Consider the following 244,986-nt stretch of genomic DNA (forward strand, 5'->3'; position numbering starts at 1 on the left):
TGGAAAGTTCTAGTCTCGATACATGTTAGGCTCAATTAATCTCTGACTGCACACCTACAGTTTTGCAAATTTAAAGTGGCTTTCAAATTGGCAAATCCTGAGGCATTGGAGTATGTTCAAACACCAACCATTTCCTATTATATTTACTGTCCTGTGCTTTCTAAAGACTAAAAAGAGAACTGATGTAGGCTAGAAATATTTTCAATAGAGTGGAAAGAAACAGTTTTCTGAGTAAGTTTCAATTTGTCAAAAAATTCAATTAACAGGAAACTTCCTGTCTTCTGAAAATCATGATAAATTTGTTATGATTAGAGAGTGAAATTGTTCTTATTAAATTACGTGAAGAATCATTGCTTAATTTTCTTTAGTCTCTGGACAAGTCGATGTATACTTGAACTCTGAACACTTTTTCTAAAACAGTACTTATCTAGGTAACCCCCATTCCAAGAACAATTCAGTTTCTGGAATTACTTGGAAAAATTCAAAAAGCAGAAGTTGCCCAAATTCAGCAAATTCCTTGGACAAGTCAGATAGTGCTGGCTACCACTTTTGATATGGTTATATTCCTAGTTAAACCAGAAATTTAAGTTCAGCTCCTCATTCTTACAATTTGCCACAGTTATTATAATGACAGTTGATGGTTATAGTCATAAAAAATATTGTACTTAGAAAAATTCTTCATTAATAAAATGAACACAACTATTACTTGATTATTAAACAAACTGGCCTTGCTTTTAGTCCCTTGAATTTTGCACAGCTTCCTTTAAAACACTACATATTCTCATTCCTAAAGTGCTTTCAACATTCTAGTTTTGGACTTCTGCGTATTAGCTGACAAATAAATACTTTGAGCCAAAGCTTGGGGGAGCTGTCTGCCAACAAACAGTTCCATTTTTGCAGTTTCTCCATCTTTGTTGTGTAATTATTTAAATATTTGCTTGCATATGGTTCTTATTTCGTAAGCATATGAGTAAGTAAAAAAATGAAAATGCAGATTCTAGAGACAAATTGAGATTCACAAACAATACAACTGAGAAAATGCAGAAATAAGATAAGCTGTTGGTCACAGCTTTATAAATGTTCTACAGATCTCTTTCAAAAGCAAAAATTTAGTTTCAAAAACAAGAGTAATGAAGTTTGCTTTCTTACAGCTACCCACTTTAAGACAAATTGCATGTATGGCTGGTGCATTAGTTTCCCAGAGCTGTTGTAACAAAATACTACAAGTGTGGTAGCTTAAAAGAACAGGAATTGCCGTGGCTGGTGTAGCTCAGTGGACTGAGTGCAGGCCTGTGAACCACATGATGGTGGTCTGATTCCCAGTCAGGGCACATGCCTGGGTTGCAGGCCAGTTCCCAGCAGGGGACTCATGAGAAGCATCCATACATTGATATTTCTCTCCTTCTCTCCTTCCCTTCCCCTCTAAGGATAAATAAATAAAATCTTTAAAAAAAGAACAGAAATTCAATAAACTCAATCTTATCAATTTTAAACTCAATCAATAAACTTCAATTTTATCAATCAAGATTGATAAAAGACTTAAATATAAGCTGTGACACCATAAAAGTCCTAGAGGAAAACAGAGGCAGTAAAAGTTCAGATATCCCATGCAGCAATATTTTTGTCGATACATCTCTTAGGCCAAGGGAAATAAAGGAAAGAATAAACAAATAGGACTATATCAAACTAAAAAGCTTCTGCATGGCTAAAGAAAGACATCAGCAAAATGAAAAGGGAACCAGCCATATGGGAAAACATATTTGCCAATGATACCTTGAACAAGGGTTTGATCTCCAAAATATAAAACAAATTCATATGACTTAACACCAGGAAGACAAACAATCCAATTAAAAAATGGACAAAGGATCTGCACAGACAATTCTCCAAGGACACACAGAGGGCCCAGAGATATATGAAAGGATGCTCAACCTCACTAGTCATCAGAGAGATGCAAATTAAAACCACAGAGATACTACCTCACACCACTCCAAATGGCCATCATAAGCAAATCAACAAACAAGCGCTGATCAGGACATGGAAAAAAGGGAACACTAGTGCACTCTTGGTGGGAATGCAGACTGGTGCAGCCACTGTGGAAAAAAGTATGAAATTTCCTTCAAAAACTAAGAATGATACTGCATTTTGACCCAGTAATTCCACTACGGGGAATATATCTTAAGAATACTCAAACACCACTTCAAAAGAACCCATGCATCCCTATGATCACAGCAGCATTATTTACAATAGCTAAGTACTAAAAACAGCCAAAGTTTCCATCAGCAAATAAATGGATCAAAAAACTGTGGTTCATGTACACAATGGAATACTATGCAGCAGAAAGAAATAAGAAGCTCCTACCCTTTGAGACCACATGGATGGAACTGGAGAGCATTATGCTAAGTGAAATAAGCCAGGCGGTAAAAGACAAAAACAATATGATCTCACTTATAAAAGGAACCTGATGAACAAAATAAACAAATGAGCAAAACAGAACCAGAGACATGGAAACAAATAACAGACTGACAGTGACCAGAAGAGAAGGAGAAGGGGGATAAGAGGGGAAGGAAGGGGAAGGGTCTAGTTAAAGAACATCTATAAATGACCCATGGACACAGACATGGACAACAGGGTGGGGATTGACTGTAGGTAGGGCAGGGAGGAGGGATAGGGGCAGGGCAGCAGAGAACAAAGGGGAAATATTGGGACAATTAAAAAAACAGTAGTTTTTTAAAAAGAGAACAGAAATTCATTCTCTTACTGTTTTGGAGGCCAAAAATCCAAACCAAGGTGTCAGCAGGGCCCTACTGCTTCTGAAGGCTAAAGGGAAGACCACTTCCTTGCTTCCTGCTGCTTGTTGGTAATCCTTGGTATTCCTTGGCTTGCAGCTCCATCATTCCAATCTCTGACTGCATTTTCACCTGGCCTTCTTCCCTACATGTTCCTGTAAGGACATCAGTCACTGATTTAGGGCCTACCTTTTTCCAGTATGACTTCATTTAAATGTATGACATCTGCAAACACCCTACTCCCAAATAAGGTCACATCACAAGGCTCCAGGTGGACACAAATTTGGGAGGCACTATTCATCTCAGTAAAGCTGGGTTCATAGATCGTGGTTAAGATTTCATTCAGTCCAATTGCTGATTCTAAATCAGGTCTTTTGGCGGTTAAACATCAGAAATTTACTCAGATTAGCTCTAGTAAAAGGGCTTTTTACTGAAAGAAAATAATTCTTATGTAGAGTCCAAGAAACCTGAACAATAAAAACAAAACTTAGGGCAGCTCAGGTTTCCTTAGCATATACATGTGTAGAGAGCTAAAGGCCTTTACCGTATTGCATTGGTATAATTCAGTTAAAAGTTCCATCTGTTGCTGAGTCTTAGTTCAAAGACAGCCTCTCTCATGCTATTTTGTTTGGCTCGCCTGAGCCTATGAATGGCACTTTCTTGGTTCAAGTGCCATGGCAGACAGTCAGCTGTGGGAGTGTATGTGTATGGGGGGTGGGGGAGTGTAATAGAAAGAAATGAGAGCGAGAAAACACAGGACTAGGATAGGAACACTTCTCTTAAGAGTTTGCAGGAGGGGAGATAATGATTATCCTCTGTAATACATTTTGATAAGTGAATCTCTTCTGCCTTTGCTGTAGTGCAGAAGTATTTGTCATAAATTTACTTTCTTAATTATTTTAATCATATAAAACAATAGGAGGCTTACATTCCAAGATTCATAAAAATATACTGTAATGTATACATTATATTATATTAATGTATACACTAATATATATTAATGTATATTAGCATATCATTAATGTATATTAATATGTTATTAATATTTGTGACCCTGGCTAATGTGGCTCAGTGGATTGAGCACTGGCCTTCAAACCAAAGGGTCACTGGTTTGATTCCCAGTCAGGGCACATGCCTGGGTTGCAGGCCAGGTCCACAGTCAGGGGGTGCACAAGAGGCAACCACACATTGATGTTTTTCTCCCTCTTTCTTTTTTTTTAAAATTTTATTTATTTATTTATCTTTAGAGGGGAAGGAGAGAGGGAGAGAAACATCAATGTATGGTTGCCTTTTGTGCATCCCCTGCTGGTAGTTAGCCTGCAAGGAACCGGCCTGCAACCCAGGCATGTGCCCTGACTGGGAATCGAACCACGATCGTCTGGTTCGCAGGCCCGCGCTCAATTTTTCTCCCTCTCTTACTCTCTCCCTTCCCCTTTCTAAAAATAAGTAAATAAAATCTTTTTAAAAATACTGTAATGTGATTGTTCAAAGTTTAATTACTCTGAAAATTCTTTCAGTCTTATAATCATTTATTGTCCTAGTATTAGCAACTTGAGAAAGGGCTGCAAAGTGGCATCTGTATAAAATATAGCTCCAGTCCTGGCTGGGGTTGCTCAGTGGATTGAGCGCGGGCCTGTGAAGCAAAGGGTCGCCAGTTCGATTTCCAGTCAGGACACATGCCTAGGTTGCAGGCCAGGTCCCCAGTAGGGGACACATGAGAGGCAACCACACATTGATATTTCTCTCCCACTCTTTCTCCTTCCCTTCCCCTATCTCATAAATAAATAAATAAATAAAATATAAAAAAATAAATAAAATAAAATACAGCTCCAAATAATTTCTTACTGTACTACTACTATTAGAAAAAATATCAGGAGATTTTGGAGAATATTATGTCAAAAATATTAAATTATAATTTTTTACAATTTCTTGAGTTCATCTTATTTTTCTTTATTTTTATTGTTGACACTATTACAGATGTCCCCTACCCCCACCCCCACTTTGCCCACCTCCACCCATCCCCTACCCCCCTTCCTCCACCCATCACCACACTGTTTTTGTGTCTATGGGTTATGCATGTATGTCCTTTGGTTAATTCCTTCACCTTCTGTCATCCAGTCCCCCTCTCTCCTTTCCTCTCTGACAGCTGTCAGTCTGTTCATGTTTCCATGCCCAGTTTCTATTTTGTTCATCAATTTATTTTGTTCACTAGATTCCATGTAGAAGTGAGATCATATTCTATCTGTCTTTCTCTGACTGGCTTATTTGATTTAGCATAATAATCTCTAGGTCCATCCATGCTGTAGCAAAAGGTAAGAGTTTCTTTTTTCATAGCCATGTAGTATTCCATTGCTTTTTTATCCACTCATCTACTGATGAGCACTTGGGCTATTTTCAAATCTGTGATTGTAAATAATGCTGCTATGAACATAGGGGTGCATATTTTCTTTCAAATTGGTGTTTCGAGATTCTTAGGATATATTCAAGAAGTGGACTCAGTGAGTCAAAAGGCAGTTCCATTTTTAATTTTTTGAGGAAGCTCCATACTGCTTTCCACAGTGGCTGCACCAGTCTGCATTCTCACCGACAGTGCTCCTTTTTTTGTTTGTTGATTTACTGATGATGGCCATTCTGGCAGGTGTGAGGTGACACCTTACTGTGGTTTTAATTGCATCTCTCTGATGATTAGTGACACTGAGCATCTTTTCATATGTCTATTGGTCATATGTATGTCCTCTGTGAAGAAGTGTCCATTCAGGTCCTTTGCCTATTTTTTTAATGATTTTGTCTTCCTTGTGTTGAGTTGTACAATTTCTTTATAGACTTTGGAAATTAATCCCTTATCAGATATATTATTGCTGAATATATTCTCATATAGTGGGCTCCCTTTTCATTTTGTTGATGATTTCTTTTTCTGTGCAGAAGCATTTTAGTTTGATGTAGTTCCATTCATTTATTTTCTCTTTTATTTCCCTTGCCTTAAGGAGACATCGACAAAAATATTGCTATCAGAGATGTCTGAGATTTTACTGCCTATGTTTTCTTCTAGGATTTTTATGGTTTTGCAACTTACATTTAAGTCTTGTATTCATTTTGAGTGTATTTTTGTGTATGGTATAAATTGGTGGTCTAGTTTCATCTGTCCAACTTTCTGAACACCATTTATTAAAAAGACTATCTTTAGTCCATTAAATTAATTGACCATATAGGTGTGGATTGATTTCTGGGCTCTCTGTTCTGTTCCATTGATCTATATGCCTGTTCTTATGTCAGTACCAGACTGTTTTGATTACAATGGCCTTGTAGTATAGTTTGATATCCAGCACTGTGATCCTCCACCTTTGTTCTTCTTTCTCAAGATTGCTAAGGCTATTCAGAGTCTTTTTTGGTTCCATACAAGTTTTTGGAATATTTGTTTTAGGTCTGCGAAGTATGCCCTTAGTATTGTAATAGGAATTGTGATGAATCCATAGATTGCTTTGGGTAATATGGACATTTTAATTGTATTAGTTTTTCCAATCCATGAACACAGTATGTGCTTCTACTTATTTGTGTCTCCCTCAATTTTTTACTTCAATGTCGTACATTTTTCCAAGTACAGGTCTTTTACCTCCTTGGTAAAATTTATTCCTAGGTACCTTATTTTATTGTTGTTGTTGCAATAGTAAATGGGATTGCTTTCTTTATTTTGTTTTCTGATAGTTCTTTATTGGTGTATAGAAATGCCATTGATTTCTGAATATTAATTTTGTACCTTGCTACTTGGCCAAATCCATTTGTTAGCTTTAGTAGCTTTTTGGTGGAGACTTTAAGGCTTTCTATGTACAATATCATGTCCTCTGCAAATACTGACTTTTACTTACTCCTCTGTTCTATTGTTTTTTTCTCTTCTGAACCTCAGGTGCCCTTAACTGGATAAATTGTAATCCTTGGGTTATGAATACATCCCTCATTGGTATATAGATTGCCCTCATTCATTTATACATTTATTCATTCACATAATGAACACATGAGAAGCCACCACTCTGCTCAAATAAAGCTTTAATAAGAATATATCAGGCCCTGGCTGGTGTGGCTCAGTGGATTGAGCGCAGGCCTAAGAACCACAGTATCGCATTTCGATTCCCAGTTGGGGCACATGCCTCGGTTGCAGGCCAGTTCCCGGTGGGGGTCACACGAGAGGCAACCATACATTGATGTTTCTCTCCCTCTCTCCTTCCCTTCCTATCTAAAGTTAAATAAATAAAATCTTAAAAAAAAAGAATATATCAGCCTGGCTATTATGGCTCAGTTGGTTGGAGCATCGTCCCATAAACCATTCCAGTTCAATCCCTGGTAAAGGCACTTACCTACATTGCAGGTTTGACACCCGGTTAGGGAACATACAGGAGGCAGCCAATCAATGTTTGTCTGTCACATTGATGTTGCTCTCTCTCCTCCTTTCCTCTCTCTCTAAAAGCATCAAAAAACCTCGGATGAGGATTTTAAAAAAGACTGTATCTACTCATGTATTCATTCTCTCATCTTGTGCTCATGTTCCCTGCCTCCCCTGCACTTGGGGGGAACCATAATCCTGACCCTGGCTTTAGGGTTTTATAAACAGGTTTTCATACTATGTCACTAAGATTTACCTGTGTTGCTTGTACCTGTAATTTCATATTTGAAAACGTTTAGTTTAGGTTTTGCTATCTTTGTTTGTTAAATAATACTTATTTTTGATTAAACACCTCTAAGAAAGCTAACATAATTAATAATGCATTTCAAACTTCACACTTTACATTGAAGAGAAATGTGAATGGAGACTAAGATATTAGACAATTCAAATAAGTCCTTAAATTACTATGACACACCAGTTAATCATTAAAATCTTGATCATACTAGACCAAAATGATTCAGACTTCATATTTTTATCTTTATCAATCATAAGTCATTTCATTCACTACAGATAGATATGTTATTACTGTATGCCTAAATATATTTAAGTTTTAATGAATCTAAGCCAAGATGTCACTAAAGACACTAAAATTAAAAGTACCATTTTTTGGCCCTGGCTGGCGTAGCTCAGTGGATTCAGCACTGGCCTGTGAACCAGAAGATCGCGGTTCGATTCCCAGTCAGGGCACATGCCTGGGTTGCAGGCCAGTTCCCTGCAGGCCAACTCCCAGCAGGGAACACACGAAAGGCAACCATATATTGATGTTTCTCTCCCTCTCTCCTTCCCCTCTAAAGATAAATAAATTAATAAAATCTTTTTAAAAAGTACCATTTTTTAGGTTCATAGTGAGTATGACATATTGTTCAAATTTCTCTGTGACCAGTGGTAAACGGATGCTTTATATTTATAATTTATAAAATTACTCAGGAAAATTTACTAAGTTACATTTGTGTCTGTGTGATTTTTTATTGTATTTTTTCATTACCATTTAGTCCCTTTATCCCTCCCTCCCCCCCGCAATCACCACACTGTTGTCCATGTCCATGAGGCCTTTTCCTTTTTGCTCAAATCCTCTACCCTTACCCTCCCCGCCCCCTTAGGTGTCATCCTACTCTCTATCTCAGTCAGTCCCCATTTTGCTTGCTATTTCAGTTTGTTCATTAGATGCCACAAATGAGTGAAATCACATGATATTTGTTGTGTTTTTCTTTGATTGGCTTATTTCACTTAGCATAATATTCTCCAAGTCCATCTACACTGTCACAAAGAGAAAATTTTCTTCTTTTTTACAGTCAAGTAGCATTCCACTGTATAAATGTCCCATAGTTGTTTTACCCACTCATCTGCTGATGGACACTTGGGCTGCTTCCATAACTTGATGTTTATAAATAATGTTGCAATGAACATTGGGATGCTTACGTTCTTTTAAATTAGTGTTTTAGGTTCCTTCATATGTATTCCCAGAAGTGGGATTGCTGATCAAAAGGCAGATCCATTTTTAGCTTTGAGGTATCTCCACATTGCTTTCCACAGTGGCTGCACCAATCTGCATTCTCACCAACAATGCAAAAGGGTTCTCCTATCTCCACAGCCTCACCAGCACTTGTTTATTGATTTATTGGTGATAACCATTCTCACTGGTGTGAAATGTCACATTATGGCTTTAATTTGCATTTCTCTGATAACTAGTGACATCAAGCATCTCTTCACATGTCTAATGGCCATATGTATGTCCTCTTTGAAGAAGTGTCATTCAGGCCCTTTGCCCATTTTTTAATTAAGTTGTTTGTTTTTTTGGTGTCGAGTTTTGTAAGTTCCTTATAAATTTTTTATGTTAGCCCCTTATCAGTTATATTGGAAAGTATGTGGTTGTCTTTTTATTTTGTTGATGTTTTCCTTCCCTGCGCAAAAATTTTTTAGATTGATGTAGTCCCATTTGTTTACTTTCTTCTTTTGTTTCCCTTGCCTGGGGAGATATGTGTGATAAAATATTGCTATGAGCAATGTCCCAGATTTTGCTGCTTGTGTTTTCTTCTATGATTTTTATGGTTTCAGGTCTAACATTTGAGTCTTTAATCCATTTTGAATTTACTCTTGAGTGTGGTATAAGAAGATGGTCTAGATTCATATTTCTGCGTGTATCTGTCCAATTTTCTAACACCATTTATTAAATAAACTATCCTTAGCCCATTGTATGTGCTTATTTCCTTTGTCAAATATTAATTCACTGTAAACATATGGGTTTATTTCTGGGCTTTTTCATCTGTTGCATTGACCTATGTGTCTGTTTTTATACCAGTACCATGCTATTTGATTACTATGGCCTTATAGTATAGTTTCATCTTAGGTAGTGTGATTCCTTCAACTTTGTTCTTTCTCAGAATTGCTATTGCTATGTAGGGCCTTTTGTGATTCCCTATAAATTTTTGAAATATTTGCTCTAGTTCTGTGAAATACATCATTGGAATCTTGATGGAAATTGCATTGAATCTATACTGCTTCATGTAGTATGGACATTTTAATGATGATAATTCTTCCTATCCATGAACACAGTATATGTTTCCACTTATTTGTATCTTCTCCAGTTTCTTTCTTCAGTGTCTTATAATTTTATGAATACAGGTCTTTTACATCCTTGGTTAGGTTTATTCCCAGGTATTTTATTCTTTTTGAAGCAACTGTGAATGAAATTTTTTAACTTCCCTTTCTGTTAGCTCATTACTGGCATATAAAAATGCAGCTGATTTCTGGATACTAATGTTGTATCCTGCTACTTTGCTGAATTCATTATCAGTCCCAGTAGTTTCTTGGTGGAATCTTTGGGGTTCTCTATGTACAGTATTATGTCACCTACTAATAATGACAGTTTTATTTCCTCCTTTCCAATTTGGATGCCTTTTACTTTTCTTCTTGTCTTATTGCTGTGGCTAGGACTTCCAGTACTACAAGAGAGGTGAAAGCAGACAACCCTGCCTTTTTCCTGATGTTAAGGGAAATGCCTTTAGTTTTTGCCCATTGAGTATGATGCTGTCAGTGTGTTCATCAATAATGGCCTTTATTACATTTAGATGTGTTCCCTCTACTCCCACTTTGCTGGGAGTTTTTATCATAAGTGGGTGGTAAATTTTATCAAATGCTTTTTTTTGCATCTATTGATATGATTGTGTAGTTTTTAGCCTTCGTTTTGTTTATGTGGCGAATCACATTTATTGATTTGCCAATGTTGTACCAACCTTGCATTCCTAGAATAAATCCCAGTTGATAATGGTGCATGATCTTTTTGATGCATTGCTGTATTTCATTTACTAATATTTGTTGAGGATTTTAGCATCTATGTTGATCAGGAATATTGGCCTTTAGTTTTCTTTTTCTGCAGTATCTTTATCTGATTTTTGGAATTAGGATAATGCTGGCCGTGTAAAATGAGCTTGGGAGCTTTCCCTCTTCTTGAATTTTTTAAATAGTTTGAGAAGGAGAGGTATTATTCTTCTCAGAATGTTTAGTAAAGTTCCCCATGAAGACATCTGGTCCAGGCTATTTGTTGGGAGTCTTTTTATTACTGCTTCAATTTCACTAGGTGTAATCTGTCTATTCAGATTCTCTAATTCTTCCTGACTTAGTTTTGAAAGATTATAAGTTTCTAGTAATTTATCCATTTCATCCAGGTTGTCCAGTTTGTTGGCACACAGTCGTTCATAATATTTTCTTACAATCCTTTGTATTTCTTTGGTGTCAGCTGCTATTTCTCCTCTTTCATCTCTGATTTGATTTGTGTCCTCTCTCTTCTTTTATTTATGAGTCTGGTTTGTCAATTTTGTTTACCTCTTCAGAGAACCAGCTCTTGAATTCATTGATCTTTTGTATGGCCTTTTTAAAACAGCATTTCATTGATTTCTTCTCTGATCTTTATTATTTCCTTCCTTCTACTCATTTTGGGCTTTGTTTGTTGCTCTTTTTCAAGTTCCTCTAAGTGTAAAGTTAGATTGTTATTTGAGCTTTTTCTTGTTTTTTGAGACAGCCCTATAATTCTATAAACTTACCTCTTATAATTGCTTTCCCTGTGCCCCACAGATTTTGGATTATTGTATTCTTATTTTCATTTGTTTCAAGGTGTCTTTTGATTTCTTCTTTGATCTTGTTGACCCATTCATTGTTTAATAACATGTTATTTAGCTTCCATGTCTTTGTGTGTTTTCAGCATTCTTCTTGTGATTGATTTCTAGTTTCATAGGATTGTGGTCAGAGAAGATGCTTGATATGATTTCAATCTTCTTAAATTTATTAACACATGTTTTGTGTCCTAACATGTGGTCTACCCTAGAAAACATTCTATGTTCAGTTGAAAAGTCTATATATTTTGTCATTTTGGAACAAAATGCTTTGAAAATATCAGTTAACTCTATTTGATCTAATGTGTTGTTTAAGGTCGCTGTCTCCTTGTTAATTTTCTGTCTGAAAGATCTATCCACAAATGGAATATTGTGCATTGGCCTTTTGGAGGCTCTCTGCATTTCCAGCCATCTCTCCCTGGAGGACAGAAACCCCACTGCTTTTCATAGCTTTATGTTATTTGGGTTCCTTTTCCAGTTCTGGTGCTGTAACCTGGGGAGCCCACACTTCTGTTGCTTGGCTGGGATCCCACACTTTTGAGAGGGAACCCCCTAGCCGATGAAGTACTCCTCCAGCTCTTCAACTGCCACCTGTGGGAGCCCAGACAGCCCTCTNGGCCTTTTGGAGGCTCTCTGCATTTCCAGCCATCTCTCCCTGGAGGACAGAAACCCCACTGCTTTTCATAGCTTTATGTTATTTGGGTTCCTTTTCCAGTTCTGGTGCTGTAACCTGGGGAGCCCACACTTCTGTTGCTTGGCTGGGATCCCACACTTTTGAGAGGGAACCCCCTAGCCGATGAAGTACTCCTCCAGCTCTTCATCTGCCACCTGTGGGAGCCCAGCCAGCCCTCTTGCATCTCCTCCACACTCCTTACCAGTCTCATTGTGGTAATGTTGCTGCTACTGTCTGTCTGTGGTTATAAGGCTTCTGTCCAGCTAGTCTCTGCTATCTCCTCTGCCATCTTGGGTCTCTGCAAGTTACATTTCAAACTGAAAACCAAGTAAGTAATTTCAGATAAATAGAATAAACATATTTTTTAAAACTACTTTAAATATCTTAAATATTTTTGCAATTTTATCTGTTTAGTTATATTTTTACCTTAGCTCACTTTCACTATAAATGACTTCAGTCTCCTAGTACCCCAGGTCATCCTTTTAACCTATCACTGTGCTCAATATCTACAGCATTCACTATGAGAACAATTTGTCTTCTACCTTCATCTTCTGTCGTTGCTCCTACTCACTCTATACCCTAGAACTGTCCAATGCAGTGGCCACTAGTCACATACAGCTGTTTAGAATTTAAAATTTAAATTAAAATAAATTAAATTAAAATTTTAGTTCCCTGGTGGCAGTAGCCACATTTCAAGTGTTGTAGAGTTACATGTGGCTAGTGACTACCCTACTGAACAATGCAGGTATGGAACATTTCCATTATTTCAGAAATTTCTATTAGACAAAGTTGTCCTAGAATTTGGATCTAGAATTTCTATATAGGAAGAATCTATGGTTAGCAGTATGGTTGAAATAGAGATTCAGGGATTTATTTTGAAGCTGAATTAGATATCATTCTGTACACAAACTGTATGCTTGGACATCTGTATGTGGGAGGGGGGCTGATTGTAATCATGGGGGAGTAGAGTAAGGCTCACAAATCCACTCCTCTACTCAACCACTGCTCTACCCACACCAAACTCCACTCTCCCCTCGAAACTGAACTTAGTTGCCTAAGTTCACTTTAAGGCCTTTGCTCACCTGTGGTTATCTCCATTAGCCACTGCCCTACCTACAACAACTACTCACCACAATAACACACCACTCAGGGTCCAGCCTCAACGCCCCTTCCTTTGGGAAGCTATCATAGCACTTCTTTTCTAAGCTCACAGACAGTGTAGTTCAAATCCCTGTTATAGAATATTTCACAGCCTTGCCTAGAATTATGGTTCATGGTATGTCTGATTCCTCCAATGGATCCTGATCCTACAAGGACAGGGACTTCTTCTTTGTTTTTTAAATATTTCCCCAGTGCCTAGTACAATACTTACCCAGTCCTGGAGCTCAGTAACTGTTCATTAAATTAACTTTTAAACATCTTGGATATCTAAAAGACACCCTGCCCCTAAATCTGCTCCAAGCATAGTCCTCCCCTTCTCAGTCAGTGGTTACATTATCCTATTACTCAGGTCTAAAACTTTGGTGTCATCCTTAATTTCTTTTTTTTTAATTTTTAATTTAAAGATTTTATTTATCTTTAGAGGGGAAGGGAAGGAGAGGAGAGAAATGTCAATGTATGGTTGCTTCTAGTGAGTCCCCTCCTGGGAACTGGCCTGCAACCCAGGCATGTGCCCTGACTGGGAATCTAACCGCGATAGTGTGGTTCGCAGGCCTGCGCTCAATCCACTGAGCTACACCAGCCAGGGCCATCCTTAATTTCTTGATTCCCCTCTTTTTCTTATGCCATTTTTCATCACCTCCACTGTTATTACCTGTCCTTATTACCATTTCTCCTTGGAACTTTTGAGGTTGTCTTATACTTTGGTACCCTATTTCCATACATTATTTTCAAACCAGAGGCTAGACTGATTTTTTAGTTCATATAAAATTATGGCCCTGGCTGGTGTAGCTAAGGAGGTTGGAATGTCAACCCCATACACCAAAAGGTTGGGGGTTCAATTCCTAGTCTGGCACATACCTAGGTTGCAGGTTCAACTGATGGTCAGAGTGCATATGGGAGGCATCCAATTGATGTTTCTCTCTCAAATCAATGTTCTCTCTCTCTCCTTTTCCTCTCTCTCCAAAATCAATTAAAAAAAAAACAGGAAAAAAACTTTTGTAGGGCTTAGTATGTGCCAGTTACTATTCTAGGCACATTACAAACGTTAACTTATTTATTCCTTATAATGACCTTCTGAAATAAAAACTGGTGTCCCTGTTTAAAGATGAAGAAAATGAGGCTAGAAAAATGATGTAATTTGGACTTCCAGCCAAGGTGCAGGTGTAATGGATACACTTCACCTCCTCACACAACCAAAAGAAGGGCAACAACAAATTTAAAAACAAAAATAACCAGAACTGCCAGAAAATGGAACTGTATGGAAAATTGAACTGTATTGAACTTTAACTCCTACAGCCAAGGAGTTAAAGAAGAAGCATTCATTCAGACTGGTAGGAGGGGTGAAGACCAGCAGCCTGGGCAGACAAGGCATGTGCCAACATGGTGGCTGGTGACTGAGGTGGGCAAGGCCACAGCTGGCAGACTGGGTGGCCCCACATTTGTGTGCGGATAAACTGGAAGGAACAACTGGGAAGCGAGACAGAGCACGCAACCCAGGGTTCCAACACGGGGACATAACACCTCAAAAACTCTGGCTATAAAAACCTGTGGGGGTAGCAGTGGTGGGAGAAACTCCCAGCCTCATAAAAGTGTTCATTGGAGAGAGCCACAGGGTCCTGGAACACACACAAATTCACTCATCTGGGACTCAGCACCAGAAGGGCTTAATTTGCTAGTGGGTAGCAGGGAAAGTTACTGAAGCTGGAGAAGAGCTGAGCAAGTGGTACTGTTCCCTCTTGGACCCCTACCCCATATACGGCACCACAACACAGGGATGTGTTTGCCCCGCCCTGGCGAATACCTAAGGCTCTACCTCTTACAACTCAACAGGTGCACCAAAACAAAGAAATATGGCCCCAAATGAAAGAACAGATCAGTGCCCCCATCAGCTAACCAGCCACCCAGCAAAAGTATCACTCTTTAGTTATTTAAATGACATTTGAAAAACAGTGTGAGAGACAGCCTAAAAACAGTAGATTCGGGGCATTTTAACAAAAGTTATGTCTTTACATAAAGACAATCTTGAATGGATCCTGCCAACTATTCTAAATGCCCAAGAGTAAAGCTTAGGCCTTTAGGCAGAGTTCTAACAAATCAGCAACTGTGGCACTGTTAGATTCCAAGATAACTGGGATCTGTCTTGTGTGACACCCAAAAAATCAATTCAGTGACAGCGAGTACCTTTCATATTTTTAAGATCAAGTAAATGATGTGGAAAAAAACAATGGGCACCTATCAATTTAACTGAATAATTGCATTATCATTTTAAACTATTGCCTTTGTCAGTTTCAAGAGGCTGAATGCTATTTCACATTACTTCCTTTTTTTCCAAGTCCATTTTTAAAAAATTATGTATGTGCTTCTGAGGTTCATTTGCTCAACTTTTTACATTAAATTGCTCAAACCCACTGCACTGGGCTTTCCCCTAGATGAAGGAAAAAGTTATTCTTTGGTATATTTATAACATTATTAAAAAATGAGTCCTTCCATCCCCTGGTCGGTGTGGCTCAGTTGGTTGGAGTGTCCTCCTGTAAACCAAAGGTGGCGGGTGGGATCCTGTCAGGGTACATGCCAGGGGTTAGCCTAGTTGGGGGTGACTGCGAGAGGCAAGAGATGGATGTTTCTCACCCTCTCTAAAATCAAGAAGCATGCCCTCCGCTGAGGATTTAAAAAAAAAGCGTTCTTCCATATTTACAAGAACCGTCTAGCTAATTTTTAAACGTACTTATTTTAGGGTTCCATGGTTTGGGAGTGGAGCCCGGGAACTTACGTTTCGGACCCTTCTTTGCGAACCACTCAACTGTTATTTTTATATTTTACATCTTTCAAAATATTAACTTTAGATATCTAAAGAGGCGTTAACTGTCATATGATACAAGAATTACCCATTCTTGTGCCCACGTTGTGCCACGTTACACAACTTTTCCTTAGTTTGCAGGTCTTCTGTTCCTAGGGAGGAAATCAGTTCATTTTCATCGAGTAATTAACCATCTTTCAACAAGTCCACGTCCGTCAGGATGCCCTCCAAAAGCCACGGAACTGATTTCTGCGACATAAGTTAAAGCTCTGTTCCTCCTGCCTGCCCTCGCAGCGCCGCAGGGACGGGGTTCGCTTCCCGCCACCCGGGCTCCTCCTCTGCTCGCCTTTCGGGTCCCGGCTTCCCTAGGGCGCTCCGCGCGGCAGGTCTTGGCGCCAACCGGGTGGCGGCGCTGTCCGTCCCACGCGCGGCAGGCACCGGCCCGAGGGAGGCGGAGGCACAACCGGTGGAGGAAGAGGTGGGAGCGAGGCGCGCGCCCTGCTCTCGCGTGCTCTCGCGCCGCTCGCGTGACGGGTCGGTGTGTGTGCAAGGCGTCGGCTGGAGGGGACACGGGTCGCCGGGCGCGCGCTGCTGAGAGGGGCGTCCGGGTCCGGGTCAGCGGACCCGGCCGGCGCGAGGGGCGGACGGGCGGGCTGCGGGGGTCCCTGGCGGACACGGGCGCACACGGTCCCGGTGGAGCCTTCTCCGAGGCTGCTCTTCCTCGGCCGGACGGAGAGCGGCAGTGTCTCCCCTCCCAGCGCACACTCGCCCCGCGTCTCCCCCCGCGGCGGCCGCTCCTCTTCGGCTCCGCCAGCCCAAGCGCCGCTCCGGGGCGGGCGGCGGCGGCGACGGCGGGACCCACGAAGCTGCTTTGTGTGCAGCCCGGCGAGGGGCGGCGGCGCAACCACCTGACAGAGGCCCGGGCGCTCGATGCACCTTCCGCCCGCATGAGGAGGAGGAGGTAAAGGCGGCGGCAGCTCGGCTCCCGCCCTCGGCTGGTGAAGGGAGGGGACGGAAGGGGCGATCGGGGTGGGGGGGGGGCGCGGGACCGAGGCCCGGCGGGGCTGCCGGGAGGTGCTGGTAAGGCCTTGGCGGCGCGGGACGGCGCCTGGTGGCCGGGGGCAACAGAGCCGCTGGGGTCCCTTAGCCGAAGTTGAAGGAACAAAATGTGAAGTGCAGAGCCGCGTCAGCCGCTTCCTTGCGTGGGGCTTGGGGTGGAGGGCGGCTTGTTTTCCGCTCCCGCGGGGGTGGGGAAGCGGGACGGGGGAGAGGCGGGAACGTGGCGGGGACGCCGGAGGTCCCGAAGCCTGGCCTGGCAAGGGCGTTCGTGCCCGGGAGCCGCTGCTGCGTGTGGGTCTGGTCTGGCCCCTAGTTTTGCGGCCTAAGCCGAACCCTATAGGCCTCGCGTCTCCTTTCCCGAAGGGGACCAGCCGTGCGGGGACTCGGCGCTTCTCTCCGATGGAGCCGGGGCCTTGGGGGCCACGCCGGACTCCCGAGGCCGACAAACTTCGGACCTCGGTGCTTGGGGATGGATTTCATTGTGAAAAGCAGAATGGGAAACTCCTGGCGCTGCTCCCCGCTTCCCGCGGCCGCAGCGGCGTTGCCGGAGAGCCGCCCCGTGGGCCTGGGGCTGGCGGGGCCCGCATGGGTGGGGGCGGCGGGGCGGCCGCCGGGGTCCGAGCCCGGGGAGGGAGCGGGTGGCGATGCTGCCGCCCTGTCCCCGGCCTCCCAGGAGATAGGGCCCTTAGCAGATTAGAGATTTTTGAAATGAAAAAAGAGGTTACAAAGTCGCCCCTTTCCCGCTGAACTTTTGTTTTCTGACCGATAGAGGCCGGTAGAGGACTGTGAAAGAAAAGTTATCCCCCAGGATGGACTTCACCGCGCAGCCCAAGTCTGCCACTGCCCTCTGTGGCGTCGGGAGTGCAGACGGGAAGATTGCTTACCCTCCGGGGGTGAAGGAGATCACCGACAAGATCACCACCGACGAAATGATCAAGCGACTGAAGGTAAGCGCGTGGACAAAATGCCCCCCCCCCCCCTTAGAGGTGCGTGGTAGGAAGTGCTCTCTCCTGTGTGTTACTGCTCTCCTAGGCCTGGCTGTAGAGCTGCTCCTACCAGGCTTTTTAAAGATCGCTTATCACCTTATCGCCTTCTCCTTTCGTCCCTCTGAAAGGTATTGTTCTATTTTGACTGTGTCTTTGAATAATAAGTTCTGGGGAGAGATGTAACCATTATGGAAAAACACCATCATGGAAAAACACGCTTGTGTGTGTGTGTTTAATTTTGTTTTTTATGCATAAGAATTCAACGTTTAAAGTTTTTTCTAGAAATATTTATGAGAATACTGTTCAAAGTAGCTTACAGTCTTAAATGTAGGTAATAATTAGTCTAGGAAGTCCTATTTTCATCAGCTTCTGAAGAGACTCGATTTAAGTACAGAAGTGTCATAATTTTACAATATCCACAAATTTAAATGTGGATATTGCATGGTTATATAGCATGGTTAAACTTTGACAGAAGGTACTGACTTTTCAAAATTCAGGCTTGAAGTAAGGCACTATTTTAGTTTCACATGTTCAAGGGGTTGTAAGAAAGAGTATTATGGCTCCTTTTATAGAGAATCAGCTTATGAGTAGGTATTTAGTTTAAGCATGGTGGTCCTAAGGTCAAGATTGGAAGTTTCAGCTATACGTTGGTCAATTTTTTGCTGTGTTGCCTGGGCGTAGATTGTGGCCACAGCCTTGCAAAATAAAGTGTATTCTTGTTAAGGGATCAACTTGATGCAGTGGTTCTCAACCAGGGTGTCTTTGACCACTCAGAGGACATTTGCCAATGCTAAAGCTATTTTGGTTGTCAAAACTGGCTCCATTGGAGTAGGGAATCCAGCTAGGAAACTGTTACAAATAGTAGTCTAGATGAAAGGTGTTAAAATCTTGAAGTAGGGCTATGATAGTGAGAATAAGGAGGTAGGGAATGATCCAAGAGATTCAAAGTTTAGAATCACACTTGGTGGGAGGCTAGGGAAGATACAATGTTGACAATGTTTCTACCTTGGTGAAATGTATTTTTAGGGAATGATCTTGCCCCTTTGTTCTTAGAGCTTTGTATAGTGCTTAGTAAATGTTTACAATGTTGTGAGTGCTTACTGAATAAAGGATTCTTTAAAATAATTTTTTATTGGTTTGAGAGAGAGAGAGAAACATCTATTTGTTGTTCCACTTATTTATGTATTTATTGTCTGATTCTTATATGTGCCCTGACTGGGGATCAAACCTGCCATCTTGGCTATTGGGAGGATACACTAACCAAGTACCAGGCCAGGGTCTATTTAAAGTATTCCTGTAGTTTAATGTTTAATATCTAAAACATTTGTTGTCTCTTGAAGGTACACAATACCTCTCATTAAAATAAATCTTGATACTAAAGATTATACAAGAATGAGGTGCTTAATTGATGTTTCTTAAGGTTATACTGAGTGTTTTGGGATGATGAAAAATTATAAAATATAATACTGTTAAGTAAAAATTTTATGAATCATTTTATTGCATTCATATGAAGAATATTAAACTTGAATTCTAGTGATGGATAATCTGGTTTAAAAAGTTATGACTGTATATACATTTCCACTTGAAAATAGATTAAATGTCAGAAATACTGTGAACTAAGTCTAGAATGAGCATTGGATTGGAATATTTATTATGAGTCTTTTGGAAGTTAAAATTGACCTGCATATTAATCACCTTGAATGTCGTATGCTAAAATTTTGCTTTTCTGATGGGTTTTTAATATTTTGTCTTCCTTCTGTCTTTCTAAGTCTATTTTGGCAGTAGCAGTTTGACTTTTTAGGAATCTTTGTTTAGTTAAAGTATTACTCTCTCATTTGAAGTGTAGCTTTTTAGATAATATTTAACTATATTTTTGGTAATTTGTGTTTTAGATCCTTAGGCAGATTTTATTCAGTGATTTATTATTATTATTATAACATAGCAACAATGTTCAAATGCTTTATAAATACAAAGAGGGGTTAAAGGCAAGTAAAATCTTGGTCAGTGGAATTCAGAGATATTTGTCTAATTCTATGCAGTTTAAAGAATAGAGCAAGCATTTATTTCTACAGTGAAAACATGATTTTAGAGTTAAAAGGCTCTTAAGAGAAATTCTGAAATTCCCCTTATTTACAGATGACAAAAGTTAGTACCAAAGTGGCCATAACATTTAACAAGATCAGTCATAGGGTTAGTAGCAGAGCCAGAACAGTAGCATCTTATTTATTTTTACTCTTATAGCTGCCTTCATCTAAGAAGTAGAGCTGAAAGGTTGTGGTTTTTACTATGCAGTTGAAAACAGTAAATGAAAAGGAAATGGAATCAATGAGAGTTATTTGGTCTTTTGCAGGGAGATATAGGACAGAAGTTTTTTTTAAAGGGTGAGAGAGAGAAAGAAACATTGATTTGTTGTTCCATTTATTTATGCATTCATTGGTTGGTGCTTGCATGTTTACTGAACTGGTGATTGAACCCGCAACATTGGTGTACCGAGATGACACTCTAGCCAATTGAGCTACCCAGCAAAGCCTAAAACACCATTTTTTGTTTTAACATTAGAGAAAAACATTGTGATGCTTTGAAGCTTCATTGAAAATAATTCTTAGAGTATGTCTCTGGAGAACTTTTCATATATTAGAAGTTTTGATTTCTAAGAAAGTAAATTTTTTTTGTCTAATCACTCTGGTCTTCTGTCAGTTCCTTGAACATGCCATGTTTATTTCTGCGTAGAAAGATTCTACATTATGTAGGCCATACATACCATTCTTGCCAATTCATTTGTTCTTAAGGGAAGTTTCTTATATATGGACTCTTATAACTTCATTATAAGAGTATATATATAATATATTCTCCATTATATATTCTTTTAACTCTTCCATATCACTTATTATAGTCGTGATATTACACTCATGCATATGTTTATTTGGTTTGTCTCCCCAACTTCCCTGTAAGTTTTGTGAATACAGGTACCATATGTATTTATTTTTCCATCCTCCCAGGGTCAAGTTTAATGCCTGGCACATATTTGGGTGTTCAACAAATACTAGTTGAATGAAGAAATAAATACTTGGAATTAATTTTGGATTAGAGAAATATTTTTATTTTTGAAAGTGAAAGATAATTTGAAAATATTTTGAATTATTGGGTTGGCCAAAAAGTTTGTTTTTCTTTTCCATAAGATGCCTTTATTAGCGCTTAGTTATCTTAACTTCATGTGAAACAATTTTGTTAGATTGCATTTTGATAGCTGTCATATCAGCATCATTTAATAAACTTGTCAAAATTGGTGAATATGTAGCCATTTTAATATTGAAAATGGAAGAAAACATGCAACATTTTCAGCATATTATGCTTTGTTATTTCAAGAAAGGTTAAAAATGCAACTGAAATGCAAAAAAAAAAAAAAAGATTTGTGCACTGATAGAGTGTGCCAAAAGTGGTGTGTGAAGTTTGTGTTGGTGATTTCTCACTAGACAATGCTCCATGGTCGGGTAGACCAGTCAAAGTTGATAGTGATCAAATCGAAACATTGGTTGAGAACAATCAGTATTACACCATGCAGGAGATAGCCAATATATTCAAAATATCCAAATCAATAAAATTACTGGTGAAAATGAAAAATGCATTTTTTATTGTATGGAAAAAATTTAACTTTTTGGCCAACCCAATGCAACTCAATACCTTATCTATATACCAGAGATGGTACGATACATATTTTGAACTTTAGAACTCAAAGGCAGCTTAGAGTTTGTTTGATTTTGTTCTAATTTTCCAGATGAAGAAACTGAGTCTAAGAGGTTGTAACCAACCCTAGTCACATAAAGCTGAAAGTTGTTACCAACAGTTTTATTACATCGATAAGTTATAATTATTAATTAATTGACAAATATTAAAAGCCTTAAAAAGTTAGTTGGCTGTTTTGGAAGGACAGCAGACAGTTTGCTACCAATATTAACAGTAAGCATGAAGGTCTGTAGTTCACAAATAGCCTTCCTTCGATATAGTTAAAGGTTATGAAACTAATGGAGAGGTCATGTCTGATACGTTTTATAACACGTTCAAAATACACCTTTGAACAGTGTTCTACAAAGTTCCATTATGTGATTCTGCCCAATTGATTATACACAGTCTATCTCTGATCATGTATCACTACAGAACTGTGTGCCAAACACATTTTTTTGTTCCTTCCTTTCTTGCTGTTCTGGAACTGGTAGATCCTTGATAAGCCTTCGTTTTTAGAGAGAGGGAGGAATGGACAGGGTAAAATCTGTTTCTGATATCTGTTTCTTATTACCTGGTCTCAGAGCTCAGTGATCTAGACAGTTCTCTGGCCACAATTCCACACCCAAATCAGCTATATTTATTATGTCACAGAATCAAATCAAAATAATTACTACCTTGGTGCTAAGAATTAGGAAAGATGAAGTAACAGAGTTTTGTTCCTGAAATGTTCTGGAACATTGTTCTGAAAATGTCCCCCATTTTTCTTCTATCAGGTGTTACTTCTGTTGTTTTGTTTTGTTTTTTCATTTGTCTTTAACCTTTCTCTTTGTGTCAACCATTCTCCCTCTTCTCCACAGTCTCACTTCTGCTTTCTGTAGTCTGGCCTGGCCTGTTTGATAGTTTAGTTGGAATTAGGATATGGTGGGCTTAGTTTAATGTAGGGCATCCCCCTTTTCCCATCAAACGTAGGTTGGAAGAGGGAGGAATAGGTGAGGGGCAGGAAGGTCATAAATTCTTTCCCCTTTCTTTCCTCCAGGTGAACCCCAGAAATACTTTTTTGTCATTTTTTTCACTTCCACAAGTGATTTTTATTTATCCCTAATTGCCACATAGTATGTTAATTTTACAGTATGTAGTTTCAACTGTAAATTCTGCTCATATATTTTAATACTTGTATTAATATAGAAGATTCTGGTAAGAATTAAAAAATTAAGTGGAGAGGCAAATTTTTTTAAAATCAAGCCCTAACATAAAACCAGTATGTACTGGTGAAGTAATACTTGGTGCAGCACAGTTTTTATTTTAGACTCAACTTTATAGAACTATTCTGTTCTTCAGTTAGTTGCTCTGTGACAAACTACCCCAAATCAGGTGGTGTAAAACAGCAACTTTTTTGTGATATATACACACACACACATATATACACACGCATACACATAGTATATGCGTATGTGTGTGTGTATATATATATCTCATAAAATGTACCATTGTAATTATTTTTAAGTGTGCAGTCTGTGGATTCACAATGTTGTGCAAGCATCACCACTATCCACCCCAGAACTTTTTCGTGTTCCCAACTGAAACTCTGGACCCATTAAACAATAATTCTCTGTTCTACCCTTCCCCCAGCTCAGGCAACCACCATTCTACTTTTAGTCTTTATAAATTTTACTGCTCTGTAAGTGGAATCATACAATATTTGTCTGCTTGTGGCTGGCTTATTTCACTTAGAAGTGTCTTCAAGGGTCCTTTTTATTGTAGTACACGGCAGAATTTACTTTTTAAGGCTAAATAATATTCCACTGTATATATATATAACATCTTTGGTTTATTCATTCATCTGTCAGTGGACACATGGGTTGTTCTTCCCTTTTGGCTACTGTGAGCAACTTTTCTTATTATCTCACAATTTTGTGGATTAGAAATTCAGGCAGGGCTGGGCTTCCTTATTCCTCTGCCCCACATTGCTTACTGGGCTCATTCAGTGGTATTCAGTTGGTGACTGGACTGGTCTATAAGATCCACATTGGCTTCTCTCAAATACTTCGTGCCTTGGAAGGGACAGCTAATAGGCTGGACTTGGCTGAGTCCTTTTTCCTGTATGTGTCGTAGTCTTAGGGCTTCTTCACCTAGTCTTTCCAGCAGGGTTGTTAGACTCAGGGCCCCAAGACAATATGGAGGAAGTTGCCAGTACTTTTAAAGGCTTGATTCAGAATTGGCAGTGTCACTTCTAACTTACTCTAGTAGTTAAAATAGTTAGAGCCCAGCCCTGGCTGGTGTAGCTCAGTGGATTGAGCTTGGGCCTGTGAAGCACAGGGTCGCTGGTTTGATTCCCACTCAGGACACATGCCTGGGTTGCAGGCCAGGTCCCCAGTAGGGGACACATGAGAGGCAACTACACATTGACGTTTCTCTTCCATGCTTTCTCCTTCCCTTCCCCTCTCTCTAAAAATAAATAAAGAAAAAAAAATAGTTAGAGCCCAGCTCATATTCATGGAGAGAAAATTTATCCCTACTTCTCAGTGGAAGAGGTAAGAAAGAATTTGCAGCCATCCCTAATCTACCACAGGAGCTCTGATGCCAAGTCAAAGTTAATCAACTGTACAATTTATAGTATATTTATCAATTTGAAAAACACGTAATCTCAAAAAACAACAGGACAAGCCCTGGCTGGTGTAGCTCAGTGGATTGAGTGAGGGCCTGCGAACCATACGATCTTGGTTCAATTCCCAGTCAGGGCCAATGCCTGGGTTGCAGGCCAGTTCCCGGCAGGGGACTCACGAGAAGCAACCATACATTGATATTTCTCTCCTTCCTTTCCTCTCTAAAGATAAATAAATAAAATCTTGAAAAAAAAAACAGGATGTATTTGCAGCCAACTAGCTAGATATGTAAAACTTATTTTAAAAACTAATAAAAACTTCTACAAATTTTTAAAAAATATTTTATTTATCTTTAGAGGGGAAGGGAAGGAGAGAGGGAGAGAAATATCAATGTATGGTTGCCTCTGCCGAGGACACACAATGTATCGTGTGTCCCCTGCCAGGAACTGGCCTGCAGCCCAGGCATGTGCCCTGACTGGGAATCGAACCGCGATCCTCTGATTCGCAGGCCCGTGCAAATTTCTACAAATTTTTAATGTGCTAATTAGAAAACATTGTAGGGGAGGCTTGTGATTTGATCTTAGAAATTTTTCTTATATTTGAATTTTTACTGGATATTATTATTGGCCAATTATAATGACAATTTTTCTGTCCTCTCCTTTTACATATTTATTTTTTAGGTGTCTCAGGTTTTTATTTTTTGAGACATTTTATGCCGCTAGAAAAATTGGAAAAATTTGTGCCTTCGACACTCATGTTTTTTTCCTCAGACAACATTTGTGACCTTGGCTTGCTTTTGTGTTTCTACACACACAGACACACACAACATACTTTTTTGTTTAAGAGTCACTTGAAGACATGACATTCCACCACAGAGGGCTTCAGCATTCTTTTTAGAACAAGGACCTTCACCCACTTTATCACAATTGTTATTCACACTTAAGAAATTGAACATCGATACAGTGATATCTATTATCCTGTCCATAATAAAATTCTCCCAGTTGCCTTTAAAAAAGTTGGGTCACAGCATAGTATCACATGTCTTTATCATGTCTCTTTAGTCTTTTTAATCTAGAAAGTTCTCTTATGGTTTTTAGGGATATAGAGAGTTTGTTCTTTTGAAGCATTTGTCTTTATAGAGTTCCATGATCCGTTTTTGTTTCATTTCCTCATGCTTAGATTCAAGTTGAATTTTTTTTTTGCAAACACACTATGTAAGTGGTCTTGTACAATTAGTTCCCTTTGCATTACATCAGGAGGATGTAATATATTTTGTCTTACTGGTTATGCTAAGTTTGATTGCTTGGTTAGAGATGGTCAGTACTCTCCACTGTAAAGGTACATTTCCCTCCTTCGTAATTAGTAATATTAAGGTGATGATTTGTAAAAATAATTTATTTTTCAACAATTCTTACTTAACCATTTTAGCATCCACCTTGATGACTATAAAATCTTGGCTTTGTGTATTCTGTCATTCCTTCTACGTGTATTAGCTGGCATTCCATGAAGAAGAGCCTGCCCTCTGCCCTCATTTAAAAAAAATTACTCATGGATTCTTTATTCAATGCGTTATAAACCCACTACTGTCTGTTTCTTTGAGAGTCAATTGGGTGTCTTTTGAAACTTCTTGTGTGTTTTTTGATATGTCTGACAGAGTCTTTGAGCATTTCTCTGTTTTCTGGTACAGGATGTTCACCTTGTGCTTCCCTGCCCCAGATTTGGATAGGTCATGTTCTCCAAAGAGCCCTATTTCCATTTCAGTAGGGAATGGTATTTATAAACCAGATCTGGGCTTAGGCATTATGTTCACATTGATACTAGGATATGACTTCTTTAGGCCCTTTCTTTTTTTCTTTTCTTAAATCCTTCTTTATTTAAATCACTTTATTTATAGATGTTTGGGCTCCAAAACAATAAAAATATTATTTAAAAGTAACTCCTTCGGTAAGTTTTGAATAAAAGTAGCACAATGTGATTTGACTGAAACAATGTTGCAATTATATAATATTTTTAAAGATTATTTTATTGATTATGCTATTACAGTTGTCCAGTTTTTTTCTCCCCTTTATTCCCCTCTGCCTTGCACACCCACTCCCACCAGCATTCCTCCCCTCTTACTCCATGTCCATGAGTCATAAATATAAGTTTGCTGTGGATCCCAGCTCCTGGGGTCCGTGGCATTATGGATGAGATAAGACAAATTCACACGGATTACCGAGTCCTGTGGAGGAAAAGGGGCGGCGTAGCTTCTCTCTCAAGAGAAGAAAAAGCCTCGGAGGGTTTCGGCCACTCTCTCAAGAGGAGAGGGCCTGGACCCTTGCCTTGACCAGCTTTTATTGGATTCAATTCCCAGAGGAATACACCGCATATACTTAAAGCTCATCAGTCATTCTCAGGCAGAAATGATTAAATAATAGATAACATTCAAAGAATTCTGAGGGCTTATTCTGAGTAAGAATAAGGGTCTCAGGGTCGGATGTTAAATGGCTATAAAACTTTAGGGAACAAACTCACTTCCTGTTTGGACCCTTATCATTTAAATTGAGGGTATTAGCAAAGTTGGTTTCTAGGATTTATGCATTCTTTCTTAGGCCTGATCGCCCTAGGGAACCTGCCCTTTCCAGCATAGGACCAACCCTCTGCACCCTCCTCCAGCATTGTGTCAGGCTTAAGTCAGGCGAGGGAAGGAAGGCAGCCAAGAGATTAGGAGACTTCTTGCAGACAGAATGAGGACTCAGGCTATGTAAAAGCCAAGGTGCGAGGGTCCATCACCCCCATTTTCTGTAGCCCCGGTGGCCCCCCAAGTCCTTCTCTAAGGGCCCCTTCAGAACCATGTCTCTCTTAGGCCGTCCCTCTTTTGAGGAATCTTAACCCATCATTGGCTAACCAGTCATCCACCTGGGACCAAGCAGGGCAAAGAGAAAGGGGGCAGAGGGGTGCCCCTACAAGGAAGATAAGCTTTGTCTTCTAAGTGGCTTATGGTCCCAAGGTCCTTTACTCAGCCTTAGCCTTGGGAGGTTACAGCTTCTGAAACCAAGCAGGGCAGTTCCCAACACAAGTTATTTGGCTTTTCCATTTCCTATACTATTCCTAACCTCCCCCTGTCTATTTTGTACCTACCAATTATGCTTCTTATTCCCTGTGCCTTTTCCCTAGTTCTCCCTCCCCTCTCCCCTCCCCCTCCCCTCCCCTCCCCTCCCCACTGATAACCCTCCATGTGATCTCTATTTCTGTGATTCTGTTCCTGTTCTAGTTGTTCGATTAGTTTGCTTTTGTTTTGGGGGTTTTTTTAGGTTAAGTTATTGATAGTTGTGGGTTTGTTATGTTGTCATTTTACTGTTCATATTTTTGATCATCTTTTTTAACATTAAGGGCTTGGTGATAAGGGCTTGGTGATGATGAACTCCTTTAACTGAACTCCTTTAACTTGATCTTATCTGGGAATTACTTTATGCCCTTCCATTCTAAATAGCTTTGCTGAATAGAGTAAGCTGGATAGAGTAAGCTTGGATATAGGACCTTGCCCCTTGCCTTTTTTTTTTTTTTTAGATTTTATTTATTTATCTTTAGAGGGGGGAAGGGTCTTTAGAGGGGAAAGGAAGGAGAGAAATATTAATGTATGGTTGCCTCTTGTGTGTCCCCTGCTGGGAACTGGCCTGTGCCTGCAACCCAGGCATGTGCCCTGACTGGGAATCGAACTGGTTGTGTGGTTCCCAGGCCTGCGCTCAATCCACTAAGCTATACCAACCAGGGCTTAGGCCTTGCCTTTTGTAACTTTGAATACTTTGTTACAGCCCCTTCTTGCTTGCAAGGTTTCTTTGGAGAGATCAGCTAAAATTATTATGGCAACTCCTTTGTAGGTAACTGTCTCCTTTTCTCTTGCTGTTTTTAAGATTCTCTCCTTGTTTGTTAATGTTGGCTAACGTAATTATGATGTGCCTTGGTGTGTGCTTCCTCGGGTCCAACTTCTTTGGGACTCTCTGATCTTCTTGGACTTCCTGGAAGTCTATTTCTTTTGCCAGATTGGGGAAGTTCTTCCTTATTTTTTCAAATAAGTTTTTGATTTCTTGCTCTTCCTTTTCTCCTTCTGGCACCCCTATGATTCAGATATTGGAATTTTAAAAGTTGTCCCAGAGGTCCCTAAGCCTCTTCTCATTTTTTTGAATTCTTGATTGAATGTTTATTTCTTCCTTCTGGTCCAGATCATTGATATGAGTCCCGGTTTCCTTCTCTTTGCTGTTGGTTCCCTGTATGTTTTCCTTTACTTTGCATAGCCTCACTTTTTACTCTGTTTTGCGACCATACTTGACCATTTGCGTGAGCATCCTGATTACCAGTGTTTTGAACTCTGCCTCTGATAGGTTGGCTCTCTCTTCATTGCTTAGTTCTATTTTTTGGAGCACTGATCTGTTTTTCCATTTGGGCCAATTTCTTTATCTCAGTGCACCTCTTATGTTGTAAGGGTCAGAGCCTTAGATATTGGTCAGGGGCAGCAACCCATGTCCCTGCATTTTGATGCTGTATGTGGGGTAGGTGTCCAAAGGAGAACAATGCCAATTGCTTGGCTCTCCTGGCTTTCAGTCAATTCCCCCTCTACTCACAAGCAAATTGGGCCCTCCTGGTGCTGATTCCCAGGTGGGTGGGTTTTTGCATGTTCTAGAACGCTGTGGGTCTCTTCAACGGACTCTCCTATAAGGCTGGGAGTTTCTCCACCACTGCAACCCCCACCTGTTTTTATAGCCAGAGGTTTTGAGGCTTTCTTTTCTTACTCTGGAACCCTGGGTTGTGTGGTCTTTCCTGCTCCCAAGTTGTTCCTCTTGGTTTATCTGCACACAAATGTGGGACCACCAGCCGCCGCCTCGCCCTGCCCAGTCCTCTAACTACAGCCTTGCTGTGCATCCTTCTGCCCCAGCTGCCCATCTCTACCCCTCTTACCATTCTGGGTGAATGTCTCTTCTTTAACTCTTTGGTTGTCAGACTTCCATACAAATTTGATTTTATGACAGTTTGGGTTATTTTCTTGTTTTTGAATTTATTGTTGTCCTTTGGTTGTGCGAGGAGGCAAACTGTATCTACCTATGCCTCCATCTTGGCTGGAAATTATGTTCTTTATGCCCTTTCCTAATATAGAACTAGAAAATATATATAAATTGTGAGTTTTCACTTTAAATCATGAGTTCAGTTTGCCTTCCTTCAATTGAAATCTAGCACCACAAAGTTATCCTAAACTTCCTCCATTCCATATGTTTATCATCCTTTTCTTACAGTATAAACCTGTTTTTCTTTAGTTTGTTGAATTTATTTGTACTACTCTAAGTACAAAAAAAATTCATACCTACTATACCAGTATCCCTTGCCAGATTTCTTTACAGTTCTTTCTGTCCCATAAAGTTATATAGAGTACCATGTTTGTTAATTACTTGAAATTGAATTCTTTTGTCTGAGTGGTCATGTTGTCTGTTTTATATACAATTTATTTCTTCCTGTTTGTAGTCAATCAATCTATCAACTGTTTCCACTAACATATAATCATTGGTTGATGTTTTTATTGTAAAAACACAACATAAAATTTATTACCTCAGCCATTTTAAGTAGTGTCAACTATGTGCACATTTTAATGACAATAGATATGTAGAACCTTGTAAAACTGAAAGTTGGTACGTCTAACGAACAATTCCCTCTTTCCTTTCCCGGCCCCGGGGAACCACCAGTCTACCTTCTAAGAGTTTGCCTGTGTTGGATCCCCTCCTGTAAGTGGAATCAGATGGTATTTGTCTTTTCTGACTGGCTTATTTTACTTAACTCCGAGGACATTTACTTAACAACCAAGGACATTATATAGCACAGTGTCCTTAAGACATCTCCATGTTGTAAGCATATGACAGGATTTTTTAAAAGATTTTATTTATTTATCTTTAGAGGGGAAGGGAAAGAGAAAGGGAGAGAAATATCAATGTATGGTTGCCTCTCGTGTGTCCCCTGCTGGGAACTGGCCTGCAACCCAGGCATGTGCCCTGACTGGGAATCGAACCACGATACTCTGGTTCTCAGGCCCACACTCAATCCACTGAGCTATACCAGCCAGGCCTTCTTCCTTTTTTTTTTAAGGCTGTATAATATTACATTGTGTGTGTGCGCGCCACGTTTTCTTTATTAGTCAATCCTTTGATGGACTTTCAGGTAGCTTTCACCTCTTAACTATTGTGATTAATACTTCAGTGAATATGGGTATGCATTCATTTTTTTGAGATCCTATTTTCAGTTCTGTTGTGTGTGTGTGTGTATATATATGTATACACACATACCCATATACATATCCAGCCTATGTATTTCTGGGATTGCTGGATCATATGATAATTCTGTTTGTAATTTTCTAAAGAGCCACCTTAATTGGGTTTCTAGACCCAATTCTGCAGTGGGATGGGGCTCTTACCCCACACCAACAAACAGTTCTCAGATACCAGCAGGTTGTCCCAGAATGCAACTTAGTTCTGACACTGTCTACACAGAGGAAGCATCATATTCCACAGGTTAAGGTTTCAGTCCTACAAGACTGTCTCCCCACCTCCCTGAACACACTTTAAATGCCAGGCTACCTGTGCTTCTGACCATCTGGCCACAGATTGGAGATTCTAGCCATCTCCTCCAACTCAAAATGTCAGTCACAAGTCCAGGTTGTCATCAGTACCTCTGACCAACTGGCTATAAAGCAGTGGTTCCTACAACCTTCTCCTTGGATTTAAGTTGCTAGAATGGCCCACAGAACTCAGAGAAACACGTTACTTACTACATCACTGCTTTATTGTAGAAGGATGTAACTTGGGAACAGCTAGATGAGAGAGATGCATAGGGCAAGGTATGTGGGAAGGAGTATGGAACTTTTTTCTTTCTCCAGGGGTACCACTCTCCCCTGCATCTCCATGTATTCACCAACCCAGAAGCTCTGTGAACCCCTCCCCCTGTTTTTTTTATGGAGGCTCTGCTACATAGCCCGGATTGATAAAATCATCCACCATTCATGATTGATTCAACCTCCAGCCTCTCTCCCCTATATGAAGATGGGGATGGATGAGACTGAAAATTATAACTTCTAACTACATGGTTGGTTTTATTAGCAACTAGCCCTCATCTTTGGGTGCTCTCAAAAAATCACCTCATTAACATAATGAGAGATAACCTTTTTTTACTTTTAACACATAGAAAATTATAAGAGGTCCTGGAACTGTGAGCCAGGAATTGTGGGCCAAGACCAAATATATATATTTTTTTCTTTTCTCTCTCTCTTTTTTAGTTTCCTGCCCAAGTTCTGTTTTTATGTTTGTTTTATTGATTAGGCTATTACAGTTGTCCCAATTTTTATTGATAGGCTATTACAGTTGCCCCCTTCCACCCAGCACCCCCAACTCCCTTCAGTGATCCCACTTCCTTTGTTCATGTCCCTGGGTCATGCATATAAGTTCTTTGGCAACTCCATTTCCTATACCGTTCTTAACATGCCCCTGCCTATTCTACAACTATCAATTTGTATTTCTTAATCCTTTCACATTTTCCCCCATTCCCTGAGACTGCCTCCCCACTGGCCACTATCCCAGTGCTCTCAATATCTGTGGTTCTGTTTCTGTTCTGCTTGTTTGCTTAGTTTGTTTTTTAGATTCAGTTGTTGATAGTTATGTATTTATTGCTATTTTTATTGTTCATAGTTTTGATCTTTTTTTTCTTGAATAAGCTCCTTTAACATTTCATATAATAATGGTTTGGTGATGATGAACTCCTTTAGCTTTACCTTGTCTAGGAAGCACTTTCAATTCTAAATGATAATTTTGCTAGATTGAGTAATCTAGGTTGTGGGTCGTTGCTTTTCATCATTTGAATACTTCTTGCCAGTCCCTTCTAGCCTGCAAAGTTTCTTTTGTGAAATCAGCTGACGGTCTTATGGGAATTCCTTTGTAGGTAGTTAACTGCTTTTCTCCTGCTGCTTTTAAGATTGTCTCTTTATCTTAACCTTTGGCATTTTAATTATGATGGGTCTTGGAGTGATCCTCTTTCCATCCATCTTGTTTGGCACTGTCTGTGCCTCCTGGACTTGTATGTCTATTTCCTTCACCATCTTAGGAAGTTTTCTTTCATTATTTTTTCAAATAAACTTCCAATTTCTTGCTTTTTCTCTTCTCCTTCTGGCACCCCTATGATGTAAATATTGAAACCTTGAAGTTATCCCAGAGGCCCCTTACACTACCTTTGATTTTTGGATTCTTTTTTTTTCTTGCTGTACCGATTGGATGTCTTTTTCTTCCTTAAATTCCAAATCATTGATTTGATTCTCAGCTTCATCCATTTTGCTGTTGATTCCTTATAAATTGTTCTTTATTTCACTTAGTGCCTTCTTCATTCCTGGTTGGATCATTTTTATGCTATTGAAATACCCACTGAGTTCCTTGAGTATCTTTACAAACCAGTGTCATGGCAGGGCTTACAGTATGAGCCTGGTTGGTAGATCCTCAGATACGATGCCACCACACTGTGGCTTTGTGATAAGGAAGGCTCAGAAAAGGTATAGTGGTTGCTGTCTGCAGTTCTGTCTGGGAGGAAGCTGTCCCCCGGCTCTCGTTCCTATCCCAGATACTTTGGTTCCTTCCCGTATGCCACTGGTGTCCTTCAAGGTGCTGCTCTGAAGCTGGAGCCCAGAGGGAGTGAGTCTGAGTAAGTCCATGTATGGAGGGTCCTGCTGGAGAATCTCAGTTTCTTCTGCTGACCCAATCTTCACTGGTTTTTACTGCCGGAAATTATGGGGACTTATTTTTCTGCCCCAGGAACCCTGGACTGGGTGGTCTGGCATGGAGCTGGGATCCCTCACTCCCTAGATACCCCTCCACTTTATATCCGCCAGTCGTGGGTTTGGGACCAGCCTGTTTCAGTGTCTCCATGTCTCTGCCCCTCCTACCCAGCTGGATGAATGTGATTTCTTTAATTCCTTAGTTGTTGGACTTCCATTCAACTGAATTTTCTGATGGTTCCGAGTTCTGTTTGTTCTCTAGTTTAGCTGTAATTTTGCTGTGGTTGTGCGAGGAGGTGAGCCATGTTTACCTACACCTCCATCTTGACTGGAAGTCTAGGTCACTATTCCAAATATATATTTCTTTACAGATCATTGTATTGCACCACCACTACATAACTGTTTTCAATAGCAGTTGCATCCTTTCACATTCCCTGCAGTGCACAAGGATTCCAGTTTCTCCACATCCTCACCAATGCTTGTTATTTTCTGTGTTTTTGATAATAGGTGTTCTAACAGGTATGAGGTGGTATCACACTGTGATTTGGATTTGCATTTTTCTAATGATGAGCAATGTTGAGCATCTTTTTATGTTTATTGGCTGTTTATCTTTAGAAAAATGTCTGTTCAAGTCCTTTGTTCATTTTTAAATTAGGTTATTTTGTTATTGAGTTATAAGAATACTTGTATTTAGTGTTAGGGGTTACTTTTCCATTATTTTTAATTTTATATGGTTCAAGAGTCAGAACTATACAGACTTATAGTTTTCACCTGTCTTACTCCATTATCCCTTATCCCTTCTACTCCATTTCCACATACCCAGCCACTATAGATAACCATTTTCTTTAGTTTCTGGTTTATCCTTTCTGTGTTATCTTCCTTCTTACTCAGAAGATAGACTACTACATATATATCTTAGAAGTCATATCTGGAAATCTTTTTTATTCTTTTTCATGGCTTTATAGTATTCCATGTATAGATGTGCCAAGTAGTTTATTCAGCTAGTCTCTCATTGTTGCATCTGAGATTGTTTCCAGTGTTTTGCTATTACAAATAATGCTAAGGTGAATAACCTTTTTCACATGTTGTTTTGTATTTGTGTAGGTGTATCTTTCGGGTAAATTCCTAAGAGTGGGATTGTTGGGTGAAAGGGTAAATCTGAGAGTGATTTTGTTAGAGATGGCCAAATTTCCCCTCTGTGAGGATTGTACCATTTTGTGTGTCCACCAGCATGTATAAGAATGCCCTGCTTCTCAATAATGTATTTTTAAAGGTTTTATTTGTTTATTTTTAGAGAGAGAGGAAGGGAGGGAGAAAGGGGAAAACATTGATGTGTGATTGCCTCCCACATGCCCCCTGCTGGGGACCTGGCCTGCAACTCAAGCATGTGCCCTGACTGGGAATAGAACCATCAACCCTTTGGTTCACAGGCCAACACTCAATCTACTGAGCCACACCAAGCAAAGCTTCAATAATGTGTTATTAAGTAATACGTTTAAATTAGCAGTCAATCTGGCAAACTTATATGTTGGAAATGAAGCTATTTTATTGCCTCCCAGCAATAAGAGAAATTCTTTATGGGAATGAGTAAATAAACATGTGCTACATTTAAGTTCCAAGGAGTAAGAACTCTGTTTAGATTTAAAACTCAAAAGAAATCAAGTGACTTTTTTTTAGTTCATTTAAAGAAATGAGGGGGTGGAGATGGAGACAAACTTTAGTAACAGATGATGTTGAAATAATTGAGCCTTACCTAGGTCTTAATTTAAGACCTTGAGTTAAATAGAAATTAAATGAGGGCTTATTAAAAATAATGTATGAAATAGCCCTGGCTGCTGTGGCTCAGCGGACTGGGCGCCAGACTCTGAACTGAAAGGTCACAGGTTCTATTCCCAGTCAGGGCACATGCCTGGGTTGCTGGCCAGGTCCCCAGATGGGAGCATGCAAGAGGCAAACCAATTGACATCTCTCACACTGATGTTTCTCTCCCTTTCTTTCTTTCTCCCTCTCTTCCCCTCAAATAAATAAATAAACTTTAAAAATGTATAAAATGACACTGGCATGTAGAATGCCAATAATATGATTTATTTTTTCTCTATATCAGAAGTCTGTAGATATCCAAGGAAAACTGACTGGTGCTTACACTGGGGGAACATACTTAAGGGTATTAACGAATTTTGTTTCTATGAGTTTTTATTTTCAGAGTCAAGTGTTTGAGTTAAAAACTACTTTGGCTGAGGTAGTTGGCACATGAAAGTATGTCTATTTTAATTCCCTGGTCAGAAAGATAAAATGTGTGGAGTTTATACATTAAATAAATGCTTAACAAGTTTTTATTTGCTGATGACAACAAATCAAGAAGTTTCTAGATAACAATTTCAGTAGAAAGCCAAATACACATATAACAAAGGAATTTACTAAATTAAAAAAAATTTGTTAGCCTCACCAGAGGACAATTTTTTTTTCACTGCTTTCCAAGAGACAAAGGTGTGGGGGAGAAAGGAGGGAGAGAGAAACAAACATCAATGTGAGAGAGAAACATCAGTTTGTTGCCTTCTTATACACACACTGACTGGGGCTCTAACCTGCAAACCTGTATATGAGTCTTGGGTGAGAATCAAACACAAGACCCTTTGGTCTATGGAATGACACTCAAACTGAGCCAACACTGCCCAAGTCTGGTATTTGGTCTTTTACATTAAAGCAGAGCTTCCCAACTGGTGTGCTTCTACGTAGTTATCAATGTGCCTAAATACAGAGAGCCTCAGCCTTTGGAGGTTATAAATATATCATTTCTTAAATATGTGACAGTGTAAAAGTTGGGGACTGCCATAATGTGTTGTTGTTCATGTCATAAAATTATCATTAAGATTAAACATTTAAAACTACCAAAGTAGAGAGCACTATGATTGGTGCTGATAAAGCCAATCCTTAAATAGCATTAGTCCATCAGGGGAAACTGGATTTATAGTTGACTAGCACTGGAATGGATTTCCATTTATATGAAGAATATTTGAGTTTATCATATAATTTATAAGTTAAATGCCAATTATGCACTAAGATTGTATCTGTTTCTTTGGGTAAAGAAATAGTAAGAATTTTGATGGTCAAGAAAAGTTTCATGGAGGTGACAGTTGGGCTGGGATTCGAAAACTCAGATTTTGGTAGGCAAATTGGTGGTAAAACATGCCAGACAGATGAACAGCAGGACAAAGACTGAGAGGCGGTAACGGGCTTGGTGTGTTTGAAGAAAAATGAGTAAAATGTTTTTGCTCAAGCAACTTAAAAGAGAAAAGTTTAAGAGGAAAAAGAGGACAGTACCTATGAAATTGGTAAAGCTCTTAAATGCCAAAGAAAGGAATTTGAATTAAAAGAAAATCTCTTAGGTATTCAAGCTGAAGAGTGATATATCTGAGTGTGGCGACCAAGCAATTTCTTAAGCACGTGCATAGCACCACCCTTTCTTTGTGATCAGTTTGTGGTGTCTTTTTTTTTTAAGATTTTATTTATTTACCTTTTAGAGTGGAAAGGAAGGAGGGAGGGGGGGAAATATCCATGTATGGTTGCCTCTAACGCATTCCCTGCTGGGAACCGGCCTGGAACCCAGGCATGTGCCCTGACTGGGAATCAAACTGTGATTCTTTGGTTCTCAGGCCCCTTCCACTGAGCTATACCAGCCATGGCAGTTTTGTATGATACTGTCTGAATAAAGCAGTTAGTTACTGAGAGTTTCGTTATATGACACTAGGTAAGAAGACTACAGATGAGTAAAACTAAAAAGCATGGTTACTAGAATTTTATGTACTAGATTATTATAATATGAATTGGATTTTTATCACATATATTCAGTGTGTTTTTCTTTATATAATGTTTTTTTATTGTTGTTCAAGTACAGTTGTCTCCATTTTCCCCCTGCCCCAACCGTCTCCGCCTCCCACCCTCAAACCTACCCTCTTTGTCTGTGTATCTTTTATATATGGCTCTTCCCCTATTTCCCCCCATTATCCCTCTCCCCCACCCCTCTGGTTACTGTCAGTTTGTTCTTTATTTCAGTGCCTCAAAATATAATGGCTATATTTTGCTTGCTTGTTTGTTTGTTTTGTTGATTAGGTTCCACTTATAGGTGAGATAATTTACAATAGCCAAGTGCTGGAAGCAGCCTAAGTGCCCATCAGTAGATGAGTGGATAACAAAACGATGGTACATTTACACAATGGAATTCTATGCAGCAGAAAGAAACAAGGAACTCCTACCCTTCCCAACAGCATGGATGGAACTGGAGAGCATTATGTTGAGTGAAATAATCCAGGTGGTGAAAGACAAATCCCATATAATTTCACCCATAAGTGGAACCTAATCAGTGTGTGTTTTTCCAAAATTTACTAGAATTTCTGTGGAGGGAATTCTAAGTACACTGATGCCAAAGTATTTTGTTAAGTTTAATACTTGAAAATTAAATTCAGTGGCCATGTAATTTCAAACATTTGTTGAGTTAAATATCCTTCACGTAGCTACTATAAAATAAGTAGAGATGAGTTCTTCATCTGCAAAAAGAAAATCGATTTAAAGTGTTTAACTTGAGATTCATAAGGATTGATTCGGTGTATATAAGGAGACTACTTGGTTTCTGGGAGAAGTTTAGAAAATTATTTTCTTCTCAAACCATCTACCTAAATAGCTTTGAAGAAAGTAGTAATAAAGTAAAATTGGTTTTAGATCTCTTGGGAGTGATATTATATAATTTGGTCTCCTATATTCAATTCCATCCTTTAATCATTATTTTATCATCTTTTTTATTATAATTAAGTCCTTAAATGAAAAAGAAAGAAATTTGAATTTAAAAAAATTGCTCAGGCATTTGAACTGAAGAGTGATATGCCTAAACATGGCTTAAACTCCTTCCAGAAGCAAAGTGGTGTCCTTATATAACTGCTGCTATCTCAATTGTTCTTTGTGTCCTTCTGTACTTTCTTATTTATTATTCCATTGTTAATGCTTTTTTTTACTAGGTGCTAATTTTTTAGAGCAGTTCACATCACAGCAAAATTAAGTGGGAAGTACAGAGTTCCCAGCAACTCCCTGCCTCCCCCCTTGCCTTGCCTCTTATGTCAGCACTTCACATCCATTACCAGAGCAATGGATGTATTTCAGTCCATGGACCAACATGAACGTGTCATCATCACCCAAAGAGTATATTCCCAATTTTTAATAACATTTAAAATTTTATTTTTCTGCCAAGATGGAGGCGTAGGTAGAAACACTGTGCCTTCTCCCACAACCAAGTTTGAATACAACAAAGGTTTAGTTAACAAAGACGTAGCCAAAGAACAGAAAACTGAACTATATGGAAGACCGACAACAATGAACCATTCAACTGGGACCAGTAAGAGGGGTGGAGCCAGCAGCAGAGAAGGGTCAGGCAGGAAGGATCCCCCGACCCAGGCGATCCAGGTGCCCAGGCAGCCGGGGTAGCATCGTGGACCCAGTGAGGGTGTGGGGCAGGCTGAGTGCGGTTGCACATTCGAGCGTGCATATAAACCCAGCAAAGGAGTGAGCAGTGAGACGGACCAAGCGGCCCCAGCAGCGGGAGGAGGCAGAGGGGACCACCATTGCTTTCCTTTGACCCCGCCCCCACAGACAGCATCACAACCCAGCAACTGAGTTGCCCCACCCTGGTGAACACCTAGGGCTTCACTCCTCATAAGTAACAGGCACAAACAGTCCAAAATATGGCTCAAGAAGAACTCAAAGCCCCAGAGCCAATATCTCTAAGCGACCAGGAAATAGGGAACCTCTCAGATGCACAATTCAAGACACTGGTGATCAGGATGCTCTCAGAACTGGTTGATTATAGTCACAAATTAGAGGAACACATGAAGGCTAAACTAATTGAAATGAAGGGAGATGCACAGGAAACCAATAGTGATGGAAAGGAAACTGGGACTCAAATTAATGGAATGGACCAGAAGGAAGAACAAAACATCCCACCAGAAAGGAATGAAGAAATGAGAATTCAAAACAATGAGGAGAGGCTTAGGAACCTCCAGGACATCTTTAAACGTTCCAGCATCTGAATTATAGGGGTACCAGAAGGGGAAAAGAAACAGCCACGAGTGGAAAACATATTTGAACAAATAATAAAGGATAACTTCCCCAGTCTGGCATAGGAAATAGACTTCCAGGAAATCCAGGAAGCTCAGGAAGGTCCGAAGAAGTTGGACCCAAGAAGAAACACACCAAGGCACATCATAATTACAGTAGCCAAGATTAAAATGAAGGAGAGAATCCTAGAAGCAGCAAGAGATAAGGGGACAGTCACCTACAAAGGATTGCCCATCAGACTGTCAGCTGATTTCTCAAAAGAGACCTTACAGGCAAGAAGGGGCTGGAAAGAAGTATTCCGAGTCATGAAATCCAAAGACCTACATCCAAATTGCTCTATCCAGCAAAGTTTTCATTTAGAATGGAAGGGCACATAAAGTGCTTCTCAGATAAGATCAAATTCAAGGAGTTCATCATCACCAAGCCCTTACTATATGAAATGTTAAAGGGATTTATCTAAGAAAAAGAAGATAAAAAATATGAACAGTGAAAGGACAGGAAACTCAGTTATCAATAACCACAACTAAAACAAAAGCAAACTAAGAGGACAGCTAGATCAGGAGTGGAACCATAGAAATGAAGAACACATGGAGGGTTAGCAACAGGGGAGTGGGAGGAGGAGAAGGGGGGAGAATGTACAGAGAATAAGTAGCATAGACGGTAGGTAGAAAATAGATAGGGGGGAGGTCAAGAATAGTATAGGAAATATAGAATCTAATGAACTTGAGACACGTGGTCATAAACTGAAGGGGGGGAATGGTGGAGGGGGTGTGCAGGGTGGGGGGGAATGAAGAGGGGGAATAGAACAACAACTGTAATGGTATAATCAATAAAATATATTTTAAAAAATTTTTATTTACATTGTAAATGTATTGATTTTCATGAAACAGCATAGTGTGAGTATATCCATGTCATTAAGTAATCCTTTAAAACTTTTGTTTTAAAATGTTATTTTTAAAACAGTTTTAGTTTCATAACAAATTTGAGGGGAAAGTATTGGCATTTCAAAGGTATATACTCCTTTTCCCCATACATGTGTGGCTTCCCCATTATTACTGTCATTCTCCAGAATGGTATCTTTGTTGCCAATGATGAACCTACATTGACACATGATAATCATCCAAAGTCCGTAGTTTACATTAGGTTTAACTCTTGGTATGCACTCCATGGGTTTGGACAAATAATTACTACACACAGAGTACTTTCACCCTAAAAATCATCTGGGTTCTGCTTATTTGTCCCTCCCCCCATCCTATACTATGTTTTTTAAGCATGCAAGATCCCAAATGCTTATTATTTACATATTGCTTATGTTTTCTAGCAAAGTTAGATTTATTGTCCTCTTAGTGTTCCTTATTTTTACTTTTCTTATTTGCATTCACCTAAAATACAAAATCTTGAAGATACTCAGCATGCTCTCATCTAGATGAGTGGTTCTAAGATTTTGAGAGTTATTAAATATCAACTGGTACTTTTGTTAAGAATCAGATACCTGTTAATCTCCCCCTCCCCCAAACAAATGTAGTAATTTGGCTGTGGGCTCAATTTCTGCATTATCCCCTGAATTTTATTTTATTTTTTTGTTTGTTTTTTTTAATATATTTTATTGATTATACCATTACAGTTGTTCTATTCCCCCCCTTCAATCTCCTCCACCCACACCCTCCCTCCCCCACCATTCTCCCCCCCTTAGTTTATAACCACGTGTCTCAAGTTCTTTGGATTCTATATTTCCCCCACTATTCTCGCCCTCCCCCCTATCTATTTTCTGCCTACCATCTATGCTATTTTCTGTGCCTTCTCCCCCCTTCTCCCCCTCGCACCCCCCTGTTTCTAACCCTCCATGTGTTCTTCATTTCTATGGTTCCACTCCTGATCTAGCTGTCTTCTTGGTTTGCTTTTGTTTTAGGTGTGGTTGTTAATAACTGTGTGTTTCCTGTCCTTTCACTGTTAATATTGTTCATCATCACTTTCTTATATAAGTCCCTTTAGCATTTCATATAATAAGGGCTTGGTGATGATGAACTCCTTGAACTTGACCTTATCTGAGAAGCACTTTATCTGTCCTTCCATTCTAAATGAAAGTTTTGCTGGATAAAGCAATCTTGGCTGTAGGTCTTTGGATTTCATGACTTGGAATACTTCTTTCCAGCCCCTTCTTGCCTGTAAGGTCTCTTTTGAGAAATCCGCTGACAGTCTGATGGGTACTCCTTTGTAGGTGACTGTCCCCTTATCCCTTGCTGCTTCTAGGATTCTCTCCTTCATTTTGGTCTTGGCTAATGTAATTATGATGTGCCTTGGTGTGTTCCTTCTTGGGTCCAACTTCTTTGGGACTCTCTGAGCTTCCTGGATTTCCTGGAAGTCTATTTCCTTTGCCAGACTGGGGAAGTTCTCCTTTATTATTTGTTCAAATACGTTTTCCACTCGTGGCTGTTTCTTTCCCCCTTCTGGTACCCCTATAATTCAGATGTTGGAATGTTTAAAGATGTCCTGGAGGTTCCTAAGCCTCTCCTCATTTTTTTGAATTCTCATTTCTTCATTCCTTTCTGGTGGGATGTTTTGTTCTTCCTTCTGGTCCATTCCATTAATTTGAGTCCCAGTTTCCTTTCCATCACTATTGGTTTCCTGTGCATCTCCCTTCATTTCAATTAGTTTAGCCTTCATGTGTTCCTCTAATTTGTGACTATAATCAACCAGTTCTGAGAGCATCCTGATCACCAGTGTCTTGAATTGTGCATCTGAGAGGTTCCCTATTTCCTGGTCGCTTAGAGTTATTGGCTCTGGGGCTTTGAGTTCTTCTTGCACCATCTTTTGGGCTGTTCGTGCCTGTTCTGTAGCAGGATCAGAGCCCTAAAGTGTTCACTAGAGCAGGGCAACTAAGTCACTGGGTTGTGACGTTGTATGTGGGGGCCTGGTCAAAGAGGGACAATTGCTTCCCGTCTGCCACCGCAGCCCCGGTGCCGCAGCCACCACTGTCACCAGGCCCTCGCATTTCGTTCCACTGCACACGAGTGTGCCACTGCCGTCAGCCCTGCACCACTGGGTTCGCCCTCTGGGGCCTGTTTGGTCCGTCTCACTGTGGGCGAATGTGCGACCGTGGTCAGTCTGCCCCACACCCCGACTGGTTCCGGGCTGCCTGCGCGCCTAGGTCGGGGGATCTGTCCTGCCAGACCCAGCTCCGCTGCTGGCTCCACCTCTCTTACCGTCCCAGTTGAATGGTTCGTAGTTGTCGGACTTCCATATAATTCCGTTTTCTGGTCTTTGGGTATGTCCTAGTTCTCCAAACCTTTGTTGTGTTCAAACTTGGTTGTGGGAGAAGGCACAGTGTTTACACCTATGCCTCCATCTTGGTGGAAGTCTCTTCCCCTGAATTTTAAATAAGTGCTTTAGGTGATCTTGATACAAACAATATGCACTGAGAATCCCAGAAATATATTTTACTTTCCTTATTGCTAAATTTCATATTAACTATTTTCAAAAATTTTATCTGAAAAGGGTTTCTAAAATTAGTTATAGGATGTTTATTTTAAGTTAAAATTCTTCCCAGAAACAAATATCATTTCCTTATTATTTTAAATTTAGCTTTAATCTGAAAACATTTGAGTTTATTTGGAAATCATGGGACTATGTATACCATGACCTTTTACCTAATCTGGTGGCAATCTATTATTTACAACTCTGTTAATCTGCAATTCTGTTAGACAGTTTGACTATAGTTATAAAAATGTAATTTAACAAAAATAGTCTCTAAAGGTAGTAGGTTACAAGTTCCTTTAATGGGTTTATTTACTACTGAAATCTAACATTCTGGGTTTCCAATGAAATCTGATAATATTCTAGTCTTCCTAATTTGTGTTGACTGCTAGAAATACAGCATGTTGGGGTTTAAAAAAATTTTGGAGTTGAGTCCTGAAGGTGTGGTTCAGTGGATTAAGGGCCTGCCTGGAAACCAAAGGGCCACTGGTTCTATTTCCAGTCAAGGCACATACCTGGGTTTCGAGCCAGGTCCCCAGTTGGGGCATGTGAGCAGCAACCACACACTGATGTTTCTCCCCTTCTCTTTCACCCTCCCTTCCTCTCTCTCTAAAAATAAATAAATAAATTCTTAAAATAAATAAGTTGAATTAATAGTTGATATATATATATTTTACTAATCAGCATTTTACTTTTTCCAGAAAAGGAGGGTGGATAACATTGATCTGTTTTGCATTTTAAATGTGGCTCTCTAAAACTAATCATTCTTATTAACACATGATGTCATTCCTGTGGGATTTCTGAATCATCCTGTGGCTTTATTACTTAACATTTTACTTTAATTATTTGCAAATGGGCAGTGCTTGAAATATATGATGGTAATTAAATAGAACATTTCAAGAAGTAAATTGCTGTATCCCTTAGTGAGAGAGATTACTTACTTTTCTGGGTACCTGCTATATTATCCCCCTTTTTGACCCTGATGTGTCTTTTGTGTATTTCTTGTATTTTTATTGTTTGGGTTTCTCTGAGTTTATCTTTCATTATTATTGAAAAACACTCAACCAGTATCTCTTCAAATATTTCTTACCATTTTTTCTCTCTTTTCCTGGAGTGTTTCCGGTCTGTTTGATAGTGTTCAACAATTTAATGTATGTAGTTCCATTTCTGTGCTGAAATTCCCCATTGTTAATGCCTGTTGTCTACCTTTCCCCTATATATTTTTTTATTTTAAAATTTTATTTATTTATTTATTTTTAGAGAGAGGGGAAGGGAGGGAGAAAGGGAGAAAGAGAGGGAGAGAGACGTGAATGTGTGGTTGCCTCACACATGGCCCCCACTGGGAACCTGGTTTGCAGCCTGTGCCCAATCCACTGAGCTACACCAGCCAGGGTATTCCCTATATATTTTAATGTATTAATTATAGTTGTTTATGGTCCCTGACTCACGATGGTTCAACTTAAGATTTTTTAACTTTACAGTGGTGAAAAAAGCAATGTACAATCAGGAGACAGTGTAAAATTGCATTTTGATCTTTTTCCAGGCTAGTAATATGCCATAGGATACGCTCTTGTGATACTGGGTGGCAGCAGCAAGCCACAGGTCCCAGCCATGCAATCACACAGAGGAAACAACTGATAATGTACAGTGTACTGTTTTGCCATTGTTTTTTGGATATTGTACTATTGTGTTCAAATCCCATCATGTCTCTAAAACTCCCACTTATATCTTTTTGCTTCTGGGGAGAAGAAAGAGAAGGGCAATTACTTGAGACGAAACTGAAGAAAATTGCCCAGCATGAAGGTGGCAAGGCAGTAAGGCCATCACAGATTAGTCAGGACTTTCACAGTGGATAATCTCAATCATTTTAAAGGATAAGTGAATCAGTGATGCAGTGAAATTGCCAGTATCAATGAAACTCATTTTAATATATGATATTTTCTATTTATAATGGGTTTATTGTGATGTAATCCCATCATAAGTCAAGGAGCATCTGTTTGTGTCTGATAGCTTTGGCATTTGAGCCATCTTTGGGTTTGTTTCTGTTGATTTATTTTTCTGGAAAATGGACACCCACCCCCCCAGTCCTACCCACTTTTAACTTGATGTTGGATATTATGGGTTTTTTTAAACAATTACATTTTTAAATTTTATTTATTTATTTATCTTTAGAGGGGAAGGGAAGGAGAGAAAGGGAGAGAAATATCAATGTATGGTTGCCTCTCCTGTGTCCCCCGCTGGGAACTGGCCTGCAACCAAGGCATGATTGGGAATCAAACCGTGATCCTCTGGTTCCCAGGCCTGCACTCAATCCACTGAGCTACATCAGCCAGGGCAGATGTTATGTATTTAAAAAAAAAAATACAGGAAATAGACTTCCAGGAAGTCCAGGAAGCTCAGAGAGTCCCAAAGAAGTTGGACCCAAGAAGGAACACACCAAGACACATCATAATTACACTAGCCAAGGTTAAAATGAAGGAGAGAATCCTAGAAGCAGCAAGAGATCAGGGGACAGTCACCTACAAAGGACTGCCCATCAGCTGATTTCTCAGTGAGAAATTTCTCACTGTCAGCTGATTTCTCAAAAGAGACCTTACAGGCAAGAAGGGGCTGGAAAGAAGTATTCCAAGTCATGAAATCCAAAGACCTACATCCAAGATTGCTCTATCCAGCAAAGCTATCATTTAGAATGGAAGGGCACATAAAGTGCTTCTCAGATAAGGTCAAGTTCAAGGAGTTCATCATCACCAAGCCCTTATTATATGAAATGTTAAAGGGACTTATCTAAGAAAAAGAAGATAAAAAATATGAACAGTGAAAGGACAGGAAACTCACAGTTATTAACAGCCACACCTAAAACAAAAGCAAACTAAGAGGACAGCTAGATCAGGAGCGGAACCATAGAAAGGAGATCACATGGAGGATCAGCAACGGGGGATTGGGAGGAGAAGAAGCAGGGAGAAGGTACAGAGAATAAGTAGCATAGACGGTAGGTAGAAAATAGACAGGGGGGAGGGCAAGAATAGTATGGGAAATATAGAATCTAAAGAACTTGTGACACATGGACATGAACTAAAGAGGGGAATGGTTGGGGAGGGATGTGCAGGGTGGAGGGGAATGAAGGGGGGAAATGGGACAACTATAATGGCACAATCAATAAAATATATTTATTTTTTTAAGATTTTATTTATTTATCTTTAGAGGGGAAGAGAAGGAGAGAAATATCAATGTATGGTTGCCTCTCATGAGTCCCCTGCTGGGAACTGGCCCGCAACCCAGGCTTGTGCCCTGACTGGGAATCGAACTGCAATCTTGTGGTTCACAGGCCTGTGCTCAATCCACTGAGCTACACCAGCCAGGGCTAGTAAAATATATTTTAAAAATAAAATATAAAACAGACTGAGACAAATAATACTACATACAAAAGTAAACATATCTCTTCCCTTGTCAGGTTGCTAGTGTGAGGGATTAAATCAGTTCTTATCTGGCTGAACTGGTTTTGCTGTGTATGGGAGAATGAAATTTACTGAGTGATGAAATGCACATATTAATTGTACTATTTGATGAGTTTTTTGTTTTATTTGATGAGTTAAAATATTTATTTATATTTAGAGAGGGGGAAAAAAGGGAGAAAGGGAGAGAAACATCTGTGTGCAAGAGAAACATCAATTGGTTGCCTCTTGCACACCCCTAACTGGAGACCCAGCCTGCATCCCAGGCGTGTACTCTGACTGGGGATCAAATCTGCAAGTTTTTGATCTGCAGGCCAGTGCTCAGTCCATTGAGTCACACCAGCCAGGGCTATTTAATGCATTTTAACGGGTGCTTAAACATTACTATCATTTGTCTGAATATGCTTATCTAACCTTTATTTTTAAAGGATGTTACATTTTGAATATAAAATTCTGAGTTGACAGTTTTAGTGCTTTAAAGATGTAATTCCACTGTTTTGTCTTCTCCAGTGTTTCTGATGAAAAGTCAGTGATATAGTAGGTCCTTGAATAACATCCTTTTCTTCAATGTTGCTTTGTTATAATGTGAATAAAATGTCATAAGAATTTAATTATTGTTTGGGTTTTTTTTTTTACCAATTAGCCTATGGTAAAATTAGTTTTGTTTTATGTCATTTTGTTTAAAGTCATAGAGCCTGTCAACATTAAGTAGAACTTAAAACAGTATGTATTTTTGTTCTCTTATATGTAATGTGTCATTTTCTTTCTAGCTGCTTTTCCTTTTTCTTTCATTTTTTCAGCAGTTTTATTATGTATTATTATGGGAGAAATAGGGTGTATATTTCTCCCATATTTGTCCTCCTTTGGAACCACTGAGCTTCTTGGATTTATAAATTTGTCTGTCACCAAATTTGGGAGATTTTTGGTCATCATATCTCAAAGGGATTTTTTTCTGCCTATTTTCTCTTTCTAGGATACAATTACAAATACGTTAGATTTTTTTATATTGTTTTCAGGTCTCTGGAGCTCTGTAACTTATTTCAACCATTTGCCTGTGTGTTTTTCAAATCAAATAATTCCTATTAGTTTATTTTCAAGCTTACTAACCTTTTCTTCTGATATTTTCAACCACAGGTACAGCCCGAAAAATGTAGTCACAGAGAGTGGGAGATCCTATGTGGCTTTAGCTGTGTGTGTTCTACATCTTCTTAAAATACGTATTTAATTTATATGAAATGAATACGCCTTAATTGTGACATTCTATTAATTTTTATATATGTATGCACACATAATCATTATCCAGGTCATGATGTATAACATTTCTGGCATTCCGGTAGGCTGCCTTATGTTCCCTTTCCAGAGGGAGACAGTATTCTGATCTCCATCAACATACCTTAGTTCAGCCATCAAACTTAATATAAATGGACATTTTAATTTCATTTGCTTATATGAGTAGAATTGTTGGGTCATATGGTAACTGTTTAGTCTTTTGAGGAACTGACATACTTTTCCAAAGTGTGTGTGCACACCAATTTATGTTCTCAGTTGTAGTGTATGAGGTTTCCAATTTCTCCACATCCTTGACAACACTTGTAATTTTCAGGCTTTGATTCTAGCCACCCTACTGGGTGTGAAGTAGTATTACATTGTAGTTTTGATATGTGTTTTCCCAATGACAAACGATGTCAGAATTTTTTTCATGAGCTTATGGCCATTTGTATATCGTCTTTGGAGCTATATTTATTCAGATGCCTTGCCCATTTTTATATTTGGTTGTATTTTTAGTATTGAATTTTAAAAGTTTCATATATTCTAGATACAAGTTCCTTATCAGGTATATGATATGTTTTTTGTTTGTTTAATATTTTATTTATTTTTTAGAGAGAGGGGAATGTAGGGAGAAAGAGAGAGAGAAACATCAATGTGTGGTTGCCTCTTCCCTGCCCTGCAGTGGGAATCAAACCAGCGACCCTATGGGTACTGGCTGGTACTCAATCCACTGAGCCACACCAGCCAGGGCTCAGGTATATGATTTGTAGAAATTTTCTCATATTGTTTGGGTTGTCTTTTTATTTTCTTGATGGTGTCATTTGAGGTACAAATGTTTTTTATCTTGGTGAAGTTCAATATTTTTTTTTCTTTTGTCATTTACACTTTGGGTGTCACATCTAAGAAACCATTGCCTAAATTATAGTCACAGATTTGTGCCTCTTTGAACAGTTTTAAGTTTTAACTCTGACATTTAGGTCTGATCTGTTTTGATCAAATTGTTTAAAAATTGAAATTGATAAAAAATTGTTAACTTTTATAAATGGTATGAGGTAAGGGTCCAAGTTTCTTTTACTGCATGTGGATGTACAGTTATCTCAGCACCATTTATTATTGCAATGGCTGTTCTTTCCTTAGCACCATTTATAGAAAAGAAAATTCTTTCCCTTTTGGATGGCTTTGTCACCCTTGTAGAAAATGAGCTGACTGTTGGTATATGGATTTATTTCTGTACTCTTAATTCTATTCCATTGATTTTAATGTCTATCCTTGGGCCAGAGCCACATTGTTTTTTTCCACTAGCTTTATTTAGATATAATTGACATATAACAGTATATAAGTTTGAGATGTACCACAAAATGACTTCACACATTGTGAAATGATTACCTCAGTAAGTTTAATTAACATCCATTATCTTGCATAGATTTTTTTAAATGTTTTTTTTCTTGTGATAAGACCTTTCCGCTGTCTTGGTTACTGTTGCTTTGTAGTTTTGAAATCAGGAAATGTGAATCTTCCTACTTTGTTCTTATTCAGGATTGTTATAGCTCTTCCATTTGAATTTTATTTTATCTTTTTTCTTTTTAATATATTTTATTGATTATGCCATTACAGTTGTCCCATTTCCCCCCTTCATTCCCCTCCACCCTGCACACCACCTCCCCCATCATTCCCCCCCTTTAGTTTATGTCCATGTGTCACAAGTTCTTTAGATTCTATATTTCCCATACTATTCTTGCCCTCCCCCTCTGTCTATTTTCTACCTACCGTCTATGCTACTTATTCTCTGTACCTTCTCCCTGCTTCTTCTCCTCCCAATCCCCCGTTGCTGATCCTCCATGTGATCTCCTTTCTATGGTTCCGCTCCTGATCTAGCTGTCCTCTTAGTTTGCTTTTGTTTTAGGTGTGGCTGTTAATAACTGTGAGTTTCCTGTCCTTTCACTGTTCATATTTTTTATCTTCTTTTTCTTAGATAAGTCCCTTTAACATTTCATATAATAAGGGCTTGGTGATGATGAACTCCTTGAACTTGACCTTATCTGAGAAGCACTTTATGTGCCCTTCCATTCTAAATGATAGCTTTGCTGGATAGAGCAATCTTGGATGTAGGTCTTTGGATTTCATGACTTGGAATACTTCTTTCCAGCCCCTTCTTGCCTGTAAGGTCTCTCTTGAGAAATCAGCTGACAGTGAGAAATTTCTCACTGAGAAATCAGCTGATGGGCAGTCCTTTGTAGGTGACTGTCCCCTGATCTCTTGCTGCTTCTAGGATTCTCTCCTTCATTTTAACCTTGGCTAGTGTAATTATGATGTGTCTTGGTGTGTTCCTTCTTGGGTCCAACTTCTTTGGGACTCTCTGAGCTTCCTGGACTTCCTGGAAGTCTATTTCCTATGCCAGATTGGGGAAGTTATCCTTTATTATTTGTTCAAATAAGTTTTTCACTTATCTTTGTCACTCTTCCTCTTCTGGTACCCCTATAATTTGGATGTTGGAGCATTTAAAGATGTCCTGGAGGTTCCTAAGCCTCTCCTCATTTTTTTTGAATTGTTTCTTCATTCTTTTCTCTTTGGTCATTTTTTTCTTCCTTTTGGTCCACTCCCTTGAGTTGAGTCCCAGTTTCCTTTCCATCACTATTGGTTTCCTGTGCATTTCCCTTCATTTCAATTAGTTTAGCCTTCATTTGTTCTTTTAATTTGTGACTAAAATCAACCCAGTTCTGTGAGCATCCTGATCACCAGTGTTCTGAACTGTGTATGTGATAGGTTGGCTATCTCTTGGTTGCTTAGAAGTATTGGCTCTGGGGCTTTGAGCTGTTTTTCTTGAGCCATAATATTTTGGTCTCTTTGTGCCTGTTATGCATGAGGGGTGGAGCCTTAGGTGTTCACCAGGGCGGGGCAACTCAGTTGCTGGGTTGTGAAGCTGTATGTGGGGGTGGGGTCAGACAGGGGCAATGATGTTTGTTCTGCTCTTTCTCAGATTTCAGTCCCCTCTGCTGTTTCTCGCAAGCAAACCGGGCCCCCCTGGTGCTGGCTCCTGAGTGTGTGGGCCTGTGCACCCTCCAGGACCCTGTGGGCGTCTCCAACAAACTCTCTGTGAGCCTGGGAGCTTCTCCCGAAACATCGACCTTCAGAGTTTTTCAAATTGGTGTTTTTAGGCTCCCCACCCCCCCCTGCCCCGTGGTTGGGGCCCTAGCTTGTGTGGTCTGACTCACTGCTTGTTCCTTTGCCTGGTTTATCTGAGTGTGAATTTGTGACCACAGTCAGCCAGCTGCCTTGTGCCCCCACTGGGTCTGCCTGTTGCCACCCCACACCTGGGATCTGCCAACCACCACCTGTGCTCCTGGGTTCCTCTGGCCGATCTTTCCTGCCCAACCCTGCTCCGCCAGCCACTGACTCTGCCCCTCTTACCGGTCTGGCTGAATGGTTCATTGTTGTCAGACTTCCGTACAGTTCAATTTTCTGTGTTTTGGTTGCGTTTTTGTTACTAGAACTTTGTTGTCTTTAAACTTGGTTGTGCGAGAGGCACAATGTTTCCACCTACACCTCCATCTTGGCTAGGAGTCCCCATTTGAATTTTAGAATTAGTGTGTCAGTTTCTACAAAGAAGTCAGCTTGGATTCTGGTGAGGATTGAGCTGAATATCCATTTGGCAGCTATTGCCATCTTAAAATGCTAAGTCTTTTGCTCCATGAAATGGGATATCTCTCCATTTATGTAGATCTTTTATTTCTTTCAACACTGTTTTATAGTTTTGGGACTTTAAGTTTCATATGTATGTATTTTGTTAAATTTCTCCTAATTTATTCTTTGATGCTATTATAAATGAAGTTGTTTTATTAATTTCATTTTTACACTGTTCATTCCAAACATTTAGAAATTTTATTGAGTTTTGTGTATTGATCTTGTATTCTGGAACTTTGCTAAACTTATTTAGTAATCCTAATTGGCTTCAGTGGATTCCTTAGGAGATCATGTAATCTGTGAATAGAGAGAGAACGTCTCTTTTTTTTTAAATAACTTTTTAATTTAATTCTTGTTCAAGTACAGCTTTCTGTCTTATGAGAGAGAGCGTCTTTTCTCATCTGTCTGCCTTTATTTGCCCAGTTGCCCTGGCTAGAACCTTCAGTTTTTTTGTTAAATAGAAGTGGTGAAAACAAACACCCTAGTCTTGTTCCTCCTCTTAGTGGAAAAGATCCAATCTTCCACATTACGTATTATGTTGGCTGTGGATTTTTTACAAATGCCCTCTATTGTGTTGAGAAATTTCCCTTCTGTTCCAAGTTTCTTGAGTATTTTTATCATCAAAGGGTGTTGGATTTTGTGAAATTCTTTTTCTACATCTATTAAGATCATGTGATTTTTTATTAATATGTATTACATTAATTGATTTTTCTAGTGTTATAAACCAACCTGGCATTCTTAACGTAAGTCCCACTTGGTCATAGTGTATAATTCTGTTTATTTGTTACTGGATTTGCTTTGCTAGTATTTTATTGAAGATTTTTGCATCTATATATATATAAGAGATACTAATCTATAATTTTCTTGTGATATCTTAGTCTGGTTTTGGAAATAGGTGAATATTGGCCTCAGAATGAATTGGACAAGTTTCATTATCTTTTATTTTTTGGAAAAGTTGGGGGGGAAATTGGTATTCTTAAAATGTACAGTAGAATTAGCAGTAAATCTGAATTAAATATGGGCCTGGGCTTTTCTTTGTGTCTGTAGTTTTCCTTCATAATCCTTTTCAGGTCAGTAGTAACATCCCTTCTTTCATTTCTGAATCTGGTAATTTGAATTTTCTTTTTTATCTTGGTGAATTTAGCTAAAGACTTATTAATTGATGTTTTCAAAGAGCCAACTTTTGGTTTTCCCTTTCTTTAGCAGTCATTAAGTTTTTTGGGGCAGAAGTATTTTCTGGCAGCTGATTTAGGGAGCCTTTGCCCAGTTTCACTTCCCTGTCACTGTCTACTGTTTCCCATCATCCCCTTTTCATCTTGCCCCTGGGGAATTTCCCTCAACCTACTCTTGCTTATCCTGTGGCTCCCACAGCTTGTACCATAACTAATTCCATCTGGCTTCCCTCCACAAAATACATAAACTTGTTTGCTTGAGCCCCATTTTTTCTTTCTTTTTTCCAAATTGAAATTCATTTAGCCTTAAGAAAAGCCAACTGCTTTTCATTGCATTTTTGAGTAAAGACCTTAAATAATGATGATTGGTCTTTTTAAGAGTAGAACAAATGTTCTGCTTTTATCAGGGAAAAGGAAAGCTAGAACACTTGGTTAAAATAATATATTAAAGGCACCTATTGAGGTGCCATGTGCTCCCATTTGAATTCTCTATCATTGTTTTCACCAACTATAATACATTGTGAGAAAGGTGGGGGTTTTTATTTGTCCTGGAAATGTGATCACTGAATAGTAACAGTACTCAAAATTTGTTGCTCTATATAATAAATAGCTCTATTTTTTAGAGTTTTTCTCTAGTTATTTTGCATTACCACTTGCCCTACTGTGCTGCACTATATATAATATAGATTAAGAGTGGTAAGAAGTAGGTAAGAGTAGTTATCACATTGCCTGCATTTGAATTTTTATGACCATGAATAAACTACTAATCCTTAGTTTCCTCATCTTTTAAATGGGGATGTTAATCTTCCTACAAGGAATCATTGTATTAGATGAGTTAATAGTATATACATTTAAATTACTTGAAATATTACTTGGCACATAGAAAGAACTGATTAAGTTAGAGCTATAAGTACTATTATAAATACTTCAATTATAAAAATATTGTTTCTGAATTGAAAATCTTCTATATTATATGAGGATCAAACTGTAGAGTAATTCATTGGTTTGTGTTGTGTTGCCTTCACTCATTTTGTCCTTCTATGTCACTAGTACCCAAGTTAGAGAACGTCTAAGGTTATGTTAAAACCAGAAGTCAAAGTCTCTGAACCCTCAGTGCAGGTGTTAGACTATAAACCTTTAAGACTACTCATAATATTTTAGGATCTTGGGAATTTCCCTTGAAACTAAAAACAGGTTCTGTGATTGTCTATGTTGCAGTCAGTATTCAGGTTATTTTTAGAACCCTACCACTACTGGTTATCTTTAAGGTAGAAATGGAGTAAAACGTTTCCTGTAACTTAGAAACTTTCAGGAGTTATTAAAGTGTAGTTTTATAGCATATGCTTATTAAATGGTTTGGGGCTGATAGAATGAGCCTTTAGAATATAATTGGGTTTGGAGTTCAGGAAGAGGATGGTGGGTGTGTAGTATCTAACTTTTCCATACCACACAATTTAGATATTAAACAATAACCTTGCTTCATTAAAGAGTACTAACCTTGACTGACCATGTTAGGAGCAAGACAAATTATATTTTCAAGTAGTTTCTAGTGGTTTATTAGAAAAACATGATACTGAATTTTTCCCCAAAAAATAACTTAATTTGTTGAAATTGAGTGAAATAGTATGTTGATTTTTTATTGTTGTTGCTGGGTTTTTTTTCCTGCTCAGGTGCAGGATTTCTTTGTTTCTTTTTTGAAATTATAAATTGTTCAATTTATTTAAATGAAAGAAGAAACTAGGAATAGTTCACTCATTTCTTCTACCTCTCACTCTCCACCTCCATTGACCACCAGTCTGTTCTCTATACCTAGGAGCTTAGAGTTTTATTTTTAAGATTCCATGTATAAAAAGATCATACAGTACTTGTTTTTTTCTGTCTCACTTACTTCACTTATCATAATGCCCTCAAGGTCTATCCATGTTACTGCAAGTAGCAAGATTTCATTATTTTTGTACCTGAAGAATAATAATTCATTGTGTGTATGTATATACACACATACATATGCAGCATTATTTATAATTGCCAAGACATGAAAACAACTTAAGTGTCCATCAACACTGAAATGGATAAAGAAATTGTGGTGGGAATCCAGTAAAACCAGTCTTACTACAAACTTTTTATAAAATAGAAAAAAAAGAATCACTTACCAATTTGTTTCAAGCCATTATAACCTCAGTCCTAAAATTAACATGGTTGTCTTAAGAAAAGAAGCTAGTTTTAAATTTATTTTATGAATATAAAAGCAAAAACTGAAACAATACTGGGGCAAAAGTAGGTTTATAGTTCTGTGTGAAACAGTTTCTTCATGTATTGTTATTTACTGTTACATTATTTCCCATGTAAACAACTATAAACCTACTTTTGCCCCACCTTGTATAATGAATAGCAAATCACATCTAACAATATACAAATATTATGACAGGTATTAAAAAATCAGTGGGAAAATGATCACTTTAATAGGCACAGAAAATATTTGATGAATTTCAACACATGATAAAAAGTCTTGGCAGCATAGAAATAGATGGATAAATTCAGTGTTTTATAATGGTGACTGGTTAGGTAAAGTCTGCTTTATTTAAAGAAATTTGAAGGCTTGAGGGAATAATCATGATTCAATAAATGAATAAAGAATAGTGTATAATTATTTGCATCTTACCAGAGAAAATAAACCAGCAAAATAAAATACTCATTGAGCAATTACGGATTTTTAAAATTAGACTTTTTGCACTTTAGAGCCATTCTAAAATGTACATTTGTTAATTTTGTAACAATAAACAAAGAGAGGTTATTTTATAATTAAAGCTTTTAAAAAGAAGTACAGCTACATAAATATATTTAAACAGGGCTTTCTGTTGTGAATTGCAAACCTCTTAAAGTATAAAATAAAATAGCAGTTTTAAGGAGCCTAAATCATGGCATCTTTGATAATAAAGTATAAAAGAGGATTCTGGCCAATATGGAGGAGGAGGTAGCTACACTGTGCCTCCTCCAAGGACCAAAAGAAGAACAACAAATTTAAAAACAAACAAAAAAAAACCAGAACTGCCAAAAAATTGAACTGTATGGAAGTTCCACAACCAAGAAGTTAAAGAAGAAACATTCATCCAGGCAGGTAGGAAAGGTGGAGATAAGCAACTGGGACAGAAAGAATGCATAGCAAGGTGGAGGCTATTGGACAGAATGAGGTGGCCTGCGGTAGCTGGTGGAGCAGTTTTCCCCACATTTGCATGCTGATAAACTGAGAGGAAAATTGGGGAGTGAGGCAGATCGTGCAACCCAAGGTTCCAGCCTGGAAAAATAAAACCTCAAAGCCTCTAACTGAAAAAACCTGTGGGGTTGCAATGGTGGGAGAAACTGCCAGACTCACAGAAGAGTTCCTTGGAGGGACCCACAGGGTCCTAGGACAAACACAAACCTACCCACCCAGGAATCAGCACCAGAAGGGCCCATTTTGATTGTGGGTAGCAAAGGAAGTTACTCAAAGCCAGCTGAGAGCTGAGCAAGAGACATTGTCCCCTCTCAGACCACTCCCCCAGATACAGAGCCACAACACAGTGACGTGTATTGCCCTGCCCCAGTGAATGCCTAAGACTCTGCCCCTTATAATGTAACAGGTGTACCAAGACAAAGAAATATAGCCCAAATGAAAAAACAGTGCAGAGCTCCAGGAAAAATACAACAAAGTGGTGAAGAGATAGCCAACCTATCAGAGGCAGAGTTCAAAACACTGTAATCGAGATGCTCACAGAAATGGTTGAGTATGTTCGCAAAATAGAGGAAAAGGTGAAGGCTATGCAAAATGAGGTAAAGGGAAATGTACAGGTAACCAACAGTGATGGGAAGGAAATCAGGACTCAAATCAACAGTGTGGACCAGAGGGAAGAAAGAAACATTCAACCAGAACAGAATGAAGAAACAGGAATTCAAAAAAATGAGGAGAGGCTTAGGGACCTATGGGACAACTTTTAATGTTCCAACATCTGAATCACAGGGGTGCCAGAAGGAGAAGAGGAAAAGCAAGAAATTAAAAATGTATTTGAACAAATAATGAAGAAGAACTTCCCCAATCTGGCAAAGGAAATAGACTTCCAGGAAGTCCAGGAAGCTCAGAGTCCCAAGGAAGCACACACCAAGACACATCATAATTACATTAATGAAGGTGGAAGACAAGGAGAGAATCTTAAAAGCACCAAGAGAAAAGGAGACAGTCACCTACAAAGGAGTTCCCATAAGACTTTCAGCTGATTTCCCAAAAGAAACCTTACAGGCAAGAAGGGGCTGGAAAGAAGTATTCGAAGTCATGAAAGGCAAGCGCCTATATCCAAGATCACTCTATCCAACAAACCTATCATTTAGAATGGGAGGGCAGATAAAGTCAACACTGATAAGGTCAAGTTAAAGGAGTTCATCATCACCAAGCCCTTATTATATGAAACGTTAAAGGGACTCGTCTAAGAAAAAGATCAAAAAATGAATAGTAAAATGGCAAAAAACTTACAACTGTCAACAACCAAATCTAAAAAAACAAAAACAAAAAGGAAACAAGTAGAACAGAAACAGAATCACAGAAATGGAGATCACATGGAGGTTATCAACAGGGAGGAGGAATGGGGGAGGGCGGAATGGGGGGAAAGGTACAGGGAATAAGTAGCATAAATGGTAGGTACAAAATAGACAGGGGGAGGCTAAGAATAGCATGGGAAATGTAGAAGCCAAAGAACTTATATGTATGATCCATGGAAGTGAACTGGGGGTTGTGGGGTACAGGGCTCAGAGAAATAAAGGGAAAAATGGGACAACTGTAATAGCATAAATCAGTAAAATATTTAAAACAAATAAAACATAAAAGAAACATAATTGATGATATTGTAAAATATCAAATGAATTTGGTTGTACACATGATGCCAAAAACTCTTTACCTGGGATGATTTAAAATGAGTAATAAGCCCTAGCTGGTATGGCTCAGTGGATTGAGCACAGGCTGTGGGCCGGGGTGTCGTGGGTTCAATTCCCAGTCAGGGTACATGCCTGAGTTGCAGGCCAGGTCCCCATTAAGGGCCAGGTGAGAGACAACCACACATTGATGTTTCTCTTCCTCGCTTTCTCTCTCCCTTCCCCTCTCTCCAAAATAAATAAAATTTTTAAAGAAATAAGTAAGTAAAATGAGTAATAAGAGTCTTATGTTCTTCATAAATCTGCTGCAAATGTGGGTAATGTGTCTGTGAGTGACCCCAAAATGGATATTTCTTCATGCTTATGTCTTTACCCAAATTCTTAATGATCATTTACAAAAAATGTGAATCCTCTGATACTAATCAATTACTCATTTGTGTTAAAATTATATATATATATATATATATATATATATATATATATGTATGTATATTCTCTACTGACTTCTAAATATCAGGAGTTGATTATATTTTTCTAACATATATTTTACAGATGGTAGTAAAAACTTTTATGGATATGGATCAGGACTCAGAAGATGAAAAACAGCAGTATCTCCCACTAGCGTTGCATCTTGCATCTGAATTTTTCCTCAGGAATCCCAATAAAGATGTGCGTCTCCTTGTAGCATGTTGTTTGGCTGACATCTTCCGAATCTATGCCCCAGAAGCTCCATATACATCCCATGATAAGCTTAAGGTAAATAGCAATATTTACTAAATTGGTTTGCTTTCATAGTTTATATTGCCCTTAGGAACATAACTTTTGTGTTTTTCATGTCATCTTAAGATTATATCATAAGTTGCAAAACAGACTATTCACTTAGACTTTCATTGACTATCTACAAAAATGATTGGTAGTTTTATGAGATGTTGAAAAGTACGGATCAAAGCTAGTTCCTCTCTGCTCATATCTAACCTTCAGGATAACCCACCACAAAGCCCTGATGGCTGAATTGAAGGGATAAATAGTGTATTAATGACACCTTTTAAAGCAATAGTGTATCAGAACTTATACATTCAAGTGTCTGTTTTTCCCCATAAGTTATTCTACATGCAAAACTATGCTCATCTTGGTGGTCCTGCTTTTGTTTGAAATGTTCAAGTTCCTTTGAATTGATCTTGAGCTGATTTCATATTTTGAAAAATTTTATTCTTGTCAAATTTTAATCCTTTTGACTCTTTCTTTTAAGTAGTCTTAAAATGAGTTTATTTAGTATGATTTTGGGTTAAAACTTCTTAAGAAATGAAGAAGAAATGAAGTGCTTTTATTAAGAAGTGAAGCACTATCATCATGAAAATTACAACCTTGGAATCAACCTATTATTGCTTTTGCTCCACACAACTTTGAAGTCACACATCAAATTCAAAAATAGGTACTAAAAATTATTATTCACGTGTAGGAAATAGTAATAGAAAGACTTGTGTCCAGGTATCCTCAAAACGAAAATAATTGTTTTCCATGATGCACAATGAAGATAGTAAAGTGTAAGTTCTGTTATAGAAGGGTAGGTAACACGGTATAGAACCTGTGGTTCTGTCAGATGAGAAAGCCTAAAGATTTATAGCAATAATAATCTCTATTTTCACTTCTACTGAGAATGATATTTTATTTAGTCATTTTTGTTTACAACTGAAACTGGGAATTCAAAATTAACATCCTTGCCTGTAAGCTTCTTACAGACACCAGAAAAAGTTTCAACCTTGTGCTTCCACATTGTGCTGCTGGGCTTTATCCAAATGAATCTTGATGAACCAGCTGCCATCTGGTTTCTTGTGGACTCTCTTGCTCACAACTTGACTTCGGGAAAACAAGTCCTGTAGGATTGCTTTATGCAAGGCAGAGTGTGGCTCCTGGGTTGCTTTTGTTTATTTTTTGTCCAGCTTTTTCGAGTTGGCTTAGAATTCTTCTCTAAAAGACAACGTGCTTCCCACTGAACTTTTTCTGTAACTTGTTTACCAGCCATATGTGGATTTCCTGGAAAGACCAGTCGGGGAACTGGAACAAAGGTTATAATAGCTTTCTGACTACCACCAACTCAGTATCTTTGGCCACTGTAATGTTCAGCTCCGTAGCTGGGCCTTGAGGTCCAAGTTTATCTCCAGCTACAGCAGAGCCTGGGAAATGCTGGACTGAAACTGGTCTGACTTCACCATTGCACTTAGTAATCTTGATGCTGAGACTGAACATGGCCTTCTCTTTGGTGAGCTCTGGCCAGAGAAGAGATGTAGGTCTAGCAAGGGCTCCTCAGATCCTGCTCTTTATTTTTGCTTCCAAAGGATGTAATTTTATATGATTTACTCTTTTCCAGTTATTTTGAATAGGCCAGTTCCAAGTCATTTGGCCAAAGGAGAATTTTCTTTTATTGTAGTTTGTAAGAGAGAAAAAATATGTATGTATATATTAGTATACTGTGAAAGAATAAGTATGTGTGTCTAAATTAATATATTTTATCATTTTTTTAACAGGACATATTTTTGTTTATTACCAGACAATTAAAAGGTTTGGAAGATACAAAGAGTCCACAGTTTAATAGATACTTTTATTTATTAGAGGTAAATTTTTTTTTATTTAAAAAAATATCACTCTAGAAAAAACATTTAAGATTTTATTTATTTGCTTTTAGAGAGAGGGAAAGGGAGGGAGAAAGAGAGGCAGAGAAACATTGATGTGTGAGATTAACATCGAGGTAACTGGGACCTGGCCCGCAACCCAGGCATGTGTCCTCATTGGGAATCAAACCCATGAACCTTTGGTTTGTAGGCCAGCACCCAGTCTACTGAGACACACCAGCCAGGGATCGAAAATTCTTAATACTAACTTTATAATGTAAAATGAACCTTTTTGTTTTATACAAAACCTTTTATGCAAAGGTTTTAATGCAAAGTCTTTATACTTTGCATTTTATACAAAATGCCCTTTATTTACTTCTTGCTCCTCATATCTTGAAAAGATAAAGTGTATTCCACTGGGAAAACTATTATGTTATTTGAAATTTTATTTTCACTCTTCTGTTTTTATTCTTTTCTAAGTCAAAATAATTAAGTTGAATTAATTTTCACTGCTTTTTATATTTTGTGTGTTATGTATGTCCAACAATTTAGAATTTTTCTGTTAGAGAAGGTTAATGCCAACAGATATATGCCTTTTTAAAGATCAGAGTACATGATTATTTTAACAATTATAATTTTATATTTTGGACTTTTATAAGCTTTAAGATTTTTAATTCTAAAAGTTAAGTTATATTAATGAATTTGATTTTGGGTAACTATTCTATGTGTGTAAATAATTTTTATTTTTTTATTTTAAGAATTTAGCTTGGGTTAAATCATATAACATCTGCTTTGATTTGGAAGATTGCAATGAAATTTTTATTCAGCTTTTTAGGACTCTCTTCTCAGTGATCAAGTAAGTTATTTTTAAAGCATTTCTGGTTTTTTCTTTTCTTGCTGTATATATACACTAAGATCTTTCAAAGTTACAAGGAAATGTTTTTCTTAGAAGACAATATGAATGAAAATATTTTGGGAGGCATGCAAATGTAGTGTCTTTCTAAAAGTTACAGAAAACTGTATCTAACAACCTGACAATTTTTCCACCACTTTTAAAATTCTATATCTTTGCATTTTACCATACCACTAAGTGCCCAGCAGTTCTATTATTATACATTATTTCACATTAATTTTTTTTAAAAATTGTAGGTGAGACAGATAAATTATATTAAAATTTACTTTGGTCTTGATTTAAACTTTCCTATATCTATAGCAGTATAACTAAATTATAACATTTCTCTTGACTTGTCTTTGTACATATGTTCTGACAAGTGTGAATATGGACAGGTCAAATCTTTAGTTAAGATGCCATTATAAGGAGAGAAGCCTAGATGTTCTACTAGTTATAACAGATTTTCTTAGGTAAGTTTGTATCAGCAGTAAACATAATTATTGAGGAGTACAGTTGACTCTCACTGGCTAAGGAAGCAGGACCAACACTGATTCTTGGCTTTATATTTAGTTGATTTTTATTTGTTTGTTTCAAATTCTTTGAGAGATACAGGATGGCATTTTTAGCACCTTCTAGTTATAAGGTCTGGTAAGCATTTTGTATCAGAATTTTGATTTTCAGTATTGGTGAAGTAAAGCTGCTAGTGGCAAATGTATGTAGCATAAATTACATGTAATTTATGGCTTAGGTTTTTTCCTGTGTTTATAGTTTATTTTGGGCAATGTATTAGTATCTGAAAAGGTAAAAAAGATGAAAAACTGTCTGCCTTCATTATCTTGTCATTCTTTTTGTTGTTGTTTTCATGCTTAAATTTTATCATGTTTTAAAATCTGGGGCCATGAACACAAAGATGGTCTTTCTTTCAGGTTGACATTTCTGTTTTTGAATTTAAGTTACTGCTCAAATTCTGATTGTGTAAGGTCTTAATTTATTTTAAAAGTCTTGGCATTTATAAAATACTTTACAGCAATACCTTACAGCTATTATAATAGTCAACAGAAGGAGAAAGTAAATAGAGCAGCCAAAATTTCTCTGCTGCCATTGGCATGGTTCCCTCAGCTGAAAATTCTTATACATCTAACATAGTTGTTTTAAACGGAGAAGTTTAATATTCTTTTTGTATGCCTGGATTTTTTTTTGCCTTTTCTTCTGTTTCTTTTTTCAGTAATAGCCACAATAAGAAAGTACAAATGCACATGCTAGACTTGATGAGTTCTATCATCATGGAAGGTGATGGAGTTACTCAAGAATTATTGGACTCCATTCTTATTAACCTCATTCCTGCACATAAGGTCTGTATATATGAAAATATTAAAGGTTAATGTTTAAAGGTAGCACTACACATTTGAAAAATATATTTTTTACCACTTACAATCCCATGTAATTATTCCTATCATACTTCAGCCTGAATAAAATGGAGTAACACACAATAGTCTTGTAGCTGATACTGTTTTTTGGAAGATACTTGATTAACATGTTACATTGTGGAACATTTTCATTCAGTTAAGGGTCACCTATTTTCTGGAAAATTTTAAATGTTTCAAATTCATCACTCATATCAATTTTAAGGGGTTCGAGTACTGTCTTAATTTGTTGTTTTTGTTTGTTTATTTTTTAAGAAAAGATGTATTTTTTCCTTTATAACATAGATGTTGGACATAGGAATTTGTATTTATCAGAACCCACACCCTACATTTTTTTTTCTTAAGCAATTTCAGGAAAAGATTTGGGCAGAAGTAAAAACTATGTTTAATGTTAACCACAGTTACTACCATTAGTTAATTACTTTTAGGTATTAACATTACCTGTGGTTCATCTTAAAGAGAAAGGGTGATTTAGAGCTGTACATTCCTTTCCATTTTCTATTTTTTTCTCTCTTGTAGATCCTAAGAAATTGAAGGATTTAGCTCCCCACAAGGCCCACCACAGGGCTATACATATACCTAACCTACTATTGATACTTACTTTTCTCCCTTTTCCTAATGGTTCAGTGACCCACTATCAGATGTTAGATGTGATTAATTATAAAGTCTTCTCTTGACTCTTTGAGTCTCCAAATATTATTTTCATTTTATTGATTCAAATGAATCTAATTAGTCAAAATTGTGGGAATATGGCAAAGGATTATAGTATATGTCAGGCAAAATAAGAGAAGGAAAACTTTGAGAGGAATGGATAGTGTATTTGGTGTTTATATTCTACTTAGTATTCTTATGAATGGGAAATTAAATACTGTTTTAAGAAATAGAAAGGTTGCCTTAATATTGAGCTAATCTTATTCCTTTGCCAGTGGAATAAAGCCTGAAGCTAGGGTCAGAAATCTGGCTCACTGCCTATTTATGCAAATGAAGTTTTATTTGAGCCCAGTTATGCTCATTTCTTTTTACTTTGTCTATGGTTGCTTTATGCAGCAGAGTTGTGTAGTTGCAGCATTGACCATGTGGCTCACAGAGCCTATGTTTACCATCTGGCTCTTGGCTTGTAAAGTTTGCTGACTACTGACCTAGAGTACAGGACTTCCTAGTCTCTTTTTGAGAGAGGTGAAAAATAATGGTGAATGAATTTCAGTTTGGTCCAAAACTTCAAAGTATAGAGAAGTTAACAGGTACTCTTCAAAACAAGAATTCCTTTTCATTAACTTTGTAAAAATTAAATATGTATATTTTTCTAGTCTTTTTTAGACCTTTAATATGTTACAGTGCATTGAAAATCTTGAAGAGCAAACACAGTATTCAGCATTGCAAAATATAATTTAATTGACAGTTTTACTTGGAAAATTTTCCAGGTCTACCCCTCTCAGAGCTCATGCTGATCAGACAATGAAATACTGAGATTGTGGTTTAGAGGGCTTGTGTGTGTGTATGTGTATGTGTGTGTGTGTGTTTAGGATACATGGGTATCACTGCCAGTTTAAGTTGGTTAACAAAACCAAAAGGCTTGGGTCGATTCTGAGTTTAATAAAATTAAATTTGACATAGGGTTAGGTTTTTGGCTAACATATTATTTTAGTTTTTGATTCATAGTTGTGTTATTTCCAAATTCTGCATTTAAGTCAATTTGACTAGAGAATATTGGATAAATCTTTAATGTGATTCCACTGTATTTTTTGCTTGTTGATTTGAAGACTGTAGTGTTCTAATGGTGTTATCACCAAATCATTTGTAACTTTGCATATTTTTATTGTTTCAGAACTTAAATAAACAGTCATTTGACCTTGCAAAAGTCCTGTTGAAAAGGACAGTCCAGACTATTGAGGCATGCATTGCCAACGTATGTATTTCTGTCTATATTTATTCCAGAGTTGTGTAATTCTTAATCCATTTCAATATATTAGAGCCTTTCAATATAGGTTTATTTAGCCTATAAACAGTTTCATCTATTTACAACAAAAGTATGTTACTCTTCAAAAGAAATGTCATTTGATGATATTATCAGAAAAATATATGCTTCTGTCAGTTGCATACAATGCCTCTTTAGCATTTTTAAATTTAATACTTTTTTCTAAGTATATATGTATGTTGGCAGGGAGTAGAGGTGTCACTTAATTTGTCTTCTTGATATTATATTCTGTTTTTCTTCTAACATCCTTTTAAATTATCAGTTAGCTTTTAGAGCATCAGCTTTTCTTCTTTGTCCTCCAAGTCAAAATGTATTTGACTTCCTCTGAGTATTTTTGTTTAAAAACTCATCCCCACCTTTAAATAGTCTTTATTACTAAAGTCATGGGAAAATTAGTTACACTCAAATAAAAATAAAATAAATTAAGGCTTAAACAATTTTCTCTGCTGTTAGAAAATTTCCTAGCATGTTCTCTGATGAATTACATAAACTGTCTAAATTGTTTTGTTTTAATGAAAGTTAAAATTCCTAGAAATAGGAATATCTTAATTTGAAGCAAAGCTAACAACTCAATTCTATTTACCTTTTCCCCCAGTAACATTCATACTTTGATGGTTAGAAATTCATTTCATCTCTTTGGTAGCTATCATATATATTAATTGAAACATCTGTTTCATCCCCTTCAGTTGTATATGTAATGCTTAACTATAATTTTTCTTAACACGTTTGTTTAAAAACTTATCCAAGTTTTCAAATTAAGTGGATTTTTTTTTTTGTTTTAATGTCTCCTATAGTTTTTTAATCAAGTCCTGGTGCTGGGAAGATCATCAGTAAGTGATTTGTCAGAACATGTGTTTGACCTGATTCAGGAACTTTTTGCTATAGATCCTCATTTATTATTATCTGTCATGCCACAGCTTGAATTCAAACTGAAGGTAGGACTGACTGCGATTTTTAAGGTCTTTAAGCTTTAAGAGAAAAATACATATGACATAGTTTTTCTTTAGTTGTGAAAAAATAAAATATGAGTTCAGTTTATCTTTTTATATTTAGTTAAGGTATACGTGTTTTAATCATTTGAATAAAACAGTATCTCTCATATGGACCATAGAATTTACATTGCAAAACTACAACATGCCTAGTTAAGTATCGGATAAACACAATGATACAGAAATAGATAGGACTTACAGCATCCCAGAAACTTATTGTATATGTTGTTTTTAAATGGTACTTATTTTTAGATATGTTTTAGAACATAAAAAGATTTCAAACAGTGCTTGGCTACACCTATATGACCCTTTCGTAGTACAGAGCGATGACAAAAATTTTATTGAATGACTTAGGAGTATATTTTTTTGTAACTAAACAAAAAATTTACAACCCTTCAAAAAAATATGAAAAACTTGACACTTGATCCCCTATCCTGGCTTACAGAAGGGAACACCTTATGTTTGCTTTCTATCCTGAACTTTTTAAAAGGCTTTTTACTTCAGTATTTTATTTGATCCTTAATTCAAACCGTGTTATAATTAGGATCAACATTATATTTGTTGTTGTTGTTTAGATAAAATAAGATGAGATATTTTGCCTAGTTACACAGTTAAAACAGATTTAGGATTAGAACTTTGTATTTTAGATTCTAAAAATATGTATGGGTAATTAAGAATTGTTCAAACTGTCTTTATTAAAAGCATTTGTTTTATAGTATAAAGGACATTGGTACCAAGCTTCTGAGGAACTCTGATGTATAGGAAATGTGTAGAGAACATGGTCTTACTTGTTTAATAAGAGTTTATTTTAAAGACAGCCTTAAGATGTTTCCATGCGAAATTATTTCTAGGTATGATGCAGTGAAATATTTTCTTCCAATCTACTCATAAAGTGTGAATATGAAAAGCCAAGCCTCTTTAATCCTCAAACGAGACTGCCACGATAGATGGTGGGAGGGTTTAGAAACCAAACTTTTGGGTTTCTTTTTTTTAAATTTTTTAAATTTATTTATCTTTAGAGGGGAAGGGAAGGGAAGGAGAGAGGGAGAGAAATATCAATGTATGGTTGCCTCTCATCTGTCCCCTGCTGGGAACTGGCCTGCAACCCAGGCATGTGCCCTGACTAGGAATCGAACCGCGATACTCTGGTTCGCAGGCCCGTGCTCAATCCACTGAGCTACACCAGCCGGGGCCAAACTTTTGGATTTCTGTACATGGACTTAATGTAAACTAAGCTAAGCTCGGGTGGTTGTTCATACCCCGTTCTTTAGTAGTGTTGTTTAATCTAAAGCAGATCTTGTTAACAATACCTAACAACCTAAAAATAGGTTTTATCTGATAGATTTTATTTTTAAATCCCATACAAAGACTCCTCTCTCTTTAGTTACTGCCATTGAATGGGTGAATAAGTTTAAAAGTCAAATTTTGTTTAAAGTTCAGATGTATGCATTTTCTTTTTTAAAAAATCTGACAATTTGGCAAAAATTGGATGTTTCTACATGACAACAAAAGGGCTAAAACTGAGCAGTACAGTAGCACCTTCTTAAATGAAGTATGAGCTTTTCAGTTTACCACAGTTCCCAATTGCCCCTTTATTTTATACCCTCTTCTCACTGCTACAATTTGACTTCATAGGTATACTTTAAAGGTACATGAACAAGAATTTTTAATAAATATCATATTTCCTTTTTAAAAAATATTAACACTGTAATGAGTTAATGTTATTTCTTTCTAGTCTGTTTTAGTAGTATATACAAAGCCATTTTTGTTTCTCTATGTTCCTAGATATTTCACATCTTTTTAAACTTTATACTGAATTAATATTTTGTCTAAATAATAGTAATAATGGAATATTTGTTTATTGTTTTACAACAGGTGCCATCACCTGTGTTCTTATTTGCTCCTGACTGCAACACTAGACTGTACCAGTATTACTTTTCTCATAGTGAATGAAGAAACTGAGATTCAGAGTAGTTTAGGTATCATGTGTATATAATTAGGGTACCCCATTTTGAGTTACCACTATGTCCTAAGCAGATAGTCTAGGAAGTTTTTATGACCATGGTGATTACTCTGTAGTTATATCTCTGAACTATGTAGCTACAGCTTTTAATAGATAAGAGTCATAGGTCACAATTTGTTTGATTTTCATCCATACTAGGCCACTGCATGCAACTGTGTACACTGTCCACTGCACAGGTCCACAAAGTGCTATTCCCAGATGTTTCAGGGCTGCCCTGGAGTTGTGCTGCATAACAGCCTTGGCTGGAGTCATCGTGAAATTTACCACATTTACATTCAAGACTTTTTTCATGACATGCAGAGAGAGAGACATACATTCACATGTATCCCCCAGATTTAAAAACATTGTAATAGTTACAATTACCTTATCTTGGTTGGAGTAAAAATTTTCAGAGAATTATTCTGAATCAGTTACCTTGCAATTCGAAATAATTAATAGGAAAAAAGGAAATAATTAATAGAGTTAGTTACCTTTTCTAGCCAGGATGAAAAAAAAATAAAATCTAAGAATAGCCTTTTGAGGTTTATTAAAAAATATTTTATTTATATATATTTTAGATAGAGGGGGAGGGAGGGAGAAAGAGAGAGAGAAACATTGATGTGTGGTTTCCTCTCACGTGCCCCCACTGGGGACCTGGCCTGGAACCCAGGCACGTGCCCCAACTGGGAACCGAACCGGGTACCCTCCGGTTCGAAGCTCATGCTCAATCCACTGAGCCACACCAGTCAGGTCAGAGTTTTGTTTTGTTTTGTTTTAGAAAGTCACTGGTAAATTATTGATGTAGAATCTTCAATGTTTACCCACTGTTTTAATTACTAAGATATATATGTGTTTGTATTTGAACAATGCATTGTGTAATATCTTAATGAGATAGTTTTATCCTTTGGGATAGAGGAATACTATGGCTGTACATTATTTTTTGCACCCAAAATTTTTACACCAAAAATTTTATCATTTCTATAATCATATCTGGCCTCACTCAAGGGCTTTATTTAAAATTTTAAACAGTGGTGGTAGTGAAGATTGCCTGAATAAGTGAGGGGATGCTGGTGAAGAGGGCCAAAGGGGGAAAAATTGGGACAGCTGTAATAGCATAAACAATAAAATATTTAAAATTAAACATTAGGGGTGAGTTATCACTTATTTTATTTCAGTAGTTAAATATTTAGATGTGAAATGTCATATCATTTGAAATAATCAGTAAGCTACTAAAATAGTCACATGCAAGTAGAATAAAATTTCCTACATCCTAGTTTTGACATTTAATGTATAGAGTGATTTCTTTAAAAAAAAAATAGACCTGGCTGGTGTAGTTCAGTGGATTGAGTGCTGGCCTGCTAACTAAAGGGTCCTCAGTTCCATTCCCAGTCAGGGCACATGCCTGGGTTGCTGATCCAGGTCCCCAGTGGGGGCAATGCAAAAGGCAACCACACATTAATGTTTCTCTCCCTCTCTTCTTCCCTTCCCCTCTCTCTCAAAAATAAATAAAAATCTTTAAAAAATTAAATAAGTCATGTTGGCTGGCTAATTGTACTTACTCAAAGGCAGCACTAATCTAGATTGTTGTATCACTTGAGAAAAAGTGCTGAAGAAAAGTCATTTTACGATTATAAGTGTTACAGCTTGATAAAGTTTTTATTTTTACATGTTTGATGCATGTGCCCATTTTACTCATAAAAATCCCTATTCCTGAAGTTAAATATTCATTAGGAAAAGACATTTTATAGCATGGTCTTTTATTTTAATAGTTCATTTTCTATTGTATGTTTTTCATTACCATTTATCACACCTATATCCTCTTCCCTTTGCACCCTCTGTGCTCTACCCTGTAAAATCCGCACATTGTTGTGCGTGTCCATGAGTTCTTTTTTTTTTTTTAACTTACTGTCTTTTCCCATGAGTATTTGTTTATTGGGTTTCTGGTATCACTTTAGACACTGTATTTGAACACTTAAAATCAGCAATTGCTTTTAGGTACTGCTTTTATTTTCCTAGTGAATATGTGGGGTTTTTTTTTAAAGTTTCACATACCATATGGTTTCATAACAATTTAAGATATGACATCACTAGTGAAACTGGAACCGAAATTTCTTACCATATATTGATTCAGGATAATAAAATAGGAGGCCCTCATCAGAAACAATGTTAACTTTTTGCTTTTTGTAGTATTCAGTTCACTTTCAGATCCTAACATTCACGTTCTTCTAATAAAATTAGTTTTCCTGAATTAAAACATTCTTTTGTGTCGTGTTCCACAGTCAGTAGGGGATCCTTGTTTAAAGGGGCAAAGAAAGCCAAACATCTGTAATAGTGTCAACAATAAAAAAATTAGTAAAATTTACATTTTGAAGCCTTAACTGATGTGGAGCTCAAATTGTGGGAAAGTTTCTTTGTAAACAAGGCTTATTGAGATGGGAATTACTTGAAGTTTTGCCTTTTACAGAATTTTTTCTAGGAGTCTTAGGGAGTGTTATAATTGAATGATTACCTTGATATTACTCCAATATCTGTGTTGACTGCAAACAGCAGTGAAGTCGGCATAAATTAGCATTTGTGAGGGTTTGAGTAAGAACAAAGAGCAAGATGACCTCACATAGAATCAAATCGATTTCTACATAGTAAAGGACAGCATATATTAAACTTGTCATTATGAGCAGAATATGAAATTATAGCTTCCCAGGAATGTTTCATTTTATTTCCTCTGATCTGATGAATAACTGCAAGATTCATTTCTTTTCTCTTTTCTCTTAGAGCAATGATGGAGAAGAACGATTAGCTGTTGTTCGACTTTTAGCTAAATTGTTTGGTTCTAAAGATTCTGATTTGGCAACACAAAATCGTCCTCTCTGGCAGTGTTTTCTTGGACGGTAAGAGAACATAACAATTGTATGAATTTTTTTATATTTTCGAGGCCAGTCAATGTGGTCCACTTTATTAAAACCATGCGTGTCGTCCTGACTGAGGTGGCTCAGTGGATTGAGTGCCGGACTGTGAACCAAAGGGTAGCCGGTTTGATTCCTAGTCGGGGAACATGCCTGGGTTGTGGACCAGGTCCCCACTAGGGGACACGCAAGAGGCAACCACACATTGTTGTTTACCTCCTTTTCTTTCTCCCTTCTCCTCTGCCTAAAAAAATAGAATTTTTACAAAATAAATAAATAAAATAAAACCATGCATACCAGGTTGAGACTTCCAACCAAGATGGAGGAATAGGTAGATACACTTTGCCTCCTCACACAACAAAAAGAACAACAACAAATTTAAAAATAAAAAACACCCCAGAACTGCCAGAAAATTGACCTATATGGAAGTCCGATAACCAAGGAGTTAAAGAAGAAACATTCATCCAGATCGGCAGAGATGGGCAGCTGTGGCTGAGAGGACCCATAGCAAGGCAGTCGCTGGAGGACTGGGGGCAGTGAGGGCAAGCAGCGGCTAGTGGTCCTACATTTGTGTGTAGATAAACTGGGAGGAACAACTGGGGAACAAGACAGACTATGCAACCAAGGGTTCCAGTATGGGGGGAAAAAGCCTTAGCAGCTCTGACTGGAAAAATCTGTGCAGGTAGCAGTGGCAGGAGAAACTCCCTGCCTCACAGGAGAGTTTGTTGGAGAGACCCACACAGTCCTAAACCATGTACAAATCCACTCACCCAGGGAATCAGCACAAGAAAGGCCCAATTTACTAGTGGGTAGCAAGGGAATTGACTGGAGAGCCAAACAAGTGGCGTTGCTTCCCCTCGGACCCCTCCCCTACATTGCCACAACACAGTGATGTGTGTTGCTGTGTCCCGATGAATACCTAAGGCTCTGCCCCTTACAACGTAACAGGTGCACCAAGACAAAGAAATATGGCCCAGATGAAAGAACAGAGCAAAGCTCCAGAAAAAATACACCTAAGCAATAAAGAGAGAGCCAACCTATCAAACGCACAGTTCAAAACACTGGTAATCAGGATGCTCACAGAAATGGTTGAGTATGTTCACAAAATAGAGGAAAAGGTGAAGGCTATGCAAAGTGAGGTACATGAAAATGTATGGGGAACCAACAATGATGGGAAGGAAACTAGGACTCAGATCAATGGTGTGGACCAGAAGGAAGAAAGAAACATTCAACGAGAACAGAATGAAAAAACAAGAATTCAAAAAATGAGGAGAGGCTCGGGAACCTCTGGGACAACTTTAAATGTTCCAACATCAGAATCATAGGGGTGCCAGAAGGAGAAGAGGAAGAGCAAGAAATTAAAAACTTACTTGAACAAATAATGAAGAACTTCCCCAATCTGGCAAAAGAAATAGACTTCCAGGAAGTCCAGGAAGCTCAGAGAGTCCCAAAGAATTTGGACGCAAGGAGGAACACACCAAGGCACATCATAATTACGTTACTGAGGATGAAAGACAAGGAAAGAATCTTAAAAGCACCGAGAGAAAAGGAGACAGTTACCTAAAGGAGTTCCCATAAGACTATCAGCTGATTTCTCGAAAGAAACCTTGCAGGCAGGAAGGAGCTGGAAAGAAGTATTCCAAGTCATGAAAGGCAAGGACCTACATGCAAGATTATTCTATGCTGCAAAGCTATCATTTAAAATGGAAGGGCAGATAAAGGACTTCCAGTTAAGGTCAAGTTAAAGGAGTTCATCATCACCAAGCCCTTATTGTATGAAATGCTAAAGTAACTTATCTAAGAAAAAGAAGATAAGAAATACAAACAGTGAAATGACAACAAACTCACAAATATCAACAACTGAACCTATAAGACAAAAAGGAAATATCTAGAACAGAAACAGAGTCACAGAAATGGAAATCTCGGGTGGGGAGTTGGGGGAGAAAGGGGTAAAAGGTACAGGGAATAAGAAACATAAATGGAAAGAGAAAAGAATTTTAAAAATAAATAATAAAACCATGCATACCAAACTTTAATTGATGTTTGTTTCTTCAGTATCTTGCATTGCTGTCTTTCATGGAAAATAAATTATACAACTAATTGATTTTATGAAGATATTATTTACCCACATTAATACTTCTAATCTTTTTTGTTCTAAATAATGTCATTAGAATAAACATCTAAGAATGTTCAAATTCTTAAGATTTTTATTTATTGATTTTAGAGATGAAGAAACATCAATTCTGTCAATTCATTGTTTTAATTATTTATGCATTCATTGGTGCTTCTTGTGTGTGTCATGACTAGAGATCAAACCCACAACTTTGGCATTTTGGGAAGACTCTAACCATCTGAGATACCCAGCCAGGGCCAAAATCTTAATAATTTTTAAAATAAATCATGAATTTGAAGATATGCCCATGCCATATTTTTAGTCTAATAATCTTAGATGTATAGCATATGTAATTGCATGATGTGTGTTTTGAACTAATCAGTATTATATGATTTTCACATCGAACATATCATCCCTTTCTACTCAAATATATTTTATTTACTTCACAAGAACTTAGAATTATTACATTCTATCAACTTAATGGTTAGGTTCAAAATAATCTATGAAATGAATTGAATTCCTTCTTTCGTTCCCTGTAAGTATTGATTTTCTCCACTTCAAACACTGATTGAAAAGTTGATTTTCACTATTAGTATTCTGGATAACATTTGAGGTTCATTATTGTTCAATTCAACTAATTCAGAAAATGAGCTCAGAAATGTTTTAAAGTAAATTCGATATAGTAGTCCTTATAATAGTTTTAGGTTAAATATTAAAATGTAACAACAGTCATTACTGGTGTGGCTCAGTTGGTTGGGTGTCCTTCCACAAGGCAAAAGGCCACCGGTTTGATTCCTGGTCAGGACACATGCCTAGGTTGTGGCCTGGTACCTCACTGGGGCTTGTGTAAGAGGCAACCAATTGATGTTTCTCTCACTCTCTTTCTTCCTCCCTCCCCCTTACTAAAATTAAGTAAGTAAAATCTCTTTAAAAATTAAAAAATTATATTTAACAAAAAGCTCTGCCTGGGTAGCTCAGTTGGTTAGAGCATCGACCCAATATGCTAAGGTTGGTTGTAGGTTTGATCCCCAGTCAGGGCACATATGAGAATCAACCAAAATAGCGGCATAAGCAGACATGGTTTGTTTTCTCCCACAACCACGTCAAATTACAACTAAAATATAGAACAACCATCACTGAGAACCATCTTAAAGCAAGCTGAATAGAGGTCTGACAACTATGGAATTAAAGAAACCACATCCATCCAGCCTGGTAGGAGGGGCAAAGATTTGGAACTAGCTGGTACCACACCCAGGTCTGGTGGATAAAAGTTATGGAAGGATAGAATTTGGGAGCAGGGAGTCCAGCCTCACACCATTCCCCCCAGCCCAGGGTTCCAGTGCCAGGAAGATAAGTCCTCATAATTTCTGGCTGCAAAAAGCAGTGGGGACTGAGTCAGTGGAAGAAAATTCTGGAGCCCCAAGCAGTTCCTCTTAACCCACACATGGACTCACCTACTTACACTTACTCCTGATCTCCAACACGGGTGTAGCAGCTTAAAAGGCACCTGAAGTGGCTAGCAGGAGATGAGCAGAGGCCATTGTCCCTTTTCTGAATCCTCACCCCATAGAGCCAGCAAGCTGGTGCCATATCTGAAACTACATTAACTTGGGTAACACTGTTTGCCCTGCCCTGGAGAACCCCTGAGACTCTGCCTCAACTGACTTAGGGGCCCAGCCAAGCTACTTTTTCCATATGGATGGCTGGTCTTGGCTCATGCTCCACAACTTCCTAAATCCTCTCAAACTGGCAACAGCTGGCCTCAGTGAGCCCTAGGCCCAGCACTAGCAGCAGCCAAACTAGATTCACAGCCTGGCTTCACCTGGGAATCTCCAAGCCCAGCACAAGTAGCAGCCATCTCAGATTGCTTTATAGCTCAGACAGGGTGGCCCAGGGCAAAACACAGGTGAGGGCTGACCTTGCTCTGCATCACGGGGGAACCCCAGGGCCAACACATCAGCATATAGGTACAGACCACATTGGAGAACCACCACCCTGCCCCTGCACAGCATATCCTCTGGAGGGAAGTGGGTGGTGGTCATCCGTGACAACCAGTCTTTGCAACTGACTGGTCTGGCTAAATCCCTCCCATTGATATGCCAAGAGTAACCAAGGCTCAACTACAAGAGGAGAGTGTACTGAGCCCAAACAAAGGGTGCACCTCAAGTACCCAGCTTGTGTGATATGGGGGGGAGGCTGCGCTGTTGGACCCTAATGGGACATATCCTAACAGTAGGCCACACTACCAAGAATGGAGTCAAGCCATCTCTACCTAATACATAGAAACAAACAAGGGGAGACTGCCAAAACTAGGAGACAAAGAAACATGGCCCAAATGAAAACAGATCAAAACTGCAGAAAAATAAGTAAATGAAATGAAGATAAGCAATCAATCAGAAGCAGAGCTCAAAACACTGGTATGAGGATGCTCAAGAAACTGAGTGAGGATGTCAGCAGCATAAAAAAGATCCAGTCAGAAATGAAGGATACACTAATTGAAATAAAGAACAGTTTACAGGAAAACAACAGTGCTGCGGATGAAGCTGCGAATCAAATCAATCATTTGGAACATAAGGAAGCAAAAACAACCAATGAGAACAAAAAGAAGAAAAAATGGGAATAGTATAAGCAGCCTCTGGGATAACTTCAAGCATTGTAACATTCACATCATAAGCATACCAGAAGGGGAGAGAAAGAGCAAGAAATTGGAAATCTATTTGAAAGAATAATGAAAGAAAACATCCCTAATTTGGTGAAGGAAATAGACATGCAAGTCCAAGAAGTACAGAGAGTCCCAATCAAGATGGATGCAAAGAGGCCCACTCCAACATGCATCATAATTAAAATGCCAAAGGTTAAAGATAAAGAATCTTAAAAGCAGCAAAAGAAAAGTTAATTACCTTAAGTTTTCCTTAGGGAAGTACCCATAAGACTGTCAGCTGATTTAAAAAAAAATATTTTACAGACTATGCTATTACAGTTGTCCCATCGCCCCCCATACACCCCCTCCCACCCACATTTCCCCCCTTTAGTTCACGTCCATGGGTCATACATATAAGTTCTTTGGCTTCTACATTTCCTATACTATTCTTCACCTCCCCCTGTCTATTTTCTACCTACCATTTATGCTACTTATTCTCTACCTGTTCCCCCGTCTCCCTCTCCCACTTCCCTGTTGACAACCCTCCATGTGATCTCCATTTCTGTGGTTCTGTTCCTGTTCTAGTTGTTTGCTTAGTCTGCTTTTGATTTTGTTTTAGGTGTGGTTGTTAATAACTGTGAGTTTGCTGTCATTTTACTGTTCATATTTTTATCTTTTTCTTAGATAAGTCACTTTAACATTTCATACAACAAGGGCTTGGTGATGATGAGACTTGACTTTATCTGAGAAGCACTTTATCTGCCCTTCCATTCTAAATGAAAACTTTGTTCGATAGAGTAATCTTGCCTGTAGGTCCTTGCCTTTCATGACTTGGAATACTTCTTTCAGCCCCTTCTTGCCTGTAAAGTCTCTTTTGAGAAATCAGCTGAAAGTCTTATGGGAACTCCTTTGTAGGTAACTGTTTTCTTTTCTCTTGCTGCTTCTAAGATTTTCTCCTTATTTTTAATCTGGCTAATGTAATTATGATGTGCCTTGGTTTGTTCCTCCTTTCGTCCAAATTCTTTGGGACTCTCTGAGCTTCCTGGACTTCCTGGAAGTTTATTTCCTTTGCCAGATTGGGGAAGTTCTCCTTCATTATTTGTTCAAATACGTTTTCAATTTCTTGCTCTCCTCTCCTCCTTCTGGCACCCCTATGATTCTGATGTTGGAACATCAGATGGAACATTGATGATGTTCCAACATTGGAACATCAACCCGATATGCTAAGGTTGGTTGTAGGTTTGATCCCCAGTCAGGGCACATATGAGAATCAACCAAAATAGCGGCATAAGCAGACATGGTTTGTTTTCTCCCACAACCACATCAAATTACAGCTAAAATATAGAACAACCATCACTGAGAACCATCTTAAAGCAAGCTGAATAGAAGTCTGACAACTATGGAATTAAAGAAACCACATCCATCCAGCCTGGTAGGATGTTGGAACATTTAAAGTTGTCCCAGAGGTCCCGGAGCCTCTCCTCATTTTTTGAATTCTTGTTTCTTCATTCTCTTCTGGTTGAACGTTTCTTCCTTCTTTTCCACACTGTTGATCTGAGTCCTGGTTTCCTTCCCATCACTGTTGGTTCCCTGTAAGCTTTCCTTTATTTCACTTAGCATTGCCTTCATTTCTTCGTCTAATTTGCAACATATTCAACCAGTTCTCTGAGCATCCTGATTACCAGTGTTTTGAACTGTGCATTTGATAGGTTGGCTATTTCTTTATTGTTTAGTTGTATTTTTTCTGGAGCTTTACCCTGTTCTTTCATTTGGGCCTCCTTTTTTTTTTTGGTCTTGGTGCACCTGCTTGTATAAGGGGCAGAGCCTTACGGTGGGGCAAACCAGGTGACTGTGTTGTGACACTGTATGTGGGGAAGGGGTCTGAGAGGGAATGGTGGTGTTTGCTCTGCTCTCTGACAAATTTTAGTCGCTTCCCCTATGACCCGCAAGCAAATTGGGCCCTTCTGGTGCTGATTCCTGGGTGGGCGGCTTGTGTACATTCTAGGACCCTGTGAATCTGGAGAGACAAACTCTCCTGTGAGGCTGGGAGTTTCTCCTGCTGCAGCCTCAACCCCCACAGGTGTTTTCAGTCAGAGGTTTGAGGTTTTATTTCTTTGCACTGGCTCCCCGGGTTGTGAGGTTGGTCTTGCTCCACAGCTGTTCCTCAGAGTTTATTTGCACGTGAATGTGGGACTGCCCACCCCACCAACCATAGCCTCACTTGGTCCGCCAGCTACCACCTTGCTCACCCTGGTCCTCTAACGCCGCTTTACCTTGAATCCTCTCTACCCAGCTGCCCACCCCCACCCCTCCTATCAGTCTGAATGGATGTTTCTTTAACTTCTTGGTTGTCCGACTTCCATACAGTTCGATTTTCTGTCAGTTCTGGTTGCTTTTTGTTTTTACATTGTTGTTGTCCTTCTTTTGGTTGGTTGAGGAGTCACAGTGTATCTACCTATGCCTCCATCTTGGCCGGAAGTTTTCAGCTGATTTCTGAAAAGAAACCTTGTAGGCTAGAAGGGATTGGCAAGACATATCCAAAGTTAGGATGAGCAGGCACCTACAGCCAAGATTCCTTTAGCCAGCAAAGCTATCATTTAGAATCAAAGGGCAGATAAAGAGCTTCCCAGTCAAGAAAAGACTAAGGGAGTTCATCATGACTATACCATTACTATATGAAATATTGAAGTGACTTATTAAAGAAAAAAATATCAAAACTACGAATAAAAAATGGCAATAAATACATAACTATCAACAATTGAATCTAAAAATCAAACTAAGCAAATGAGAACAGAGACAAATCATGGATACATTACCTGATGGGAGGCATGAGGGGGAGAATGGGTACAGGGGTGAGGCCATTAAGAAGTACAAATAACTAGTCACAGAAGAGCCATGGGGATGTAAAGTAGAGTATAGGAAATGGAGCGGCCAAAAAGCTTATACGCATAACCCATGACATGAACAGTGGTTGGAGATATTGCCTGAGGGAGTGGGGAGTGTCAGGTAGAGAGTCAAAGGGGGGTAAATCAGGATAACTAATAGCATGATCAATAAAGTATATTTTTTAAAAAAATGAATGCATAAATAAAACAGATCAATGTTTCTCTCTCCCTCCCCCTCTATGTTTCTCTCCCTTTCTCTCTAAGATCAATAAATATAAATTTTAAATATGGGTGCATCAGATCTGAGAAATTTTGGACACTTAGATAATGATATCAAGTTATTTGCTCAGAACAAGCCATTTTGAAGGTCTTAACAGAAATAGCCTTATTTGAATGGTTAAACTTTAATCATAAGCATTTAGAATAGAAAGAATGAAGCAAATGTACTTCTCAATATACAGAGGAGTGATTCTGCCCTGTGATTGACAATATTTTTTATAACAAAACATTTAAACAAAAGTTCAAGAAACCATTTTTTTTAACCTGGGTTCCTTGTGAAAACTAAACAATAAGAACCTTCTTCACAGTTTTTGTTTACTGCTATCTTCAACACTGGGTCTCCGATTCACAGAAATAGAAGTAGTAACAATCTGTCTGTTTTACGCTATTGTTTTTTAACTATTCAGCAATAAATATTTTAATACTTTGTAATTTACTTCATTATAAGTGGCAGTATTTATAGTTTTCTCTGGCAGAATATTATAAACCCTAAATGCAAGATTTTATTAAAATATGATTATTTCTGGATAAGAAAGTAGAAGGTCATGGACATTAAAACATTTGTTAAATAACTCTAACTGGTTATTTTTCAGACCACTTCAAAAGAAAAAATATTTCTTGCTGTTTAAAATTACATTATTTATGCCCTGACTGGTGTGGCGAAGGTGGGTGGGCATCATCCTGCAAAGTAAAAGTTTGCTGGTTTGAATCCCCTGTCAAGGCGTATACCTCGGCTGTGGGTTTGGTCCCTGGTCAGGTCACTTAAGAGAATCAACTGATTGATGTTTCCCTCTCACATTGATGTTTCTGTCCCTCTCTTGCTCCATCCCTTCACATCTCTCTAAAAATAAACAAATATTAAAAAAATAAAATCACATTATTTGTCATTAATAATTTTTTCAAACTACCCAGTAACAAATTTTATATTTGAGTTACTGAGCTCATCCTTATTATATATGCAGTTTTAAATTCACATGTGGTCTTTTATATTTATTGAAGTTTTGCAATATCTCATACCTTTAAAAAAGCATTTTAATGTTGGTCCTGGCCATGTGAAACTTTGTTGTAAGGCAGTATGACACATGCATTTATGTACTTATCTGTGAGCTTCTGGTTCTCCTCATATATGATATACTTTCTACCTTTATCTCCGTAGTATTTTCCTAGTATAAAATGTTTTCAAGTAGGTTTTGTGTGCTTTGAATATTTTTTGTTTGCTTTGTAGCATAATTTTGAGCTCTTAAATTTTTGGGTCTACAAAGTTGGTAGTTTGGGTTGAGAGATGTGTTTAGACTATTTTTTGTTTTTTTTTCACATGGTAAACATTCTTTTTTCAAAATGTTTTGTGAAATTTTGTCATTTTACTTTATATTTTTTCTTCATAATGTAACTGTCATAAATAATCACATTTTATAATCAGTAACTGTTGTTTATAGGCATTTACATACTGTTAGATATATGCACCTTATTTGAAAATAATTGTTTTACCTTATAACTAATATTTGGCCATCTTTTTATATGTAGATTTAATGACATTCATGTTCCTGTGAGATTAGAAAGTGTGAAATTTGCCAGTCACTGTTTAATGAATCACCCAGATTTAGCAAAGGATCTTACAGGTAAGGTAGACGGTTTATATTATGAATATAAAAGTAATCACACACCCTGGCTGGCATAGCTCAGTGGATTGAGCGCGGGCCTGGGAACCAAAGGATCGTGGTTCGATTCCCAGTCAGGGCACATGCCTGGGTTGCAGGCCAGTTCCCAGCAGGGGACTCACAAGAGGCAACCATACATTGGTATTTCTCTCCTTCTCTCCTTCCCTTCCCCTCTAAATATAAATAAATAAAATATTTTTTTTTAAAAAAGAGTAATCACACAAATATATTTTAGGTGTGACCTTTAACCTTAACTTCAGTTTCTTAATTAGGTTTTAATTCTGACACTATTTTAGGTGTATGTCATCTATGGAATAGTAAACAATTTCATGTTTATACAGTAAAATTACATTTGAAATTTTCATATTGTGGTCCTTTGTAATTTCTTGGAAATCGTAGTTTTGAAGAAGCAGGCTCTTATGATATACTCTGAAATCATTATGCATGCATGATAGTTAAACATAGTAACATATCAAATAATCAGTAGGTAAGTGATTATCTTCTGGACTAGACTAGAATTTCTCATTCTTCACGTAGAGCATTTGAACCTGCTTATTTGACAGTAGCAAATAAATGGCTCCTATCAAAATGCTGTTCACTAAAAAAGAGGAAGTACTACTTTTGGGGTTGATTTTGTTTATATTGTAAATATTTGGGAATATTTTATAGGTCATAGAATGTTAATTCTGTATTTTATATTGTGTTATGTGGAGATATACACCTACCAGCAAACTTGCTATAAGCATTTTTACTGTTTTTCTTTTAAGTCTTTCAATTTGCATTGTAGCTTAAATCATAATCTGCTTAATCAGATTATTGCATAGTGATTTGGCTTTTCCAGAACAGTTGACGTAAAAAGACGTGATTATTCAGATATGACTATGCAGTAGTGAATTCTATGGTGTAGTTTATTTTTTGATTATATAGGGCATTGCTGCCTCAAAAATAAAATGATTTTGATTCATGCTACATTGTACAAATGTGATTTCAGTATGGACAGAAGCTTAAAGTATTAGTCTGCTCTGTCATTCAGAACATGACAGATATCATAGCTAACAGCTTAGCCTTTTTTTTTCTCTTACTACAGAGTATTTGAAAGTTAGATCACATGATCCTGAAGAAGCTATTCGTCATGATGTCATTGTTACCATAATAACAGCTGCCAAAAGAGACCTTGCCTTAGTAAATGATCAGCTACTTGGCTTTGTAAGGGAAAGAACACTGGATAAACGGGTAAACTCTGAAGAATCTTATTCTCTTGTAATTACTTTGTTTAAATTGTTTGCTAAGTGCAATAGAAATTATTTTCTGTTTAAAGCTTTTTTGTGTAAAAATCAAATTAATACAGTGCCAAATAAAGAGCTAATAATTTGTATTTCTGTGTTTTTAAATTATTTTTATAAATGAATACATCGGTCTGTAGCTTTTCATATCCTAGGCAAGCATTTATCTTCTAGCTTACCTTTTTAAAAAGAATAGCTAAATTAAAGTTTGGTTTACCTTTTCACTTATTTGATGAATTTCAAAAGAGTAGGGATTGATCATCTATATTTATTACCTATAGTTAACATTTTCAAAAATGACTTATTTTAGAACTAAGGTGGCTCTGTCATTCATTAAACTAAAAGATTATCATACTTTCTCTTACGATAGTGATGTTTTCATATTGCTATGCCCATCTAAGGGCAGAAATGACTGTTGTATGTTTGTTTATTCTTTTTGTGTGGTATTTATTCCTTTCTCCATATGGAAACAGTTAAACATGTGGGTTGATAGGGAAAAGTAGGATTAAGAACAGCAGTAGCAATTGCTAAGGCAGAGTGTCATTTATAAGCAAAAGACAGACATGCAGGGCAAACTGATTAAACATGGTATTATTAACGTCTTTAACAAAGTTTGCCTTTGCACTGTGCCGTTTTATTTAGGGCATAGTTGAAAACCTGTTTTCTCCCAAATCCAATGTGCAATCGTTTAGCTATAAACTATCTAAGTAGTTTATAAACTAAGCTAATTTTCCGGGTAGAAAAGTGATATTTCTTAGTTATGAAATGAAGCAAGAGTTATTGTGTACGTTCTTTTAAAATAGTCAAAAGAGGCAGTTATGTAACATGGACACTGATGACTTGTTCAGCTATAGCAGTAATTCTCACTTTGAAGGTTTTACCCCCTTAATTTTAATTTAAATAAATGATGCTGTCCCTAGTGGTTAGTTGGTAATTGGCTCACCCCACAGCCCACACATAGGTAATTTAAATTGCCATTTCTGTTAGTTCTGCCTTTTAGAAACATTTCACTCCTATTTCTGTCAATGTTTAAAGTTTCAGAAAGAGCAAATGAATGAATCTTCATGAGACTGTGTGATATGATAGGGTCATAATAGCACTGACTGGACATTTTAGGTGGAATAAGTTAGATGACCTAGAGTATAGCCTTTCTGAAACTTGTTTTCTCTGTAAAATGTAGGGAAGGACTTAACCTTAGGTTTTACTGCTCAAATTACTTGGTTTCGTTTAAGAAATGTCGAAAGCCGTCTGTTACCTGTTGTGTGGCAACAGTTTCACTCCATCCACTAAATGAGGAAATGTAGAAAAATTTTATGAGGGAGTATTATTTAAATAAACCAAAGATAGTGTCTTCTGATTTGTTATTAAGACAGATATCTCTTTTGGTTATTGCTTTTATTATACCTTCCTATCATGGTTCTAACTCCACGTTTTTGTCGTCTCCTTGCCTGCAACCTCCTCCCACCAGCTTACTTTCCAACTGGTAAACCATCCCAAACACTAGCAGTCCCAATCTTTCACTAACTAGGACGTGCTTAGATAAAGCATTCACCCTTCTAATTTATAAAATAAGGAAGTTCACTTCAAGTAATCACTAAGGTGCTTTCCAACTTAATCATTCCAGGATGTTGGTACTAAATTTTGCTCATGTTCTGAGCTAACATAAAAGGGATATAGCTAGGATAAACCATTCCTTTTTTATTTACAGAGTGAATTACAGGTAAAAGGTAAAATAGCGTTTTACCTTTTAATTGCTTCTAAAACCTGGCCAAATATTTTTTAGACAGAATCGAGTGAGCTCTTTTGTAAGATTTACTGTTGCTTGAATTTGAGAGAAGTAAAAATTGGCAGATGATTAAGCCATATTTGCATAAGATAATTTCCAAAGTAGCCTGGTTTCTAAGGTAAAATATATTCAAAAGTGTTGGTAAAGCAGTTTGTCTGCCTCTTATGAAAAATAAATATTGTGCCAGTTATTGTACACATATGTTGAATTGTACAACTTAATAAAGAATCGGCACTTTTTGCAGACTAATATACTAAAGTTTGGTACCTAGCTCATCCAATAAACTTTATACTTTCTAGTGGCGAGTAAGAAAAGAAGCAATGATGGGTTTGGCTCAGCTGTATAAGAAATACTGTCTTCATGGTGAAGCAGGAAAGGAAGCTGCAGAGAAAGTCAGCTGGATAAAAGACAAACTTTTGCATATTTATTATCAAAATAGCATTGATGACAAGTAAGTAATATGTTGATAGAATGGTTGAATATAAAAATGATTTTCATTTTTAAAATATAGTTTACTTCTATTTTTAATAACTTCTAAATCTATAAACTATTTTCTGTATATTTGTACATACTATGTTTAAGTAAGACTCTGGCCAAGATTAAGGTAGCATAGTAATAGTGAAATAGGCACAGGCTTTGGCGTCAGACTAGAGACCAAATAGTTGTTCTGCCATTTATTAGGTGTGTGCTGTTGCACAGCTGACAACCTCTGTGCCACCTCAGTCTTATCTAAAATGGAATAATAATAAAGCCTCCTGTAAAGAGCTTTCATGTGGATTAAATAAAATAATGAATGTAAAGCCCCCTTGCCCTATACCTGGCAATACAGCACTATTCAATAATTCCTAATTATTATTTTTCCTTCTTGCAACACTGAAGTACCAATAGAGGTATTACTGTGTTGTTGTTTGTTTTTTGAGGTATAATTAACAATTATATTAGTTTCAGGTAGACAACACAGTGAATCTGTATTTGTATATATTCTGAAATGATCCCCACAATAAGTCTGGTTAACATTCATTCCCATACTTAGTTACAATTATTTTTTTCAAGTGATGAGGCCTTATATTGATTTCATTGTGTGAATGTTACTTGTTATTCTATATTGGATTGTAATAATGATTGTGGTTTTTGCAAAATACTTGGTAATGTGTCACTGAATTAGACTGACTGTTTTTGCATCACTGGATATGCATTTTATTGGTTAATGGGGAGCCCTGTATTGTCTCATTCCAGTGATACTAAATACTAAATATAAGCTTAGCAAGACTGTAGAAAAGGAGAGAGATCAAATGTACACAGGAAAAGCTACATTTTCAGGAAGATGAATGAAGGAGGATCCCCCTGATTATTTTAAATGACATGAGAAAGGAGCTAAACTGCAATCAAAGGAAATTAACGGTGTTTTTTTTTCCCAATAGAATGGGCTATTCTTGAGATCATAGCTTTATATATGTAATGTCAAGTAACTTGTTATAGCTCCAGAACAATGGCACAATAGGTACCCTAGCACCCCAGCACCCCAGCACCCATGTTTAGGAATAACATATAACCCTTTTAGAACACATGTCATACTGACAAATTAAAAAGTAAAGCCACAAATAGCCTCTTTAGCTATAAATGTGAAAGTAATGACCTCCAAGGAAAAGAACTGATCACATACTGATCTTTTGCGTTGTATTTGCACACATACACATTACCATTGGCATGTTATCTTTACAGAATGTGGTTAAAATACAAAATGGCTATTGTTTCTAACAACAGAATAGTGTCATTTGGGGTTTTTCTGTTTTTTTCATAAACTGTAGAGAAAAATCTCTAAAAATAAAAAAATTGTTTCATTTGGGGATGTTTTGTTTTGTAGGCTATTGGTAGAGAAAATCTTTGCTCAGTATCTTGTCCCCCACAACCTGGAAACAGAAGAGAGAATGAAATGCTTGTATTATTTATATGCTAGTTTGGATCCAAATGCTGTCAAGTAAGTTAATTTTTAATGATTGATTGGAGTATTTCTTGGAAATTTTATAAAATTTATCTTATCTAACTAATTATTGTTGGTGGAGTTGTTGCTTCTGTTCGAATCAAGAACCTCAGATGAATATAGAGAGAGAAAAATTGTATAAATTCAGGTTAAGTCAAAGGCAGGAACGTTCTTTTATGCATAGGCGTATGGAGGGACCAAACCCCCCCAAAAATTTATTTATAAAATATTGTGTATTTATTCTTACATATTTAAACTTCAGTCACTTTCAAAGTACTTTCCATTTAAAGCAATGCACCTATCAAGATGTTTTTTTCCACTACTCAAAACAGTTTTTGAACTCACCGATTTTGATGCCTCTTAGTGCTTTGAACAGTTTTTGTTTTCACCTCTTCCACATCAGCAAAACATTTCCCTTTGAGGACTTTTTTCATCTGAGGAAACAAAAAAAAGTCACTTGGCAAGATGGGGTGAATTGGGATGGTGGGGCATGGGGCTCATGCTGTTTTGTTCAAAAACTGCTGAACACTCAGAGCAGTATTGGCAGGTGCACTTGTAAATCACCCATCATGAAATGGGCAAACACTTTGACTCTTCAAAAAAAATTCACTGAAGCCAAGCTCAGCCTCTCACAACAACGCCAGCTAGTACACTGACATAGATGCATCTCTAGAACACTCACTTAGCAGGGGAAGCCTGCACTACAAGGGATCCGTCCTCCAGAAGATAATTCTGGTGTTTTGGGCTCTCCCTCTCGTATTTGGCAGCTGAGTCAGTAATACGGTTTCAGGGATTCAGATGAGTCCCCATGTCAAAATTATCTTTCGTCCACTTGTTTACTGGGGTCTCAGTTACACAGCTGGAGCTTTACTATGCCAAATCTCAGACCAGTTCTTTTTCAGGCGAGTATATCCAAGTGGCATCTATGCAGAATGACCATATACATATTTTCTTCTGAACTATTTGAGAGTAATTTGAAGACACTGGACCCTTTATCCCTAAATACTTAAGTATATATCCCCTAAGAACAAGGATATTCTCTTACATAACCAGAGTACCCTTATCAAAATCAAGAAGTTTAACATTGATGCAGTGTTATTTTCTAAACCAGTGTGTATTCAGATTTTCTCCATTATCCACATAATGTTCTTTATGGGGTTTTTTCTCTTTGTAGGTTTATACAGTGCATATTTGGTTGTCATATCTCTAGTCTCTTAATTTTGAACCATTTCTTGGTCTTTCTTTATTATGACTTCAATGGTTTTTAGAAGAATGTTACTCAGGCCAATTATTTGGTACAGTGTTCCTTCAGTTTGGGTTCCCCCAGCCTTTGTTAGATTGAGATTATGCTTTTTCATCAGAAAGTCTACAGAGGTAATATTGTATCTTTACTGTATCATGTTAAGAGACATTAATCATCCTTTTTAAAAAGATTTGCAAGTGGTTCCTAATACTCACTGTAGGTAGTAAATGCCTGGCCTAAGGTTTTGATCTCTGTTTGTATTTTAGAATATTTAGCAAAGAATTCTCAGAGATAGACTAATTTCTCAGATGTCCTCAGGGCATATGGAATTATGGAATGGGATTGTGAGAGAAGAAAATCTGCTTTCCTGGAGAGAAAAGAGTCTAGAATAAACACACTCCATTTAAGTGTGGCATCTCAAATCTACATCACTTAGCCTGGCATGAAAAGGGTTTTGTCATCCGATCTTGTTCTGTAGTATGTGCCATGCACCTTGATAACATGTTATCTTTCTTTGTACCAAACATCCTCACCACCTCTGTTTAGAATGTCTTTCAATTCCTTAATTTACCTGGCAAGGTACTATTTATCCTTCTAAAATTCACAAATATTTTCTCTCATATGAAACTTTATACATACCTTTATACACTGAACTATCTTAATCCTAATAAATAAATTTTCTTCTGCTTAAAATTTTAGGTATAAGAGCCCTGGCTGGTGTGGCTCAGTGGATTGAGTGCCAGCCTGTGAACTGAAAGGTCACTGGTTCGATTCCCAGTCGGGGCACATGCCTGGGTTGTGGGCCAGGTCCCCAGGAGGGGTGTGTGAGTGTCAAACACACATTGATGTTTCTCTCACTCTCTTCCTCCCTTCCCCTCTCTCTAAAAGAAAATAAGTAAAATATATTTTTTATTTTTTTAATTTTAGGTAGATGAATGGTGCATCTACACCATGCAACAAGTAATAAAGTTGAATAATTACCAGTATAGTTATATTATGTACTTTTTTCATATTTACAACTATATTTACAGAGCTCTCAATGAAATGTGGAAGTGTCAGAACATGCTTAGAAGTCATGTACGAGAACTATTGGACTTGCACAAGCAGCCTACAGTAAGTTTAAGATTTGTTAAATGCCTCGTTATAGTCATCACTCAGTTTTTCTGTAGTTATCCAAGCTCAATTTCCATTTCAAACCAATGTATCAAAATCTTATTTTCCACCGTGAGAAAGAAATGGTGTTTTCTATTTTATAAAGTATTTACACACTAAAATTTTATGCATAGTTTATCAACTTTCAAATAATTAGAATTAAACCTCAAGATAAAATTATATTAGAAGTGATCATTGTTTCACTCCATAAGTTTTTGCCCTTCAGTGGAAAGTCAGTATCAAATCAGGTGTAAAGCCTATAAATATGCCAAGGTCAAATTAACAAAGAAATTCTACCCAACATTTTCTGGAAGGTGGGGGAAAGGAATTTAATGATGTCTTAATAAACTTGTAAATGTGTTTGCTAGAATGCATATTCTTAACTAGGGAATCTTAGACTGAAATCTTTTCATGGACCCTAAAGCAAGAGTTGGACTTTTTTTGTAAATGTTCAGCTCTGTTAGCCATACACTCTCTGGTGAACCACGTACCTCTGTCTTTATAGTGCAAAAACAGTCATAGACAATATGTAAATAGTTATAATTGTGTTCCAGCAAAACTATAACAAAAACAGATGGTCCATGGAACTATATATTTTACCAATTTCTGATTCAAATTACTCAAGTTTCATACAAATCTAAGTCAGACTTCATTATAATAAAGAAAAGGGGTCTAGTTTTTGGAGGGGAGGAGATTTCCTGAGATTATTGAAGTAATTGGCCACAAAATAGCTAATCGAACTCTACTGAAGAAAAAATCTTTTCTACTCTTCACATTTTTAGTTAATTTTCTTTAGTATGGTTTCATAGTCATTTTGAGATAATTGTTTTATATCAAAATAATCTTGTTCAATCTCTGACAAGATAGTTTTCCTATGAATGTTATGTACTTCATAAATGCTTAAATACCTTTTCCTGCTGACATCTCCTTTCCTTCTAATTACCCTAACTTAATAGTCGTTACTACTACACAGTTTTTTGTTATCAATTTAGGATGTAGATACAATAATCCTAGATATGGTAATTCATTTTCTGCTGGGTAAATTGTGATGATATTTTTAACTATAAAAATATGTATAATGCTTAGCATAGATTTTCTTAGAGAAATTTGTTAGCATGTATGACTTTTGCTTTTGTTTTAAATTTCAGTCAGAGGCTAACTGTTCTGCCATGTTTGGGAAACTGATGACCATAGCAAGTGAGTATGTTTATTCACTCTGTAGGTATATATATAATAAATATCAAAACAGCCAAATAATATAGCCAGTGGGACTATCATTTTAGTCTAAGTAATAGAAAAAGATCCTTTTCATGGTGATTTTATTTTTTAGTACCAGTTAGGCTGATTTTCTCTTGTTGGCTCAGCATTATTTTTAAGAAAACTTCCTTTTAGTTTAGTAGAATAGTTTTTCTTATGTAATATTGATTCTCTTTTAATTTTATAGAGAATTTGCCTGACCCTGGGAAAGCACAAGATTTTGTAAAGAAATTTAACCAGGTTCTTGGTGATGATGAGAAACTGCGGTCTCAGTTGGAGTTATTGATCAGTCCAACCTGTTCATGCAAACAGGCAGATGTTTGTGTGGTTAGTAAATTACACTTTTACATTTGTTCTTCCAACTTTGCTTATAGAAATTTGTATTTCTTTAAAATTTGGTTTACATAGATTATTTGTGTGAGTTTACCAATATTATGAGCTCTGAATTACTTAGGTGTATATCTGTGGCCAACTTAGTTCTCTTTACTTACCTCTCTTCAGTCAAATTCCAGGAAATACACTAGAGAACTAAGCCCAGTGAGATTGGTCCTCAGAATTGAACAAGATAAAATGCTGTGTTCATTAAGTAAATAAGAACTTTCTAAATGCTTGTGTGTGCGTGCATTTTCTTCTATATGTTAGCATGGAAATGACCCTTGTCAATAAATCAGCAATAATTACATTGCTGTATGTATATTTATAGATATGGTAGTTCCTATTTAGGCTTTCATCTTCATTCTATTCTTGGACTCTATTTTTATAGAAAACCAGTATCATTGAAAATATCAGGAAGGAAACCTTTATTCATTCATTTATTTAGCATTTTATGGGAAAGTTCTATGTTTGAAATTTTTTATTATATTATTGTTCAATATGTTTGAATTTTTTTATTCCATTTACTAACAGTGTTTTTGAACCTTGTTTGTCTCATCTCTAAATACTAACATCTTCATAGGGTTGTTAGAAGAATATATATGTATGTATATGTGTCTGTGTGTGTGTGTGTGTGTGTGTGTGTGTCCTGATACATGGCCCCACACTGCCCTTCAGGATTTAAATCAATTGTATTTCTATGGTATTACACATACATGACAATGGGACCAGGCTTTAAGAGAAAGATTTCAGATATGTGTGTCTAACTTTGTTCTAGAAAGAATAAGGATGGGATAATTATTTTAAAGTATTTGGTAAGGTATAAGAACTATAGCAGATGTGTATACAAAGTTGTTGGAGAGCGTTTTTATTCTGAGTGGTATCTAAGTGTATCTAAAAAGACCAATAATTAGGAAGAGATGGGGGTAAGCTAGGGAAGAGAGCCACGGACTCCTCCTTTGCCACAAGGGATGTGTATGTGTCAAGTCCCCAGACTACCTCAACCTTTACATTTCTGGGCTAAGTGGCTTGCTGAGAACTTCTAAATGTTTCACTTCTTTGGCATTTGGAATTGGAGGTCCAGAGTGCTGTATTCTGCAGGATATTTATTCATATAATTGGATCATACGATAAAATTGCTTGAAAATACCTTAGAGACACTTGGTTTGTGTGAATTTACCAATATTGTGAATTGTGAATTGCCTAGGAGTAATTCATTTTATAGATAAGAACAATGAATTTTAAGGAGGTGAAGTTTTTCCTCTAGTGTTTCACAGCTAGTTACTATGGTTGAGCTACAAGTAGAGTCTAAATCTTACAGATCCTTAATAGTGTTCTTTCTATACAGTCCATCATTCTTTGCAAGAACCACCAGTACAAACTGAGTACTGCTCAAGAAACACGGACCTTGAAAAAGAGCAATCGACTGGGTTTTGTTCTGAGAGAGAACAGGAATTGAGCTTGGGAAAAAAATAGCAGAAACATGAATCTCTACTATTTGTCAGACCAGAAGTCTCTGAGTTGCCAAATTTAAAAAATATATGCGAAACATGTGTGTAACCAAAATATCTCAGAAAAAAATACTACAGCTAATCAGTGCTACTGATTTTAGGAACCAAAAAAGCAGAGATGAGATCTGTACTTGGAATGGAAAGAACATGGAAGTAATACGTTTTGGGAGGGAGGTTACCCTGAGGATTTGTAAGTAATAGGCCATAAAATAGCTAACAGAACTCTACTCCAGAAGAAAAAAATCTCTACTCTTTACAATTTTTAGTTTATTTTACTTGGTGAATGGTTTCACTGTAACTTCTTTATCTCTTGCATTAGCATTGTATATTGTGAGCACTTACGTTTCCATGAAAAGTAGGAATTAGAATTCACTTTAGACACTGTTTAAAGGAAAACAACCACTATTAGAATAGTTTTTGCCATTTTCCAGAATATCTGTAGTCTCTCCAAACGCTACTAATACTGGTATCCACATTCCTTTTTACCTGAAAGTTTCTTTCTGAAGAAGAAAAATACAAACGGTAAATTTAGCTCCAGTCATCCTGTGCGTTTATTCTACCCCCGAGGGCCCCTTCTCTGCCCCCCACTGTTTACTTACCACTACCTCCTTACTTTCTAAATGGGAGTCACCTGTTGCTTCTCAAGAGGCGAACTTTACTCAGAAACAGAATTAGTAGAAATGGATGGAGATCTAATAATTTTCTCCCCTTTTGTCTCAGTTCCATTCATGGAGAATTTTAGCAAAAATACTTTGAGCAAGAAATAACAGTAAACACATACTATAGATTAATACCTGCACCCGTGATGATATAGTGAGAGAAGGTGAGCAGTGGTCTCGAGATATGTGCTTGATGATTTGCTTTCCCTTTGGTCTTCAGGTTTTGAGTTTCCAGACATTGGTTCTAGGGAGGGATCATGTGCCACAGCTTCTGGTCTGCTTTCTCTTTTATGCTCCAGTGCCTTCCTATGACCATGATTCCCAAGTTTTAATATTTTGCAGGGAGTTTGTTAATTCAACATTGAGACGATCCTAAGTTTGAATTTTGGCTTTAGCCTTTACTCTCAGTGCTACTTATATTTTGAAAGCACTTTAGTGTGCATTATCTTCTCAGCTAAAATTTACATTTATTCATCAGAGATATTCAATTAAAAACCTTGTTATTAAAGTAAATTTCTTTCCCCAGTGCCCTGTACATTGTAATTTCAATCATTACATCCTATATTCTTTAGACAGTTCGGCAATGCCTTTTCTTTGTAAAATCTATTTGATGTAATGCTACTGTCTTCTAACTCAGCTATGTTCTTCCAGAAATAAAAATCTTTGTAAATATTTATGCATATTTGAATCTGTCTCTCTTCAAAAAACATTATTGAAATAAAATACAATATTTTGTCAAATTATGAAGTACCATATTTTGCCTTGTATAGTGTGTACTTTTTTGCCCAAATATTTAAGGGAAAAATAAGGATGTGCATTATACATGGGTCATACTAGAAATACCTTGTATCTGTTCTTGTATTTTATAATTGTTTGTTATATAAATGTTCTTATACCATAATGTGCTCAAAATAAATGCTAAAATTATTTTGTAATATAAAAAAGTATCTAAATATAAATAAGTAATTGAATTTTAAATTTTAAATGAAAGATTTTTGTCCTGAAAATTTTGGCCAAAAGCATGGCTGTGCATTATACATGACATAAATATACCCATGGAAGTATGTATTGTTTTGTTTTATTTTGTCAAAACATAGCATTAAAATGTTGTTTACAAAACAATAATTTCATGAGACAAAGGCAATAAATCCTACCACATTATCCCCTTTTCATTCTCCACAGTCCAAATTTTGCAATGATTGACTAATGAGTATATAATTTTAGTCAGAGTCTAAAGCAGAAGGTTTTGTTTTACCTCTGCTGGTTTTGAATCTTTAAATGCTTTTGATGCCTACAATCATGTTTATTTTGAAAAACATTAAAGTAAATACTTACAGTAAAACTATTTCTTTTTTTAGAGAGAAATAGCTCGGAAACTTGCAAATCCTAAGCAGCCAACAAATCCTTTTTTAGAGATGGTCAAATTTTTGTTGGAAAGAATTGCACCTGTGCATATTGATTCAGAAGCCATAAGGTAAGCTGGGAAATATATTCACTCAAAAATAAAATATAATCTGAAACTACAGTGTTGTAAAGTTTAAATTATCGGTTCCCAAAAGGTACCTAAAAAGGTTCCCTGTGTACCTTTTTAATCAAATAAGCATACATTATTCACATTGAAAGGAGGGCCTTTTCATTTTCCCAATACTAGGTATTTACCTGCAAGAAAATATATATTCCCATAAAGACTTAACTCTTTCTAGCAGTATTATTTGTATGTTTAAACTAGAAATACCATCTATACAATTGAATACTTCTCACCAATACTAAGGAGGAAACTACTGGTTCTACCAACACCAGTGTAGAAATTTTAAAAACTTATCACATAAAAGATGTCTGACACAAAACACATGAAATTCTGGAAAAGGTATAACTATAACAACAGAAAGCAGATCAGTGATTGCCAGCTTGAGAAAAGGGGATTGACCACAGAAGGGGCATAAGGCGATTTTTTTTGGCTATAATCAAAGAGAGAGGAATGGGTGAGAGTGGGAAAATTAGAACCCTTGTATATTGCTGGTGGGAATGTAAAATTGTGGGGCTGGTTTGGAAAACAGTTTGGCAGTTCCTCAAAAGTTAAAAAGAGTGACCATATGACCCAGCAATTTCACTCAAATTTTATACACCCAAGAGAATTGAAAAAATATGTCTATATAAAGCATGTATATGAGTGATTATAGCAACATTATCATGATAGCCAAAAAGCAGTCCAATCAACTGACCCAAATGACCCAAATGTCCATCTACTGATGAATGGATAATTGTCTTTTATGTATCTACTGGAACATTATTCAGAATTAAAATGAAGTATTGCCCTGACTGGTGTGACTCCGTGGATTGAGTGCTGGTCTGCAAACCAAAGGGTTGCCAGTTCCATTCCCAGTCAGGGCACACGCCTGGGTTGCAGGCCAGTCCCTAGTACGGGGTATGTGAGAGGCAACCACACACTGATGTTTCTCTCCCTATCTTTCTCCTTCTCTTCCCCTCTCTCTAAAAATAAATAAAATCTTTTTTAAAATGAAGTATTGATACGTGCTACAACATGGGTGAATTTTGAGAACCAGGTAAAGTCTAAAATTAGATTGAAGTAATTAATGGTTGTATAATCCTGTGAATATACTAAAAAACATTGAATTATACATTTTAAATAACTGAACAGTATGGTATATAATTATATTTCAAGCTAACTTTTATATAAACATCCAATTTGTTTTTCAAAACATGTTTCTATTCATTGAATATTTTGTATTAATTGAAGTTTTTTAATTTTGTGATGTTAAAGGGGAAATGAAAGTACTAAAAGTGGTTTAAATTTTAACATCTGTGCATTATATATATTTGCACTTAAATTTTTTAAATAATTTAATAAAAAATATACTAATATAACATCAAAGGAAAAAATTTTAACCTAAAACTTTTCTGATTAGCTTCCATTTGTTGAATATTGACTATGTATGTATGTATTACTAGGCTATTTATTGTAATGATTTAATGTTCTCAAAGGAAGATAATACTTTTTTCAGTTTACTGATGAGGAAACAGTCTCAAAATCAAAAATCACATCTGCTTTTACTTAAAACAGTACCATGTTTGCTAGTATAATTTTTATTGACCAGGTAGTCCATTTTGTGGTGGTTAGGTACCTTTGAAAAACTAATTCCATAATATTGAACAATTATATGGTTTCTCACTGGTGAATCTGCTTATGAATATAACATGATGTGCCTGATGAATTGCTTCTTTGCAGAAATTTCTAGAATAACATTACTAATTCAGCATATTAATTACCGTGATTAATGCTTTTGCCCATGTATTTGGTTTTTGCTTTGAGTGAATTATCTTTTGTCCATTTAGCAACTACCATCTTGTTTTCTTAAAATTGTAAATGATCTGTTAACATGTGGAAATGAATATTAAATTGCTTATACTTTTATAAATATATTTCTAACATGTGCTTTTAACTTTTGTTGTTTTCCACTACAGTTATTATTATACATTGAGTTAAGGGTTGGGGGAGATAAACTAAAAGTAACCTGAACTGTTAAGTAGAAAGCCAAATTTAAAAAGTCACAAAATAACTTTTTCCCCCAGGAATATATTTGAATCAAATGTTTAGATTCTGTGTATGTCTTGCCACAATACAGTTAGGGTACAGTTACTAATCTAGTGGTGTTACTAATTTAGATTCTCTTTTATTAATAGTGCACTGGTAAAACTGATGAATAAATCAATAGAGGGGACAGCAGATGATGAAGAGGAGGGTGTAAGTCCAGATACAGCTATTCGTTCAGGACTTGAACTTCTTAAGGTATCTTTTAAATTGAACTTACTGGGGTGAGATAGGTTAATAAAATTATACAGGTTTCAGGGGTGCAATTCTATAATACATCATCTGTATATTGTGTGTTTACCACCCCAATCTTAAGGTATTTTTGAAACAATTTTGTCTAAAGGCATTTCAGTAATCATAATTTGAATTTTGTTAAGAATATTTGAGGGTCAGGCTTTATTTCATTGGAAATTATTCAAAGGATTTAACATTTTGGTAGAAAACATTCTATAAAAAATGTTTTTTACATTAAATAATGTAACTGTTTTACATTATAAAATAATATTTTGGGGTTTCTGCTGTTTCATTCATAATTTGCATGTCTGTTGTGCCTATAACAGTATGTGCTAAATCATCTAGTTCCTTTTACAGGACCTGCATCTGGGCAGTGGGACTGCTCGCAGGAATTATTGTGTGACAGCATCTGTCTGATCAGGGAATTTCTAAACAACTGGTAATAGTATTAGGTGCCAAAGAATTCAGAATTGAGCAACTAGTAAGAGTTAAGTCAGGCAAGACTTGGTAGACAAGGTATGACTTAATCTAAGGGAAGCACAGCATCATCAAAGAAAATAATTCTTGGCATATTTAAGGGATCATTAGGAATCTAGCCTGACTGGACAAAAAGATTGCTTTGGGAGTAATGGAGACAAGGTTGATTCCAGATTGTGGAATGCCATAGAGCCAGAAAGGTACTATCTGGGCTTTTTAACCTTTCTTTTAATGTGATAACAGAACTTGGTAGAGTTTTTGTTGGATGGAGTAAAGAGAAGAAATAGAAGGCAAAGGGACATTTAGACCACTACAACATATAAACTGAGAGAGAAAAGACAATCCAGTACAAATGACATTAAGTAGAAAAGAGGGTTGTATTAGAATGCTTCCATTCTTATCATTTCCTGATTAGAAGCATCCATAAATAATCATTTCATGGAAAGAATTGGTATGATGCTTCATAAGAAAGATCTTAATTATGTTTTAATAATAGGGTTGTTTTTAAATAGTTTTAAGACCTAAGTCACATTTAAGATAATAGTTTAATAGGTTGTTTGGTTTTTCAAGTATGATTCTCCATTTTTCTATAAGTAATTAAAACCTCACAACTAAATATTATCTCTGTAAACCTTACCAAGTGAGATAATCTTTCCATTTTATTACCCATTAAATACATTATTATTGCATTAGTTAATGGAGACTATATACTTTATTTTCCCCCCTCTCCCTGCATCTCAGCTTTAACCCTTATTTCCAGTATTATGCTAACCAAATTGTTTCTGCATCATGGAAGGTAAACTTTGTAGACATGTTTTGTCTAACTTGCTGTGCATTTCTTAAGGTTAGGCTTGGACTTAGGTCATAGTAAATATGACCTAATTATATGTTTGTATTCATGATTAAAAGTTCACAATAATGGCTTCTTTATTTATTATAGTGATGATGATTGATTTTTTTGTGATAGATTTCACTTTTAAAGTCCTTCCTTATAGAGTATCTTTTGTCATGAAATAAAACTGTTAGCATTTTGTTCACATCACAACATCACACACCATAAAAGAGGAGCCACGTTTTCAGCATTCCCAATATCAGAATAGACCAAGAAGCTAAGAAGAAAATAGGGCAAGGCCGCCCTGACTGGTGTAGCTCAGTTGATCGAGCATCGTCCCACAAACTGAGAGGTCACAGGTTTCATTCCCGGGGGCACATACCTAGGTTGTTGCCCGGTCCCTCGTTGAGGGAGGTTCGGGGCATGCAAGATGCTACTCATTGATGTTTCTCTCGTGCATCGATGCTTCTCTCCCACATTGATGCTTCTCTCCCTTCCCCTCTCTCTAAGAATAAATAAATAAAATCTTTTAAAAAAATAAGGCAAGGCTGTATATATCAACTGTCTTAAAGAAACTAGTTCACAGTATTTCTGTCAGTGTCTTACTAGCCACATCTAACTACAGTATATAAATCTTTATTCTTTTTAGCTAGTTTATGCAGCCCATCATTGTAAATCTTAGTTATACTTATTTTCTTTTAATGGAATAAAAGCATTGTCTCGACATCTAAAGCTGTATCTATTCCCCCAGGTTCTGTCTTTCACACACCCTACCTCGTTCCACTCTGCAGAGACGTATGAGTCCCTGTTACAGTGCCTCCGAATGGAAGATGACAAGGTAGCAGAAGCTGCTATACAAATTTTTAGAAATACAGGTCACAAAATAGAAACAGACCTACCCCAGATACGATCGTGAGTATGTTTTTTCTCATAATAAACACAAACATTTTCTAAGAGTGGAAGCCATAGGATCATTGTTTCCCTTTCACAAAGGAAGACAGGAGAGAAGACAGACAACTTTTCTTTAGAACCTACTTTTCTGTATTCTTTCATCTTTTCTCTGCCTCTAGTGGTAGGGGAGGTCATATCATTAAAATATAGATGGAGGAACAAACTAAAACCTTGTTTATAAAAATACAATTTTAAAATACTAATATTAATAATTAGAGTTATCGCAGAATTTAAAATTTGTGATTAATATATTTTCCTAATTTGTGTGTGTTTACCTTTTTCTCTCCAACTGGTTTTCAATTCAATAGCTACTACCTTCACATCCCACCACAGAATGGGGTAATCAAGTAGTGGGCTTAATAAAATATTTCTTAGTTATGTGGTTGTGGCAGTGGTTTTATTGTTTTTGATCTCTCCCTCACCTCATAAAAATGAAGTGCATCTTGATATCTTTGGCATCTTGAAGAGATTGTCTTAGGATCAAACTTGTGCTGAGACTATATTTGGACATAAGATGTGGGAGATATCTTTTGGAGGAAGAATACAATGCTGATAGCTGTTGAATCAGATGTTCAGACTATATGCAAAGAGTCTGGGTTATATCCAAATCAAACCAGCTTCTTCTTACAGGTTTATCATAGAATCAGAAGCCTCATGACTCCTCAAGTTTTTATTAAATTTGTAAACTAACAGTTAAATTTGAGAAATAATTCAAAATTTATTGTAAATTCTCTTCATTGTCAGTTTATACTGGCTAATATGAAAGAATTTCCACAGTCAGTCCCTGCTCTCAAGGAGTTTATAGTCTAGAGATGATACTTTTTATATTTGTACATTATAGAAAAAATCATTGACACAGGGTAAAGTTTCTGGTGAATTTTTCAAAGTTGGAAAATCAATACATGTATTTGAGGTAAAGGATTTACTCATAAAGGAATTCTTTCCCAAAGAAAGCAGTAGAAAATGAGTACAGATGGAAGAGTTAACTTGAATACAAGGAATAAAATCTCTTTTTCTAAACAACTAATGGGGAAGGAAGGAGAAAATCCCTGAAAAACAGAAGCACAGCCGTGTAGACCTCAAAAACTACACCAATGGCATTGTGGAGTCATAGCACACTGTAAAGCAAGGGGAAGTGTTGAAGTTGGTTTGTGTGTCATTTCACTAGGCTGAGAAGAATCTGTAGTGCACTTAATAATCTGAATAACATGGTATCTTTTCTTGTTACCTGTATGATTTACAAGAAGTGTTACTCTGATAGATGAGTTTGTGGCAGAAAGACTGAAGCAATACTCCTAGGGGTCTACTTGGGCATGGCAACCTCCACCTCGCAATTCTGAACCTTCACGGAGAGAAACGTGGCGTATTCAGATCAAACCAAATTTGCACTGACTAGCACAGGTTCCAGGGTTTTGTTGTTGTTGAAGTGCAGGACGTGGAGTCTGAGGCGCTGCTCCCTGACGCATGGCTTCCCGTTGTTGTAAGAGAACCTTGTCAGCACTGTGTGCGATTCCCCTGACCTGTTATAAATAGGGTCATTGCATTAAATGTACAAGGATCTTTCCTTAAATTTTCATTTTGCCTTATAGATTTTCTTCTGATTTCTATACTTACAGGTTCATTGTAAAAACACTAACACTTTTAAAAATGTTAAGAAAAAAGTTAACATTTTCTATATGTTTTTATGAATGTTTTATCTACTTGATGTATTTGTTTATTTTTTATATCAATGGGTTGATACAAATATGCTGCTTTTTTTCATTTCACTTGTTTTTCCATATTATTTTTTAATGTTTTAAGACTGTTATACGTTATTTCCACATTGTTCTACAGAAAGATTGTTTTACTTTGATTGTCATTGTCAGTATGGAGTTAAGTGCATGGGTTTTGGATCAGGAATGCGTATCTTCAAATCCCAACTCTCCCATTCCCTAGCTTTGTCACCCTAAGAAGCTTAAATAATATTTTTGTGCTTTTTTTCATGTTTATTGACTATAATAATAATTTTCTTTGAATAATTTGAGGACTAATCCATGTAAAAATATTTAGAATCGTGATTGGCATAAGTACTTAATTATTGTTAGCCATTTTTATTACTCTTCTACCAATATATGTACATCTATAGCTTTGCGTGCTTTCCTTCATTGGTATGATCATTTCAGCTTTTTAATAAAACTGCTCTTTTGCTAATTTTACCCAATGGCTGCTTTAAAATAATTGAAGGGGATTGTAAAAAATTAGTAATATCTACTTAGAAAGTAAATGTAAAAATATGGCATGAGGCAAGTTTTAGAATATAAATTAAGAGAGGCTTGTTTATTTCTGTTTTCATGAGATGACTTTAAAACAAATTGTCCCCTGGAGTAACCTTTTCTGGAGGCAAGAATGATATTTGGGGGCAGAGAAGGGGCTTTATATATTTCATTAGGTCTGGTACTTTTTAAGAGAGACTTTTCTACCAGCCTTCATCCAAATAGTTATGGAAGAGGACACAGGAGACAAACAAAAGAACTACTTGTGGTTTATGGACATTTTGTTTTTTTTAACTGTGAAATTATTAACTGTTTTACAGGACTTTAATTCCCATTTTACACCAGAAAGCAAAAAGAGGTACTCCACACCAAGCAAAACAAGCTGTTCACTGTATACATGCCATATTCACAAATAAAGAAGTCCAGCTTGCACAGATTTTTGAGGTATATATAATATGTAGGGTGTGTTTACATTGAATTTTATTTTTATGCTATGAAGGTAGGATTTGTTTTAGTTTTTTATCCCACCCTAGAATATAAATTTCATGGGAGCAGGGACGCTCTCTGTTTTATTCAGCACTGTATTCCCAGTCTTCAGATCATATTATATGTTCAAATATTACGTGTGTGTTTGCATTTAGAACATTTTACTTGATTTTAGCTAAATTAGCTCAGTGATCCATTTATTGTCAAAAAGTACTAGTAGATGACTTTGAGCGACCAAGTTTAAAATAGCTGACACCCCCACCTGAAAATTAGTCCTGTTTGCCTTTCCTTAGGTATGATTCTGGGCCTGATGCTACGAGTAAGAAGGTAGTCCTATTATTATAAATTGGATACGATATGAACAGATTTCAGTGAACTGATTTTTTATGGTTCATAGCCTTTTTAAAATGTCCCCACAGGATTAAAAAAAATCCACAAACATAACAAACCTACTGTTGCTATGTTTGAAAACAATGCTGATTTAATGATGCAGAAATATTCTTGTTTTTACTTGGGTTTTATGTTTTTCTGTTACCTTTTTTCTGCGTACTTCAGTCTTACTAAATTTTAGTAGGTGAAATAAGAATCAGCTATCTAATATGGCTGAAGTTACTTTTGATCATATCATTAGAACAGATTTGTTTGAGCATGGTGAATTCAGGAGGACTCTGGAATGTTTACTCTTTCCATAGAATGTCTAGCTATTTACAGAACAACTGGTAATTTTGACTGTTTTGTTTTTATAGCCACTCAGCAGGAGTCTGAATGCTGATGTACCAGAACAACTTATAACTCCATTAGTTTCATTGGGCCACATTTCTATGTTAGCACCAGATCAATTTGCTTCCCCAATGAAATCTGTAGTAGCAAATTTTATTGTGAAAGATCTGCTAATGAATGACAGGGTAAGTTTCTCATTTAATTAAATTCAGAATCATGAGATTAAGACTACTGTCTACATCTTCTTTATCACAGACACAAAATTTCTGCTTCTCTTTATATATAATTCTTTTATCCTTTTAAGTTATTGTATGTTTCCCTCCTTATTTATTTACTTGATTTCCAAATGACATTGACTTCCATTTAGCTATTACTACATATTAATATTTAAGAAGGAAAAAATGAGGACCTGAGATGGATGAATTATGGAATAAAAAGTATGAGTCAAATGGTGTTATCCTAACATTTGAAGGACATTGTATACTTGAGTGCTAGAATTTTGTTTTATCAAATATTGTTTACAATGTAAGTGGAATTGTATTTGACTAGCATTTAGAAATACAGGGTCCAGCAGAAGGAACACCCGCCTGAGTGTGGTTGGTAGGGTGATAATGTGGGTGTAATAATTTGTAGTTTTAATTTGAACATTTTACCTAAAATGTCATATGGTGTGCTTGAGTATGATATTGTTATTTTACAGAAATTATGTACTTAGGATTTTGTAATTAAAAAAGGATGTTATTTGTATAATAAACAGGTTGAACCCTTTATAATTACATTGCATTTTGACACTAGATTTATGTATTCTATTTTAGTTATTGAATTGTGTGTGCATGTGTGCACACACTGATTTATTAGCTCTGGGTTGGAGCCCAAACACACCTGATTAAGAATCTATGCTTTACCAAATGGACCTAATTAAAGACTTATTTAATAAAAACAAGCCAGTCTTAGCTGCTGGATCATTGTGGATGACTTACAGTGCAGTGCTGACTTACCCAGTTTACCTAATCCTTCCACATGGTCTGATGGTCTTCAAGCCTCAGCATCTGAGCTTAGTTGGCAGTGCACTCCCCTTCCCTCATTTGGGTGTAATAGACAGGAGTGGAAGAGCATGACCGTCTCTTTACTATTCCACATGTTTGTGCTGTTCTTTGCACTATTGATAGATGTGAATGGCAACAAGTGTGAAATTTAAGGCACCTCTTAGATAATGACTTAATTATTAATGGATCCTATGTTAAGATGGCTCAAAAGGGCCATTTTTAAGTGTACAGATATCCTATGCTATATTCACCCACATTCTTGTTTGTTGGGTGTTTTCATTTTGATTTGTTTTTAAAAACAAACATATGGCCCTGGCTGGTGTAGCTCAGTGGATTGAGCACTGGCCTGCGAACCACACGATTGCGGTTCGATTCCCAGTCAGGGCACATGCCTGGGTTGCAGGCCAGTTCCCAGCAGGGGACCCACGAGAGGCAACGGTACATTGATATTTCTCTCCCTCTCTCCTTCCCTTACCCTCTAAAGATAAATAAATAAAATTTTGAAAAAAACAAACAAACATATGTTTAATAACATGAATACCTCCTGTATACATGGGAGATACCCAGGAAAGCCAAGTGACTCCTCCAAAATGGCCCAAGCTACCACCTAAAATATTCACCCACATTGTTGTGTAACCATTACTGCTGTCTGCTTCCAGAACTTTTTTTTTCTTACACCTTCGTACTTTATTTTATTTTATTTTTTTAAATATATTTTATTGATTATACCATTACAGTTGTTCTATTCCCCCCCTTCATTCCCCTCCACCCGCACATTCCCTCCCCCACCATTCTCCCCCCCTTAGTTTATAACCACGTGTCTCAAGTTCTTTAGATTCTATATTTCCCCCACTATTCTCGCCCTCCCCCCCATCTATTTTCTACCTACTCTCTATGCTATTTTCTGTGCCTTCTCCCCCCTTCTCCTCCTCCCACCCCCCTGTTTCTAACCCTCCATGTGTTCTTCATTTCTATGGTTCCACTCCTGATCTAGCTGTCCTCTTGGTTTGCTTTTGTTTTAGGTGTGGTTGTTAATAACTGTGTGTTTGCTGCCCTTTCACTGTTCATATTTTTCATCTTCTTTTTCTTATATAAGTCCCTTTAGCATTTCATATAATAAGGGCTTGGTGATGATGAACTCCTTGAACTTGACCTTATCTGGAAGCACTTTATCTGTCCTTCCATTCTAAATGAAAGCTTTGCTGGATAAAGCAATCTTGGCTGTAGGTCTTTGGATTTTATGACTTGGAATACTTCTTTCCAGCCCCTTCTTGCCTGTAAGAAATTTCTTTTGAGAAATCCGCTGACAGTCTGATGGGTACTCCTTTGTAGGTGACTATCCCCTTATCCCTTGCTGCTTCTAGGATTCTCTCCTTCATTTTGGTCTTGGCTAATGTAATGATGATGCGCCTTGGTGTGTTCCTTCTTGGGTCCAACTTCATTGGCACTCTCTGAGCTTCCTGAATTTCCTGGAAGTCTATTTCCTTTGCCAGACTGGGAAAGTTCTCCTTTATTATTTGTTCAAATAAGTTTTCCACTTGTGGCTGTTTCTTCCCCCCTTCTGGTACCCCTATAATCCGGATGTTGGAACATTTAAAGATGTCCTGGAGGTTCCTAAGCCTCTCCTCATTGTTTTGAATTCTCATTTCTTCATTCCTTTCTGGTGGGATGTTTTGTTCTTCCTTCTGGTCCATTCCATTGATTTGAGTCCCAGTTTCCTTTCCATCGCTATTGGTTTCCTGGACCTCTCCCTTCATTTCAATTAGTTTAGCCTTCATATGTTCCTCTAATTTGTGACTATAATCAACCAGTTCTGTGAGCATCCTGATAAATAGTGTCTTGAACTGTGCTTCTGAGAGGCTGGCAATTTCTCGGTCGCTTAGAGTTATTGGCTCTGGGACTTTGAGTTCTTCTTGCACCATCTTTTGGGCTGTTCATGCCTGTTCCGTAGCAGGATCGGAGCCCTAAAGTGTTCACTAGAGCAGGGCAACTAGGATGCTGGGTTGTGACGTTGTATGTGGGGGCGGGGTCAAAGAGGGACAGTGGCTTCCTGTCTGCCGCCTGCCACCTCGGCCCCAACCGGCACTGCAGCCACCACCGTCACCAGGCCCACGTGTTTCGTTCCACTGCACGCAAGTGTACCACTGCTGTCAGCCCTTCACTACTGGGTTCACCCGCTAGGGCCTGTGCGGTCCGTCTCAGTGTGCGCAAATGTGCGACTGCGGTTAGTCTGCCCCACACCCCGACTGGTTCTGGGCTGCCTGCACGCCTAGGTCGGGGGATCTGTCCTGCCCGACCCAGCTCTGCTGCTGGCTCCACCTCTCTTACCGTCCCAGTTGAATGGTTCGTAGTTGTCGGATTTCCATATAATTCAGTTTTCTGGTCTTTGGGTGTGTCCTTGTTCTCCAAACCCTTGTTGTATTCAAACTTGGTTGTGGGAGAAGGCACAGTGTTTCCACCTATGCCTCCATCTTGGCGGAAGTCCTGCTTCCAGAACGTCATCATCTCAGACAGAAACTCTGTATTCATTAACCAATAACTTCCCATAACTTCCCATTGCCTCCTCCCCTCAGCCTCTGATAAACTCTGTTATACTTCCTGGCTCTGTGAATTAACCTGCTCCACATACCTCCTATCATACAATATTTGTCCTTTTGTGTTGGCTTATTTCACTGAGTGTAATGGTTTCAAGGTTGTGTTATAGTATGAATCATATTTCATTTTATGCCAGAATAATGATCCATTGTGTGTGTGGCCTACATTTTGTTTACTGATGTGTTGATGGGCACTTGAATTTTTTTCTGCCTTTGACTATTAGGAATAATGCTGATGTGAACATTTGAGTTTCTGTTTTCAAATCTTTGGAAGATACATAACCTAGGAGTGGAACTGTCGAGTCACATGCTCGTTCTGTGTTAAACTTTTTGAGGAATCACCAAACTGTGTCCCACAGCTGCTTTGCATTCCTACCAGCAATGCACGAGGCTTCCGGTTCTAATACATCTGTTTTTTAAAAATGTATAAGGGTTACATTGGTTAGTAAAATTTCATCGTTCTAAGGTGTACAACTCTATAATACATCATCTGTATCCAATACATCTTTTTAAAAAAGATTTTATTTATTTTTAGAGGCTAAAGAGGGGAAGGGATGGAGAAGGAGAGGTAGAGGAATATCAAATGGTTGCCTCTCACATGCTCCCAACTGGGGACCTGGCCTGCAACCCACGCCTGTGCCCTGACTTGGAACCAAACCTGTGACCTTTTGCTTCCCAAACTAGCATTTAGTCCACTGAGCCACACCTGCCAGGACTGTATCCAATACACCTTTGCCACCCTCTTCTTTTCCAGTGGGTGTGTGTTTTTTTATAATAGCCATCCTAGTAGGTGGGAAGTATTATCTTGTGGTTTTATGTTTCTGTAATTACTAATGATACTGAGGATTCTTTTATGTGCTTATTGGCCATTTTTCTATTTTCATTGGATATTCAAAGTCCTGTGCCTACTCTTAATTGGATTGTTTGTTGAATTGTAAGAATTGTTTATATATTCTGAATATTAAACCCTTATCAGGTATTTCCCAAATCAAAGATCATGAAGCTTTCTCCCTATATCTTTTTCTGAGAGTCTCATAGTGTTTTTTTAGCTCTTAAATTAGATCTTTGATCTACTTTGAGTTAATCTTTATGTATGATTTAAGGTAACAAATGGGACAGCTTTATTATTTTACTTGTGGATATCTAGATTTTCGAAAAACCATTTGTTGAAGAGACTCTTCTTAATAATTGATCTTAAGACTCTTTTTAAAATCAATCATATATGTGAGGGTTTTCTGGGTTCTTTATTTCATTTCACTGGTCTGTGCCTATACTTATGTCAGTACCAACCACACTGTCTTGATTACTACCATAAGTCTCTGGTGAGCTTCAAAATGAGGAAGTGTGAGTTCTTCAATTTTATTCTTTTCTAAGCTGTGCTTCATGACTTTCGTATAGCACTGCATTATTTAGCATGAAAAATTTAATGAGCAAAACTTTAAAATTCTTTCTGGAAATTAAATTTATTCAATTGACTATAGTCAACAGGTGAGAAGAATGGAAAATTATGGTCTCCAGATGAAGAGGTTTCCCCTGAAGTACTAGCAAAGGTAAATTTTTGTAGGTCTTGATAACATTTGTGTTGAAATAATGAACATTCATAGCGATCCTTTTTTGAACTCAATAGTTAATCATCATTTTTAAATGAAGTGCTTTATTTTTAAGTCAGAAGTTGTCTTTCTCAAAGAAACTGTAGTTGTCATCGTGTTACTGATATGGAGAGAGATGTCTGCATCTTGCGTAGGCCTTCCCGCCTGCTAAAACGATTTCAGTGAGGCCGTCCTACTCGGAGGTTGTTTGCAGAATGTTGGTGCTCACAGACGTCTCAGGTGTAGCCCCCCCCACAGTCTATCTACCTACAAGCATATGAATATTAACTTGGCAAAAACAGATAGCTGTGGTCGAATTGGTAACTTTTAATAGATGTAAATTGTACCTTGTAAAGCTAATTTTTAAAGTGGTAGTGTTGGGATTTAAAACTAGACTTCCCCATTATTTTCTTCTTTGATAATCTGTTTCACCTTGTGTAACTTCATAGTCATCATTATTTTATCAATTCCTTTTTCCAGGTTGTCAGTAAATACTATAAATAATACCTGTCTCCTTTGGATAGTGCTTTCACATACATTGTAACAGTCTTTTGAGTACAAGTGATTATAAACACAAGTAATTTGGAGCCTTCTAATTTTTTCCATCAGAATGCTAAGTGAGACTACAGACTTGATGGTTTCATCAAAATAATTTTTCAGTACTACAAAAAATACTACAGTCTATCTAAATAGTCATAGTTATTTTTAATCATTGTAATTGGTATAGTTTAAGTAGTTATTTTAAACAATGTATTTTCAAGTAATTTGAAGATGTTGGGCAAGTATTCAAGTTATGAAAGGCATGAATTCAGGAACCAGACCTTGGCCGATTTATCTGTCATAATAATGTCTCAGTCGCCTTATTGTGCAAATCATACTTCCTTCTTAGATTTGCTTGGAAATTAAATCAGTTAATACATATACAGCCCTAGGAAAAGTGCCTAGTGCAGATTAAACAGAATAAAGATTAGTCCTCATTGTTACTATTATTATTCTACAGACTTGTTTAATAAAGCATGTCTGCTGGCAATTGTCATCTAACTCACCTAATTAACATAAATTAATTTCCCTTTAATTGGAATTTTAAGTTGCTTTCTCTTTTTAGCATGTTAATATTTTATAGGTACAGGCAATTAAACTTCTGGTAAGGTGGCTGTTGGGTATGAAAAACAACCAGTCTAAATCTGCCAATTCAACTCTTCGGTTATTATCAGCGATGTTGGTTAGTGAGGGTGACCTGACAGAGCAGAAGAGGATTAGGTGAGATTTTTTTCTTCCTTTTCAACTTTTTTTACCTCAAAATGTTGATAGAACTTACATAGGAATTATTTACCTAGTTAATGTTGAATGTTGTAATTGCACTGTATATTTTGGAATTAAATTGTATGTACTCACTTGGGGCTTTATATTTCAATAGTGATGGTATATTTTTCTTCACTCCTAAAGGCTTAACTTTTTCCAATAAATTTTTAGTCATAATTACTATAGGAATGAGTTAGTGTCAGCATTTGGTTCAATTAATCTATTATTTGTTGAATTGCTACTCTTTGCAAAATAGTATGAAAAGCATTGCAGTAAAAACAGGTAAGATTCAGTTCCTGCCTTCAGGAAACTTACCTACCCTGTAGTATAGTGATTTAAAAAGTGGAGTGACTAGGTACCATGAAAGGAATACAAATTTTAGTAGAGGTTCAAAGAAAGAAGAGTCGCAGCCTCTTGGTGGTTTGCAGAAGGCTATGTACAGGGTTCTACAAATACAAAACAAATGTTTTTATTTCAATGCATTTTCACTCTTCAAATCTGCAAAATTACCATCTCTTTGTTCTTTTTTTAAAGATTTTATTTATTTATTTTTAGAGAGGGAAACATCAATGTGTGGTTTCCTTCCGTGCACCCCCTCTCTGCTCCCTGGGGCCCTGGCCTGCAACCCAGGCATATGCCCTGACTCAGAATCGAACCAGTGGCCCATTGGTTCGCAGGATGGCACTCAATCCACTGAGCCACACCAGCCACAGCTTCCTTCTCTTCTTTTTAAGATGAAAATAAAAGCCAAAGTTTTTATGGTACTAGCTTGTTTTAAATTCTTGATATATTAGGTTTCAAAAGTATCAACAGAATAACTAAAGAACCCTACTTGTGATTCATTCCTAATTTAAAATTCATGGTAGTGGGCAGAATTCAATATTCATTTATGCATACAGTATTTACTGAGCATTATTTTATCAGGTACCGCTATGTTTTTTAAACATACAAAGATCTCTCCCTCCAAGGAATATGCGTTCTGGTGGAAGAGATAGAAAATGAGCAATTACAGTAAAGATGATGAATGTTTCAATAAACTCAAGGAAACCATGATAAATTAGTTTTATCATAGAATAAGCCAGGGGAAGCTTTGTATGAACAGATTGAGGATTAGAGCTGAGTTAGGAACAATGAGTTTTAAATTTGAGGAAGTTACGTATGGTGCATGGCAAAGGCTTAATAAAATGAGTTCTTACAAATCAGTGATAAATAGGCAGGATCGAGATGAAGACTATATATTCATTATCAGTTTACTTTTTAAAAACATTTAGCATCTCTAAATACAATTTAGACTTAAGTGATACATCTGGCCTATCAAATAAGAAAATTTTATTTTTATTTATTAAATTTTATTTTTTATTTTAGAGCTGAAGGGAGGGAGAAAGAGGGGAAGAGAAACATCGATATGAGAGAAATATTCATCAGTTGCCTCTGTATGCACCCTTACGTGGGACTAAATCTGTAGCCTTTTAGTTTGTGGGACAATGCCCAGCCGACTGAACCACACCTGCGGGGGTAAAAATATATATGTATTTTTATATACAGGATCATGGAAATGGGCTCCCTCATTACTCCAGCGAACATGATTAGCACAGTCTTGGCAGGACAGTTGGCATTTTGTGTCTAGACCCTTAAAAATGTTACCCTTTGATTCTATTTTATCCTTTGATTCTGTAAAAATAGAATCAAACAAAAATAGAAGAATTATACAAAAAGATACACACAAACATGTTTTTTCCAGCATTTTTGATCACAAAAAATAGGGGAATAGAGAACACATATCATGAAATATTGGACAGATCATAATTAGACATTACATATTCCATGGTTTAACTTGGGCCATAGAATCAGAAACATACAATTCTATAGTCTATTTACTAGCTGTGTGAACTTGTATCAGTTTTCTAAGCCTCAATTTTTTCATTTTATAGAGTGAAAATTAAATGAGATAAAGGCCATTTCTCACATTGCCTGGCACAGAGTTAAGCACCCAAATAGTAGCTATTATGTTTCAACCCCATATTTTGCCATATATAATGCACACCCACATTTTTGTGCATATTATATGTGGGATTATTGTACCCATGGTATGTAATCATTATACCCACATACAACACGCATCCTTATTTTTCCCTCCAAAATTTGAGCCAGGCCCTGGCTGGTGTGGCTCAGTAGATGGAGTGCTGGCCTGCAAAGCAAGGAGTTGCTGATTCAATTCCCAATCAGAGCACATGCCTGGGTTGCAAGCCAGTTCTCCGGTAGGGGCCACACGAGAGGCAACCGCACATTCATGTTTTTCTCCTTTAAAAATAAATCAATAAAATCTTTTTAAAATTTTGGGGCCAAAAGTGTGCAGTATACACAGCAACATGTGGTGATTCCTGAACCCTTTGCCTTAGAAGTAGTTTAAGGGGCCCCCATTGTTACTAGTGCTCACTTTGACAATTCTGTTACCCAAGAGTGCCTGGGAGAGTCTCCTCTTCTATGTTAAATAGTCCCTTGTGCATTCTGAACAGATTTCCACATTTCCTGCAGTCTTCAAAATATTAAAGCCATGCTATCTTCCTCATAGAAGTTGAAGTAAGAAGATTGTCCTTTAATTCCATTCAGTGTCGCATTTTACTATTTAGTAGTAAAAGGCCACTGAGCAGGGATGGGAGTACATGAACCTTCTAGGTTCCCTTTAAAAGCTTGTTTGTGCAAAAGAAAGTCTTTCCCAGAGGGTGGTACCTGAGATAGACACTGGCTGTCATCTCCATATCCTTTCCTTTTAGATATTTGTCTGCTATCTCTCCTCTTCTGGTACAAATCAGTTCCTATTTTCTAGCCCCGTCATTTTGTCAGACCTATGTAGGCTTGAGGTAAATTTTTATTACATGTATGTATATATGCATATGCATTTTAAATGGTGGGAAATAGATTTTAAATAATAGGTGACTTTTGTTTTGTTTTTTAATCAAATTTTCTACAATGAATGTATATTCCTTTTAAAATGAGAAATATAGTTACTAATGTGAATGATTCTTCGTAGCACTGTAGTTAGTATGTTTGTGATCATAAGCAGTTTCTTGGCTGTGGCAGAGGGTCTAAGCTAGAGCATAACTAAAAATGAAGGCAGATACATTTATTGTCAGTAGTCACAGTGATTTGAGCCTTCTGCTCTGCATTGAGTTCCAGAACTCAAAGTAGCTTTCCCATATTTGTAGACTATGTCATTTGAAGCATAAATTATGCTGAAGATCTTAATACTCAATAAGGGATCAAAGCATTTTTATGAATGATAATGGTTATAGGAAATGTTTATTTCTTTTTTGTTTATAGTAAATCTGATATGTCTCGCTTGCGATTAGCTGCTGGTAGTGCCATAATGAAGCTTGCTCAGGAACCTTGTTACCATGAAATTATAACCCCAGAACAGTTTCAGCTCTGTGCACTTGTCATTAATGTAAGTAACAATCTTACTTGTTGTCAATTACATGACCTTCCAAGTTAAATATGTTTACTCTCTGTGGCTGCAGACCCATTTATTGTATGGATTTATACACAGACGGGATTGTATTTAAGTAATGTTGGTTTTGTGCTGCTGTAGGATGAGTGCTACCAAGTAAGGCAGATATTTGCTCAGAAACTGCACAAGGCCCTTGTGAAGTTACTGCTTCCACTGGAGTACATGGCAATTTTTGCCTTGTGTGCCAAAGATCCCGTGAAGGAGAGAAGAGCACACGCGCGACAGTGTTTGCTCAAAAACATCAGTATACGCAGGGAGTACATTAAACAGAACCCCATGGCCACTGGTAAGTGACTGTGGAAGTTCCTGGTGTGCGGGTGCATCTTGTCGATGTATCACTTGAGGGGGGGATGTTTTATATGACACTGGGATTTTTATAGAATGCTGTCGGTGTAAATTTTTTTATAGATTTTATTTATTTATCTTTAGAGGGGAAGGGAAGGAGAGAGGGAGAGAAATATCAATGTATGGTTGCCTCTCTTGCGTCCCCTGCCAGGAACTGGGAACTGGCCTGCAACCCAGGCATGGGCCCTGACTGGGAATCAAACCGCGATCGTGTGGTTCGCAGGCCTGTGCTCAATCCACTGAGCTACACCAGCCAGGGCTGTCAGTGTAATCTTGATGTACCTAAAATCTAAAGTTCTGGTTTCTGAGTCCTCTTTATAATTCATAATGCTGTTCAAGGAAACGGCATTTTTTTAATGGGATCCAGCAGAATGACTTGATTAGAACACTTTGCTCAAATGTTGGCAAGTAAAGAATTTTTCTAGATTTGCCAGGGACCCTCTGTATCATTTTATGTATTCTTTTGGCTTTAGTAGCCTTTCAAATTATTTTAGTATTAGGTTTTATGTTGCCTGTGATTTGGAATGACTGAGGGGAAAAAATGGAAACTAAAGTGGTTAAAATGCAAAACTAGAGAAGGATTTTATAAAGATGTTATTACTCTTGTTAATGATAATGTTTCCACTTCAGAGAAGTTATTATCGCTGTTGCCTGAATACGCCGTCCCGCCCATGATTCACCTGCTAGCCCATGACCCGGATTTCACAAGGTCACAGGATGTCGATCAGCTTCGTGACATCAAAGAGTAAGTCGTGCTGATTTTCAAGAATTCTTAAAAATTACTACTTTTTCAAAAACACTAAATTTTTTCTTACTATTCCCATTAGAATATAAACCTTTTTATAGTTTTTTATTTTATTTTATTTCTTACTATTTGTGTTAAAATGGACTTCAGTTACTCCTGCGCGACAATTTAGAAAGCCATGTAGTAAAAATTCTGCTTTTAAACTAAACTTCACTTTCAACTTCAAAAAACAATGCCTAAAAATACGTGTGGACACACAAAATATTCTGTGGCAAGACTATGGTAATATGATATTAAGATTTTTTACACCAGTCACAGATTTGTCTCTAGAGGAAAGACAGGCAAGTAAACAATCACAGAACACTGGTTCAAGAAGTGTCTTTGTGTAAAGGAGAACTGCGTGTCTGACGTAGCAGGTAGAAGGGTGGGAGGTGGCCTAAGGCTGTCCACGAGCGCCCTCCAAAAAACTTTAATGCAATATTGACTTTCTTTCCCATTGCTGGCTTTTGCTTTGTACTCTTAAATTGAAACCTGCAGTTTGTGTTGGAAATATTATCATTTTTCAATGTGGGACACTAAGTTGTATTTCAAGTTGTAATGAACATTTATTTCTGTTTCCTGTAGCTTTGGTCACAGAATTGTGACAAAATCTTAACAACTGGGAGACATGTTGTATCTTACCCAACATTACTGTGAAGTGTCAGACTATGAGATACTTGCATTTTGAAGACTTGTCACTCTAGTTGTGTTCCGACACATGAGTCCAGTGGCGTTGTCTTTATTCAGTAGTGCCTTCCTTATCCAGTTTCACTTTGCATCATTTTTAGTTACCTATGGTTGCCCATGGTCTGAAAACAGTAAATGGAAAATTCCAGAAATAAACAATTTATAATAAATTCATAAATACCAGCTGCACATCATTATTAGAGGTGTGATGAAATCTGACACCTCTCACTCCATCTCTCCCTATACCATCAGGACATGGATCATTCTTTTGTATAACTGTTCCATTTTATTAGTTATTGTTGTTCATCTTTGACTGTGCCTAATTTATTAATTAAACTGTGTCATAGGTATGAATGTATAGGAAAAAACAGTACCCAGGGTTCAGTACTATCCATGATTTCAGGCATCCACTTGGGGGTGTTAGAACATATGCCCCACAGATGGAGGGGACTGCTGCATTTCAAATGCTCGAAAATAAGTCTACATTGATACCTGTTTTGAGAAGCTACAGAAATAGGTTTCAGGAGACATGGGTTCTAATCACAGCTGTGTGACTGAAAAGGATTCTTGGATTCAATTCCTGTGCATGTGTGACTGTGTATGTGTTGGGGAGCTTCCCCACACCAAGAAATTTTTGGACACCAGCAAGGTGTCTTAAGAATTCAATTCAGTGCTGACACCATCTACCAGGAGATAGCATCAGATTTCATAGGTGCAGGGCCCAGTCCCTAAGACTACCCTCTACCTAAGATGTCACTCGGGTATTAAACTCCCATACTATTGTGGTACCGCTGTCTCTTTCTCCCTTTAAGTCTGTTTATATTTGTTTAATATATTTAGGTGCTCCTATGTTGGGTACATAAATATTTACAATTGTCAACACCTTCTTATTGGATGGACTTTATCATTATGTAATGCCCTTCTTTTTGTCCGATGCATGTATGGCTAGCTTGATTGACGTGTAGTATCTTACTGTCCCTTTACTTTGAATCTGTGTGTGTCCTTACACCTAAAATGTGTCTCTTGTAGGCAGCATATAGATGATTTTGGGTTTTTTATTCATTCAGCTACTCTGTCTTTCAGTTGGAGAATGTAGTCCATATAAAGTAATTGTTGATACATGCTTATTGCCATTTTGTTGTTTTCTAGCAGTTTTTCTAGTTCCTCTCTGTTCCCTTCTCTTGCTTTCTTCCTTTGTGGTTTGAGGCGTTCTTTGGTGGCTTACTTAAATTATTTTCTCTTTATCTTTAATGTATTTATTGTAATAGTTTAAGTTGATAACAACTTAAGTTTGATCCCATTCTGAAGCTCAACATTTTTTTCCCTCACCCCCATTTTATGCTTTTAATTCCACATTTTTCACCTTATTATCTTGTTTATTTCATAACTAATTCTTATAATTTTCGTATTTTTCTTTTGTCTTTTAATCTTCATTTTAGCTTTATAACTACTTAATCTACTTCCTTTATTATGAATTTACTTTTCCAGTGAGATTTATTCTTTTATATGTGTTCTTGTTATTAATTAGAACACTTTCTATAACATTTCTTGTTAAGGCAGTTTAGTGGTGATGAATTCCTTCTGCTTTTACTTCTCTAGAAAACTATCTCTCCTTCCACTTTGAATGATAATGAAGTTTTTTCTTTCAGGGCTTTGAATATATCATGCCATTCCTTTTGGCCTCTAAAATATGATGAAAATCTGTCCATAGCCTTATGGGGGTTCCTTTGTACATAATAAGTTCCCCACTTACTGCTTTGAATATTCTCTCCTTGTCTTTAACGTTGATGTTTTAATTGTAATGTGTCTTAGTGAGGGTCTCTTTGAGTTCATATTATTTGGAACTCTTCCTGGATCTCATGTTCTTTTTCTTTCTCTACCTTAGGAAAGTTTTCAGCCATTATCTCTTCAAATATTTCTACCTTCTCTCCTCCTTTTGGGAAGCCTATGATGTGAATGTTAGTCTGTTTGATCTTGTCCTGTATGTCCCAGACACTGTTGTCACTTTCTCTCTTCCTTTTTGTGCTCTGATTGGGTGAGTTCCACCGCCTGTCTTCAGATGGACCGACCCTTCTGCTTCACCTGGTCTACTGTTAAACCCCTCTGGGGTATTTCTCAGTTCGGTTGTTGTATTCTTCTGCACTGTGACTTACATTTGGGACCTTCTAAGATTTTCTTTGTTGAAGTTCTTGCTGTATTCATCAAAACATTTTATGACTTTTGCTTTGAACTCTTTTATCGGGTAAACTACTTATCACTATTTTGTTAAGGGTTTTTTTAGTGAGGTTTTATGTTATTCTTTCATTTGGAATATGTCCCACTGTTTCTTCATTTTGCTTGACTCTCCATGTTGGTTTCTATGCATTAGGTCACACACAGGTGGCAAACCCAAGGCCTGTGAGCCAAATCCAGCCCTCTACCTTATTTTATCTGTTTTTACCTTGTTTCTACCCAGTGGCAGCACTGAGCTCCTTGCCTCTAGTTAAGGAGTAATTACATTTATACAGTCCTAAAATTACATTCAGCTACTTGAAGGCAACCATGGAGCTGATGCAGCCCCCGGTGCAAATGAGTTTGATACCCCTGCATTAGGTGAAACAATGACCAGCAGCTTCTTCTGGGGGTTGAACCTTTTTGTTGAGCTCTGCTCCAGCTCTTAGTTGTTTCTCCAACCCTTTAGCTCGTCCAAGCAGCCTGTTATATTTTTCATAGCTTTAAGTAGTTGAGGATGTGCCAAGACCTGTCAAGATTTGAAGAGATTGGGAATCTCAGCACCAAGATTCAGGCTGGCTGGAAGCCAGACCCTCAGGCAGCAGCTTTTAAAAGTATGCAGTTATATAAAGTCCTCAGAGGTTGCAAGCATAAGTCCCACTGTCACCCAGAGCCAAGCAACTTGGAGGTGTCCCCTGGGATGCAGTTGCAAAAATCAGGGCTCCAGACAAGTGCACAAGCTCCTTTCTGAGAGATATCAGCATGCTGGAGCAAGGCAGAGGGCAAGTGCCAAGCGGCTTCCACAGCCTAAGGTCCTTGAGACAGCTCTCTGGACCCCACTACATGTGTGTCCAACCTGAAGCCTGCCTCCAGGACAAGGAAAGAGGCCTCCTTCACAGAAAGTCGGGGAGATGGGCCTCAGTCCACTGTCTGTAGTGTCCTGGGGATGGTAGTCTGCTATGAATTGTCCTTCCTATTGCCATAGTCCCACAGGACCAAGGAACACGAACATCTCTGGCCACCAGAACCAAGGGATCGAGGGGAGTCCCCTGTGTGTCACCCACAAAAACTAGCCACCAGGTGCATGTAATGCTTTCCTCTAAGAGACACTGGTGCACTGGAGTGTGGCAGAGGGTAAACATGAAGATAGTGCCTACCTTCTGGGTAAAGATTATAGTTAACTTGCAAATGTGCATAAGTAGAGGCCTGTCCCTCAGGCCACAGTCATGATGATTAGCTAACAGGCTTCCTTCACAGAAACGCTGAGCCCCTTGTTGATCCTTGCTGTGCCCTGGGGGTGGTGGCTGTTTAAGAACCCTTGGCTACAGTCTTGTGGAACCCATAAGCCAACCCATAAGCGTAAGCCCCACTGGCCACCAGAGCCAGGCAGTGTAGATGTATATCCTAGAACAGTCACAAAAGTCAGAGCACCAGACACATATGTGCCCCTTTTTGGGTGACCCCAATTATTGCAGTCCCATGTGACCAAGAATATAAGCCCCTGGGCTCCAGAGCCAGCCAGGGAAGAGGCATCCCCTGGGCAGCAGCCACAAAAAATGAGGCGTCAGACACATGTAAAGGGTCCCTTCTGGTGCTACTGGTTCTCTGGAGCATGGCAAAGGGAGAGTTCCAAGATGGCACCTGCCAGTGTCCATTTCCAGAGGGTATTCTAGCAGATCCCTAAATGTGTGTGTTAAATTACCTACCTGCCCCTTGGGAAGAGGTTTTACTATAAGCAGGTGAATCTCCTTCACTCTAGGTCTGGGCATGATCAGCTGCCTGAGCTGGGCCGTGGGGCAAATGAGTTCAAGTGCATGAGCCCATTTCACACTGCTACCATCTCATGGGTCTCAGGACGCAAGCCTTGTTGGTTTTCAAAATTAGATGTTTTGGGGGCTCATCTCTGAAGTGTCTTAAAAGTTGGGGCGCCCAATGTGGGGTTTGAATCCTTTGTTCCTCCAGGGTAAAGTTCCAGGTTTTTAATTCCCTCTGCATTATGGGTCACAGCATTGGGGTTACGTGTAAGGTCGTGTTTACCCACTTAGATACGGTTTTCTTCCTGTTTCCCAATGTGTGGTCGTCAGTCAGCCACCCTGTGTGGTTTTTGATGAGGAAATTGTTCTATATGTGGCAGTAGACTCTTGTGTCCATGGGAAGAGGTGAATTCAAAACCTTCTGATGTCGCTCTCTTGAACCAGAGCAAGTTTTCTGTTTTTGTTTTTAATTGATCTCTCTGGTTTTTCTCTCCATTATTAGAAATAGGCTATTGAGCTGATTATTATGTTAGCACTACCTGTTTATCTCTTTAATGCTGTCAATTTTTGCTTCAAAGATTGTGGAGCTCTGTTGTTAGGTTCATATTTATTTGTAATAGTTGCAGCTTCTTGCTGGATTGAACCTTTTTTGATATAGTCCTTCTGGGCCTCTTGTAATCTTTTTTTTTACTCTAAATTCATTTTCTCTAATAATAAAATAGACGCTAGTTTCTTTTTGTTACTATTGTCATGAAATATACTTTTCTATCCTTTTACATCCTTATATTGTAAAGTGAGTTTCTTGTAGAAAACCTGTAGCATGGTTTTTTTTTTCTTTTTCTTAATTCATTCTGATCTCTGCTTTTTAATTGAGAGATTTAATTTATTTTCATTTAAAAGTATTTACTGATAGAGGGCCCAGAGGCATATGAAAAGATGTTCAGCATCACTAGCCATCAGAGAGATGCAAATTAAAACCACAATGAGATACCACTTCACACCAGTCAGAATGGGCAACATAAACAAATCAACAAATAAGTGTTGGAGAGGATGTGGAGAAAAGGGAATCCTAGTGCACTACTGATGGGAATGCAGACTGGTGCAGCCACTGTGGAAAACAGTATGGAATTTCCTCAGAAAACTAAAAATGGATCTGCATTTTAACCCAGCAATTCCACTGCTGGGATTATATTCTAAGAGCCCTGAAACACCTATCCAAAAGAACCTATGCACCCCAATGTTCATAGCAGCACAATTTACAATAGCCAAGTGCTGGAAGCAATTTAGGTGCCCATCAGTAAATTAATGGATAAAAAAACTATGGTCCATTTACACAATGGAATTCTATGCAGTAGAGAGAAAGAAGGGACTTCTGCCCTTTGCAACATGGATGGAACTGGAGAGCATTATGCTAAGTGAAATAAGCCAGGCAGTGAGGGACAAATACCATATGATCTCACCTTTAACTGGAATCTAATCAACAAAAGAAAAAAACAAGCAAAATATAACCAGAATCATTGAAATTAAGAACAATCTGACACTAACCAGAGGGGAGGTGGGAGGGGATAATGGGGGGAGGAGGATTTTCAGGAACAACTATACATGGACAGAAACCAAGGCGGGGGTGGTGTTTGGCTGGTGTAGGGGGGTTAGGGGGTAAATGCAGACAACTGTAATTGAACAATAATAAAATAATTAATAAATATAAGTATTTCCTGATAAAGGAAGGATTTACTTCTGCCAAGTAACTTTGTTTTCTCTGTATCTTATGTATCTTTTGTTATTTAGTGATTCCAATTAACATCTTAAACTTGTAACAACCAAGTTTTGACTAATAGCAACTTAGTTTCAATAGTATACAAACAGTGTGCTCCTGTGTGTCTCTTTCCCATGCCCTTTATATTATTATTGTTATAAATTAAATCTTTACATTGTTTCCATTTATAGAGATAATTCTTTTATACATTTGCCTTTGAAATCATATATTTAAAAAAGCTACAAGTCAAAAGTATAATAATGCTGCCTTTTACATTTACCTACATTGTCACCTTCCCCTGTGTTCTTTATTTCTTCCTATGACTTCAAGTTACGTCTAGTGTCCCTTCACTGCATCCTGACGGACTCAGATTTAGTGTTTCTTGTAAGACAGGTCTGCTAAAAACAAACTCCATTAACCTAATGCTAAATTTCTCCCTTGCAGTAGTTTCTTAAACCTTACATAGAATCTAGACAAAGAAGTACACGTAGACTATCATCAAGTGATTTGTTCCCTGTTGATGCAGTAAAGCAGTGGTGCCATGGCTGCCTGGGAATAATCTGGGGAACTTACTAAAAACGGGCCTTGCCCTGGGTTTGTCAGCTTAGTCCCCCAAGTGACTCTGGTGTTCATCCTGATTCAGCACTCACTTTTACTTTGAAATCCAGGTGTCTCCTTCAGATTCTTGATGAAATGAGTGTACGGTAACAAGTGGAAAATAGCAAAAATGGTTTGAGATGTGACCACTTAGCTGAGTGACTCGTTACTATGCACATCGGCCTCATAGCATATAGAGTTCAGTTATGACACAGAAGAATTGCATACTTATCCTGGTTTGCTCATCATTGCCAGGCACTAATACATGTGAAGTTGCCTAAGTGTTTGTTGAATATCTATAGAATGAGTTTTTGTGCCTCATGAGATTATCAGATTTTTTCATATTAAGCTATGTTTTCATTGTGTTTAATATTTTGTGATTTAACTTTCCATTGAACTGCATATTATTAACAGGCTATTTCTACTAATGATTAGGATTTTCTTTATATTTTACTCTCATTATATGCAAGCAGCAGAACTTCCCAATAAGATATTAATCCATTTAAGCACAAATACCTACATTTAGTTTCTTTAATAGGTGAATAATATGTTTACCATTTAGGTGCCTATGGTTCATGCTTGAAGTTTTAATGACAAAGAATGAAAACAATAGCCATGCCTTTATGAAGAAGATGGCAGAAAACATCAAGTTAACAAAAGACGCCCAGTCTCCAGATGAATCCAAGACAAACGAAGTAAGATATATCAGGCCATGTTATAGGAAAAAATATTATGGTCCTTGTCCCAATTGTTTTTTCTAGTGTATGCTATATTAGATTATAGAATGTTTATACAAATATATATTTATAGTCAGTTTTTTAAAAAGATTTTTTAAATTTATTTATCTTTAGAGGGGAAGGGAAGGAGAGAGGGAGAGAAATGACAATGTATGGTTGCCTCTCGTGGGTCCCCTCCTGGGAACCGGCCTGCAACCCAGGCATGTGCCCTGACTGGGAATCGAACCATGACCGTCTGGTTCACCGGCCCGCACTCAATCCACTATAGTCAGTTTTTATTGGATTTCATTACAGTTGAATTCTGTTATTTGAGAACTGTTTATTACTCTGAAAAAGATATTATAAAACTTCTATAGAGCAGCCCTGGCTGGTCGGCTCAGTGGATTGAGCACTGGCCTGCGAACCAAAGGGTCGCTGGTTCAATTCCCAGTCAGGGCACATGCCTGGGTTGCAGGCCAGGTCTCCAGTAGGGGGCATTCGAGAGGCAACCACACATTGATGTTTCTCTGCCTCACTTTCTCCCTTCCTTCCCCCTCTAAAAATAAATAATTGAAAGTACAAAATTCTACAGAGCAAAGGGATAAGAATTAATAAAATTACAACAGTGCTATCTTACAAACTTTCAGTAAGAGTTACAGACAAGAAAGTATTCTTTTAGTATGTTTTCTTTGGTTTAGTTTGGTTTGTGTGCTATATTTTCTAATGTTATTTATTTATTTTTTTAGAGGGGAAAGAGAGAGGGAGAGAAACATCAATGTGCAAGAGATACATTGATCAGTTGCCTCTTGCACACCCCCAGCCAGAGACCTGGCTTGCAACCCAGGCATGTCCCCTGACTGGGAATCGAACCAATGACTTTTTGGTTCAGAGGCTGGCGCTCAATCCACTGAGCCACACCAACCAGGGCAAAGACTTTTATTTATTTATTTTTAGAGAGGGGAAGGGAGGGAGAAAGAGAGGAGAGGAACATTGAAGTGCATGCAGCCAGGGATCTGGCCTGCAACCCAGGCATGTGCCCTAAAGGGAATCAAACCTGCAACCTTTTAGCTCACAGTCCAGACCTCAATCCACTGAGCCACTGTTTGCTGTTTTTAATGCATCCTTGGCATTCATGTTAAATTAAAGGGTTTGTTTGTTTGTTCATTTGTTTGTTTGCCAGGAGGCTACATAAGAATAAATGTCAAATACAAATGTGAAATATTCAAGGAATAAATAACCACACATTCCTCTTTTGATTCTATTTTATGCTTTGGGTAAAATTGGTTCTTAGAATTATTTTGCACTACTAAAAGCTATATATGATCTTTTTTTCCTCCCTAGAAACTTTACACAGTATGTGATGTGGCCCTGTGTGTTATAAACAGTAAAAGTGCTTTGTGCAATGCTGATTCACCAAAGGAGCCAGTCCTTCCGATGAAATTTTTTACACAACCTGAAAAGGTAATTTTGTTTTTCCTCATTTTTCTACCACACAAAGTGATTTAATTTTCAATTACTATCACCCCTAGTGGCAAATATTGGATTGTCTTAACAATAAAGTAAAAAATACCTCTGTGAGTTTACAAAGAAATGGGAGGGTGTCTTCCAAAGCCCTGAACAACATTCTTCTCATTTTACAGAGTAGGAGAGTACAAACCAAGCGTGGTGATGGTGTTAAGTTAGCTGTTCCCTCTGGATAGATGTAGTATGTAGTGTGTGACACACTGTGAATGTATATAGATACACACGTACACACACACTATATGTATGTGTGTGTGTGTATGTGTGTATATATACACACACACACATATATATGAAATGAACATTTAGAATTAATGGAATTGGTATTGATAATGGATAGACCTGGGTTCTAATCAACCAGGTCTAACTTGAGAGACTTCAGACATTAACTTTTCTAAGCTTCAGTTTCTTCACCTATGAAATGCAGATCATACTAATACCTGTGAGTGACTACTAGTATGATGGTGATAACTAGCTAGGTTTATAAGTTTGTCACATAGTAAGCATTCAATAAATTATATTAGTAATTAATACATAGTACATTTATTCTGCTATCAGCAAAATTTAGTTTTTCAGCCAATTGAAGCTCATTTAAGTTTCTCCATCTATTTTTTTAATTAGTCATATCAAGGAGAAAAAGAATATTGAGTAGTTAATATTTTTCTTTTGACTATTTCCTTTAATAATAATGATTTACTGTTACCAACTTTTTAAACTTTTTTTTTTTTTAAAGATTTTATTTATTTATTTATCTTTAGAGGGGAAGGAGAGAGGGAGAGAAACATCAATGTATGGTTGCCTTTTGTGCGTCCCCTGCTGGTAGTTAGCCTGCAAGGAACCTGCCTGCAACCCAGGCATGTGCCCTGGGGACTGGGAATCGAACCACGATCGTCTGGTTCGCAGGCCCGCGCTCAATCCACTGAGCTACGCCAGCCAGGGCAACTTTTTAAACTTTTAAAAAATCCTTTATTTCCTGCTTTAAGGTGATATATTTTAAAGTTTAACTTGACTGTGCTTTGTTTAAAAGTCAGAATTCTCAGTATTTTCTACATTTTTAAACCTGAAGATGTACCTCAGAGGACACCCCCCCACACAGTATTTTACAGAGGAATGAAGCGCCAAAAAACAGAGCTTCCTGCGTCGAATGCCCTCCTTTGTCAGTTTTAGTCAGATTCAGTATTTAATTATTTAGATCTTTAAGTATTTTGTATTTGTCATTCACTATGCCAGGTTTTTGTAGGAATTATACAGATCACAAAGTTATTTGCCCTAAATTGGATTTACTTATCTTTACAAATATTCTTAAGTGAGCTCCTGAGTGTGACTCCTGTTACTGGTAACCCAGCACTCCCATGGCTGGGGCAGCATGTACCCAGTAGTGCTGGGTATAGTAGTCGTCCCACTCTCAAGATGAAAACTATTTTATCACTACACATAATTGTAATAGTTTTTTTATTGGATGTTTGAAAGTTAGACATTCTTAGCCTTCTTAAGAATAACTTAGGATTTTTCTGCTTTCATTGAGCAACTTTCCTCATTTCCTTTTCTATTCTCATCTAGTATAAATTGAAACACTAGAAAACTAGGCATATTAAGCTAGTGAGCCTAGCAAGACTAGAGTGTATCTTCGTGAATAAAATAAAAGAACTCTGGCCCTGGCTGGTGTAGCTCAGTGGATTGAGCACGGGCCTGCGAACCAGAGGATCGTGGTTCGATTCCCAGTCAGGGCACATGCCTGGGTTGCAGGCCAGTTCCCGGCAGGGGACACATGATACATTGTGTGTCCTTGGCAGAGGCAACCATACATTGATATTTCTCTCCCTCTCTCCTTCCCTTCCCCTCTAAAGATAAATAAATAAAATATTTAAAAAAGAAATAAAAGAACTCTGGTGCCCAGGCTTTGTAACATTTATTTTAGCTACATAAAAGCCTTTGTGCAAAAGAAAAGAAAAAAAGATACATCTTTGCCTAGAACACATGCCAAAAGTGTTATTTCTTTATGGGCACATTTGAATCTCCTGTTCTTTTCCTGTAACACTAGTGTGAAGGTAAACATAGTAAAAGAAAGTTACTTTCTTGATTGTAGTAAATCATTTTGTTTCCAAGACAAAATTGTGGTATATTTGTATGCTGTTCCGAGGATATTTAACAGAAGCATCAAAGGATCCAATCAACTTTTTAAATTAATTTTTTCTGTTTGTTGATTTTTAGAAAGAGAGAAACATCAGTTTGTCACTCCACTTATTTATGCATTCATTAATTGATTCTTGTATGTGCCCTTACCCGGGACTGAACCCACAACCTTGGTGTGTCAGAATGACACTCTCACCAACTGAGCTACCTGGCCAGGGCTGAACGCTTAAGTTTTCTATAAATGTAACTTTTAAGAAAGTATCTTCAGTGTCTACATTTGGTTTAATTCATTCAGCAACTGGTCAATACCACAGCTACCAAAGAACATTATAATTCACTTAATTATATTTTGGCTGTGTATTTCTTTTATGATTTGGACAAAATCAAAATATGAAAAAAATGTTTTATTTTAGAAATCCAATGTGCTATCCATTGCGCTACGGAGCCACCTAAAATGTGCTTTATTTTAAATGTGATTTAAGTAATTTATCTGACATGTGCCTAAGTCTGATGTACCATTGATTTAACTATAAAGCTAGACTTAGGATATGGTTCATTAAATATGCTTTGATTACCTGATTAATATGTAAGCACAAATGTAATAAAAATACATATGTTCCCTTTGTTTTTTATTTGTTTTGACAGGACTTCTGTAATGATAAGAGTTACATTTCAGAAGAGACCAGAGTACTTCTGTTAACAGGAAAGGTACTGTGTACTAGATAATGTGAGGGTCTTGGTTTCCTGTGTGTATTACTGGTGATTTTCTTAGAAATAACCATTAACTGTCCCTAGACTTTCTAGTTCCTGGTTCTTAGGGATCATGTTGTGGATTGTATATCATCTAAAGCATATGTTCTCTCGGGCTTTTCTGTTTGTTTGTTTTTAAAGTATTAATCAATTCGACAAGCTATACTCTAGAAAAGTACTAATATGACACCTGAAAAAGGAAATTTAATTTTTGATTAACACTATCTGAACTATTCCTATGTATGTATATGCAATAGTTTATTTGTAATAAGTTTTGTCTTATTATATTCACTGTGTTTGAGGGACACTTATTTTGATTGAGCAATAAGAAATAATTAAATATTGCCTAGTATTAAGTAGAGGTAATGCTTATGTATTCAGATAAACACAGTTTTACTGAATTATCATTTTTAACAAATTTAGGGTTAACTTTTGAAAGTAGCAATAATTTCTTGGCTTAAGGAAAACAATATTTCTTGCATGTGCCTAAATGTATATGTGTTCTTTTCAGTAAGGTATAGAATAACATGCATATGTGTAATTTTTAGCCAAAACCTGCTGGAGTACTGGGTGCGGTAAACAAGCCTTTATCGGCCACAGGAAGGAAACCATATGTTAGGAGCACTGGAGCTGAGACTGGAAGCAATATTAATGTAAATTCAGAACTGAACCCTGCGACCGGAAATCGATCACGGTAATTCTTCTCTCCAGTTGTTTTTGTTACTGTCACTCACTACTCAGTATCACAAAAATAGACATTAGGAAATGTTTTGATACAGAATAGCCATGCTGGATTTTGGTGTAAGTAATTTACATCATAAGTTATGATGTAAATTGAAAGTGTACTATAGCACTCTAAGTGTTTAGAAAAGTTAAATTTTTATAAGACTAGTTTTGTTAGTGTAATGAGGATTTATAACTGATTTTATTGTTACCCATGAAATTTAATGTTATTTTTTTTTTAAGATTTTATTTATTTATTTTTAGAGAAAGGGGAAGGGAAGGAGAGAGGGAAAGAAACATCGATGTGTGGTTGCCTCTCACACACCCCCTACTGGGAACTGGCCCACAACCCAGGCATGTGCCCTGACTGGGAACTGAACCTACAACCCTTTGGTTTGCAGGCCTGCACTCAATCCACTGAGCTACATCAGCCAGGGACCATGAAATTTTAAGAATAAACTCAACTGGTCATGTTTTAAACACATTCTAAACAGGAGAACGAACCCCAAAATACAGAATATTAATGTGAAATCTGTGGTTTATAGAGATGGTGGGGCTCAGTCACCTCCCCTGTCGATTCTTGTAGTCCCTGCCTTTGCAGAGTGTTAAGAACAGACTGGAGACAACTATACTATAATCTATCGTTGCATTTTTGTTTTGTTTTAGAGTTTTTCACCTCCAAGGGGTAGGCTTAGAATAGTTGTGTTATTTTGTTTCTTGACAACTAATCTTTCTCTCAGATGGTTTTAGCTAGCTATTTTTATTTTATATTAGTAAGGTCACATGGAAATCAATAACACAATATAGCCCTACCTAGCTGGTGTGGCTCAGCAGATTGAGTGCCAGCCTGTGAACCAAAAAGTCATCAGTTTGATTCCCAGTCCCGGCACATGCCTGGGTTGTGGCCAGGTCTCAGTGTGGGGCCTGTGAGAGGCAACTGATCAGTGTTTCACTCGCACATCAATGTTTCTCTCTCTTATTCTCCTTCCCTTCCCCTTTCTAATAAATAAAATCTTTTAAAGCAAATAACAGAATATAATAGACCAGTGGCCTGTAACCACTGATCTGAATCTTGCCAACATTACTCCTTCTAAACCAGCCTGAGGCTCTTATTTCTTTACTGGTAACAGTGAGAGAACAAACATTCTGTTCATGTAGTGACATGAAGAAGTGGCTTATTTTTCTTCAACAGGGAACAGAGTTCAGAGGCAGCAGAAACTGGAGTTAGTGAAAATGAAGAGAACCCTGTGAGAATTATTTCTGTCACACCTGTAAAGAATATTGACCCAGTAAAGAATAAGGTAAATTTTTAAAGTTTAACGAATGGATTTCTCCTGTGAAGGTTCTTATTACAAATTTCGTAGTAGTGGTGGGAACCCCACAGTAAAGGTTAATGTCGACTACACACGGCGGGGGGGTGGGGGGGTGGGCGGGTGTGTGTGTGTGTGTGTGTGTGTGTGTGTGTGTGTGTGCCGCCCCTTGCTATATTGAGTGTGCTTTCACTGTCCAGAATGACTCTGCCCACATCGACTCACCTCGTTATACGCGAGTTTATGCCGTCACTCATCCGGTAGCCCTCTCCCATGCTACTTCTCCTAACTCCTTGAAAGAGCAGGATTTGAGTTTTTGAGATCTTACTTTCAAAAACTTACTCCTGCCAGAGTCAGCACTGTTTTGTTTGTGTGGTATTTATAAAAGTTTGTGAATTAACCTTTTTAAATGTGTTTGAGCTTTTGCTTATAGCTCCATTCTTTGTTGTTGACCTTTTAACTATGACATCCAATTTTGTTAACAATTTTTTGGTAGGATCGAAAGGAGTAGAACATTGGTAGGAGCATCAGACAAGCCTGAGTCTGAATCCTGGCTCTGCTGCTTGCTGGCTGTGTGTACTTGGGCAGATTGCTTGGCTTCTAAGCTTCTATTCACCTGTAGGATGAAACTGATAGTGTTCCTCAGTAGGAATGGCATGAAGATACCATCGTCTCTTCACACAGAATTTTTATATTCTTGACATACTTACCTTCGTATTGCCCAGCGTATATTTATCGTATTCATCAACTGTTTCGGATTACCTTTTGGGACATGAAATATAGGACTATACATTTATCCCACAGTAGCTGAACTTTTTCTCTCCACATTCATTATCTGAACTCAAACTGAATAGATAAGAATCCTTTTTTATTTTAATTTTTCCATTTAGCATTGATATTTAAAAATATTTTATATTAGTTTCAGGTGTACAGCATAGTGGTTGGACATTTTTATAATTTACAAAGTGACCCCCCCGCCAAGGATACATTTTAGATGAGTCTCATTATCCAAAATCTTGCTGTTTGCTGTACAACATTCACTGTGTCAGCAGATTTAGCTGACAAGAAACCTTTCCCTGTCTGTACTCTTGGGACTCAGAAACCTATAGATTTGGGTATCGTTGGATCCTTGTACAGAATTAAACAGTCTTGATGTAAACAAGTTTAGATGTAAAAATGAATGTTGCTAGTCATTCAGTGAAACATTACTTATAATACATTTTTAGAGATGATACAGTGATGTATTTATCTTGTCAAACAGCTATCCACAAGCAGTGCTGCCAGTGCCGTCCTTTAGGTGCCTTCTTTTTCTTGGCGCCGGTAACTGGCCACCGGGCTTCCTCCTCGTGTGGCTTGTCCGCTTGTTCTTCACCGTGTGCACATGTACGCGATGCTCATAGAATGTCTGAATATGACCATGTGACTTTTAATGCAGCCCTTGTTCTCTTAAACAGCCTAATCTGCTTGTTCATTTTTTTCCACAGTCTTATTTTCACTTATTTAATGTGTGTATACACATATTTCCTTTCCCCCTTTTTGCCACTATAATGTGACATTAACTATATGCTTGTGGTTTTATTTTTGTGGTCTAGGTTCCTAGTGGTGGGGTTACAGGGCCAAAAGGTAAATGTTAGGGTTTAGATATTTTCATATTGCTTTCATGAAAAATTGGAGCACTTAACATTTCTACCAGCAGAGTATGTGAGTACTTTTCTCTCTGCACGTCCACCAAGAACAGGTTTTATAGTTACTCTGATTTTTATTTTTTTAGTCTCAAGTATCAAAACTAGTACCCTACTGTTTTAATTTTTATTTCCCTCACTACTCGGATTTTTACTGACCACTTAGATGTGCTCTTGTGTGACTTGCCTGTTCATATTTGTTCATTTTTAAATTATCTTTTTCTTGACTAAACCTCTGATGCTGTAGTAGTTTTACCATGTTGTTAACATTCTGCTCCCTTCTAACCCGGTCACCGTGTAGCAGCCAATTTGATCGTTTTAAAATGTAATTTGTAATTTGGACTATGTTTGTCTTCGATTTAAAGCCTTCAATTTTGTAAAGTGCTAACGTTCATTGGCACTTTAAAAATTTTGGTTTCTTCATGTGTTCTGTGAGGCGTTCATGATCCAACCCGTGTCTGCCTCTCTGACCCCCCTGCCACTTCCCTCCGTGACTCCTGGTGGAGCAAGACCTTACATTTTCCAGCTCTTTCCCTCTCCGGGTCCTTTTGTGCTGCCTCTTGCCTCTGTCTGGAATACTTCACTTTGTATGTGATGAGTCCTACCGTGANTCTGTGAGGCGTTCATGATCCAGCCCGTGTCTGCCTCTCTGACCCCCCTGCCACTTCCCTCCGTGACTCCTGGTGGAGCAAGACCTTACATTTTCCAGCTCTTTCCCTCTCCGGGTCCTTTTGTGCTGCCTCTTGCCTCTGTCTGGAATACTTCACTTTTTTGTGATGAGTCCTACCGTGATGTTACTTAAATGACTCCCCAAAAGAAATTGGTATTTCTTCTGATTTCTTTCAGAATGCACTGTTCTTTAATCTCTTCACAGTTGTGATTTATACTTAAATACTTGTTTGCTTTCTTAAGAACCCTAGTCATCTACCATGCTCTAGCTACATGAGAATAAGAACATTATCAATTTTGATCCCCAATCTAAATCCAGCAGCCACTGCACCTGTAACAGGCATTCAGTTCAAGGAATGGTTCCTCTTTGGATTTAATACTTGGTAGTTTCACCGATCCATCTTGTTCTGCCCAAAATCAGTGTTTTTCCCCAGGGTGAGTTTGCATATCTGTTCTCTGATCCATTGTATATTGTTTCCCAGTTTAATTAATGTGGACCACCATCTTGTTTCTCATGTTACGCATTCTATTAAAATGTGGATTAACATTGGAGCAAACCCTAAAGTGAAACACTGATGTGGGCTTTTCTTATTTAAATTACTTCTCTTATGAATTTTCATTTACCTAAATTTTCTTGAAACATAATTTATAATATTTTTAAATCATATTAGTTTCAGGTGTACACCCCAGTGAGTATACATTATATAATTTACTAAGTGATCATCTCAATAGATGTTGTACCCATTTGACACCATACAGTTATTAGAATATTATTGACTGTATTTCTTATGCTGTACTTTACATTCTATGACTATTTTGTAACTACCAATTGTATTTCTTAATCTCTTCACCTTTTTCACACTACCCTCCACCCTACTCCCATCTAGGAACTATGAAAATATTCTCTAAGTCTGTTTCTGCTTGTTTACTTTGTTTTTTTATATTCAATTGTTTTTTTAATATATTTTATTGATTATACCATTACAGTTGTTCTATTCCCCCCCCTTCAATCCCTTCCACCCGCACACTCCCTCCCCCACCATTCTGCCCCCCTTAGTTTATAACCACGTGTCTCAACTTCTTTGGATTCTATATTTCCCCCACTATTCTCACCCTCCCCCCTATCTATTTTCTACCTACCATCTATGCTATTTTCTGTGCCTTCTCCCCCCTTCTCCTCCTCCCATCCCCCTGTTTCTAACCCTCCATGTGTTCTTCATTTCTATGGTTCCACTCCTGATCTAGCTGTCCTCTTGGTTTGCTTTTGTTTTAGGTGTGGTTGTTAATAACTGTGTGTTTGCTGTCCTTTCACTGTTCATATTTTTCATCTTCTTTTTCTTATATAAGTCCCTTTAGCATTTCATATAATAAGGGCTTGGTGATGATGAACTCCTTGAACTTGACCTTATCTGAGAAGCACTTTATCTGTCCTTCCATTCTAAATGAAAGTTTTGCTGGATAAAGCAATCTTGGCTGTAGGTCTTTGGATTTCATGACTTGGAATACTTCTTTCCAGCCCCTTCTTGCCTGTAAGGTCTCTTTTGAGAAATCCGCTGACAGTCTGATGGGTACTCCTTTGTAGGTGACTGTCCCCTTATCCCTTGATGCTTCTAGGATTCTCTCCTTCATTTTGGTCTTGGCTAATGTAATTATGATGTGCCTTGGTGTGTTCCTTCTTGGGTCCAACTTCTTTGGCACTCTCTGAGCTTCCTGGATTTCCTGGAAGTCTATTTCCTTTGCCAGACTGGGGAAGTTCTCCTTTATTATTTGTTCAAATATGTTTTCCACTCGTGGCTGTTTCTTTCCCCCTTCTGGTACCCCTATAATTCGGATGTTGGAACGTTTAAAGATGTCCTGGAGGTTCCTAAGCCTCTCCTCATTTTTTTGAATTCTCATTTCTTCATTCCTTTCTGGTGGGATGTTTTGTTCTTCCTTCTGGTCCATTCCATTGATTTGAGTCCCCGTTTCCTTTCCATCACTATTGGTTTCCTGTGCATCTCCCTTCATTTCAATTAGTTTAGCCTTCATATATTCCTCTAATTTGTGACTTTGTTCCTCTAATTTGTGACTATAATCTACCAGTTCTGTGAGCATCCTGATAAATAGTGTCCTGAATTGTGCTTCTGAGAGGCTGGCAGTTTCTTGGTCGCTGAGAGTTATTGGCTCTTGGACTTTGAGTTCTTCTTGTGCTATCTTTTGGGCTCTTCATGCCTGTCCCATAGCAGGATCAGAGCCCTAAAATGTTCACTAGAACAGGGCAACTAAGTCACTGGGTTGTGACGTTGTATGTGGGGGCGGGGTCAAAGAGGGACTATGGCATCCCGTCCGCCGCCTGCCGCCACGGCCCTCACCGGTGCCGCAGTTGTTGCCGTCAGTCACCGGGCCCACACGTTTCTTCCCACTGCTCGCGAGTGTGCCACCGCCGTCAGCCCTCGCCCCCTGGGGCCTGTGTGGTCTGTCTCACTGTGCACGAATATGCGCCCGCGGTCTGCCCCGCACCCCAACTGGTTCTCGTCTGCCTGCGCGCCTGGGTCGGGGGGGGCCTGTCCTGCCCGACCCTGCTCGCTGCTGGCTCCGCCCCTCTTACCGTCCCCATTGAAGGTTAGATGTAGTCGGACTTCTGTATAATTCAATTTTCTGTCCTTTGGTTGTGTCTTTGTTTCTCCAAACCTTTGTTGTATTCAAACTTGGTTGTGGGAGAAGGCACAGTGTTTCCACCTATGCCTCCATCTTGGCGGAAGTCCCCTATATTCAATTGTTGATAGGTATGTATTTATTACCATTTAATTGTTCATAATTTTTTATCTTTTTCCCCCTTCTTAAAGAAGACTCTTGCGCTGGCTGACATAGCTCAGTGGATTGAGCACAGGCCTATGAAGCAAAAGGTCGCTGGTTTGATTCCCAGTCAGGGCACATGCCTGGGTTACAAGGCCAGGTCCCAAGTAGGGGACACATGAGAGGCAACCACACCTTCATGTTTCTCTCCCACTCTTTCTCCTTCCCTTCCCTCTCTCTAAAAATAAATAAATAATTTTTTAAAAGACTCTTTAACATTTGCAGTAACACTAGTATGGTGGTGATGAACTCCTTTAGCTTTTTCTAATCTGGGAAGCTTTTCATGTTCTTCTATTTTAAATAGCCCTGATCTGTGTGGCTTTAGTATATTGCGCATTGTTCTGCAAACTGAAAGGTCACCAGTTTGATTTCCAGTCAGGACACATGCTTAGGTTGCTGGCCAGGTCCCCAGTTGGTGGTGGGTGTGCAAGAGGCAACCAGTCAATGTATCTCTCACACATCGATGTTTCTTTCCCCCTCCCTACCCCACTTTCTAAAAAAATTAATAAAATCTAAATTATAGCTTTGCTGGGTAGAGTAATCTTGGTTGTAGGTCCTTGCTTTTCATCACTTTGAGTGTTTCTTGACACTCCCTTTTGGCCTTCCAAGTTTCTGTTGAGATACCAGCTGACAGTTTTATGGGAGCTCCTTTGTTGCTTTTAAGATTCTCTCTGTCACTCTGGCTGGTGTGACTCAGTGGAATACGCACCAGCCTGTGTGACTCAGTGGAATATGCACCAAAAGGTCGCCAGTTCAATTCCCAGTCAAGGCACATGCGTGGGTTGCAAGCCACATCCCTGGGTAGGGGTATAGAGGCAACCAATCAATGTTTCTTTCCCTCTCTTTCTCCTTCCCTTCCCCTTCCCCTTGTCTAAAAATAAATTTAAAAAAATATATTCTCTATTTGTCTTTAACCTTTTGCATTTTAATTATAATGTGTCTTTGTGGGCCTCTTTGGATTCATCTTGTTTGAGTTTTTCTGTGCTTTCTGGACTTGTATGTCTATTTCTTTCACCAGGTTAGGGAAGTTTTCCATCATTATTTTTCAAATAGTTTTTCAACTTCTTGCTTTCCCTCTTCTTCCAACACCCCCATGATTTGAGTGTTGGTGTGCTTGAAGGTGTCCCAGAGGGCTCCTTCCACTATCCTTACATTTTTTTATTCTTTTTTCTTTTTGTTAATCTGATTGGGTGTGTTTTGCTTTCTTATATTACAAATCACTGTTTGATTCTCAGTTTAATGTACTCTACTGCTGATTCCCTGTAAATTATTCATTTCAGTTATTCTCCATTTCTGACTGGTCCTTTTTTATGGTTTCCATGTCCTTTGTTATGATGTTGAAGTTCTTCCTAAGTTCATCTACTCTTCTCCTAAGTTCAATGAGCAGCCTTATAACCAGTGTTTTGAACTATGCATCTGATAGATTGGTTGTCTCCATTTTGTTTAGTTCTTTTTCTGGAGTTTTGTTCTGTTCTTTAATTTGTGACATGTTTCTTTGTCCCCTAATTTTAGCAGTCTCCCCCCGTTTGTTTCTATGTATTAGGTAGAGATGCTACATCTCCCAGTTTTGGTAGAGTGACATAATACAGTACATGTTCTGTGGAATCTGGTGGCACAGCCTCCCTATTCATGTGAGCTGGGCACTCTAGATGTCCCAAATCCCCATTTGGACTGTGGGCTGTGGGCTGTGTGCTCCTTCCTGTGGTGTTGAGCCTTGATTGCTGTTGACACTTCAATTGGAGTTATTTAACCCCAGGCCAATCAACTATAAGGACTTGCTGTGACCGCCATGGAAGATCAGCTGTGTAGGCAACCACCCCAAGGAGCAGGACTTCCTTCAGCAGGGCTCTGGTGCCCACTGCGTCTGCCCCTTGAGTGTAGTGCTTTGACATGAACTGAAGCTGTCCAGTTAGTGCACTGGCTCTGGGCCCTCCCACGAGATGCAGACCAATGTCAGCCACCACCTGTGTTCTGGCCAGGGGCCACATAGCAAGAGGGTACAGAGCATACCAAGGCCAGATGCTGCTTGAGAGAGTTTAGGAAAATTTGAAGCAAGAGCTAAAATAAGTCATTATATGGAAAAGCCACTGGAACAAGCTTGGGTAGACCTGACAGTTGGGTAGGGCGGGGCAAACAGTGTTAGCCTGCTTGGTGAAGATTCAGAGCCTGTGGGCTCTGTGGGTGAAGAACTTAGAAAAGGAACAGTGGTTTTTGTCAGCACTTCTGTCTGGGAGGAAGCTGCTCCGCCAGTTCTCACCCTGATGCCAGACACTTTATTTTCTTCCTGTATGTCCCTGGTTCCTTTTGAGCTGCTTCCCCAGCGCTGGAGCTGAGGGAGTGGGTCCAAAAGAGTTTGGGTATTGCAGGCCCTCTAAGAGAAATGCCTAAGACTCAAGAAGCCCACTCCTTCCCTCAGCCAAAATCCCTGGTGGTTTTTACAGCCAGAAGTTATGACTTCTCTTCCTGGCATTGGAACCCTGTGGGGGGATCCCCTTCTTCCTTGGGTTGGGGGTTCTCCACAGCTGAGAGATACCTCCTGACTTTTAACCACTACATGTGGGTGTGGGACCAGCCCATACTTCATTTTTGCCCCTCCTACCAGGCTTGATGTGGCTTCTTCTCTGTAACTTTAGCTGTCGGCCTTCCTATTCAGCTAGATTTCAGGCAGCTCTAGATGGTGGTTGGCCAAAAAGTTCGTTTAGTTTTTTCTTACAGTGGCTCTCGTAAGTTTTTAGTTGTGTTTAGCTTTAATTTTGTTAGACTGTATTGTGACAGCTGCATATCAGAGTGCAGTTTTAAAAAATTATCAAAATTGGTGAATTTTTGTGCAGCCATTTTAATATTGAAGATGGAAGAAAAGAGGTAACATTTTCAGCATGTTATGCTTTATTTCAAAAGAAGTAAAAACACAACTGAAATGCAAAAGAAAGATTTGTGCAGTGTGTGGAGAAAGGTGTCAAAAGTGGTTGGTGAAGGTTCTTGGTACTATTGACATTTTAGCCAAATAATTCTTTGCCCTGGGGCTGCCTTATGCACTGGGAGACGTTTAGCAGCACCTTGGCCTCTACCCACTAGAAGCAAAAAGCAGGAGACAGCTGACATGCTCAAAATATCCAAAGCAGTAAAGTTATTGGTGAGATGAAAAACGTGTCTTTTCATTTATGGTAAAAACTACACAGACTTTTTGGCCAGCCCAGCATTTCTGATGTGGTTGTGAAGGGATGTGAGCCCCACATTTACCTACACTGCCACCTCGACAAGGACCCTCTACAGTATCTCTTCCCTAGTCACTCTAAAAAGATTTTCCAAGGGAAGTGAAGATTAATTTATTAATTAGAAAGATGTATTCTAATTTTTGGATGATGATAGTACTCTTGTTTTCCTTGAATCAATTAATATTTTAGCAATTAAAATTATAATTGGTTCCTAAATATCATTCATATAAAGGACATTTTCATTCTGATAACTATTGTTCCTCCTAAAATCCATTATGTCATATTAAAATGGGATTTATTATTTTGAACATTTAATTATGTATAGTATATATGCTAAACTAGGAGGAGAAAAAATATGCAGAAAAAAAGTAGAATGTTATGCCCTGGCTGGCATAGCGTAGTGGACTGAGCGTGGGCTGCAAACCAGAGGGTCGCCAGTTCAATTCCCAGTCAGGGCACATGCCTGGGTTGTGGACCAGGCCTCCAGTGGGGGCCACATACGTGGAAGGCAACCACACACTGATGTTTCTCTCTCTCTCTCTCTTCTTCCCTTCCCCTTTCTAAAAATAAATAAATGAAGTACTTTTTTAAAAAGTAGAAGGTTAGCCCTAGCTGAGTAGATCAATTGCTTGAAGTGTTGTTCTGTACACCAAAAGGTTGTGGGTTCAATCTCTGGTCAGGGCACATACCTAGGTCGTAGTTTTAATCCGTAGTCAGGGCATGTATGGATTTCAGAGAGAGAGGAAGGGAGAGTCAGAAACATTGATGTGACAGAAAAACATTGATTGGTTGCCTTTCGTACACACCCCAATGGCAATTGAACCCGCAACCTAGGTTTGTGCCTTGATCAGGAATCAAGCCTGGAACCTTTTAGTGTACAGAACAGTGCTCTAACCAAATGGGCCACCCAGCCAGGGTGACTTCCTCGATTGTGTGTGTTCTGCCCATGCATTTTTATTTTTATTTATTTATTTTTAAATGGTGTATTCTGTTTGTGTTGCTGTATGAAGTATGTTAATGATGTAAACTCTTAAGGCATAGATTTTAAATCATAGATTTTAATCACCAATTACAATTTTTTTTAAAGATTTTATTTGTTTATTTATCTTTAGAGAGGAAGGAGAGAGGGAGAGAAACATCAATGTATGGTTGCCTTTTGTGCATCCCCTGCTGGTAGTTAGCCTGCAAGGAACCGGCCTGCAACCCAGGAATGTGCCCTGACTGGTGCCCATGCATTTTTAATAAGCACTTAGTGAGTGCATTATATCTGTCCAGCACTGAGTAAGAGACCATACTCCAGTCCCTGCCCTCAAGGAGCTTACGCTCCTCATGGGCTGCAAGTAGTTAATGAGACACCCTGAATCCCAACTCCTTAAAAATCCATTCAAGATATTTCTAGTACAGAATGTTGATATTTAAGAATTTGTGTTTATAGAATTGTTCTGTGTTCTTTTAGGAGATTAATTCTGATCAGGCTACCCAGGGCAACATCAGCAGTGACCGAGGAAAGAAGAGAACAGTAACAGCAGCTGGTGCAGAGAATATCCAACAAAAAACAGATGAGGAAGTAGATGAATCAGGACCACCCGCCCCTTCAAAGCCCAGGAGAGGACGCCGACCCAAGTCTGAATCTCAGGGCAATGCAACCAAAAATGATGATCTGAGCAAACCTCTTAGCAAGGGAAGAAAGAGAGCCGCCGTCAGTCAGGAAAGCTCTGGGGGTTTGGAAGCAGGTAATGCCAAAGCACCCAAACTGCAAGATGTAGCCAAAAAGGCAGCACCAGCAGAGAGACAAATTGACTTACAAAGGTAATGTACATTGTGCTTTCTGAACCTTTAATTTAGACATTTTGTTTCATGCTTAGTATGTGTCATCACCCCCAACACTCAGGCATTTAGGGGTGAAAACTGCCCTCAGTTTTCCTGAGTAGCTTACAATGGCTTTGGCTTTGGTTCTGTAACTTTCCTTCGGCTACATTTTAATTAGGATATGGTATTTTGACATATATGTTTATTAGCAAGGATACTATAATATTTTGTTTGGTGTCCTTCACATACTTGCATGAGGTTTACTTAAATAAACGGCTACCTTCTGGGTATAAAAATCCCAGAATGAAGGAGGTAGTAGTCTTGACATAAGAACAAGGCGTATTTCTAGTCTTCACTTTCTCTTGTTAGAGTCAGTTTTAATCTAAGTCAGTAGCTTACCTCTGCCCAGCCCTCCCCAGTGAAACAACCTCACGAGCTGTTCATCTTTGATCGTTCCTGGGCTGTAGTTTCAGACTTTCCACAGTGCAGCAGCGGTGCCCCAGTCACAGATCTAGAAGTTGGCTTTTTCCATACGGGCCTGTAATGTGAATTTAGCCCTACCCACCCCTGCCCTTTTTCCTTGTATACCTGCACCTACTCATCCCCCCTGAATTAGATTGTGAGCACCTGGGTTTCTTTTAGGAAAGAGACAGCTTTTATCATCTCAGAACACCCCCACCACCCTGTGTCAGTCTTTTTAGTAGTATAGTGTTGCTGAGGCATGTGTGTTTGTAAGCACATTTTAAAAATAGTCATTTATGGCCCTGGCTAGTGTGGCTCAGTGGACTGAGTGCCAACCTGCTAACCAAAGGGTTGCGGGTTCGATTCCCAGTCAGGGCACATGCCTGGGTTGCAGGCCAGGTCCCTGGTTGGGGGCATGAGAGAGGCAACCACCCACTGATGTTTCTCTCCCTCTCTTTCTCTCTCTAAAAATAAGTAAATAAAATCTTTTAAAAAAAGTCATCTATGAAATTCTGAAGTTTGGATCTATTAAAGTTTCTTATATTTTAAGTATCTCTGACCACGTTTTACAGCATCTCAGTGACAGCACATCCAGGCCCAACCCTGATCTAGTGTTTCTCTTACTTCTAGATTTATAGGCTAAGTGTAGTAATGAACACCAGTAGTAGGTGCAAACTCATTACTTTTCTCCTTAAACCTGGAGCTTTTTAACCTCAGCCTCCTTTTCTTTATCAGTAACACAGTATGATAACACCTCAAAGGATGTCATCCAATTTAAATGGATCAATAAATAAAGTGCCTTGCACAGAAAAAATGGTCAGGAAATTATCATGACCATTGTTCTGAGTTTTAGTTGCTTTACACCTTAATACACTTTTCAGTTACACAAAAGTTGAACATTTTCCTTAGTGATTGCCAGAATTCTCTAGAGATTCTAGAATTCTAGTCATTCCTCACTGACACAAAATAGTACCAGTCATCACACAGAGGCCACCTGAGGCACCTGACCTTACCTCACCTTAGCTGTCCTTCTGCCATTTAAGCAAAATACCCAGGTAACCAGACCCAGTCTCTGAATTAGGATATTATAAAACCCATCCTACTTTTAGCTATACCATATGCCCCCCACATCACTGAACAGACATTAGTCCTGGTGTGGCTCAGTGGACTGAGTGCCAGCCTAAGAACCAAAGGGTTGCTGGTTTGATCGCAGTCAGGGCACAGGCCTGGGTTGCAGGCCAGGTCTCTGATTGGGGGTGGGGGAGCGCATGAGAGTCAACCATGCATTTACGTTTCTCTTTCTTTCTCCCTTTCCCTCTCTAAAAATAAATAAATAAAATCTTTAAAAATATTCTTAAAAAAATAATAATGCCAGAGACTGATTTTAATTAAAAATAGCATTGGGCCTTTTTAAAAACCTTAAAATGTCTTTTTTTAGACTGAAAAGGCACCTTATTAGAAGTCTTAGTGTACCATTTAGTAGATCAATGGGCAGTGTGTTATTTAAAGTACAGAATTCTCCCCCAGTGCTCCCCACCTCCCTCCCATTTCTACCCCCCTTAGTTTTTTTCCATATGTCCTTTATACTAGTTCCTGGGGAGGGTGGGCTGGGATGGGAGTAAAAAACAGAAAACTGTACTTGAACGACAATTAATAAATAAATTTTAGAAATAAAAATTTAAAAAATCTGGAACTTGGAATAAATAGATAAAGTGCGGGATTCTGTGATGGGTTTATTCTGTGTTAAATGGTTAAATAAGTTAAATGGTTAAATAAGATGTTCATGATAACATTAAATTATGTTAATTCAGTAGAATAGTTCCAACATTTGACACATGCAGTTCAGAAACTTCTGATTATATTGTTGACCACTGCTCTGGCTGGTGGCCCAGTTGGTTGGCGCATCGGCCCATACACCAAAAAGACATGGGTTGGATTGCCCATCAGGGCACATAGAGGAGACAATCGGTCAGTGTTTTCCTCTCACATCAGTTTCTCTCTCCCTCCATCCTTCCTCCCCCTCCCTTCCTTTCTTCTTTCCTTCCTTCTTCTCTCTCAAATCAATAAGCATATCCTTGGGTAAGGACTTAAAACAAAATTTTTTTAAGCTGTTGACTACTAATTCATAATTAACACAGCATAAAAGTACTTTCCGGAAATTTCTCCTAAGCCCTCTTTTGTCTTTTCCATTCTCTCCTGAACCTAACATACAACTATGCCCCTGAATTCCAGCACAATTTAGACTTGGAATCCTGATGAACTATTCAGCAAAACCAGAAACTCTGTATTGCTCATAATATCCTCTTGGATAGGACTGAGTGGCTTATAGGCACGTAGTATTGCTCCTGTGCTTCTCATTCACTCTTTTAACCAACCCTTCACTGAGTGCCAGGCACTGTGCTAGGTGTTGGCAATACAAAATTATTCAAAATGGATATGTTCTTGCTGGATATCTTGTTGGCAATACAAAGTTATTAAAAAATGGATATGTTCTTACATTCTTGCTCAAAGAATGTACTTTCCCAGCTTGTCAACTCAAAAAGAGAAGACTGACTTTAGGTGTGTTGAGCAACACAGTTAAGGTATAGAATTATTTTTGTAATTACTACATAAAACAGTGAAATCCTGACACATGCGCTACAACATGTATACGTTGTTAGGATATTATGCAAAGTGAAATTAGTCAGACCAAAAAGGACAAATACTGTATGACTCCATTTACATGAGGTCCCTAGAGAAGTCACACTTACAGACACAGACATTAACATGGGGGTTGCCCGGGAGGAGGGAGAAGGTGGGTGTCCGTGTTTGTGGCTGCAGAGTTGCAGTTTGGGAAGCTTGATTCTAAGCTTTTTGTTAACCTATAAGATCCTTATAACGTCTCTCTGCAGTAAGTCCTATCACTATCCCAGCATGCCAAGAGGAGGAAACCCGGGCAGAGAGGGTCCGTGCAGCTTTTAGTCTGTTTGCTTGAATAGTGGAGCCAGGTTCAAACTCAGACAATGTCGCTCTGGCATTTGTAGTCACCATACTATACAGGGGTGGGCAAAGTTCTTTGTGAGGAAAAAGAGATGCAGGTTGTTATTATTATTACAACAGCTTATTAACTCGAAAGAATGTCACAATGCAACTGTAAACTTACGTTTGCCTGCCCCTGTATATTGTACTTTTCAGGTAAAATTAAGTCTTGATTCTGCAGGTAGTGCACATGTGCACAAAATTGGTGTAACGGAGGATGCTTTGAAAATACTGAACCAGCATATTTTAAATAGCTAACAACTTCATAGATGTAATAGTTCCCATAGAGTGGAATATGTTTGCATACAGTTCATTTTTATAACTATTAAGTAAAAAGCTAGTTTATTTTAAATGATCACAGATTAAACCAAACATACCAACCAGTCATCTTTTTAACCTCTTTCAGAGTGTATACGTAGGCCCCTGCATTGTTTCGCCCAAGAGGAGAAAACAGAGAGGTTCTTGAGAGCTGCAAACGTAAAGTAAATGAAGCACCAGATGCTAAGAACATTGTCAGACTATGGTGGAAAATTAGGTAGAATACATGGAAAATATTTGGCATGGTGCTTGGCACATTTTAGTAGAAATAATAGTGATAACAGGGAAAGGTTGTTGAATGTGTATTGGCCTTGCCAACAATCATTATTAAGCAAGAACAGCTGGAGCTGAGGAGATCAGACTTGAACAAAGTACTGTCTGAGGTCCCCTGGCCAGCGCTGCCCAGGGCCGGACGCTGAGCCCAGGCCCATCCCTTGCCCAGGGCCTCGGTGCGCTGCCAACAGCGGTGGCCACAGTTAGGTTTCTCGAATATATGCAGTATTTTGAAGCATTTGTAAACTATGAACATCCAGAACTCTGTTATTTGTTTTCCTTCTCAATGTGTAAAAGATGTTTTCATGTGTAGTTACCATCAAAGTGTGGAATAGACAGACACACCAAAACGGAAGTTCCTTGTTTGTGATTCAGCTGATGTTTTATTTGTCCCTCAACCTGAGGAATGTTGAACAGTCAAAATCCTGAAGGTGCCAGCTTTGTTTCTGTTTCACGTGGAACGGTGGCTTCTACTTTCCTACAAATTCTAAACACACTTGCAGTATTACCTGTGATTGATTTGACATCCCGTCTGTGTTTTCCTGAGGGCTGGTGGAGGACCAGATACAGATTAAAGCCACATGATTGAACAGTCCTGAGGACAGAATTAGTGTCACACTTTGGATCATCCTCTTAAGGTTATCATTACAATTTCAACCAGCTAACTAGTAAAGGAAGACAGAGTCGCCAGACCTGAGAGCCATCAAACACTACATCCCCGAGCTGAGGGTGAGCCCAGGGTGGTCGAGTCAGCTCGCCTGTGGCCCTGGCAATGCAAAGCACAGCCTCGGGGCCTTGCATGGTGTGGATAGAGCTGAAGTGCTACACTTAAGGGGTTGGCCCTGGATTTTAAGCTTGAATGCCAGACTTTGTTAAGTAAGGCCCAGATCCTTGCGTCATCAGTGGCCCTGCTTCCTGACTCCAAATGCCATTCCTTCTCTTCCATTGCCTTGCATTTTTCACACCTTTCACTTTTTCAGTTTTTCACCTCCCAGGTGGTCAGCTCCTGCCCTAGTCACGCCTGTCTCTACAGGAGCATCTGCAGAGGCCTCTCCTGCTCTTCTCTACTCCTTGGGCTCCTTTGTGGGTCCAGTTACAGGGTCCCCTCAGGGTAGCTGGTCTGCACCTTATGCTGACACCAACCTCTGGAAAACTCACCCAACTTTATTACTTAATATTTATATTATTATTATATCATATGATTTTTAAATTTTATTAAATCAATGAAAAACATTGCTTTATTATTTCACTTAATTCTTCAGCCCTGTCACGTAGAACTCTTGATAAATGGCAGCCTCTAGAGCCATTTTTGTACCACAGCCGTCACTTAGGGACAATGTAGCAAGTGCCAGCCCCTCTAGGGTTCCTCCTCCTAACAACATAATAAGAGTTTTAGTGTGATTCCCACTTACATAATTTACTTACAGACTCGAGGGTGGTTATTCCACCAGAAAATGGGTAGTGTATACAAAAATTTTATTTCTTAATCTGGGACTTGATGCTGAGCATTTTAACTTGTCAACTTGACTGTAGAACTTTTAGATCCCTTTGGATTTTTGCAATAAATGTATTCCCTTAGCTATTTACTGGGGAGACAGGTGTTTCAATAAATGTTCCTGTTTGTATTTTGGGCTGCTTTTAGTATTGTTACTTTTTATGAGAAAGTTCCTTGAATTCACTCTATACCTTTATAAAAATCAGCCGTTTGTGTAGTTTGGTCAGGAAACAACACCTGGACACCTGGACAGTAAGTGTTGGCTAAGTTTTGGGTGAAAGATTGATCATCATTTAAGTTGTTTAGTTCTCTTGTTTTTTCCTTTATGTTTTTGAGCTGTTATCCAAATGGTAAATGCAAACACTTTGCATTAAAAATGTGTCTTCATAGGTCTGCTGATTCATGTTTTACTTGTGCTTAAGGCTAAATTTTTCCACACCAGTGAAGAAACAGTCCCTAAACTTGGGACTTCTGGGGAAATTGTGAATTTAAAGAAATTACATATATGATAACTGACTACAGTTTTCCTGTCTTTGTATTAGTATGTTTGTCTTAGCAGGCTTAGTGTGGGAGTGTTTAAGAATCTTGGAATTTCTGTTCTTTTAAGCAAAGAATTTCCTGTCCTGGCCGGTGTGGCTCAGTTGGAGCGTTATCCGTAACCAAAGTGTTGCAGGTTCAGTTCCCGGACAGGACACATATAGGAGGCAACCAGTCAATGTTTCTCACATCAGTGTTTCTCTCCTTTCCTGTCTCTCTAAATATAGGGATATATTATATATATCCTATAGTATGTATGTATGTATATATATATATATATATATATATATATATATCTCCTTAGGTGAGAATTTTAAAAAAATTTTTTGAGTGTTTCCTGATCTCCTGTGCTTATTTGTATACTGAGAAAGTTTTCTCACATCACATGGGCTCATATCTTAAAATTAAAGTAACTCCTAAGTGTGCATCCTCATGCATTAAACAAATGTATATTAGTTTGATATGAATATCCTTATATTAACAAGTGACTTTTTTTCAAAATAATATGAAATTTTTCAGAAGCCAAGTGCTCAGAAGTAATGGTGATTCACTTTGGGACATAGAATCAAGTCCAGGAAAGTCTTCCAGTGAGCTGGATCGCTTAAAAGTCTGAGTGCAGCCAGGAAGATGCTGAGGACTCAGAGCTAGTAAAGGGGAGCTTCCTGAAGGCGCAGCAGGCCGCTTGTAGAGGATTCTTTGATTTTGTATTATTAAACTTGTCTTGTATATACAAATTAACTTAATAATCTCTTGTAAGAATCTTAATCACCTAGCCCCCTTTTCCAAAGCATTGTTATTTTTATGATATGAATATGTAGTGTTGGGAATATAAGCAAACAACTCCCTATTTTTCCCTCCCAAGTTCGGAATTCTTGGGGAGACACAATCTTCATGCCCATGTGGCTGACTGGAAATGTGGGATAACATAGGCCGGGTGGTGGCTGATGCCTTGTCCTCAGACTGAACCACAGGCGGACCAGAACCTAGAGGCGGCCAAGCCCCGCTGTTCATTCCCTCCCCTCACTCCCTCGCCTACCCAGATGGGCTCTTCCTGCTTCAGCGATTGTAATTCCCCTCTACTCATGGAGGGTTCCTCTTACTTCTGAACAGAATTAAGCTAAATTTTCCTCCTTGTTCTTTTAGTATATGAAAATGTATTTGTTTACCTGGTTCAAGAGTCAGAACTTATTTTGCTGCTTCTAAATTCATTTTGCCATAGTACTTAGTAATTTTTCTTCTATAGTACTTTGAAAGGTACTTCTATAGTACTTCTATAGTACTTTTTAATTAAAAAGGACAGTTATTTCAGCCCTGGCTGGTGTAGCTCAGTGGACTGAGCAAGGGCCTGCGAACCACACGATCGCGGTTCGATTCCCAGTCAGGGCACATGCCTGGGTTGCAGGCCAGTTCCTGGTTCCCGGCAGGGGACGAATGAGAGGCAACCATACACTGATGTTTCTCTCTCTCTCTCTCTCTCCTTCCCTTCCTCTCTGAGATAAATAAATAAAATATTTTTTTTAAAAAAAGGATAGTTATTTCAAATAGCTCCTTATTGTTTTGAGCATATCAGGCATTGAGTAGCAGCACTTAATGTTTGAAAATAAGTCTCTTCATTGGCATTTTGTTGTTACATAGTTTGGGGAAAGATTCCTTAAACCACGTAAAGCCTCAGGTGAAAATTGGGAAAAAAATATTTTCAGATTTTAGCTAATATTATAGAAATGAAGTAATTCTGGTTTGTTTTCCTGTTTATATCTTTTCTAACTTTGCTTTCTTCTTCTACTCCTATCTCCAAGGTAAAAAGAAAACTCATTTGTAAAGGGGGAAAATGAAAGCCAAACAGAAGCAGCTCCGGCTTCTGCAAAAACTTGGATTCAAAATATCCCTGAACAGAAAATGAAGTTGACTTCAGAACACACACTGTCTGCCTTGGAAACTGAAAGAAACCATTACTTCCCTGCCCGTGACCACAGTCCTCTGGTGGAAACGTACAGCGGAGACTCTTGAGAGAGGCTAAAAGCAACTCTATCCTACCCTCCCCTGGACTTTTCTTATGAAAAGTCAATAATTAAGCAAATTGCTTAACACTTGGTTCCAGTTCCTGCATATCTGGAGTTGAAAGGCATAAATCCACCATTAATTTCCATGCTGCAGTTTTTATTTTAAAGAAAGTAACAGGATGTCCCTACACTGACACTGAAAATCTATCAAGTTTAGAGCCAGGAGTTCCCGTGTTACACAAGAAAAAAGTAGAAGTCTACTGAATTAATTTTTTAGAAGAAAAAAGATCAGATGAAATATTTCTTTGTTTTCCTTTTGGAAACTTTTATGTATAATTCTTTCTGCCTGCCTACTTTTCTGCAAAAATGAGATGTACAGATTTTAGTTCCCTGCTATGAAAAGTGATGTGGCAATTTTATAAATGTTGCTTTCTGATTTTTATCAGAGTGAGAAAATAATTAAAATTATTATTGATTTCATATCACTTCATATTTTGATTTCCCCACCATTTTAGTTTAATATAATTTGCAATAAATGTACATAGTATTGTTTCATAAAGCATATCATTTAAAATGGTTTTTACTCCTGTGATTATGTTGGAATATTTGGAATTTTAAAGGAGTAAAGACTGTCCAGTATTTGGTTTTATAATGTTCGTCACCAGATTTTTATTGATGTAAAGAAAATCCATTTTTTAAAATAGCTGGATGTTGGCAGCTGTGTGAGGAAGTCGGCGGTGTGCGAGGCTGCTGCCCAGGCTCAGCACTGCGCAGTTGGGAAGTGACCCTGGCTTCTGTCCGGCCGTCTGGGCTCCGCCTGTGTGTTTATTTTAGAAGACAACTTTGGCATTCGTGTATTGTTTCTCGGCCTTGTTCCGCATAGGTAATGTGTGCACTTTTGTGTACGCATAATCATATTTAAGTTTTTTCCATAAAATAAATGCTTCTAGATGTCATATGGTAGTCTTTTTTAATCTTTTTATCATGTTTTCTTGTGAAATTTTTTACGTGAAAGGGCTAAAGTCACTAAAAAAAAAAGATTACAGTCAACTCTCCATTATCTATATAAAATAGTGACTATGCCTCAGGTTTTGAATATTGCAGTAATCATAAACTTAAAATAATGAAGGCATATTATTAAGAGGTAATTCAGGAGAAACTCAAATGTGTCCTTTCTCAGGCTGACCTATAGCCTGCCCCTAGCTCTGTCCCAAAGCCCCAGCTGAATGTGTTCACTCAGTTCTATACACAGACCTGGCGAGGGTCAGAGGACGTAAACAGTGTCTACGTGGTAACTCGGTCTCGACAGGCTGTAGTCTGTGTGGGGTGTGAAGTGAACAGTGTCCAGAAAGGACCATTAGGTGAAATGTGAAATTTACTGATAGTATCACTGACGTCCTCATAGATAATCAAGAGTTGACTGTATATTGACTGAGTGAAAGATGGGTAATGCTTTTAAATATGCATATATACACTTTTAGGTATCAGATGATGGTTAGGGAACAGTGGATGCCAGTGATAGAAAAATATCTTAAAGGGGCAGAACAAGCTCTGCTCTTCCTTATTGCCTCTTTTTATAACCCTTTAGAAGTAAAGTATAAAATATTGCCTCCAACATGCTGAAAAAATATCTATGCATAAGCATCAGAGAAGTCCCTCCAGCAATCAGTGGGCGTGTTCTACTTAGAAAGAATCTAAAGTTCTCTTAGCATCAGACAACTTGATTCTTAACACCATGAATTTGTCACCAATGAGAAGCACACTGGTAGGGACCTTTTTTCTCTCAACTCCTTTTGTTTGATTACGCAGTGCCACAGCTGACTAAATTACCTAGCGTTGTCGTATGTCATGTAGCAGAACTATGTGCATCAGCTGTGGCTGCTCAGATTTTTGCAGATGGAGTCGGCTAAAGGGTCTGGTCCACATGCAGACGTGAGGGGCCCACCCCTGGCTTTGCAGCACCGTGCGAGTGTCTGACCCTGAGGGAAGGGAGAGCAGGATGCTGGGAAGATTGAGCTGATGGGGAGGGACTTGTGCAAGGGAAATTTGTCAGTTTTCCTTTGAAAAAGGAAAAGGTAAAATCCCTTAGGAATTTGGTATTTACATCTCAGCGAAATACAACACAAAGTGCAGACTTATATTTGAGAATTAATGTTAACCCTTTGTGTCTAGTTTGAAGCTTCTTGTATTTGTCTAAAACTACAAGCCAGAATTTTGTATCTCCTTTGATAAAAAGTGTGTATAATGTAAAGTAGTTTTGCATATTATTGTGCTGCATATGGGCTGAATTTTTAAAACTTTTTTTAAAGACTTGAAGCAGAACCTTGTAATTTGTGTAAATGACACATGTAAAATCCTACCATAAAATGCTAAAAATATGCATTGTTTCAAATAAAATCAAGAAATGCAGCATTATATAATAGTGTGGAGCCCTGAATATTCGTGTATGCCCTGGTATGTCACCAGCTGATGAGATGTCTTCGTTTTGTTTATTTTCTGTTTACATTCTGGAGTCTACATATCTTCGTAAGAAATCAAATGCCACCTTCAGACTTCCTGGCCAGCTGCCCTGATCGGGCTTACAGTGACTGAGGGAGAACATAGTAGATGATCAATTTTGATGACCATTTGGGAAACTTTAGAAGTTGCTTTTTAACCTAAGATTTTTAAAGCAGCCTCTCATGTGTACTATGATACATCTCTTTACCCTAAATTGTAAACATGCTTATTTATAATGGTTTAAAAGCTACTGCCTGGAGAGCAAGTAGGGTACATAAGTGTGTCTGGAATCACAGGTGAACAGAATGAGAAGCTGCTGTGCCTGGTATTTCACCCTCAGTGGGATTATTCCTCACCTTCCTGCTTCTGTGGTCTCAAGACATTCCTGTCTTCACTATTCATGTGGATAAACTCTCCATAGAAACCACTGGAAACTAAGTCTCCAGCAGTCTGACAAGGAGCTTGGCAGCAGCCTAGATAGGAATGATGGCGTTTCCTACAAGAAGTTAAAAGTTTGCCACAAGCCAAACAATGGAAATGGACACCCATGACCACACACCTCCTCCGACCACACACCTGAGCCAGTAAACCAGAGCTCCAATCCCTCACTCCTGTGAGAGACGTGAACTTCATTTAGCATCTTAGTTTGAAGCACACCAGGAACGTGTAGAAGGTCCCATTTCTAAGGGCCAGTACCAGACAGGTGGTCAAGAGTTCACTTTTGGCTATTTCTCAAATAACATTTTTAAAGATATTATTTATTTTTGGAGAGGGAGAGAAACATCGATGTGTGGTTGCCTCTCACATGCCCCACCCTGGGAACCTGGCCTGCAACCCAGGCATGTGCCCTGACTGGGAATCCAACCTTTAGTTCACAGGTTGGCACTCAATCCATTGAGCCACGTCAGCCAAGGCTCAAGTAACATTTCTTTTTTTTAAGATTTTATTTATTTATTTAGCTTTAGAGGGGAAGGAGAGAGGGAGAGAAACATCAATGTATGGTTGCCTTTTGTGCGTCCCCTGCTGGGAGTGGGCCTGCAGGGAACCGGCCTGCAACCCAGGCATGTGCCCTGACTGGGAATCAAACCGAGATCCTCTGGTTCGCAAGCCCTTGCTCAATCCACTGAGCTACACCAGCCAGGGCTCAAGTAAGTAACATTTCTTTATCATTACTGATTGCTGACTTCAGGCACATTCCTCACCCTCATTCTCTAGTTCCTCCCTAGCCAGGAGCACAGCACTGTACCCATTCTTCCAGAAGCTTGAAAAGCAATCAGCCGGAAATCAATATACACCTGAGAAGTGCGCTAATGCAAAGATCTGTGGGAGCCAATAAGGAAATGTAGGGTTGGGGGGAGGAACAGCGATTTTCATCATCACAGGTATTTATTTAATCTGCACAGACTAGGCACAATGCCAGGAGCTGACACAATATAAAACAATAGGACAACACAGGTAGAAGTGCCCATTCCAGGTGACACAGTAAATCTGGACTCCAGGGCCCTGATAGATGCTGCTGGAAGCAGAAGATCCGTACCTTTTCGGTGTAGAGAAGTACAATTTTAAGAATCATGAGAGGCAGGTCCATCCCTAAAGAAATGATTGGGCTGAGCAGGCACCCCATCAGGGATGAGCTGAGGCAGGAGGCGACTCCCCAGATTGAGGGCCTCCCGGGAAGAAGTGACCATCGGTGGGGGGGGGCGGTGCAAACTCCAGCTGGGGAAGGGCCAGAAGACTGCTACTTCAGCAATACACACACCGTCTGAGCACTCCCACGTGTGAAGGCTCTGGAATGCCTGCTCCCAGCCTCCTGACTCTGCTCACCCACTACCCTAAGGGCCCCCCACCCCAAGCACAAAAGTGGGTGTGTTGATAATACGCATGGCTTCCTTAGAGAAACTGTGTAACTCCAGGGACTTAGTGGGCTTCTCCAGGAAACAAATTTTGGTGGGGAACCAAGCACCCATTTTAGTTGTGCTCTGAACGTTTTTGGGCGGATGCTCATTCTGGTGGCCACACACACCCCACCTCCTGAGACCCTTTCCCTCCAGAAGGTTTGCAGAGTTTTTCCCCCCAGTTTCCCCTTATGAAGCACTTTACTTACAGACTGGCATATTTAATTCTCACAACGATCCCCATAAAGCAGCTAGTATGTTCATCTCCACTTTACACAAAGCCATTGAAGCTCAGAGATGTTCAATACTAAGCCTGTGTCCTCAGCAAAAATGAGGCAGTTTAAGCCAAAGAGTTTAAACCTAAGTGGTATGACTACAAAACTCAGTGTTCCCTACTTAAGTTTTTCCACCAAGTTACTGAGAGGCCCACAATGTCTCTGAAGTTGATAGCGAATGGAATGTGGGAGAAGGAAATGGGTAATGATACAAGGCAGTGAGTAGAAGTTGAGATGAGACCATCTCTGAATTCTGCTGCCTCTGAGCACACATTCAGCAAACAGTATCTTAAAGAAATTAAGATAAAATTCAACTTCCAGCCAAGATGGAGGCTTAGGTAGGCACACTGTGCCTCCTCGGCCAACCAAAAGGACAACAAATTTAAAAACAGAAAACAACGAAAACTGCCTGAAAATCAAACTGTATGGAACTCTGACAACCAAAGAGTTAAAGAAGAAACAGTCCTCCAGACCTGTAGGAGGGGCGGAGCCGGGCAGCCGGGTGGAGAGGACTTGTAGCAAGGCGGCGGCTGGTGGAGCAGGCGGTCCCTCATTCACACACAGATAAACCGGAGGAACAACTGGGGAGTGAGACCGTGCAACCCAGAGCTCTAACGCGGGGAAATAAAGCCTCAAACCTCTGACTGAAAACACCTGTGGGGGTTGAGGCTGCAGCAGGAGAGTTAGTTGGAGAGACCCACAGGGTCCTAGAAGGTACACAAACCACCCACTCAGAAATCAGCACAGAAAAGGCCCAATTTGCTTGTGGGTAGCAGGGGAAGTGACTGAAATCTGGCAGAGAGCGAAGCAAGCGCCATTGTTCCCCCTCAGACCCCTTCCCCACATACAGCACCACGACACATCAACCTGGGTTGCCCTGCCCTGGTGCACCATGCAGGCTCCTAAGGCTCTGCCCCTTATACATAACAGGTACACAGAGACCACAAAAAAAAGGCCCAAATAGAAGAACAGGCCACAGCTTCAGAAAAAATATAACTAAGTGATGAAGAGAGAGCCAATGTATTGGATGCACAGTTCAAAACACTTGTAATTTGTATAAATGAAACATGTAAAAGCCTTCACATTATCAGGTATTCACTGAAATGGTTATGTTTGCAAAAAGTGAAGGCTATGCAAAGTGAAATAAAGGAAAATGTACAGGGAACCAACAGCGGTGGTAAGGAAACTAGGACTCAAATCAGTGTGGACCAGAGGGAAGAAATAAACATTCAACCAGAACAGAAGGAAGAAACGAATTCATAAAAATGAGGAGACGTTTAGGGACCTCTAGGACAACTTTAAATGTTCCAACATCATTTGGAATCATAGGGGTGCCAGAAGGAGAAGAGGAAGAGCAAGAAATTGAAAATTTATTTGAACAAATAAGGAAGAACTTCCCCAATCTGGCAAAAAAAAAAAATAGACTTCCAGGAAGTCCAGAAAGCTCAGAGAGTCCCAAAGAACTTGGACCCAAGGAAGCACACAGCAAGGCACATCATAATTACATTATGAGAGAATCTTAAAAGCACAAAGAGAGAGACTTTAGGACTTCCGCCAAGATGGAGGCATAGGTGGAAACACTGTGCCTTCTCCCACAACCAAGTTTGAATACAACAAACGTTTGGAGAAACAAAGACACAACCAAAGGACAGAAAATTGAATTATACGGAAGTCCGACTACATCTAACCTTCAATGGGGACGGTAAGAGGGGCGGAGCCAGCAGCGAGCAGGGTCGGGCAGGACAGGGCCCCCGACCCAGGCGCGCAGGCAGACCGGAACCAGTTGGGGTGCGGGGCAGACCGCGGGCGCATATTCGTGCACAGTGAGACAGACGACGCAGGCCCCAGGGGGCGAGGGCTGACGGGGTGGCACACTCGCGAGCAGTGGGACGAAACGCGTGGGCCCGGTGACGGCAGCAACTGCGGCACCAGTGAGGGCCGTGGCGGCAGGCGGCGGACAGGACGCCATAGTCCCTCTTTGAGCCCGCCCCCACATACAGCGTCACAACCCAGCGACTTAGTTGCCCTGTTCTAGTGAACATTTTAGGGCTCTGATCCTGCTATGGAACAGGCACGAACAACCTGAAAGATGGCGCAAGAAGAACTCAAAGTCCCAGAGCCAATAACTCTAAGCGACCGAGAAATTGCCAGCCTCTCAGAAGCACAATTCAGGACACTATTTATCAGGATGCTCACAGAACTGGTTGATTATAGTCACAAATTAGAGGAACAAAGTCACAAATTAGAGGAACATATGAAGGCTAAACTAATTGAAATGAAGGGAGATGCACAGGAAACCAATAGTGATGGAAAGGAAACGGGGACACAAATCAATGGAATGGACCAGAAGGAAGAACAAAACATCCCACCAGAAAGGAAGGAAGAAATGAGAATTCAAAACAATGAGGAGAGGCTTAGGAACCTCCAGGACATCTTTAAACGTTCCAACATCCGGATTATAGGGGTACCAGAAGGGGGAAAGAAACAGCCACGAGTGGAAAACTTATTTGAACAAATAATAAAGGAGAACTTCCCCAGTCTGGCAAAGGAAATAGACTTCCAGGAAATCCAGGAAGCTCAGAGAGTGCCAAAGAAGTTGGACCCAAGAAGGAACACACCAAGGCACATCATAATTACATTAGCCAAGACTAAAATGAAGGAGAGAATCCTAGAAGCAGCAAGGGATAAGGGGACAGTCACCTACAAAGGAGTACCCATCAGACTGTCAGCGGATTTCTCAAAAGAGACCTTACAGGCAAGAAGGGGCTGGAAAGAAGTATTCCAAGTCATGAAATCCAAAGACCTACAGCCAAGATTGCTTTATCCAGCAAAACTTTCATTTAGAATGGAAGGACAGATAAAGTGCTTCTCAGATAAGGTCAAGTTCAAGGAGTTCATCATCACCAAGCCCTTATTATATGAAATGCTAAAGGGACTTATATAAGAAAAAGAAGATGAAAAATATTAACAGTGAAAGGACAGCAAGCTCAGAGTTATTAACAACCACACCTAAAACAAAAGCAAACTAAGAGGACAGCTAGATCAGGAGTGGAACCATAGAAATGAAGAACAAAAGGAGGGTTAGAAACAGGGGGGAGGGAGGAGGAGAAGGGGGGAGAAGGCACAGAAAATAGCATAGATGGTAGGTAGAAAATAGATAGGGGGGAGGGCGAGAATAGTGGGGGAAATATAGAATCCAAAGAACTTGAGACACGTGGTTATAAACTAAGGGGGGGAGAATGGTGGGGGAGGGAGGGTGCAGGTGGAGGGGATTGAAGGGGGGAATAGAACAACTGTAATGGTATAATCAATAAAATATATTTTTTAAAAAAAGCACAAAGAGAAAAGGAGACAGTTACCTACAAAGGAGTTCCCATAAGACAATCAACTGATTTCTCAAAAGGAACCTTGCAGGCAAGGGCTGGAAAGAAGTATTCAAAGTCATGGAAGGCAAGGACCTACATCCAAGATTACTCTATGCAGCAAAGCTATTATTTAGAATGAAGGACAGATAAAGTGCTTCCTAGATAAGGTCAAGTTAAAGGAGTTCATCATCACCAAGCCCTGATTATATGAAATGGTAAGGGACTTATCTAAGAAAAAAGACAATCAAAACTATGCACAGTAAAATGACAACAAACTCACAACTATCAACAACTGAACCTAAAAAACAAAAACAAACCAAGCAAACAACTAGAATAGGAACAGAATCAGAGAAATAGACATCAGTGGGGAGGGAGAGGGGGAGAATAGGGGGAAAGGTAGAGGGAATAAGAAGCATAAATGGTAGGTACACAATAGACAGGGGGAGATAAGAATTGTATGGGAAATGTAGAAGCCGAAGAACTTATATATGACCTATGGATATGAACTAAGGAGGGGTGGGATGCTGGTGGGAGTGGGTGTGCAGGGTGGAGGGGAATAAAAAAAGGAAAATGTGACAAATGTAATAGCATAATCAATAAAAAATATATATTAAAATATTTTTTTATTTATTTTTAGAGGGGAAAGGAAGGAGAAGGAGAGGGAGAGAAACATCAGTATGTGGTTGTCTCTCACATGCCCCCCACTGGGGGCCTGGCCCGAACCCCAGGCGTGTGCCCTGACTGGGAATCAAACCAGCAACCCTTTGGTTTGCAGACCAGCACTCAATCCACTGAGCCACACCAGCCAGGGCCAATAAAATATAAGTTAAAAAATAATAAAAGAAATTAATATAAAATTAAGTGTGACTCCATCAATTGGCGAGTGGATATATAAAATGTGATCCATCCAAATATATGAACAAACTGTGTAGTAGTTATGCTTAGCAACAAAAAAGGAGGTAGTTACAACATAGATGTGCATACTACATCATAGATGAATCTTCGAAACAGCATGTAAGTGAAGATGCCAGACTTGAAACCCTCCATACTGTTTGCTTCTACTTAGGAGATCCAGAGAAGGCAGATCTCCGGAGACAGAAGGGAAATTCGTGGTTGCCTGGGGCAAGGGCTAAGAACAGAGACTAAGTTTAAATGGGTTCATGGGATATTATTGGAGTGATGGAAACACTCTAAAACTGGATTATAATGATGGTTGCACAACTCAGTACATTTACCAAAAATCGGTGATTTATATATTTAAAATGGCTATAAGTTGGAGCCTCAATAATTAGTTTGAGATAAATGAGACATCTTCCAAAAAGTTCTTAACGATACAAAGCAAAGCAGCATCTGCTTAACTACAGTGTCAAATCCACATGTTAGAAGCACCATTTTTAACAATAATTGAACTTTCAAGCAAAGCACCTTTCCCATCGCTGAGTTCTGCCTCACAGGGTCCCCTGCAGGGGCCAGGCTGGTTCTCAGCTGGGAGGGTCTGAAAACAGTTCTCTCCACTATGGTCATGGCCTTCGCAACCAGAGATGTGAGCAAACCAGAGGCCAACAGGTCCCCCGTGACCCGCCCGCTCCTACCCTCTGCGTAGGAAGTCTCCGTGGGCAGCTGCGTTTGAACGAGGCCTGGGACGTGCAGGGTCTGCAGGGGTGGGGCTGGCTGGGTCCTCTCCCCGACCAGCCTGCGTGAGCTTCGCCTCTGTTAGTTGATGGGCCACACCTGGGGCAGCGCCACGTTGGGAATCTCACGGGCCCTGCTGCGCCTGTTTTCTCACCTGTTAAATAATCCCTGCTTCACCGGTCCTCGGGAGGAGAGAGCGAGGTAAGTGCGGAAAGCACCTCCCACCGCGCCGGCCAGCAGTAAGTGCCCACCTGCGCACAGTCGCTGTCGCCGGTCAGGCCGACCGGGGAGTCCCAGCTGCCACCAGCGCTGCTGGGACAACAACTGCAGACAAGCTCCGACACTTTTGTTTCCGTCGATTGTTTCTGTTTTCCAGGCTGCGGGCCAGCCACCCCGCTTCTGTTCATTAGTCTTTCTCGAGCCGGGCTACCAAGTTTCCACCCTCTCACACTCCTCTGCGGTCCAGCTCGGAAGAGGCCCGACCTGCAGTAAAAGCTCCTCACCGGCGGCGCCCCGCCAGTGCGCTTGCCGCCCTTTGTGCTTGGAGAGCGCCCCCAACCGGCCCTGCTGAGAATAGTGTACTCACTTTCCTAATGGCCAGGGAGTTGCTGCTCGGGATGGGGGTCTGCAAACTTTGAGGTGTGGATTGTGACACCACGGCCTGGGCACCGCTCCACCCCGGAAGTGTCAGGCAGCGGTGTCCCATGTCCCACCGCCGCTGGTGGCTTAGGTGCTCGGGCAGGCTGGGGTCCCCCGGGAGTGGCTGTGCAGGCCGGATCGTCGCCGGGCCAGGGCTGCGATACTATTTTCGGCATTGTTTCTGGCACTGTACCGTTCAAGATTTCCCAGAGTCTGAGCTACTCTAGACTCATTAATAAACTTATTCTCTTCTTGAATTAGCTACAGTTGACTTCTGACGAATGAACTGGTCCCAGAAGAAGCTGCAGGCAGCAGATACGCAGGGTAGTCCTGGGTAGCTCCTGGGCCTGGCTAGGGCACTAGGCAGTGAAAATCTAGCAGGTCCTTAGCGATGGGGCTTTAGCAGACCACGGGCGCGACGGCGAAACAGTTCATCACATCGCCCCAGATTCGTATGTTGACTTTCTAACCTCCATGGCGGCTGCTTTTGGAACTAGGGCTTAGGAGGTAACTAAGCTTGAAGGAGGCCATAAGGGTGGGACACCTAGGAGACAGCAGAGGACTCGCTTGTGCACTCTCGCCACCTGCATCCACGGAGGAAAGGCCACGCCAGGACGCAGCGAGAACACGGCCATCCACAGCCCGGGCAAGGAAGAGGGATGTGCAGGCAGAAAGCCATCGCCCGGGGGCGGGGGCGGGGCACGCCTTGGCGATCCTGACGCTCGCTCAGCAGGAGGCCTGACTGGCCCGGGTCCAGCCTGGTTTTCTCCCTTCCCCATGGGGCAAGGGAGAAACTGTACCCAGCCCCATCTGATCTTCACCGCTACTCAGGAACGAGGGGATGATTTCCCTGCCCAGCAGCTACAGGTTTTGCTACTTGAGGTCAGGCAGGCGGGGTGTGGTTTCTTCCCCACAGCTGGGCATCTCCTAGAACGCCTTATCTCTGGTCTCCACCTGCGCCCCGTCTGGCGCGAGTGCCGAGCGGGGGGCGTGGAGCAGCACCCATGAATAGGCGTGAACAGTCCTTGGTTCTGAGGAACCTTTCTTTAGATTTCGGTCTATTTATTAAGTTCTCTGATGGGTTCAAGAAAAGTTACGACTTTGTGGATCATTTTCTTGTGAAGGAAGGAATTACTTTCTTTACAGCTTTCTACATTCCAGGCATTAGATAGAAGCCCTTAGAGGAATCTGCCCCAGCTGGTGTGGCTCAGTGAATTGAGCACAGGCCTGTGAACCAAAGCGTCGCCAGTTCAATGCCCAGTGAGGGCACATGCCTGGGTTACAGACCAGGTCCCCAGTGGGGGACAGGTGAGAAACCACCACACATTGATATTTTGCTCCCTCTTTCTCCTTCCCTTCTCCTCTAAAAATAAATAAAATCTTTGAAGAAAAGGGAAACTGAAATTTCAATTTTGTCATTCTGGGCTTATTTTTAAATTTTTTGTTTTTGCATTGAAGTTGACAGAATCAGTCCTAAAAATAAAAAAACCGAGTCTTGCAATTTTTGGAATAGACAGTGATAAGGGACTCTCATGAAACCCTGACACACTTATCCTTACGTTTAAGACTTTACCTATATTTTCTGCTGCTTTTTGAAGTGCTTTTTAAAATTAAAACTGTTCTTTACTCAGTTATGAGGGTAGATGACAAATCTGGGTATAATCTTTTTGGAACATTAATATAGAAAAATCAACTTTGACAGTATCATTAATATTTGAACATAGCTCAAAAATAGAAATTGGCATACCTTTCATTGTGCAACAGACTAATATGTAAGTTTCCCACTTTTCTCAAAAAGTATATTAATGCAATTTAAAACTTAGTCTTATTACTTTTTCCTGTAAAATCTTGACTATATATACATACATACACAGGTGTATGTATATGTATATATACACGTATCTGAAGTTGAAGAAAATTCTGTTTACTTTTTTGTATTATTTCATGATCACTGAAAATAACTTTGTAGCATAAAGGGTGTTAAAAAGTGATTCAGAGCCTTGACTGGTATAGCTCAGTGGATAGAGCGCGGGCCTGCGAACCAGATGATCGCGGTTCAATTCCCAGTCAGGACACACGCCTGGGTTGCAGGCCAGTTCCTGGCAGGGGCCAGTTCCCAGCAGGGGATGCATGAGAAACAACCATACATTGATGTTTCTCTTCCTCTCTCCTTCCCTTCCTCTCTAAAGATAAATACATAAAAAATAGCCCTGGCTGGTGTAGCTCAGTGGATTGAGCACAGGCCTGCAAACCAGAGTATTGCGGTTCGATTCCCAGTCAGGGCACATTCCTGGGTTGCAGGCCAGTTCCCAGCAGGGGATGCATGAAAAAATAAAAATAAATAAAAAATACTTGCTTAAAAAGTGATCCACTCCAAGTGTTTAATACATGAGGCATATCACAGAGAAAAATGTTACAGGAACGATTAGCATGATTGGTCTATGTTACCAAATAGGGAAATCATTAGTGTTCCACAAAAGTATAAGGGACGTTGTGGATGGAAGCTGGGAGACAAAGGATTGCAGCAAAAAACAGTATTTCTTACTATAAGATTTAAATAATACATTTATGTATTTCAGTAATTTACCTAAAATCTAAAATATACATTAATATATTTTTTAACTTTTTAATGCTTTTCTCTCTACTATACTGTTTTATATAGTTTTCTTTCACAGTTAATTTTTCAATTCAGCCCACTGGTCACATATCTAGACAGGATCAGAGTAACAAGAGAAAGAGACATTGCCCAGAGATCCCAGCTTGGGAATGAACACTGCACGGACTGTACTTTGATTCGGCCCCTTTGAGAGGCATGAGCACTTCGGGAGGTATGACAATTTCATGCTTGCCCAGTTCCTCTTGCCATTTGGTCTTGACTCTTCTCTCTCCTTAGCCCTAATAAAACTCTTACCATTAATTTATGCTACTTGCTCTGAAAACATATCTCAAATCTTTTTTGATGCTCGACAATGTATAAATAAAAACAAGTATGGAAAGGAGATAGAGTAGAAACAGACCCTTCAAAGAAAAATACAGCCCTGGCTGGTGCGGCTCAGTGGATTGGGCACCAGCCTGCAAACCAGGAAGTCTCGAGATTACTGGTCAGGGCACATTCCTGGGTTGTGAGGTGGGTCCCTGATTAGGGGAGTGCTAGAGGCTACCAGGTGATCTCTCTCACACATGGATGCATCTCTCCCTCCGTCTCTCCCTCCCTTCCCCCCTCTCTAAAAATAATAAAATCCTTTTAAAAAAAGTACAACATAGGGCCCTTATAAACAGAGCTCAATCCACTTTCCTTTTTTTCCAAATCATTTCCTGGAGTGGCCTTTCACCTGCCTTTTGCAGAGACCTTGAACCTGCAGTACCCACATCCTTTAGGGCTTCTGAATGGAGACACCTTACATTCTCATTTGGCTATTTACATGTCTTGTTTCCAAAATTTCATGTGTGAGTGCAAACTGCCTGGTTATCTTTGGCATGGTTTATAAAGAGCCCCTTTGGGACTATTTCCACGGACCAAGAGGGTTCATAATGAGAAGAGTTCCTGTCTTAAGACCACACTGAGCACCAGTTCTCTGCCAGTCTCTGTGCCAGGGGCAAAGGTGAAAAGGACACGATTCCAACCCTTCCACGACGAAGGAGGAAAAGACCTAAAAACTAATGCAGTACGATGTGTGCTATACAGGTTCACACAAAGAACTATGAGAGTGCAAAAAAAAAGTACTGTGCCCGAATGAGAGGGAGTTTAGAGACACAGAGAAGGCTTCGGGAAGGCGACATTTACTTAAATAGGGTTTCATCAGAAGAGAGACAGGGATTTCAGACTGGGCAGGAAGACGGAGCAAATACGGATTTGGATGGAGATAGTTGAAATCCCAGCTACACGATGAGGCAAATCACATTTCAGCTTGAGTTCTTCACCAGCAAAATGGGGGTTTGCCTAAAAAATCTCCATGGTTCTTCCCACTAACACAGCCACTTCCCACTAGGGCAGCCATCTACACCAGACAACAGTGCCTTTGAAACAGTAACAATACACGGTATAGCACTTCACACCCATTTTTATAGATCTCTTGATTATAATCCATACACATTCCATATCCCAGTGTTCCCACCAAAGTATATTTGTTCATCACCCCAACATCTTCAGTCTCTCTCTCTGCATTGACTTTTCTCCTTCCGTCATAACATGTGCCTGTGCACAAGTTTCTCACACCTGAGAAAGCAGGTAAACCTTCACCTACCTGGTAGTTACTTCAATTCCTCTCTTAAAGAGCCAAACTCTCCTAAAAAATGTTTTAGCTCACCCCTGTCCCACTTTAATCCAAGCCGCTCAGAGATTCGAAGAAAACTAACAAAATGCTGAAACTGCTGCCCATCTACAGACTAACCTGCTCTCTTTGATGCTGTTAACGTTGCTGATGGCACCTCCTTAGTACCATCTTCTCCTCGTATTTACTTCAGTACACACCTAATGCATTCGGCACTCGTGTGCCTATTACATCTCATGAAATAACAAGATTGTGCTTAAGGAGTCTACACTGAGCTGGGGTAAACAGCTAACAAGGATATAAAGTAGAATGTACTACAATACAAGAAGTTCTATGGGAGATTTGGGAAGGTTCATGGAGGTGGTAGCATTTGGAGGTGGACTGGAAGGTAAGATCTCAATTTATAAATATAAATTACATTCAAAAGAAACAGTAACTTTAAATGCAGAGGCAGGAATCACAACCTGTGGAGAAAAGTTACTGCAGGGGGAAAGTAAAACCTTTTTTCAAGTCAGCTTTTTATTTTAATGAAAAGAAAAAAATAAGTATCTGCCCAGTCTTTTCCAGTCTATGGTCCCATTCTTGAGGGACAAGGTTTCTTAACTGTTTCTTCAAATAGTTGCTATCGTATTTTAAAATAATGTTCTTTGCCCCTGGCTGGTGTAGCTCAGTGGACTGAGCACAGGCCTGTGAACCAGAGGATTGCGGTTCGATTCCCAGTCAGGGCACATGCCTGGGTTGCAGGCCGGTTCCCTGCAGGCCCACTCCCAGCAGGGGACGCACAAAAGGCAACCATACATTGATGTTTCTCTCCCTCTCTCCTTCCCCTCTAAAGGTAAATAAATAAATAAAATCTTTAAAAAAATAAAATAATGTTCTTTGAATACTGTTTTTTTAATTCTGGATAAACCTACAATCTTCTCTAAGAGGTAAAAATGTGGCATTCTCACAGCCCCCATCCTATATTTATCAATACTTGGTTTAATCATCAGCATTTATTGCCTTGAAACTACTGTTCATGAAATGTCAATCTTTGTGTTTTAATTTCTCGAGAAGACCTACACACCACCGGTCACGATCACCAGCGCGGCAGCCACGCTGGCAGTGCAGCCCTGGACGCGGCACTTCCAGGCTGTTAACTGGGCCAGTACATGATCTCTCATCCCATCTCATCTGCACAATGAGGACAGGATCTACCCGGTTCTCATAAAATCAGATCAAGTGAATTAACACATGCAAAAGTTCTTAGAATTCTAACTACTGGCACTTAGTATATACTCAGACGTCAGCTATTCCCACTACTGTAGGGTTTTGTCCCAGCTTACTACCGTCTTTCTCTTGAGCATTTCTAGCTGCTCTACCCACTGACATGAACTGTACAACTCTGGGTTCACACTGCAGGAATGAGCTTGTGCAACGAGGTAATGTCCCCATATTTTTTTTTCCTTTTTAGTAAGTCCTCTTTACTGAGTCCCCCCTCCTCAAAGACCTTTGTCCTGCTCTGATGAAACTGGTTTTTGCCACATCATGGACCTTTCTTGTATTGCTCCCCTGAATTAAGTCCAGTTTCTTTGTCCCCAAGTATCTTTATTTCTAGATAATACTCCATTTTGGTACAGCAAAATACCTACAAGCAACTTAAGATGGTGTACGTTAAGTAAATTTTATGACTCAAGATTTACTCCATCCCAATGACAGCTGAATCAATTTATATGGAAAATGACTTTAATCAGTATTTCAGCAGTCCCGGTCTTCTAAAATAGTTTCTCCCCCCTCCCCTGGCCAGAGTGCCTTTGCTGATTGGGCATCACCCTGCAAAATGAAAGGTCACAGGCCCAATTCCCAGTCAGGGCACATGCCTAGATTGTGGGTCTGGCCCCTGGTTGAGGTGTAGATGAAAAGGCAGTTATTTCTCTCCCCCTAAAATCAACAAGCATGTCAAGTGAAGACTTAAAAAAAAGTGTAGTTTTTTTAGAAATCTGAGGCTATTATTGATTCTTGCTTCCCCTCCTCTCCAATAGACCTTCAGGACCCTTTTTTGACTAGTACACTGAAGTTGGCAAAATCTTTCATTGGTTGCACTGAGCTGTCGAATCTTTCAATCAGGAAATTTGTGCCCATCACCTCTGAGATGTTCTGGGACTATTTGGTAATATAATCCTTTATTTCCTCTCTTCTTTCTTGGTGGAGTTTGTTCTTTCTGGGATCAGTTGTTAAAGCTTCTGGGTTGATCCAGTACACTGCAGGCATTTTTGCTTCTTCTACCCACCTTCGGATTTTTTTTTTCTGTTCAGACATCCTCTACTCAACTCACCCTTCTATTCATTCTACAAGAATTTACTGATAACTGACCTAATGTATTTTTCTACGTTCTAGTCAACGTTCTGAGCATTGGAGATACAGTAATAAGATAAATCCCAACCCTTATGTTGAACAAAATTAAAAAGCGAGAGGAAGTGTAATAAAGAAAAATAAGCAGGGAGGGAGGAGAGCTGAATGGAGGCAGAAGCTGCTTTAGTTAGAATGGTCACTTAAACAGCAACATAAATAAAATGATTAAGCCAACCATGTGAGGAGCTGGGAGAACATTCCAAGCAAACATGCTACTCAAAGGATCTGAGGTTAAAGAACCAGAATATAGGGTGAGGCAAAAGCAAATTTACAGTTATGAGTACATGGAACATAGTTTATTCTTGTATCATTAACCCATTATTTATCTGTATTACAAAGTATTCCCAAACCTGAGTCTGAAGTGTCCTGCAGTAGTTAAAAGCGTGGAGATGAACCACATGGGTCCTGCCTGGACTGGACGGGGCATGGAGCTTGCAAAGGTTTCCTTTACTCTTTAAGATGGATATTACAGCCAATTTGTATGTCAAGTTAGAACTAGAAACTAACACAGGAGAGGGAAGCCAAGTGCTTGAACAGGTGAGAGGAAAGACAGAATATATAACAAAAGATGCAGGTAGGCAGGCGCATTTGATTAGATGTACTTCCTACTTGTTATACAAGAAATTAATTCATTAGCTGTGAGGGATTAGAACCCATTGGAGATTCAAGACAAGCAAGCTGTGCAATTGTCACTTCACAGAATGGAAGACCATAATGATCAGGGCTGTAATAACAACATAGAAGCTTACTGCTCGTGGCTCACTTAAAAAGCAGTTATCAGTTAGTTCAGTGACAGCAGTAAGCACTGCTATGTCTTCTCTCCAGGTAAATCCTGTTATGCAGGTATTACAGTCTCAGGACAAGGGAAAAGATCTGTGAGGGCCAATGGAATCTAAACTGGGTAAATAACAAGGACTGCACCTTCCTCACCTTTAGGAATGCTGGGTGTGGGACTAGAAATAATCTTTCCATCTCTCCACCGTTACCCTAATTTAGGTATCAATCTCCTTGTTTTACTTTGCTTTTTTCTTCTCTACCTCAGTTCCCAAACTTCTGCTTCAGTGAGGTGCCCCTTACCCATACGTACCCTGCCCCCAAAGTTATTTTCTCAATGCTTTTGTGCATGCAACAGCCCTCCCTCAACCTAAATTCCATTACTAAGTGAAGATAAAATTAGAGAATCGAGATACACTGAATATAATTGATGAAATGGAAATATAATTGACTTGCCATGAGCCTAGATTTAAAGAGGGATAAGCCTGCTGCTCAGTGACCTGGAGGTTAACCTAAAAACAACATCAGTGACATTTAAAAACTACTGTTGCTATGGCTTAATTAGTAGAGGTAGAATGAGGAGCACAGGCTTTCCACAATGAACTCCTCACTAATTATAAAAAAATACTTAAAATGAACCATGCTAATAATGACCTCAGCAGACTGTTATCCTGCATGTTTCCTTATAAAAATTTTTGCTGTTTGATTTTGCCTCTACCTTATGACATCTTACCAAGTTAACCTCAAAGAAGCTGTACTTTCTCCTCACACACAGAAGCTAGGATATGAAGCTAGTTCACCAAAACATTGTTCAATTCATACCACGAAAACTGGTTTGGGCACACTTTTCTCAAAGACTCAGTCCCACCAGAACGGGTTTTCCTTTTCATACTTGCAAATGACCCCTCCACATTCCCTATTTTTAAAGAAAAACAAGAATAGTACTTTAGAGCTTGAAATGCTATCATGTTGCCCTGGTCCGGTGGCTTCTTGGGGTTGGAGTGTTGTCCTGTAACCGGAGGGCTGAGGTTGATTCTGGTCAGGGCATATACCTAGGTTGCGGGTTCCTGGTTCGGTTGTGTACAGGAGGCGACCAACGTTTCTCTCCCTCTCTCTCTCTAAAGGCAATGAGAAAATTTCCCGAGGTGGGAAATGCTCTCAAGTTTAGTAAGCACATTTAAAGAGCTAAATGTCAGCTGTGTAATTGAAGAAAAGGTACTACTAGTTGCCCTTCAACCAACTTTAGGTATATTCTGTACATGCAACAACACCTTTATGCTGTAAGGAAGAACAAAGTCCTAGGTGTATGTACTCACTTCTCAGTGAAATATACTTTGGGTTTCTAAAATGTGGTAGTTTTATACAGTGTTTGTCTTGTTTTACCTTTGTATATTGAAAAGGCTCCATATGCATTATAATAGTATTTACACAGCTTTGCCTTCTTGACTTTGGTTAAACATCTTAAAAAGTAACTTGTAACAGGAAGATTTAAGTAAAATGATGAAGTCATGCTTTAATGTAGTTTTACTGAAATTAAGTGGGGGTGAAATAAACATTACAACATGAGCACATGCATAGACAGTAAATTACTGTAAGAGATACTCCTAAGAGCTTTGATATTGATGGAAATCTTTAATTCTTTGATGATCAAATCAAAACATGACCAAATGTTTACTATCCTTCAAATCTGGCCATCCTTTGGTAGGAACTGGTATGAGAGCTCACTTGAATTCATTTGTTATACTTGATTTTTAATAGGTAAAGATCCAGCTTGCTCATGAAAAGAGCACTTCATACTAGTATTCCAGTCAGAAGCAATTCCATTTCCAAGCTAGAAAAATTCATACGACTGCTGAAAGCTGGTTATAAATGCCCTAGAGACACAAACAATTAGTTTTGCTATGTAAAAACTTCCAAATCCTGAACAATGTAGGTTCTTCTAATTATCACTACTAATAGAGCCAGGGGTAATCCAAGGATAGTGACCTAAGACTTTCTGAAATAATTCAGTCCTTTCCACTGTAAACAGGCACCCTTTCCAGAAAGATCTGTGTGCACATATGAAAATAGTTTAAAAAAATTACTTTCAGTACCAACAAAGTCTGGATTATTCTGATTTTGAATTAGAACTTAGCCAAGTAATGTTCTATTTTCAAATATATACTTTGAATTAGAATTTTTAAATGTCCACCCATTTTTAAATTCAAAGACTCAATATAACTTATTGCATACATCATCATATGCTCATCACTCTGAAACCAGTCTAGGAGAAACCACTACCTGGTTTAAGTAATGTGAACTGCTTGTCCATAGATAAGTACCCAGAAAGAAGATATAAACCATTTTCGGGGGAAAACATGCATGCATTTATTTTTAAGAATTCCCAGTAATGGGGGAAAAAAATTCAACATCTTTAAAAATGTGTTTATTTTTTAAAAAATCAGTTGTGTACAAAAATGTTTCGTAGTTTTAATTCTCAAGACAAATACCCAACCCTCCACCCACAGCCCACCCTGCTTCATGGTCTTTCTGGTAACCCACCCATTTTCCCCATACAGGAAGTTAACGGCTCAAGGTAGACCCTCCTACAGAATTTATCATCACTAACAGATGGTTTAGAATAGAGATCTAGAGAAGCTAACAAGCAAGGTTCTTTCTTGGTGAGGTTAATGAGAATCCCTATAATGGCAGTAGACTTCCAGCAGACACCACAACAAAGCACCATCAATTGCTGAAAGCTAAAAAATAGACATTATTTTCAATAGTATTTCATTTTCTATTGGAAAAGTCTTTAAGTTACATTAAATAAGTATCTTTCCCCCCAGAAGAAATAGTCTAGCTTTTATTATGATGCCTGTAAAAATTAGGTAACAGCAAGCACACAAGGATGGGTTACAGCACAGTGCAATGATTTGTATCCACTCACCCCCTAGAATCAAACTGATAAACTGTGCCACACCTGATTATATATATTTGTATAGCAGCATGGTTAAAATAACCAAGCACTAGGTGGCACATTCTCAACTTACATTTAGGTGATGGTCACAGGTTTATGAGAGTAGCAGTCCAATAAAGCCGTAACAGAACAGGACAAGGTAGATACTGACATTCTCCTATCCCTGTGCCACAAGATTTTTGACTCATACTGTGACAGTGCAAGTAGAACATGTGACAGAATATGTAGACACTGCAGAAAAGTTGCATTTGGGGAAAAGGCTATTTTATCAGCAAGTACTTCAAGTTGCCTTCTTCCCCAGTGATAGTAAGTAGCTGACATTAAGTGTTCATTTTAAACTGGTACTGAAAAAATGGAAATGCAAATTTTTAAAAAATCAATGGTTGTACCCTGGAATTGGAATTTCCTTAACTAGAAAAGTGATTAATATAACATTATTTTGTAAAAGTCCATGAAATAAAAGTTAACTGTAAACAGACGGCTTCCTTTTTTATATCCAAACATTGTTTCCACATATGTACAAGTTTACCTGGCTCCAACTCTTCCCTGCCCAAACCCATCTTAAATCTTTGAAACAACAAAATGCTTTATTTCCTCTGTTGTGGAAATACAGGATGTGGAAATATTACCTTACTCCTATTGCAGTTTTAAAAGCTCAAATCAGGCTTCCACTTACAGCCGAGATCTACTCTTCACATTGATAAACTTATTAAGCAGCCTAAACAGTAACACGATATGCTACATTCTGTAGTGCATAAATAAGCAATGTCCACTTTAACTGCCAATTCTTTCTCATAGATACTTTAAAAAATTATTTTGCATAGTTTTAAGCGCCACCAACAATCACGAATGTGAAATACTTCCCCCCCAAAAAACCAGTCTTCATTTCACAGATTATTCTCAAAAACAAAATACTCAGAACCCAAACATATATATATTTGAATGTATTATGTGTTTAAGTAAACCTTAGTCACAATTCCAAACATTTGTGGGAGCCAACTCAGAGCATCTAATTTAGTCAAAATTCCTCAAATATTTATATACTACTTACTGTATGTTTATTTGGGTCACAAATAGCTATTCATTCAGTAATCTGTAGTGAAATACTATCCAACTACTTATTTGTTGTTTTAAAAGTCAGGTACATACTCATGAAATAGACCTGATTACACTAAAAGTCTATTGCGTTAACAGTGACTTCTAGCAAAACTGCCTGTTCTAAAAAGGGTATCATTAAATGTATTTTTTTTACCATAATTTTTGAGGCCTTTAAAACGGAAAAGTCCTAAAAAATTGAGAATTGTAAAAATAATTTTCACCAGGGTACCTGTTTTCCCACACCTGTACTTTTGTGTCCTTTTCCCAAACGTATATAAGACCAGAAGGGAAAAAAATGCCTTAATTTCTATACTTAGGGAAGTAAATCTACCTAAAGAGTAGTGGGAAGAAAATCACACAGGATGACAGTGGGAAATGTCCCAGAATGGGAGATTATCACATTAAATTACAATAAAAATGAGGTAAATAAATTTTGAAATGAAAAAACCCATTATGGAGAACCTCTCATACTAATTTCCTGGGCACTGGGATGTTACACTATAGCTAGATGAATAGATAGATACCCTACATAGCTAATGTGCATAAAAAACCAAAGGCTAGGTTTAGCTGCCTCCCAGAGCTAAGTATGTAATGCTTGACATTTAATATCCTCTGAGTTTTCTCCTTTGTCTAACCACAGAACAATTAAATGTACCCTGAAAATATAGGCAAATAGTAAACTGGGTAGATGTTTGATACTTAAAATAATCCAAATATTACTATTACCAAGCTGCCCTCCACTAAAAAAAATTAACTCTAATCAACAATATAACAAAACTGTCCACTTTCACACAATTCCAACCTTACTTCAAAGTATAAAGAAAAGTACAAGGTTTTAGTTATTTAAATAAATAAAGAAAAATCTTGTTTCCTTTGGCATCTTTAGAAAGTAACTAAACTACAACAATTAGAAGAGGTTGATTGTATAAAGAAATTTATGTTTAAGCAAACATATAGAGAAAAAAACATAGCAACTTGTGTTTAGTATGCAATAATATCAACTACAAGAGTTTACTATCGATTAGGAAAGCCTTACAAGTTTTTGGAAGAACCATCACATCTTTAACATTACCATATATTTAACAATGGTTTCTTTTATTGCTTCTAAGATTATTGAGAAGTCAAATGAAATTATGCTAGATTTATGGTTCAAAATTATTTTCCAAACACCAAACAATTATATAATTTAGGATAAATAACACTTGAAGAAAAAAAACCTTTTATAATAGGACTTTCAATATACAGCCTTACTTTAATTCATTCCGGTTCTATTACATTTTTATTATTTGCATTGGTCCTGAAAATTTTAATAAGCACTGTGTTTCTATGTATAGAATTGCCTGCGTAAATCCATTTCTACCTTCACAAAATGGTCACATTAGTGTTTGAGCTGCAAAACTAATAATTCTCAAACTGTAGAACTTAGAATGAAATGTAACTTTTATACGAATAGAAAGTCTATGTACAAGAGAAGGTGAAGTTTTCAATTTCCATATTATCAGAAACATCATAAAGAAAGCTAGATTTGTAACACACTGCTATTCCTATGTGCATCTGAAGTATGTACAGTAAAACACCAACACAGCTTTCATGTGTAAATAGGGGGAAATGTAAGCAAGAGTGACTTTAAAGTATCTGAAAAAGCAATCTCTAAAAAGCCAAATAAGGCAAAAAAACTAAAAACAGTTGATTTCATCCTTTCAAGTTCTCAAAGAAATGTTCACCAACTTACAAACAGAAAAAAATGCGAAATTCACTTGAAAAATTAAGTTGGGTTCTTTCATTAAATCTTGGGAATACTGCAACATCAAGTATTTACTAGTTTTGCAAGAGAAACAAAACTGGCAGCTCCATTTCTACATTATTAGTTAATATAGGAACGTTTTTAAGAGTAAAGAATTGTGACAAAACATTCCACAAGGATGACCTAAAAATGAAGCAAGGGATACTTCCCCTCAGTACATTTCCCAAAGAATTTGCTATTAGCATACTAGCTGTGTGCGGTAAGAGGGGAAAAATAAATATGGTGTCCCAGATTGCTGACTAGGACAAAAAGGCTCTGAATAGGTACCATCTTCAATTCTGGATACATCTCATACTTAAGAATTCTCAAAAGCTTAAAATGGTGGTCTTTTCAGCTACCCATCCTAAGAAGTCAAGTACAAGCATGCAAGTAAATTCACAGGCACAGAGGATCCATGTTAAAAACAGTTAAGGTAGCTGTGATGCAACACCAACAATTTGAATGGTCCTGACACACTCAAAATATTATCTTAATTATTCAACAAAATCCTGAAGCAAACTCTTGCTAGTCTTGGTACACTGCTAAACACTAAAGTAGCATGTTTTTTCCATGGTTTCGCTTAGCTCAAAGAATTTTTACACTATTAAGTAAGAAAAAAAATTAAAGTATTTCCCCTTTTTAAATTTACAGACGTTTAATTAGCTTTATTTACAGAGCAGGGATTTTTTTCTCAGTCTCCAATGGTGCCTAGATAACAACATTAGGCAAGAATGCCAGTTTAAAAGAAATCTATGCAGAATCCTAAAAATAACAGATGTTGATGCTCCTCAAGAAGGGCAAGCTTGACTATATCAGCAGCTCTCTCACTATGCCTCAGTTACTCAGAAGCAATTCTGTTGCAGTCTCTACATCCCATGATTTTGAAGACAAGGCCACTATTACAGCATTCTGTAGAGAAAAAAGAGGGGACCCCCCCCGCAAAAAAAATCAAATCTCAAGGAAACTTTTTGTTTTTTCTTCAAGGAAAGATTTGAAAAATATTGAATCATTCATTGTCTTTATATTGAGAACCAACCATACTTTGTTTTTGTTCTTTGTTGACCTGTAGTGCATAAAAGCTTCTAAAACTAATGATTAAAATCAGTAAGATGAAAAGAAAAATCACTAATTTTTAATAACAGAAAACGTATCAAAACTAAATTTAGAGTGCTATACTGGTAGCTCAGTTAGTTAGAGCGTCATCCTGATATGCCAAGGTTGTGGGTGGGTGTGATCCCCAGTCAGGCACATACAAGAATCAACCAATGAATGCACAAGTAAGTGGAACAACAAATCAATGTTTTTTTCTCCCTTCCTCCTCTCAATCTATTAACCAGTAAATAAATAAATAAATAAATACATACATACATACATACATACTAAATTTAGAGTATTTCTGAACAAATTTTGTCAGCCAACAATTTGCCTCAATCATTTAAAATCAATCAATAATATATTGCCCTGGCTGGGTAGCTCAGTTGGTTAGAGTGCTGTCCCGAAATGCCAAAGCTGTGGGTTTGATCTCCCATTAGGGAACATATAGATATCAACCAATGAATGCATAAGTAAGTGGAACAACAAATCAAAGTTTCTCTTTATCTAAAATAAATAACAAAAAAATCAAATCAATCGCCCTGGCTGGTGTGGCCCAGTAGATTGAGCGCAGGCCTGTGAACTAAGGGATCATGGTTCGATGCCTAGTCAGGGCACATGCCTGGGTTGCAGGCCAGTTCCCAGTGGGGGACACACAAGAGGCAACCAAACATTGATATTTCTCTCCCTCTCTCCTTCCCTTCCCCTCTAAAGATAAATGAATAAAATCTTAATAAAAATTTTAAAAATCAAATCAATCAATATAGCTAAGTCAGCATACCTTTATATTACTTACCCTATCAAAGCCCATAGCACATAGATTTTCTATTTTTTTGGTGTATTCTGGACTAGAAACCGGTGCTCCAGCATACACATGTGCCCAGAGTCGAGCTGTCTGTTTGAACATTTCAGGATTTTGTTTGTACTATATAAGGGAAAAAAAATTGACATACATGACAATAGAGCTGTAACATTCAGTATAGTAGCTCAGTTCTAACTGCCTAATATAACCTGGTTTTTCTAAATAAAACTAATGTAGATTTTAAATGTTACTGATTCACTGCCCACTGCAAGTAAACTACGTCACTCAAGAAAAGACTGTTTAACCTGAAGCTATAATTCTTAAGTTATATTAACAAAACAAAAACAAAGACAAATAATATTTATCAACTCTAATCTCCAATTTTAACAAATAGAAAATGAATACTAAGTCAAGTGAGATGTCAGAAATTGTTTTTAATTAGAGATGTTTCTAAACACTGTGTAGGGCAAGCATTACACAACTGAACAGAATTACTAGTTTCTAAAATAATGTGGACATTAATAAATGTGACCAAACTTTTGTATTAACCATAGTTCAGGCTAGAATATACAACTAGACTTCACTGTTTTGCTAGAGTTGTATCAGTGTACAGTGATTTAAAAAAAACCCTTATTTATAGCACATGTCCTAACTTACAGCACATGTTTTGAGATGATTATGAACTTACCCTAAAACTTCCCATATGCATTGAGAAGAGGTAAATTTATTTTCAAATATTCTATTACTTAATAAAGCAAAGTATGCACTTAAAATAAGTGTTCAATTCACTTTATATCTTTTTAAAAGTGTTTAGTACATCTTCCATATTTTAAGACTATTGAGATTTACCTCAGCATCTGTGGCTCGGAACTAAATAGGAAATCAAAGCTAATACTCAAGCTAAGCTCCTGATTACCAAGAACGAATCAACAGCACATATATATAACATGTGAAACCATAATTCTAAGCACTCTGAGACAAATAGAACATTTTAACATAAATATATACATAGAAGAAAGAGCGAACAACTTTTCAAGGAAATAGAGGAATTTGCTAAGAGAGAAAGTTTCCTCAGGTAGAAGAAACATGGCAGATTGGCTAACATGACATATAGAAATGAACATCACCCCGAAAAAACACGAGTTTGAAGAACAATTAGAATTTAGAAAATTAAGCTGGATTTGCAGACAGTTCAAATCACGAAGGAAAACTCTGCAAACTAAAGAATTTAGATTTACCAAGTAGGTAATAGTAGAGCTAGTAAGTTTTTAGTAGTAAAGTAAAATAAGATTTGCACTTTATAAAGCTAACTGGTATCCATATAGAACATGCAGTAAGGAAGAGGCTGAAAAGGGGGAGCTCTATCATAGCAGTAGAAATGAGAAATTTCAAAAAATGTGTACTGAGGCAGAGAAGTATAACAGGAGATTCTGGGAATAGAATCAACAAGAAATGCTGGCTGGTGTGGCTCAGCAGATTGAGTGCTGGCCTGTAAACCAAAAGGTCGCAGATTAGATTCCTGGTCAGGGTATATGCCTGGGTTGCTGACCAGGTCCTCTAGTTTGGGACACGTGGGAGGCAACCGAGCCATTTTTCTTTTACACATCAATGTTTCTCTCCCTTACTTTCTCCTTCCCTTCTCCTCTCTAAAAATAAATAAGATTTCCACTCATGATAGAGATATGGGTAAACACAGCTCACCTCTGCAAACTACAGAAAAAATTAAAACTAGACTAAAAAATAAGCATCACTCAGAATAGTCAGAAAATCAAGCTGTACGGAAGTCTGACAACCAAGAATTTAAAGAAGCTACATCCATCCAGAGAGGTAGGAGGGGTAGAGAGGCACAGAGGGGCTTGGTAGAGTGGTACTGAGATGTGGAAAGGGCAGTCCCACATCTACATGTGATGGATAAAAAAAATCAGGTGGGATTCTGGGAGCAAAAGATCCTAGCCCCAGACCAGATCATCTAGCCCAGGGTTTCAGCACTGGGGAGATAAAAGTCTTCATAACTTCTAGCTGTAAAAACCAGTGGGGGCTGGGGCAGCAGAAGAAACTGGGATTCTTAGGAGTTTCCTCTAAAAGGGTCTGCAAAAGACTTAGGACTTTCACTCCCTCTGGGATTCAGCATCAGGGCAAAAGCTGGAAGGGCACCAGTGGCAAATGAGGAGAAACTGAGATGACTGGCATCAGGGTGAGTTCCAGGAGACAGTTTCCTCCCAGGCAAAACTTCAGAGGCCAGACAGCAGCACTGTCCCCTCCCCGAGCCCTCCCTAACACAGCAACAGAGCGGTGACATGGGGTGCCCTGCCCTGGTCATTACTAAAGGCTCCAGGCCAAGTAACTTACAGATGGGCTTTTCTACATCTTACAACAGGCCACACTGCTAAGATAGGGAGTCATAGCAGCTCTACCTAATACACAGAAAGAAACACAGGGAGGCTGACAAAATGAGGAGACAAAGAAATATGGCCCAAATGAAAGAACAAAAAAAATTTCAGAGAAAGAACTAAAACGAAGATAGCCAACCTACCAGATGCAGAGTTCAAAACATTGGTTATCAGGATGCTCAAAGAACTCACTGGGTACTTCTAAAGCATAAAGAAGATCTAGGCAGAAATGAAGGTTACACTAAGTGAAATAAAGAAAAATCTACAGGGAACCAACATGGAAGAGACGAAGAATCAAACCAACAATTTGGAATGTAAGGAAGAAAAAAAGCATTCAAACAAACAGCAAGAATAAAAAGGGAATTAAACAAACAAACAAATAAACAAATACCCCCCCCCCCAAACGAAGATAGGCTCAAGAGCTGCCGGGTTATCTCCAAACTTACCAACAGCTGAATCATAGCAGTGCCAGAAGGATAAGAGAAAGAGCAAAAAATGGAAACCTTATTTGAAAAAATAATGAAAGAAAACTGCCCTAACCTGGTGAAGGAAATACACATACAAGCCCAGGAAGCACCGAGTCCCAAACAAGATGGACCTAAATAGGACCACACCAAAATTAAAATGCCAAAAGTTAAGGACAGAAAGAAAATCTTTTAAAAAAGATTTTATGTATTTATTTTTAGACAGAGGTGAAGGGAGGAAGAAAGGGAGGGAGAGAAACATCAATGTGTGGTGCCTCTTGTGTGCCCCCAGCTGGTGACCCTGTCTGCAACCCAGGCATGTGCTCTGACTACTGGAATCAAACAAGCAATCCTTTGGTTCGTAGGCCAGCACTCAATCCACTGAGCCACACCAGCCAGGGATCAAGATAAAGAAAATCTTAAAAGCAATAAGAGAAAAGGAGATAGTTATCTACAAAGGAGTTCCCGTAAGACTGTCTGGTGATTTCTGAAAAGAAATCTAGCATGCTAAAGAGATTGGCAAGAAGTATTCAAAGTGATGAAAATCAAGGACCTACAACCTAGATTATTCTATCCAGCAAAGCTACCATTTAGAATGGGAGGGCAGGTAAAGTGCTTCCCAGGCAAGGTAAAACTAAAGGAGTTCATCATCACTAAGCCATTATTATATGAAAGAATTATAGAAGAAAAAGATCAAAACTATGAACATTAAAAAGAGCAATATATTCACAACTATTGACAACTGAATCTGAAAAAGAAACTAAGCAAAACAAGAACAAAAACAGAATCATGGACAGGGGTATCATTTGGAAGGTTATCAGTTGGGAGGGGGAAGGGAAAAAAAGGGGAAAAGGTACAGGGATTAAGAAGTACAAATTAGTAGGTACAAAAATAGACAGGGGATGTTAAGAACAGTATAAGAAATGGAGTAGCCAAAGAACTCAAATGCATGACCCATGGACTTGAACTAAGAGAGCAGTGCTGGAGGGAATGAAAGTACCAGGTGGAGCAGGTCAAAGGAGGAAAAACTGGGACAACATAATCAATAAAGTATGTTTTAAAAAAAAGAATTAGCTAATGCTGATTCCAACAAAGGATTCTGAAGTAGGTACTCTGGGACCTCACACAGTTCAAAGCACTCTGCAAAATCCTTTGTTGGAACTGGCATCAACAAGAGAAAAGGATACATACATAGAGAAGAATTTCAAGTCTGTGACTTGGATATTTAACTAAGGGTCAGGTGTTGATTATATCCAATCAAGCTAGTACACTAAAAATCAAGAAAGGAAACCATTTCCAAATTGAGTTCCAATAGAAGTATGCTCCAATATTAGTATACTAACACTGCAAACCACTTGAGACTAAAAGCTAAATATAAGAAAGTCTTCTAAAAGCAGAAAAGAAAATCTTACCTGATTTGCTACTACTGCATCCTGAGGGTCATCTGGTTCTGCAGCTGCCAACAGTGCTTGCAACGACAATAATACCGTGCGGAGAGTCATTGCTGCTGCCCTAAAATTTAAAAAAAGGAAAATATCAAGTTAAGAAAGCTTTGCATGATAAAAGCAAAGTAGATGTTTTTTGAATAAAAGATAATAACTACTGGAATGAAAAGTAACCCGGGTTTTAGTTTAATCATGTAATTAACAAAACTTAGAATTACATATTCACCGATCATTTTTTCTTCTTTACACTGAATGACTTTTCCTATTTTTTTTCTATGATAATTTTATTATTTTGAAATTATTATACACAGAGCTCAAAATACAAGGTACTAGATCAGGGATCATGGGAGTCTTACTAAGAATAGCTTTTTTTTTTTAAGAGAGAGAGGGGAAAAGGAGGGAGAGAGGGAGACAACCATCAATGAGAGAGAAAACATCAATCAGTTGCCTCTCAAATGCACCCCGTCCAGGGACAGAACCTGCAACCTAGGCATGTACCCTAACCAGGAATCAAACTGGCAATCTTTGACTTTGTCCAACAACACCCAACCAACGAGATATACTCATTAGGATGACTACTATTAAACTGATAAGAACAGATACTACACTTGATCTTAGCCAAAAGACCGAGAAGCAATAGGATGACTACTATTAAAAAGCTAACAAACAAATAAAGCAAAAAAACACACCCAGATTTGGAATAATTGCAATCCTTGTGCACTGTTGGTAGGATTGCAACAAAAATAGTATGGCAATTCCTCAAAACAGACAAACTGCAGTTTGGATATATACCCAAAATAATTAAAAGCAGGGACCCATATTCAAAATCAGCATTATTCACAATAGCCAAAATGTGGAAGCAATTCAAGTTTCTATCAACCAATGAATGATATATGCATACCATGAAATATTATTCAGTCTTAAAAAGAAAATCTGTCACATGCTACAATATGGATGAATCCTGAGGACACTGTCTTAAATGAAGCCAGGGATAAAAAAACAAATACTATGATTCACAGAAAAAGAAAGAATGCAATGGTGGCTGCAATGGGTTGGAAGAGGGGGAATGAGAAGCTAAACGGAAAAAGAGTCAGTTTTGCAAAAACTTTGCCAAGTTTTTCACTTTGAAAAGTTTGGGGAAGATTGTGAAGACAAAGGCTTTGTAGTGTTGGCAATTGTCTTCATACCACTTTGGAGTCTGAGATCAGAGCAGAGAAATGGGAGACTGTGTCCTAAAAACTCTTGAAACATCAGGTTCAAGCAGTGCCCGAAACTTAAATTTTCCTTGGATTTTTTAAATTATGAGGTAGTATGAAAAAGACATTTAAGAAGATACAATGTACAAGAAACATGGCACATAGGACAGTGACACCTTAGTCCCCTTCAAAGTAGGCACCTTGTGACCTCACAGAATTCAAAACACTCTGCAAAATCCTTTGTTGGAATCTGCATCAGCTGCTCTCTAGTATTTTCCTGAATCTAATCAGTGGTTTGAAATCTCTTTCCTTTCAAAGGTGATTTTAGTTTTGGGAAAAGCCAGAAGTCACAGGCACCAAATCTGGGTTGCAGGGGGTTGAATTACCTGGGTGATTTGATGTTTCACCAAAAAACTTGGCTTGAGAAGTGATACATGAGTGGGTGCATCGTTATGATGAAGCTGCCAATCACCAGTTACCCATAGCTACCACCTTCTGAATCATCTGAATAGTTTCCAGAGGAATGTTCAAGGTTTTTTGTTTGTTTTTTAAACTGTTTTTCATACAGTTGTCTCCATTTTCCCTCCACCACTTTCTCCCACTCCACCTACCTTCATAAAAATGTTCAAGCTCTGCACAAAATTTCATTGATGCATATTCGCTGCTCTACTGACTGGTCATTTTGAATGTTGACAGCCACGCACCACATATGCTCACTCAATGGCATCTACCACTCCCCAGTGACTACTACAGAGATGTCGTCATTGTTTACACATGCACATTCCAGTCCACCCTCCTTGGCTGTCAGGTTACATCGATGTTGTGCAAACTATCCTTATCATATTAACAATAGCTGGACTTTTTCCAGGCAGACCTTGTATATTCCTTTTATATTTTGCAAATATTTAAAAATTTTTATCTATTTTGAGGGGCAGGGGAATGGAGGGAGAAAGAGTAGTAGAGAAAAAAATCAATCCACTGCCTTTCCCACATACCCACATCAGGGACCCAACCTGCAACCTAGGAATGTACCCTCACTGGGAATCCAACTGTCATTCTTTCACCTTGAAACACACCACCCAACCAACTGATCCACACTGGTCAGGTTATGTTTTATATTTTAGACATATACACCTTCTTGCTCAAGTCAATTTGGGTTCTAAGATCCAAGATACCCCATAAAATAGTATTTCATTTCTTTCCATGGTATTGGTTCTGGTAAACAATATTTTACTCTCTGTATAAAACAGTGATTGTTGATAGCTCTAAGAAAATTAGGATTAATAACAGAAGTATCTTCTTCAGTACCTCCAGATTCTAAGACAAATTTAAAAAAATACAGTACTAAAGAACATCTCAGTAGCATTCATATAACTAGCTGATATCAGAAAGAACAAGACTGATACTGCATTGAATTCTATAATCACTATGTATCTTGTTTTAAAACGTAACAATTAAATTTCTAATACTCTGTATATCATGATGGACACGTTATTATAAATCTGTTCAAAGAATGTACACCATGAGTGAACCATAATATAAACAATGGACTTTGGGTAACAGGGACGTATCAATGTAGGTTCAACTATAATAAACATACCATCTGGCTGAGGATGCTTATAATAGGGTAGACTATGCCTGTGTGGGGGCAGGGAGTATATGGAAAATCTCTGTACCTTTTTCTCTGTAAACCTAAAACTGCTTTAAAAAAAAAAAGACTTAAAAGGGACGGGTGTAGTTCTGGAGACTGGTTGCACAACAATGTGAATATACTTATTACTCAACTGTATACTTTAAAACAGTGAGATTACAATGTTATTTTTAAAAGTTTAAAGTGATAAACTCTTCCCTTAGCAATCCATAAGTTAATTTTTATTTTTTATTTATTTATTTTTAAATATTTTATTTATTTATCTTTAGAGGGGAAGGGAAGGAGAGGAGGAGAGAAATATCAATGTATGGTTGCCTCTCGTGAGTACCCTGTTGGGAACTGACCTGCAACCCAGGCATGTGCCCTGACTGGGAATTGAACCACAATCATGTGGTTCGCAGGCCCAAGCTCAATCCATTGAGCTATACCAGCCAGGGCTACATAAGTTATTTTTTAAATTTTATTAATTGATTTTTAAAAAAGATTTTATTAATTTATTTTTTAGAGAGAGGGGAGGGGAGGGAGAAAGAGAAGGAGAAAAATCTCAATGAGTGGCTTCCTCCTGCACACCCCCTTACTGGGGAGCCAGCCCACAACCCAGGCTTATGCCCTAAACTGGGAATTGAACCAGTGATCCTTCAATTTGCTGGCCAGCACTCAACCACTGAGCCACACTAGCCAGGGCTATTTACTGATTCCCCAACCCAGATCGGAAAAAGGGGGGAGAGATATCGATTCATTGCTCCAATTATTTATGCATTTATTGGTTGGTTTTTATGCCCTGACTGGGGACTGAATCTGTAAGCTTGGCATATCAGGACAATGTTCTAACCAACTGAGCTACCCAGCCAAGGATCATAGGTTTTTATTAGAAATACTTTATACTTCCTTTATTTGCCATTTCTTTATTGGGAAGACACTCACAAACTACTTTAGACCCTCTGGAGTTATCACTTCAAGAATCAGAAATTAAGGACCTAAAGTTAAACATGTTAAAAGGGAATGTTTGCCCTTAAAAGAAAAAAAAATCTGGATCTATAATTTTAGATTGAATTTATAACAATCTCAATGAGAAGTTTTAACTTTTCTACATGCTTGAAAATAATAACATGTTGGGAGGTGTATATAAATCATTAAAAATTGGCTGAATAAAGATATCTGAAAACAAAATTAATAGTGAACTATGACATTGTTTAAATAATTAGTGGTAATAAAGCTATGCCCTGGCTGGTGTGGCTCAGTGGATTGAGCTCTGGCCTGTAAACTGAAGGGTCACTGGTTGGATTCCAGGTTGGGGCACAAGCCTGGGTTGAAGGCCGGGTCCTTGGTTGGGGGGCATGTGGGAGGCAGCCAACTGATGTGTCTCTCACTCCTTGATATTTCTCCCCCTCTGTCTAAAAGTGAATAAAATCTAAGCCCTGGCTGGCGTAGCTCAGTGAATTGAGCGCGGGCCTGCGAACCAGACGATCGCGGTTCGGTTCCCAGTCAGGGCACATGCCTGGGTTGCAGGGCAGTTCCTTGCAGGCTAACTACCAGCAGGGGACGCACAAAAGGCAACCATACATTGATGTTTCTCTCCCTCTCTCCTTCCCCTCTAAAAGATTAAAAAAAAAAAAAAAAAGTAAATAAAATCTTTAGAAAAATAAAAAAAATTAGTGGTAATAAAACTAGTATCAAAATGAACCTACTTTTTTGGCTTCCTAAACACTGTAAACACTATTAACCTCTTTAATGGTATAAACAAATGAGTACATTCACAGGGATGTAAAGTACCACATAGGGTATGTAGTCAACAATATTATAATAAATGTATACAGTGCCAGATGGGTGCTAGACTTACTGGGTGATGCTTTGTAAGTTACATGTCTAATCATTATGTTGTACACCTGAAACTAATATAATATTGTATGGCAATTAAAATTTTTTATTAAAATGTATGTTTTTTATTATTCTACATTAGTTTTTGCATTTAAATTTAGTAATGTGAAAATGTATATAACTGAAAAATAAAATATTTTTCCCACTTACTGTTATTTCCATAAAATACTAATTCATACTGCATGGAGATTTTTAGGATTCAATGTGTCATTAGTTTAAATCTATTAAAAACAAATCCTAATAAGGCAAATAATATATGAAATTTTCTCAAAACGTGTTAGCTAATTTTAATTAATCAGTGGATAGTATGAATGAGTACCACATAAACCTATCTTCCTCTAATTAGTTTTGTTCAGATTTCAAAGCAGTAAGACGTTAATATGGCTAATTAAACACTCACTCATATGGACTGAGTAGGTAGGGACTTCAGGGACTTCAGGGACTTCAGCATGTAGAATGAGCATGTGAATTGTTTGTATTAATTAACTTTTCTATTAAGGATCTTCAAGAAGACCATCATAAATCATCTATGTTTATGCAAAACTCAATGCTAAAGAGAATGGCAGTTTTTTGTTTAAAATTTTTAAGGTATAATAAGCAAAGTTAAATGCTATACTGCTGGATTAATTTGCATATATTATAGACCCACACAACCCCACCTAGGTCAAAATATAGAGCATTTTCAGCCAAAAAGATTACTTGTGCCCCTCCCATTCACAACACTTACCTACCCCTGCCAATATCCTAATTTCTTTTTTTAAAAAAGATTTTACTTATTTATCTTTAGAGGAGAAGGGAAGGAAGAGAGGGAGAGCATTATCAATGTATGGTCGCCTCTCGTGCATCCCCCTGCTGGGAAACAAACCATCAACCCTTTCGTTCACAGGCCAGTACTCCATCCACTGAGCCACACCAGCCAGGGCCATGCATAAGTATTAATAAAAGACCAAACTGTTTTCTAGCATACTTATCCAAAATTATTCAATGTTTATTCAATTTATTTTTCTTCTAAGGCAATTATCCTATAGTCATCAAATCCCAGTTCTGAGGTCTAAACATCCATGCTTAAACATGCATATCCATTAAATGTGGATTATACCTCAATAAAGCAGGGGAGGGCAAAAGAGAGAACAAACCCAGGAGCAGAAAGGAGAGGGTATCAATCTCACTTATTTTACCTGATGTGTCTCTAACATCTTTCAATATTCCAATTATATAGATAGCAAATAAGACTAAAGTCAGCTATTTCACTTGTCTTAGAAGTGGGAATAGTTGATTAAAAGTCTTGGTACAAAAATTCAAGTTCTCTTCCTATATATCATATACACCATAATCTTCCAACTATCTATGGAGAGATAATCATGAGTGGTAGTCCTGCTGGCTTAACTCTGAGCAAAAAGGAAAGTAAGTGGAAGATTTTAGTCTGGAGCTTTTTCTGTTTTTAAGGGGGAGGGTGGTTACCATTCTGGCCATTGAGAAGAGACCAAGTAGGGAAAAGTCAAAAGCAGTGGGGCAGCTATTGTAATCATTCAGGCAAGAGGTAATGTGACTTGGACCAAGGTGGTAGTAATGAAGTTACTGCTAAGATTTTGGAAGTTTCACCAATAGGATACGCAAGACAGGGTACAGAGTACCTGAGAAAGAAGAACCAAGGATGATGATGAAGTTTGGGCTAAGCAACTGCAAGGACATGGTTGCCAAAAGCTTAGATGGGTGAAGCAGGTTTTTGGTTAGGGGAATATCAGTTCAGTTTTCAACTTGTTTAAGTCTGAAACGTCCATTATATTCCTCAAGGATGTTTAAATAGGCAATAGAACATGAGTCTAGACTTCAAGAAAGAAACACGTGTGAGCTGCTAGTATGTAAACCATGAAGTTCAGAGATCCGATGAACTCATCCAGGAAGAAAGTATTAATGGGGGAAAAAAAAAAGAAGTCAGGACTTAGTCCTGAGGCATTCTAACTTGTAGAATGCTCCAGATGAAGGAGGAACTAGTTAAAGAGTCTGAGAGTGGGAACAGGAAGAAGGGGAGAACAGAACTGATAATCTGAAAACCAAATGAATAAAAGAAACATACTTCTAACACTGCAAATATTCATTAATATCACTGAATGATAGAGCTAGCCTTGGAGATAACTTTACAGGTAAAACATGGAGGCCAACAATTTCAGTAAGTTGCAAAAAGTCAAAAAATCAAATGAATGACAGAAGATAAAGTTAGATATATTCCACACTGTTCAATGTTTAACAGTATGGAATACAGATCAGGATACTAGATCCCAAGAGATGATATATGGAGGGAGAGGCCCAACTCAGATGTGCTATTAGAATGGAAAAAGAAAACCAAACCCAACTAGCCACTCTTGCCTGTTTATCCAGTTAGTTATTAAGTAAATCAAATTGCCCAAACACTGAATGTTGTCATTCCTGTTTCACCTTATTCTGGTTCCATCCTTTTCCTTCTTTAACAAATCAAATGCATAACTTACTACTGTATTTTCCCCCACTCCAAGTCTTTTTATATTGTCTTGATCTTTCTATCTAAGTTTCCAAATATACCAGACTAATAGTCTAAGAGAATTATACAAAACAATTCAATTAATCCTGTCAACAGCCCTATAAAGTAGGTATTAACCCCATTTTTTTTCAGATGAGGAAACCAAGGTACAAAGCTTAGTAATGTGGTCCATACTACACAGCTCAGTAAACTTGGCAGAGCCAGGATTTGAAAGTAATGGGTCCATTTTGAACATAATGGCTCCAGAATAAGAATTCTTAAAACACTATACTAGGATCAAATCAGACAAAACTATGTGAAAGCACTATAAAGAATGGTACAAATGAAGATATCACCTACAAAAAGTACTCCTTGAAATCTGAAAACCTAAACTGTGCTCAATTAACACTTTTCACATTCCACCCAAGTCAGTGCTGATTATTTCAATACTTATTTTTAGTGTTTCACAAATACCTTCTTGAGATAATAAAGAATTAAATTTACCAAAATAAATAATGAAGTCCAAGACTTTTCAAGAGATAAAGCTAGCATATGAAATAGACCTATTAAGTATGTATTTAAATACAGACTGTGATCTCAATTATAACACATTTTCAATTATGTACTTAAATACATATGTTTTAAAATTATTTCCCAAATAAGAGAAACTATAATATATGCTTATGCTCTGAGGAAGTTACACATTTAACACTCTAAATATAATTTTGGAATTCATATGGGAGAAGAGAGAAGGCAAATGGAAAATCTCTTACCATTGATCTTTCAGGATATCCAAACAAATAGCCCCTGTGACGGAACTAATATTAGGATGCCATATTTTAGTGATAAACCGGACCTAGAAATATAAAGCACACTTGAGTTTTTAAGTAACAAAAAAAACACATATAGTTTAAATAGAACTATGAGTAAGAAGTCCTCAGATTTTTAAAAAAGTGTCCATACTTACATCATTTTGCCTAAGCGAAGGGAGTGATGTAGAAGATAAAGCATTAAGTAGTAAGCCAAATGTTGGCACTGACATACGCTGTTTAAACCTTTTAATAAATGCTCCGCCTTTAAAGAGACTCAACAATTACTAGGTGTTCATAGATAGTAAATGGAAACTTTTAAGTGTGAAGTAGGGTATAAAATAGTTTGAAGGAAAAAGTAAGCAAAATCCATAGTACATGGAAGCACAAGAAGCGGCTGTTAAGACTGTTCCTAATTTCTCTGTAGCAATTTTTTTCTCAAAATCTTCTAAAAGAATAACTCAACAAATATTTGAATGCACTGAAGAGACACTGAGGTTCAGAGTTTAAGATACTGATCAAAAATCAAATCACTAGTTAGCAAGAGCAAAGTGCAAACTCATACAATCTGATTTCAGATTCTGAGTCTCTAGTCACCTATTTGTCTTATCATAAAAAACCAATAAAGTGAAAATGCTAACTCTATCAGATCATCAAGAAATGAAATCTAGTTCATCAATTCCTTCTACAAGCTTTTGGAGAAGGAGGAGGAGGATTATTTTAACTGGCACATGTGATAGTCATCTGAGTCAAAATTCCTTAACACTTGTGAGAATAATTACTGTGAGTCAAGCAATGTTCTAAGTACTTAACAAAAATTAACTTATTAATATATGCTCCAAATCTAAGCTATTTATGGAAAGATGCTAAACAGCCTCTACTGCTTTCCTTCTGACTTGATTTGTCTATCTACCTGTCTCTACTTCCTCACCTACTCACTCACTAACACATATGCCATTTGAAAAAGCAATTTAAGTCACCAATGACTAATGGACACTTTTCATGCCTTGACCCTTTTTATTCTTAAAATAATCCCAACAATTTCAATGGTATCTACTTCTCTCTGTCCACAGAACCACTGTCTCGTTAAAGGAGATTATCATTCTTCACCTGAGTTACTAAACAGTCTGTTGACTTGACTGCCCTAGGTTCTGCGCCCTCCAACCTACTCTACACACTGAAACCAAAGAAAACTCTTTGAAACACATATAAGTCACATCACCACTATGCTTAAAGCCCTTTAGTAACTTCTTGTTCCCTTTGTGTAAGACCACATTCATAAACTGACCCTAACCTACCTCTCAAATCTCACTTGTACCTTGTATTCCACGCAGTTGCTCAAAAAGTCATATTAAAACAAACAAACAAAAAAAGAGATCAAGGTTTTTTTTCTTTCTTAAATAGGCTTCTTCTCTCAATAACACACCTCAACACCCTTATCTGCTGGCTAACTCAAACTTATCTTTCAAGTTTCAGCTTCCACATCACTTCTTCCAGATCTGTTCCCATAGCACCCTGTACTTTCCTATGTCACAGTATTAATTACACTTCTATAATCTTTTACTTGTGTGTTTTTTCCTGAAAGGCCGGTATTTACCCTGCTTACTAGAGCATCACAAATATCTAAAGTACTTCATATTGAATAAATATGCAATTAACATTAGGACAAACCCACTATTTTGGACCAAACATTTTCCCTCTCAAATACAGTAAATGTCAAGTAAGACAGGCTATAGAGAGTTTATGTACAACAAACATTTTTCCATAACAGATATAACTATTCACACCCTAATTTTTAGCATTCATTGAATTCAAAATATAATTATGTCAGAATTTCAATAACTCACATAACTTGTTGTGACTTTAGAACAAAAGTTGGTTCAGTATTTTCAACTGGATTGGAAAACAGAATTTTAAATTACCACTGATGATGTCAAAAGATTTATGGTTTAGGGAAGTGATCTAACGCTATGTGAACCGTATCCTGCTTTTTAAAGAAGTCTTTAATACATAATTTTCTCTGGACTCCACATAAAAACAAACATACATATTCATGTAGGACCAAGAAAATTATTAAACCATTCTTATCTGTACTACACAATTAGGTATAAATAACTTTGGCAGATGATCTAATAAGGAATTTAATTTCAGGAGGATATTCCATCATCCACCAGTAAAAATGTAACTTTAGACTTGGGGTGGTTGAACACACAATACAATACACAGAGGATGCATTATAGAATTATATACCTGAAACCTATATAATTTTATTAACCAGTGTTCCCCCAATAAAGTCAATAAGAAACTAATAAATAAATAAACAAATAAATAAACAAATAAATGTAGCTCTTATAAGCAGTTCTTATGTGGTCTATCACTCTATTTCCTATTCCTCTCTTCTTTGTTATTGTTTATCATCAACTTTCTCCTTACTTATTTCACTTCTTTCTCCATCTTAAGCCTTAACATCACTAGTGGTACCCATATGTATCCCTAAATTATGTCCTATTGTTCCATACCCAATTCACATTCCACCCACTTTGTACCAACAAAGATGTAGAATCAAAGGAAGATGGAAGGGATGAAATGCAAAAGATAAGTAATTTGATTACAAAACAGATACAAAATGGTTTAAAGTACCAAAACATTTACTGATAACAACTCAACTCTCTGCTTTCACAATTGAAATTAATACTAGCATCACTTGGGTAACTTCTTAATATTCATTAACTTTGAGGAGCACTCAAAAATCTTAACACTAGGCACACAGTGTTGCCTGGCCAAAATAAAAGGGGACTATTCTTAGTTATTGACATATAGATGATATTGGCAACTATTTCACAGTAATAAGTAAGCCCATATTTCCATTGGGAATTTCCAGTTCTACGCTTGGAACTCAAGAATATTACAGTATTAAACCATCTTTAACTTACTGTACAAAAGAAAATGCTGTTTTATTTTAAACATACATGTGCAGATGAACACACTCATTGAAAGTCATAACCATTGGTACTTCCACTCAACTTGACATAGAAAACACACACATAAACATAGGAAAGTATGTTTATAATGCCAAGGATAAAGAGAAAAATTTTACAGCATAATCTCCAATACATAATTGGACAAATCATTGAGTTACAGTTTTCCTAATTTAATGAGTTTTTCTTTAATATAGTATCTATTACAATTTACTCTAAAAATAAGTGACTGTATGTATGCAATCAAATTCCTTCCAAACTATATTCAACTGATTCAAAGATATATAGTCTCCATCTAGAAGTAAAACTTCTGCTCTTTAGGTCAATAATTTATTGCAGAATAATAAACAGAAAATATTCTGAGACCATGTTAAGATAAATCAATGTAAGTTTTTAATTTTGTGCAGTTTTAGCTGCACAACAGATAAAAAAGAATATAACCAACCAACTTCAATACTTTTACCCCATAAAGCTTAAAATTAAACCGGAGTTGCCATATTAAACATATAGAATACAATTCAGCATGAAACATACAAATATTCCCCATTCTTTCCATTACATTTACCAATCAGTAAAAATTTCAAACCAATTTGTACATATCTAGAACATATTTATCATATGTTCATTAACATTTACTGCAAAAGCTTAATAGCATAAAAGGAATAAGTACCATTTTAAAAATTCTAAATTCCACTTACTGTACAACTGAATGAAGCCAGAGGGGAAACAAATTTAGGTTGACTAAGGGAAGATCTTTCTAAATATTGAAGCTACCTCAATACAGAATGGCTGAAATAATAGTGGCCTGCAGAGCAACAGGGGTTAGTAGCAAAACATTAGACACACCTTAGTTCTTGAGTCTATTTTTCTCTTTGAACTAGAGAGTAGGGGTGGTTCTTGGGGCTAATAAAACAATGATTTCAAAGATTAAATGAAATAATGCCTAAAATAATGCCTAAAACAGAGCCAGGACTATGCAATCACTTTGAAGCTATAATAAAGGCTGTAGAGGTTGATAATTAAACACTTTTACTTGAGACCATTTAAGTGCACACCCTCATGGATTTTAGTATATCCACAGAGTTGTGCAACCATCACCACAATCTAATTTTTGACCATTACTGTCACACCAAAAAGAAACCACGTAACCATCAGCAGCTACTCCCTATTCCTGTACAACCCAGTATTAAACAACTAATCTATTTTTGTCTCTATGAACATGGTTCTTCCAATGTTTCATATAAATGAAATCATACAATGTATGGCTTCTTTCATTAGGCATTCTGTTTTCAAAGCTGCATCTTCCTTGTACTACCTCAGCATTTCATTCATTTTTAAAACCAAATAATATTCCACGATATGGATATACACATTTGATTTATCCATTTAGTTGATGGACATTTAGGTTGCTTACACTTTTTGGCATTATGAATGCTAACGGTACAAACATTTTTGTACAAGTTGTTGTGAATATGTTTGCATTTCTAGTGAACAGAAACCTAGAAGTAGAACTGCTAAGGCAAAAGGTTAATAACTCTACATTTGCCATTCTAAACAAATTATTTCCCAAAGCACCTTCAACATTATACATTTCCACTAGCAATGTATGAGAATTTCAATTTACAGAGGACATTTAAGTGTTAATGCTACTGTATTTTAAAATAAAATATTACACAACAAAACCATCAGATGACTTAAAAAAGGGCTGCTTAAGGTGGTAGTCATTGGTTAATGCTAGTTAATATTTCCAAGTGCTTACTGTATGCAGACACTGTTGTAAGTATTATTATTTCATTAAATCTCAAGTATCATCACTTATTCAAAACACAATTATTTTATGTACATTTTAAGAAAAAATGTTTCCAATTAAATTATGACAGACCATCCACTGAAAGATACATCCTGATTTCAGAGGTGTTAAAAATATAAAAAACTGTTTCAAATAATTATTTAAATATAGTTCTTTACATGGATTAACTCCTTTAATCTTTACAATCCTATGACAGCACTTTATAGATGAGGAAACTGAGGTACACAGCAGGTACCTTCCTTAAAAATGACAGTTAAATAGCAGAAGAAAGATTTAAACTCTGGTTGACTGTTCTTGTTCTTGGTATAGACACGGTCCTTCACTTCAGAAGCATAAAAGCTAGTGAAAGATACACCCCCCCAAATAATACATTAACTGATTCTGTATTTGTTCTGGTACTACACAAATGATATAAAATGCTACTGAGAACAGGAGAAAGTCTGATGGACATAGCTTAATAGAGAACGTGATACTTACACAGACCTCAAAAAAAGGTAAAATTTTAAATGACAGAGACAATGAGTCAAGGGAAAATGATAGAAGAGTGTGAAAGAATAAACAACATCTACAAAAAGCAAATAATCTAGGCTGACAAATCTAGGCTGTACAACACCCGTGTTGTACATGAGGGTGGCAAAAATTAGGATGGAAAAGAAGATTGAGGTCAGGTGGTAGGAAGTTTAAATGCTCAGCTAAGGAGTTCTGACTTTATTAACAAGAAAAAAAAAGAACATGATCAAAATGGTACTTTAGGAAGAGTTACAGAATGGCAGTGACAAAGATAAAGGGTGATAAATAATAGAGAAAATTGGGAAGTAATAAAGTTAAATGCCTAAACTAAAATGAGGATAACAAAAGTATAGACATAAAAGAAGCTGTTCAGTCAAAAATAAGTTTTAGTTCTTCTTGTTATGTGATTCTAGAGCATTCCATTTTCTCTTTTAACACGTATCACAGTTATATTATTTGTTCATTTTTTTTCCTGCTAGAATGCGAGCTCCATGAAAACAAGAGCAGTGTAACTCTTGTTTACTGGTATATTACCACGTAGCACTCAAATAATTATTGAAAAAATTCAGAATATACTCTTCCCTAAAAAATGTACTTCTTTGAGGAAAGTAAGAATTTGTATAAGAGTTTTCTACATCTAGGAATGCTGCAAGTTTTTCCAGACTTAGAATTTAAACCACTGTCAGATGTACATCCTATTATTCCCCTCTAGAGCCAGAATTAGCGGCTTCTGAGTAAGCTTGCTTTTCATAATTCTAGAAGCAAACCATTTTTCTTCACCTTAAATCTGTCCACACTAAATTTACACATCAACAACTCAAAACACTGTAATTTTAATAAGCACTAAAATACACATTAATTAAATGGACCAAGAGAAGTATTTCAGAAGTTCATGCACGAAAATAGGCTTACAATACCTTAGGGGGATTAAACGGATATGTTTCTGGTATTTTTATCTCTAGTTGGTATCTTCCTCCTAAAAAGGGGGAAAACAGAAAGTTAAGAACGCTGCTCATCTCAAATCAAATATGTATAGCCAAATATAGTGATAGAAGTTTTCAAAACATGTATTTTATATACAATTACAACAAATTCACTTTAAAGTTGCAACTCAAAAAGGAAACAATCCAAAGCACTAGCTTTTCATTTAAAGATTACTTAAAACATACAGAATACCCGTTTTATACAAGTGTATTAGCTTATCAGTGAGTAATAGGACTAGACATAGATAAATGCATTAAATCAAGACAGTCCAATGCCAAAGATTTCATTGGGATAATTAAGTAGTATAGATTTTGTCTCGTTATTTCCTCTACACCACACTGACAAGAGTTGCCAAATAACAGGAGGGAAAAAAGCAAAGGGGGGGGGGGGAAAAACAGAAAGAAAGCAGGGAGGTATAAAGGCATAGATGGTGTAAAGGAAAAAGATATACAGATTATGCCATAAACTGAAAAAAAAAAAAGAAAACTTTTAGCAGGTTCTCTCAAATGTAAAGATGTCTCAAACTTTTAACTTGTACCCTAAATTAAATGCCAACACTGCTTGTTAAAATTTTAAAAATCAAACCCACCAACTCTGGTCTAAGGAAAATACTATTCTCTGCCTCTAAACGGGTATACAAAATACTTTATGAAGAGATTGTTCTAACCATAATGTATAAATAGAGGGCAACATTCTGTTTTGAAGTTATCTTGAGCAACTAGCAGCTATATTCATATTTTTTAAAAGTTTACCTAGCTTCCCATACCTGGAAGGGTAACTGCCTCTCAAGGTCTAAAGGGGTAAGTCTTGCACTGTATGAGAAGCTGGATTTAAATCTTAACTCTAAGGAATCTTCCAATTCTAAAATATAACCAAATAAAACTGTGCTACCAGAATATTTACATATAAAACTATGCCTGGGATTTGCACCAAAATAATCAAGGAATGATCAGATCGAAGACTGGTCGTGAGTTGACTGTCTTTCAAACTAGCCAATGATTACAGGGACAATTCATTATACTATTTACCATATATATATATATATATATATATATATATATATATATATATATATGACATTTTCCATAATAAAAAATAAAATAAAAACTACGTGCTAGGAGCAATATTCACTTCAAAATTCCATACATTCAACTCTCAATAAATCCTGAATTCTCTCATATCCTCCTTTTCCATTGTTAGCAACAGACAGATGAATGTGGATCTCAGAGGAAAACAAAAGAGCAATTCACTGGGAACCACTTTCTTCAAGTCATTTTTGTTTCCAATTCTTCTTTTCTTCCTAATTCTTTTTAATAGAATCCTGAAGTGACTGATGCATGATTTGAACTACATGCCTGAATCACAGAATGTATGTGAGCAGTGAAATATAAAGAAAGTAGTCAAAACAAAAGGAACAAAAAATAAGACAGATAAGAGACAAGTACCTGAAGAAATTTTGTGAATATAGAAATAACTCTTTAGGTTCAGTTATAAATGTTAGCTTCAAATATAGGCATAATAAATTTGGTCTGAGAAATACGTAGGTTCTTTTCCTTCTTAAGAATCGTATGTTTTTCTGAGTAAATTCAGACTAATGTCTCTATAATCTTTCACATAAAGTTCTTCCTTCTTGAATGTTCAAAAACAATCTATCAGGAGTAGTATGAGAACTGTGATACAAAGAGTGCTGAACCCTAGAGTTCCCCTAATCCTATTTCTACTCCATATGCTATTAATATGCTCTTTCTTAAATTACTATCTGGTAACTTTGAATATATAACCACCATAGCATTATTTGATATATTTGATAGCAACCCAACTAAAGGAGCTTTATAACTACATTATTCATATTATAACAGCTTTCCCTGTAAAATATTTATTTCTTGAATAACAGCTTTTATTTAAAACTTTATAATTTTTAGCTTAATACAAAGGGGATGAGATTTTTAAAAATATAAACAATTCCATAAACTCAAAACAATTCTTAGGAAAAAGAATTAAGAATTAAATCGTTCCTTTCTCCATAAGTAATTATGACAAAAAAAGAGAATTAAATAAGATGTGCAACAAAATAATTTTTTCATGGGTATTCTACTTCTCACTGAGATTTAGGGAAAAAAAACAAAAACAAAAACAAAAAGATGTGAAAACTAGAAAGAGCTCTGTAACAAATATTATCAAATATTTATACATGTTTACATTTTAAAAAAAGTAGTATCTAAGTTTACGCCCTTGGATAATGCTTTTCCTAAACAAAGTGAACAGCTTCTCTTCAATAGTTTTATGGTAAAAAGAATACAATGTAAATTAATCCATCTCAAATATATACCCCCAAAACATATCAAAACTAATCTTATCAAACATTAATGTCTCATACAGTGGCAGCAGTAGAAATAAGCACTTAAAACCCACCAAACTTGTTTCTAATTAGCAAAGGATATGGCGTGTATAACTTAATCATCTTAAAAATAGTGTATAATGTTCCAATTTTAAAACTTATCTACCTCTTAACCCTGCCTGGTGTGGCTCAGTGAATTGAGTGCCAGCCTGAGAACCAAAGGGTCACTTGTTCAATTCCCAGTCAGGGCACATGCCTGGGTTGCAGGCCAGGTCCCCAGCTGAGGCAACCACACATTGATATTTCTCTCCCTCTCTCTTTCCTGCTCCCTCTCTCTAAAAGTAAACAAATAAAATCTTAAAGAAAAAAAAAATCCACCTCTCTTAAAGGCTGCCAAGAAGGTAATAGACATTCTGCTTATTTAATTTAGTTTAGGAGGTACCTTATTTATAGTTATCCATCTGCTGAAAGAGCTCTAAAATAATAATGCTGCTGCCCTACTATTTTTTAAAATACATCTAAACAACCTAAAAAATAATTCAGGAAGTATTTACAATAATGCCTGCTTTCAGGAAGAAGCTAGTACACTTATCCCTCAATATCCGCAAGGGACTGGTTCCAGGATGTACACACATTCCACCCCCAACCCCCATGGATACCAAAATCTGCAGATGCTTGGGTCCCTTAAATAAAATGAGATAGTATTTGCAATATAACCTATACGTATCCTCCCTTATGCTTTAAATCATCCCTAGATTACTTGTAATACCTAATCCAATGTAAATGCTACATAAATAGTTGTTATATTGTATTGATTGTTCAGGGAATAACAAGAAAAAAAATCTGTACATGTCAGTACAGACGCAACCATCCATCATACATCTAACTACACAGTAGACATTACAAACAATGTAACATTTGTTCCCAAAATACTTTCATGTAAGGTTGGTAGAACCCACAGATAAGTAGGGTCAACTGTATATTATTATGTACAACTCCTGTTATTAAGACAAGAACCTGATTTTTTGTAAGATAATCTAAAAAATCTATTGTCCATCTAATGATTGTCAAAGGAATAAATGAACAGCTTCCATGAGAGCATCCAAATGAGGTCTGGCATACAGGAGGCACTCAATAATTAACAAAAAACTAAATGATGGCTAAAAATGGCTCACATGAACTATAAAACAGAAAATAAAATTTCATTTAATATTACTAAAGACATTTTGGGGGGTCTTTAAAATCTGGAATAAAAACAGGAACATATTCTAGAATACTGAATTCTTGTGAAAGTTTAAGGTAACTGTTCATTATAGAATTACAGAACCACCACATTCAAAGTAAGCATAACCATCACTTCTACTATTCAGTAAATCCTGATTCATTCAAAAGCAGAAAGTAATGATAAATACAGGCTTTGAAGTTAAAGGCTGAGACTGAAATCCCAACTATGCCATTTAAGATATTTGACCTTAAATAAGTTACTTAACTTCTCTGAGCTTATGGTTAATCTATGAAACAGTGACAACTATACTTACCTCATAGGGTATGTTGTAAGAATTGAATGAGAAAACACATGTACAGCTCTAATAAGTAAAACCTCGATAAATGCTACTAATACAAATTGTTACATGATTTCTATTAAACAAGTATTTGAATGCCTATTATATGCAAGAACCTTGGTTATACTACCTAACCCAAACTTATATAACTGAAGATTTGCCTAATGAGGAAATAAAAAGCTATAAAACTTCTTTCTGTATCTTACCACCTGATTCCATGGTCTAAAGTAGCTAGAGACTTAGTTTGTGAAAATTAAGTTCATCAAGGCTTTCTCCTTTCTTTTCTGTCTTACAACAATCACTCAAAAGCTTTTCCAAATTAAAAAGAAAATTAAATATTTAGAATACAGCCTGTATGAAGACATATGAGTGAATGAAATGCTAAATGACAAACAGGGGAGAGGAACTTAAAAAAATAATTCTATATTTTTATCAGTCAGAAATTTAAGGCAAGGCTTGTTATAGATACCATATGAAGGGTAACTGAAAGTATATATAGTCCATGTTAAGTTAAAGGCTTAACAGATATGTTTTATACTATTAAATTCTAACCTATATAACCTGTAATTTGGCTCTACTAAATCTATTTTGGGAAAAGAAAAAAGTTAGCTAAAATGTGTTAAGAAAAATCCATCTAGATAAGTATCTATTCTAATTATTTAAAAACTGCCAAATGAAGTTACCTTCTATGTAATTTATAATAGATGCTTCAGGTTATTCTGATTTAATGTTTCAGACAAGTTCTAATACCCACAATATTTTGATACAGAAAAAAGTACTTGCCTTCATATGGTGTGTCTGGAGGTCCTGCTATTTCTCCTCTTAATTCTGTAAAATTCTCATCTACAAGATCTACTTTAATTTGATTTTTGCTCGTCTTAAAAATAAACAGAAAATAAATGTTAGTTATATCAGCAAGAAAAAAGCCTATTATAAAGTATTACCTATAAAAATTTTTGAAACCCACTCTTTCATTAGCTCGGTTATCTGCTCTAGTAAAAATAAGAGCCTGTGTTTCTCTATACTTAATTAGCCAGTTTTAAGAATATTTAAAACAAAAAAAACTAACATGTTTTCACCTCAATGTTTTTAATTAAATAAAACCACTATGAACAATAGTACAATGGCTTGTCGACTTTACAGGAATGCTTAGAGAAAAAGAGTAGACACTTATTTTATAGTTGCCAACTTCATGTAGGTCCAAAGTGATAAATCAATTCATTTGTAGATGAACAGTTATCCTATACCCCCAGGTTACATGGGTTCTATCGAGGTAAACAGAAAATTTAGTGTCAATAAAAGCCATTTAGGCCATAAGCTCTCATTTGAACAAAGCACAACAACTCTACAGATGTTTAGGTTAACCAAAATACTACACTATCCACCCAGATGTGAAAACTCTAAGCATCCTATCAACTTCCCTTTCCATAAAAATTCCTGAAACCTAAACACCTCACTAGTATCATCTAATGCCTTCTTCAATTTGTTTTTCTACTTAGTTTACTTCAATGGCAACGACCTACTTTCAAAACAGATTTTTGTTTAAAATTTATATCCATCTACTTATTTTAGACGTTATCTTACTTCTCAAAGTACCTTCTTACCTACAGTATCACTTCAATCTCTCTGTTCTCAAGTCAACAGTGATTCAGAAAACCCTCCAGTGGGATTCACATTAATGTTTACAAGTACTCGTCTGCAAATGGCTCTCCATTTATATTTTCTGACCTATACTAGTATCTTACAGGTCTACATTCCTCATAGATTATCCTTCTCTTTTCTCAACTTTTAAAAATATAAAGACTTGGTATATTATGTGTTCATTTTTTTTGTTAGAATTTCGTATTTTTCATAAGTAACACAACATATCTACTCTTATGAAAGAAAGCCTCGTAAGATTTCAAGAGTAAAATTTTGCTTCTGAACCTGTCTTCTTAAACTTGCTTCCTCTACCCACTCCAATCGAAGATACTACTTTTACTCTTTTTCTGTACTAAACAGTTTCAGTACAAGCCCTGGCTGGTGTAGCTCAGTGGATTGAGCACGGGCCTGCGAACCAGAGGATCGTGGTTCGATTCCCAGTCAGGGCACATGCCTGGGTTGCAGGCCGGTTCCCTGCAGGCCAACTCCCAGCAGGGGACGCACAAAAGGCAACCATACATTGATGTTTCTCTCCCTCTCTCCTTCCCCTCTAAAGATAAATAAATAAAATATTTTAAAAAAAAACAGTTTCAGTACAGAAAAATGTACAACTCAAAACCTAAATTTTAAAAATTTCATGACTTCTAATTAATGTTATCTTTCAATAAGAACATAGGATAAAAAACTATGCATTTTAAAATTAAATATTCTAATTAGTACTGGTTTATTTAATCTTTTTTTATACTTGGGATTAAAGTACTATTTTATATTTGTCTGAAGATAATTTTACCCCAAAATGAAAATTAATTATAAATATGCATAACTGGAATTTTTTCCCTGTGCCCTAAAAAAAGGTCATTATCACCCTGGTATTTGTGGTAGAGGATTAAATGTACAATTTTGGCAATGGTAAAATACTCTGTTCAGTATGCACAGCAATTTATGCGAAAATCAAAATCAGAGTCATCAGACCAATTTACAAGGAGCCACAAATTTACAAGGAGCCATAACTACAGACTTCCATTTCTCCTGAAATTTCTAAGTAAAACAAGAATAACCAGATCCTGCAAATCATCAATGCTTTCAAAGTTCTCTATTGCTTCCCACAACACACCTTAACCAAAAAGAAGTAAATTACCTCAAAATGTGAGGATATTGAAGGAAAGGATTAGATTCAAGTTTGGAGAAAGGGAGGAGGAGATAACAGGAACTAGAAAAGCTGACTTTTAGGCCCCGGCTGGGTAGCTAGCTCTCTTGGTTAGTGTCCTGATACACCAAGGTTGTGGGTTCAATCTCCAGCACATACAACAGTCAACCAATGAATGCATAAGTGGAACAAGTTAATGTTTCCCTCCCTTCCTCTCTCTTTCTAAAACCAATCAATTAAAAATAAAAGCAAGGTTCCTTTTAGATTGCCCAACTGTGTTGGTTAGTAAAATGCTAAATAAACAATTATTAATTTTTATATCCCTGTCTTCATTTTTGTCCTCATTACCCCCAACTTATAATTGAGAGAAATGTGGGTCTTCTTTCACTCTGAAAAATTTACTGAAGTATTCAAGAAAATACAATCACCAAGACAAAATCCGTCATCAAAAAGCATTCCACAGAGTCTAGATTGGGTCTTTATCTGCTGATAACCAAAGATAAAAAGAAAATGGAGAATTAAAGACAGATTTTTCAAAGCCTAATTTTTCCATTTACAACAATTATCCTTTATTACTTCCACAATTTAATTCAATCATCCACAATCCAGTGCCCTCACAAACTAATTCAAAATTCTACTAAGACTCAAATTCCACTTAAAATCCCATTTTGGCATTAGATAGATGTGAACTGAATCCTAGTTCTGCCAATTATTTGTGGTGTTAATTCAGGTAAGTCACTTAACATCTCTCAATTTTATTACTGTAAAATGAAAATACATATCTCAGAATTAAATGAGAATCTCCTGGATAAAAGTAGGAGATGTTGTTCATCTAACAACATTAATTAAAAAAATGTTTGGTTTTGCTTTATTTTATAAAATGTATTCACAGTTCTGTTTCAGCGTAACAACAGAAATGTAATTTCTAAAAATAAATAACAAAATGATGTTTTAATTATTTATCTTAATGAATGCAACAACCAGGGAGGCTAACTAAGTCTTTTGGATAAAACCTTGAAGAACTGTGTTTGGTTTCACTGCACTACATTTTTTTGTGACAACACCTGCAAAACTGCTTTTCTACACTTCTCCCAACTCAGCTCAACACACAGTGGGACCTCTGGTAGCCCTGATTTTTATAATGTTCCTTTGTGGCTCCAATGCATTTGTAATACATAAAAGGAAAAGACATGAATAGAAACTACAGCTCTTTAATAAACATTTTAAGTTATGCAAACTGTTTTATTAAGATATAACATATAAACTATGCAAAATAGCACACAATATTGAAACTAATCTGGATGTGGTAAATAAATGAGCATTACTGCTAACAAACAACAGTGCAGAACTTAAAGCAATTTTAACAGATTTCCAAGGCCAAGTCTCTTGATGAATTGGTATCACCATCACAAAAATCTTTCAAGTACTTCCTGGGGTCTACTATATGCCAGAAAGCAACTTCGAGTGTTAGAGAACAAAATTAAGTTCCTGCCCACTGGGAGTTTACATTCTAGTGGGTTCAACTGAAAATTAAAAGATTTTATCATATAAGCACTAAGTATAAAGTACTTTTTGTTTAATTTGTTTAAAACTTAACATATGACCTTGAGTCAGTTACTTAATCATTCTGTACATACCTCAGTTTCACCCTCTGTCAACTGGGGGTTAAAATATAAAATAGTACCTACCACACACACAATTCATGGGGGATTCAGTGAATTAACACAGTATATAGAACGCCTGCCACACAGTAAATGCATTAAACACAGAATGTTTAATAGCCACTTCACACTGTAACATGTTGACTTTCGATACTGTTATAGCAGAAAACTCCCACCTAAAGCAAATATTATTTTTAAAGGCCAATTTATCACATTAGTCTGACTTCTACTTGTTACAGATATTTGTTCTAAAATAAAATTCAAATTCAAATTTCAGGCAAGACATTTGTCATTTTTGTTTCCAATTCTTCTTTTCTTTATATTCTTACTTTGAGGAAAGTAAGAATTTGTATAAGAGTTTTCTTCATCTAGGAATGCTGCAAGTTTTTCCAGACTTAGAATTTAAACCACTGTCAGATGTACATCCTATTATTCCCCTCTAGAGCCAGAATTAGCGGCTTCTGAGTAAGCTTGCTTTTCATAATTCTAGAAGCAAACCATTTTTCTTCACCTTAAATCTGTCCACACTAAATTTACACATCAACAACTCAAAACACTATAATGTTAATAAGCACTAAAATACACATTAATTAAATGGACCAAGAGAAGTATTTCAGAAGTTCTAAATGATAATTCTAAATGATACCTAAAGTTACAGATGTTTTTATGCTATAAAGAAATGATTTCTTCCCTAGTCAAATCACAACTACCAATATTTAGGGTCACTGCTCATCACAATCATGCAAATTACTGGGAACTTCAATGCTTCCAAATTTGCTGAAAATGAGGCTTTAAAGGTTTAACAGTTGCAACGATTTAATATAAAATGACTTATCTTTCTCCTTCTACTCCAAGGCCAAAGAAATAAGAAAGATTTCCACCCTTTTTTAAAAAAAATAAAAGTTTTATTTATTTTTAGACAGAGGGGAAGGGAGGGATAGAGAGAGAGAGAGAGAGAGAGAAACATCAATGCGTGGTTGACTCTCTCTCACGTGGCCCCCACTGGGGACCTGGTCCACAACCCACGCATGTGCCCTGACTGGGAATCAAACCAGCAACCCTTTGGTTCATAGCCCTCGCTCAGTCCACTGAGCTACACCAGCCAGGGCAGATTTCCACCTTTTAAGCAGTTAAATTAAAATGTGCTGAGAAGCCCTGGCTGGATAGTTTACTTGGTTAGAGTGTCATCCCACTGTGCCAAGGTTGTGGCTTTGATCCCTGGTCAGAGAACATACAAGAAGCAACCAATGAATGCATAAACTGCATAAATAAATGGAACAACAAACTGATGTTTTCTCTCTCTCTCAAATCAATAAATGAAATTAAAATATGCTTTATAAGAGCTTGGGGCATGTCATATTCCCAAAGCAGGGTTGACACAAAAACTGAGAGACTAGAAGGACAGTGGGAAACTAAAGGCATAGATAGGAACACATTTATGGTCCTTACCGAAAATAAGTTCTAGACTAGTGGTGTTCAGTACAAATATAATGTAAACCACAAATGTACTTTAAAATTTTGTAGTAATCACATTAAAGAGTACAATGAAACAAATTAATTTTAACATGTTAATCTCAATACAGAGAAATTATCATCACTTTAGCAAGTAATCAAAATTGGAATTTCTGAGATTTTTTTAAATAGTAAGTCTTCAAAATCCTGTGTATAATTTACAATTATAACTCATTTTCAATCTGGACTGCCCACATTTCAAGTGTTCAAAAGCCATATGTGACAGGCAAATCCAGATACAGAAAGTAAATTATTGGTTGTCAGGAAAGGCAGGAGGAGAGACAATTTTTCAGGGTGATGAAATATTCTAGAATTAGTGGCAAGAGTTGTACTTTGTGACTTATACTAAAAACCACCAAATTTAAAATAAAAAAAATAACTCTTCAAAACATGAAGGAAAAAAGTCACATGTAGATAGTAGCTACAGTATTGAATAATGTAGCTCTAAAGAGCCAGGAAATAATAGCCTCTCCAACTACAACAATAGTGTGCCATTAAAATTTTACTTTCTAAACTTCTGTCATCACACTTCACACAATCCACAATGCAGAATAATTAAAGTTCTGATCACAGTGATTCAATAAATATTTACTAAGTACCTACTATCTGCAAGGCAAATAGGTACCAATGGTAAAATGATCAGCCAGAAATGTTCCCTAATCTACTCTATTACCATAAATAAAGCCTTCATCCTATAGCATTAGACAACAAATTATATAATTTTTAAATGGAGTACAGAATATCATGAAAGTAATATTTAACAGAGAAAATCTGGAGGGTATGAAGAGGTTTTTCTAAAAAAACTACCTTTAACAGACTTAACTAGGTAAAAGCCAATGAAGGCATTTTTGAACAGAAAGTCAATCCTGTGTAAAATAGAGGCAAAGGGCTTGGTATGTTTAGGAACTGAAAAGCCACCAACAGGACTAGTATAGGCAGAATAAAAGAGCAGGAATGATGCAAACAAAGTCAGCAAGAGCCAGATTTTATAGGGTCAAGAACAATGAGAAACATTTAAAGTTGTGACATGACAAACTGATTTGGGTCTTTACAATCTCTGTAATAAGTAGGGAAATGCCTATAAGGAGACTGAAGAAGATACAGAGAGAAAGGTTAGAAAAACAGTAAGAATGATTACAAAGTCCACTGAAATGAAGAGAAGTAGATGAATTAAGAGAGACTAAATTAGCAGCCAATCTGGCACCAGGTGTTAGACTTTGGTTCAGCAACTTTGGTACTAGAGTTCTGGGTATGAAAGAATTCAGAGCCAAGACTCAACCTGTAAGAGGAAGTTTATTTAGAAAACCACAAAGGTGGAAGAAATGGGCTCAGGAAATGAGTTACAGAGGTAAAAGGCCCTTGAAACTTAGGAGAAAGCAGGAAGAGACACATGCCTTGAGGGACAAGAGAGGGAGGAGAGGCACATTAGGTGCTCTCTCCTAGGAAAACAAGCCCTAGGAAAAGGAGGAGGTGAATTAAGGCATTTTGTTCCACCCAAGTAGACAGCAGTGTTCCATCCTCAAGGCTTTCTTCTGGAGGTCTCAGTGGAGTATCAAAATATAATATTCACCAGCTTTCCCTCAAGGTCATAGTCTTCACTGATTAATCAGCATCAGGGTGAGGGGTCAGTCACTGCAACTGATCCTGATGTCAACCACAGCATCTGCCTGGCTTTCTAGGCCTGAAGATGAAAAACACAACTGAAGCCTAGATTGTCATCTCTAGGGGTTAATGCTTAAGGCAGTGATTTTGCAATGACCTGTAACTTTGCCTGTTGCTAGGCACCTGGGGCTTTCTGTTCTGGTGACCCTCAGCACCTGGCCCATCATTCCTTGCTCTGCTCATGCCTATCAAACTTCTTATTATAATTTGAAGTAAAATTTATAGGATTTAGTTATTATATACTAAAAGTATATGATCTCAAGCAGGAAATAAAGATAACTCTTAGAGTTTTGGTTTTCAACTGGGTGGAATGTAGTATGATAAACGAAGATAAGGAAATTAGAAATTGAGGGGTCAGGGTTCGGGGAAGAAGAAAAATCAAATCCAATTTCAGATATAATGAAAATAGGTACGAAATCTATATAAATTCAATGGGCCAAGTAGACTGCTGAAAACAGGTCTAGAGCTCAGGAAGGTCTAGGCTGAAGACATGTTGAACAAAACAGAAAAACAAACAAACAAACAAACAAAACCCAGTACAGTCTGTTATCACTGGTTCCAAAGGAAAGAAAAACATTTCAGGGGCAGAGCAGCTAGCTAATGTTGATGAGAAATTAACAATGATAATAATAGATAATACTTGCATAGCAACTTATAAGCAGTATTATAACTAATTTAGATGTAGTAACTCAATCCTCATAACAATCTAATGTGTTTACCAACAAGGAAACAGACACAAAGAGGTCACATAGGTATTAGTGAAGTCAGGTTTAAAAAACGATTCACGAGCCAATCTATTCTGCAGGCTCTAAGATATCATTAATGATAGGATGCCATGATGTATGCCACTGAGGAATAAACACTCACATTGTCACACAATATTTCATCATTTAGAATTGCTATTTTACACTTAGTGAAATAGACTTTATATTATACTTAAAGCTGCATTAAGAAAAAAATAAGCAAAATGGTTTTTGTTCACACACAGCATACTTCCAGAAGAAACAGGCAAAAAGTGATTTCCTTAAGGTAGGAAAACAGAACTACAGATCTAGGGTAGATGGGAGACCATGGTGCTCTCTGAAAATTATTTTAAACACATACACATATAACTTTTGCTGCAAAACATGTTATAAAGGCTGATGGACTGAACAACAGAGAGGTCTTTGCAAACTGAAAAAAAAAAATTACTGGTACCTTGGCTTACATCAGAAAACAAGCAGAAATGTAAAAAGTAAATAAGTATAATTTTAATCAGCGACCTCAACATTTGTAAATAAAATGAATAGCCAGCAATTACTTATAATAATAAGTAATTTATTAATTAGTACAACAAAAGCTTGCAGGTACACTAAGAATTTAAAAATAATCTCCTAGGGCCCTGGCTGGTGTAGCTCAGTGGATTGAGTGCGGGCCTGCGAACCAGAGGATCGCGGTTCAATTCCCAGTCGGGGCACATGCTGGGGCACATGCTGGGGCACATGCTGGGGCACATGCTGGGGCACATGCTGGGGCACATGCCGGGGCACAGGCCAGTTCCCAGCAGGGGACACATGAGAGGCAACCATACATTGATATTTCTCTCCCTCTCTCCTTTCCTTCCCCTCTAAAGATAAATAAATAAAATCTTTATTAAAAAATAATAATAATCTCCCAGGAGAACACAAATTAATTCGGTAAACTGAACTGGTAATATATTTGATGTCAATATCACAAGATAATTAAGAAAAAAGATGTTAGTACATAGCTACTTAAAAATAAGTAATTTGTTCAGAAATCTCATAACAAAAATACAAATTTTATTTTGATATAAATTTTTAATTTTTATTAATCAACATTAATGACGTTTTGTCAAAATTTAAATGACTATAAAACATTTCCACTTACAAACTACATAGGTGTCAAAAGGCTATTCTTAGACATCTTTGTTCACAAGTCTTAGGATAGTTTTCCTTTAGAGTAACTATCATCGCACAAAGCTAAAATGCTTTTTAGTGTGGCTGTACTTGTATTTATTGAAGTTCTAAAATGCAAGTTCCTCTATTTCCTAATTATAGAAATGCTCAGAAAAGTTGTTAAAGGTTCTCTCTGGAAAACAGGATTAGGACTGAGGGGAAGAAGGGTGGATAGGTCTTGGAAACTTTTATTTTATAGTTCTACATTTAGAAATTTTTAACAATTAAGGACTTCTGGCCAAGATGGAGGCGTAGGTAGATACATTGTGCTCTTCAACAACCAAAAGAAGGACAACATACTTAAAAACAAAATATAACCAGAACTGGTAGGAAATCTAACTTTATGCAAGTCTGACAACCAAGGAGTTAAAGAAGAAACATTCATTCAGACTAGTAGGAAGGACAGAGATGGGCAGCTGGGGCACAGAGGACACGCAGCAAGGCAATGGTTGGAGGACTTAGGAGGCTGACAGTGGCTGGCAGAGGGGTCTCATCTCTGTGCAGATAAACCAGGAGAACAATTGGTGAGACAGACCATGCAAATCAGGGTTCTAGCCAGGGAAAAGAAAGCCTTAAAACCTCTGGCTGTAGCCCTGGCTGGTGTAGCTCAGTGGACTGATCTCAGGCTGTGAACCAAAGGGTCACCAGTCAGGGCACATGCTGGGTTGCAGGCTAGGCCCAGTGGGGGCCATGTGACAGGCAACCACACATTGATGTTTCTTTCCCTCTCTTACGCCCTCCTTCATTCCCTCTCCAAAAAGAAATAAATAAAAATAAAATCTTAAAAAAAAAAATCTGTGGGGATTGCAGCAGCGGGAGAAACTCCCAGCCTCACTAGAGAAGGGTTGCAAACCCTCGCAAACCCACCTGAATCAGTACCAGAAGGGCCCAGTTCGTCTGGGGGTTGTAGGGGAAATAAATGAGAGCCAGCAAAGAGCAAGTGGCACTGTTCCCTTTGGGACTTCTCCCCTACAGACAGAGCCACAATGCAGCCAAGTGGGTTGCCCCGCCCTGGTGAATGAATACCTAAGACTCCACTTCTTACTATGTAACAGCTGCACTGAGACAAAGAAACATGGCCCAAATGAGAGAACAGATCAAAGCTACAGAAAAAAATACAACTAAGTGATGAAGAGATAGCCAACCTATCAGATGCACAGTTCAAAACACTGGTAATCAGGATGCTCACAGAAATGGTTAAATATGGACACAAAATAGAGAAAAAAGTGAAGGCTGTAGAAAGTGAAATAAAGAAAAATATACAGGGAACCAACACTGAATGGAAGAAAACTGGGACTCAAAGCAATGATCTGGACCAGAAGGAAGAAATAAACATTCAACCAGAACAGAATGAAGAAACAAGAATTCAAAAAAAGGAGGTGAGGTTTAGAAACCTCTGGGACAACTTTAAACATTCCAATATCCGAATCATAGGGGTGACTGAAGGAGAAGAGTAAGAGCAGGAAATTGAAAACTTATTTGAAAACAAAATGAAGGAAAACTTCCCTAATCTGGTGAAGGAAATAGACTTCCAGGAAGTCCAGGAAGCTCAGAGAGCCCCAAACAAGGTGTACCCAACGAGGAACACACCAAGGCACATCATAATTACATTACCCAAGATTAACAACAAGGAGAGAATCTTAAAAGCAGCAAGAAAAGGAGAGTTATCTACAAAGGAGTTCCCATCAGACTATCAGCTGATAGGCAAGAAGGGGCTGGAAAGAAGTATTCAAATCATGAAAGGCAAGGACCTACATCCAAGATTACTCTATGTAGCAAAGTTATCATTTAGAATGGAAGGGCAGATAAAGTGTTTCCCAGACAAGGTAAAGCTAAAGGAGTTCATCACCAGCAAGCCCTTATAATACAAAATGTTAAAGGGACTTATTTAGGAAAAAGAAGATAAAAACTATGCACAGAAAAATGACAACAAACTCACAGCTATCAAAAACTGAATCTAAAAAACAAAAACAAACTAAGCAAACAATTAGAACAGGAATAAAATCATAGTTATGGAGATCATTTACAGGGTTATCAGCTGGGAAGGGGAAGAGGGAGAATGGGGGAAAAGGTACAGGGATTTAAAAGCTTAAATGGGTAGGTACAGAATAGACGGGGACATTAAGAACAGTAAGAACAATGGAGAAGCCAAAGAATTTACATGCACAACCTTAGACATGAACTAAGTGGGGGTGATTGCAGGAGGAAAGGGGTGAACTGAGTGTAGGGGGATAAAGGAAGAAAAACCGGGACAAGTGTAATAGCATAATCAATAAAATATACTTTAAAAATTATGTTTATACTTAATCTCATGCCAGTGACTATAGAAAACAAAATCTATACATTAATCACAAATTCCTTAACACTCAGGTAATCTTTTCTCAAGAGCCTATCCCTGCAGTATCAAGGTTGTTATACAGCAAACAACTTACATAATGGGTAGTTTTCATTTACATAATATTGGAAAACCTGGAGGATACTACTGAGAATTCCCAAAAACCTGAGTTCTCAGAGAATTGTGTATATATGACAAAAATAATTGGCAATAGGGTGTTCTTGCCAATAGATTTCTACAGTAAAGTGTTGCTGTAGAAAGAAAAAGAAAAAGAAAAAGAAAATTTGTGGGCTTAGTTGCTAAAACAAAGATTAAGTAAAAACAAAAGTAGGGAAAGGAAAGGAAACAAGCCCCGAGTGCTACCCTGCAGGGTTGCTGGATCGATTCCCACCCAGAACACATACCCTTGCTGTGGACTAGGTCACTAGCTGGGGAGGTGTGAGAGGTAGCGAATCGATGTATCTCTCACACATCAATACATCTCTCCCCCTCTTTTTTTCTCTCCCTTCCCCTCTCTAAAAATAAACTAATAAAATCTTTTTAAAAAGGCAACTAAAACTAAGATAAGCCATACCTTGTATTTACTACATATTAATAACACCATGAGTAATAAATGAATTACATTATTTTGTTAAAAATCATCAGTAATAATTTGAATATGAATAGAACATTAAGACAGAAACAGAAAAATTCACAAAATAATACCTTTTCGACAACCACTTTAAAAACCCCCTAGTTCTCAAACATCCCAATTTACAAAGATTAATCCCATATTTTCTTTTTTAAAAATGTATTTTATTGATTATACCATTACAGTTCTTCTATCCCCCCTTCATTCCCCTCCACCCTACACACCCCCTCCCCCATCACTCCCCCCCCTTTAGTTTATGATATGTCTCAAGTTCTTTAGATTCTATATTTCCTCTACTATTCTTGCCCTCCCCCCTATCTATTTTCTACCTACTGTCTATGCTATTTTCTGTACCTTCTCCCTCTCCCACTCCCCTGTTGCTAACCCTCCATGTGTTCTTCATTTCTATGGTTCCACTCCTGATCTAGCTGTCCTCTTGGTTTGCTTTTGTTTTAGGTGTGGTTGTTAATAACTGTGAGCTTGCTGTCCTTTCACTTCATATTTTTCATCTTTTTCTTAGATAAGTCCCTTTAACATTTCATAGAATAAGGGCTTGGTGATGATGAACTCCTTGAATTTGATCTTATTTGAGAAGCACTTTATCTGTCCCTCCATTCTAAACGAAAGCTTTGCTGGATAGAGCAATCTTGGCTGTAGGTCTTTGGATTTCATGACTTGGAATACTTCTTTCCAGACCCTTCTTGCCTGTAAGGTCTCTTTTGAGAAATCAGCTGACAGTCTGATGGGAACTCCTTTGTAGGTGACTGTCCCCTTATCTCTTGCTGCTTCTAGGATTCTCTCCTTCATTTTAATCTTGGCTAATGTAATGATGATGTGCCTTGGTGTGTTCCTCCTTGGGTCCAACTTCTTTGGGACTCTCTGAGCTTCCTGGATTTCCTGGAAGTCTATTTCCTTTGCCAGACTGGGGAAGTTCTCCTTTATTATTTGTTCAAATAAGTTTTCCACTTGTGGCTGTTTCTTTTCCCCTTCTGGTACCCCTGTAATTCGGATGTTGGAACATTTAAAGATGTCCTGGAGGTTCCTAAGCCTCTCCTCATTTTTTTCAATTCTTGGTTCTTCATTCTTTTCTGTTTGGTCATTTTTTTCTTCCTTTTGGTCCACTCCCTTGATTTGAGTCCCAGTTTCCTTCCCATCGCTATTGGTTTCCTATGAATCTCCCGTCATTTCAATTAGTTTAGCCTTCATATGTTCCTCTAATTTGTGACTAAAATCAACCAGTTCTGTGAGCATCCTGATCACCAGTGTTTTGAACTGTGCATCTGATAGGTTGGCTATTTCCTGGTCGCTTAAGAGTTATTGGCTCTGGGGCTTTGAGTTCTTGAGCCATAATGTTTTGGTCTGTTCGTGCCTGTTATGTATGAGGGATAGAGGCCTAGGTGATCACCAGGGCAGGGCAACTCAGTCGCTAGGTTGTGATGCTGTATGTGGGGGAGGGGTCAAAGGGGGGCAATGGTGGTCCCCTCTCCTGCTTCCTGCAACTGGGGCCTGTGCGGTCTGTCTCACTGCTGGCTCCTTTTCCTGGTTTATCTGCATGGGAATGTGTGACCGAGGTCAGCCTGCTGCCTTGAGCCCTCACTGGGTTTGCCAGTTGCTACCCCACACCTGGGATCCGCCAACAGCTGCCTGTGCGCCTGGGTCTGTCAACGGATCTTTCCTGCTCAACCCCACTCCATTGCTGGCTCTGGCCCTCTTACTGGTGTGGCTGAATGGTTCGTTGTTGTAGGAGTTCCATATAGTTCGATTTTCTGTGTTTTGGTTGCGTTTTTGTTACTAAAACTTTGTTGTGTTTTAACTTGGTTGTGCAAGGAGGCACAGTGTTTCCACCTACGCCTCCATCTTGGCCAAAAGTCCTTCCATTTTTACCTGTCTTAAAATACTAAAGCATAATATGCCAAAAGTTGTGCATATTTTCTTCCATCCTCAATACTAAAATGGCTACACAAAAATTCAATTTTGGTAAGTTTTTTAAAAATGCACACTGATTATGACAGCGGTCATAATAAAATCTAACAAAATTGTTTTGAATGAAATTAAAGACAAATAAGCACCACTAGAGCCAGCTTACAAAAAAAAGCCGAAAAAACTATTAGGCCAAATCAACACAACAACCTAAGAAAGCACTTTGGTCATGAAAGTATGGAAGATCAGACACTATGACCCAGTAATTTATTTCTAGGCATCTCAGGTAAATAAACTCAGATAAAAATTACTAAGTAAAGATATTCCTTTCAGTATACAGGGATGAGCAAAAGTATGTTTACAGCTGTGTACACAAAATAGTTTATTCTTATTATTAATTATTGTATTATCTTTCATACAAACAATTGTAAACATACTTTCACCCTCCCCTATATATAGTGGGAAAAAACAGAAACAACTTACAAATGTTCAACAAAAGAATGGTTTAGTCAAGTAATACTAAATATAAAAAGTACACAAATTAAACATTATTTAACTTTTAATATTTAAATTAAACACTAAATATTTAAAGAGAATATTCAGTATTGAGAGGAAAACCAAGACACATTAAAGAGAAAAAAAACAAAGAGGGGCAATACTAAGATCCTGGTAAAAAGAAAAAAGGATGTTAATAACAATAGCTATCTGTGGTTTATGAGACTGTTACATGTTTGTCATCTTTGTACATTTCTTCTAAATTCTCATACAAGAGCAAGGATACAAGGGTTGTCTGTGTTTCCAATAAATATTAATAGACTATAAGCTCTTATCCCCCAAAGTCATACCTTTAATTTTGTTATCAACAAAAACTGTACCTTCCCTGAAATCCATCTCAAGTTTTTGATTCCCAACCCTTTCAGTTTAGTTTGCTTTAATACTCCAAACCCAGCTATTAGCTGGTTTCATCAAAAGAGCACCATTCCTTCTCATCATCAACCACTTCTGTCTTCACTTCCCTCCTTAACCAGTTTACATTCCATAGGCATTCATTATAATCAGTCCCTTGCAAATACTATGGACTACCTTGATGCTCTTCTTCCTTCATGGTACTCATAATGGCAAAGCCGAAATGCTAAACTCATTCCATAATTAACTAAAAAAAAAAAAACACCTTGCTGTGCATGCCCCAAGTAGCTCTGCTGAGGGAAACAAACAAACAAAATCATAACCATCATTAATTGGTCTCATGCTTAAGTGAAGACCATACACACATATCAAATGGAATTTAACATGGCCCTATGTGTCTGTTCCTATTAAAGAACAATCCTTCCACTCTGCTAGGAATACCATCCCTCCATTCTTCTCAAGGACTTTATACCTTTAATTACCTCTCCCCTCTCTAGCATAATCAATTTCTCCCATCCATCAATATACAAACATATGCTAGTATCTACCAGAAAAAATTTTAAATATCGCTGAAGCCACATTCTTCTCCCATTCTCCCTTTTTAATCTGTTCCTGTCAAAGCAAAGCTTTCTAAAAGTTGATGATATATGAACAGAGTTGAAACTTGAAATCTGTATGGTTTTATTAACCAATGTAACCCCAATATATTCATTTTTAAAAAATGTTAAAAAGCCCTGGCTAGTGTGGCTCAGTGGATTGAGTGCTGGCCTGCAAACCGAAGGGTCACCAGTTTGATTCCCAGTCAGGAAACCTGCCTGAGTTGTGGGACAGGTTTCCAGTAGGGGGTGCACAAGAGGAAACCACACACATGTTTCTCCTCTTCTCTCCAAAAATATATTTTTTAAAATGTTAAAAAGAAGTCAACCATACTGCCAGTTCCTCACCTTACTTCCTTTTAACCTACTCCAGTGATATCCTTCTTCACCATTCCAATGAAAATATTCTAATCAAGGTCACCAATAACCACCATGCTGGAAATTCAAGTCATTTCTCCCAATCATCAGCATGATAAAGTTGATCACTCCCTTCCTGGGACTGTCTTCTCTTGGCTTCACTGACATCATTCTCTCCTGGTTGCCGATACATCACTAATACCTCACTCTCCTTGTCCTTTGTTGGTTCTCCTTGGTTCAACTTCAAAATGTGCTAGGGGCCTAGGACAAATACCAGGACTTCATCCTGTACCCTCTTCCTTTTAAAAACAAATTGTCCTAGCCCTGGCTGGTGTAGCTTAGTGGATTGAGCACAGGCCTGCAAACCAGAGGATCGCGGTTCAATTCCCAGTCAGGGTACATACAGGTTGCAGGCAGGTTCCCTGCAGGACAACTCCCAGCAGGGGACACACAAAAGACAACCATACACTGATGTTTCTCTCCCTCTCCCCTTCCCCTCTAAAGGTAAATAAATAAATTTTTAAAAAATTGTCCTAGAGTTAAGTAACCCAGGCTAAGCTTTAAATATACCATCTATATTATATATGATGAGAAATCTCTTTTCAGATCTGACTTCCAGATTCATATATTTAACTTTATTTCCCCACCTTAACACCAAACAGGAACAATGTAAAATTACCTTCCCCCTCACTCTGGCAGGTGTAGCTCAGTGGATTGAGCACAGGCCTGTGAAGCAAAGGGTCGCCAGTTCAATTCCCAGTCAAGGCAAATGCCCAGGTTGCAGGCCAGGTCCCTAGTAGGGCACACATGAGAGGCAACCACACATTGATGTTTATCTTCCACTCTTTCTCCTTCCCTTCCCCTCTCTCTAAAAATAAATAAATAAAATATTAAACAAACAAACAAACCGCAAAATTATCTTCCTCCTATTCTTCCTCATCTCAGAAATGAGCACCACCATCTATCTGGTTGCTTTAGACAAAATTCTAGGCGTTTTTTCACCTTCTTCATTTTCCCTCTGTACCATAAGCAAGTTCTGGTGACTCTTTCTACCTTCAAAACACCTCTCAAATGTTTCTACTTCTCTTCAGTTCCCTATTCAAAACTTAAACCCGAGCTACAATCATGTCTTGCCTAGGATACCCAGCAAGGCTACCCAACTGATCTTTCTGAGTTCATTTCTACCCCCACCCCATGCTACATACAGCAAGTTGCCTAACTAATTTCCTGACTCCTTCTTTCTTACTAATGAAATCCTGATTTTAATTGAGTAGCAATGTGCCTGGCTAAAAAAAAAAAAAATCTGCTAGCCTCTCTTAAACCAAGAAAAGTTATGACACAGTCCTTGATAAAAAATAAAATAAAAACAGGTTACTGGCCCTAGCTGGTGTGGCTCAGTGGATTGAGTGTCAGCCTGCAAACCAGAGGATCACTGGTTTGATTCCCAATCAGGGCACATGCCTGGGTTGCAAGCCAGGTTCCCCCCGATGTGGGGTACACAAGAGGCAACCACACGCTGATATTTCTCTCCCTCTTTTTCTCCCTCTCTTCCCCTCTGTCTAAAAATAAATTTTAAAAAACCTTTAAAAAAACAGAAAAACAAAACAAAAAAACACACAAACAAACAGAAAACAGATTACTGAATGGGGCTTCTTAGAAAGCTCTTTAAAGTGAGAGAACTCAGCTGGCATATGCTTTATGCCTTTCCCTTTCTGAAATTCAGACATGTTGCCTGGACCAATGACAGCGATTTTGAGAATTTAAAGACAAGGGTCAAACTCCTAAGAATTGTAAATTGAAATTTAGGATTAACTATTAACACTGTAAAGCCCTTAACTAAGTAACTCGGGGATACTTCCCTTCAAACTCTTATTTGTTTAAACCACTACCACTAATTCTTCTTGTTACATCCAGCCAAACTCAACCCTTAACTCTTAAATCTTTCTTCCTCACATCTTCAGTTTCAGTTATTTCTCCCCACAGTAGCCAAGGTGGTCTTGATACCGATAGACAGACCGTCTGGACCGCTGGGAGTGGGCCGAGCATGAGGAACAGAAGGGGCCACGAGGGAGGCAGAGCTAGGCCATGGAATGGAACTTGGGAGCCACTTCTGCACTAAGCAACAGCCCTTGAGGAACTGAGGGCATGGCTAGCAGTCAGACAATACCTTCACAAACTGCCTGGCAAGGCAGCTGGATGTGGAAGCCATGGTGCAGGTCTGTGGTCCCAGCTACTCCAGGAGGCTGAGGTAAGAGGAAGTTCTTACACTGAGCAATCACGAGCCCAGCAAGATAACTTGGATAAGAGGAAAAAAGCCCTCCTACTCCCTTTGGGTACCAGATTGGAGATGGAATTAGGGGAAGGCAGGTGCATGCACAATAGAAGTTAAAATGGCAGCAGAGAAACATGCTGGACCAAAAAGGGCTGTCAAGCCTAGCTTGGGGAAAAGAAGGGACTTTTTGGGAGGTGGACCCACCCAAAACACATGAAACTTTAGGAAGATAACTGGTCATTCTAAGGAAGAGCCTGATCCATCCCACACCCAAAACTAGTAAAAAACCCAGGGGAACAAAGATCCATCTCTCTTGCTCATGGCTAGCTACTTGGGACCTACACTCTGATGGTGTACTGATGAGTCCTCTCCATGGGCCACGTGACTTTAGTAGTCACGTGGCCCATGGCCTCCAGGAGGGAGTCTTTTACTCTCTCTTGCTGGTCACCAGTGCATCCCCCCACCTTCTCTGGCTCAGGAGTATGGGACCTTGTGGCCCTAGGAGCTGCATGGCCAATGGCAGTGCCAGCTACATACACAGGCTCCGGGAGGGAGCCTGAAGTGAGACAGCAGCTGGGAACAATCTTAAGCTACCTGTACGACTGCTTAGTAGCCGCCTCAGATTCCACGGGATGGTACTTTAAAATAAGAGCCAAAATTCTGGGCACTGCCTTTTTTGTTTTGGTCTTGCTGAAGATGGCTGGTTTTATTTGGGTTTTGTGGCAGAAATGAGCTTTGAGACAGGGAGTTCCCCATTCTCCCAGATTGTTCAGCAGTTAAATAAAAACCTTCTCCCTTTCTCATCAGCCTTTGTCTCACCATTTGCCTTTTGGTGGTGGTGGTGGGCAGCTGAACCCCACTTTAGTTCAGTAACAATCTTTTAAAAAACACAAATGTTATCCTTTGCTTTAAATCTTTAAATGGCTTCCACAGTCACTTAAAATCTGAATTTCTTACTCTGGGTTTAGAAAATTTTATGTGATCTGGCTCTCGCATACATCTTCAACTTCATCTTGCAGCATTCTCCTTCCTTACCTACAATACTCCACCCACAATAGCCTCCTTTTGTTGATTAAACACAGCAAATTCTTTCCTGCTTTAGGAGCTTTATGTTAACTGTTTCCTCTGATCTGAAATAATCTTCTCTAGAGACATGGTTTTAGCATTCAGCTACCAATATAAGACTAAAATCCTGAGAAAGGACTTTTCTGAAGACACAATCCACCAATTAATTTCATCTGAACAATTTATTTCTTGGCAATGAATTTATCATGTACCTGTCTGTCCATTCATCACTATGACCCCAGTACATATCATGGTGCCTACCACAGAGGGAACCCTCGAGTACTTGTTAAATGTAATAGAATTCTTGGTACTGACAATACATAGATAGATGTGCCATGATGCCTACCCTTGAGAAGCTCAAGAGTCTAGTAGGGAAAGACAGCTCTGAATGACTAAAAAACACTTAATATTATAGATTTGGGGTTAAAGTCACATGGGAATATATTTAAAGCTCTTACAAAAAAGACAACTTCTAAATATGTGTATATATGTACATATAAGAAAAAACAATGCAAGTATCAAAATTAAGATACACCTCCACATATCTCAAATACTTCAGACTAAATAAAAATATTTTAAAGAATTATCCATGGGGCTGGGATTATAGATAATTTTAACTATAATACACTTCCCTGTATTGTCCAAAATTCAATGAGCAAACATTTACTTTTATACTCACAGAAATCAGCTATTTAAGAGGAAAAGGCAATTAAATGGCTCTACATTCTTGACTGTATTATAGTTATTAGCTCTCTATATGCCTACTAGAGTTGATAGTCTAATGTATAACTAAGTTAATTCCAATTTATTCTCCTAAGTATCAGTTTAAGGGCTATTCCCCAGGAACATTTTCCCTGAGGTTAGGTTACCTCACCCCCACAGTTCTTACTTAATCGTAACAAACACACATATAATTAATTAGCTACTCAATGTCTCACTGCCTTACTGAACCATAATTTACTCCACAAGGGCACAGACCATGTCTATCTTATTAACAACACAGGTGGCATTCAATAAACATTTGCTGAATAAATAAATAGAGAAAAAGGTAAAATTATACTAAAGATTTAAAACATAGGGATATAGATGTCATCATATACAGGATGGAGCAGAAGTAGACTTAACTGTTTTGAGTACATGAAAGTGTTTATTCTAGTATTATTTTCCATATGAACAACTGTAAACCTACTTTTACTTCACCCTGAATAATACTAATAGACACTGTTGAGATCTTCAAAAGGGAAAACTACAAAATAAAATAAAAAACAAAAACTCCCTTCCTACCCTCTTATTTCCCAATTTTTGGCTTGAGCATTTTATTATTCTTATACAGGACCCAACTACCTTACCAACACTTAAATTTAAAACATAAACCCAATTTCACCAGGAGACCTCCCTTTATCAACATAATCAATTCTCCTTCCTAGTCCTAGACATAAAATAAAATGGTATTACTTTCACAGTGGTTGGGATGAGCTCTCCCAGGAGCTTAAGAAAACTGTTAAACTCATTCAGGAAAACAAGTGCCTCTGACTTACCAGGCAATGTGCTAAGCCATGGAAAATTAAAAATAAGTAAGATAGGTCACAACCCTCAACAACTCACACTCACAGTTCCTATGGACAGATGAAGATAAAGTATCTAGGTAAACAGCTAAGGATATAATCCATGTATGATCCCACAGACACACAAAAAATGTCTGACATACATAACCACCTAAAAATCTCACACAAACACCAATGACCTAACTAATACCACTCTCAGATATACACTCAAAATCTTGTACATGTGCACCAGCAAGAAACTAAAAATAAATATACAATATACAGATGCATAAACTGCAGTACATATTTTTAAATGAAAGAAGTACTACAGAATATTAGAAAAATTAAGCACAAAATGTTTTATCACTGCTGAAAAGCAATAGTATTAGACAATCCACAATGGAATACACCAATGCAGGGTAGAATGGGTAACTTGAAACAAAGAAACCTAAAAGTAAAGCACCCTAGTCACTTGAGAGAAAAGGCTACATATACTAGCCTTGCATTTATAATTACTAGGAAAGTCCTAGTAATAATTACACAAAGGCTGAAAATAATTAACAGAGTAATATAGGCCTGCCCTAAACTTATGCAAACAGCACTTTCAGCAGGAGCTCAAAAAAAATCAGATACTTAGCAAAAATATTTTGGGGTACTTTGAATGTAACTAAGCCTACTCTACATTCCAGGCACCAGGCAAGATGCTGAAGAGAAAAAGATTAACAATCCTTAAAGAGTCCTGGTGGCATAGCTCAGCTGGTTAGAGTACAGTCTGGATACACCAAGGTTACGGGTTAGATCTCAGGTCAAGGCACACACAAGAAGCAACCAAGGAGATGGAACAATGAATTTCTGTTTATCTGTCTCTCTCCCTCCATACCTTTAAAATTAATAAATAAAATTTAAAAAGGAGGGAGGGGAGGGGAAGGGAAGGGAGGGGAGGGGAGGGGAGGGGGAAAAAGAAAAGGTCCTGGCTGGGCAGCTTAGTTGTTTAGAGTGCCATTCCAATGTGCCAGGGTTGCAGGTTTAATCCTGGTCAGTGCACATTCAATAGTCAACCAGTGAATGCATGGGTAGTGGACAGTGGACTGATGTTTCTCTGTTTCCTCTCACCCACCTTCCTCTCTCTAAAATCAATCTATAAGTTTTTTAAGTTACCAAAAAAAAAGTACTCAAGGAGCACAGTGAATTTACCATAAGCACAAAGACATACCCACTCTAATAAAATTCTGACAAAGTGATACTGGAGAACAGAGGTAAATAATTGTGAATTAAAGTGAGGCTTATGAGGAGTGTCATTTTAGGATTGGTAAATTTCAAAAGACAAAGAAAGAAGGGAAGAGCTTATTCCAGGAAGACAGGATAACTAAATAGCAAGCAATTTAGTATAGCTAAAAGTCTGAGGGAGAGTAGGGTCTGAGGCACATGTAAGCATGCAACTGCTTTGAGACTCAACAGACAATAGGTCAGAAAAGACAGGCTAGAACAACAGTATAAAGGTTTTAACTGTGTAATAGGCAGTTCAGAACCTAAAATAAAATGACATGATCATGTTTTAAATCCAGTGGCATGGCACCAGAAGAACTGACCAGACATTGGGAGAGACTAAAGGCAGGAAATAATTGTACATAAGCAAACGATTGTAATATAAGTAGTCCATCTAAGATATGAAACCCTGACCTAGGGTGATTAACAAAAGGAATGCAAAAGAGAAAACAAAGATTCCGGAGATAAACAGAGGAGGAGGAATTATATCACTAACAAAAAGGGCAGTAAAAGAGGTTGAAGAAAAACCAGAGCAGCCTAAAGACAAAAACTTGGAAATGGAAATGCTAAAGAAAGCTGTACAAAATGGACAACTGTGGAGGAATCACTCAGCATTTGACAATTTGGAAGATACTGGTAATGCCTGAAGCAGTTCCAATATGATATGGGAGAATATCTTTATTATAATCAAAGCAGGAAAACATTTCTTACACAAAGTACACAATGCACACCATAAAAGACAGAAAAATATAACTTTAAAATTAAACTTCAGTACAATAGTGAAATAACCCTATCATATAAAATGTTAAGTAATATACAACAGAGTAGTCAAATTCATAGAGACAAAAAGTAAAATGGAGATTGCCAGAGACCTGGCTTAGAAGGGAATTAGTGTTTAAGGGGTACAGTGTTTCAGTCTGACAAGATGAAAAGCATTCTGGAGGTGGATGATGGTAACAGCTGTATGCCAGTGTGAATATACTTAATGTCACTGCAATTGTATACTTAAATATACAAGATGATATCCCTGGATGGGTAGTTCACAGTTGGATAGAGCATCGTCACAATTAACCAAGGTTGTGAGTTCAATCCCTGGTCATGGCACATATAAGAAGCAATCAATAAATACATAAATAAGTGGAATAACAAACCAATGTTCTGATGTCTCTCTGTCTAAAAATTAATTTTAAAAATGGGTAATGAATGCAAACACTGAATTTGCAAAGGAAAGCTTAATGACCAATACATATAAAAATATGCTTAATACCTCTATTGATTAGGGAAGTAAAAACTAAAATAAGCTATCATTCATATGCATCAGACTAACAAAACATCTTAGATCATTAGAACTCATGCACTGCTGGAGGGAGTGTGAACTGATATAATCATTGGGAGAACAATGAAGCAGTATCTAGCCATGCAAAAGTTGAAAATATTCATGCTACAATTCCACTTCCTAGAAAATCTCATGTTCCCCCAAAGAACATTTATAATAATGTTTAAGGCATATTTTTAATAATAGCTAAAAATTGGAGCTACATGCCATACATAAAATGAATTAAAAAATTGTGACATAGGGCCCTGGCTGGTGTAGCTCAGTGGATTGAGCAAAGACCTGCAAACCAAAGGGTCACCAACCAGTTCATTTCCCAGTCAGGGCACATGTCTGGGTTGCAGGCCAGGTCCCCAATAGGGGACGCGCAAGAGGCAACCATACATTGAAGTTTCTCTCCCTCTCCCCCTCCCTTCTCTCTAAAAGTAAATAAATGAAATCTTTTAAAAAATACTGTAACATAGAATACCATATAGTTTATACTGAAGATCAGAAAAAAGCTAACAACAACAACAACAACAAAAAAACAACAACAAAGAAACCAATGCTGAGAAGAAGCATTGCAGGGGATGTAGAATGCTATAATCACCCATGAAAAGTAATTAAAAATAGTTTTTTACAACCAGAAAACGTCTTTATATCCAAAATATTATGTTTATCAATAGTAAAAACAAAACATGAATAAGAAGGATGGCAACTTCAGCTTAGTGTTTGGTTACTTCTAAGAAGGAAGATGAGTGGAAAAGGTTATAATATGAGATTCACCTATATGGCATGCTTTATTGGGGGCTTCCTCCAGTTTGAGAGTTAAAAATCGGTTAAATCTGGACCATGGATATACAGGTGTTCATGTATTATTCTCTAACTTTAAATGTAAAATATTTTATAATTTTAAAAACCATCTTTAAAATTAATGGGCAGCAGACAAGTAGATATGATTGTCCACTATTCTTTCCAACATAATCAGTTAATGCTTTGGAGTCAAAAACCTTATTTCAAAAACCCTTGTTCCACCAACAAGTTACTACATATCGAGAAAGTTACTTAATTTCTTCAGAGCTGCAACTTTCTAATCTGTAAAACAATAACATCAATCTCATAAGGCTGCCATATATAAAAAATGTTAGAAAGCAAGCATTCCACTATAAGTAGTTATTCTATATTTGCACTAAGAGCAAATAATTAAACAGAGGAAAATGGACGCAAGTTTTAAACAAAGTTTTCTCACCTTTTCAGAATTACACTAAGAGAACACCATTAATGTCAGATGGATGTGACCACCACTTTCTAGTTTCCAAGATCCAATTTTAAAACAGGGATTTTTCACCCTTGCCAGTGTGGCTCAGTTGGTTGGATCATCATCCCACAGACCAAAAGGTTATGTGTTAGATTCCCAGTCAGGATGGGTACATCAAGGCAACAAACTCAAGTTTCTCTCACTGCTTCACTCTCCCTTCCTCTCTCTCTAAAAGCAATGAACAAATGTCCTCAGGTGAGTATTATAATTTTTTAAAATAAAATAAATAGGGACTTTACAAGGGATTCAAGACCACACACAACAAGGTTCAACTCTCAATTCCTTGGTCCAGTTCCTACTGACCAGAGCTATATCACAAAATAATCCAAAATAATCCCATTAACTCTATATAACTCAAAAGACTGCCAAATAACTTACTTGTCACAGTAATCACATTTAACACAAACATTTTCTCCAATTTTGTCTTCTAAAGAAAGATTAACCGACAGTAAGAACAAGGCCCCAAAATCAATTCTTCTTGGCCAACTAGCCTCATAGGTTGTTTGCACACAGTGACAAAGCCCTAAAGTCCCACATGTTAAGCTGTTCCTTGAAGCAAATTCACAGAGAGCTATCACTAAACCATTGAAGGAAACCTTTATGATCCAAGAAGCAGAATAGGAAAGATAGTTAATTTTGATGTCTTAACAGATACCCATTTACTGAATATTTAATGTGTCTCAGATACAGCTCTAAGCACTGTAAAGAAGTTCTTAATCTTCTCACATGTTTATAGATAAGAAAATTGAGATACAGAGTCAGTGCTACAGGTATAAAGCATAAAATCCAGGACTCAAAAGTAAATCTAATTCCAAAGCTCACAATTTTAATCACTAAGCTAAACGTACTGTATTATCCTTAAGAAGCTAAATACTTCTCTCTTAACAAAATTAAGTTCTCTCACCACGAGAGAAAAGCAAAATACAATGGTAACTTGTTGCGATGAGTGCCAAAACCTATGAGTACCAAACTGTTTGCAAGCTACCGTGAGACTGACATGGGGCCCTGTTTCATCATGAGAGAGGGGTGCAAAGTGGCAAGCAAGCGCCGAGTACCAAAACATGACTGTACATGTAAATACAATAGTCAATAGTAAACTGTCACTCACTGTACTTAAAAGTCTTATTAGCATTCAGTTTTTATAGTATTATTTATGAAAAGGACAGTCTCATAAAGCAACCATTATAGTGATTGGAATGAACTCGTATGCAAAAAGCCTGGGTTCATCATTAACCAGATCTGTGTCAATAATCGATCTCCTCAGGCCTCAGTTTCCTGATCTTAGTAGACAAGGAGTTCAGGCTAGATGTAAGGTCTCTTTCAACTCTAATATTCAATGAATTTTAACACATTTTCTAAGATACTATTAATGTATTTTTGAACAAAGATTTTGAAAGGCAGTTTTAAAAATCCTTCAAAATTGAAACAATCACACAGGATACAATTGGGTCTATTCTTTTACTCAAACATACTCAACGCCCATCTGTGCTACTGACATCAGGAAAGTGACTGGAAGGGGGGGTTGTCTTACTGTGTTGGTAACATTCTATTTCTGGATTTGAATGCCAGTCACTTTATTTTATGTATACTTTTTTTGGATATGAAAAGATGTTTTTCCCCAAAGGTAAGTGAAAAAACTTAGGTGGCTCTAACTCCACAACTCTGTGTACACTACAGCTGTGCAACTTTTCTGTTCTAAATATGTAAATGTGTTCCTTACCTAATTTTGTCAATAATCTCTCCTCCCCAGTTCCAATTCAGATGCCTACAGAAGAGATCATTTACTTATAAATAACTGTATTCCTCTAATTCCTTTGGGACTGTCTTCTGAAATTTGAGGTTGGTCTTAGCTTTTCTTTAAAACCTAGCTCAAGATCTTCTCTCCATACACATACCCTCATATCTACTTACCTCCAATCAGGTAAGTCTTTTGGAGCTATGGTCAATACGCTCAACAACTGCTGATAAACTAACTACTCCCTTATTTACTAGGAAATAAGAATATATATTCTTGCCCTGGCTGGTGTGGCTTAGTGGACTGAGCACAGGCCTGCGAACCTAAGTGTTGCAGGTTCGATCCCCAGTCAGGGCACATGCCTGGGTTGTGAGCCAGATCCCCAGTTCATGAGAGGTGCATGAGAGGCAACCACACATTGATGTTTCTCCCCCCCTCTTTCTCCCTCCCTTCTCCTCTCTCTCAAAACAAGTAAAATCTTTTTAAAAAAAGAATATATATTCTTTATGAAGAGTGACATACTAGAGGACCCCAGAAGTATTTAAATCTATGCCTGGTAGAGACGAAAGTCTTTATAAAAGTAAAGTAAAAGAAGAAACACACCCCAAACAGTATTACTTAGACAGGCTTTGAAGTTTTAAATTTTTTACCAATCTATAAGCTTACCTTGTTCAACACACACCCAGAACCCCCCAATGGCACATTATTTAAATAAGTGATTAAAAACAAAAAAACTAAGTTGCCATCTTGCATCCACACTTGTGTGTACTTATTCTCAGCTTGTCTGCCTAAGACCCCCTGAGCACCAACCCTAGTCCACTATGTGAAACCATTTCCTCTCCAACAAGATTAAAGAAACTATCATAAACGCCCTGGCTGGTGTGGCTCAGTGAATTGAGCGCAGGCCTGCGAACCAGAGTATTGCGGTTCGATTCCCATTCAGGGCACATGCCTGGGTTGCAGGCCAGTTCCCATCAGAGGACACACGAGAGGCAACCATACATGATGTTTCTCTCCTTCTCTCCTTTCCTTCCCCTCTAATGATAAATAAATTTTAAAAAATCTGAAAAAAAAAGAAAGAAACTATCATAAACGAAGAGAAGCTTTCAAAACTGCATGCACAAGTGCACACTGGTGGGAAAGGAACTGCTTGAGAAAGAAGGTGGTTCACAGGACAGGTACAGGAGATGATTAAAAACTTCAATACTCCTTAAAGAAGTTAGAAATAAGTACTATCTCTGGTAATGAAGAGGTAAACATGTTCACAAACCAAGGAACGGTGATCCACTTTTACAACCCTAAAGTTCAGGAATCTATGGCAGCAAACAGCCTCACAATTACCGGCCATGCTGAGACAAAGCAGCCGACAGAAATGCTACCCAGCATCTTAAATCAGACCAGGTAGACAGTCTGACTAGTTTAAGGAGACTCGCCGAAGCTCTGCCCAAATACTCTGTGGATGGAAAAGCAACACTCGTGCTACCAGATGATGAAGTTCTAGATCTTGTGGAGAATTTTGATGAGGCTTCCAAGAATAAAACAGACTGAGTTGAGTTACCTTCTGAAGATAAACTTGAAGAAGTCACTGGGAGCTGCTATTTTATGCTTTCTCAAATTTTGTTTATGAATCTGATAAAATCTAGATCTCTAAAATTTTTAAGCCCAAGTCCCTTGGTCACTGCAGCTCTTTTCAGTTTTTGCTTACACACAAACCATTCCAGTAGAAAGAAATAAATAAAACCATTTTTTTACTCAAAAACTGCAAATGCTGGTTAAATAATTTTTATCAGTATTTCACCTTTTTCTTTAAATCAAAAAGGAAAGTTTAAAAGAAAAAGATAACCATTAATTTACAAAGAAAACCTGAAATAGTCTACAGCAGTGGTTCTCATATTTGCAGTGCAGACATTTTTAATTGGTCCAACTAGTGAAAGAGAGGGTAGGGAGGTGCAGGGGGAGGCCTGGCTGTGCTGCTATCTAAAATAATCTAGATCAAGCTAGATCAAATATATATTAGATGACAATAGATACAAAACCCCATTAAAGTGCTTAAGGAAAACTTATACAATAATAGTATTCATGAAATCAATTTGTTAATGCCACATACGTAAAGACTCCCTATAAGAACACCAGAAAATGTTAGCAAAGTGTAGCTACAGTATGAAACAAACTACAGGTACCACAAAGCACAAGAACAAGCAAGAGTACATACACTGATTTGAGGGCATTTTACTTCACTGAGCTTCCAATTTTAAAATATTTTGCTTACTGAAATGCAAGTAAATCTTTAAGTTAATTACAGATAACACTTACTTTAATGTTTAAACTAATAAATTAGGTTGTGTTTAAATCCTTTAACCAGTTAATACAAACCAGGATCAATTACTTTAAAAAACTAAAAGCATGACTTTATCCTTGTCAAGTCATGACACTGTAGTACAATATAAACATAAGCAGACCCAAATCCAAATCCCAAAACTATATGCAGACAAATAATTTAACTTCTCTAAATCTCAATATTTGCATCTAAGAAATAGAAAATTTAACTCAAATACCTATTCTTGGGAATTAGCAAAAATGTATAAAGTTGTACTGAGAGCCACTCTAGAAATTGTGTTAATGATTAACTGTAGTAAATAATAACCCATAAATACAGATTATTAAATTCTCACAATCAACAATTAACTTATGTAATTTGACTCACAAAATAACTAGAGAATGTATTCTAAAGCAATTTTCCATTCCTAACAACTTTGAAACATTAAAATTCTCACTCAGATTTAAAAATTAATATCTGACAGATAAAAGATGACTTTCCAAACAGTCCCAAGGAAAAAAAGGTCTAGACAATGCCCTCATTTTTTGAGTAAATAACATGTTCACATGATTCAAAATTCAAAAGGGGTCTTCTGATGCCTGGTGCCCCAGACACCTAATTATATGCTACACAAAAGTATGTAATCAATCTTACCAATTTCTCATTAATCCTTTCACCTATTTAAATACACACTTCCCCCTTCTGATACAAATGGTGCCCTCCTCCACACCTTGCCTTTTATATTTGCTTTATCTTGGAGGTTATATTTTAATTAACAACAGGCTCCAAGAATGGCCACATATAACTTCTCATGGCCAGAATTCAGCAAACAAGAAGGAACTTTTAAAAAGCCAAAACAAAACAAAATTCTTAAATCAACCAGTATTCTCTTAGCAAAAACCACCACTAAGAAACCTAAACTTTGGCAAACTGGGAATTTACATAGGTGACAAAATGCAAAAGCTGATTTCTTGATCGGCCACTCAAGACATTACATTTACACACTTAAAAAAAACACACACACACGGACTGTACTACAAGTCCTTCAATGAGATGAAAACAATTCACTTATAGAACTGACCCTATTAAAATGAGAATGAGATAAAATATGAGTGCAAATAAAGCTATTCATTCGCTATACTCCAAAATTAAATTATCTGACTATAAGAATATCACAGTGAAAGTCATCTCATATAAAGCAGAGGCCATATGAATTACAAGATTCCCAACTTATCACTTTTAAGTAACAGAAAATAAAGCATTACATGTTTTGTATTAACTTTCAGGCTTGAACAACCTTATTATAGAAAAAATGTTTGGGGCTGTTGGCAAAAGTATTAGCTGCAATGTTTCATTACGAATATATATAAACTATTCTGGAATATATTTCATTAAATAAAAAAATAAAGTCAGTGGTTTACTGCATATCAGCACAAATTATGACTATTTCTACATTGTACCACAAAAATACAAAGTCATCCTTCCATTCAGAATTTTGGCACTTTCACATGCTCTGTAAAACCAATCATTACTATACACTACTAGTCAATAAATCTGCTAGTATTTGCCATTTGTTAATATTTTAAAACTATTTTCTCCATGCCTAATTGGAAAGATACATAACCACCCACTATGGGCTCAGCAGCATAAAGCACAAGTGCTACCAGATAGAGTATTTCAATTACTCATCACATACTTAGAAAGCTGGATTTCATAAGTCATTGAGATTTTCAAAGTACCAACATAACAGCTGACTAATGTGGCTCGGTTGGTTGCCCTTCGAAAACCAAAAAGGTTGCCGGTTCGATTCCCCAATTCCCAGTTAGGGTAAAAGCCTGGGTTGTGGGTTCTGGCCTGATCCGGGTGCATATGAGAGGCAACGGATCAATATTTTTCTCTCACATCTATGTTTCTCTCCCCTTCTTTATCCCTCCCTTCCCATCTCTCTAAAAGTAAGTTTATGAAATCTTTAAAAAAAAGTACCAACATAAGAGAAAAATACAAACGGCAATGATATATTCAATAATGGTACGTAACATCTTGAAAATAATAGCCATTGCAGTAATGCTTTTAAATCTTTATTTGTTAAATCCAAACAGGAAAAACAACCTGACATTCTTTATCTGGGTATGAAAAAATTGCACTGATACCTGCATGGTTTTGAGTCGTTACTAGAGCACTTTGAACATTATTTCTGTATCTTATAGAAATAAATGTGGGCAACACTAGACTATCTAAATTCTGCGAGACTCAAGAACAGCTTGAGACAAAAATTTTTTTAAATCAATTCAGGTATGTTATGATACACCTACTCACTTAAAAAGGAGGTATAAGAATCTGTTAATCTGGTGAAATCCCATGTCTTTAATAGGGCTGTTTCTCAAAAGCAAAACTCAACTTGACTATGAAGGGCACATCATAATGAAGTTTCATGCCACAACAGTCACAGAGGCATTGTCTTAGGAGAGGCTCTCTGATCTGCAACTTCTGTGACTTGAAACATTTTGAAATAAGCTACTCATGCATTCCATTATTTTTTCCTACCTAAAAATATGTAAATGCCTTTAATACACCCAACTTCTGCCTTCAACCAGGCAAAAGCTTTAGATGTCAGAAGAGGCCTAGGAACTGGGGGTAAATGAAAATGATAGTGGTACAGCACGGAATATCCCATCTCGGGTGAAAATTCCCTTACCCCCCCACCAACTCCAATAAGACAGTATCCCATTATGTCCGCTCTTCTCTCCCAACACCTAACTAAGAGGGAGTAACTCTGAACGTCCTTTTCCTTTCATCAGTACTTGAGAACGCTCCTAGTTCCTTCCCTAAGGAAAGGACGGAGGAGGCCGGACAGGCTATAACCCAGAACACTCTCCGAAGTGCGGGCCTTCGAGCCCCGCGGCTCTCCGGATCCAGTTACCTTTCCCCTTCCCCCAACCCACTTCCCGGGTTTTCTCAGGCTCGGCCTGCTCCCTCTCCACCCCACAGCCACACTTCCAGCTGTGTGTTCGGGGCTCTCCCTAGGACTCACATCCCGCCGCCAAGAGCCCTCCTGCGCTTCAGCCCCCCAAACGGTGTTCCTCTCCACACCACCCGCGCGCGAGACCGTCCATCCCAGGGCCCCGTAGGGGAGGGGAAGGCGGCGGAAGGAGGGGGGGCGGGGGACTGCTGCTTCCCCACAGACATTAGGGCGGCTCGAGAGAAGGGCTACTCGGGGGCTCCGCGGAATACTGGGAGTCGCCGCTGGCGGGCCCCACCCGCCCTGGGCTGAGGTGGGGGATATCCCGGAGTTCATTTCTGACCTCCTCGCTCTTCAGCACCTCCTTGAACTCCCGCTTGATTCGCTGCACCGCGATGTTGGCCATGTCTCCGCCCGCAGCTGATTCGTACCCGCCTCCTCCGCCACCGCTACGACCACCGCCACCGCCGCCACCTCTTCCTCCACCGCCTCCTCCCTCGCCGATTCACACTCGAGCACACGAACACTGCCACTGCCACTGCCACCCGGCCGCCGCGCTCTCTTCAGTATGGAATCACCTCAGTGCCCGGCCACCAAAATGGCGCCGGCTCCGCGCATGCGCACCACGTCGACCAGAACGGGAGGCGCAGCCGCTCCCGTTGTCACCCCCTGACGCCCCAGCCGCGAGCCTCGCGCGGCGACGCGCGTCTCCGCGGGAGCTGCGGCCGCGTAGCTCCGCCCTGCCGGCTTCAGGGGCCTGGAGGGCGCGGCTTCCGCGCTGGCCAGCCCGGCGCGGGCCTCGCTCGTGGTCTCTTACTCCTCCCGTCTTCTAACCTGTGTGGTGTGATCAGGCCGTCCAGTCCCAGACTAGCGTCCGATCGGAGGCTGGAGTCCAGCCATTCGGATTCACGCGGCCCCACTCGGCATGGAGCACCGCCCTGACTCGGCCAGACCCCAAACCCATGGGCTGACTGTCCTGGGCTGTGTTTAGCATATGAAAACACTGTCCTAGAACTCAGCCCGGCCCGTTTTCTGCGGGTATAGGCCCGGAAAATCCACCGCGGTCCGTTTTTGTTCGGAAGCCATTACAGTGACACTATTATTACTCTCTTGCCAGGTACTACAAATCTTTGAATGGTCATTGTTGGGTCCCGTCAGGTGTAGGTGTATTGAGACGGGGACTCCATGGAGATGCCTGAGGTGGTTTTAAAAGCCTGCTGTTGATCTTTGACCTACTTAGATAATACCGAGCTGTGGAGCTAAAATCGTAGTTTTTAAACTTCACTGTACATGGGCTCCATTGAGACCTTGTTATAAATAACAAACGAACAAACAAATAAACTATGGTTGGGCCCCATCCCAAGAGTGAGGGATGGGCCTAATAATTTGCATTATTAGGCAAAGTTCCCAGATGCATTATAATTTGCATTATTAGGTAACAAGTTCCCAGATGCTGTTTCTCCTGCTGTTGGTTCAGAGACCACACTATAAGGACCACTGAACTAAGGCATGTGGAAGTGAAAAATAGATGAGAAGGGCGGCTTCACTGCCATAAGCCTACGGCCTATAACAGTTTCTGGCGCTAGCAGGCACTCAATAAATATTGAATGAATAAATGAGTAAAGATAAGAGTAAAATGTTTTAAGTGGAAGGCAAGTTCGAAAGACAATGTGAAAGTGGTTGCTAGAGTATGCAGTAAGTAATGGTGCTGAAAGGTACTTTGAATAGAACATTTAGAATAGGTAGTAGAGGTTATTTAGAAGTTTATATTTCATTTCACTTCTTTCACCTAACCAGTCAGTACAGTATCCTATTAGAAAAATATCACGAATACACTGTCTTAGCAAAAATTACTAAGATTGTGGCAACAAAAAAGGAAATAGCCACAGCGAGTTGAGTGAATCGTTCAGTGGAGGCACATGGCAAAAAAAGAATTTCTTGAACTCTTGCCACTGGAACCAGGAGACTTTTGATTCCACCTTTCCATGCCAGCTCTCTTGGCCAACCTTGGTTTTCTCCCCTACAAAATAAGAAAGCTGGATTAGATTATCTCTTTCAAGTTATAAGAGTTTAGAATTGTAAATCATTATCTGGAAACCTTTGCCTAAATCAGCTAAAATAAATTATTTTAAAAACCCTTCCAGCAGAGCCCCCTAGTGGTCCAAAGAGGAACCAACTACTTATGTGAGTCAGGGCACAATGAATTATTGGTGTAGTGTAAATCATGCAATGTTGTGGGTATTTGTGCCAGTACAAATAATTATTTTGAAGTGTGCAAAATGTGTTAGATGTTTTACATTTATCACCTTAATTCAGTCCCCAATCTTAATCTTGGAACTTCAAATAAATTTTGCAACACTCAAACTACATGGGAACTACTTAGAAGGGTATTGTAATTTCTTTGAGGGAGAGGGATTTGGTAATCATTGACCCTGAAATTCCAGTTTCAAGGAGTCATTCTACAGTCCTTCCAGAGAATGAGGCAACTGCATATTAACTGATATGAGACAACCCTCAAAATAACATTTTAAGTATAAAAAAGGACTATACTAAATGTGATGTGGTATCCTGAATTGGACCCTAGAACTGAAAGGACATAACTAGTGAAATCTATGTTCTGTAATTTAGTTAATAGTACTGTAGCAATGTTAATTTCTTAGTTTTGACATGGTACTATGGTTATTTAAGTTGTTGGAATCAGTAGAAGAAAAGAGTAACAAGAATCTCTGAAACATTTTTGTAAATCTAAAATTATTTCAAAAGGAAAGGTTTACCCTTAAAAAAGCACAATGCAGTCCATACTGTATTTACTATACTACCATATGTATTAAGGAATAAAGGAATAGGCTTGTGTATATAATGCTTGTGAATCCATAAAATATCACTGGAAAATACATAAGAAACTGACATCGGTGGTTATCTCTGAGAAAGCGACAAGTTGCTTTAGGTAAGGCAAAGTGGGAGATTTTCACCATGTATTATGTTGTACACTTTACCTATTCAAAAGTAAATTTTAAAAAATTAGTTTCCAGTGATGTAGATTATAAGCTCTTCACTGTTATGATGTAGTTATGATTAATTACTTAATTACTCAATTAATTAAACAATGTTTGTTGAGTGCCTGTTATATGCTAGGTATGCTCTAGGCCCCAAAAGCTTATCAGGAAAAAACCCCCCTAGAATTGTAGGATTTACATTTCACATTCTAGCAAAGATAGGGAGAATTAATCTCGAAGAATAGTCTGCAGACACCTGGGGGTCCCTGAGATGTTTTCAGGATGTCAGTCTGCAATTCCCAAACTAATAATAAAACCGAGACATTATTTGTTTTCTTACTGTGTTAACATTTGCGCTGACTATGTAAAAGCAATAGTAGGAAAAACAATTACTGTAGTAGTAATAGTTTTATTAATACTACACATTCACTATTTTATTTTTTAAATATTTTATTTACTTATTTTTAGAGAGAGGGAAGGGAAGGAGAAAGAATGGGAAAGAAACATCAGTGTGTGGTTGCCTTCCATGTGTCCCCTACTGGGGACCTGGCTTGCAACCAAGGCATGTGGCCTGACTGGGAATTGAACCAGTGACCCTTTGCTTCACAGGCCCATGGTCAACCCACTGAGCTACACCAGCCAGGGCCACATTCACTATTTTAAAATGCCAATTTTATAGAAGACATTTATAGAATGTCTTTGGTGAAGCAGTACAGATTATTAATTTTATTAAAGTTTAACTTTCTTTTTAATGTATTTTATTGATTATACTATTACAGTTGTACCATTCCCCCCTTGATTTCCCTCTGTCCTGTACCCCCTCCCACCATCATTCCCACCCCTTAGTTCACGTCCATAGGTCATACATATAAGTTCTTTGGCTTCTTCATTTCCCATCCTATTTTTAACCTCTTCCGGTCTATTTTGTACCTACCATTTATGCTTCTTATTCCCTCTACTTTTTCCCTCATTCTCCCCCCACCTCTTCCCCACTGATAACCCTCCATGTGATCTCCATTTCTGTGAATCTGTTCCTGTTGTAGTTCTTTGCTTAGTTTGACTTTGTAATTCCTGTTTTTGTTTTTTGGTGCAGTTGTTGATAATTGCAAGTTTGTTGTCATTTTGGCTGTTTGTATTTTTTATCTTCTTTTTCTCAGATAAGTCCCTTTAACATTTCATATAATAAGGGCTTGGTGATGATAAGGTCCCTTTAACTTGACCTTATCTGGGAAGCACTTTATCTGTCCTTCCATTCTAAATAATAGCTTTGCTGCATCGAGTATTCTTGGATGTAGGTCCTTGCCTTCCACGACTTTGAATATTTCTTTTCAGCCCCTTCTTGCCTGCAAGTTTTCTTTTGGGAAATCGGCTGATAGTCTAATGGGAACTCCTTTGTAAGTAACTCTCTCCTTTCCTCTTGCTGCTTTTGATTCTCTCTTTATCTTTCATCTCCAGTAATGTAATTATGATGTGCCTTGGTGTGTGCTTCCTTGAATCCAACTTCTTTGAAACTCTCCAAGCTTCCTGGACTTCCCAGAAGTCTACTTCCTTTGCCAGATTAGGGAAGTTCTCCTTCATTATGTTTTAAATTTCTTGCTCTTCTTCTTCTCCTCCAGGCACCCCTGTGATTTGGATCTTGAAATGTTTAAAGTTGTCTTGAGATTCCTAAGCCTCTCCTTATTTCTTTGAATTCTTTGAATTCTTGAATGAACAAGAATTCATTCTCTTCTGGTTGAATGTTTATTTCTTCCTTCTGGTCCAGATCAGTGATTTGAGTCCCAGTTTTCTTCCATTTAGTGTTGGTTCCCTGTATATTTTTCTTTATTTCACTTTGTACAGCCTTCACTTTTTCCTCTATTTTGTGTCCATATTTAACCATTTCTGTGAGCATCCTGATTACCAGTGTTTTGAGCTGTGCATCTGATAGGTTGGCTATCTCTTCATCACTTAGTTGTATTTTTTTTCTGTAGCTTTGATCTGTTCTCTCACTTGGGCCATATTTTTTTTTGTCTCAGTGCACCTGTTACTTAATAAGGGGCGAAGCCTTAGGTATTCACCAGGGTGGGGCACCACACATTCCTGAGTTTCAGTGCTATATTTGGAGGAGGAGTTTGCAAGGGAGTAATGTGGCTTACTCAGCTCTCAGCCAGCTTTCAGGTACTTCCTCTGCTACCCACAAGCAGCAAACTGGGCACTTCTGGTGCTGATTCCTCAGTGGATGGTTTTGTATATGTTCTAGGACCCTGTGGGTCTCTCTAACCAATTCCCCTGTGAGGCTGGGAGTTACATAACCACCACCTCAACCCCCACAGATTTTTATAGTCAGAGGTTTTATTTCCCTGCGCTGGACCCCTGGGTTTTCATGGTCTGTCTCATTCCTCAGTTGTTTTTCCCAGTTTATCCACACCAAAATGTGGGACTGCACAGTCAGCCAACTGCTGCCTTGCCTGCCCTGGTCCCCCAGTTGCTGCCTTGCTGTGAGTCTTCTCCACCCCAGCTGCCCATCTCCACCCTTTTTACAGGGTCTGGATGAATATTTCTTCTTTAACTCCTTAGTTGTCAGACTTCCATACAGTTAGATTTTCTGGGAATTCTGGTTATTTTTTGTTTTTAAATTTGTTGTCCTTCTTTTGGTTGTGCAAGGAGACAAAGTGTATCTACCTATACCTCCATTTTAACTGGAAGTCCCTAAACTTTAACTTTCAAGTACATGTCTTCTTAGTGTTCTGTGTGATACATAGTAAGGATACATAAATCACTTCTGCTATACACCAAAGGACGTGGTAAAGCACTTGTGCAACTGGGTAAGTTGAGAGCTGAACTAGCCAATTTTTTCATGTTCTACCATTTTTACTTGAAATAATGAGAGTTGGTTATTTGGCAGACATTTGATCCAAAATGAATATATGAGCCTGTCACTTCAAAGGAAACAACTGAAGAATTTGTTGCCAATGATAAAATTCAAACTTTCAACAGAAAATTAGAGTTTTTTAAAACATCTGCCAATGTGGCTTGACAGCATAAAAAAAATTTCTGGTTAAATTGGTGGTAGTATTAACAAATGCAATTGCTTGAAATTGTGCAATGAGCCCTGGCTGGTGTAGCTCAGTGGATTGAGCGCGGGCCTGTGAACCACGGGATCGAGGTTCGATTCCCAGTAAGGGCACATGCCTGGGTTGCAGGCCAATTCCCAGCAGGGGACTCACAAGAGGCAACCATACATTGATATTTCTCTCCTTCTCTCCTTCCCTTCCCCTCTAAAGATAAATAAATAAAATCTTAAAAAATAAAAATAAAGAAGAAATTGTGCAATGAAATGTGTTAACATTTAGAAGACCTGCATAAATCAGTAAACCAATATTTTCCAAATGACCAATGCCTGATGTTACAGAATCATGCAGGGGTAAAACACCCATTGAAGTCTCAAAAGAGACCAATGGATTTTGATGTTACAGTGTACAACAAGATCACTGATAACATTTCATATTCCACATTGCATTAACTTTTTAAAAACTACAATTTGTCTACATTTAGCATAGTATTAAAGAAGCATACCCATAATTATCTGAAAGTTATTAAAATATTCCTTCCCTTTCCAACTATGTATCTGTATGAGTATGAATTTTCTTCATATACATCAATGAAAATAACATATGCAACGTATTGAGTATAAAAGCACACATGAAGATCCAGCTATGTTTTGTTAAGCCAGGCATTAAAGAGATTTGGGGAAATATAGTTATTTTTCATTAACACTATTTATGTAATCATGTAATGGATTTATTGTAGTTATTTGCCAATAAATGTTTTAATAATTTCTCTTTTTAAAAAGATTTTTATTAACTTTTAGAGAGAGGGAAAAGGAGGGAGGAAAAAATGGAGGGACACATCAATGCGTGGTTGCCTCTTGAGAGCCCCCATACTGGGGACCTGGCCCACAAAGCAGACATGTGCCCTGACTGGGAATCAAACCATTGACCCCTTGGTTTGCATGCTGGCAGCACTCAGTCCACTGAGTCCCATCAGCCTGGGCTCTCAGTATTAATTTCTAACAAAATGTTGTTTGATCCACATAAATAAATGCTGTTTGGAATTCTCAATATTTTTGCAGAGTAGAAAGGAGTTCCTAGTACATTTACATATACTATACTGCTTAGACATGAGGCTTAGATCTAAAATGTCACATACATTCAGAATATATAATTTACATTAAAAGTATATATGTGAAAGTTGTAAAATTGGTTTTAGATTGATGGAGGAAAGTTAGTTAATCTGGTAACTCTCCCATTGTTCCTAACAGAACAATGTGTTTTGACGTATTGATTCACATTTAAAAAAAAGAAAAAGCAAGGCATAATAGTGTTTTGCTCACCCTTGATAAAGTCGCCAACATTGGAAATGTGAAAGTCTTTCTTTCTGTAGTTCCTGCTAGTTACCGCCACTGCTTTTCAGATTTCTGTTCTTCTAAAGACAGGGCGATATTTTTTCCTACAGCCCTTTCCTGACCTTGTGTTTTGCCAGTTGTTGGAGACTTTTTTCCTCCTGTCTCTCACTATTGTCTATTCTACTCAGACCTCTCAATTAACTCTTTTTGAAATGCGCAGTCATAACTCTGAGATCGTTTCAGTTTTTCTCCCCCTTTCACTGAGTTCTGCCCTTTCCACATTGTTATCTCCTCTCTCCTACCCCTTCCCCTGCACCCCAATTGAGGTAAGAAGCTCTAGCAGCAAGAGTGGAAAGCAGCATTTAGATCCACAGTGGAACTTCTCAACTCAGTTCCAGGCCAGTGGCACCACAATATTGATTGTAATGCACACAGAATGATTCCAAATTTAGAGAATAGATCAGAACTCTCACCATTGTGACTTTCAGAATATCTGCAGTATGGAGCAGAAAGCTATTTTTAAGAGCACAGAATGTGTTTTCTCATCTTAAGTTACTGATTCAGATCCTGTTAGGCACAGAGTTCTTTAGGTGTGAGCTTTTTTAGGAAAGGACCTCATAATTCCACTGTGTCCAAGGAATTTGCAACTGCAAGTGGGACATGGCTGTGGGGCCTTCACACTTCACGTTCAAGACATTAGCCACCTTTCGAGTAGACCGTGAGCTCTGCTGACCATTCCCAGTTGTTTTTGCTAAGTTGGTTAATTCCTTTCTGTCCTTTAAATTAGAATCTTCTGTTTTAGAGCCTAAATTCACTGGGGCCCCAATGCAAAGATCCCAATCTTCCAGAAGTCACTCTTCAAAATAGCCCTTCCTTTGGTCATCTCGAAAGCAGTTAGTTTTTAAAAAGAGTTTAAATAGAGCATTTGGTAATTTAAATAGAGCATTTGGTTATTTGTTATTCCACGACTTTGTATATTAGATTAAGGAAGATACATTCTCATATTTCCCACCTGAAAAATGAAGGAAAGTACTTAGATGACACAACCATTAGAGCCTCAAACTATTAGCTATCAGGCCTAGTTGTAGACTAAATGGAAATTTAAAAATAATTTACTGGTAAATAAAATTATTTTTTAAACAACAAAAGAATATTAGATTTTTAGATTTCTATCCTTTATATCATTACATAAAACTAAGTACCAAGGCTTTTTATATAGTCTCTCACTAGGCTTCCTTGTAACACTTCATCCCCAGCTTTTTATTTAGTTTTTAAATTGTGATAAAATATACACAACATAAAACTTATTATTTTTTTAAATTTATTTATTTATTTATTTTTAGACAGAGGGGGTAGGAGGGAGAAAGAGGGAAACACCAATGTATGTTTGCCTCTCATGTGCCCTCCACTAGAGACCTGGCCCACAACCCAGGCATGTGCCTTGACTGGGAATCGAACCAGTGAACCTTTGGTTCACAGGTTGGCACTCAATCCACTGAGCCACACCAGCCAGGGCAAAACTTATTATTTTAACTGTTTTTAAGTTCAAAGGCCTTAAGTTCATTCACACTGTAGTATAAACATCACCACCAACCATTTCTGGAATTTTTTATCATCCCAGACTGAAGCTATATACCCACTAAACAATAACCCCCATTCTTCCCTTCTCTTAGTCTCTGGGATCCACTATTCTTTTTTTTTTAACCAAGAAAGTAAGGATTTATTAAGGACATGACATTGTGCCGGAAAACACAGGTAGCTTATGCTCAAAGATCTGACTCTCCAATGTCTTCCAGGGGATGGTTTGTATAGGGAAAAATTATTAGTTACAGTAACTAATTAAAATTATTAATCACAGTAACTAACAGAGTCAGGGCCATGGTCTCTACTGATTGGTTGGTGCTATCAGTGAGTAATTGATCATTGCATTTGGTCTTGATGTCAGTCATGGAGTTGTTCTGTTCCAATTCTGTGGGATAATCTGCTTTCCTGGATCTGGAGCTAAAACAAAACTGAGGCCAGGATACTATATTTATTTAGTTTGATTGAAAACTCTGTGTCAATAATCAATAGACTCAGGACCTTGTTTCTAAGATTACTGGATGCTGATCAGAATTTCCTTGTTTTGAGGGCTTACTGATTAAGCAAGGGAGAGTGGTATCCACTATTTTACTTTCTGTCTCTATGAATTTGACTGTTCTAGGTACCTCATATAAGCAGACTCATACAATATTTGTCCTTTTGTGTCTGGCTTATTTCACTTACAATGTTTTGCAGGTTCATCCACGATCCAGCATGTGTCAGAATTTCTTTTTTTATTGAATTTATTGGGTTGACATTGGTTAATAAAACCATATTGGTTTCAAGTTTACAACTCTGTAGAACATCATCTGCGTACTGCGTGGTGCACTCCAGAGTCAAGTCTGTTACCACCATCATTTGTTCCCCTTTTGCCCTCTTCCACCTCTTCCCACCCACACTTTCCCTCTCCTAATCATCATATTGCTGTTTGTGTCTTTCTCTCTCTCTCTCTTTTTGTTGCTTAATCTTGTCACCTTTTTCACCCAACCCCAGAACCCCCTTCCCTTTGACAGCTGTCAGTCTGTTCTCTGTATCTATGACTCTGTTTCTATTTGGTCAGTTTGTGTTGTTCATTAGATTCCACATATAAATGAAATCATATGGTATTTGTCTTTCTCTGTGTGCTATTTTACTTAGCATAGTACTCTCCAGGCCCATCCTTGCTGTCAAAAAAAGGTAAACATTCCTTTATTTTTTAAAAGATTTTATTTATTTATTTTTAGAGAGAGGGGAAGGAAGAGAGAAAGAGGAGAGAAACATCGATGTGCAAGAGATAACATCAATTGATTGCCTCTTGTATATTTCCAACTAGGGACCTGAGCAGTAACCCAGGCATGTGCACTGACTGGGAATTAAACCAGCAACCTTTTGGTTCACAGGTTGTCACTCAGTCCACTGAGCCACACCAGGCAGGGCAATTTTTATGGCTGAATAGTATTCCATTGTATAAATGTATCACAGCTATTTCATCCAATCATGTACTCAAGGACACTTGGGCTGTTTCCAAATCTTGGCTCTTTTTTTAAAAATCTTTTTTAAAAGATTTTATTTATTTATCTTTAGAGGGGAAGGGAAGGAGAGAGGGAGAGAAATATCAATGTATGGTTGCCTCTTGTGCGTCCCCTGCCGGGAACTGGCCTGCAACCCAGGCATGTGCCCTGACTGGGAATCGAACCGCGGTCGTGTGGTTCACAGGCCCGTGGTCAACCCACTGAGCTATACCCGCCAGGGCCAAATCTTGGCTCTTATAAATAATGCTCTAATTAACGTAGGGCTGCATATATTCTTTTAAATTGGTGAATCGGGTTTCTTCAGATAAATTCCCTGAAGTAGAATTGTAAGTCATAAGGCAGTTTCATTTTTCTTTTTTTTTTTTAGGAAACTTCATACTGCTTTCCACAGTGGCTGCACCAATCTGCATTCCCAGCAGTGCGCTAGGGTTCCCTTTTTTCCAAACCCTTGACAGCACTTGTTTTCTGTTGATTTATTAATGATAGCCATTCGGACAGGTGTGAGGTGATATCTCATAGTGATTTTAATTTGTATTTCTCTGATGATTAGTGACATTGAGCATCTTTGGCCATCTGTATGTCCTCTTTGGAGAAGTGTCTATTCAGGTCTTTTGTCCATTTTTTAATTGGATTTTTTTATTTTTTGGCATCGAGTTTTATAAGTTCTTTATGATTTTGGATATTAACCCTTTATCAGATGTATCATTGGTGAATATGTTCTCCCATTTGGTGGGTTGTCTTTTCATTTTGTTTATGTTTTCCTTTCCTGTGCAAAAATTTTTTAGCTTGATGTAGTCCCATTTGTTTATTTTTCTCTTCTTTCCTTTGCCTGAGGAGATATATCAGAAAAATATTGCTACAACAAATGTTCATGATTGTACTGCCTGTGTTTTCTTCTAGGACTTTTATGGTATTGAGTCTAACCTTTAAGGCTACTTTCAGTTTATTCTTGTGTGTGATATAAGAAGGTGGTCTAGTTTCATATTTTTGCATGTTTCTTTTCAGTTTTCCCAACATCATTTATTGAATAAACATTCTTTAGCCCATTGTACGTTTTTGCCTCCTTTGTCCAATATTAATTGATCATAAAGGCATGGGTTTATTATCTTCCATTGATCTGTATGTTTGGGGTTTTTTGCCATTACCATACTGTTTTGATTACTATGGTCTTGTAGTATAGTTTGATATTACGTAGCTTGATTCCTCCAACTTTGTTCTTTTTTCTCAAAATCACTGTTCAGGGTCTTTTGTGGTTCCATATAAATTTTTGGAATATTTGTTATAGTTCTGTGAAATACACCATTGGTATCCTGTTAGGAATTGCATTGAATGTATAAATTGCTTTGGGTGGAAAGAACATTTTAATGAGGTTAATTCTTTCTATTCACTAACAAGTATATGTTTTCTTTTATTTGTACCCTCTTCAATTTCTTTCTTCAGTTTCTTACAATTTTCTGAGTATAGGTCTTTTACATCCTTGGTTAGGTTTATTCCCAGGTATTTTATTCTTTTTGAAGCAATTGTGAATGGGGTTGTTTTCTTAGTTTCCCTTCCTGATAGTTCATTATTGTTGTATAAAAATGCAAGTGATTTCTGAATATTTATTTTGTATCCTGCTACTTTATTGAATTCCTTTATTAGTTCTAGTAGGTTTTTTGCGGAATTTTTAGGGTTCTCTATGTACAGTATCATGTCATCTGCAAATAATGATGGTTTTACTTCTTCCTTTCTAATTTGGATGCCCTTTAATTCTTCTTCTTGTCTGATTATTGTGGATAGGACTTCTGTACATGTGTTGATAAAAGCTATGATGGTTAATTTTATGTATTTACTTGACTGGGTGCCCAGATATTTGGTCAAACATTATTCTGAGTGTGTCTATGAGGATGTTTCTGGATGAGGCTAACTTTTGAATCAGTAGACTTACTATAAAGCAAAGCAGGTTTCCCCCAGTATGGGTAGGCCTTACTAACCAGTTGAAGACCTGAATAGAGCACAGAGGCTCCCCTTCCTCAAACGAGGGAGAATTTTTCTTGTCTTCAGACTAAAACTGAAACATCAATTCTTTTTGAGTCTCAGACCTACCAGCCTTCGGGCTGGAACTGAAACCTTTACTCTCCTGGTTCTCAGGCCTCGGAACTTGTACTGGAACTACATCAGCTTTTCTAAATCTCTAGCTTGTCAACTCATCCTGCAGATCTGGGACTTGTCAGCTCCCATAACTGCATGAGCCAATTCCTTGTAATAAATCTTCTTATAAATATAAACCAATAAAAATTAAACACTCACACATACACACAACCTAATGCTTCTGATTCCCTGGAGGGCTCTACCACAAATGCATACACAGACACATGCATAAACCCATTCCTCACACATTCCTCACATTTTTGTAATAGTCAAGTGAGAATCCATCTCAGGAAATGCTTATCCAGACCCACAGGAAGTTGGGAAATACTAGACAACAACTAACTTCTTACATCTGATAAATATCTTAAGGAATACATCTGCCTGAGAGCACTGCTCTGCTCCAAATGTTCTGAAACTGTTTGTGATAGCCAGTTCTAGGTGAAAAGGAGGTGACTCAGGAATAGTAGAACCAAAAAAGATATGTCAATGAAATCACTACCGAAAAAGTTACCTCGAGGAGTAGAAAGTTTGAGCAACACTTCCGCAACATTTCTTGTTCACGGCACCCTCAAGCTACCAGCTTTTGCAATTCTCTCTACATAGCATTTGTAGCAGCCTTGGCAATATTATAAATCACATTTTTTAAAATCTGTCTCCTCACCAGTTGGTGACTGAAGGCAGGTGAATGGGGAGTGCATTAAGTGGAATACATTTTTCTAATCCGTTCATATGTTTAGCCTAAACTATCAACTCACCATTAAATACATGTCTTCTTTTTCGGATTTTTAAATCTCTAAAATAGGGATAACACTGCTATCTATATGTTTAATAAATATGGTAGGTGAAATACAGAAACTATTATTTTACTTTTTAGGTGAATGGAAATGGTGCAAATACAAATTATTATTGCAAACACTAGAAGGCACTGTCTCTCTACTGAGGCAGAAAATGAATACAATACAAATTTCTTGTATCTTAAACCCCTCCCCTTGTCCCGTTCTTATTCAAGAACAGAAAGTGCAGTATGACAAATTTTAAAATACAATTTCTACAGTATACTAAAAAGTGCAAAGAAAGGGAAAAAGAAGGACTAGTGAGATAAAAGACAAATGAAAAATGTAAATCCAATAACAAGAAGACAGAAACAAAAAAGCTGCAGAAGACAATAAAGGAGGAAAGGGATAATGAGAAGAAAATGAGGTCAAAGCAAGTTTCTTTTATACAATGTATAAAATATATGGGAACTGAAATGGAGATTACACGGAGGGTTATCAGTGGGAAGGCGGGGAGAACAGGGAAAAGGCATAAAATATATGGGAACTGTTTTCCATGTCATAGCTCTTTGTCATGTAATATTGAAAAATGCTAATTTCTAATTAATTTGTGGCTCTCAATGTCTGTACTGGCTCCCCTTTCCAATTTTCTTACCCATCCTATTTCTCTCAACTGTACCTTACAGGCAATGCATTAGAATATATAACGAAGAAAACAGTGAGAGGAGTTGGGACATGCAAATGATGTTTTGATCATTCCCTTCCTGCTGGTTGATAGGAAAGAAAGGAGACAAATGTTTTACTTCTCCTTCCCTAAGTGATTGTGTCTGGACACTTGGTTGAAATTTACAAAGCAATTGAAGGGACTGTGAATGATAAAGAACTAGACTAGCCTGGACTATTATTGCATAGAGCCTTTTTTATTTTAACTTTAGGGACTTCACATTTCACAGTAGCTCGGGATTTATTTCTCATTGTTGCTGCTGCTGCTGCTGCTGGTGGTGGTGGTGGTTTTGCTTTCTTTCTCTCTTTCTTGGAAGCAATGCCTTCTGCTTCTTTCAATTCTTTTTAAAAATATTTTATTGATTATGCTACTACAGTTGTCCCATTTTTCTCCCCTTTATTCCCCTCCACCCTGCAACCCCCTCCCACTAGCATTCCCCCATCTTAGTTCATGTCCATGTGTTATACATACGAGTTCTTTGGTTTCTCCATTTCCCATCTTATTTTTAACCTCCCCCTGCCTATTTTGTACTTACCGTTCCTGATTCTTATTCCCTATGCCTTTCCCCCGGTTTCCCCACCTCCCCACTGACAACCCTCCATGTGATCTCCATTTCAGTGATTCTGTTCCCATTATAGTTGTTTGCTTAATATGTTTTTGTTTTTGTGTTTGTTTTAGGTTCAGTTGATAATTATGAGTTTGTTGTCATTTTACTTTTCATAGTTTTTGGTCTTCTTCTTTTTCTTAGCTAAGTCCCTTTAACATTTTATATAATAAGGGCTTGGTGATGATGAACTCCTTTAACTTGCCCTTATCTGGGAAGGACTTTATCTGCTCTCCCATTCTAAATAATAGCTTTGCTGAATAGAGTCATCTTGGATGTAGCACCTTGCCTTTCATGACTTTGAATACTTCTTTCAGGCTTCTTGCCTGAAAGGTTTTTTTTTGAGCAATCAGCTGATAGTCTTATGGGAACTTCTTTGCAGGTAACTCTCTCCTTTTCTTGCTGCTTCTAAGATTCTCTCTTTGTCTCTCATCTTGGGTAATGTAATCATGTTGTGCCCTGGTGTGTGCTTCCTTGGATTCAACTTCTTTGGGACTTTCTGAGCTTCCTGGGATTCCTGGAAGTCTATTTCCTTTGTCAGATTGGGGAAGTTCTTCATTATTTGTTCAAATAAGTTTTCAATGAGTTGCTCTTCCTCTTCTCTTTCTGGCACTCCTATGATTCAGATGTTGGAATGTTTAAAATTGTCCAGAAGGTTCCTAAACATCTCCTCATTTTTTTTTGATTTCTTCTTTCTTCATTCTGTTCTGGTTGAATGTTTATTTCTCCCTTCTGGTCCAAACCTTTGATTTGAGTCCCAATTTCTTTCCTGTCACTGTTGGTTCCCTATGCATTTTCCTTTATTTCACTTATCACAGTCTTCACTTTTTCCTCCATTTCATGACCATACCCAACCAATTCTGTAGCATCCTGATTACCAATGTTTTAAACTCTGCATCTGATAGGTTGGCTATCTCTTCATTGCTTAGTTGTATTTTTCCTAGAGCTTTGATCTGTTCTTTCATTTGGGTGATTTTTTTTTGGTCTGGGCACACTTGCTTTGTAAGGGGTGGAGCCTTAGGTATTTGCAAGGACAAGGCAACCCATGTGGCTGCATCATGGAGCTGTATGTGGGGGAGGGGTCCAGAGGGAACAGTTCCACTTCCTCAGCTCTCTGCTGGCTCTCAGTCACTTCCTCCACTACTCACAAGCAAACTGGGCACTTCTGGTGCTGATTCTCGGTTTGGTGGGTTTGTGTACATTCCAGGATCCCATGGGTCTCTCCAATAAACTCTCTCCTGTGAGACTGGGTATTTCTCCTGTAACTGCAACCCACACAGATTCTTGTAGCTAGAGGTTTTGAGTCTTTATTTCCCCACGCCGGAACCCTGGTTTGCATGGTCCATCTCGCTCCCCAGTAGTTTCTCCTGGTTTATCCACATCCAAATGTAGGACCACCTGGTCCTCCAGCTGCCTCCTTGCCATGAATCCTCTCTTCTGGTTGAATGTGTCTTCTTTAACTCCTTGGTTGTTGGACTTCCATACAGTTCAGTTTTCTGGGAGTTTGGTTATTCTTTGTTTTTAAATTTGTTGTCGACTTTCTTTTGGTTGTGTGAGGAGGCAAAGTGTTTCTACCTACTCCTCCATCTCGGCCATAAGTCTCTGCGCTGATCTGCTCCTTTTAATTCTTGACGATGAAAGGAATTGAGGAGGAGGCAGCACTGAGCTGGCTGCTTGGGATTTGATTTAGGTTTGAAGAGAGATCTTGAGGTTGACTGCTGCTAGGCTATCTTTGAAATCAATTGAGGAAACAGGAATTGAAAATCACAGATTTGTCTAAATCAAATATTGTACATTTAAGAGCCTAGAGAACCATACTTCAGAATTCTGAGGAAATTTTACTAACTGTTTTGAGAATGAGGAAATCAAAGTAGCTCATTTAGCAAACTGAGCATTAGATTGGTGGTTAGAACAATACCTGGCCAAATAATTTCTCAATAATAAATCCTCTATCAGATTATAAGCACTTAGGGAATCATACATCTTTCACATCATATTTTTCCTGATTCTCACAATGCCTGGCACATAGGAGATGCTCAATAAATGGTAGATGAATGAATCAATACAGAACATCCAAGGTTTTTTCCTGATCTTTTTTAGTCCTTAACTTTTATTTGGACCATGCTCTTATGACAGACAGTATCAACAGTTTCTTATTCTTATCAGTAGGAGTGATTGAGTCCAAACAACATTAATGGAGGCTGGTGCCAATCTCTGAGTTAGAGAGAGGAGAGAATTTAATATCTAGTAAGTAAATCTGTGATGCCCTCAAGCTCCTTGGAGGAGTAGGAAAGAAGCCACTGGAAACTTATTAACTCAACGAGGAGTCTTGGTGATAGAGGATATAATCTTTCTTCAGTTTAAATTTAGACTCGAATGTCTTCAAGAAAATCATTAAGGTAAGTCCTTGGGAAATACACATCTTAAATATGACCAAGGAACTGGCAGTGTTGCTACCCACCTACTTGAAGTTTAGAAAGTTACTCCAGACACCGCCATTGAGAGTGGGTACACCACTGGTGAGGAAATCTTGCCTAGTAAGAGCAGATTAGTATTGATATGCAATATAGTCAGCTTTCTTATACTGATTTGTATTGATTTTCTTCTCCTTTTGTCGTCCCTGTTTGAGACCATAGGGCCCAGACTGGGGCAGATTGAGGGAGTAGGATCCAGGGGAAGAATCTTCTCCTATGAAAGGAGCAGAAGCAGTTTACCCCATCCTCCCAGGCGTAGTGTAGGTTTGAAGGACTATGTGTCCTGAAGAGGAGATGTTTGAGGGAGGGGCAAGGAGGGGGAGACCAGAGTCTCCTGTTAGGAATGGAGGGGAGAGCCCAAAGAGGGACTCCCTGCTAATAAAGTGTTGGGTGCTTTTCCTCTGGAATGCAAGTGAAAGTTCAAGTTAGCTTGTATGTTAACCGTTGCCTCTTCTATACTATAATTCTCCTCTGTAAATTATTATTTTCTATTCCAGCAGAGTCTATGGTGTCTATCTGTGAAGGCTGAAGGATCAGGGTTAAGAAAGAAAGGGGTCTTTCATCATATTCTTTTAACCACTTCAGTAGTGAAAGGCTATAAGCCCATCAGGTGGACTGTGGATGTTGGTTGGAGGCCTCCGTTCTTTGTCAAGTGGACCTCTTCTCATGCCAACTGGATTTCCCCATAATGAGTGACCTAAGAAATACCAATACAGAAGCTGCCCTTTATGACAACCTTGGGGTGATATACCATCACTTCTGCCATATTCTAGTGGATACATACTATATCAGCATGGGGAAGTACTACAGAAGGAAGGAAGTACCATGAAACAGGGATCATTTGGTGTTAGAATTTTGTGACCACAGATGAAATTCCTAGATGTATTTGATTACAAAACCCCCCTTTTTAAATGGTAATTTCCTGGGAATATTGTTTGATGGAACACATTTTAGGAAATGCTATTATAGATAACAGACATCCGTTGGAGTTTCTGTAAGGTTGTGGCATGAATCTATATTTCAAAAAAACCTATATTTTGGCAGAAACATGTTGAATGAATCGAAGGAAGAGGCAAAGTTAGAGACTCTAGTCGGGAACTTCTGCAGTGTTGCAGGTGAGAGGTGATGGCAATGTGGGGACGGCAACTGAGAATGAAAAGAAGGAACTGAGATAAGATACATTATGGAGAGAGACACAACAGAACAATGTGGTTGCGAAAGAGGGAGGCATTTAAAATGACCATTCCTTCTAGTTTAATTGATTAGGTCCATGATGAGTCCACTACCCAACACTGGAAATACAGAATGAGGAGATTTGGGGGAGAAAATTCAATATACTCAGTTCTACACATTATTAACTTTGAGCCAGCAAGGGGCCTATTTATATGAGTATATCAATTAGTATGCTTTTGTGTACAAAAACAAAACCCCTTACTCAAATTGGCCAAAATTATGACAATATTTGGTTCATGAATTGGAAATCCAGAGGTGGGACAGGCTTTAGAGTTGACCTAAAGTGTCTCCAATTCTGTTTCTCAGTGATCCTCTTGGCTCTACTCTCTCTTCCTCATGTCAGCTTCTTCTTTAGGCTCAGTTTTTAAGAATGCTGCAACAGTTCTGGCCTTATGCCTGCACATGACTATATTGCAGAAAAAAGAGACCATCTTACCCTGTGAGAGATGAAAGAGAGTTTGCTCTGTTTCCTCACTTGTGGAAGCCCCGATTCAATCTTATGCCCAGCTCTAAATCATCCCTGAAGCCAAAGGAATGCATTGTGCTCATTTAAACCAATCACTAGCAAGATGGTTGGAAATGATTCTTAGATCAGTGAAATCCACCTGTGGAATTTAGAATGTAATGGATATAGAGGAGATAACCACAGAGTTCACTGGGATGAGTTCAGCAGCTATTTGAAAATGTGATTCCAGAGCACAAAGAGATGCAGACTTGGCAGTCATTTACACTGATGTTGATTTGAAGACTTGGGAGAATTTGAGATCATTTGGGGTGACAACATATAGTGAGATGAACAATTAGACATTGAGGAAAAGTTACATTAAAAGGTCAATAAGTGGTGGGAGCCAGCAATAGAAAATGAAGGGTGACCATAGAAGCAGGTATCGGTAGAACCAAGGTAGTACATCTTCTCTGTAGCCATGGAATGAATGTTTAAAGGAATAAATTTTCCATTTGTGTTTTTTTTAATCCCTCCAACTTAGTGTAGTTCTTCATGAACAAATACAGAACTATCATTTATTTTCTTTTTTCTCTCACAGTGTCTATCGAAGTCCCTTGTGCATGACAAATGCCTTTTTGCATTTAATATTCTGATTCTGGTGAGAAATTTGGTTAATACAGCACATGGTTATGAATGCATAGAAAAAAATTATAATCAAAAGCAAGTACACTTGAACTCTAGCTCTTTTTTAATGTTTATTTAAATCATTGTTATTTTTCAGTTACAGTTGATATACAATATTGTATTAGTTACAGATGCACACCCCAGTGATTCGACATTATATAACTCACTGGGTGATCATCTGATAAATCTCATACCCATCTAACACCATACATAGTTATTAGAATATTACTGCATAGCTTCCCTATACTGTACTTTACATCCCCATGATTACTCTGTAACAACCAGATTGTACTTCTTAATCCCTTCTCCTTTTTCACCCATCTCCCAACACTCCTCCCATCTGGCAACAACCAAAATATTCACTGTGTATCTATGAGTCTGTTTTTGTTCTGCTTGTTCATTTATTTTGTTTTTTAGATTCAATTGTTGATATGTGTTTATTGCCATTTTTTATTGTTCATACTTTTAATCTTTTTTCCCTCTTTTTTAAAGTTTTTATTTATATTTACACAGAGGGGAAGGGATGGAGAAAGAGAGGAAGAGAAAGTTCGATGTGTGGTTCCTTCTTATGCACTCCCAACTGTGGACCTGGCTTGCAACCCAGACGTGAGCCCTGACTGGGAATCAAAACAGTGACCCTTTGGTTTGTAGGCTGGTGCTCTGAGCCATGCCAGGCAGGACTTTTTTTTTTAAAGATTTTATTTATTTGTTTATCTTTAGAGGGGAAAGGAGAGAGGGAGAGAAACATCAATGTATGGTTGCCTTTTGTGCATCCCCTGCTGGGAGTTGGCCTGCAGGGAACCAGCCTGCAACCCAGGCATGTGCCCTGACTGGGAATCGAACCGCAATCCTCTGGTTCCCAGGCCTGTGCTCAATCCACTGAGCTACACCAGCCAGGGCCTAGGACTTTTTCTTAAAGAAGATCTATTAACATGTCATAATATCCTGGTTTGGTGGTGATGAACTCTCTTTTTTTTTTTTTTTTTTTTTTGGTCTGGGAAGCTCTTTATATATCCTTCCATTCTAAATGATAGCTTTGCTGGGTAGAGTAATCTTGGTTGTAGGTCCTTGTTTCTCATCACTTTGGATGCTTCTCTCCAGTCCCTCTAGACTGCAGCTTCTTTTTGAGAAATCAGCTGACAGTCTTATAGGAGCTCTCTTGTAGGTAACTAACTGCTTTTCTCTTGCTATTTTTATGATCATCTCTTTGTCTTTAGCTTTTTGCATTTTAATTGTGATGTGTCATAGTGTGGGCCTTTTTAGGTTCATCTCATTTGGGACACTCTGTGCTCCTTGGACTTGTGTATCTATTTCCTTCACCAGATTAGGGAAATCTTCATTCATTATTTTTTCAAATAGATTTTCAATTTCTTCTTCTCTCTCTTC

The 244,986-nt window shown here is 38.0% G+C and overlaps 2 protein-coding genes and 3 pseudogenes across 7 annotated transcripts; 2 read left to right on the top strand and 3 right to left on the bottom strand.

Moving 5' to 3' along the window:
* Positions 1–16,550: 16,550 nt before the first annotated feature.
* Positions 16,551–146,381, top strand: PDS5A (PDS5 cohesin associated factor A). Of its 5 annotated transcripts, none has more exons than XM_037064301.1 (33): positions 16,551–16,922; positions 17,790–17,967; positions 57,704–57,907; positions 59,677–59,763; positions 60,519–60,616; positions 61,878–62,004; positions 63,902–63,982; positions 64,846–64,986; positions 69,815–69,930; positions 79,388–79,482; positions 80,609–80,754; positions 82,890–83,041; positions 84,455–84,568; positions 86,846–86,927; positions 88,115–88,163; positions 88,411–88,550; positions 92,124–92,239; positions 94,468–94,573; positions 96,670–96,830; positions 99,442–99,565; positions 100,354–100,512; positions 105,449–105,517; positions 106,680–106,816; positions 110,180–110,303; positions 110,448–110,652; positions 111,342–111,456; positions 119,063–119,195; positions 120,558–120,677; positions 123,516–123,578; positions 124,169–124,314; positions 125,536–125,644; positions 135,511–135,863; positions 143,763–146,381. In XM_037064301.1, the coding sequence occupies exons 2-33, from the start codon at positions 17,830–17,832 to the stop codon at positions 143,764–143,766; spliced, it is 4,014 nt and encodes a 1,337-aa protein (XP_036920196.1). In that variant the 5' UTR covers positions 16,551–16,922; positions 17,790–17,829; the 3' UTR covers positions 143,767–146,381. The 5 variants fall into 5 exon arrangements, with proteins under 5 accessions (XP_036920196.1, XP_036920199.1, XP_036920200.1 ...); XM_037064303.1 differs by lacking the exon at positions 16,551–16,922 and adding an exon at positions 17,022–17,041; XM_037064302.1 differs by lacking the exon at positions 16,551–16,922 and adding an exon at positions 17,050–17,134.
* On the bottom strand, positions 58,809–59,659 carry LOC118999629 (40S ribosomal protein S7-like; annotated as a pseudogene).
* A 17,736-nt stretch (positions 146,382–164,117) lies between the features above and the next one.
* Positions 164,118–224,675, bottom strand: UBE2K (ubiquitin conjugating enzyme E2 K). 2 transcript variants are annotated; one of them, XM_037064306.1, is made up of 7 exons: positions 224,405–224,675; positions 192,734–192,827; positions 187,984–188,042; positions 181,733–181,815; positions 173,705–173,804; positions 169,433–169,561; positions 164,118–168,453 (listed from the first exon to the last, which is right to left on the bottom strand). In XM_037064306.1, the coding sequence occupies exons 1-7, from the start codon at positions 224,465–224,467 to the stop codon at positions 168,379–168,381; spliced, it is 603 nt and encodes a 200-aa protein (XP_036920201.1). In that variant the 5' UTR covers positions 224,468–224,675; the 3' UTR covers positions 164,118–168,378. The 2 variants fall into 2 exon arrangements, with proteins under 2 accessions (XP_036920201.1, XP_036920202.1); XM_037064307.1 differs by lacking the exon at positions 192,734–192,827 and having other exon boundaries at positions 224,405–224,483.
* On the bottom strand, positions 174,262–174,375 carry LOC118999710 (uncharacterized; annotated as a pseudogene).
* Positions 211,062–220,333, top strand: LOC118999607 (transcription factor BTF3-like; annotated as a pseudogene).
* Positions 224,676–244,986: the final 20,311 nt, after the last annotated feature.

The sequence above is a fragment of the Sturnira hondurensis genome, unplaced genomic scaffold (genome assembly GCF_014824575.4).
Source record: "Sturnira hondurensis isolate 20B ecotype Veracruz unplaced genomic scaffold, ASM1482457v3 Scaffold0015056, whole genome shotgun sequence".
Classification (NCBI taxonomy): domain Eukaryota; kingdom Metazoa; phylum Chordata; class Mammalia; order Chiroptera; family Phyllostomidae; genus Sturnira; species Sturnira hondurensis.

What these genes read in the sequence shown, in the direction of transcription:
- PDS5A (XM_037064301.1), top strand. Translation starts at nt 17,830, where the DNA reads ATGGACTTCACCGCGCAGCCCAAGTCTGCCACTGCCCTCTGTGGCGTC. An exon ending in TCTGTGCACTTGTCATTAAT is followed by an intron (nt 110,304 to 110,447) that starts GTAAGTAACAAT and finishes GTGCTGCTGTAG; the next exon opens with GATGAGTGCTACCAAGTAAG. An exon ending in TTTTTACACAACCTGAAAAG is followed by an intron (nt 120,678 to 123,515) that starts GTAATTTTGTTT and finishes TTGTTTTGACAG; the next exon opens with GACTTCTGTAATGATAAGAG.
- UBE2K (XM_037064306.1), bottom strand. Translation starts at nt 224,467, where the DNA reads ATGGCCAACATCGCGGTGCAGCGAATCAAGCGGGAGTTCAAGGAGGTG. An exon ending in AGGTGCTGAAGAGCGAGGAG is followed by an intron (nt 192,828 to 224,404) that starts GTCAGAAATGAA and finishes TTTATTTTTAAG; the next exon opens with ACGAGCAAAAATCAAATTAA. An exon ending in TCCAGACACACCATATGAAG is followed by an intron (nt 188,043 to 192,733) that starts GCAAGTACTTTT and finishes CCCCCTTTTTAG; the next exon opens with GAGGAAGATACCAACTAGAG.